This window comes from Fundulus heteroclitus, chromosome 3 (assembly GCF_011125445.2).
Source record: "Fundulus heteroclitus isolate FHET01 chromosome 3, MU-UCD_Fhet_4.1, whole genome shotgun sequence".
Taxonomy (NCBI): Eukaryota; Metazoa; Chordata; class Actinopteri; order Cyprinodontiformes; family Fundulidae; genus Fundulus; species Fundulus heteroclitus.
The window spans coordinates 41,738,200-42,024,688 of NC_046363.1; the positions used below are offsets into that span (position 1 = coordinate 41,738,200).

Here is a 286,489-nt window from a genome sequence, read left to right on the forward strand (position 1 = left end):
TCTTCTGTTGGCAGAAAGGTGGCGTCTCCTTTAATCTGAAAGCAATAACTCAGAGAAAAACAAGAGCGTTAATAGCATGCAGTTAAAACCCTGGTCCCCTTAGTGTCACTTTAACGTGATGTTGTTCTGTTTTTTCCTGCTGATCCTGGGAAATTAGATCTATTCCTCACCTTTCCTTCGAAAGGTGAGGAATAGAAAGGTGTTCAAAATGCCTCCAAAAGAAAGAAAACAAAAACGAAAGAAATTAACCAAAAAAAACTAAAACAAAATTGTTTTCCAAGGAGCACAATTATGTCTTTTCCAATATGACATAGGTTTTTGTCTTATTACAAACTTTTTTGATATCTTTCTGGTCCTTTGACCATGTGTATTTGCTGTTTGTAATACTTTTATTCATATATACTTTTTCAATCTAAATTGGTCAAGGGTGAAACTTTAAAACAATGATTTTTTCCCTTTTAGGTTTACTGAACTTCTAGTGTTTCTCTGTAAATGATGAGTTTTCCCCGTAAGCACATTGAGAAGGCTACCCAAAACAACCCAAGATTAGAATTAGAGTTTAACCCTCCGAGACCAGGAGCTCCTCCACGTCCCTTGAAAATCCATTCGGGGTACCAGAGGCTGGATAACCTCTCCGGGCCGGCCAAAGCAGCTCCTGTCCCCGGACTCCCCGGCTCGTCGGTCGGAGATCTTGTTCGTTTATGCCAAATTGTTATGGGAGTTTTGGGTGGAATATTAAACAATAGTAACTGAGTTCCCATCTTTACTAAATGACGAGAAGGCAGTAATGACGTTCCAGCACTTTTATTGAGAAACAGAGCAGAGATTCACATAGTTGGAAAGTAATCGCACCCCACGGTCCCGCTGCAGTCTGCGTCTGCCCTGTCTCTGCCTGCCTCGCTTTTCGGGCTTCCCCTAATACTGCACCGTGGCCTTCCCATGAGACAAAACAAAGACAGTCTATCGTAAACAATCAGTATCCCTCAGCAGCTGCAGTATTTGGCCTTGCAATCAGCAAACAGTGGATCTTATACACAGACATCAGGTCTCCAGGCCTCCTCTGTCCGAGTAGTGTGAGGCCATAGTGACTTCAGAATAATAATTCTTATAACAACCATCAACACCAAGTCAAATTCCTTCTAAGTGCAAACCTACTTGGCGATTAAACTTGATTCTGATTCTGATTCTTTTTTCCCTCAAATCTCTTTTCTACATTTTAAATCACTTAAATATGTGGTGGGGGACTCAAATGTAGGAACGTCTGTAAAGACATTCCTACATTTTGAAAGACAGTCTTTCAATAGAGAGTTTGATCTTCAACTGTCCTCAAATAAAATCTGCGATGCTGTTTTAAACTTTCTATAAACACAGCCTCTATAGACCAGTTCATTGTTATTGTTTTGATGCGGGTTTTTCACGCATGCGCGCCGGACTGGTAGGCAAAAGGCGAACACAATGGCGGACGCAAACAGAGAAATTGACGAGTTCTCCACGTATTTTTCTTCTTTAGATAACGTATCACAAGATCGTTTTAAAAGTAAGTTGATGGTTGATGGTATCAGATTGCCAGATCCACACAGCAAAAGCCTGAAGGGACGGAGGGAGTCTGTGAAATGCTGGCCAAGGGTTCCGTACCGCGACATATACAGCTGCCTTATAAACACACAGGCCAGTACAGACGAAAGAGCATGAAAGCATGAAACCACTGGACAGCTACAATTATTTTATATCGCGACGCCATGAGGGATTAAGCGGTTCAGAAAATGGATGGATGGATGTTCAGACATGTTTGTTTAACAGCAGAAAGCGGAGTCGGACACAGACCGCGTCTCAGCAGAGAGGAAGACTCGCCTGGTAGATTTAAAAAAAACATTGTTCACAAAGTATTATTTTAGTGCTTTTGTCTTGTTAAAATGGGTGGGGGTGTCGGCGACATTGCAGTGTAAAAACAGACCTACTAGCGTGCGTGAACAGGGGCGTAATGCAGCCGCTGTCTGGTGAACATTATTGCACACTGATTGCACAAAGAAAACTAAAATGATGCGGCGTGCTGCTGCTGCTGCGGCCTCGTCTAGCGATCGCCACCTCCCCTCCGCCGCTATTTAAGTTGTAGAACAATGACCAGTGCAAAATTAAGTTGTATTTACCGGAGATGAAGTGTAGACTGCAAATTCTGTCGTGATATGATGGCTCCCCCAGTCCATTGGGAGTGTCTGCCTGCGCTCTTTTCACTGAAACTATCCATTTCTTTCTTCGTCCTTCCTCCTTCGGTAAACGACAGAAACGTACATCCAACGATTTGGAATACTTCTGTGTGCAACCGGGAGCACAACAAGTCGTAGGCATTGTTTAGATTCCAAAAATAAACGAACTAAAAGTACGCTCCAAATCACCCGTTTTCTCATGTAGTGGACGAGAACAGTCCTGTTTTTTGCCTACCCGCGGGACCCGGATGTAGCGCTGACGTCACGTGTGAACTGGTCTATAGACCCCAACATCCCTAAGACAGAGAGAGTTAAATAGCAGAGGGTCGACCTCTGATATTGCTTTCGTCTCTCCTTGTCCGAGAAAGAAAATGATAACATACGGCTTTGTGTGTAATATTCTGAGTTCTGTTATGGTTTGTTAGTGTTAGTTTTCCTTCTCTTTCCTGTCTTTTGTTATCTGGCTGTTTTGAGTTCTGTCTAGTCTGGTTTCTTGTTTAGATTAGTGTTTACTGTTGTAGTTTATTCTATTATGTCTTCAGAAGTTTCTTAGTTTGGGTTTTTATTTGTTCTTGTTTTGAGCCTCGGCACTGATGTCTGGTCTAATTACTTACTCTGCACACCTGCCTAACTCCACCCCTGCTGCAATCACCTCTCACCAGTTTCACCTGATTCCACCTCCATATAAACTGCTGAGACCAGACATCAGTGCCAGGTTGTCCTGTTGAGTATGGGTGAGTCTCCTCCTGCAAATTCTGTGTTAGGTTTGCTTTTTGGATTTTTTGACCCCTTTCCCTCCAGAAACCTGAGCCAGTCTGTCCGGTCTGTTCCAGCCTTGTCTGCCCTGCTCGTTTGTTTATTTTTTGTGTCATCTTTTTGTTCAACAGTCTGTTTGGATTTTTTCCCCTGTTTTTTGAGTTGGTTATTAAAGAGCTTTTTTTAAGAAACCTCTGCTGGTCTGGTTGAATTCTGGGTCCTTTCCCTCTGATCATTACATTGTGGGGACAAAGAATACATAATACAAAACCTATTTGTTTTTCTGTTTCATTTAGGACACTGCAGAAACTTAGACTATTAATGTCATTTTACTTTATTAAGAAAAAAAAATCTTTTGAGAGCATTCCTCATATAGAAAGAGAAACCCTACTATTGTCTGCCGTTTAATCACCTATCAAAGGTACATAAAGTAATTATTTGTATGGCAACTCTATAACAGCTCATGCTACCACAACAAAGCCTAAATTATGTAGCTTTTCTTTGCCTGCTTCCACAAGAGCTCCTGACTGCCCCAGATCTTTTTTTTTCTTTCCACTATTGGTTTTTTGCAGAAAACCTTAATAGAAGAAAATCAAACAGTTACCAGGATTTTGTCTCATGAGCAAACTGCAGGACTTCCTTCCAGCTGTTGTTTCTGATATTTGAATACAGCTGAAGCATTTCTGACTTCCTCATTTACTATGGATATAGTATTTCGGTAAGTTTAATCAGGCTTGTAAAAATAAGTGACCGTGCTACAACGAAGCATTTAGCAGAAGTAAATGCAACCACAGACACTTAAACCGGTGGCAAACAGACTTTCACTTTTTATGCCAGTTTATGCTCATAATGAACCAGATTACTAAGATTGTGCACTTCACAATCCACTTACACGCGGCGGTAGCGTCTGCGGAGGGAGGGATAAAAACACACAGAGCACAATCACGTGACCATACTCTTGCGGCAAGTAATAAGGTCTCAAACTCACAGCGAGAATTTCGATATCTGCTGCTTCACGTGAACATGCGCTGCGTAGCGTTACACCACAGACATGTATACGTAGACGCCGCGTTGTCGGGTGGGAGGCGTGTACAATGTACAAAATGTACAAAACTGAAGCACTGATGTTGGGACGCCTAGATTCGGGGAGGACAATGTCATCACCTCATAGGTGATGCTTGTGGACTGTGATTAAATCTCTTGGACTAAGTCTCAACATACACTCAACATATGCCACTGAGATATCAGTACTTTGTCTCACTGCAATCAATTAATGCTTGTCACCTTGAATGTTAAAGTGGTTAATGTGTTTTATTTTGGTTTTGTTTGATGTTTTGTGCATTTGTGAATTACTTGTCTGTGTCTTTTTAAAAAATAAAAAAAACACAATAAACAGATTTTTTGGAGAAAAAAAACAAACAAAGAAAGTTACACATGCAGATGTCCCAGATATAAAAAGGTACAGGATACTAAACGAATAAGAACAGAACAAGTAAAAATAATAACTGAATAAAATAAGATTTAATAATGTGAAGTATGTGAGGATCGGCTCTTGGAGTGGACCCAAGTGCAAACAGGCAAGCTGAGGCAGGATGTTGATTTGAAAAAATGTAACAAAGAAAAGAAAAACCTACATCCAGACATGGGCTTCAGAATAAGACATGACGTGGACAGAAACAGTCTTGAAATGAAAACAGTATTCACCTATGAAGAGTGAATGCAAACAGAGGTCCGTTCTTCGTACGTTGCTTAAAACATCCGAGATCAAATGACACATCCAAGATGATTGTATCCGGCTAATCATGATCCGGCTAATTGGGTTCTTCCAACACACCTGTTGTTTATGATTAGTATGGCTGGATTGAGTTATCTGAGACAACTGCGCGTTCATGCGTTTGTTTAAAAGGGGAAATGTATCGATAGTAGAAACAATGATCAGCAACGCTGCTATTGGCTGTTCAGCAAAGAACGCCCACAGTTTTTCTCTCAAGCAGAACACGAGCTTTTAATGGAAGGTTATGCCGAATTTGAGTCATTAATTAAAACACCTCAAAATCTGTTAAAGCCAGGAGAGAGGGCCGGCAAAAAGCAGCAGACAAATTAATGCGTAAATACTGTCCATGGTAGATGTTTCTATCACTTTCTACAGTATGTATTTTTGCATTTTAATAATCTCATATTTACTTTGTTCTTTTATATCAGAGCCTCCACGGGACCCACTAGAACATGGGGACAAGTAAAAATGAAACAAGAATATTCTACAAAATGGTAGCCTTTAATTATTATACTTTATTTTAAAAAGCCACTTGTTATGTCAAGAGATCCAAATTTCAGTGTCATTCCTTAGACACTGGAAGTAAAGGACACGTGCAAACTGGGAATTTTAACAAAACAATTCTTTATCCACAAAAAATGAAAATCTTCCTTTTCCAAGTCATACACAGTTTACACGGTAAAACTGTATTGCTCCGTGTCTAGATAATCCATCCATAGTTTTTTTCTAATACAATATACGGCTCGACAGGAAGCAAGCCTTTCAAAGTAAAACTAAACTTCACAATAAAATGGGCTGAACAAATCTTCTTACTGAATATGAGAAAAAATAAAAAGCAAACCATCATCCAAATAACTAAAATATTTTCTATTTATGGCTCTAACACCACTTTTTCCTCTTTAAAAGCCACTGTTAAATGATGTGTTTGTCTGTTTATAACAGCCACCAAGAAAAATCTCTTTACAATTACACTGCCGCGCTGCGCTAAAGGATCCTGTCTATTGCGCAATACGCGATTCATTCGAAAAACTCTGCAAATTATTCTTGCACCTTTCGCAACAGGTTGCTGTCGTAAAAATGGACATGGCTACGGCAGACTTCCCCATCTCCTCCACTTATACAGCTGCGATTTAATCCTGTTTATATGAAATAAGCCTGCTCTCAAGCAGGTTTAAGCTTGTGCACATGTTGCTATGACAACAAGTCCAAGATGAGTTTCGAAGAACCGAACAATCCAAGATCATGCCAAATCGTCAACAATCAAATCCAGCTAACTGAGTTAGCAACGTACGAAGAACGGGCCCCTGGACCCTTGTGTTCGTTTAGGATTTTGCCCTAATGTAGCTGCCTTCAATGTAAACAAAATTAATAACAAAAGCTTGGAAGAAGGAACACTCACACGGGGACCCATAACAGATTCAGAGATGATACCTTTAATCACGCCTGCCGACAGGGGGGGACAAACAGGTCAGTTGTCCCGGGCCCAGGACAGAGGGGGGGCCAAAAATTAACACTCTGACCAGCGCGCGCGTGCTGCTTGCAGAAGCTGTACCAAAGTCTCCCTCACGTTGCTGCTCCCCCTCCCCTCTCCTACATGGTTCAGCTGCGCCAGCCAATCAGCACACAGGCTCAGCCTGGCCCGCCTCTCTGCTCTCAACACAAACATCCGCGGTGCTGTTCAAATCAGAGAGAGTGAGGGACTGCACGAGCGGAAAAAAACATGAACAGGAAAAGAAGCGCCATTTGGCTAAAATTTAATACCGTAAATGAAATCAGGCTGTATGGTTTGTAAAAAGCCGGTTAAATTCTGTGTAAACATAACAAATTTATATGAGCACGGGAAAAACCATGAGCAAGAAAATGTCGAGCAACAAACGGAGAGAGGAGACAAATCTTCTCTGATTGCCCCGACAGACCCACAGACTGACGTCACTGACTGAGGCGTTTCAGTCCTCCAGAGAACATCCAGGTAGATCAGATTGGTCTTCAGCAGCAGTTCATGTTAACTTTCAAAGCAGATATTATCTATCATATGTTACTGGAGCCCACACAGAAAATGTAATTAACACCGTGAAAGAACCCAGTACATATATCCTATTAAAAAGTGTTATTTAACCTTCCTATGGTGTTAGGGTCCCGACGGACCCGTTTTGAGTTTTAACATGCATAAAAGCACTTCATACATTTGTTTTTTGAGTTGAAACTTTTTGACTTTGTCAGGGACTTCCATTTAAACAAAGTAAAATCTTCTTTGTTTTTTTTTTTACTAAATTATAAAGTGCTCTGGTGAAAAAAATGACTTTTGTGGTGTTCGGGTCATTTGTGACCCGGTTAAAATTTTCTATTTTAAAACAATAAAAAATGCCCAAAATTAAATCATGAACACACAGTCAACCAACAGCCTCTTCCTCCAACCACTTGAGCTTCATTTAGGGGCTTTTCTCTTTGCCTTTTTGCAAGAACAAACAAAGGGAGACATGTCCAGGCTTGTCAAGCCATTTGAGTGTAGAGGTGGTGACTTGCAGAGTACACATCTCCAATTCACAGGATGCAACAATGAGGAGAAGATATGCTGTTAAAACAAAGGCCCAGGGGGCCACAAAAAATATTAATACCAATCTTTTCATGGATAAGGGAGCCCAACCAGCTAAACAAGAGTTAAAAAAACATTGGATGATAAAAGATTGTTTTTAGGGTATTTTATGGCTGATTTAATACACGGGTCCAAAATGACCCGCTAACACTACAAATGGCAGCAGAAATCTAACACCAGAGAAGGGTTAAGATAAAATAACATTACTGTAACTAATCCTTTATTTATCCTGTACATATTTGATGTGTATTAATGTTTACATCTGATACAATTTAATGTTTGATACTGGTCTCACAACAGGTGATTGTTTTGATAGATTTCTGATGTTTTTATGTCTTCGTAATGTAATTCACTTTGAAAAGCCTTTCGGCTTAAATGTGCTATACAAGTAAACTTGACTTGACTTGGAACTTTTGAAGATCAACATATGGATGCCATGTTGCCTTCAGATTTCCCACTGTGAAGAGAAGTTGCTTTTCATGTTATCACAAACAAAACATTATCCAGTTACCTTCCTCATACAAAGAAAAAATATCACAGAGGTTTTTCAAGGAACAGATCAAGCAAATGTAAAAGTAGCCTTTTAATTATCCTCTTCCTTCTCAAAGAACCGAGTGGGATCAGCATTGTGGATACCTTGGTTTGCTAAACTGTTTTCTAGATATCTTAGTAAAACAGCACATTGGGTCGTCTTCGGTTGTTAGAAAAAATTAATAATAATAGAACTTTATTGATCTCAGAATGGAGAACTTCACTTGTGCATCTTAACCCATTCCCTTGGGGAGCAGTGGGCTTCCTGGGGAGCAATCAGGGATTAAGGGTCTTGCTCAGGGACCCAGAGTGCAGGCAGTGGGGATCGAACCAGGTACTTGCAACCTTCTCAGAGCGCAAGGGCAGTGCTCTAACCACTAGGCCACCACTCCCCAATAATTACAGTCTGTTAAATTACTTTATCCTCAAGATTTTTAAAAACAAACTTTTCAACAGAATCACCAAAGCTTGACATTTCTTTCGTTTTCCATTAATTTAAGAATTTCTCATTCTACAACTACTTAGTATCAAATATCAACATTGCACATGGAAGTGATGCGTAACAACAAACAGAGACATGTTAGTTGGATTAAAAAACACAAAACTCACCTCTTGGCGGTTTCTTGCTTTTAACAACCACCGAAGCATACTGAACCTCTTCCTCTGCCATCGTTTTAATCTGACTGCTCAAATTGATGTTGATGTGGTTTTACGATAAAAGTACTACAAGATAGCATTATTAAGGAGAAGTAGGCTGGTCCTGTGACTCACGCGTCTCTCTAATGCGCTGACTGTTTTCAACTTCTCCAATTTTAAAACTGGACGATCATTAACACCTCTATCTTGATCGACTTTGTGTGAAAATGGTTCCATCACGAGAGAACCTTAAAGCAGTTCTCCTTCAAGTAGCACACAAACAAATAATTCAAGAGCCTAAATATGCTCTTGATAACATGTCTGCAGTTGCCGGGAAACCCCCGAGGCACGCCAAAACTACAACAACAAAAATGCAGGTCATGTATGACGACAAAAAAAAAAACAACTTGCAGGAAGGTACTAAAGATGATTGAAGCAAGTCCAATTTCACCAGCTGAGAAACAAGCCCTTAGATTTCTACAACAGTACATACAACTCATACCCAGAGCTAAGGGTGGAGATGGAGAATGTGCTAAAAAGCAATCACTACACTATGGATATTGTGTATTTAGAAAACCCTGTACACACCAGGCAGGGTCCATGTCTTTTGTTTAGATTTTGTTAATTGTTGCTGATAATCCAAAACCTCAGGAAGATGTAAACTTGACATGTTCTGTGTCAGAGATTACCAACCAATATGCAGTCAAACTTGCCTATGTTTCTTTATATCTGTAACTTCTGGAAAATATAGATTTGATTGAAGAGTGTAACAAATGATGCAACAATGTCCCGTGAATCTAATGTTGTGCGGTCTTCCATGTGCTATTTTTGTTTATAAAAATATTGCAATACATATTGTGCCTGATAAGGAAATGATTCCAAATAAAAGCCTTGTAGTTTTGAAATTTCAGTTAGCTAATATTTGAGCAATGGAAATACTGTGAGGCTCAGCGATTGTCAAGTTGGCCAGCTTGTAAAGCTTTAAGAAAAAGAGAGGGCTTTTGTTAGTAATTGGTGTGAATTTAATTTCTATGTTGTAAAAAAATGTGATTTGGCAGGTTGTTTCCATGAGAAAAGAGCATTATTAATAATGCTTGTCATGTTATTTCCCAACTGTTTTACACTTTTATTTCCACCCCTCCACTTTTATTTCAGTTTAGGAGCAAATGTTACAAATGTTTTGAAATGCTCTTATGGATGGGGCCAATAAAGTTTTGGTGGCTTGCCCCATCAAAAATGTTTTTTTTTTTATTTTGACTGTGCAAATATGTCACAGATTTAATGTATTTAGCTTTAAATACTATGTACAGTAGTCATAGTAAAGTTGAGCCATGTTGGTGGTTATTACAAGATTAATTCAACTGTAATCTTTTGTGCTTTCATGTTGGCTGACTGAAGTACCATTTAATAAACGTTCTTTATTGCAACTTACCTGTGAATTCACTTTAGGGTTCTGTGCCAGTATTTGCATTCACCTAAAAATCAAATAATTACAAACATTTCTAAATAGCTTTATTTATGTATGTATTGCTAAATTACAGTATTTAGTGATCATTTGCAGTATAGCACAATTTCTAAACATAGTTTGTGACATGTAATCTTTGAAATTATTTCAAGGCACGATAAGCGCCTAGAAGTTGCAGTTTTTGGTTTGTCAAAAGCCAGTGTGCATACATAACAAGAGCAAAGATACATTGACTAATTAGAGCTGAGAGCATCTTTACCATAACTTTCAATACAGATAAATTATAGAACATGTAATACAAATAACTTTGTCATTCACCAGATGAACATGTGTTGATCACAGAACCATTAATTCAACAAAGGAGGATTATTTAACAATCTGGGGGGGGTCGTGGCCGAGTGGTTAGAGCAGCGCGCTTGCACTCAGAGAAGGTTGCAAGTACCCGACTCGATCCCCAGTGCCTGCACTCTGGGTCCCTGAGCAAGACACTTAACCCCAGATTGCTCCCCGGGCGCCGCACAGTAGCAGCCCACTGCTCCCCAAGGGTGATGGGTTATATGCCGAGAACACATTTCGTTGCTATGTACTTGTGACAATAGAGTTGAATTCTATTCTATTCTCTCTCCAAAAGCTAGAGAGGAAAGAATGATCCAGCATAACATATGTAGGAAGAAAAAAGGTTATGAACACCATTATATCTGTTTGAAATGAATTGTGACAAGCAGTTTTTCATCATTCATTTAACTTTTTTTTGTTATAAAACAGTTTATTATTATTTTTACCAGAAGCAATGAGAAATTTTCCCCTGACATGAGAGCATTTTAGAAGGAGGAGGGGAGGGAGTTCATGGGGAGGTCACTGAGAACTCCAGGAAATCACAATGTATGTTTTTTAAATAATGGATTTGGACATTATGGTGCAAAACAAATACTTGGTCAGTAACAAAGGTTCAACACAATACTTTGTTGCATAACCTTTGTTTGCAATGACAGAGGTCAAATGTTTCCTGTAAGTTTTCACCATGTTTGCACACATGGTAGCTGGTATTTTGGCCCATTCCTCCATGCAGATCTCCTCTAGAGCATTGATGTTTGTTCTGGGGCTGTCATTGGGCAACACAGACTTTCAACTCCCTCCACGGATTTTCTATGGGATTGAGGTCTGGAGACTGGCCAGGCCACTCAGGGACCTAGAAATATTATTTAGGGAGCAACTCCATTGCAGAGCGGTGTGTTTGGGACCATTTTCACGATGGAAGACCAAGGCACGTTGATGGAAGGAGGTTTTGGGTTAAATCTCCCGATACATGGCCCAGTTCATTCTTCCCTTCACACGGATCAGCCGTCCTATCCCCTCTGCAGAAAACCAGTCCCAAAGTATGATGTTTCCACCCCCATGCTTCACAGTAGGTATGGTGTTCTTGGGATGCAGCTCAGCATTCTTCTTCCTCCAAACACAACAAGTTGAAATGGTGCAAATAAGTTCTATTTTGGTTCCATCTGACCCGATGATATTCTCCCATTCCTCTTCTGCTCTCTGGCAAACATTAGACAGATCTGGACATGTCCTGGCTTAAGCAGGAGGACACGCCTGGCACTGCAGGATTTAAGTCCCTCTCGTTGTTGGTCCCAGCTTTCTGCAGGTCATCGATCGATCAGTCAGTCAGTCAGTCAAACAGACTTTATTGATCTTGTCACATTGCCTCAATGATCAAAAGAAGGTGCCAAAACGAGGAAAAGGTTCCTAAGATATACACAGTGTGTCCACATATATACAGTGGATCGAAAAAAATTTAAATAAAAAGGGAAATAAAGTAGAGATTTAAGATGACTTATGTACATATAAGGTGACTTATATACATATGGAATTGACGTTGTACATTAAAGCGGTACCAGGTAAAGAACAACATTGAGATAGTGAGATAACTATAACAGCTGAAATCTCTTATTTAACAGGATTATTGCACAGGGTATTAAATAGTTATCGCACATTAGTTATTGCGCAAGTTATTACAGTTATAGTGCAGCATTGTAAAGCAGTGACGGACTGGACGGTCTGGCATTTGGGCAGATGCCAGATGGGCCGCAGGCCCTTGTGGGCCGTTTGGGCCGGCCAATCACGAGGCGGCATGATCGTCGCGTGTGTGCGGCTCCTTTCACCCTGTTCATTGTAGGCCTACATTATCTCTCGGCCCACTAATAAGCCAAATGCCTCTTGGTTGAGTTTGTATGCATATTAAAGTTAGAGTTCAACACCAATGGGGCTACAAACTTGCGTTTTATTTCCATGCATGTAAAGTTATATCTGTGTGTTGCGGGCACGCGCACGCACGTGCGTGCTCATGCCAATGTGGGCCGCTGGTTGGTGAAAACGCCAGGGCCGTTTTTTAATCCCAGTCCGTCACTGTGGTAAAGTCTGATAGCAGCAGGGATGAATGACCTGCGGTAGCGCTCCTTTTTACAGGCAGGATGTCTAAGCGCTGTACCGATCCGTTGTGGTGAAGAGAGAGCTGAGCCAAAAGGCGAAGCTCTCGATTTACCGGTCGATCTACGTTCCTACCCTCATCTATGGTCACGAGCTTTGGGTCGTGACCGAAAGAACGAGATCCCGGATACAAGCGGCTGAAATGAGTTTTCTCCGTAGTGTGTCTGGGCTCTCCCTTAGAGATAGGGTGAGGAGCTCAGTCATCCGGGGAGGACTCAGAGTAGAGCCGCTGCTCCTCCACGTCGAGAGGAGCCAGTTGAGGTGGCTCGGGCATCTGGTCAGGATGCCTCCTGGACGCCTCCCTGGTGAGGTGTTCCGGGCACGTCCCACCGGGAGGAGGCCCAGGGGAAGACCCAGGACACGCTGGAGGGACTATGTCTCCCGGCTGGCCTGGGAACGCCTTGGGATTCCCCCAGAGGAGCTGGCCCAAGTGGCTGGAGAGAGGGACGTCTGGGCCTCCCTACTGAAGCTGCTACCCCCGCGACCCGACCCCGGATAAGCGGAAGAAGACGGACGGACGGACGTCTAAGCCTGTCACTAAAGCAGCTGCTCAGCTCCTTTACAGTCTGGTGCAGGGGGTGGAAGGTGTTGTCCATGATGGATGTGAGCTTGGACAACACCCTCCTCTCAGCCACTTCCTCCATTGTGTCCAGAGTGCAGCCCAGGACAGAAGTGGCCTTCCTCACCAGCTTATTCAGTCTCTTTCTGTCCCGCTCTGAGCTGCCAGGAGCCCAGCAGACGACAGCGTAGAGGAGTGCTGAAGCCACCACAGAGTCTTAAAAGATCTTAAGCAGAGACCTGCTCACGACAAAGGATCTCAGCCTCCTCAGGAGGTGGAGGCGGCTCTGGCCCTTCTTGTACAGAGCATCAGTGTTATGAGTCCAGTTCAGTTTATTGTTGACGTGAACACCCAGGTATTTGAAACTCTCCACAGTTTCTATGGCCTGCCCCTGGATGTTCACGGGAAAGTGAGGTGGGGGTCTTCTCCTGAAGTTGATCACCATCTCCTTGGTCTTACTGGTGTTTAGACACAGGTGGTTCTTCTCACACCAGTCCACAAAGTCCACGATGACCGACCGGTACCAGCTCGTTTCCCTCAGACACACAGCCCACGATGGCCGAGTCATCAGAGAATTTCTGAAGGTGGCAGCTCTGCGTATTGTAAGTAAAGCCCAAGGTGTAGAGGGTGAAAAGAAACGGAGACAGAACGTTGTCCTGGGGGGCCCGGTGCTGCAAAGTGCCACCTCTGACTGACAGCCATGCAGCCGCACGTACTGAGGGCGGTCAGTGAGGTAGTTGATGGTCCAGTCAGCAAGATGTTTGTCCATCACAGCATCCTTCAGCTTCTCCCTCAGCAGCACCGGTTTGATTGTGTTGAAAGACGCCGAGCAGAACCAGCTCTACCCTACAACTGCAGAATGGTTTGGTGCTGGACTTTTTATTACTATTTTTAAAGTGTGTCTGCACTTTTAAGTAAAGCTTTTAGGGTTATTCGCTGTACAGTTTTTAGGCTTTATTTTTATTGTAATGTGTTTAAAATTGTAATCCTGTTGGTTTTAAATACACTGCTCACCCCTGCGATATCGAACCTGTTTTTATTCTTAGTTTAATTTGTTGGCGGACTTATTAGTTTTGTTATTGATGATAACCCTAATTTACCACTCGGGTCCCACAGATGGGTCGGTGGTTGGTGAGAGTGTCAGCAGGGGGGGAGGGTAGGTCTCTGGTGGGCAGGTGGTTGGAGACGTGTGGAGAGTTGAGGACAGAGAGGGGGCCAGTGTGGGGGAAGTCAAATCGGGTGAAGAACCTGTTTAACTCATCTACAAACTTGGTGTCACCGTCTGCAGCCCTGCTGGTCCTCTGCCCAAAGCCGGAGATGTTCTTCAGACCTCTCCACACACCTCTGATGTTGTTCTGCGCCAGCTGCTCTTCCATCTTCCTCCCATAGTCCTTCTTTGCTGCCCTGATCTTCCACTGGAGCTCCCGCTGGACTCTACGCTGCTCCTCTCTGTCCCCTGAGTAGAAAGCCTTCTTCTTCTGGTTTGTTTCAGCTCAGGGGTCACCCTGGGGGTGGGGGTGGGGTGGGGGGTTAGGTTGTTTGGAAAGCACCGTAGCCGTAGTGTAGGCACAATGCTCTCCGCATAGAAGGTCATGTAGCCAGTGATGCATTCAGTCAGGCTGTTGATGTCGTCACCATGAGAGCTTTGGAACATGCTCTAGTCTGTGGGTCAAACAATCCTTTAGTCTTTAAGTGGCCTCGTCTGACCAAACTTTAACCTGACTTCTTCTGCGCTATTGTCCTCCTCACCAGTGGAATGTAATGGGGTGGGGGGGGGGGGCAGATAGACAAGGTTGTGATTTGAGTCCTAGTGAGGGGAGGGGGGCGGAGGTGTAGGCATCCTTAACATTTGCATAAAATACGTCCAGCATTTTATTGTCCCTTGTTGTACACGTGACATACTGGGTGAGCGTGGGGAGGCGGAACGGAGGGAGGCATGGTTGAAGTCTCCTGTGATGAGCAGGAGAGTGCAGGAGTGCTGTGTCCGCGCGGATGAGTTTAAAGCCGTCCAGGGAAACCACTGAGTCCGGGACAGATCCATCTAACCACGTCTCCGTGAAGCACATGACACTAGCGTCCCTGTACCTCCTCTGGAAACAGGTTAGTGGTGCGAGCTCCTCGTTCTTGTTGCAGAGAAAAGTTGGCTTCCTTTGTGCACATAAGTTCAGAATACCAGATACGGTATTCACTAAAAAAAACACTCCAAAAAACACTATAAAGAAGAGAAAGTAGGAAAATAGAAGACGGAGCCGAGGTAACAGGCATGCTGAGCCATCTTGGATCAGCTCCCTCTGAGTATTTCTAGGGTTTTTGTGCACTATTCTCATGATTTTGACCCTACAGGATGAGTTTATATGCAAGTGATAATGCCTGATGAGGTGTCCATTATCAGAACTTGATGGACGACACAGAGATGTGAACCGTTGCTTCTGCAAAGTCCATTAATGTCTGATAATGGACACTTCAAAGGGCATCATCCTGGTAATACCATGGTCACTTATAAAAGAATTACATCTTAAATCAATTATTAACACTTTAACACTGTATTTTTCACCGTTAAAATTGTAAGATTTTTTTTATTTATTTATTCGAACATGATACAAATATAAAAATAAAATAGTGCACAGTAACAAGAAGTGCATAAGAAAGAAGAGAAAATACAGATTTTTTGTTTCAGTTAACATATCATGCTCAAAACGGGGTAGGAAGAAGTGAGAACTTATAAACTCCTACCCCTAAACACTTGAGATTTTAGAGTCCTACTGTCATTAAAAAAAAATAAAATAAATCAAAATCAAAGTGGCAGTTTGAAGTAACAGTTACTAATATTTACCTATACATTTTCCCATTTTATGCTGGTTTATCTTTCTAAACCCTTACACCAAGTTATTATCTTCAATACACACCTTATTGCTTTCTGTCCCCATGTGTATATCTATTGAAAATTACCTCTTTGTACCTTCTTTTGAATTGTGTTAAACTATTGCTTTGTTTTAAATCTTCATGTAACTTATTCCATAACTTTACACCTTTAATTGAAATACAGAAGCTTTTCCTTGTTGTTCTAAAATTGCGGATCTTGAAGATTGAGTGACCCCTTAAGTTATACCCCCCTTCTCTTTCAGAAAACGTGCTCTGTATGTGCTCAGGTAACAACTTCTTTGATACCTTGAACATAAATTGAGCCATTTTAAATTCTACAAGGTCGTCAAATTTGAGAATTCTGGATATTATGAAGAGCGGGTTTGTATGCTCATAATAACCGACATTATGGATGATTCTAATGGCTCGTTTCTGTAGGACGGTTACCGGATGTAAAGAGCTCTTGTAATTAACTCCCCACACTTCACAGCAATATGATAAATATGGTAAAATCAGAGAGTTATATAGAGTATGAAGTGATTTAGCATTCAATACATGTCTAGCTCTGGCCAATATGGATATACTTCTACTGAGTTTACTCTGTAAGTGTTGAATATGAGGTTTCCAACTGATTTTGTCATCTATTATTAAACCGAGGAACTTATTAGCAAAAACCCTTTCTAGAGTTACGTCCTCTATTTGAACTTGAATTTCAATATTTTTATAACAGTTCCCAAAGACCATGAATTTCGTCTTGTCCAAATTTAGGGATAATTTGTTATGGTCAAACCATATCTTTAACTTACTAATCTCTGAAGTGACTGTTGAGAGAAGATGCTCTAAATTATCTCCTGAGGCTAGAATATTTGTGTCATCAGCGAATAAGATAAATTTTAATGCATTGGACACTTTACTGATATCATTTATATAAAGATTAAATAAAATTGGTCCCAATACTGATCCTTGTGGTACTCCACAGACAGTCTCCTGCCAATCAGATTCCACATCTCCCAATTTCACAAATTGTTTCCGGCTCTTTAAATAACTCCTCATCCAGTCAGAAACTACTCCCCTAATTCCATAGCGTTCTAATTTTTTAAGTAGGATTTCATGATTTATTGTATCAAAAGCTTTCTTTAAATCTATAAATATCCCTACTGCCAGTTTCTTACTATCTATTGCGTTGGTTATTTCTTCTATTAAGTCAGTTACGGCCAGCGATGTTGACCGGTTTGCTCTGAATCCATATTGACTGCTGATAAGTAGCGAATGTTTTTCTATGAATTGTTCCAGTCTTTTCTTAAAGAGTTTTTCCAGGATTTTAGAAAATTGTGGGAGAAGAGAAACAGGCCTGTAGTTAGTGAAGAGGTGTTTGTTGCCAGTTTTATACATTGGTTTGACCTTTGCTATTTTCATTTTGTTGGGAAATGATCCTGTTTGAAATGATAAATTGCAAATATAAGTTAGTGGTTTAGAGATTCCTTTAATTACTATTTTAATAGTTTTCATGTCCAGATCATCACAGTCAGTGGAAGTCTTATTTGTACAGTTATTCACAATGTTTATGATTTCTTCTTCTAGTACAGGGTTGAGATATAAGGAGCTGGGATTATTCTCAATTAGATATTGCTGAGTTGCAGTTTTTGTAGTCGGTATTTTTTCTGCTAATTGAGGTCCTATATTAACAAAAAATCTATTAAATTTATTGACGACACTTTTCAAATCAGTTATATTCTGTTCATTATCTATAAAATAGTCTGGATATTTGTTATTGTTAACTTTTCTAATGACTCTATTTAAAATATTCCATGTTTCCTTAATGTTGTTTTTATTCCTATCCAGTAATTTATAATAATAGTCCTTTTTACATGTTTTTATAATATTAGTTAACTTATTTTTATATTTCTTATATTTGTTTTCTGATTCAGACGTTCTATGTTTTAGAAATTCTCTATAAAGTTTGTTTTTCTTTTTACATGCCTTTTGTATTCCTTTTGTGATCCACTGTTCATTTTTTTGATTGCTTTTCCTGTTATATTGTTTGATTGGGCAGTGCTTGTTATATAATATTTTAAATATTTTTAAAAATTCATCATATGCTGAATTCACATCATTCATTTTATATATTAATCTCCAATCATAGGCCAACAACTCGGCTTCTAGAGCTCTTAGTGTCTCTTCAGACGTAACCCGTTTGTAATGCGTCTCTATTTTTTGATTGTCTGTTTTGCACTTACAGTCGTAGACTATGAACACTGGTAAGTGATCGGTTATGTCATTCATTAATATTCCACTAGTTAAATTATTTTCCAGCACATTTGTAAAAATATTATCAATTAAGGTAGCGCAGTGCGATGTAATGCGACTGGGCCTGGTGATTTTAGGATACAAGCTTAAACTGAACATGGTGTTAATAAATTCTTCAGTCATTCTATGTCTATTTGGATTGAGAAGGTCAATATTGAAATCCCCACAGAAAAATATTATTTTTTGATTAATTGTTATAAATTTTTCTTCTATCCAGTTGTTGAATACTTCAATGTTTGATCCAGGGGCTCTATAAATGCAACTCACTAAGACATTTTTCCTTTTTTCCATGAGTATTTCTATAGTCACACATTCAAACATGTTGTCCATCACAGTTGACATTGTTTCAATCAACTTATAATTAATCTTCTTATCAACATATAAAGCTACTCCTCCTCCATTTTTGTTTTCTCTGTTCTTACAAACCATTTCATAACCATTGATTTCAAAGTCTATGCCCTTATCACTATTGAGCCAAGTTTCTGATAAGGCAATAACATTGAATGTCTGTGAAAGTTGTTGGAGGTATTGTTTGATGCTGTCAAAATTTGCATAGAGGCTTCTGCTATTAAAGTGAATTATTGACAGCTTTTGTTCCATTTTAATGCTGTTATTGAACTGATCATCACTGTAATAGTGACAACTATCATTGCTGACATTATAGAAGTTGTTATCAGGATCAATGTCAATTTCAATATCTTGCTGATGATAGTTTCTGTGTTGGAATACGGGTAGCTCTATATCCTCATAGGCCGTGATATGTTGCATGTTTCTCATTCAGAAGTGAACGTCAGCTATGTCTGGCTGTCTGTCATACATTGTTGGATAATTTAGGGGTACTAGTACGTGGATGGGTGATCAACTTATCATAACGTAGGTAAGCAATGTCCCCTCTTTGACGTGCTGCTTTTAAGTCCGGCATTAGTTCAGCCCTCCTTTTCCTTACTGCATCCGTGAAGTCTTCGTTAATAAAAATCTTAGATCCCTTAAGTGCCTTGGTGCTCTGCAGAATAGTTGATCTGTCCTTGTATCGTAAAAATTTGACAACAATGGGCCTGGGTCTGTCTCCTCTATGTTTACCGGTGCGGTGAGCTCTCTCAATGTCAACCTTATGTTGAAAGTTTAGCTTTTCATTTAAAATAGTTTTCACTTTCTCCTCAGTCTCAGCCCAAGTCTCATTTGGTGATTCAGGAATTCCATCAAAAACCAAATTATTTCTCCTTGATTGCCCCTCAAGGTACTCCATTTTATCCGTGATAGTCATCATACCCTCACATACTTTAAATATGTCTGACTGCACCGTGTCATTTCGGTCCTTGTGCTTAGCACTTTCTACTTTAATGTCGTCAATGTTTTTCTGTGTAAATTGCAGACTGGTTTTAATGTCCTGTAGTTCTCGTGTCATTGCGTCCATTCTGGTGTTAGTAGTGTCCACAATGATTTTAACAAAACCCTTAAAATTGTCCTGTTGTTGTTGGAGTAACTCCATATACATTTGCTTTTGCTGGCTCAGCAACTCTTTGACTTGCGTGAGTGATACATAGTCCTCATCTTGTCTCCCGTCGGTCTTGGATCCTTTTGGAGGCATTATTTTGCTTCTTTTTGCCTGCCGCTTCCTTAAGGCTCCTGCTCAGCAGTTGGAGGCCACTGCGCTGTCTCTCTGTGAACACAGACACCCTGGGCCAGACGCGTTGTTCAAGCACAGCCGATCTCTCGCTGTTCAGCTAACTGTGGTGAGTAGCGGTACTTACGGACAAGGCAGAGTTTTACCTCTGCCTGTTGTCAATCCAACGCGTCGTTTTCCACTGGTTGTTTTCTCTGTTAGGTCGGTTAGCTGCCGGACGTTGGCCTCGTCCCGGTTAGCAGCCGTGATGTTAGTAAGCTAGCCGCAGCAAGCTAGCCGCACTGTCGCTCCCTCTGGTGTCGCCGCTCTTGGCTCACCGGTAACGTTGATTCACAAACTCCAGCTCTCGTGAAGCGAGACACGTAAGCGGGAAAAGAACCGCGATGAAAACTCACCTAATTAGTATTACACATGGAGCGTAAAAGTAAGATAAAACAGTGCTAAAACTGCGGAAGTAGCGGAGGTCAACCAAGGCTGCCAGCGCATGCGCATCAATCATTTTCACAAGAAGCGGCTCAGAGAACTATTTACTATCTCTCGTTGTGACGAGTTGACAAGGTAACCAGCTCAGGCAACAGAATCTACAAACTATCATGTCAGCTGCGTCGCCATTTGAGCCAACGCTATAACTTGGAACAATTGACCCAAACTTGTTTTAGGTGTCCATCCAGGTCAGATTCTCAGTTGTCCAATGCTTGGACAACCGGCCCTTTTCTCAGTTCCTTCTGAAAACGTTTCAACACTTATCCAGATAACTTTGTTGATTCTGTTGGCTCGCACTTAAGCCACCTGTAGTTGGTGCGCTGTTGTTTATAAAGGATATGGAGACCCATCCTCCTAAGTGCATTCTAAGTAGGATTTGACTTAGAATGCACTTAGAAGGATGGGCCTCCGATATAAGCCTGCTTGCTGGTGTCCTTTAACACTTTTTAACGGACACTCTACATCCAATCAGAATTTAATATTCACACATACCATGGTATGTATTTATGTATGTATATATGTACCTACCCATCCATCTAATCTCTCTCTCTCTCTCTCTCTCTCTCTCTCTCTCTCTCTCTCTCTCTCTCTCTCTCTCTCTCTCTCTCTCTCTCTCTCTATCCTCGCTCTCTCTCTCCTCTCTCTCTCTCTCTCTCTCTCCTCTCTCTCTCTCTCTCTCTCTCTCTAGATAGATAGATAGATAGATAGATATGTATATTAGGTTGCACACTCATCCTCTAGACCAGGGGTCTCAAACTCAATTTACCCGGGGGCCGCTGGAGGTAGAGTCTGGGTGAAGCTGGGCCGCATCGGGTTTTCCACAAGAAAAGCTCTTACAAAAACATTCCAATGTTATCAAATGTATTTATTTATATTTTTTAACACAAAATAAGATGAATAAATAAATTAACAATTCATAAGAAAAAAAATGTATCAGTAATAAATAAATAAAATAATAATAAAAATTATACAGCAGATATAGAAGACTAGAGAAATGTAATTTTTATAATTCAAATTCAAATGGCCGTATTAACAGTTCTTTAACCTTTAACTTTCTGAACATGAATGTAACATTGAACATAAACTGTTATGAACATGGCTTCTTCTGCCTACTTCTTACTGCTAGAGGTCTGGCAGCGCTTCCTCTCGCATAGCCGAGCCACATTTGGCTTAAGGGAGGAGGCAGTTGAGACCCTAAGTAGGGCTTGAAGATGCTCATCAGTAAGTCTCGACCTGTACTTGGACTTATTGAAGTTCAAGGTAGAGAAGAGCTTTACACACAAGTATGTGCTCCCAAAAAGACACATGGTCCGCTTGAACATTGGGGAAAGCTCAAGGAGAAGCTGGGTGGCAATTCTTTCAAAAATTGCCCAAGCTTGTCTGCTTTTCCACTCACCTCCCTGAACTTGGCTTTGAGTTCAGAGTTGCACTGTAGGTCAATCAGCTCCATTTGAAGCACAGGAGGAGCATCTTACACATCAAAGGAGAAGGGGTCAGCAAAAATTTGAAATGTGGCTCTGTGCGTCTTGAAGTCTGCAAATCTGTGATCAAATTCCTCCTGTAGCTTCAAAATGACATCCACATACTTCTCACCACTGAATGGTGTGCCTGCATCCATGAGTGCCTTGCATGCTGGGAAATGGCAAAGGTTTGTCTGAGAAACCTGGGCTTTCCATAACATGAGTTTTGCAGAGAATACTCTCACGTTGTCATAGACAGCACTGACAAGTTGCCCCTGGCCTTGTAACTTCTTATTGAGTACATTAAACTCCTGTGTAATATCAACAAGAAAAGCCAAGTCCATGAGCCATTTGGAATAACTTAGCTCGGGAACAGCAAACCCATCTTTCTCCATGAAGGCTTTCACTTCCACTCTCAACTCAAAAAATCTCTTCAATATGTTTCCTCTGCTGAGCCAACGTACCTCGGTGAAGTAGAGCACATCCCCATATTCTGACTCCATTTCCTCTAAAAAAGCACGGAACCTTCTCTGCTTTAAGTTCCTGGATCTGATTTGGTTGAAGCATTTCACAACGACAGACATCAAATTGTCAAACTTCAGGCATTTGCTGCAAAGGGCCTGCTGATGGATAATGCAGTGCAAAGCAATGGCCTCCTCCACACTCTCCTCTTCCAGTTTTTTTTTTAACAAGTGCCACCAGTCCATTTTTCCTCCCTGTCATTGATGGTGCTCCATCAGTTGTTATTCCAACAAACCTCTTCCACGGCAAACCGGCATTCTCAATGGCATCACACAGCTGGTGAAATATCTCCTGAGCAATGGTCTGGCCATGCATTGGAATTACTGTGAGCAACCCCTCTGTGACTTCAAAATTGTAATCAACACCACGGACATAGATTGCGAGCTGGGCAGTGTCAGTGATGTCTGTAGTCTCATCAAGAGCAACTGAGTATGCACTGAAACGCGTTGCTTTCTCAAGCAGTTGATCATAAATGTCACTTGACAGGTCAGAAATGCGCTCTGCCATGGTGTTGGCAGAAAGGCTGATGTTGGTAAACTGACCTTTCTTTTCTGGACAGACAATACTTGCAGCCTGTAATATGCACTTTTTAACAAATTCACCTTCTTTGAATGGCTTTCCTGCTTTAGCAATCATCTCACTAACCATGTAGCTAGCTTCAACTGCTGCATCATTCTCTTTGGTTGCTTTCTTAAAGAAATCTTGTTGCCTCAGTAGACATGTTTTAAGATTAACAACCCGGTTGGCTCTCTCATCTCCCTGGTATTTTGCATACTCCTCAGCATGTCTAGTTGTGTAATGACGTTTCAAATTGTATTCTTTGTGCACTGCAACTTTCTCTGTGCAAATAAGACACATCAGGATGCCCCTGTGCTCAACAAAGAAATATTGCTCTTCCCACTTTTTATGAAACTGTCTGTGCTCATCCCCAACCTTTCTCTTTGTCTAGAGTCTAGACAAAGCAGTTCCAAAGGGTTCAGAGATTCACTTGTCATCCCCTTGTTATACTGGAGAATAAAACAGGTTCCTACTTGTGTTTCTCAACACTCCATTATATTTTGTAGAAAAACAAGCTGCAGGTCATTTTCTCTTGAATGAAACGATTAGTGTCAACTTGCATTATGGGACAATACCGCCATCTGATGTAACAATGGTGAATAGAGTAAATCATGGGATGTTGTTGTCTAAATGACATTTTCTTACTTTTTTTTCTTTTTAAAGGCCTTTGACCTGGGTAGAACCCACAGCTTCAGAATATTTTTTGTCATTAAATGAGCACATTTTATATATACAAACTATGTCAGTTCTCTGTGTCTGTTCTTCGTTAACCTTCTTTGATCTCAGTTTAGTTTCACTTTTTTGTTGCATCTGATTTCGGTTTGCTTATCTTTTGTTTTGATTTGAGCTTAATGTGAAGGTGTCATAAAATGATAGAAACTGAAACATCAAATTGTAAAGTTAAATTGTCATCATTTTGGTTTCCTGTTAGAGTTGATCTTCCCAAACAGAAGCTGCTTTCAGCTGAATCAAATTATGAAATAACATTTTTAAATGTTTTCTTATGGTTTTTTGGATTGTCTTTCCACGTTCTTGTTAGATATTTTCTGCATCAAATCAAAATGTACAGAACAATTTGTGAGGGCAGAGATGAGGAAAAACAAGAGATCAAAACTTGATAAAAATAATAATCCTAAACTTTCAGCACCAAAACCAGTATTTTAGGAGGGAAATGATGATATTGTCTTATTTTTTTGACAACGACACAAGGTCAATAATGTTTAGAAAATATCTCATTTGCTGGTAAATAAACATCTTGGTTTAGTTTAAAGAACAAACATGCTCAGATTTAGAGAACTGTGTTTAACTGTAATTTATTTAAAAGTAAATTAATATAAACAGACAATAATCTGACCTACAGCAGAAATATATTAACTTAATAGAATGTGTTTATGTACCTAATCTATTCACTTTACTGTGAACGTGAAGCGTCCGGGAGCTTCAGCGTCATAGATGTTAATTTTATTCAGAATCACAATGTTAAAAAGGACATGCATCTATAAATTTAACATGGTACACAAACTCCAAATTTTTTAAATATCTAGTTATGTAGCATGCCCTGTTGACCAAAAATCATTGACTGTAAAAATGTATGTAAAGAAAAGGATAAATCCAGCTGCCTTTAGCTTTTCTTTCATAAATCTAAGTATTTGATCCAAAAACAAAACAGCAGAAATGTATTTTATTTTATTAAATAAATGCTGTATGCTACAGTACCTAAAGGAAGAAATTTCCTAGGTACTCTAGCATAAAAATTCTAAATTCTAAATTCAGGTAGTACTAATTACATGGGTTAAATATCAGTCGGATGCAAAAAACAGTCTTACAGCTTAAATTATTTATTTTAATTGTGACCTATTTTACTGTAATTGATTAATTAATAATACACCTCAGCTGTTCGGAATTTGTAAAAAAAAAAAAAAAAAAGATTATTTTTCATTTTACAATTTGTCAGTTATCCTCAAGACATTTTAATATCTCATGTTTAAACAGATAAAGCCTTCTTCTCACAGATCCATGCGTTCTTTTCATCACAGCTCACTGAGCTCCATTCTCTGTCCTGGAGAGAAGTTACACACTGACCATCAACTGCAGGCTGCTTCTGCTGCTGTATCCAGGCTCTAAGGAAAAACATCTGTTAGATCAAGGCTGATAGATTTGTTTTCTACAAAGTTTAAGAAATAATGTGTCTCTCACTGATTGGTCAGATCACTTCCATCGATCCATTTCCATTTCCCTCCTTCAGCTCTGAGGCCAATCCAGTATCCTTTAATGTTATTAGCCCAACTTTTGTCTTTAACAAACTTCTGTGGAGAATGAGATAAAATGATTACATATTTACTTCACTTACATGATCAACAGTTTTTAGAGAAAATCTACTGTTAGTTCACATAAACAGTTCCACAGCTCTGTCTTTACCTTTTCTTCTTCATCACCAACAACAGTCAGATGTGAAATCTTTCCTCTGCAGTCTTCTCGTGCTTCTTCCCAGGTTTTCTGATTCGGAGGTTCAGCATTATTAACTGCATAGCAGCTGGACTGAGATAGGAGCCAGCCTTTCTGACAAGAACTACAATTTCTCTCTGAAACAACAGAGAACAACTAATTAACATTTGGACTGACCAACATAATAATAATTAAGGGTAATATTTTAACACAAGTAGAATAGAACATACTGTTGTTTTCTTTAGGACAATATTCATTAATGCTCCACTGAGCTTGACTGGCGTTCTGTTCATTCCTATGTATATCCATAGTTTCTATTTGTCCTTTGAGGTTTTTAATCTCTTTCTGCAGCTTCTGGGTTTTATTCTTCACTTCATCAAGTTCTGTCTTCAGGTTTTGATTTTGTAATCTCAGGTTTTCTTTTTCTTGCGTCAGGTTTTGAACCTGTATGTTAAAATCTGAGCTGACTTTCTTGTTCAGGTCTGTCAGGTTGTAAATTTCCTCCAGCAGCAACGTTTGGTTGGCTTTCAGCTGTTTCAGCTCCTGTTTATCCCTTTTGTAAGAAAATAAATCTGCAAAACATGTTGCAAACCAAGTGGCGGTTACATAGATATGAAATACAAATATGACACATCTTAATGATAAAAACAACACAAATCTATTCCGTTTTAAGAATATCCAAACTTCTACATTAATATTTAACATCTAAACACTCATACTTTTTATTGCTTCTGTCACACTTTATTACAGGTGAACCGGACTTTCCGCCAGACACAGAGTTACGTTTTAAGGGGTTTATTGAAGGGGTGAATATGAAGCAGATGAAGCAGGCAAACAGTCACGGTCTTGGCAGAGAATCCTGGTAGAAAGGTTTACCGGGATGAGCAGAGAACCAGGAGACGTAGGCCGTGGCAGAACCAGCAGGCCGTGTGGACTGGAGAACCACCAGAACGGGTAAGCAAGCAGCTGAGACTCACAGAGGAACAGGTAGCAAAGCAGCATGGAGACTCGGGCAATCTCAACTAGGAGAGTTTAGCTGGCAGGACACAGCATACAGTAGAGCAAGAAACAGGCTGAACTGCAGCATGCATACACCAGCGAGAGTCCAGCTGGCAGAGCACACATGAGCAGGCGAAGCAAAGGCGAATCTCACAGGAGGCTCAATGAGGCGCAGGAAGAAGTAAGTGAGTGAGTGGGTGGGACGTTCTGGCCGAGAAGCGTAGGCAGAGGCAGGTATAAGTAGGCTGGTGAACAGGTGCGCTGAGTAATTAATTAGTGGGAACAGGTGGAGGTAATCTAGAGTGGGGTGGTGACTGGAGGCAGACTGAGCTGGAAGGATAACTGCTGGTGGCTGAAATGGTGAATAAATGAACAGAAAAAGTCATCATGAGTGTAAAGACAAACTAAACAGAACCATAACTATGACAGCTTCAGGATTTTCTAACCAAAAGATTTCTAATATTTTTAAGCAAAAAAGCAGAATATTTTAAAAACTTTTCTAGGCCTCCCCAGAGCCATAGAGCTAAAAAGAGTCGCGACACTCCCATTGGACTCCGTTGTACGCTGTTTGCCGCCCACTTCCGGGGTATGCAGCCTCGCATAGTTCCAAAAAGCCATTCTATGGCGTCGGACATCATTCACTTCCATTGCTGACTCTCGAGTAACTTCTGAGGTAAGTTGATTAAATAGCTACCTGTTTTGAATTGTCAACTGTCTATATTGTATCATAGGCCATTTATGATGCATATTCTGATCTTTTGTTGTATGTACACAGCGTAATTATATATATATTTTTTATCTTGGTAGACGACCGATTGCCTGCTAGTTTGTTAGCTTGACTTGCCTTCTGTGAAGGTAACGTTATATCCAGGGGTAAATTGATTAAATAGCTACCTATTTTGAACTGTCAACTGTCTATATTTTATCAGAGGTCCTTTATGATGCATATACTGATCTTTATTTGTATGTACACAGCGTAATTATATATATATATATATATATATATATATTTTATCTTGGTAGACCACCGATTGCCTGCTATTTTTGTTAGCTTGACTTCGCCCTCTGTAAAGGTAGCACTAACGTTATATCCAGGCGTAAGTTGATTAAATAGCTACCTCTTACACTACAAATGGTTAAATAGACTATACATAACCCCAGCCAAGCTACATCGATTTAATCCCAATATTCCAGACACTTGTTTTAAATGTAAACATGACAAAGGGTCTCTATTTCATTGTATGTGGGAATGTCCACATTCCTTATCATTTTGGAAGAAAGTGACAGAGGTTGCTAGTCAGATCATTGAGGAAGAGGTGCCCCTTAAACCAAAACTATGCCTACTGCACATCTATCCAGAAGACTTTACCCCCTCTAATAATGTACAACGTCTGCTGAATATTTGTTTTTTGGAGGCTAAGCGCTGTTTGGCCAAGAATGGAAAACAGAAGTGTCTTGTGTTTTGGCGCAGTGGTTGAAAGGAATGTGCTTTTATTTTGCTTTGGAGAGAATTAGTTATACCACAAAAGGCAAGCTAGAAAAGTTTTGGAAGATTTGGTACATATTTTGTGACTTTCTTGAAAATAATAATATTAAAGTAGAAGGCTGGGATACTGTTGGAATTTGAAATGAGCCCCCCCCCCCCCCCCCCCCCCTTTTCCCTTATTTTACTGTATTCTGTTCTATTATTACTATTATTATTATTACAGCTTTGTTTTTTTTTTTTGTTTTTGTTTTTTTTTTTCATTGTATTTCTTTTTATGTATGTATGTATGTATTGTCATGTTCCCTTTCAAGAATCCACAACCTTATCAGTACTTCACGGATTGTTTTTTTGTTTGTGTATATTGCATTGAGGCTGAGACATGAATCAGCTAGACATATTACGTAAAGTACTCGAGCATACATTTGCATTGTTTTTGGACTACACAACAAGGTCTTTCTATCTTCATGAGACTTTGTACCTTTATTGGGTATAAAGGTGGACTGTTATTAGGTGGACACTTTTATGGAGCTCATGCTTTCAGGGGGACTTTCTATATTATTCCAGTTTGTGCCTAGGGTTTGGGGTTGTTGTTTGTATAAAAGAACAAAACCACAATAAAGAAATGTTTAAAAAAAAAAAAAGCTACCTCTTTTGAATTATTATTAAGCCACGACTTGTTTCCATCGCGTTGTAGCTCCAGCCAGCATAAACACCAGTGCATGCGTCGCTTGTCCTTGGTGGTCAGGCAGCGTGATGTTGCCAAATAGCCTCCCCGTTCCCAGATGGAGCTCCACGCCTGGAGTAATGGACATTTCATCTAAGGTAAGCACACACTCTCTCTCCATTTCACTCATGCCACCTGCCTTCAGCCTCAGCATCTCAAACACTTCCCCCAAAACTCCCGGCTCCAGCTTTACATGTTGCATCCTCCTTTGCAGCGTGCGGATGTTAGGCAGTGGAATTTGCATTTTCTGGAGGGTTTTATAACCGGTGGTGCCAGTGGTAAATCTTATTTTTATAGCTTTTTTAATTGTCTCCTTTCCCCACCGTATTCCTCTCTTCTTTTCCTGTCCAAGGGCTGTCATTTGGTCTCTGTTAAACATTTGGGTGAACTTCTGATTAACTAAATTGTTCCTCTTTCTTAGCGCCAAATTCATTCTTTTTTGCTGTGCTAGAGCCCTCTCTGCTCTCCTTCTCATTAACTTCTCCATTTTAAGTTGCCTTATTAGGTCCTCCACAATTGCACTATTAGACCCTGGCAGTCTGGTCCCTGGAGCACCTGGCCCTGGCAAAGTTGGTTCATCGTTGCTGGCTCCTGACTGACTGGCCCTCGGCACACACATCCCTGGATCACCTGCCCCTGGTAAAGTAGCCTCTTGGTCGCTCTCTCTGTCTCCTGTCATGTCCCTTTCCTTGCCCTCAAAATCCACCTCAATTTCTCCCTCAACCTCTGTAACAATAACAAGGTAATGTTGCTGTTATATGTATTTTGCATTTGCACCTACTGTTATCTTCAATAAAAGGGTACACTACACTCCTATAGAAAACAAATTAAAGCGAAAAATTACTGTAATGTGAATCAAATCATCTGCCACAATCAGAAACCAAAAAAATGTATAAACTCATCTACTGGCAATGGTTAATTTGGTAGAATTTTTTAGATTATTTACATTCTGTATGCAAATCCTCAGAGAATCCCTGAAGCTGGATGTACTAATATGAATGTAATGTCTCATTAGGAGTGTAGTCTATCCTTGAATTACATTAAATGGGGAATATTTTTAGTGTCCAGGACTCAGATGAAGAGGATGTTAGTATGCGTTGTTGAGAGGAACTGCCCTACAGTGACTGGCCATAGTGCATACTGGAACTCCACAGGTGTGAGTCTGATGTATGCAAGAGAAAGTATTTTTCTAGGCAGTCCTGAATGAACTGGCTTTAATGAACATATTTGTGCCTCTGTCTCAACAGATCTTGCTGGACCAGCTGTATCGTTTTTGTGGCCATCACAGGTTTCAGTGGAGCACCCCAAAAAAAAAATGGTTACGATACCTGTTCTTAACGCCTGTTTACACATTTGTTGTTCTTGTTCACACATGCTGTATGTATGTTTGTTGATATTATTCATGCTTGTTCCCGTTTTTTTTGTTCCACATTGTTCATTTTTATCTTATGCCAGATACCTTTATTATTATTATTGTTGTCCTTCCCTTCAGCCCTGATGCACTCTGAAGCCTGATGTATGTGGAGGATTTATTTTTTTAAATGTATTTATAATATTCCTCCCTGTTCCTTCACTTTGTTCTTGTTTTTCCAGTTAGATACACACATTTACACACACACACACACACATCTTGTTGTCTCACTCAGTATTTTTTATTAAACAATATTTGAATCTTTCATCCAAGCTTAATGAGTTGTTATTATTTAATATATTTGATTCTTTGTGCATGGCTTAGTATTAAAATTATCATTGTTGTGTGGCCAACTCGTACCTCATCAGAAAAAGTGGGTGTAAATGCTGAATGGACTATTCTTTCTCAAAAAAGCAAAAAGCAACAACGGAGTCCAATGGGAGTGTTGCCATTCTCTATCACTCTCTCTGCAGCTAACCTTACTCTTACTCTGTGCATTAACCCAGAGACGTAGAGAAAAATCTTAATAGCTCTGCACTTACCTATAGACCCAAACATATAAGCATAATGCTTTTGATAATATGTGAATGGCTTAATCTTAAAATTATATTCTTAGTCTTAACATGATCATGTTTCACGTTGTCGTCTGGGGGTGACCACTTATCAGAAGTGAGCTAGCTGCTAGGCGAATGCTGAATGGACCACGGCAGACCTAACGCTACCACGAAGGTAAGCTAATGGCTGAATGGGAATTTATAAGCAAAATCACGGTAATCAATAATACAGCCCAGTCGCCATAAAATGAAAATCATGAGACATCTGTCATCACATGAATGATATGGAAAAGAAAAGTTAAGTTAGAGCCGTTCTAGCCTGTTCTCCTGTTCATACGAACATGAATATAAGCTTTCCCCCCCCAAAAATGTAAAACGTATCTGAGTAATATACAGCTTTTTGTTGTCACCCTGCCTCTCAAAATGGAAAAATGACATTAACAAATATGTAATCATGCAATAACAGCTGAAAAAGTAGTAGGGTGTATGTTTATATATGTATTAACCGTTAAATAACGCAATTGCTGCTGTCTGTCCCATAGAAGAAAATGACAGCCAGCGTATGTTTTGGAACTATAGCGGTCTACATGAACCACGTGACTGCCCTGGCGGTGACATCAAAGAGTGTCGCAACTCTTTTCAATCTCTATGGTGCTGGGCCTCCCTATTGGATATTTTACAAATGAAACTAATGGAACACGTAGGCTGCATTCCCAAATTATTTCTTTGGGGTCAGTATATTATCTGGGCTTCTGATTGTCTTAACAGAAGAACCTTCTTTCCTGAACTTTATTTTTGACATACTTACAGAGAACACAGACTCCAATGAGGGCCAACGCCAAAATGACACAGAGGATCCCAAGGCAACAAGCCAACTTCTGATACCAGCGATGTTTTCTTTCTGCTTCCTTGTTTGATAAAAGTCCTGCAGAGTCTAATCAGAAAATATTGAATATAGAGTTTTATTAGGACAAAACATCACACAGCAAAAACCTACTTCAGTTGCTTTTTTTCTTATTCAAACCTTTTGATTTTAAAGTGCTTACCACTGATTTTTAACAATCAAAGAATATTTTGTGACTGTGTGTAAACAGAGACCATACGCTGCAAAAGATTGAGACAGGCCAAATTCATTCAGATTGAGTTTCCAACATATAATAATGTGTTTCAGCTCACTTGATGCTTTAAGCTACTTTCCCATGTTTTATTTTATTGCAACTTGCTTTTATTCTGTTTTTATCTTCCCATCTTTTAACCATGCAAAGCACTTTGCATTGTCCTAGTACGGAAATGTGCCATCCAAATAAATCTGCCTTGCCTTCAGACTTTCGCACATTTTTTATGCTTTTCTATGGACAATGGTTTCCATTTTGTTTCATATCTGTCCAGTATTAACCGGAAACTATTCATACATTAACAGATTCAGTGGCTTAAGTGTTCAGACTGAAAGCTACAACTTGACCATTTGTTGAAAGTTTGACCTCCAGGGATTTTCCAGGAGCCATAGAGCCTGACATGACAACTCTATTTGTTGCAATGCCAAAAATAAGACTACTCACCTATCAGCACCTTGGTTTGTGTCTAGGTTTGGGTTGTAATAATAATAATAATAATAATAATAATAATAATAAGAAGAAGAAGAAGAATCATAAAGCGATAATACATATAAAAAATACAGAGGGCTGAGGGTACACCTTTGTTTAATGTGCATTTATTGTGAAACATCTGCTCTAAACCAACCCCTATGAATTTCAACCAATGAATATGACAACATATAACAGAATTTGACAGACATGAAATAGATTTTGATCCAGAAAAGTAATCCTCAGGTAACTGGAAACCTTGCATTGACTAAAAAGTAAAGCAGGTGCTATATGAGACCTTTTAGAAGACTTTTTCCTAACGTGACTGCAGGAAGTGATTGTGTTGGAGTTATTAAGCTTCTCACCCAAACAAGATCACATTTGGAATTTAATAATAGTCTTTATTTGTAATTGCAACCATATGTGTTTTAATAAAATGTGTCCTCGGCATTTAACCCATCCCTTAGAGAGCATGTGGGCTGCTGCTGTGCTGCGCACAATGAGAATTCTTGGGCTAAGGTTCTTTTTTAGGGACCCCGAGGGACAGTTTGTGGGGTTTAAACTGGGAAACTTGGACCTTTTCCAGGTCACGAGTGCACTACTATAGCTATTACACCATCACTTTCCCTGCATAGAGTGCAATTGAACATGCTAAACAGTATGTCAAGGAATATCTGCAGCTGAGGACTGCATTGTGTTTGCACTGTGCAAGCAAAAATACAAAATCCTAAAACTAAACATAAAGCCCTGGAGCAGAAAGAAAGGGAAACTTGTGTGACAGGGGGAAGTGGGTGGAGATTCCACCTTTGTAGTGTCATCGCTAGTCCTTCCAAGCCAATGACGGTAGAGGGCGCTCCCTCCCTATCCTCAGCTCTGTTACTGCTTTGTTTTTCACTTCTTCTCTATATGTTTTTCAATAAAAAAAAATTGCATTTCATAAATAAATAATTATTTATTTAATAACGTTACAAAAACAAACAAAACAAACATTTTGAGCTTCTACATTGTTGTGCTTTGTGAGTAGGTGAGGGCTGTTGCCTGCATACCTGTATTAATTTCTCTTGTAGTTCTGTTATCAATATTCCGTTCTCCTGTATCTGCGGATTTCAATATTGCTTTACAATAAATTGTATAATTGCCTTCGGTCCTTTTTGGAACAATAATTTATTTAAGAGATGAAAATGGTAAAATATGAATATAAAGAATTTATTTACAAATATCAACTAACATGCACGCAAAATTTCTATCATATAGCAGAACTGTCCATGGTGAAATTATTTTTAGAGGTTGGATTCCGTCCTGAGAGATCTGTGCTCAAAGGAGCCAGGACTCCTCGGCTGCTGCTGCTTTCAGCAGGCAGCCCTGCTAAGAGCCTTTCTGCCAATCACTGAAAAGCAGTGTGTTCATGTCGAAACTGCTCGAGTCCACTCGAGCAGTGCCGAGTGGCACTGAGGCGGTGGAAATGGGGCTTTAGATAGTTAGACAGACATTCCTCGACACCAGTTTTAATAGATTGCCTTTGAATTCTAGGTAATACCTGACAGACGTAGAAATCTCAGACCCGTTACATGGAGAGGAAGATGGAGTCAACCTCTCATAATTAGGGGGTTTAGAGGCGATGGGCTAAACTCTGTGACAGCAGCTACTGTTTTGTTGCAATTAAATCCTGCTGATACAAACACACTATTCATATTGTCTTACACATAACTTTTCTGTACCTTTAATGTGAACTGAAATTTTTGCCCTTAAAATTGTCATTTTAAAGATAACTAAGCCTATCCCTGCATGGCTTATACATACAATGATTTTATTTTTATATTTATTTCAATCAACTTACCATTTGTGTCAAGTGTTTGCTGAACTGTTTGATTTGGTAGCTTCACTTCACCATACACAACGTCTTCCTCTGAAAGAAAGTTAGAGAATTAATTGTGTAACAAATAAAGACTTTCAAAAATGTTTCAATTAAATCAATTGTTTAATAACCTTTTTTATTTGACATTGAGATTATCAGTCGGCGTCTTTTCTTAATGTCAGTAAACTCAGACATGGAGCTGATGTTGGCTCAAAAAAAATTAAAAGTATATCTCAACTCCGGTCCTCGAGAGCCGGTGTCCTGCAACCTTTAGATGTGTCCCTGGTCTGACACGCCTGAGTCAAATAATCAGTTAATTAGCAGGACTCTGAAGAACCTGACTGCATACTGAGGAGCTAATTGTGCTATTTGATTCAGGTGTGTGGGACCAGGGAAACCTCTAAAAGTTTCAGGACACCGGCTCTCGGGGACCGGAGTTGGCCACCCTGGGTCTAGACTAACAGTGAAACAGCTCGTAACTCAGCATTCCAACATCCACAAACATCAGCTGCTTTCACAACTAGAGATCCAAGAGATAGTTTCACAACTAGAGCAAGGGGGAACTAAGGCTACATTCACACTGCAGGTCTTAATGCTCAATTCCGATTTTTTTGTGAAATTGGATTTTTTTTTGCGTGGCCGTTCACATTTACAAATATATGTGACTTGTATGTAATCTCCTGTGTGAACTGAATGCGTTCAACCTAAGTGTCCTGCATGCGCACTCGAGGACGCAATGACGTCACACGTAGCAAGCATCCTCAGTGTTTGAGGAAGTAAACATGGATTGTAATCCTGGCGCGCATTTTGCGGTCATTAATTTATTTTCTAACCAGAGCATTCCCTCCATTGACTGCTCTTCTCATTGTAGTCCGCTATGGGTCTCGTCTCTCTTCCCGCTTCTGCATAGCAGGACGCAGAATAGTGACGTTTGTCGAGTATCGGTGACGTACAGGTCGGATAAATGCGACCCGGCCGTACAGACACAGGTCGCATTTGAAAAGATCAGATACGTATCTGATTCAGGACCACATATCCAAGTGGCCTGGGTCGCATTTGAAAAAATCCAATCTGTGTTGTTCAGACTGTCATAAAAACATCAGATACAGGTCGCATATGGGCAAAAAAATCGGAAATGGGTCACTTCAGGCTGCAGTGTGTACGTAGCTTTAGACACACAGTCAGATAAGGGGAGCTAACATCAACCCCCCAGAGATTGGCTACAAACCCCCAATGATGCAACAATACCTGAATGTGAAAACATCTGACCATGACTAAATTAAGAGCCTGCCAACCCTGATAATAACTTGTGTAGCTAAGCGAAATTCCTCCACAGGATCTCCTAGATGATACAATCCCTACTTTGTACACCACAAAGTACAATCCCTACTGTGACCATCACAGAGACCAACGAGCCTACATACAGTACAGCACTGATCCTTGAGATGCTTGGCAAAGGTAACGTTAAGAGCAGCCATAATGGACAACGTCCACCATGGAAGAGATGGTTGGACGCCAAAATCAAGGCAACAAGGAAAGAAGTAACCCAATTGTCAGAACTCCAGAAGGTGGATCCAGAAAGAGAATCCCCCAGAGCTACAGACAGATGCCCATACTTGAGGCCCTGGAAACCGCCAAACAAAAACTCCAAGTCTTGGCTGCCAGACTGAAGAAATACACATAGGAGATAGAAGTCAGAAGAATAAACAGGCTTTTCTCCACTGAACCAGCTGAAGTGTACTCGCAGTGGCAGAGTAATAACACACAAGCCACCCACCAAGGCAAGAGACTGAGCAACACTGGAATGGGATATGCTCAATATGCTCAAAGGAGCCAGGACTCCTCGGCTGCTGCTGCTTTCACCAGGCAGCCCTGCTAAGAGCCTTTCTGCCAATCACTGAAAAACAGTGTGTTCATGACAAAACTGCTCGAGTTCACTCAGTTTGACCGGAGAAACCCGGGCTAGCCCTGGAAAAAAAACCTGTTCCTGAAACACTCTCAAGGGGGCGGAGCCGAGTGGCACTGAGGCGGTGGAAATGGGGCTTTAGATAGTTAGACGGATATTCCTCGACACCAGCTTTAATAGATTGCCTTTGAATTCTAGGTAATACCTGACAGACTTAGAAATCTCAGACCAGTTACATGGAGAGGAAGATGGAGTCAACCTCTGATAGTTAGGGGGTTTAGAGGCGATGGGCTAAACTCTGTGACAGCAGCTACTGTTTTGTTGCAATTAAATCCTGCTGCTATAAGCACACTATTTATATTGTCTTACACATGACTTTTCTGTACCTTTAATGTGAACTGAAATTTTTGCCCTTAAAATTGTCATTTTAAAGATAACTAAGCCTATCCCTGCATGGCTTATACATACAATGATTTTTATTTTTATATTTATTTGTTACTATCAACTTACCGTTTGTGTCAAGTGTTTGCTGAACCGGTTGATTTGGTAGGTTCAAGTTACCATACACAACTTCTTCCTCTTTTTTAGCTGAAAGAAAGTTAGAGAAATAATTGTGTAACAAATGAAGTCTTTCAAAAAATGTTTCAATTAAATTAATTGTTTAATAAACTTTTTCATTTTACATTGAGATTATCAGTTGGTGTCTTTTCCATGTCAGCAAACTCAGACATGGAGCTGATGTTGGCTCAAAAAAATAAAAAGTATATCGCTTAGGAAAAGTACCAAGAAATATCTGACATTGCAGTTTTTTTACATGTTTTAAAAACTACATATAACTGAAAGCTACATTTGGTAAGAACTGAACATTTAAAATCATTTTGCATACATTTTTAGACAAGAAAATTGAGACCAAGTGAACACTTACCAACGTGTAAAGGTGTTAAATTTATTAACCTTTCTAAATAGCACCAGATCCCATCATGAGATATTCGTCTCTACATGTTCGCCCCACAGCTCTATCTTGCACATAACATAAAGAGAGCACGCTTAAGACCCAATTTATACAGCACATGTGCAAAAAAGTTGATCAGGCGTTTGGCTACTTCCACCATGGAAGAGATGGTTGGAAGCCAAAATCAAGGCAACAAGGAAAGAAGTAACCCAATTGTCAGAACTCCAGAAGGTGCATCCAGAAAGAGAATCCCCCAGAGCTACAAACAGTTGCCCATACTTGAGGCGCTGGAAACCGCCAAACAAAGACTCCAAGTCTTGGCTGCCAGATTGAAGAAATACACATGGGAGATAGAAGTCAGAAGAATAAACAGGCTTTTCTCCACTGAACCAGCTGAAGTGTACTCGCAGTGGCAGAGTAATAACACACAAGCCACCCACCAAGGCAAGAGACTGAGAAATACTGGAATGGGATATGGGAGAAAGATGCATCACATGACAATGATGCACAGTGGCTAATAGATCTAAGAGCAGACCACAATAATCTCCCCGAACATCCCAATGAAAAACATCCAACAAAGACTTTCAGGTATGAAGAACTAGAAAGCACCCGGCTCAGATATGATCCACGCCTACTGGCTGAGGAAGCTAATTTATAGCAAACCATCCATATCAATTATCTTCTGTTTCCCTTTTTTATTTCAAACGTTATGTTTTCTAGTCATATTAAACTATGTATATTTGTCATTTACATGCTTTGAATACATAACGTACATAATGTAAATATTTTATGACGTCAAGATTGGCTGTACACTTTATTTATATAACTTAAATATATATATATATATATATATATATATATATATATATATATATATATATATATATATATATATATATAAAACAGTTTTTTGACAATGCAGACAACTGTCCATGGTGAAATTATTTTTAGAGGTTGGATTCCGTCCTGAGAGATCTGTGCTCAAAGGAGCCAGGACTCCTCGGCTGCTGCTGCTTTCAGCAGGCAGCCCTGCTAAGAGCCTTTCTGCCACTCACTGAAAAGCAGTGTGTTCATGTCAAAACTGCTCGAGTCCACTCGGTTTGACCGGAGAAACCCGAGCTGGCCCTGGACAAAAAAAAAATCTGCTCCTGAAACACTCTCAAGGGGGCGGAGCCGAGTGGCACTAAGGCGGTGGAAATGGGGCTTTAGATAGTTAGACAGATATTCCTCGACACCAGTTTTAACAGATTGCCTTTGAATTCAAGGTAATACCTGACAGACTTAGAAATCTCAGACCCGTTACATAGAGAGGAAGATGGAGTCAACCTCTCATAATTAGGGGGTTTAGAGGCGAAGGGCTTAACTCTGTGACAACAGCTACTGTTTTGTTGCAATTAAATCCTGCTGCTACAAGCACACTATTCATATTGTCTTACACATAACTTTTCTGTACCTTTAGTGTGAACTGAAATTTTTGCCCTTAAAATTGTCATTTTAAAGATAACTAAGCCTATCCCTGCATGGCTTATACATACAATGATTTTTTTTTTTTGTATTTATTTGTTACTATCAACTTACCGTTTGTGTCAAGTGTTTGCTGAACCGTTTGATTTGGTAGCTTCACGTTACCATACACAACTTCTTCCTCTTTTTTAGCTGAAAGAAAGTTAGAGAATTAATTGTGTAACAAATAAAGACTTTCAAAAAATGTTTCAATTAAATTAATTGTTTAATAAACTTTTTTATTTAACATTGAGATTATCAGTCGGTGTCTTTTTTAATGTCAGAAAACTCAGACATGGAGCTGATGTTGGCTCAAAAAAATGAAAAGTATATCGCTCAGGAAAAGTACCAAGAAATATTTGACATTGCAGTTTTTTTACATGTTTTAAAAACTACATCAAACTGAAAGCTACATTATGGTAAGAACTGAACATTTAAAATCATTTTGCATACATTTTTAGACAAGAAAATTGAGACCAAGTGAACACTTACCAACATGTAATGGTGTTAAATTTATTAACCTTTCTAAATAGCGCCAGATCCCATCATGAGATATTTGTCTCTACATGTTCGCCCCATAGCTCTATCTTGCACATAACATAAAGAGAGCACCCTTAAGACCCAATTTATACAGCACATGTGCAAAAAAGTTGATCAGGCGTTTGGCTACTTTTTAAATTACAGAACACCAGCTTTTCTGTGGGAGAGGAAGTACTCCACCTCAAATTAAATGACCGGTCTTGCAAAGTGAACAAGAATAAAGTGAAGGTGTAGACAGACACCTCTGGAATCTCCCTTTTGCTCATAATTTCATTGAAGAAAGATTCCCTTGCATTTTTTAGTTATAAGTTTTATCTGTAAAGATAATAGACAGCAAGGAGGCATTCAGGATGAAGCAGGAGAGCAAGCTTCAGCAGATAAATAGATGTGTGGTCAGAGAGATGCATAAAATCATTGGTGCAAAGCAGAAAGAAGATCAGACAGATTAAAGTCTGGACAGAGCCAATAAGCTGAACACATTCAGAAACAAGCTCAGCATCCTTCTCACTCGCCCACGGTCAAACAGAAACAGCTGGAGAGACCGAACCCGAATATGGCAGCCAATCCAGATGGTGTCTGCCCCAGAGTGCCGGAGGCCTTTGCTGAGCAGCTCAGTGGGATTCTGCAGCACATCTTCAGCACTTAGATGGTTCCAGTGTTGTGAAAGACCTCCTGCATTGTTCTGGTACCAAAGAAAGCTCAGCCATCCGACCCCAATGACCTGTTGCCCTGACATCCCATTCTGAAGGTCCTAGAGAGACTCCTCAGTCCACCTGAGTAAGCAGGCTATCAGGATCCCCTGCACTCATCCTTCAATAAATCCACTGTCACTTAGACAAGCCAGACAGCACTAAGAGCATAATCTCCTTTGCTTTGTCAAAAGCTCCAGAAGGCTGGAACAAAAACTACCTGAAAATGACGCCACAGTTTGTGAGACTGAGGGGTTGTGTGTCTGACCAGGTGGTCAGCAGCACAGGAGCATCACAGGGGAGTGTACTCTCACCATTTCATTTCACTTTTTAATGCTCAGACTTCCAACACAAGACAAACTGTAGGGAGAAGGGGCAGATTGCACTGTACTTCTTGAGGAAGCCTATGCCTTTCAGTGTTTGCAGCACAATGCTGCAGATCTTCTATAAGTCTATTTTGAAGGGTTTGGTCTCTTCAGCCAGCACCTGTTGGTTGTAGCAGCATCAGAGCTATCACCGTAAAAAGCTCAACAAGCTAATAAAGAAGATCGGCTCTTTTCTGGGGATTCCTCTAGAACCTTTTACAAAGAAGGATTCCTAACAAAATGTAAATCAGCACTCCCTGGTGAACAAAATAGAAGAATTCCTCCTTCTCTGCACAAAGAATTAAATTAAATTCAATTTTATTTATATAGCGCCAATTCATGAAACATGTCATCTCAAGGCACTTTACATAGTCAAATTCAATCATATTATACAGATTGGTCAAAAAATCTCCTATATAAGGGAACCAGTTGATTGCATCAAGTCTCTCCAAGCAGCATTCACTCCTCCTGAAAGAGCGTAGAGCAACAGGGAGAGTCGTCTGCATTGTTGATGGCTTTGCAGCAATCCCTCATACTGAGCATGCATGAAGCGACAGTGGAGAGGAAAACTCCCCATTAACAGGGAAGAGAACTTCCAGCAGAACCAGAACCAGGCTCAGTGTGAACGCTCATCTGCCTTGACCGACTGGGGGTTACAGAAGACAGAGCAGAGACACAACAAGACAGACAAAAAGCACAGAAGCACACATTGATCCAGTAATCTGTTCTACATTAGATGGTAATAGCGTGTGATCTGTCTCAGGTTTTCTCCGATCTGCCACACCCTGCTCCACCGAGACATGGCTGGGCAGCACATCCCAGACTTTTTTATCAACGATGATGTTCTCAGATGTTACACTGCTACAGAAATCATGCAGTCCTCACCCAGTAACACTCTTTATCAGCTGTAAATCAATTTATTCACCAAGGAAATTCCCCTTGGTTATACTGGCCAGAGCCTCCACCCCGCCTCCTCCTCCTGCACGCTGGAGGCAGAAATAGAGCTTTGCTGATATTATAACAGACTTGGAGAGGAAACACCCTGGCTCTCTCATCATCATTCTGGGTGATTTAAAAAAACACACACTGGACCACTGTTACACACTTTTAAAGGATGCAGACAGTGGCGTCTCTCATGCAGGGCCTGGACTCTTTGAACATTGTCTGTCATTGTTCAGTCAGTCTTGTGCCCATCTATCTCTGTGTGTTTCAGCTCATCCACAAAACTTGACAGGTCCAAACTGCAATGAACAATTACAGCTCTGAGATCAATAGGACTGATCCCTTCATGACCTCTACAGGACCAGGCCAGTAAACGGGCACCTAGAATAGCTCTCGACCCAGCTCATCCTGGTCACAGGTTATTCAGACTTTTACCTTCAGGTCGGCGCTACAATGCACGGATGGCTAAAACAGGCTGACACAGAGCGAACGTCTACCTTCAGACAGTGTCTCTGATAAACATTTTACAGTCAGGGTAGCCAGTTATCCTGCGGCGGTGGAAAAAAACTCCCGTACATATCATTCCTGTTCTTACTTTTTACCTGAATAATGTATTTTCTGTTACAGATTGTAGTTGCTTACTGTTACTTATCTACATGATGCAAGCGCTGGAATCCAAAGTCACATTCTCTTCATCAGACTTTGGTACAACGGTGTCTTCAGTCAGACGCTGTAGAACAGACCACCACAGCAGATCTTTCCTGCTAAGCCATCAGCATCTACAATGACTTGTTGAAGAAACCGCTGTGTTATGAGTTACAGCAGCATTTAGTTTGCCTTTGGGATTAATAAAGTAGTTTATAACTGAATTGAATTGGAATACACTACATCTGGATGTTTGCAGGAGCTCTCTGTGTGAAAATTGAATACATCAAGGAATATTCCTTCCTTTTTCAGCAGAGTTACTGTATACAAAATCAAACAAACCAAAATATAATTAAAAGTGGTTTGTTCACCATCACGGTGGGAATGGGTGACTGACTGTAGTTTAAAACAATTTGGGGTCATCAGTCTAGATAAAGAGTTATACAAGTACAACTCATTTAAAAAGAAGCTAGTGTTATTAGATTATTAGAAGATTTCTTATTCTGCTATGTTGTTCATCATATTTGTCTGAATTAAAAGTTGTTTCCTTAGCAAATGTTTAAAACCTATACAGTCTGTTAAGTGATTTTTTTCCTCACAATGCCCAAAGACACAAACCTTCTCACAGCTTAACACAAGCTCTCTGATGGTTTCCTTCCCTTATTTTTCTGTGCATTTAATAGTTTTTATTCCTACAGCTACCTGAAATTAAATAAATCAACATTACACACAACACTGATCACATAACCACAAACACAGATAGGTTCCTGTTAGTTGGAGGACTATTAAAAAAAAAAAAAAAAAACGATCACACAAAAACTCACCTCTTTTGGGTCTCCTGCTTTTGACAACCACCGAAGCATACATAACCTCGTTCTCTGCCATCTTTTTTATTTAAGTTTATCTATTTCTTTTCGGTTAAAGTTCCACAAATAAAGAGCAAGAGAGCATTATCAATGACAAGTAGATGTTTCCTGTAACTCATAACACTCTTGGAGGCTATGACAGTTCTTAACTTCTGCTACTAACTACAGAAGCTCATTTGCATTCTTACCCTTTCTGGGCAAAAAAAAAAAAAAAAAGTGTAACACCCAGAGAGCTCTCATATTTTGAGTCCTTCCATATATATACAGCAGTCCAAATTCAGGGAGCAGAGACGCAGTGGTTTTAAAGGGCTGGTTGAGCAACAATATTTGGGTTACTTTTATTCAAAAGAAAGTAATACTGTGCAGTAACAGTTTGAAGCTTGTGGTCTCCAAACAGGAACTCACATGACTCACTAAGTTTTTTTTCTTCTCACAAATTTCTCACATGTAAGCATCACACCATCTGAAAGTGGACAAAACCGTGGGAGTTTTAAAACCCTAAGGAGAATTTTTCTTTTAACTTAACACTGTCTGCAAATTATTAATACATTCAAGTAATTAAATAAATTCAATTCAATTCAATTTTATTTATATATCGCCAATTCATGAAACATGTCATCTCGAGGCACTTTACAAAGTCAAAATCAATCATATTATACAGATTGGTCAAAAATTTCCTATATAATAAAGACGTAGGACAAACATTACTGTCAAGCTTTCATTCCTTAAACAATGAAGCTTTACATGCAAATGGTGTGTTTTACCTCTACTGTCACTGTTGATCTGTATATATTAGTGTGAAAAGAACTGACTTTCAATTCTACAAAAATAAGGGATGTTCCAATCTGCATTCAGGTGTTAAATCTGGGTCCAGATCAAAGTATTTTTATGATAATTATTTGTTTCCTTGACACCACCATTGTTAAATGATCAGGACTGTTTAGAAAATTCTGTTTTGAAGAGTCTGACTGGGTGGAGAGTCTGAAAATGGAGCACCATTTCTTTTCATTGTCGTTGTAGTCTGAAGTGACCTTTTCAGTAAGTGGAAGCAGTTATGTTTTACAGATATACTCAGATCTCTTACGGTGTCTTGGATCTAACTGTATGACTTGATGCTCAATCTGCTGAGCTGTTAAAGGTTAATTATATAATTGTGTAACAGAGTATTTGAGCTTGTGTCCATAGAAAATGACTTGAGCAGTGGGTGGAAGTACAAGATCTATTTTTGAACCTGAAACATCAGCCAACAGCAGGAAACGAAGAAGTATGCACAAAGCCACTCAGTGGCAAATATCAGTACATTAGAAGCAGAATATGGACGACTCTTTGATAATATGAAACATAAATAAGTGATAATCAGCTTTTTCAATGTTTTTTTTTTTTGTAGAAGGGATTTCAAAGCGCTTCTCTAGCACAAGAAAAACAGCATTGGGAGCCAAGCTTCCCTCTAAATGGAAAGACACTATCATCTGAATTATTAAGTAATCAAGTGTCTTCTGGAACCTAAAAAATAAACCTGAGAAATAATAAAATGGTCGTAAACAGAAAACTTGAAGAATAAAAAAAAAAACTTTCTTAGGGGAATATGTTGAATGAAGAAGTGGCCTCTAACTGGCACACAGAATAGAACAGAGTGAGCGCTTTTACTTTCCCTACCAATGCTATCTGTGTGGAGGAGTAGACATGATTCATAAAGGTGATCCCAGACTCTTTAATGACTCTTTGCCTTATGAATTCATTTTACAGCGATCACAACAAAGTTGTGTTTGGGTGGCCATTGAGTTTTGCGCTGACATAGATTTTTTCCGTACATACCATCATTCTTGGCTGACTGGTTTCTCGTTGTCTTTTACTCATTTTGACATATATCTAGATTTCAGCACTGAAAATAAATCTGATTATCCTGAGCTACAAGTAAGAAGGCAAAAGAAAAGTTGTCAGTTATTATTTATGAACTTTTCTGTCTGTCCAGTGAATGGACTTTGTAAAGTGTCTGGAGATGACATGTGTTGTGAATTGGCGCTATATAAATAAAATGTAATTTAATTATAAACTTGAAGACAACAACCTAAAAGGTCATTATTTTCTATTATAATATCTTAAGAATGACTTCTGATAGCCAACAAATGCTTGTGCCAACTCTCTGCATGTGTCTTTGTTCAAATAAAAGAAAACTGTCAAGCTACTGACTGTGGCTTAGTGGTTAGCATAGCTGTTTTGTAATCAAACGTTTGAAAGGCAAGTTCAGCTTTCACATATCGGGCCCCTGAAAAAGGCTCTTTGCCGCATTGCCTACAGTTCTGCATATTAGTGCTTGCATGTGAACGTGACTTTAGTGTAAGCAAATATAGAAAGACTATTTCCACAGCAACCTAAGAAGTACAACATTCTACAGGAGCTGCTGGCCATCTTTTGCGCTGCCAATATTGAGTCTGTTTTGTGTACATTCATCACTCTCTGCTTTGGCTTATCCATCTATAAGACATGTCAAAACTGCAACAATGGGGCATTTCTCAAATGATGTCACTTTTTTCCTCAGACATCCCGCAATTGTCATGGTGCAGTTTTGGCCTGGCTGTTTCTCCTGTTATTTTTCAGCACCTCCTCCTCTCTCAGCTCAGCCTCCACTCCCTCTGCAATCAGTCACACCTGTCAGGCCTCAATCAGTCAGAACTCACTCCACCTGCTCACGTCTCTACAAAAGCCCTCCTCAGTCTTCTCTTCCCCGCTGAATTGTCTTCACCCAAACCTCGTTCCTGCCTCGTGTTTCTCCTTGTCAGCCCGACAGAGATTTTCCCACATCTGTCTGCCTGAGTTTCCCTCGTCTACTGACCGTGCACCTCCAAGAACCCTCTCAGAATCAAAACCAGAATCAAGTTTAATCGCCAAGTAGGTTTGCACTTACAAGGAATTTGACTTGGTGTTGATCGTGCAGACAAAAATAAAAATACAATAAAATAAAATGGATATATATACAGAAGCTATATACACTCAGTAAACTGTGCGTTAATGTAACACAGAAGTTGTGAACGGGGGAGCGAGTGTCCAGTTTCACGGGTGGCTCTGGGCCTTGTTCATAAGGCCCGTAGCAGATGGTAAAAACTGTTCTTGTGGCGTGAGGTTCTGGTCCTGATGGAGCGCAGCCTGTTCTGGTTCTGATGGACTACAGCCTCCAGCCAGAGGGAAGTGACTGAAATAGTCGGTGACTGGGGTGAAGGGATCAGCCACAATCTTCCTGTACGCCTCAGAGTCCTGGAGGCTACAGGTCCTGGAGAGATGGAAGATGCAGCCAATCACCTTCTCTGCAGACCTGATGACACGCTGCAGTCTGCTCTGGTCCTTAGCGGTGGCACCAGCGTACCAGATGGTGATGGAGGAGGTGAGGATGGACTCAATGATAGGAGGAGTAGAAGTGCACCATCATTGTCCTTGGCAGGTTGAATTTCTTCAGCTGCCGCAGGCAATCCATCCTCTGCTGGGCTTTCTTGGTGAGGGAGATGAAGTGTAGACTGCAAATTCTGTTGTAGTATGATGGCTCCTACAGTCCATTGGGAGTGTCTGCCTGCATCCTTTTCATTGAAACTATCCATTTCTTTCTTCTTTCTTCTTCCTTTGGTAAACGAAAGAAACATTCATCCGACGATTTGGAATGCCTCTGTGTGCAACCAGGAGCACAACAAGTTGTAGGCATTGTTTAGATTCCAAAAATAAACTAAAAGTACGCTCTAATTCACCCGTTTTGTCACGGTGGTAGGCGAAAACAGTACTGTGTTTGCCTACCACCGTGACCCGGATGTAGCGCGGATGTAGCCCCAAAGCCATTAATTTTGGCGATGCTGATTGGCCAAATATTTATAAATTTTCCATAGCAACAGTATACGATTGGTTATTTCGCTACACTTGTGGGGCGCCTTGAGTGACAGCCCCAAAAGTCTAGAAGAAGGGAAATGATACGTTCTGTCGGTGGAAATGCACTGTTAAATGAGAGTCAATTGGTATAGTCAATTAGTAGAAGTGTCTTAATAATAATTACATGTAGCCACGTACTATTAAGTAAAAACTGACATTAATAATACTTTTAAGAACAATATATATTTTGACTTTTCCCCTCCACATCTAGGGAGGGGAAAAGACGATAAACAGATTTTTTGAAAAAAAACAAAACAAAAAAAAACAAAGAAAGCTGCAGATGCAGATGGCCCAGACATAAAAAGGTACAGCATACTAAACGTATAAGAACAGAACAAGTAAAAATAATAACTGAATAAAATAAGATTTAATAATGTGAAGTATGTCTGGATCGGCTCTTGGAGCAACACGAGCAAAACTAAAAGCAGAATATGGCAAGTCGTGAGAAAACATAGTCCTGTAAAGAATAAAACAAAAAAAAACACCTATAAATCATGACAGAAATCCATAAATTGATGTATGCGTATTTATAACATGCTACCTGGTATAATAAAATAAGATAAGATAGATAAGACAGGCTTTATTGATCTCACGTTGGAGAAATTCACTTGTCCCATCGGCTCAATAGTCAATAGTTAGAAGAAGGTGCCAGAAGTAGGAAAAGGTGCATCAGTTATAAACAGTATATCTTCATATATACAGTGGATCAAAAAGAAAATAAGAAAAAACAAGAATTAAAAATACAAAAGAAATCGGAGTAGGCAGATGATGTCATATGTACATTCACGGTTATATACATATATATATATATATATACATGTGTATTGACATGTATTCACTTGGTGATAGCATCAGAAGTCCCTTCTTTCAGGGTTATTGTACGGGTTATAGCATAGTGCATTAAATAGATTATTGCACATTAGTTATTACACATTAGTTATTACAGTTATGGTTACAGTTATAGTGCAGCAGTGTATAATCTGGTAGCAGCAGGGATGAATGACCTGCGGTAACGCTCCTTTTTACAGACAGGGTGTCTAAGCCTGTCACTAAAGGAGCTGCTCAGCTCCTCTACAGTCTGGTGCAGTGGGTGGAAGGTGTCCATGATGGATGTGAGCTTGGACAACACCCTCCTCTCAGCCACTTCCTCCACAGAGTCCAGAGAGCAGCCCAGGACAGAAGTGGCCTTCCTCACCATCTTATTCAGTCTCTTTCTGTCCAAAACATATTAGATGTTTTGCTAACTTTTTTAAAAAGAAGTCATTTTCAAATGGCACTATCTGTTCGGCTCGTGCTAAAAATCAATCAAGCCGAGGTTTATGTCTTATTGCTGGTTTAGTGCAGGGTTTCAGAAGTGGCACAGTTTACTTTTAACTTCATCCTAAGGTTAGCTGAAGTAGTCAGAGTCAGCTCCTCCAAGTCTGAGGCCACAATTCTCAGCCAGAGAAAAGTGGATCGATCCTTCCAACCTCTGCCTGATGCAGAATGGTTTTAAGGATCTTGATGTCTTGTTCACCAGCAATAGTACCTTCCAGCAAGAGACAGATAGATGGATTAAGGCCTCCTCTGCAGAGATCCGGCTATTGTTTCGGTCTGTCATGTTGTCTCAATTTAACGGTTTAACAAAGTTCATACCCATACCCATAGCTGTGACATATGGTCATCATTGAAATATGAGACCCTGGATATAAGTAGATGAAATGTACTTCTATAGCCTTGGAGGTGAATTTAACAGCTCCATCACCCTGGAGGACCTTTAGTAGAGCTGCAGCCATTTCTCATATGGATTTAGCCTCTAACCTTAAATGATAGTGACAGTGGGAAAAAATACCTTCAATATTAAACAAATTAGCTGATCTTTGACAATCCTTGTAATTAATAACTACTCATTCATCATCTCCAAGTCTTATAAAAAGATTTGATAAAGGTTTAGCTTGATATTTTTTTCATAATGTTGAGCTGGATGTTGTGAACACTTGTGTCTTCCTCCTTTTAGCAGGGCTGATCTGATGTTTTGAAGTCAGCCATGTTTTCAATTCTGTAAGCATTCACCCTCAAGTTTAAAAAAAAGATGTGGAGTTTCATGCGAGTAACTAGCACAGGGAAAATGACACCTGTTAACAATTATCTCCACAACCATCTCCATTCTGTCAAACGTTTCACAAGTGGAGTCAAGTGTGTTTAAAACCGCATGTCAGGGATTCTGTTCTTAGGGTATAAGTGACAGAAGGTGTGGTGTGAATGCCAAAGACCACAATGTGTGGCTTTGGGCAGCATGATGCACAGCAGAAACAAGCCTTCAGTCAGGAAGGAGTTAATATGGATAATTACTTTACACCCTCTGTCTGCCCTTTCCCATCTCATCCACTCTTCTTATTACATCCCTCCATCTCATCTCCGATATCCTGCTTCAGTTCATCCTCTCCCTCTCTGCATCCTTCTTCCTGCTCTCTCCCCTCCCTATCTGCAGCTTCCAGTCTCCTCCCACCCCTTTTCCCTCCTCCCCTGGTGTCCATGTGCCCGGCCCCTTCATTAAACCCAGTATGAAAGAGACTTCTTTTGCTGGCAGTCACTCCGCCGGAGCCTCATGGGAGCCTCCCTCACACACAAGGAAACCCCCCCACCCCACGCTGACTGAGGCTGGGAACGAAGAGACAAAGCCGACCGGCACATTATAATCCGTTAACTTCTGAGTAAGACCTCGGTTAGCTGGATACCTTTTCTCTAACCAACATGGAGCTCCACGGAGTGCATACTATCTTCCACCCAAACCACCTCGGTGAGGAGAAGCAACAGATGCTGAACCTGAACCGCCGTCTTGAAGCCTATCTCAGTCGGGTCAAACTTCTGGAGGAGGAAAATGAAATGCTTGCAAACGAGATCAAAGTTTTGAGGCACAGCAATCAGGGGACCCTGACACGCAGGAGGGGCTTAGAGGACGAGCTGAAACAGGCAAGGCTGGAAGTGGATGCCGCCTGGAGGGAGAGGGTCCTCACAGAGGTGGAGGTTGAAAAGCTGATGGAGGAGATCCAAGACCTGGAGCTTCAGAGACAGAGGGAGGCTGAAGCCAAAATGTTGGCCAAGACAAAGATGGAGCAAAGCAGGAAGGAGCTGGAAGATGAGCAGAGGGCACAGATCTGGCTCAGGGAGAAGGTCAACCAGCTTGAACATGAAATGAGGTTCTTAATTCACAGCCATGAAGAAGATGTTGCCCACCTGGAGGCCAGCCTGACTCAATCCAGAACCCAAACACTTCCAAATCTGATTCAGAGGAGCAAACAGTCGCCAGACCTCCTAAAGATGGGGCATGAGTTTTCCCAGAGGGCAACCAGAGCTTGGCAGGAGGCTTCAGAGGCCTACCAGGGCCAGTTAGCTCAGCTGGAGGAGTCACTCGATCAGGCCAGGAGTCGTTTGAGTCAGGTTTGCCAGGAGAAACGTGAGAGCCAGCTGAAGCTCCAAACCTTGGAGAAGGAGATTGCTTCAGCTAAGGACGTCAGGCTACATCTGGAGAAGACCGCGGCCCAACGCAGGGAGGAATACTGCCAGGAGATCCAGCAGGTCCAGGTGAGGAACCTAGTTCGGATGTGGGGATTATTTAAAGTTCCTTGGATGACTTTTGCCGTATATTAGCGCTTTGAAAATAAATGGAATCTAATTGGAATGAACCAAAACTATCTTGACTGTTAATCTTTCTTTAAACATAAAAAAAACAAAAAAGATAGATATTCACTTGAATCCAGTCCAATCAATACATACAATAAAGTTAAACGGAGCTATTAAACAATGCTGTTAAATACACTTTATTATTACTATAAAAATACTTTTATCAAGGGATTACCCTGCAGTTTGCATCGACTCACTGATTGAAACAATTCCTCCGCTGTGCGAGCGTGTACCGACAGAGGACTGATTGCATTGAGTTGGAAACGTTGCAACAATCTTTTCTTAGCAAGGAAGGAACAACAGTGGAAAGTGAAACAGGAAAAAATCTCCATCAGAACCTGGATCAGTGTGACTGGCCATGTGCCCCGAGCGACTGGGGGTTGGAGAAGACTCAGATGACACACGATGAACCCAGAAGCACTGAGCCAGGAATACTTTATGTGTTAAATAAATGCTAACTATTTCAGGATGCATCAGTTAAATGTTAATAATATTGATATATTAAAATATTCATCAAAAAGTTCTTCATTCTTTTGACATCTGATTCTGTGTTTAGATTTTTTGTAATTGACCAAAAAAGCTATATTTGACATTTGATAATTATAATGGATTTTATACTAATAGCTATTCAATCTTCATGTGCAGCTTCACTCCTAAAAATTTCGACACCATGCTTATCAATAAAGTCAGAAGCATTGCCCTTTTCAGTTCTTTTCATTCAGCACATTGTAAACTGGGTAGTTGTCAGCTTGTTCGCGAAAAGGCGTCGTGATCAATGTGCAATGAGTTTATCCTGTCTGAGAGGACAAAGTGACAAATTAAGCTTCTAAATGAACAAGACGAATAATGGTGTCAGAGTAGGTGGAGTTTAAACGTGTCTGCGCGCTTACATGTTCTGACTTGTCAAGTCTTGGGAGATTTACTTACTGACTAAACATCTGAGAATTCAAACGTGCTTTAAACATGTTTTTAATCCAAACATTTCGGGCATAATAATTAAGGCAGGTCCACATTGGAGTCAGAATCAGCTTTATGAGGCAAACAATGCATTTTACTTAGGGTTCAAGGGCCCACAGTCTACACACATTAAGTATATATATATATATATATATATATATATATATATATATATATATATATATATATATATATATATATATATATAGCTAGAGGATATAAATTAAGGATAAAATGTATGTAAAACCATATTTGATCTTTAAATTAAATTTATTAAAAAGACCGGTTGTGTTAATGCAAAATGCTGATGTTGCTTCACAGCCGTGTTGCTGACTGCTCAGGCGGTGAGGTGTTCATTGTTCACAGCCTGAGGAGGGAAACCTTCTCTGTGGCAGCTGGTTGTTGTAGACGTTGCTCTGTAGCACCAGCCTGAAGTCCAGAGTCTAAACCGTTTGTATCCAGGATGTGTGGGTTCTGCAGAGATGTTAGCTGCCATTTTCCCTGACCCTAGACCTGTACAAGTCCTGGAAGCAGGGAAGCTCCGTTCTGATGAGTGTCTCTGCAGACCTGATTGTTCATTGCAGTTTGGATCGGTCCTGTTTTTGTGGAGGAGCCAAACCACCCAGAGATGGACGAACACAGGACAGACTGAATGATGGAAGGTTGTTCCTCTTCAGTTGCTGCAGGAAGTCCAGTCTCTGTCGGGCTTTCTTCTGAACAGTGTCTATGCGTGAAGACCTCCTCAGTTCCTGTGAATTCCTGGTTCCGAGGAACCGGAAGCTCACTTTGTCATCTGCAGCTGGTCTAAAACGATGCTGCCCGCGTGCCAACAGAGAAAAGGCAACCTGAGCAGAGTGCTGCTACATTATCACCTTAGCACTGGCCACCTGTAGAGTTTAGGATTGGTTTTAAGACTTTACTTTTTGGTTTGAAATGTTTGGTTTGAACAGTCAGACACCTCCTGACATATCGCAGCTCCTCCACCAGCATGTTCTCAGTAGAACCCGGAGGTCAGGTAACCTGCTGCTTTTTAATGTTCCCGGGACTCATGAGCTGAGCAGACAGAACTTTTTCCGTTGTAGCTCCAAACTGTGGAATGATCATCACTCACTGTAAGGATGGCCAAAACCTGGAATCATTTAAATCATCCTTTTAACTTGGCCTTCAATCAGGCTGGTATTATGAATAGTTACATTTACTAAAATCTTTATAGTTTTAAATGCTCTTCTTCTATTAGTTCTATAGTTCTATAGTTCTATTTTATTGCTTATTTTAAGTGTTTATTTATTTTATTTTATAAACGTGTGAAGCACTTTGGTCACTTTCAGTGTACAAAGCGCTCTGACAGTAAAGCTTGATAGATTGAATGATAACAGTAGCGTTTGAAATCTGTAAACTTCACGAGTTTCACAGGCGGTTCTGCTGAGACGTGCAAACGTGTTCTACTTCCAGGGACCGTAGCTCTCTGTGTGCTCGTTTCAGATTTTGATTAGAATGAAATCATTTGTGTTTGAAAGCAACTGGGGGCCTCATTCATTTGGTCTGCAGTTGTTGGGATCCGTTCTGGGTCACTGTGAGGTCTGAGAGCACAAAGCTGAGGTATTTCTAGGCTTTTCCCCCACTGTGCTTCTGGATGATCAGCATCAGAAGTCCTGTTCTAACCATAGCAAACAATAAAAAAAAAAAATTATACTTTTACTTTTTTACTAAATAAATGTTTAATAAAAACGTATTTCTAGATCATTTAAAACAATAACTTTCTTTTTTTTAATCGCTTCTGGATCATTCTCCTCTGACAAAAGTTGAGCAAACAGCACAGAACAGAAATAGAAGAACAAAGAGGTTCCCATGCTTATTTTAACTGCTTCCTTTTCCTCTTTGACTTTCCGTTTTGGCAGGAACACTTAGAGGAGCTGGAGGTGGAAAAGGTGGAACTGGGCCAGCAGATAGACCATATCCTCCAGGAGAACTGCAGCCTGATGCAGCTGAAGATGTCTCTGGGTCTGGAAGTCGCAACATACAGGTATGCTGCCCCAAAAGGAGACAACTCCGACGTCTCAAAAACCTGATAGGTCTTCACAAGCTCAGTCGCACTAAACTGCGAGTCTGAAATGAATAAAGCAAGAAAATATGCAGATGACATTGAGGTATATCAGGTTTCATAACTTTAGTTTATGCTATAACTGACACACATTTTAAGGCAGCTCCTCAGAACCAAATCAATAACCATCCATCAGTTTGAGAAATGACCACAGAAAGAGCAGTCTGAAGTGAGAGCAGCTGTCTGAACCTAAGCCCGCTCCATTGTTACCGTAGCCTCGCCTGCATTGAACGGAGTAACGTATCCTTTATGAAGCGGCGCCTCCTCACTCGTTCTCCCCCTCCTCAAAGTATTGACCCTCACCCTCTTCTTGAGGGAAGATGCTGATCTATGAGCTGGGGGGAGTATCGAGTATCAGCACGGCGGATTGGGAGAGGAGAGGACATTTCTGAAGGACAAATCTCCACACCCTTCACTGCTTGCTAAGCTGCTGTTATAATGAGCCGCAGGTTAACAGCAGCGCTTAACATTTTTGATCAAACTGGACCAGTGAAGCTAATTATTAAGGTATGTGCTGGAATCTACATGTGTGAATGGAAACATGGGCATTAGTGCTGCATGAGCTGCTTGCAATATCTGCTGTCAACTGTGTGCTCCCAAGTGCCCCCTCGGCTCGGGGTGTGTGTGTCTGGCTTGTGCAGATGGCTCCTCGGTGGCGGGGCCTTTCCTTCATTACCATAACAACGGACCCCAGTGTGCTGTTGCTGCTGGAAAGCAGCTAATGTCTCTGTGCAACCCTCCTCTTCCCACCCATAGTTCAGCGTGCAGCATCAAGTTGCTTTTCACTCGTTTAATGCACAAACACCACATCATTTGTCTGTGTGTTCAACGCCGTCGCAGGTTCAGGATGTAATATGTTCTCTTGTTATTTGTCTCCACAGAGCTTTGCTGGATGGAGAGGGCTTTGCAAGAGAGGCAGCTGTGTTCAATAAGCCAAGAAACATTTCCATCAGAGGTAATTAAACCGTACACGAGGAACATGTCTGTCATTCAAGTACGTTTTTTTTAATCATAATTTTATGCAGTCTAAGTAAAAGCTCCTCAGACTGGGAGACATGTTTGACACAGTTTGTAATCCCATTAGTCTTACATGATCTTGCGAATGGAGGGGGTTGGTGTAATGGATTGACGTAAGCACTTTGGGTCCTGTAACATTAGCCATCAGACCCCAATGGTTATTGAGCCATATTCCTGTAGCCTGGACATCGATGAAAGGAAATGACGATCAATATCTCCCCATTAGTGTCCAGACCCTCTTGAGAACATAGGCTTTAATGATGGTCTGGTGAAGCAGACTCTCTCTACCACATTGAACACTGTTATGTGGGGGCATCAAATATCAAACCATATTCGACAGAATGTCGCAATAAATAAACTTTGTTTAATTTAATCTCAGTTTTTTTTTTCTCTAAAGGCATTTGTACAATTCAGTTTTATCCTAGCCGCCCAGTTCATTGTTTCTCCGTGACTTCTCTCCTTCACAGATGAAATTCTGAGTCCTCATGGGGTTAAGAAGAATTACCCAACCCAGCTGTCTGCTAGCCTCCAGCCCATTTACACCTCGTCCATCCAAGGCAGAACAAGATCAACAATATCTGAAACACAAATCCTGAGCAGAAGACCTGCAGCTTTAAGTCAACCCATAAAGATTTCAAGCAACCATACAGAAGCAGCTGCCATAAAATGTGCAACTCCAGAAAGCCCCTATCCAAAAATAGTTCAGAATGGAGCAGCTGGAAGCTTTAGGCCAGGGGAGGTTCATGAAACAGTCACCTATGCTGAGCCTCTATCACCTCCTAATGAGCAAGAGGCTCCGGAGAAAATGTCAGAGGACGAGGAAGAATCCGTGGTAGAAGCAGCGATTGAGTCTGTTGTCAGCCATACGACTGAGTTTGGTCTCAGCAGGGAGCCACCTTTACAAGAGAGAGCTGATAACCTGTCTCCCAACCCAATAGTAGGCAATGTCAGTATGACAGAGCCGCTACGTCGTTTCTCAGATGAACTCGTAAAGGATGTGGCCTTCGAGGGAGAAATTGAGGCAGAGAAGGTACAACATCTAAGGGCTCAGGCTGAGGCGTCAACAGAAGCAGATCGTGTGTACAGAGAGGTAGAGCAAGTGCAAGATGTGAGTTCCGATTCAGAAACGGAAGCGATGCTTGAACCAACCTTTGAATCCAGACCAAGCAGTCCCGAATCGCAGGTTGAGCCTCAAGAAAGTGTTTTTATTCCAGTTACAGATACCAGAAGTGATGAAAGCATTCTGAATGTTGATGCAATTAAAATGAGACAAGAAAGCAGCGTTCCCACTGTGGAAACAAACGGAAGGGAAGACGAGGATACATTGTATCCTGACGGGGAAGAGATGGATACATGGGACAGCGTAATAGAGAGAAAGGTCAGTGAAAAGATTGGAGATGGTGCAATAAAGGAAGGGAACAAGCAACATGCTGAGCCAGAGGAGGACATATCAGCAAAAGAACTAGAGCTAGCAGGCAACATGGCCTCTGTGCTCCCGCAAGTAGTAGAGAAATGCCACACCATGTTGGAGCCGGAGCATGTTCCATCTCCTGACAAGGAAGACAAAGAGGATGAGGAGGATGAGGAGGACTCGCAGAACGTCTCTGTGTCGTGGAGGACGGAGCTGGAGAGTGACAGCTATGCCCAGGATAATACTCTTGCTGACACTCGTCCCCTGATCCGATACAAAAGCGACGACACCGACGCCAACACTCAAGCGTCGCACGTTGATGAATATGAGTCTAGTGAAGGAGAGCAGGAAAAGAAAGTGGGAGAGGTAGGAACAGGAACATGGAGTGATGGCAAGCCAAAGACCTTTGGAACAATGGAAGACCTGTGTGAGGACGTGGAAGAGGAGACAGTAGATGATGACTATAATCTGGGATACACTCATGTTGAAGGCAGGGATTATGACCACGGTAAAACAGGAAGTGAGTATGGTACACCGGTGAATGATGCAGAGAATGTTGAAGGAGTGGTTCTGAGTGGCATTGAGGGACATTCAGAAGAGGAAGCTGAAGACCTAACTGGAGCCACTGTACGCACTAATGAAGACTATGATGAAGAGCTGGAGACGGACCGACTAGTGGAACAAGAGTTAGAAAACTTGTCAACAGATAGTTACAGCACTCATTTTGCTCATGAACAGATTACAGAAGATATCTTAGAAGCGGAGCAAAAGTCTATCAAGGAAATTAATGAACAAAAAGATACAGATGACTCTTCCACCTGCGAGCCTGATATTGGTGTAAACTATGGATCTGCATTGTCCCCAGCAGGTATAGATGAGGCTTTAGAAATGCAACCTTATAGTGATCCATCTGATGAGACACATTTGAAAAGCACTCCGTCTGGGGAGATACTCAAAGAACAAGAAGAGACCCAAAACCCAGCAGATGGGTCTTCCTGTGAGCCTGAAGTGAAGTTTAATTCTGAATTTGGACTGTACACCACATGCAAAGGAAACGGTTCAGAGATGGAACTGTTCAGTGATCCATCTGGTGAGATGCATTCACCGAACGATCTGACTGAGGAAGTAATGAATGAGCAAAAAGAAACTGAAAAGGCAACAGAGGACACATATTCCAGTGAGATTGAAATGAGTTTGAAATATGAACAGGTATCTACCACCACAGTTATAGACGAGGATTTACAGAGGCAACTTCTCAGTGAAGAATATGTAGAGATTCATTCAACAGACACTGTGACTGAGGAGGACATACAAGATACTGATCAAAAAGTTGTAGATGACCCAGAGACAAAAGAGGAGGTGGACGGACACAATATGGAGTCTACTGCTGATGGACCAGAAAATCGCCCTGTCTTGAAATACTTCTTAACTAGCTCTGATGTGGAAGACCTCGACAACCTACAGGACCAAAGTGCTGTGTTAGTGGTAACAGACGAACCGAGCTCTTTGCAAGATGTTGATGCTCCCACTGAGGTGCTTCCCGAGGAGGCACCCGATGCATCCCAAGAACATCTAATTGAAGATGCTGAGAACTTTCATAGGTTTCCTCAACATGGAGAAAAAGCTGATTGGGAAAACCCAGAAAACACAACAAAGGAATCTGAAATGAGTGTCCAGAACGAGCATGAGCTACAGAACGATGACATACCCGAATTTTCTGATGACGACATTATCATCCATCAGGAAGAGCCAGTTGAAATTTCCCCCGACAGAGCCCTGAATGAAAACAATATTTTTATGGTAAAGGATGTAGCAGACAGCCATCTCCATACTCACTTCCCCTCCGATGGAAAGAATGACTTCTGGGTGTCCTCTTTGGGGACCGGTGCCACTTACACACCTGATGATACCTTGAACGAAGCTGCTGAGCAAACTAAGCATAATCAAGGATCTGCTGATAACAAGGACAGAGGGAACTTGGAGAACCCAAAGGTAGTTAATGGGAACTCCAAACTAGATACTGACCCATCTGGCCTTGAGCCCATGGAAGAGCAGGAACATATAAATACTGAAGTGAAGAAGATGTTTTGTAGAAATACAGTTGAAGGGGAGGTGGTCCATTCTGAGGAATCAGAACCTGAGGCTGAGTCTTGGTCATCTGGGGAAGAACCAGCCTAAGAAAGTGAAATGTTACAATTAAATCAGCTCATAGATGCAAATAGAAGTTATCAAGGGTACATTGTGTTGCTGTTTTTTTTAAGCATCTAAAAACCAAAGTTGCCTTTGTGCATTTCTTAGAGAATAAACAACCAGTGTGCCAACTACCACCACATTAATTGGAGACAGTTGACAAAAATGTCCTTTTTTTATGTTGACTACATTGGTCGACCCTTTCAAGATGCATGCTGAGAATGTTTGCATGAGAGAAGAGCATGAAAACGGAACAAAGAGTATCATTTGAAAGTCAAAACAGCTATTGATCAGCACCTAATCTGATTTAGCTGGTTTAATAGAAATCAATGAGACCAGCAGGCTAGGAGTCATTGTAGAGTGCATTTTGCATTGCATAGTGACAACAATTTAGTTTTCATTAGCTTACCTATTACTTGTCTTTGCATGTTAGACTCATGTTTCCTTCTCCCTGTAAAAGTTCATTAAAGCAGTGCGTAACTCAAAGTAGAAAATAAAGCGTAGATTCATTATGGTTTTGTGTCTTGTGTTACTTGCCCAGACGGAGTTCCCATGCTTTTGAATAAATCAGAATGACCTACACAATCAAATGAAAGATTCTGAAATCGAATTTTGGATTTTCATTGGCTGTCAGCAATATGCATCAAACGTATCAGAAGTAAACTCTTTAAATATATCACTTTGTAATAAATCTATATAAATGTAAATGTAACTTTGTTATTGATTTACTGAAATGTCATAACTTCTTCAATAATGATCAAACATACCAAGATACATCTGTATATTTACTCCTATGTGGAAATGAAGGTGTGACGTATTTACATGTAAAACCTAAAGCTTTTATAAAAACTAAACATTGCCCTGCTTACCCAGTCTATGATGGAAAATCCTCCAAACACAAGCAAAATAACTTTTTATCTATCCAATTCTTTAGGGAAAAGTAGTTTTGTTTAATCATGCCTTCAGACTCGTAGAACACAAAAATATAAAGAATACTGGAGGAGGTAGCTGATGATCGACCCAAAATCTGGGTGTAGTGATGGGCTATAACCTGAACCTCCAAAAGCATCTAAAGACAATTACAAAGTGGACCTTCTAGAACCTGGAGACCATTTCCAGGATTAAAGAACTGATGTCACAGCAGGATCTGGAAAAACTACCCCATGTTTATCTTTAGTAGAACTGATTACTGTATCGGTGTTTTCACAGACCTGCCTAAAAAGTGGATCAGAACGCCGCAGCTGATCCAGAACCTGCTGCCCGCGTCCTCACTAAGACTAAGAACGTAGAGAACATGGACCCGGTTCTGAAGTCCTCACTAAGACTAAGAACGTAGAGAACATGGACCCGGTTCTGAAGTCCTCACTAAGACTAAGAACGTAGAGAACATGGACCCGGTTCTGAAGTCCTCACTAAGACTAAGAACGTAGAGAACATGGACCCGGTTCTGAAGTCCTATCTACGACTAAGAACGTAGAGAACATTGACCCGGTTCTGAAGTCTTTCCACTAAGACTAAGAACGTAGAGAACATGGACCCGGTTCTGAAGTCCTCACTAAGACTAAGAACGTAGAGAACATGGACCCGGTTCTGAAGTCCTCACTAAGACTAAGAACGTAGAGAACATGGACCCGGTTCTGAAGTCCTTCCACTAAGACTAAGAACGTAGAGAACATGGACCCGGTTCTAAAGTCCTTCCATGGTTCCCTGGATCTCAGAGAATAGACTTTAAAATCCTTCTGTTAGTCTATAAATCCCTGAATTAGCACCTAAATCCATCACAGACTTGTTATCAGGGCATCAACCCTCCAGACCACTCAGGTCTTTGCAATGTGTTTCTGTCCTCTGTTTTTGTTTATTTTTGTTCATGTACAGCACTTTGAATCATCTTATTACTGAAATGTTCTTTATAAATAAACTTGCCTTAATGATAGAAAATACAATACATACAAAATAAAATAAAATACGTATCTTATCAAATTATTGGGACAGACTTCTAAAACTCAGTCAACAGTTGCATCCTTAACTGAAGGTCAAGAACCAAACAACTTGCACACTTCCAGCAGCATCCACCTCACTCCCTTTGGGGTTTGTACTTTGGAAAGCTGTGAAGATCTCTGAGATTTTCCTGTGGGGTTTTGGACTTGGTCACCAAACAGTTTAACTATCCGTACAGCAGGACGGTCAACAAAGCTACACTAACGTCTCCCACAAGCATCCAGGCTTCCCAGGAGATGGCTGTGCAAAAAGTACGAAAGAGAGAACAATATGTGACCTCATCCCTTCCTTGTCTCGTCCACGCCCCCGCCCACCCCCTCCCTTCCCCCACATCTTTCATTACTCAGCTTGACCAACAATGCCGGCTATTTTAGAGAAAGCTCGCCTCTTTGCCGACCAAATCTTCCTGGTGGGGGATTCAGCGAGGAAGGAAACCACAGATGGTTGTATTCATGGACAATGCCCAAGTGCTGGAATCTTGTTGCGACAGCTGTCTGGCATTCACAACCCATCACTAGCGCCATCTAACCCCAGAAAAACACTACAAAAATAGTTTTTGTGAAGAGTTGTCTGCATCCTTTGAGAGCAGACCTAGAACCTGAAGGTGGCATTAAAAAGCAGAGAGGGAACAATTATTTTTGAAACAAGGTCATGTATATTATATGGTTGACTGGCACAGTCAATGAATTTAACATTGTATTTCTTGGCAGTATTACAGTAGGACCTTATTACTGAGTGTTAATTTGACCATCAGTGACATGACTACTTCATGCCAAGATTTAACTATGTGTATGAGCACACTTTAAAACACATACTATTTAGAGTCCAGTCCTTTGGTCTGGATAGTTTCTAAATCATCACATTTTACCTCAGAATCATCTGCCCAGACTTTTTTTTGTCTCCACAAAAGATCAATTCGTAAGATGAATTTCTTTCTTACTGACATATGAAAAGTTCAACAGAGAAAGAACATCTCTGGTCTCCAAGGCCAGTGTCCATCGGTTTGGCCATGGCCAGCTGGTCATGTGGACAACATAGGGGGAGGTGTGGTCATTAAGAAAGACCTGAAGCTGTTTCATCTCTGGTCCACAGGGTGTGCGCTGAAGGCCATACGTCACCCATTATCCATCTCCACTGATTTATTTCAGATGTCACTGCTGGTGCTGATGGATCCACCAGAGAGGTAGACTGTGGGGGAAGAGCTGTGTCAACGTTTCTATCTTTATGACCACTCAGGTCAGAAGATGTAAGTGGAACATAAAAGCTGGAGGAAAAAACAATAAAAATTCATAGTGTCAACTTGGGATTAATCTCATATATTGTATTTAAATAAGCTTAGATTTTAATGACAACAGAGGAAAGGACTTACAGGAAGGGGTTATATGAAGGTAGTGAAGACTATTTTAACCAGCTGCCTATAACAACAGGCTGCAGTAGACGATAATAAGTCATTTTATACCACACAAACTAATATGCATTTTATTCTGGTTTTATTTAAAAGACCAAAATCGAGTACCATGTAACTATGAAGGGGATCTAAAGGATATATGCCTCCCCACCACCACAACCAGTAGCTGAAGAACCACCTTAACTCCGATCACAACAGCAAGTCTTTCAAGGTGTCTTTACTAGTGTTGCGGGACTGGAGACCAACCTTTTTGTGAATTCGTCATAGCAAAACAGCTCAAGCTCCCCTAGATCGGATGGACAGGCTTGGTGAACAGCGATTTTCCAGCCCTGCAACAGATTCTCAATTAGAATTAGGCCTGAACTTTGATTGGGCCATTCAACAGAGTGCATTCTCTAGGCATTTTTCATGTTTTCTTGCCTCCCAATTTGAAATTGAAACGTATTGATAATTTGCCTCATTGCATTTACAGAACATGGATTAGAGCCCATTCTTCAAGGCAAAACCAATCTGCTCTGCTAGACTGACCGTAGTCCTGACAGCACAATCTTCCACCTGAGCTGGGGAACTCTGCAGCTCCTCCAGAGTCAACATGGGCCCTTTAGTCGCTTCTTTGATCAATGCTCTTTATGCCTAGCCTGTTAGTTTAGACAGACAGCCGTGTCTCGCTAGGTTGTATAGAGAACTGGAGGAGGAGAAGTTCAAGTTCAGGATGTAAGATGCTGTTGATTAGCAAAACTATTAGAGGAACTGAGGTACTGTTATCAGTACTTCCTTCACAAGTTATTCATTGATAGTACAAGTGGTTTAAATTTACTCTAAGACCGTTGTTTAAACTTTATGACGTAAAAATATGGATGGTCTAGAACAGCAAGGTTTGCAACATAAGAATGGAAGTCAACTGAATACATAGGCTCCCTGTGTTCATTCCTTATTCATGATGATTAAGGTTTCAAGCATCAAAAGAGGACCAAAGGAATGCTGAGGATTTTCTTCAGTCTGCTTCTGACGAATTTACAGCTGCTCCAGTTGGAAGATCAAATTTCCCAGTTCATCACGGGCAGACCTTTGAGCAGCTGACTGTGCGAGTCGGACTTCATCTTACAGGGGTCTTTTTTGTCTGATACCCAAGGTACGGTAATAAAAGACTTGTCTCAGTGTAGAGGAGAAGCATCTCTACTCTTCACTTCTCTTAGATTTACTCCCATTTTTCCAGTCTCTAATTTTCCTGACCTTTTTTTCATCAGTTGTGAACTAAAGTTTTCAGTTTACAGACCCATGAAAACTAAGTGCTGCTTCATTTAATGACAGCATCACTAAATGTACTCTTATACTTTAGCAGAAGAAAACCATTGTCTCCAACATAATAAAGAATACAATTTATTAAAATTAAAACATGAGAGATTGCGCTCCTATTTATCATGTTGATTAATTGTTGTCATTGAATTGCCTGTCTTGTCTGAGGACTGAAGCATCTCACTCTAATACATCTCCATCATATTATCAGGCACAGAGGAGCTTTAAAATAGACCAGAAGTTGCACCACAGAGTGCAATCAGCTAATGACAGCTGCAAGCTGTTTCAGGAACTCAGAGATGAGTGAGACTGCAGTAATGATGCATGAACAGGGGACATAAACTCAGATTCTTCACAAGGACAACCTGTGACCTGGATGTATGTGTTCATACTCATAATGGAACAAGGTTACAAATATCACACAACCTTTGTAAACTAAAAATAATGGGGGGAAAAAGACCATCAGTGATAGATAAAGAATGTTTATAGAAAATTAACGGATTTTATGTTCGTTTTGTGTAGGTAGCTGTTCAGTGTAAATGGTGATTTTTGTCTGGCTCTTATCTCCAGTGTTGTCTCTGGGTTCCCCAGAGTGAGGTTCTCTAGAGACGTGACCTGCTTCACTTTCATCTCCAGTGCCATCTGGTGCAACCTCCGAAGCGATCTCCTGCTAATAGATGGCTGTTAGCACAATTTCCTGCAGCAGCGCCATTCTCAGCGCCGTCTACCGCATCGTCAACCCCAGCTCCGTCTCCTGCAGTATCAAAGTATGCGGTGTTGTTTGCAGCAGCATCATGATTTCTAGCACTGCTGTCATGAATGCCAGCACCTGTTTCTGCATTTCCAGAACCACTTTGAATCCTGCATTTCATTATTCTACTTCCTCCTAAACCATGTTTATCAGCACCATTATCAACAGAGACAGCACCAGCAGCTTGGTTGTCCCCAGGGTCAGCAGCAGGGCCGATGTCATCTTACCCTGAACGTCCCCACAGTGGGATAATAAAGGTATTTCTATTCTAATCAGAGTCAGCATCATTGTTAGCTTTGTCGTTGCCAGAATAACCCTCAACACCTCAAGTCTCTGTCATCATCAGGACCGCCATCTTCTTTCGCACACCTAAGGCCCGTTTACACTACACTTTTTTAACCGAGCCGAGACCAGTCCGAGCTCGGTAACCGAGATAACTCTTGTGTGTAAATGGTCAGCAGACTGAACCAGACCGCGCTAACGATAACCGGACCGCGCTAACTGCAGACCAGTTCATCAGTAGGTCTCGGACTGGTTTTTTTTATCCCGGTTCCCTGAGAACGAGGAGCGCATTAACAGACCGCGTCATCCCCTTACAGTCAGCTGACTGTCCGCGGGTTTCCCGGCGTGTCTGGCTGCACGTCCCGATTCACACTCCATTCAGACAAATTTCAGACATTCATACCGTGCCACACTGTTTCCAGAGATGATTCTGCTTATGAACCTCAGCGTCTGTTGTTGTTTCCCGCGTCTGTAAATCCTTATTAGACGTTCATTTGTCTTATCCACGTCCCAAAAGCCGAATCTGTCTAACAATAACATCCTGAATGTGACGGGTGCCGCCATTTTGATTTGCTCGGTCCCGCCTTCAATCCCAGAGAGCAGTAGTAACGCAGATCGCCACTAGGAGGCGAGGAGCAACCAAGGAACCATAACCAAGATAACTCCTGTGTGTGTAAACGGCTGCATTTATCTCAGTTAACTGGACCAAGCTAGGACCGGTCTCGGCATGGCTCGGTTTTTAGGTGTAGTGTAAACGGGCCTCTAATGTCAGAAACATCAAAACCTCCATCAATGTCACTGCGTCAAGAGCCCCATCATCATCATCATCATCATCATCACTCTCAACCTCGGGATGTCTGGAGATGTCCCTTTGAGGAAGGGTACTGTACCTTTAGTGCTCAGCTTCTTATCTCATTCAACCTTCTTTATCTTTTCATTGCTTTCCTTTCATCTACCCTCCAGAAGCACATTTACTTGCCTAGTTCGCACTGTGCTTGTCGGGTCCTGGTTAGTTCCATGCTGCTGTTCCGTCTTTATACGTCTGCTCTTTAAGGGTACCCTTAAATTTTCTCTCTAGCACGACGTTGCAAGTTCCTGGGTTGCAATTGTCCCCAATTCATCAGCTGCATGTAAAACATGGCTTCAGAAAATAATCTGTTTACCCATTTTTTGTTTATGCCTCACCATTTGCTCTTTCTGTTCATATATTGATGTTTTTGCACTGTGTACCATCTATCATCCTACTGTAGAGATCAGCGAGGCCTGGTTCCTCCACTGGTTTGCATCCTTCTGCTTCTGTCAGCAGATGCCCACTCAGTAATTTAATCAGGGCCCAGAAAATCCAATTTGATGCATACAAGCCCCACCCACAAGCCCAGATAGCAGGCTAGTGAATGGAAAGACAATAGGTCACAGCTAGATTGTCCCTCAGCAACCACAACAACAAACACAAACTCACCAGGCCAATCTCACTGAAGTCTGAGTCTAGGCATTAACTCTTTGACCTGAAAAGTGTGTTGCGTAAGTATCATATCAGATCATTTCTGCTCTCCCCACCCAGCCCCACCCAGCGGCAGGAAATAGTGTCAGCTGTCCATCAGACAATGCCCAGCTTGACCGCTGTGGCTTTTGACTCAGCTGTCTGTTTGCGTGTTGTTCTATTAGTGGCCTGCTGAGTCACAAACGTGTGTGTTGCTCTAAAACAAGAGTCAACCAACGGTTGTCAGACCACCTGATTATGCCAGATGACGGCATTTGGTCAGCTCAGGCAGCTCTGAAGAAGTTTGCATGCTTGTTCCACATCACAGACCAAGAATGGATATGTCTCCGTGGAACTAAAACATTTCTAACCTGTGGCACTGTTTGAAAACAAGAAAAAAAAATAGCTCCTCAATTCATATTTGAAATATTGTCTACAAAGTGATCAGTAACTACCTTTAAGTAACAGTTAATTAAAGGGTCACATTTCATGAGTGTAAGTCCAAATTAAAGGTGTATTTTTAATTCCATTTAAACAATTAAATGTATTCCTGTAAACTATTTATGTTTCTTTATAAATACTTAGGAAAATTAACAGGTCTTAAAAGCTCATCAAAAAAGGTTTCATTCCAGTATAGAATATTTTATCATAAGAACAAATGCTTGTTATTTCACTATGATATGCAAATTGTAGTTCTAATTCTATGTATCCATAGAAAATGAGCCCAATAGAATTTTACGTTTTTTTTCCTTCTAAATCTAACCGATACCCAGTTAGATTTTGATAAGAGATCCAAATTAAACACAAAATTGCTTTGTTGAGGTTTTGCGAGACAAATTTCAGAGAACTTTGTGCACCTTCTACACCTAACACACTCCTGATAAGAAGTCCTTAAATAAATTCACCTTTTAATGCAGCAGCATGAGGCCACACAGACAAAACAATATATACAAAACCTTCAGTTTGGGTACATTTGATCAGTTCGAGGAGCAGAAGTTTTCAGTTTAAGAAATAATTGTTCAAATGAAAAAGAACAGGCTGGACTTTAGCTGAAAGAGCGGTCTCTACAGCAGTAAACACTTGAAGGGATCTGGCCTGATGCACACCTTGTTCCCACTGTTATGTATAGAGGAGGATCTGTGATGCTGTGGGCCTGTTTCTCCTCCAAGGAATCAGGGAACACTGATAAAGTGTAAAGCATCACAGGCTCTTTGAAACACGAGGACATTTTACATCTAAATCTGATAATTTACAACTGCAAGTGTCATCCTGACTCATCTTTAACAGGATAAAAATATCACCAGTTTCCTTTCTTGCTTGGATGTCTCAGACCGCAGCTGAACAGCTGAAGAGAGGAGAACATAAGAGATGAGCCACGGTTCTGGATGATCCAAAGCAACCGTGCAAAGATGAAGGTCAAAGATCCCGCTCTCTGTAAGTCCCTAGCTTGTTGAACGTTATAGGAGAGTAAGAGGTTTCCTTTTGGCAAAAAGGGGGTGGTGCTGAAAGAAGGGATTTTGTAAAAAGCAGTTACTTCTTTAAATACTTTTTTCTAACATTATATCTTTGTTACTGCAAAAAAACAATAACATTTTTTTAGTCTTTTTAGACACCTTTTACCACTAATGCAAAGAAATATGAAGGATGCAGAATACAAAGCCATTATTAGAGGAGCATATTGTCAGAGTAGAAAGATAGTTTTTACTTCCAAGGTCTTAGGGATAACATTTGAAAATAAATTCACTTTTAACTAGGTTCAAATAACTTCAGGTAAAACATAAAGACTGGCAGCGTACAGAACAACACAATTACTTCAACCAATTATCATGTGTATGACATTATCAGTGCCATCCACCTGTGTCCACTTTAACATTGAAAAAAAAAGTCAAACACGCTGACAAACATTTTTTTTCCATTTAACTGAGGTTTGCACTTTTTTCTCGATCCTCTGGGATCCTCCGTGATCGCCAACGTCTTACGTGATGCCGCCCTCTAGTGGTCAGATTGTGGTAAAGTTTTCTGAAGCTCAAAACAAAAGACCCACTCAGGCTTTAGGTCAACTTGTCTATTTAATATATAAAATACAGTAAAACATACGCAAAAAGGGGAGGAGGGTAAGCTGGGACCAATGGATACTTTGGTACAATAACAAACACTTTTTTTTGTAAAAGCAGTATAGAATTTATAATAACATATCAGTGCATACTTTATTTATGAAAATATACACAAATTGTATATCATTCTCCGAAGAAAAAAACAAAACAAAAATTATCTTTACAACAAAAAAAGCCGACTAGCCAAACACAATATATTAGCTATAATTTACTTAAAACTTTTACTTCAATTTCTTTTATTTATTTTTTCTTCTTAAATGTCGTCTCGTGTGACGTGTGTTCGTGTCAATATTACACTTTATTTCCTACAACATGATTCACTTTCTCTTGCTTTGAAACGGCCATGCATTGACATCATGGTGTCTGGCTAGAAATAAGTTAGACGTGTCACGCTGCCCCTCCTAAACCCCCCCTACCCACCCCACCCCACCCCCACCACCTCCGTGTGGACTGACAGGTTCGGATATTGAACTTAGAAGCTGCAGCATAGAAGCGGTTTGTCGCAGTCCACTCGTTTTTGTACTTAAAAAAATAAAATAAAAGGAAATAAAATCATCACCACGCTTGTGTTGTGTCAGGTCATACAAATCGTGCAACATTAGTAACACCCTTTTTAAACAAAACAAACAAAACAAAACAAAACAAAAAAAACATAACCCAAGAAGAGAAAACAGAAACACATATTTATAAGATATTTTCATAGAATAAAATCAAATTTCAAAATGAAACAAAATGTCTAACCTACACAAAGGAACTCAAGAGCTCTGTATCATCATGACATCTACCAGCAGTGAATTCTGTGGTAACGATGATAATATTAATAATAATATCGATCCGTAGAGAACAAGAAAAACAGACTGTCACCGGCACAAAATAACACTGGAAAGTCAGTGAGACATCATTATACAGAGGCGTGTGTCACTTTTTTTAGGGGCGGGGCATTTATCAGCACGATTGTCTTTCTGATTGTAATGACAGTGACCCCTAGTGGTGGTCTGTCGCAAAGCTGCCTCTTTGTCACCTTGTGGAAAAGTCCGTTACTCCCTAACTTAAATTTGGATGTAGTTTTCTTTTGTTCGAAGCTCTGGGCAGAACAGTCTTAACAGTCGAAGGGTTTGCTGTCTGGGGATCTAGTGGATGATCGCTCTGCCACGCACTCAGACGGGCATTACTGACGCTGAGACTCGTCAAACAGAGGATGAGCGTGTGCGCGACAGGGTGACGGACAGAGATAAAGAAAACGAGAACCTACTTCTAAATTGAGCAGAACACGATGAGGCTGAGGGGCGTGTGGAATTGACCCCAAAAATAATTCAACGTCATCTCAGCGCTGAGAGCCGCGATCCGGACGGAGCCAACACGAGTGTATGAGCAATGGACTGTCCATGGACTCGTCTGTGTTTGTGCAATTTCGGAGCTTAAGCCCCCCGGAGAGGACATAAAGCCCAGTTGAGTGAGTGACACGGGTGGGAGGGAGGTGATGAGGGCCGGCCCGGATGTGGTAAAGCCCAAAGTCGACAAGTCTGTGTAGGATTTGGGAGGAAGTCATTAAAAGATCAGAACCGTTCTGAGACCTCCGGCTTAAAATCAAATGATACCCAAACTTTGCCTCTGGGGCTTTTCACAAGCAAATACACGCAGGCCGAGAGTGCTTTTCAGGAAAAAATAAATACACAAATTTCCACTTTTGACCATCACGGCTTTTAAGATCTACCCACTAAACCCAAAGAATCACCATTTGACACTTTTATAGAGTACAAAAATGACATCCTTCACATCCTTCTACCTTCATAGTAATTATTTTTTTAAAAACTCTCCAGAGTATAAAACTACAGCCTACCACTGACAGGCGAAGGAGAGGTCCGTTAGATATAGATACATGGCTTTTTGTATTAAAGAGAAAAAGACAAACGTCAAAATTAAACTAAGTTCTAGGGAACTTCCTTGGCATCCTTGTTGTTTTTCTTTTTTTACTATCTGTCCGTTTCTGTGTCTGTGAGAGAGAAACTGATATTTTAAAGCAGAAAACGCCGAGCAGGATGGTAAGAGCACGGCTTCGACAAGCATAGCAGTGAACGTTAAGCAATGAGGCGATTCTTGATTTGACTGAACCACCAGCACCTGTTTCCTGCCATCGGCTGGCCTCCGTCAGCCCTCGCTGCAGCATTTAGTCCCTGCCTGCGCTCAGAAGAAAACGTTAACCCTAAACGTGTCCTGCTGCAGAACCAACACCACATAATGATTGGTATCAAATGGTTGCAGCGAGCTGTTAGTCAGCTGGGTACGTCGACTAAAGTGTTGCAACCTTAAAGATCAAGTCGACTGCAAAACACGAATTCAGGCCTGGTAAGGAAAGCAGAAAAGTCCCATTTATCAGTGTGTTGAAGGTAAATTGTTTCCTAACAGGCTGCAGGAGTTAGCATGCTAAAATAGCATGAAAATGAAGGGTTTGGTGCAGATCCATCTACTCTGCTGAAGAGCTAGCTAAGATTTAAATGGCAGGCATACTTATCCCGTATTTATATGTTTATCATTTATTTCATCTCAATCCTGCAGAATCAAATAGGATTTTAAGGTTGATATTAAACACATCTATAAATGACACAAAATCTAAATCAGGTACGTTCAAACCTTTTAATAGTTTTCTTACTTATGTTTATCTGTGGGTCAAAATGAAAGATATATGAAATGTGAACATTATTATCATACTGGTAGTAATGTTCAGTGTTAATAATATATTGTCAGCAGCAGTTTTTAAGGGTTGATTTAGTTTTCTAAATAACAATAACTGAGTCACCTTTTGTTACTTTCATTTCCGCTTATTGCCAGCGTGTAAACTGGGATATTCTTGCTAAACATTATCACGCCGTCAGAATCTCAAACTGGTCCAAGCCGACTCATGTGTGAAAAAGAAAAAAAATCAAGATATATGTATTTTTTTGCCTCTCAAAAAAGTAGATGTAATTGTTCTTATTGTGAGTTTTTAAAGTTTCTTTAATCTTCTTCATGAACGTAACTGCTTTCATTTACAGAAAGTAGAAGGAATCTATAATGATGCCAAGAAAATCAACTAAAAGCAGCATTTTCTCTGCTAATGGCCAGTTTTAGATGCAGGTTAATCAGTCTTACCCTGGTGTGTTCAGCATGTGCTCATAGGCTGGGGGTGTGAAGGAGTCGGACGTGGGAGTTAATGTAAAGTGCACTCCATCCAGCGAGTCTATCGCTCGCTCATAAACAGTCCGAGTCGCCACTGCTTTACTTTCTGCCCCTACAGCGCCCTCTGCTGGCTAATCCTCGTTTTACACTTTATATACACGCATAAATAGCTTTTAAAAAGACTGACCGATCCACTGAGAATCAACATTTGCTTTTTAAAAAAAAATCTTATGTTAGGGGATATCCTGCCGAATATATAGTATACATATATGTATATGTATATATAAATATATACAATCCCTGTCGTTTTGCTGTAGTCTATAGCCTCAGATGCAACCCTCTGAAGGTGTTTAAATATATACTTGTATATGACCTATTTATTTCAACCTTCATAACAACTTATCCCTGCCACACAAAAGCCACAAAGGTTACAGATTGTTTATATACAGGTGCCCCCCCCCCCACCCCCCCTCCCCCCACCTGACTTTGAACATCATCTACCACAAAAATAATTTCAGCTGTGTGCATTGCAGTTGTGTGTTCAAGGATAAAACTGAGAGTGAACATTTGTCCAAACCACTTGCTAAAAAGAAAGAAACAACAATCAGTTGAGGTAACAAACCCGTATACACGCACACACACACCACACACACACACACACACATAGCCTTCCCAGCCTCTGTCGTCGACACGATGTGGGCCAAACGCTGACAGTCTGTCACGTGTCACCGAGCCGTCGCAGCTCATCCCTGATTCAAAGAAAAAGCAGTCGTTTACCTCAGCAACAGATAATGCTCCTCGTTTTACGGCTGGCCTGCGTGGTTCTGATCCAGCAAAGACCTGAGGGTCCTCTTTCATGTTCGGGGGCCAAGGCGCCAAACTGCTGACAAGAGCTGCCAGCATGGCGGCGGAGAAAAAGCACATTGTTGTTTTTATTTTTGTTTTTTCCTGTTTAGTGTCTTTATATTCAAAACCAAAATGAATCTAAACACCGAAGAGTCAAGACTGAAGGACGAAATTCTGCCCGGAGGAACCAGAATCTAATGCGACAGCAACACAGCCGCGGATGGGCAGGAATAAAAACAACTCTGTGGACGTTTTCAGTGGCACTTTTAGGGCGCAGACCTGTCATATTTGACCAGAACATCTTCTGTGGACAAAGAGTCAAGAGTGGGCGAACGCCTCCAATCGCCAACCACATGCAGTGCATTCTGGGAAACCAGGTCTGGCTTGTCTGCTCTGCCAGCATTGGTCAAGTAGTTCAAAAAGTTCAATTTTACGCCTGATTGGAAATGTACTTGTTCACTCCTACAAAATGCAGCTGGATCAAGTCCAAAGTGATAAATCGTTTGATGAGTAATCCCTGGATCGTTGGCTCAACCCGCTGTGTATAGGGGGGGGGGGGGGGGGGGGGGCGATGTTCTGAGTACAACAAAGCACAACACACATCGCCATACAGCTGAGCATCAGTGTCCACACGTGCAACATGAGTGTGTTTGCATGCTTGTGTTGTGTATGAATGCGTTTCCTGCATGGAGAGTAAGTCACTGGGTCAGTGGTGGTTTTTATTCGGTGTGGGGGGTTAAATGGGGAGACTGGGGGCATCAGAGCTGGTGGGGGGGGGGGGGGGGGCATGTACACAAGCCACAAGTACACATCTCCTTCTTCCATGTGTCCGTTTCTCCTCTTTTCTTCTCTATGTCACCCAGTTGTCCAGTCGCACTCTCTTGATGTTCATCCCGTCCTGCTCCTGAGGCTCCGCTGAAGAGGGCCGCAGGAGGACCATGGTGGACTGCTGAGCTCCGGCTCCGGCCTGGTGGTGGAAGTCCTGCCCCCCGCCTCGACCCTGGGCCCCATCGTCCCTGTCGCTGCCCTCGTAGGAGCTGCCGTTGCTGCTCAGGCTGTCGACGGGCGAGCGGCCTTGGGTGCCGGGGAAGGCGACCGACACCAGACCTTGTCCCTGCATCTGAGAACCGCCGCCCATCCCCGAGCCGCCGGTGGAACTGGGCGTGCTGCGGTCGCGGTTCGGGGACACGGGTTCTGATTTGATGTTGAGATTGGGGTTTGTGTTGACCGTGAGCGCGGTGCTCTGAGGTACGGGCCCGACTGACCTGGAGAGACAAAGAGAAGGAGGAGAGAGCAGAGAAACCACAGTGACTGACTGCTAGCCGGGGTCAGGGTGGATACAACACAGAGTCCAGCCGACATCTTCAAAGTTTCACAGAGCGAGCCAATGAAGACACGTCAACATCAGATACACATACACTGAATGTGCAACTAGAAGAGCTAAGCGTTGTCAAATAGGAAAAAGCCCAGAGCCCCAAGCAAAGCTGTAAGCCTGGGCTTACCCCGGCACACGGAGAGCGAAGACGAACAGGACAGAGGAGACCACAACATGAAGGCAGAGTCATTGCACCATGCAGCACAATCATTCCTGCATATTGCCTTTGCTGTCAGGTTCCACAGCTAAAGATGAGCGCCGACGCTATTCTGTTCAATCAGCTCGACGCAAAGCAAACTGCTGACTGTCACATGCTTCCCCCTCGTCTCTCTGCTTCCGTTACTTACAGCAAAGTGAAAACTTGCATTTTGGGGTTCATCTGTCAACTTTGATTTCTCCTTTTTTTTTTTGTAAAGAAAAGGGCCAGGGGTATAAAACTTTACCATTTTCATGCAATTGATAAAGAAATGAGACACTCTTTAATATTTTAATAACGTTTGTAAATCTCTTTTATAGAGTTCCTTTACATAATTTACTTTAGTTTTTTATGGATCTTAAATGAGAAGACATGCAGTTATTACCAAGAAAACGGAAACCTTGGCAACAGAAAACTGTCTCATCAGAAACAAAATGAGATTTTTCAAACTGAAATTCTAGTGCGAGTGTTTTGGAGAACGTCTCTACCAGCTTCGGGCATCTAGGGATGTAAATATTTGCCAGTTCTTCTCTGCAACTTCGCTCGGCTCAGTCAGAAAGAAGCTGGGGTTTTTATTTAGCGCCACAGGCTGTTAGTTTGATAAAAACCTTTACAGCCTCTAACAGATTTTCTTAGCTACGCTGATCTTCCCTTCAGCTCTGAACTGTCACCGTGTCCCTGCTGAAGGAGAATATCCCCAGAGCATGATGCTGCCACCACCATGTTTCCTGCTGTGGTCGCTGCGTTCAGGCAGATCTGCAGTTTTAGCTTCTGCCCCACATAAAGTTTTGCTTGTAGACCTAAAATGTCTGTTTGGTCTCCTCTGACCAGAGCGTCATCTAGCTGGTGGCAAACTGCAAACATGACTTCCTAAGGCTTTCTTTCCACTAAGGCTGTTTTTTTTTATTTTTTTTTTATAAAAAGTTCATTTTTTTTATATGAAGGTTTTTGGAGCATTCCTCCCACCTGAGCTGTGGATCTCTGCAGCCCCTCCAGGGCAACGTTCTTTGTTATGGTTCCAAGATTAACACTCTTCTTGTCCAGCCTCTAAGTTTAGGTCTGGGTATATCTGCAGTTGTAACATTTTGTTTCCATTTCCCCATACAGGACAGAACTGCTCTCATTAATTTATTAAACGCTTCAGATATCGTTTTATAGCCCACCCCTGCTCTAAACCTCTCCTCAACCAACCCTGGACTTATCCAGGGGTTAAATAATAAATAATAATAATTATTTACTCATCAGCTGATTTCTGAAGGCAAATTACAACGCTATTTAGAGGTATCAGAGTAAATTTGGGACTAATTAGAAACTCACACCAGACATCAGAGTTTTTTTTTTTTCTAAATAATTTTAAAAACCTTTTTATCATTTTTCTCCCACTTCACAAACATGCAAACTTATTGTTTGTCTCTCTATTGCATACAATCCTAATAGAATATATTGAAGTTTGTGGCTGTAATTTTCCACGTCAATGCTGAGACTTTATTTAAGAAGCCAACTCAGTTTTGCCAGACGAAGCAGCACTTCTCCTGTCCATCAGCCGTATGAAGCCCTCAGGGTTTCACTTCCGTTTATGACCGATCGCAGGCCTTTGGTGAACTCAAGGAAGTGACTTTAAAGCGACAGAAGCTAAAAAATCAGCAAGAAGGGTTAGACTTTCACCCACCCGTGTTTCCGGATTAAGAAAAGAGTTGTGCTAACATGTTTGGCTGCTGACATTTCTGAAAGGTTCACAATTCTGCCTCTGTGATCGTGGCCCCCGAGAAGAATCTTCCTGCTTTTGATTAAGCTGCTCTAATGATAATTTCAGAGCACGTTTTGCTAAGATGCTCGGGATAAAAACGGCGTGCCAAAAAGCCTTCCTAGGTGTCACCCGCCTCCTGTCTACCTGCCACGGCTCTTTGATCAGCCCCTCCACACTCAGCGTTCACCTCCTCCACTGGCTGCAGGCTAAGTCAAAGCTGTCACCGAGTCTGACACCGGCTGTTGACGCTGCACTCGGGTTCGCTCCCTTTGACGGTGAATACACGATTTTTTTATACACTTTCGGTGGTGGAGGGGGGTGGGGGGGATCGGGCTCGTTCCATGCCTTCCTCTCCCACAGCGTGACACGGTAGATCTGAATTCGAAGCTCCCAATTACCGCATTTCGCCCCTTCGGGTGTGTTCTAATATGTCATATCAGGAGCCATCTGCAGCAATATATCTTGCACAATTACTGGCGCACTGAGAAGGGACTTTAAGACAGCACTCCTCCAGGCAATCTGGGTCTGCGCTCACCCTCTTCCTCTAACTGACACACACATTCCCGCTGTCCTACATATATAGATATGCTCCTTCCTGCCCGCGCGCACACACACACACACACACACACACACACACACACACACACACACACACAGCTGTGTGGCAGCGAGGCTCGCTCCGTCTCGTCCTGCGCCCACTTCATCAAACCTGCGCACTGTGGCCCAGCCGCGCGGCAGGTAGATAGATGGGGGTGCCACCGGGGTGCCGATGCTGAGGCGAGTGAAAATGGCGGAGTCAGCAGGCCAGTGACAGTGATGAAGGTGAGAGCGGCAGGCTACCCCCCCGCCCCCCCCCCCTCCACCCCCCAACATTAACAACACATTGAGCCCAGCCAGAAGCAGACATTTGGTTATAGTGAGGTGTGTTGAGCTGCAGCCATGTTTCCCCCCAAATACTCTGAAAATGAAATCTAATGCGATTCCTCTTAAGCTGATGTCTTAAGTTTTCTTAAAATAACTTTAACAAGTATATATAAGTCTTGACTAAAATAAAGAAAGAAACACCCAGAACTTAATTTGAGCACGTTTGATCAGTGGGAAGAAAAAAAACTTTAGAAATTAAGATGAAATTGTTAATTTTTACAATATTCCCAGTAATTTAAGCTTTTTTTTTATTTAACTTGTTGTTGTTAAGATAATCAGAGTCCTGAGGAACTTTATTACTAAGCAACAATTTTCTCTTTCACTGGGGTGTCGATGTGACCATTGAAATTGTCTGTAATGTGCTGAATTGTTTTTTTTTGCTCCCTTGAGAAAGAGGTTCTTAATCTCAGTGTGACATTCCTGGTTAAATAAAGTTAAATAGAAAATTAAAAAAATGTCTTCAAAATGAAAAAGAAAAGGAGAACGTGCTGTTTAAGTAACGCAGATGTTTGTGGATGTTCTTAAGGAAATTGCTAAAAGAAAACAGCAACTTGCCTCAACTTGCCTATATTTGCAGTTAGAACAGTTATTAAAACCTACGACTGGAAAAGTGAAAAGCAAGTTTGGACAAGGGTCCCCGCTTGTCTTGCCAGCACACAGTGAGGAGAACGATGAGGGAAAGTAAAAACATTTCCAAAGCTCACCGTTCAATGACCCGGAGCAAAGAGCGACACAAAGTCGCAATCGCAACCATTTCATTTGAGACTTCACCAAAGGGGCCAAAAACTGGGGAGATTGCTTCATTTTTGTTCTCTTGTGAACGTTTAGCTGTTTAAAGAAATCTGAAGAAAGCCACTGGAGTTAACGCTTCAACGTCACTTTACTAAGCATGAGTCTCTACCTCAGCAGATTAATCTCAACTTTCTAAATGCCCTTTTTCATTATGGCTAGAGATGGTGTTTATTTGTGCTACATTAAGGGTTCAATCTATAAATCAACATAAGGAAGGGAAGCATTTAAATGACAGAATGGGAATAAGAACTCTTCGTCTTTTTTAACCAGCCTACTATTTTTCTTACATGCAATAAAGTTGTGAACTGCATCGAATTGTTGCATGTTAAAGCTTTGCAAAACTATTTGTACGTTTGCTGTGTATAATGCTAGAGGGATAAAGATATTTTTAGGCCAACTGTGGAATTACTACCATCAAACTGGCACTGTGGACTCTTGTAGGTATGATAAAATGATTACATTTCTGCTGGTACATGAAAAAAGGCTATAAAACACTGAAACAAACTGAACTTTATAATAACTAAAATAATTAAAAGGAGCAGTTAGTAATCTGTCATTATAACGCTGTTTTCTCCCTCAGCTGATCCATCTAAAACAAAAAAAAGGTTCATGTTTTTAATCTAAAAACCCAGATTATCACAGTTGGCTCGAAACAAAAACTTACCCTAATCCTAAAAAATATATTTAAAAAGAAAAACAAGCCTCAATAACACATTTCTGATTAAATTAATTATATTATATGGATGGATGGATGGATGGACAAACGGACCGAGCGGAGAATGATGGATACATTTTCTGTTAAGAAATTAGTAGGCTCCATCTAATCCTGCAAAATCATCTCATTTCAGCTGCGGTTTCACCATTAAACGTCTCAAATCTTTAGCTAAGGATCCGTCATGCAGCAGATATTTTAGGAAAGCGACATGCTGTAAGCTGTATGTCTTGAGTGTAGAGAGTACAGTACCAGCAGAGGCCATCCTCTCTGCCCAAGAGAAAGTTGGACTGAGAAGCCAAGCTGTGGGGGGGAGGTGGGGGGGAAAAAAACACAGAAGACAAGCAATTTAAGAAAGCTGTAACAGCAGGGAAACAGTGACACGGAGGCCAGTCCTGACACAGAAACTAGGAAAAAAAAAGGCTCAAACAGCTGCTTCAGTCAAGCTGAGATGTTGTTAGAGGCAGAGCTGTGTGCAGTGGGAAGTTATTCACATGCAGCGCTTCTTTACTTCCTCTTCTGAGAAATCAACATCCGTAGCTGGCCTGAAATGTGACGAAGCTTAAAGAAACTGTCATTTAGTCTACGGGAACTTTTCAGACCACAAATCTGACTTATTTTGATTAACTTGTTTATTTAACTTCTTGTTGGTCTTTTTTTTTTAAATGGAAAAGTTTGGATGAATAATCTTACTGTTGAATTTTCGTTGATCCCACACTTAGCTTAGCCTTTAAACACCTAAAAGCTTTATTTATTAAAAGGAAATCATTAAGCTCTGGACAAAGGCTGTTCCATTGCTGGCAAACAGTTGAATCTAAGAGCTTTTTGTCACATAAGCGTTTGGTAGCCGACAACTATTACAAGCAATTAACTCTCAGTTCTCTCTGAAAATTTCCTTTACTTTAGACACACTTAGAAAAGAAGCTGAAAGAGAGACAAGAAAGATACACGGAGACATGTTCAGTTTAAAGAATTCAGTTTTTGGTTAAAGGGAACGGTGAGATACAAAGTAATACACATTTCCTTTTCCCTAAAACATGTTTTTTTTTTTCATTCTTCTATTCTAAACAAGCTAAACTTGAAACGTTATAACATATTATAACCACTAACCTTGATTTTCTCTTTGGGGATTTTATGTCATAGACCAACACAAAGTAGTTCATAGCTATGAAATGAAAGAATATAACGATCCACATGTTTTGGATTTCTTTTAAATTAGAAGTCAGAAAAAAACATGGGTGCACATTTATATTCAGCCCCATTTACTTTGACACCCCTAAAAAAAACAGTGCATCGGTTGCCTTCATCTGTCATATAATTGGAGAATGAAAGCCACTTACTGTATATGTACATTATTCTCAGTACAAATGCAGCTGTTCTGTGGAGGCCTCAGAGGTGTGCTGGAGAACATTAGTGAACAAACAGCACCATGAAGACCAAGAGACACAGCAGACAGGTCAGCGAGAACGCTGTTGAGAAGTCTGAAGCTGGTCAGAAAATATTATTCAAAGCTTTGAGCTGCGCTGAAATGCTTCGGTTTAAATCGTATCCAGATGTTAGAACAAGCTGGAGGAAGTTCAGACCAAAATCTAACTGAGACTCTGTGAACGCTGCTGTTCACAGAAGCTCTCCATAAAATCGGAGAGAGGGCAAACATTTCCGTTTTGAGCTGAGCGGCGGCGTAAGAAGCATATCTAAAAAGATTTACAGCTGCGACTGCGATGAAAAACTAAAACCATGTTTGACTTTTGCTGTTCTTCCCAAAGCTGAACCACTTTGTGTCGGCCAACATCACATAATATGGAGTAAAATGCAATTTTTATGGTTTTACATACACAGAACGTAAAAAAATAGTCACTGAATAGTCACTGAATACTATAATATACAGGAAAAACATATTAAGACAGTCTAGGGCAGCCTGTGAGTTTTTCTTACATAATAAATTGTGATGCTCCCACATTTATTCTGACTTAAAATATCTAAATTACACATGGGCATAATTTCATCAGGAGAAGGTGTTGAGATAATTACCCAGCATTTTGAAGATTTGTCCTATTTAATCCTGAGACATTTGGTTTGGTGTGTTCCTATTATTTATTTACTACCTTCACTTCCTGACTGTTGAAGTGAGATTGAACATCATTGTGAGATTGAAACAGTCTGTGGGATTCAGAAAGAAGGTTGTGGAAAGTCATGTGTCTGTTTAGGGATTTAAAGAGGTCTCCTGAAATCAGCAAATCTAATGCCTATAAAATAATCAACAGTGGAGGACATTTTAAACCAACTACCAACACGCCCACATCTTGACAAGATGCTAAAATAACTAAAACACCCTAAAACCTCCTCATTGGTCCTGGAGCATGCTCTAGCTACGCCTCATATGAAAGTGCATGGCTGTGAAATCAGAAAGCGACTCCAGAACTTTAACTTTTATTAGAGTTAAAGTTTTTGTTGCTCTCCAGCAAAAAAAAAATAAGAAGGCCAGATGCAAGTTTGCCAGAGATAACGTTGATCAGGAGTTCTTTGGACAGAAGAGACTCAAACTCAATTATTTTGACACCAAAACATAATCTAAACTGAATACAGTGTTTCAGCTAAATAAATGCACACCCGTTTTAAAGCAAGAGTCCTGGTTTGTTGAAGCTTTGCAGCAGGATCAGGCATCCAAGCCTTCTCCTCTACTAAAAATGCCTTCAATTAAAAAAAAAAAATTAAAACATTGTGTTAACGTTTTGTTGTTTAGGTGCAATTAAATAGCATGTTTTTATATAGAAAGAGGATTGAGATTATAGATAACCATATGTAAACCTTTCTGATGAAAGACCTCTGTATTTATTGGGCTGGCCTGATTTCTTTTACCCAACAAGCATAAACCCAAGCTGCAAGAACTGGCATCCAGCAACATTTCAACATAAACGTACAAACTGGCCGTGAATGCTGCCGTGCAGGCCAGCTCATTTATTAACATTTAGTTTGAGGAGTCAAGGGGAAGCTGAGAGTCAACAGGTGTACATTGAATTAACTCAGCCTGGATCAAGGGGACGGAAATGAGAGGAGGGGGGGGGGGGAACGGAAGCTGCGGATGATTAAAAGGGGAAGGATGGGAGAAAATAAGATGACAGAATTAATTTCCATGTGGAGCCTGCAGCGAGGAAAAGTGTACACGACAGCCTGGGCCAGGATGGCAGCCAAGCCGTCAATCACCATTTGATTGGGAGGGCTTGTTTGCTCTCTGAGAGGCCACACTGTGAGGGACTGAGAAACCGAGCAGAAGCAGTCTGGGCTGCACGAGTGCCCACGTCTGGCCGTGCTGTCCTAGGACAGCACGATTCTCCCTGCTGCTGTGAGAACAGTTTGGTGAGCTGGGAAAGATTCCCACATTTCTCTGGTGCTCCCTTGTTTTCAGTGACAGCAGTTCTGTTATCCTGCTCCCACACACACACACACACACACACACACACACACGCCTGCCTGGTGCTGATTCTAGAGTCAAACCAGCAGGAGCTGAAACGTTTCCACAATCAGCATCTGGGCTGCGTGATCACGGATAACATTTAAATCCTGTTTACTCAGGAGAGCCGCGTCTCTTTTCCCCGCTCACATGTTTTGTGGCTATTTTAACGCACAGCAATGATTCTAGAGGCAAAACCTTATTACTAAGAGGTTGTGCTCCTACGTTGTTTTCTATCTTTAATAAGCATACAAATCTATTTTCACAAATCCTATTAGCTAGTGCTGTAACATTCCAGAAAACATTATTTGAAGTTGACAAATTGTTTTCTGCTCAGGTACAAGACACAAGGAGTGTGACTAAATAAATAAATAAATAAATAAAATGGTCAGGATGTGAATTTTTCCTTGAATTCAAGCATATTAACAACCTGGTTGAAGGTTCACATTTGAACCTTTTTTAGCACAGCTTGTATTTTGAAAAGCGACGTGTTCAGCTGGTGCGTTGGGTTTCTCTCTCGGAATGACGTCACACCTGAGAAAAACACACTCTAGATCCAAGCAGAGCGATTTGCTCTTTATTGAGGTGCTGAATGCGATTAGTGGATAGAAATACATTTCTCTTAATTATGAGTTTAAGAGAAAGGACTAAACGAACATGCAAAGAAATTAAGATTGTAGTATGGCGTATCAATAGTTTAATGAGAAACAAATGTCAGAGGGGCTAATAAACAGTTTATCTCTGCAACTTTCTCTAAGTGCAGCGGCCATATTGGATTCTGAACCCCCAGCTGTTTGAATCTTGACTTCAGGGATGTTCTGACTTCCCACAATAAATATGATGCATCTGTTAGCCAGCAGGGGGCAACATTGCTGCATATAGAAGGCAGTTTTCATTAAAATCTAATGAAATAATAACTATAAGTTATTGACCTTAGTACATATTTCCTTTCTGACCCACACTGCAAGTTTAAGCAACATTTACAGGAGCAGGATTCAGTGAATTATTCTCCACCATTAGCAATTTCCCGACTCACAAAAATAATCAGCAATCTAACGTGTTCTCTATTGATTTTCCAATTTTAAAGAGATGAATGTTTTTCTATGACACGTCCCATAAAGGTCCCCGGATCGTTTAATCAACTGAACAAAGTAAAGCAAAACCTACCTAATGGGAATAATTAGCGGAGACACTAACTGTGGCTAAATCGATTCTGTAACAATCTTTTGTGTTGGATTTTTTTTTTCTTCACCACATAAATGTTTTCCAATCAAAGGTTGGATCTCTATAGTGTTCAACATCAAATCGTTCTAAGCAATGGTATTTCCCAGATGTTCTGATATTAATTGCTAAGTAAACGTTCACAAGTTACGGACGGCACTGACATGAGAAATAGTGGATATTGCTGTGAGCCTGGCAGTTGTTGGATCATTAAGTGAACATGTTGAAATGACTGCAGGCTACGCTTTAGTATCTCAGAGGTTTACGGATCTGGTTGCAGAGGGATTTCATACAGTCTGGCCCGCCATTTGTTAACATTCACAAGGCAATATGACGTGCTCTGCTGTGCAGGAGCTGGAGGGTGGGGGGGGGCTGTTAACTATGAACTTGTTGTTTTTAAAGACGCTAACCCCCTGAAGTCACAGCTGTAGACAGTAACAAACAACCTATTATCATATTTTCATAGGCCACTGTTGTTCGCAGTCAGACGGAACAATAAATAAGTCTCACAGCTGACAGACAGCCTCGCGCTTCTTTTTAAACACATTTTGTTGATTTTTCATCTGTATTGTCACACGTCTCTAAAATCAAGAAAAAGCTGTAAAAGTTCTCCACAGCGACTGTTCAAAAAAGGAGAACCTGTTTAAACCTCTTAATGTCTTTTTATTTTGACACCAGCACTGAGACCATAAGGAATTGTCAAACATCCATACGGCAAATCAAATCCTCTTTTTATCTCCCTAACTGACTTTGACGGCTAAACTGCATCTACAACCTTCCTCTAGTTGTTCCACCGTAGGAATTTGAGGCCCATATGTATCCCTGCAGTTGGATCTCATGTCTGTCAGCTGAGAGTGACAGCTAAACGGCGTAAAAAGTAAAAATGTGATGCGGCGCGTGTGTCGCTGGCGCACAGCTGCGCCCAGGTTCAGGTTGGAGGACTGAAAGCAGCGCCGAGAGACTCCTTTCATTCAACCACCGAGCGAGGTGCGGTTTCTGTCATAATGAAGCAGCTCCCTCTTTCTTCCTGACACTTCCAAAAAGCTTCAGATCCGAGCTTTAGGTGGCAGAAAAAAAAAAAACTCTTGGAACAAATCTAATTATCCCATAATCTCGGAGGGCAAAAACACGCTTTTTCTTTCAACTGAACTGAAGGAGCCCAGGCGTGGTGAAGCAACAGGCGTCACATCTGACACACAAACGCAAAGAGGAGACACTTTGATAGCGGGTTTGTGATGAATTTGCATCTGTTTTGGAGATTCTTTAGGTTATTTCCATCTGTCAGGCAGTTGTGTGTGAGCGGTGCATTAACGGCTGTGATAAACAGCACGGCTTCGCACTGTGTGCAGGTAAGTCGCTCACCTGACGTCAGCTGGAAAATCAGACGCAGTCAACAATCACTGTTCCCCACACAATGTGGGGAAAACAAACAGGAAGCCGTAAAATGAAAACTAGGGCTGGCGAGTGGCGTTGTGGCAGAATAGACGGCCCTGACGGTCCTAGACGCGGTGTCCAGTGTTCCATTCCTGACCTTGTTACCCTAATTCTCTTCATGCCTGTTCAAGGCCACTTGTCCCATAAAAAAGCCTTCAAACATGTAAACACATTTTTTTGTTATTTTGTCCATTAGGTTTGTAAACATAATCAAGAATCAGACCAATGACTTTAGCATCTAAACTAAACTAACTAAGTAGTAGACCTGGCTCTATTGACACTGCAAAAAGGGAACTAAAAGTAAGTTAGATTTTCTTGAAATGAGTGCATTGGTCCGCGATTTGAGCGGGCAAGTTTAAATGATCTGCCGATGGAAGAAGATTTTTGCACTTAAAATGGGATCAACTACTCTCCATCATCCTATTTGAAGTGGAGTGTATCTAATTATATTATTTTAGGGGTCAAAATACTCATTTCATTGGCAGATAATCTCATTTACCTGCTCTAATGAAGGACAAATGTGCTCATTTCAAGAAGATTTTGAGATGAGTGACACCCGTGTTGAGGACTGCATTAGAAAGAAAAAAAAAAGCAGAATCAGCTTTTAAGAAATGATGAAAACTTTCGATTAGTACTCAGATTACTTGATCATAGTATTGTTGCTCAGTGATGTGTAGTGTGCTGAAGCTACATTTTATTGTAATTTTCCTGCTCAGCTTTCCTTCTAAATAAACTGGAGCTGCTTACATGGAGGGCATTGCTTTAACATGTCTATATTGTCAGCTGTACGCAGCATCTGTAGCACATAGGCTACGGTATTGAGCCCATTTCTATGATGAATAGTCCATTCATCATAGAAATGGGCTCAATACCAATACCAATACCTTTATTGGGTCAGGACTCTTTAGCCAAAGCAGAAGTGTGTCAGCGGTCGCCATGATAAGTGCTGTCCGAATAGTGCAGTTAGTAAGGAAGGAGGTAGGAAAAGGAGCCTGTAAGCTTCCTCACACGGCTAGTTTTGCCTCAGAACCTCACGATGTCCCTTATCAGCGCTAACAAGTCTTAAGGTATCCCACAATCCTTTGTGTGACATGACGTATTAGCACAGTCCCATTATGGAAATCAATGAAAATGTCCAGAGAGTGCGCACTTTTTAGTTCATTTTTGGAAGGCTGTAATGACATCGGAGTTAAAAGCTGTCCTAAAGCAGTACAGCAGTCCCAAGCTCCTTTCCTCTCAATGAGAGAGTTCTTACTGTTGACCCCTGGAAAGGTCACAGAAGAGGAGATAGGAGCAGGAGCTATTGGTCTTTCTTAATTCAGGAGCTGAATCCTTCGAAGGACGCATTCGTAGGCCGATTACGTCGCAGCACGACGACGAATGCCGTCCCAATTCACAAATCCTTCAAAGACTCCTTCAAATGCGGACAACGAATGCGTCCTTCTTTCCCCCGATTTCAAGGACGGGTCCGGTGTATCCTCCGTTGCTAATCCTATCCCATGATTCATTCCAAGAGAACTTTTAAACCAAAAACAGCAGTGAGGAGTGAGAAGCTGGTAATAAAGTTGGATACATTACGCTTTCTGTGACATAAAAGTAATTTTTAAAAAGTTTTTATGTGAGAAGCTAGCTATGTTAAACTGAAATATCTGCTTGGTTTGTTGAAATATCTCTTGATGTAAAAAATGATTGGGCGTGTTTGGACCGCAGCCGGCTCGCCTCGGCACACATTTCCACCTCCTGCTGGCCCTCCGCTATGAGAAATAATTCAGTTAATAATAATAATTCAAAATTCTCTTTTCCGCAGTCCACTAAGGACCCAGTCCACGTAGACTGAGTCCTTTGAAGGAGGCAGCCCCTGAATTGGGACAGACCCATTATTAAGGCTGTTCGGATGGAGCATAGATTGCTTGCTAACATCATTATAAGTCTTGGTTGCAACAATGAGACACTAAAAATTAGTTCCACGTGTTTATGGCCAACAAAGTAAATAAAAAAATAAGAAAGCATTAAGAACTGTAGGAGTGTAGAAAGAGGCACAAACACTAGCTTCCCTATCATGTACATACACAGTTGTATGTTTTTTTTTTATTCTTTTAGGCTATATCTAATTTTGGACTCTTCTTATTTGGTAAAGAAAAAAAATCTGTTCTAAACTTTGTTGACTTGCAAAGCAAAAGAATAAAAGTGAAATCAGCAGTTTTGTGTTTTAACTTTATTTAGGGGAGTGCCACTGATGGTAGGATCAGTGCTTTGCAGTCTGGTCCAAACAACAATGAACCATTAGGTCTGCAGAGAGGATCACCAGGGCTGACATTCCCTCCATCCAGGTCAAGGTCAGGAAAAGGGCAGCTAACGTCTCTGCAGACACCAAACTGTTTAGACTTTTATGTTTAGATCAACGCTACATAGCGATAGTCGCTGAAACCAGCCGGTTTCTTCCCTGAGGCGATCATTATGATGATCACTTAACATTCAGAGACCAGATCGATACAACGCTTGTTTACACCGACCCAACCATGCTTTCCTCTTTGTAAACATATTTATTCAAAAACATTTTTACACAGGAGTAGAATATATTATATAATTCATCTTTTTATGCTCTACCTATGCTTAAAAATGTCTTAACTGAGACCAAGTTGAACTCGAGTCAAATTACTTGTTTGTCTGCACAAACTGGACAATTAGAGCTGATTCTGATGCAAACTAATAAAAAAGTATCAAACCATGACTTTAAAGTTGATTGATATTTATGTACTGTCAAATCTCTGAAAACTACTTACAATATGTTCCAGTTATGTAGAAATGTGATTTGTAAATTTTTACTCTATCCTTTAAACCTGAGTATTTCTTGAGCTGCTTAGATGGGACAAGAGTTTATAGGACATCTAAAATATTTGATTTTAAATTGTTCTTTAGCTTCTTCTACTTTAATAACTAAACCTTTTAAAATGTACACAATATTTTTGACTACTTTTATCTTTGTTAGAAATAACACAGACATCAGCTTTTTGTAGAAGAGAAGACTAAAGTGGGTGAATTGCAATAATCTGTGTTTTTGCAGCAATTCAACAGCAGGTAAATCAGAACTACAAATACTAAGGTCTTCCTCATCAGTTCATCCTGTTCTTGCTTAACTAAAGTTAAACTAAAGTAAACTTTAGTCAAGCAAACAGACTCCTGGAGTTCCTATACAGTCTAAATAGGAATAAGGTTCATGCTTTAGATTGTAAAATCTTGTGTGCAGGATAGCACAGCTTGTAGCATCTGTACCAGGAGCTAAATCAGACTGGGGACCGCAGAGGGAGTCGGCTCATGGAGGAAGGAGGTGGGCTATCTAGGTCACCACAAGATAAATGAACTGCAGTGAGGGTGACGCCACAGCTTTTTTTTTTTATGGATGAGGTCCTTTTAGAACGTGTACTTTAGTTGCTTTACTGAATCAGCTGATGCGTGTGCTTGTGCAAAAGATCTGAGGATCAGTCGTTTCAGGGGGAAAGGTTAATCGTCCAGAAATGAATGAGTCCATCTAACGAGTTAGTCACAGGTGTAAAAGGGGACTTACACCAAGTTGTTGAGTGACGCCAGTGTCAGCTGCTGTTGCTGCTGTTGATGCTGTTGTTGTTGCTGGGAGACGACTGGTTGCTGCTGCCAGGCAGCCATGTTGCCAGGCACCAGCCCTGGTGGCGTGAAAGTCTGAAGGGCTGTGAGATCCGCACTCGTCAGCTGGTACTCTGGGATTAAGGGATGGAAGAAAAGACATTTGGAGGGAGAGAGAGAGAGAGAGAAGAGATGGAGAAGAAGGGGATTGTTTTACATCATACAACTTTCTGGTGCATCAATATTAATCAGGGCTAATCCATATTAATGTGGACCTTTGAAGTGGAATCATTCCAGAAGCTCTCACACAATGAACAAAGTGAATATTCATAGTGGTTTGTGGCACCACACTGCAAGCTTTTCCTTCATGGCACTTAATAGATTTTTTTTTTAAATGAAATAATAGATTGCATTGTTTTGTTTTTTTTAATAAATTTGCCTCTTTGCCATGACTTGAAATTCAGCCCTGCTGGCACTAATCTTTTCCCTGCCCTGATGCAAAGCGACAGCAGCGGTGGAGGCTCTCTGCGTGGGGCAGCGCTGCGTTTAAGGACTCACCGGTGTTGTAGGCCGTCTGCATGCCAGGGAAGGGAGCAAGGAGGCTGGGTGTTGCCACAGAAACCACTGGAGTAGTGAGCGGCTGAGTCACCTGCGAGCTACCTAGCCGCTGAGCATTCTGGGAAAAAAAAAAGACGGACGACAAAAGTGAACGTCATTTAATTAAGAGAACTGTTTACAGCTGAAGTGCTTTCATAAAAGGCCTCACTGTTCTAACTACTGAAGTCTCCATGAAATTTTCTGCATGTCCTCTATGTGCAGAGTAGTTAATTTATGCTAAATTATTATTTCCTGTGGCAATATTGCTCTGATGTAACTTCATCTGAGGGATAATCCAACATACAAAGAATCCAAAGCGTCTCTCTCTAAAACACCCCAACTGAGTTCTACTGTTTTTTTCCTGTGGATCTACATCGCCTTGCAATAGAATTCACACGCCGTGAACTTTTCCACATTTTGTAATGTTACGACAGGAGACTTTATTGCATGTATGAGGAATTTCTAAGACAAACAAAAGAAACTCGGTGTAATTGTGACGTGGAACTAAATGATACATTTCTTGCATTGCTTTACAAATTAAAATGTGAAAAGTGTGGCATTTTTTTTTATCCAGCACTAGTCTTCTGGGGTATGTCACGATTAAGGCTGTATGATTTTGCCAAAAATCAAATTGTGATTTATTTCAGCCAAAGTTGCGATTTAATTTGGACTTTTCTCTGCATTAATCACAAGCAACAACAATAGCCTGTAGATAAAGATGTTTGCAAACAAGGACTATTTATAACGAGAAATGTAACTGTTTCATTATTCAGAATATTATTATCCAAGAGGACAGCTTGTTGAGTTGGACATCAATCCTCGTTGAACATAAAGTGCAACCAACAAACAAGTCTATGTATTTAACAGTTTGATCGGTACTTAATGCTGTGGTGACATTCCTGAAAGTTTGGAGCAAACCCACTTTAAACATATTACTGACACCTAAAGGACTGATCCATTGATTGTTACATAGCCAAAAAACTCCACAACACTGCGATTTGGAAATTGCATAATTTAAAATTGCGATTATATTGCAAATTCGATTAATTGCGCTGCCCTAGAGACAATCAGCAGAAACTAAAACTTAGTCAGACTGAATAGAGAGTATCAGTGAATGTGTTTTCTCTGCTGTGTGTTTAGGGTTATCATCCAGTCTATATATTCTTGTAGCCTCTATAAGGTCATATAGACTTTTAATTCCATCTGTCTTCTGACAGATGCCTATTGCCTATTGAGCACAAACACACACAACATTTTTAGATGTTTTTTAATTAATATCTTAACAATCATATCTTACTGTTCTTCCATTTAACAACTATTTATGTGTCACATAAAATCCCAAATAAATGCATTAAAGTTTGTGGTTGTAACACAACAAGCTGTTACAAAGTTCAAGCAGTGTGAGAAGTTTGCTCTGTGAAGACTGAGAGCCCTGGGTCTGTGTTGTGAGACGGTCTGATGTGCTTTCACGAGAAATCGTGCCTTTTTTTCCCTTATATGGACCGGAGTGTGGAAGTTCAGGGCATATGACTTCATCCATTTTCAACAGCAATAATGATAATGGTTAGCATGTGCCTTCCAGTGTGCAGCGGAAGGGATGCAGAAACCTTGCACAATTTAGTTACAACTAAAAAGAAAATATTCATTATAAACTTTGAGCTGGAATAATAAATACATTGTACCCTCTGCTTGGACAAACAAATGCAGGAACAATCTAATTAAGATCTTGTTTTTTTTTTACATTTTCAAACTTTTACTTAGCAGACTAACAGAATGTATAATATAATACAGATATCTGAAGCGTTCTAATTAACAAATCGCTTCATATGTCTGCAGGGCAGATGTGCTCAGTATCATGCCGCGTCCTGAGACATCTCACTCTCTGCAAGAAAATCCTGCCAACTGCCTTCTCCCCGCGGTGTTCAACTTTCCTGCGATAATTTAACATCATTTTGCGAGATGAGAAAATTCTCGCATCTTGAGGTGGCGTTGGCACGGCAACGCCTGTCGCCCGGACCCGGCTCTGGCGTAACGTGGAGTCGGGGTGGAAGGTGTTATGAGAGGTAGTGCCGTGCAGGAAGACTCATGCTGGTAGGAAAGCATGCACTGACGGGGCTGACAGGAGTAAGAGATGAGTGGGGATGAGTGTGTGGAAACGTGTGTGAAGGAATGTGATTTTTTTTTATTTTTATTATAGAAGAATGTGAGCAGACAGGTATGCCACAATGTGACATGTGTTTGCTCTGAACTGTGTATATTTATGCAAAGAAATGTGCATGCTTTTGTGTGTGCGTGTGTGTGTGTTTTTTTCACATTTCTACCAACATGGAGACTATTGCTAGAAAAAAAAACATCCATATTGAGACCACTGCGATAAATAGAAAGTTGCTTTTCAGCCACCACACTGCACAGACCTAAAAAGAATATAAAAGTTTTGCTTTGCTTTGATTTGATTTTACGTTATTGTAGACATTAATGTGATATTAAGCCCATAGATCCTTTCAATGTGTTTCTAAGATGTCTGAAGAGGGTGCCAATTTTTGGTGGTCTCGGATAGGTCTGAAAAAGCAGAGTGTGTGTGTGTGTGTGTGTGTGTGTGTGTGTGTGTGTGTGTGTGTGTGTGTGTGTGTGTGTGTGTGTGTGTGTGTGTGTGTGTGTGTGTGTGCGTAGGACCGAATAGGGTCAGAGTATCTGAGGCTAACATGTCCATCTGCGCTCCAGGTTGGAGACTTTGGGAGCTTCCTCTCTCTGATCCTCTGAGCAGAGACACTTAGATGAAACCAAACATGCACATGCTGAGCAGCTTTCACACACAGCAGAGAGTCAGCTGGTTGCCCCAGTTCCCTTAATGCTTCCTCTCGTACAGTCACTGGCTTGCACAAACGTGCCCGGTCTCTACTGCAGCATAAATATTCACTTGGAATTGCCGATAAATAATGCTGCTACACATAAATGACTTGTAATCATTTCTAAGACATCAAGAGAATCAAAAAAATTGGAGGATTTTTTTTTTCTTTCGTCATATTAAGTATTTCACTCGAGGAGACCAATTGTTGATCTGTATAAAATAAATACATATTTTTGTATACATATTCTTTTACTTATAAAAGAAAGAAATGTTTGGTATGACCAACACATCTGCTGGTAAGACCAGCCAGCTGGTTTTCAATTTATTTCAGCAGTTCCACCTCATCTTCTTTCCAATATTCACTTGGTAACGTGTTGTGGGCCTGGGAACGTTTTTAGGATTCATGAACCCTTCTGATACCCGGACATTTTAAATAAACGTCTAGTGGTGTCTGTCAGAAAAATGAAAACAGGGCCCTATTGAGTACTTTCGTTGGGACGATGTTCCAAATAATAAGATCAAGTCAACATGGAAATGGTTTTCAGACATTGACTCCACTTTCCTGCATGGCCACCACAGTCCCCAGACCTAAAACCAATAGATGTGTTAAGCTAAAGAGAAGAGAGGATAATATGGAACAATCTGGCTCTAAACAATCTAGAGAATATCTGTAAAGATATATTTTTAAGTCTTTTCATCTTTACCAGAGGTGGCAACACAATTTTTTTGAAAGTAAATGTTTAATCTTTTCTGACATGTCTCTTTTCTATACAATTAAGTCTAGATTTAAAGTTTAAAATTTGAAATGACACCCTAAAGTCTAGCACATGTTTTATTGTCTTGATTCAGGGACGTAACTCTGCCAACAGGATGACCCAGATGAAAGTTTTGCTGATACAACATAATCCTCCATCTAAAGCTTTTCTATGAACCGAAGCAACCAGGTGATAGTCCGTCTGTTAGTGTGTTGCTCCGGCGCCTTCCCTTCATGTGCGCTCGTAGCTGGGTTACCCCGGATATGGGATGCATCTACTGCCCGTGTCACACTCATGCTCGGGGAGATCACACAGAGTTTGGCTGAAACTCTTAAAGTCTATTCACCTCACTCACCAACTCCAGCTCTTCCTCTGTCTGCACGGCCGGTGGAAGACGGGTGTGGGGGGGGGGGAGTAAAAGAAACAGAGGACGTTAAGTTCCTGTGAACCGTCTGTGATATAAACAACCCTGCATGAAAACGGGGTCTCTGTTTTTCCCATCGTTGCTGCTCTGCAGAAACGACACAGCAACGACGGAAATGTGAGGGGGGGCGATGAGATCCGCATTTTGGATTGTAGAGACATTAAATATTTTTAAACATCCGTAGCAGTCAGCACAACTCTGCCTGTAAACACTGTGAGTTTCACTTCTCGTCGCAGGTTGACTTGTTCACTGTGTGCTTCCAAAAAGTTTGACTGACAGAAAAAATTCTGCTGTTTTTAACGAAGTCTGAGCAAAATAATCACGACTATATGACATCCTCTGATATGAAATCACTTTGGGAGAATCTGATGAAAAAAAAGCCTAATTCCAAAAATTAATGGAAATCATGACAGATAATCTTGGATTCACCGTTTGCATCACAGGCCAAAAACGTGTTCTTATATTTCAGGTTTATGAAATATAATACCTGCTCAACAGGTTTCCACTTGACGTTTATTAATGGTTTGATTGGAGGTGTGCACAAGAACGCTCAAATGCTGCCAAAAAGGCAGGAGTGCAACTTAAATTAAATCTGCAATAAGAAATTTTTCTAAGTTGAGGGTAAAAATGTCCTGCTGTCAGGGGAAAAAAAGGAGAAATCTGTTTCAAAGAGCCTCAGATAGCTGCTGAGCAACAAGAGCTGTGAGAGGAATGTCCTCATAGTTTTACTGTAAAGATGAATTCATCTGGAATGATGATGGATACCAGGCGCATCCTGTTAAATCTCATTTAAGGCTGACTAGGGAACACGACTAAACTCTTAGCTCATCATCTCTTTGAGACGCCGTTTGAGTCCCAAAGCTGAAATGACTGGAGAGTTGAAACATTTCTAAGTGTCTTCATTTTATTCTAATGTTTACAACAGAAAAAGAAGAAAAGTTTCGATCTGGGTCCTGATCGCAGTATTTTGAAATGACCAGTACTCCGAGTCTCTGATGAAACTTATCTCCCAGCATCTTCTGCACATCTAGTGCCAGTGACGGTCAGACACACCACACAAAAGAGTATTGTAACCTGTGTATGTTGTTGCTGTTTTTCTTTTCTTTTTTGCTCTTTCTGCTGAAAATGTCACCTTTCATAATGACGTTCTCAGTAAGAGAGAGCTGAGTGCTTCTCAGGCCGCTGCTCATCCAGCATATACCACCCTAAACCTTGACAGCGGCACACAACGCTGCTGAAACGCTGGTCATTCATTAGAGATGTTCCAACGAGTCTTTCTTGATCCACAAAGCTTTTAAATAAACAACATTTGGTTTTGGTCCTGGTGTTTTCTGACATAATTACTGGGAACTTTGTCTTTGTGTTCAGCTGTATTTAAATTCACAAGACGGATAATTACATAACAATGTGAGGTTAAATGGCTTCATGAGCAAAATATCTATTTTGACAATATTGCTGAAAACTGTGCTGAAAATATCAATTACAAGTAACACACGTTACTGAGTCTTTTCTTTCTTTATTATGACACAACGTCCTCATAATAAAGTAGCTTTGGTATCTTCCACTACAAACAAACGGCTGGTGTGAGCTTAGGGCAGATAGACTCCATTCGACTGGTCAAACACATTGTTGATGTACAGAGTGTGAATGCATGACGCTTGAAATAAAGTATCTCAGCAAATACTACATCCAAAGAGCTCTTTGTGATTGCCCCGTTGCACATACCTATCTTCCAAAGTACGACTGCGATCCAATGTGTGCGGCTCTATGACTGAGCATCAGAATCATTTAAACGTCACATCAGGTCAACCCTGAGCTACAGAGGCTGAGAAGGGCGGCGCGTTCTGCTGTTCGGGGTGTAAAACATTTGCAAAGTGGTCTAAAAGCTACAACATTCAGTAACTAAAGCACTAAAGCTGTAATTTAGCAAGCATTACTACAGTGAACGCTCATTAATTATCCATGAGCTGAGACAGCCTTACCAGTCTGAATAAACAAAGTCAAATGAAGGTAATATCTTCTAAAACTGCTTTTAACATTATTAGGGATTAGCATTGCTCGATACTTGCTAAACTGTAAAACTCACAACTTGTTTCTAAGTCCAAATCTAACCCGCTCCCCGCCGCTCCTCTGTAAGGCGCAGAGTTTTCTCCTCAGTCAGAACTAACAGTTCAGCATAACTTTTATATCTCCGGTTGCTAACGTTCATAAATCAATGCCTTTAAGTTTCTCCTGCTTTGCTGGACAGCAGAGTGGTCCCTCTGTAATAGTGACTGGGGTTTAGACGGCAGGATATGCATGAAACGTTTGTTCACACTCATATTTAATTACTGTGCATCTTCCATGCTTCAAGTGTGCACCTACTGTTTGGAGGTAATCCTCAACACTAAGCTCGGAGAACAGGACATAAGCAAGATGTGAATTTATTGACCAGCATATCTTTATCTGGCTTTAAGTTATGTTTGTTAAAACATTACAGCTTTCTACTGTAGAATCAACCCACATTGTCCTAAGAAACAAAACAATTATTGGTCGTTGGTAAGTGAAACCGGTACAGTGCCTTGCAAAAATATTCAAACCCCTTGGCATTTTTCATGTTTTGTTGCCTTACAACCAGGAATCAAAATGAATTGAGAGTTTGCGCCATTTCATTTATAGAACAAGTCGACAACTTTGAAGAAGTATTATTTTTTTCATTGTGAAGCAAACAACAAATAGGGCAAAATTTTAGAAAACCTCAGGTGCATAACTGTTCACCCCCCTTAAGTCAGTACTTTGTAGAGCTGTGGATCAGTTTCTATGAGCTCGCCACATTTCACCACTGAGATTTTTTCCCATTCCTAAGGGCTCAACTGCTCCTTTATGTTGGATGATTTTTATTTGTAAACAGCGATCTTTAAGTCTAACCACAGATCCTCAGTTGGGTTGAGGTCTGGACTTTGACTAGGCCATTCCCAAACACTTAAAGCATAACTCACCACCATACCAGAGCTTTACTTCGCCCAATGTCATACATGTAAAATTTTGCGGTGCCTGGTGGACCAGGAATCAGTAGTCAGGGTGCTACCTGTGAAACTGACATAAATGCTAAATAAACTAACTGAATGCTAAGCTAATAAATCGCTAAGCTGAAAAATCAACAGAAGGAGCACAAAACTCACTATTCAAACTCCTACTCGCTACGGAGGTGTACGAGGCGGAGCTACTGACGTCTATTATTCTGGATGACATGACAAAAACCTTTGAACCAATAGCAACACTGATTGGATATTCAATGCAAGCCACTCGTTAAACCTTAGGGGGGCGCCACACTGACAGTTTTAGACACAAATATGCAGTCATTTGTCAAAATAATGACCAGGACATGTAGGCAGCATTATAAAACTACAACATTAACAGTTTATTAGCAAAAGAAAGTTGATTTGGGGATGAGTTACCCTTTAAATGTTTGTTCTTAAACCAGTCGAGTGTTGCTTTTGCAGTATGCTTTGGGTCAGATCACAGGTAGACTGACAGGTTTTGCTCGAGCGGGTGATGTTGCTCCAGGGCAACATCAAAGATCTGGATATTGTTTTTATAACTCCACCCTTACTCGTACTTCTCAACAACTTTGTTCCTGATTTGCTTGGAGAGCTCCTTGGTCTTCATGTTCTGATGCCTCTTGCTCTGTGGTGCTGCAGCCTCTGAGGCTAACAAAAGGTTTTTACACTGACAGACCATGGGACACCTAGGTGGCACACAGGTGGACTTCATTTCACTAATTAAGGTAATCGGTTGCCTCTGAACCTTTTAGGGCTTTTTCACTTCACTAACTTAGACTGTAGATCAATCACATAAAAAAGATTAGAAAAACATTTAAATTATAGGTTGGAATGTAACAAAATAGACAAAAGCCAAGGATGTGATTACTTTTGCAAGGCACCAGATAAAAGAATGGTAATTAAGACTGTATTGTGTTAGTAAAATGCATTATTTTAGTGCATTTTGAAACGTTTAAATGGCTTTGATTTAATTAATATAAAGCAGGTATCAACGTTCAAATGGCTTTGATTTAATTAATATAGATCAGGTATCAAACCAGATTTAATGTTGGCCAGTGGCTGTTCTTCAATAACTTGGATTGGGGTCAAGGACAATAAATAAAAATCCTGACCAGGATATGGCAAATAAAAACACACGATATCTGCTATCCAGCCTTCCGCTGTTCGCTTTCTACCAACAGAAACGGCAGGATTTATATGATTGCCCTGAGATGATAAAACCAGTAACTTCAATGCAAAGTGTGTCTCTGCCCACCAGCTGCATGAGGCTCTTTCCACTCTGTGAAGTGATGACCCTCAGGTCCGGCTTCCGGCTGTTGACCATCTGAGGGCTGGGCGGAGGTGGAGACTTTGCCGGGACTACTTTTCCCAGGCTGTTGCCATTGGAAACGGACAGGAGGCCCGGGGAGGCCCTGGCACTGATGTAGCCGTTAGCTGGAGAGACAAACACAGAAGAAAACTAACATTAAGGATTGGTGACGTGAGAGGGAGGGAAGAAGTTTTGTTTGGGTCTGCTCTGATGTGTTCACAGCCTCTCTCTACCTGTGAAGTGTGTCTTGTCTGACGTTGTCGGCGTGTACGCCTGTTCTCATTAGCACGCTGGAAACCTTTTGTCGCGCCACATGTTCCTCATCATTTCTGCAGCTCAAACAAGGTTTTCTTGGCGCCGCTCTGATTTTCTACGGCTCCTTCACATCAAAATGGTGCCAAGCTCTCTCCAGAACATTTTTATTCCTGCTCTCGGTATCTCTCCCTCTGTTTTTCTTTTCTTTCACTCATCTCAGCTTGGTGTAAACAAAAACACATAATTGTCTCTGGGCTCTTTCCATCGTGAGCGCTAAGAAAATGCCGTCTTTAACAAGTCGATTTCATGGTCATTAAACCCAGGAAGTTTTTTCCACTTACAAGGTGCTTTAAATGCAATGCATGAAACTGTTGTTAGAGATTCAATTATTTTATTGTTTATTTGTGTATTTATGAACTAGAATTGCAAATTGTGCAGATTATTATTTAATCTTTGAGGAACTGGCAAATACTTGAATAATCCAGAGAATTTCTTGCTAAGACTTGATAGGTTTAGTCACATAATTTGTATTTAAGCATAACTTTTCAATAAAAGCCACATTTTAAGTAACAGCTATCAACTAGGTATAGGCCAGTATAGATTTACACTATATAACAACCTTGAAACTGACTTAGACTCACTATGTCATAGTATCCAGAAAAAAAATCTAAAAATACAAATTTATAAAATGAAGAAACACAAATTTAACAGTTATACCTGACATAAAGTTTATTGATTGACAAGGGTAGTTGAAAATGGTACTAACTTCAAAATAGTGATGGCTGACACTCCTTTAGTTTTGCCAAAATGATTATCTGTGATTTCTGCCCTCAGAAATATTTCCAAACAGCCAAATTTGCCTTTTTGTAAGCAATGGAAAAGAGTGGTAATCTTCTTTAAGATGGGAAATTGGCAGAGCACAGCAACAGGTAGGGGAGGGGCTTCCCTGTCATTTAATTAAAACAATTTTAATCGTAGGAATGATAAGAAGGAACATTGTAGTGGCCTTAAAACTGAACATTTTTATATCCGTAATTATATCTTGATACTGGAAACTGGCACATTGCTAAGAAAAAAAGAAAAGTCACTATAAAATCAGAAGTTTCAATTTCGTCAGGGTTTCTGGAAATTCTGGCCCCAGATTTTCACCATTTTATCCCTAATTTAAGCGTCAAATTAACACCAGGTTGGCATTCAGAGTAGAGCACAAGGTGCAGCAGAGATAATCTGCCTCCCTGTTGTTGAAAAAGTATCTTTAATTAGTTACAGTATGTGTAGAGCGCATGGTTAAAGCGTCTCCATCGGGTCTGTTCCAGAGGAAAACAACAGCTTCAAAAAGACTTGAAACATTAAAATTTCTGCCGTAAGAAGAGCATCTGCTCTCTTCTTTCTAAAACGGGCATTCCAGCAACATGATGGGCCACATTGCAGACGGCACCGGCGAAAACACCTGCCTTTGAAAAGGCACAACTGTCACATTCCTAACCCTTTCACAGCAACACAACCGTTGCTCTTAGGATGAATAACGCCCGACACACGTAAGGCTAAAGCCGCAGCAAACCACCTGTTGCTCTTGCTTTGTTTTGCTTCCTTTGCCACACTTCTGCATGTCTTACACGAAACTTCATTTTTTTCATACGGTGCATGTCTTCATATACGAGTTTGGCGCGCTATCATGAGTAAGTTGTTTGATGTGAAATGAGATGTGGAGGATTGAAGGATGAAGGAGGACAGGTTGGCTGAGTGTCATGACAACAAGCCTCCAGCGGTCTCCAGCCTGTCTGTGGTGCTGAGGTTAAAAGACAAGTCTATTGAAATAGAGACTGAATCACAGCGTAGGGACAGCAGGGACTTTCCCACACTGTGACACACACAGATGCAGTACTCCTGTCTGATGGGTGGGGGGGGGGGGAGAGTTTGTGTGATAGCAGATAACACTTCTCCATGACGCTGCCTGCAGACGACAGTGGCATGTGACTCTGCTTCATCTCACTTACACACACGGAGCCCGTAAACGCAACCTGACAACAACAACAAGTCGACGCTGCCTCTGATGTCGGCTCGGAGAGAAGAAGGAAGGCATGGCAGCGGAGGAAGGGAGGTGGGTGAGGGGAAAAACTCAGAAGGACAGAAAGAATGAGGAAAAGAGGAGGACAAAGGAGGAGGAAGTTTGGTGATAAGAGGGAGGAAGGCTCTAGTTGTTTAGTAGCTATGGAAACAAATAAATAAAGTAAATACAAAAGATGGGTGTGGAACATAAAAGCAGAAGTGAAGAAAACAAGATTGGCGCTCCATTCTTTATGTGTGCAACATTTCTGAGGGCGACGTTGTCATTTAACCAAAAATATATTCTAATAGGAGCTAATAAGCTGAGGTTTTGTTTGTGGTGTTCATGAATGAAATCTGTATATGAGAAACTATATATGCCTTCTGGTTTTTAAAGAAAAACAAAAACTTCTAGCACTAGAATAACCTGGAGAATATTACTGGGGAGAGAGACGCAGATGATCTGAATTAGGCATAATCTGGCATAACTCCATGGTGGATCCATGGTATATGTCAAAAAGAATCAACAGTCATTAATGGTATAATATGCAACTGTGGATGAGTTGGTCTGAGACTGATTTGTGATTTTAGTTAATAAGTTACAGCAAATCAGCCAATTACATGACAATAACTCCCTCATCAAAACATGAGGACAACTTTATATTGTTCAAACTAAGAATAATAATACGGTACAAAGAATGTGCCATAGTTGTTGGTATAAAACTGGAGTGGTGTGTAGAAACTTCTGATCTACTGAAGTTTTCATGCACAACCATCTCTCATAGACAATAGCTTGTTGATGGAAGATGGGCAGACGGGAGAATGGGCAGACTGGTTTGAGATGATAGAAAGGCCAGATGGGGGCAAATAGCCACTCGCTACCACCTTGTAGGTGAAAGTCTGAATGTAAGCAGAACCTTTAAGCAGACCGGACCGCACTGGGTACCTCTTACGTCGGCTAAAAAAAGTCAAAAACAGACTGTGGCTACAACGAACACAAGCGCAGTAAAATACGACAACACAGGATGTGAAAAATGCTGCTTTTCAGCAGAAACATTGTGACGGCGGAGGCAAAATTAGATGTAAGCAATCCAAAAGCATGAACCCATCATTCCTTGAATCAACAGCTCAGGCTGCAGCTGATGGTGTAATGGAATGGAGTCGCAGCCATTATGAGTTTTGCTGGGGACCGTGTTCATTCCTTTATGACCACGGTCGTTTGATGGATATCTCCAGTAGGATAACGCACCATGTCACAAAACTCCAATGGCCTCAAAATGGTTTCTTCAACATGACAATGACATTGCACTCCAACTGCTTTCACAGCTCAAGACATTAGAGCACTTTAGGAATGTGGTGGGACAGTAGATTTATATAACTGATGTGCAGCCCACACATCTGGAGCAACTGTGTGACATCTTGGCAATAAAGACCAATATAGCCGAGGAAAGTTTCAGATTCCTTGTTGAATTCATACCAAGACAAATTAAGACAATTCAAAAGGCAAAAGGGGGTCCAACCCAGGACAGCCAAGGTGTACCGTGGCTTTAAAATACACCAAATATTGGGCCATAAGTAAGTGCAGTGTAAAATATAAGGTCTTATCCTAAATCCTAAAGGAGATTTTTAAGGTGCATGGAGGATGTGGAAGAGTTGATTAACATATTCGTGTCAAACCATTTAATTTATGGAATTAAAGGAAAGTACAAGAGCAATAGTCCCCCTTGAATTTAAAAGGAGACAAAGGAGAAATTAAGGGCACCGCATAAACAAAAGGTGAGGAAGTGGACAGAATAACCAGACTGAACTGGAAGCTAAATCCCAGAAGGGAAAATGATGCAAGCGAGAGAAGGCAGGGAATGACCCAGGAGGGCAAGTCTTTATTGGAAGAGGTTTGAGAATGGGAGCAAAGCAGGAGACACAGAACAAGAGTTAAAGGACTGGCAAACTGGAAGTAAGATAGACACACAGAAATGCAGGGAAAAATGAAAAAAAAAGGTTATTAATAGATTAATGACAGCAAGAGAAAACAGTCTTTGAATGGAAAACATGCACAGAATGTGGATGATTAAAGAAGTATGAGAATATAGGAAAATTTAATCAGGAGGTTTAAATGATGAGAAATTGGAGGGAAAAAAATGGTTGAAAAAAGGAAAAGGAATGAGAGCGGAGTGTGGGAAAGTGAAACCGGCATGATGTGCTGAATAAAAAAAAATGCAGGGAAGCAAGGAGAAAAGAACTGGAAGAAGGAAAAAAACATCCTGAAGAGACAGAAGGGGAGAGGAAACAGCGGATACTGCAAATGATAACGTGTTGCAAGGGAAATGTAGGCAATCACTGAATGTGGTAAAAAAAAAAAAGAGGAGTGTGTATCCCAGCAGCCCTTTGAACAATCGTTCACCTGTGTCCTGTCGGTTCAGGGTCCCCTGCCTCCGATCTATGGCCCCTGTGAGAATGCTGCAACCCTGACTGCTGCAGGATGTGGTCGGAGCTGTCGGCTGCGTTGTGTTCATGTTTGTGGGAGGAACGGTGGCTTGGTGGTCACCCAGGAGTTATGAGTGCTAAACACACATTTACACCTCTGTGTATGTGAAACTAACATGTGTTTTACATTTATTTTACAGGTGCACCCAGACTGTGCAGAGACCGTCTGAAGGCAGGAACCGAGCAATAATTCATGCTGCGTATGACTCTTCTTGACAGACTTCTCGACAACATCCTTTCTATTCGTCAAGGTTTGAAGTCATTAGTTTCTGCATCTCAGTCAGGCTGAGGACAGAACTTTGGGCCGCTAGAACACCTTCCGTTTTGTTCTGATGTGTTTAGAATAATTATCCTGCTGATGGCCCATCTTGGGACAGGATTCAGCGCTCAGAAACATGGTCTCAGATTAGACTCTGGAATACTTCAGTGTACAGAGGAGTTCTTGTTCAGCTCAAGGACCGCAAGGTGCCGCAGTCACGCAGCTGCAAATAAAGGCCAAATCATCAGCCATGCACCACCATGCTTAACAGTCAGTAAAAAGTATTTATTTAGCTACCCTGTGGGTGCTTTGAGCCTAAAACTCTCTACTTCGGTCTCTTATGTCAAAAGAACATAAATCCAGTATTACTGGTTGATTCAGATGCCACTTTGCAAACCTAGGTCATGGCAGCATGTTCTTCTTAGACAGAACCACTTATATTCTCTGAAAACCCTTTTAACTCGGACCTGAACGCTCCAGACCAGCAGACGGACCAATCTTCTGCTTTTAGAGGCGATCACACTGATGATGAGCAGTTTTTCATGTTCAATAAACAGGATCCTGTGGCGACTTTCTTAAATCTTATAGAAGCCACAAGGATGGACTTTATACCGACTATGCTGACGATTGTGGAAACGTTCCTTTTATGATGACTGTATGATAAACAAAATCACACCCAGAGTGTCATAATTTCCATTAATATACAGTTATGGAGGTCAAAAAATGCAATATTTCTATTATTTCTGAGTTTTGACAACAAAAAATAAATAAACCAAGAAAGAAATATGAGAGGGGTTAAGGAAACCTACACTTGCACCTTTATTAAGAAGTTCTTGATGTAAATCTTGCCCACTTTATCAGTGTGGCTCAGGGGATACTGACTAACCAAAGTTGTGTAAATGAAGATGGCACCGAGCATTTGAAGTGCTCATTTAAATTCTGCATCCTTCCACAAGATGCCTGAATATAGCTGAAGAGAAAACAGCTGAGATTCAGCCTTAGGTGTTTTCACAACCAATCAGATTCTGTAACTGTCCAGTGATGTTCAGAGGAAGCGGAGTTCGTAGGTCTGATGCAGAAGGTCGTGTACCAATCCAAGCGTGTTTGAAATATATCTGAATTTCTAATTAAGGGAAATACGCCGACAAAACATACACGGTATTATGTATGAAAATTCATGAAGCACAATTCCAAAGCAGAGGCTGGTTGTTTTTGCTTTGCTGGAGACTCACAGAAGCAGCACATGCAGCCAGAGCCGGACATCAACAGTTTGGCTACTGTACGTGTCCGACGCGGCCAGACGGCTAGATGTCGTAGTTTTAAGAGGAATTAAATTCACTTTACTACGCTGACATTAAAGCGGAGCTCTGCAGCTCGGTGGAGCAATATAGACGAGCATCTGCACTAGCAGACGGCACCAGTGTGTCGGTGGTACCCAATGATTCCAGCACATGCCACATTGCTGCAATATCCCTGCTTATAACTGAACTAATGACCCGTGGTGCATCTCCTTACTTTAAAATTTTCCTCTATTCTCTGTAGTAAACCAAAATAGTCTTTTATACTGTAGTAGTAGCAGAGAGAGTTGGAAAAAGAGGCAGAGTGTCTTGGTTATACATACAGAGGTCCATGCTGCGCTCTGAGCTGACGGATTTATGCTGTGAGTGTCTAAATGTGTGCAGCTGTGTCCCGCTGAGTGAGTCCCAGCAACACTTTAACATGTTTGTGGCTTTCATTCATCTAAATTGCTTGTGTGGATGCATTTCCTCGCAGCCCCAACATGTGTTCTTCTCAGAAAATGAGTGTACATGTGTCGGTACCCTCTGTGTGTGCGACCATGTGTGTCACGTCTCCCATTACGCGAGGCCGGGCGTGGGAATGTGTGGAATGCTGCGTGACGTCAATGGTGACATTCCCTGAGCTCTTACTCCCCGGACAACAGCTGAGACCGGCGCAGCCGAGAGAGCAGGAGAAAGAGGAGGGAAGGGCGACGAGGAGCAAAAGAAAGCAAAAAGAGGAGAGAAGAACTGAGAAAAAGACAAGACTGAAGAAAGGACATGACAGGGAAGACGGGGGAGGGGTATAAATAATGAAGGAAAAAGCATCAAAGGGGACCAAAATACATCGTGCAAAGAGGCAAAGTGAAGCAATGACAAATAAAGGGAAAAAGTGAAAGTGTGAAAAGAGAAATGAAGTACAAGGCTGTAGGAAAGAGAAAGAAATGGAGAACGTGAGGGAGCAGCCACCTGGGTGGATCCGGTTACCTCAGATAACCTCTGAGATCCTGACCGACAACAACGTTGTGACGCCGTTAGAGCAAGCTGGGCAGCTCAGAACACTAGACTACAACACAGACCTGCACCAGCAGAGGCAGTGTGCCGTTAGGTGAACTCCACCGCATGTGTGAATAAAACTAGGAGATTATTGGACCTATTTTTGGAATTGATGCAATGGTTTGCACTGTTGCCTTGCAGCAAGAAGGTCCTGGGTTCTCCCCGTGCATGCATGGGTTCTCTCTGGGCTTTTTCACTTCCTCCCACACACCAAATCTATCCCTGTTGGGTGAATGGGTCGCTCTAAGTTGCCTTTATCTATGAGTGTCTATGCATGGTGGTTTGTTGTTCTGTGACGGACCTATGAGCGACCCAGGTTAAACCCCACCTCAGGCCCAATGACACCTGAGGATTGGTAGCAGAAAGATGAATATGCGTTGACAGAGTCGGCTAGAAAAAGCCGCTACGGTTGGGCCGGCTGACGGGTTTTGGCAACACAAGTCTTAAAGAAAACAGAGTAACAGGGAGGATAAAAAAAAAGATTCATAGACCCAGTCATAACGTCACGACTGGGTGGCCGTTAGCTGCTAATGACGCCGCGGGATGCAAAGGCTTCTGGGTTATTGCACAGCCTTTAATGAGTCTAGGCTGTTTGATCACATGCTCAAAATCTCAAATACTTAAGAGTCATCAAAACTTGAAATAAACAGTTTGACATTAAACAGAGTCTCTTTAAAGCACTGCGTGAGATTTATGAAACCAATAATCAAAATGTGAAAACACAAAACAAAGTGTTTTAACGGCTTTGTTGGCATCATAACCACGTCACAGCTTGACAAGCCCGGTACCCGGCTGGATTATTTGGTATTTATTACAGAATCTCTAAGGTCCTGTCCACACAAACACGGATGTTGGGGAGCAAAACAGAGACTTTCTGCCCTGTTTGCATCTCCAGAATATTAGCACAGACAGGTCCTGGTGAGGAAATACAGAGTGGAGGTTTCAAATGTGCAAAAACAAAACCCAACAAAAATAGTTAGTCTGAAAATGTTGCTGAAAATCTGTTCTATTTCATCCCAGTGAACCCAGTATCACGTACCATCGCATCCTGTGAGCACGATGCATCACCATGTTCATTTGAATCTATGCATTTATTTTGGCTTACAGTAACACGAGAGACATAATTGCTCTCAAGTGAATCCAGAAAGAAAAAAAAAAGCACACCCTCGCATCATATCTATGACTATATGGGATATAGCTGGCAGTATCTGTCCAAACTAATGGGATTTAAGGGGAGAGCTCTGGCCAGTGTCAAAGTCACCTCTGAGGAGAGTCCCGTGCCAAGACAAGGGACCGTTAGATGGTGGGAGGCGGGGAGCGGGGCGGGGCGGGGGGGGTGGATTATTCCAGAATGAAGACGAGAGGGGACAGCTGAGAGGGACAGGATGAAAGGGGGAGGTGTAGTCAGAGGGATAAGGAGAGCAGATAAATCGAGAGGGAAAGCAGTGGAAGTGTAAACGCTTCTGCAGATTAGTATGATTTCCCCTCACAGTGGAAAAAAACAGACATTAGGGAGTTCAGTCATCAGTTTGGGGGAAACTCTGAGACTGCTTCATGTTTTCTGAGTTCATTTATCAGACCCTTTTAATTGTTATTTAATGAATGTGTTTCCCTCCCCTGATGGTGAATTCAGACCCACTCTTCCATGCAGATTGTTTTTAATGTTGCCAAACTGTGTGATGTTTAACCTCAGCTGGATCTAATTTCGGCCTTTAAGTAGGCCACTTGTTGGAGTCATCCAGAAGTATGTCCCTGGTACTGGATGAGTAGTCAATACGCTCGTCGAGTACTTTTCATACTCCAGGACTCATTTGCAGGATCACCAGTGTTCCATATTTCTTCTATTTGAGGATAATGGTTCTAACTGGAGTCCCAAAGCCGTAGAAATGGTTCTGTAACCATTTCAGGACAGACACAAACCATCCACCTCCCTTCTCATGTGGTTTTGGTTTATCTATCTATAGCTACATATGTAAATATTTATATTTTTGTGTGGAATGTTTTCTTTCCCTGACTTGTTTGACAATCTGAAACAAGTGACTGGTTAAAAAAAAACTGTGAAAACTGGACTAAATCTGTCTGTAAGCAAATACTCTTTTTTTTCCAATAAGTAAAAGTCTAGGTATTTTTGTTCCATTTAAAAAAAATTGTACTTTTTCCGTTTTTAATTTTCTTTCCCAACTAGGTGGAAAGTTTAAATCTCATGTAAATAACTGTTTCACTTCTGCATTTCCAGTTTTTTTCTAATGGTCAGTTTCACTAACTACATACAGGGAAAATCCCCAGACTCACTGCTTAGTGCTCTAGAATATTCCTTAGAGAGTGAAAACAGGAAAAAGAAAAGCTCATTACTCGGCTGCTTGAGGCAAAATAAAGTCAAATATCACTCCAGAAGAATAAAAAAAAGAGTTTAAATGCAATAAACTGGGAGATTAAAAATGTGCAAATAATATGAAAGGAAACGGTTTATTTAGGAAAGCAGGCTGACCCAGTTGTTTCTTCCACTCTCTGTTGCTTTCTTTAATTTCAGCAGACAGATCAGGCTTGGCATACAAACCCTCAAAAAGCATGAAGTCAGAATGTCTCTGTCACAAGCAGGTGGCATTTCTGGCTTCCATAATATTTCCATAACCAAAAAGAAATCAAAATTGCATAAACAGCCCGACTGATTTGCAATGACTAAAATGATCTGGGTGGAACTACAGAGCTAAAGGAGGCTTCCGTGTCTGACACAAAACCCCTGCCAGGAGTGAAACGCTGATCTCACATTCAGAGGGATTTGATCTGGAACAGGTGTCAGACAGCACACCGGATTAGTGATTTAGACACTTTCAGAATATACTAAAAAATGTTGAGGCTCCCAGCTCTGAACAGAGGAACGACAGAAGCCCGGCGGAGGAAAGCTCCGCGAGCTGCGCTGGAATTTTTATTTGTTTCTTTTCCTCTTTTTGATCTCTTCGTCACGGACCGTCTCAGAACCTGAAACCCTCTCTGTGTTCCGAGCTGTTTACAAGCAGCTTGTGCGGTGACCCCCAGCTGTCGCCAGTCAACAGGTGCTTACGTGCTTGTGCATAAGTCCTGTGAAGGCGACGGCGAGGCTGTTGCCACACAGAAACGGTCTGCACTGCTCTGTTCACAAAGCTGACACGAAAGTAAAATCTCTTTTTTTAAACTGTGAAAAAACTAAAAGAAAGAGGTGGACTTGTGTGCAGCTGTGTTTGTGCTGGAGGGTGTATGTTAACTTGTATATAAAATAAATAGATTTACTTACGAACTGGACTCGGGCACGCTCCGTTTGAGTTCCCCAAGTCTCCTCCTAACAGAGCACCTAGGACAGGAAAAAAATGATCGCAGATGAAGCAGCATATCTGAACAGCTCAAATCTAAAAAAAAAAAAAAAACCTGAACATCCACTTTAAAAAATATCATTAAATCAAGTATGTCATTAAAAAAGTGCTTCTGCTAGCGCCGCTCATTTCCTCTCTAAAGCACCTTAATTGGCCTCAATGCTGCATTTCTAGTTAAAGTGCTGGTTTCATCAGTTCTCAATGGTACTTATGTTACACTTTCAGGAGCAACGCTGTCACTGATTTTTATAATAAAAAGACCTTCAAAGATTCTTTTCATTGCTAAAATCAATTAGTGTGAAATTTCACACATAAAAATTGGATTTTGTTTTTTTTTCTATTTGAACAACAGATTTAAAATAACACCCATTAAGCCAAACTTCCACAGAAATCAGGGCAATGCATTTTAATAATTATAGCCTTGGCATGTTTAAAGTGCAGCTACAACCTTTTTAACCAAGATCTGAATGTCTGCGTGAAACTTTGATTGGGTCAGATGTTCTTTGATTGAGACTTTTTTCACCAGCAAGGAGCTGAATCTGTTCCCAAAATCTCTAAAGACACAATTTTAACTGGCGCTGTTAGGAAAACTTGTGAAATGTGAAAATGCTTTTGAATGTTGCAATGAGAATAAACAAATACCTAAATAACATTATCCTGATTTTGGTTAACGTATTTATGCTTTGGGTTTATTTTAAATATAGACCCCAGATAACTGGAAGTGGAACCAACTACTAGGTAAAATGTACATGCATGAATATGCCGCCAATTCACATCAAAAATTGTTTCAAAGAACTTTGCAGAAAAAGTAACAAACGAAAAACAAAGTTTCATTTGGTCCTCTCTGCTTTAACAACCTTCCTTTTTGTAGTTTCTCAATGACTTTACCAGAACATCTAAATGGCCACCTAAAGTTTTTTCTGGTGCATTAAATACCCATCACCCAAAACATTAGTTTTACATAGCTTTATTATGAGGTGTTTCAGCATGTTCTGTTTCTCCATATAGCTAAAACACAATGAGAAAATACTCATGCTTAAAATGTTATAGTACATTTTATCTGCTTTTAACAACATTGTAATAAGCACTCAAATTATGATAGTTTTTGTTCTGCACAGATGTTTAATTTGATTCCACTGTCGATCATTTTGTCTTCTGGTTCAGCAGATTCTCAGAAGCAGGGTCGGAGCCAGAGGGTGGTCAGGGGTGGCCATAACCCCCATAGGCCTCTCATTGGCTACCCCCCGCATCAACTCCAATAAAGTTATTTGTTGTTTCTATGGGGATGTAATTCACCAGCAGTGTGCCCTAGAACAAGCAGTTCCCCTCCAAAACAGATGGTGGCAGCGGTAATACTCTAATGAAATTGGAACCACTAACGCAATTCTAATAGAAGAAGTAGTTTTGGTTCCCATTCACAAGATCAATAAAGGCGCAAAGTGTAGAAGGACTTTGTATAGCATGGTGCAATTGCTCTCGGATTTTTTCATGCTCCAAAGGAGATCAGAATCTGAGGTAAGCTAAGAAGTGAGTCACATTTATTTCCTGTTTGAACAGTTCCTTAAGTTGTTTTCTGTGCATCACAACTAAAAAGACAATTTCAGATCTTTCTTATTTTCTTTATAAAGACATTAAGAAGCTTATTACACAGGCCTCCCTGATGTAATTAGCAGTCATTGCCTGTATAAAAGTATTGTAGCTTTTGTAACACAAGGCACAAGAGCGCAAAAGCTGGTTCTGAAAGCCTTTATTTTCAATCTCACGTTTTACTTGTTGATGGCAGTTGATGACGTCACAAAAAGTCCCACCCTTTTCAGAACCACATTTTGTGTATTTTTGTTAGCAATTACAGTGAAGAAGGCAAAGTTAAGTCATGCGTTGGCAAGTCATCTATGAGTCTTTTATATATTGAGGGAGAGACAAAGATCCACAAAAGGAAAAATATAATCGGTTTTTGGCCACCTCTCCGTGGTAAATGGTCTCAGTCTGGCCACCCGTATCGACATTTTCTAGTTCTGCCACTGTTTAGTAGCCCAGAACTCTGAGGGCTTTCAAATTCATTAAAATTATTACCATGCTGAAAGTGCATACAGATAATATTGAGCTGTATGCTCTACATTGCATTTAAAGTGCCGCTGTAATGTCGATACGTAGAAAACCGCAGTCCTTTAGGACTGCTTGGATGCAACATTTAATAGGTAATTCCTGCTCTCTATCAGCCAATTGGATGGCTTTTCATTGCTGGTGATGTCCACACCTAAAGGAGATTTTAGTGACCAAGATGCTGTTGTGCCATTACGCACAGTTGATTGCAAAACAATGCTCATGGATAGTGATGGGAACATCATGATGATAGGGACAAAAATAAGTGTAGGCGACACCTGTCCTCAGTGCAGTTCAGATAGTTAACAAAATATTCAATGATATCACAATAGCATGCTTTTCTATTTTTTTTTTACAGCTCTGTGATTAATAAAATAAACATTTCAGGTAATAAAGTAAATAATAATACATGTATAGGAGTCTTTTGAGCTTCTGAAGTTTAGAAAGTGGGTGTGTTGGCACAGGGGCCCGCATGAGCATTACATGAAACCTACTCTCCTCACAGAGCATCATGTTATGAAAGATGCTGTAATGCATTTGTTGCACGTTACATCACCTAATTCTGACTTACAATGAGATTACGCCGGTCGGAACAAAGCTTGGTAAGTAACCCTGTCTGAGAAGCAAAAATGGGCCACAAATCCTTTTAGTCAGAGGGGTTGAAGGATTGGTTTCTACACAGAGGAAATGCGTGTGGCAGTAGTGTGCCAACGTCAGTCAAGGAAACTCTGGACTTATGCAGTTATGAGCTGCATCCTCTTATTTGAGACACACACACAAAATACCCAGACTGGCTGAACGGAACAACAAGTAAAAAGGTCTTTAAATAACCAAAATGCCATGACTACTGTGTTTGCTTAACATCGTTCAAATCACTTCAATTAAAGGAGTCGTGTGGAAGACCGACCTGCAAACTTACTGCTTTGGGCACAAAATGTCAAAGGAAGCAATTAAGGAAATCATGACATCCAACAATAAGAAAGGATCCAACATAGAAAAACTCCACTGCCAGTGGAGAAGTGGTTTAAAGTGGGATTGGAGGACCATATATAAAAGATTCTTTATTTCAGTAAAACTGTAGTAAACAGTTAGATGCAGAGTGAGATATTTGATGTATTCATTTCCAGTAATCTGGATGATCTTGGTGTACAGCTAATGAAAGGTCGTGGAGCTTGTTTTCTTTATTTTTTAAGTTCAGAGTGACTAACACACAGCTAGCTTAAACAAAAGCAGCAGAGCCAACCAGTCTTACCAGAGTTAATATGGGTAATCATTCGCAATTATCTCACAGCCTGGTAAACATAGAGAGGCTCAGATTAAATGAAACGTCCCCATTTATGGAAATTGTTCCACAAACTTGGTACCAACTTTGCTGCTTTGTTCTCATTTCATTACGAGAAACTTCTGAAATATTCAAATCTCTTCCTGTGTGTCAATAACTGCTGTTGCCCTTTAAAATTCACATTTATAAGATACTTGGCTGCAAGAAATACCTCCTCCAGAGGAAAAAAAAAAAAAGTCTCCCAGTCTGAAGAATTGAAAATAAAAAGCTACTAAACCTCGGACAGTTCAATCAACAGCGGCTATTGAAACAGGAAGTTTATCTGAAAAGGCCACGGGTTATTGATCAGCTCAACCACAGCTGAACTGTGAAGAGATGGAGAAACCAAAGCGCTCCAGCTGTGATCCACATGTTTCCTTACCTGCACTGGCCGGTCGCTGCGGTAACCCCGGCGACACGGTGTTCCTCTGCAGAGCTGGTTGCTGTGGCGACAGGAGGCGGGGGTCTGTGAGGGTGGAGGTGACGAAGGAGGTGGTGGTGACCATCGAGCCGGCAGGGTTGTTGCTGAACTGGAGGGCCGTGTTCTGATTGGACACGGGCACGGTGACTGGCATCGGGAAGGACGACTGCGGGACAGTGGACTGGTGGAGAGACAGGAAGAGGGCGGAGTTTCAAAGGCGGCCATGTTTCGCCCCACATCATGCACATGTATCGTCACACACCCAGAAACAGACAGGTGGCCAGTTAGTGATCGGCAGCCAGCAGGTGACACGCCCACAACAAAACCAACCAATCACAGCAGGAAGAGTTTTTCCAAACTGAAATAAAAATGATTAAATTACCCAAAAAAAAAAAAAACTTCTTTGATAGCTAAACCTAGTTTATATAAAAAAAGACTCATGGAAATTGTGATATTTAATTTAATACCGTTTTTCTTAATCTAAAGATGAGATGCATCTTAGAAGAAAAGGTTTTATTCTGTGCTGCTTTTTACAATCTTTACAAGGGTTCAATAAAGACTTACTTTTTCTAAATCATCAAGTATTTCCAGAAATTTACAGATTAACAAAGCCCTGATTTAAAGAACACGTAAAACTTTAAATCAGTAATCTTCACACCCAACCCCCCACCCCCACCCCGGCTGATTCAAAGGGAAATCAGTCTGAAATCTAAATAGTGAAAAGGCTTTGACAGCTGTCTCTTTAAGTGAGTGGTTTGGAAAATAACTCTTCAAACACCTGACACATACCCTCACTAACACACACACACACACACACACACACACACACACACACACACACACACACACACACACACACACACACACACACACTGAGTTGTAGCATGCAAGGTGACTTGGTGGAAAAGGCTGAAAAGCTGTGTCGCCTTTCATGTCTCATGCCAAAGTTAAAACTCTTGTTGCAGCAGCAAGTTGTTGCTTCCAGTTATTGGTGACATCTCATCGCATGCGCTTCAAATTCCTGCAACCACTAACCCCCCGCCCCCCACCTTCCACCCCCATTGGCATGTGTCCTTCTCTGGGAAGGTCAGCAATGATCCGGCAGCTAGCTCACTTGTTAAAATCTAGCCCAACTTTACCGGATCATATCTAAAAGAGGCACAAATTACAGAGATATGCTCAATTTACTGAAAGCCTTTCTCTATCTGAAGCCTCTACACTGTCAGCTGAGTTGATTAAACCTGATGAATGGGTGTTAACGCAGGGAAAAAATAAGGGCAAGGACCTGAGGTTGTCCAGCCACACAACCCATTTCACCCATTTCAACTCAATCTGAAATAAGGACTTCTATATTTGGAATATGGGCCAGCGCTACTCTGTACAGTACCCATAGTGCCTGAGACCCAGTTTGATGGAAAGAAGGACAGGGGCTTCCTTCTGCCCTTCATCTCCACCTCTGTTCTAGCTGCATGTTCAATAAAATATTATTTTTATACAAAAGACAAAAAAATAAATCAGAATTTCTTTGTGTATATTTGATGGAAACTGACCCTAAGAAGTTTTTATTTCAAATTAATGAACTTATAAATATTGGAAATCTTCCAGAACCCACAATTTGGTTGAAATTAAAATAAATATTTAATTATGTGACGTCTGTTTGTGGCCTATTTCTGTTTTTTCCCCTTACAAATACAGTGGCCTGCAAAAGTATTCACCCCCTTTGCATCTTTTCCTGTCTTGTTGCCTCACAACCAGGAATTAAAATAGACTTTCTACCATTTGATTTACAGAACATGCCTACAACTATGAACATGTAATTTTTTTTATAGAAAAGCTAATAACAAATAGTGCAAACTATCAGAAAACTTCAAGGTGCATAAATGTTTGCAACCCTTAAAGTCAGTACTTTGTAGAACCGTGGTTTGCTGTGATCTTAGGTGAACGTCTTTGGATCAGTCTCTATGAGCTCACCACATTTCATCACTGAGATTTCTGCCCTTTCCTCGGGGATCAACTGCTCCAGCTCCTTCTTGCTGGATGGTTTTCACTTGTGAACAGCGATCTTGAAGTCTAACCACAAAGTCTCAATTAGATTGAGGTCTGGGTTTTGACTAGGCCATTCCAACACATGTGACTCTCTCCTCTTAAACCAGTCAGGCGTTGCTTTAACAGGATGCTTTGGGTCATTGTCCTGCTGGACAGTCTCAGACTACAGTCAGGCAGCACCGGTTTTGCTCCAGAATATCTCAGGTAATTAGCATCAGCCATCTTTCCCTCGACTCGGACCAGATTCTCAGTACCTGCTGCAGGAAAACATCCCGCAGAATGAAGCTGCCACCAGCAAGGTTCACTGTGGGGACGGTGCTCCTGGGATGTGTTGGGTTTGTACCAGACAACATTTTCCTTTGTGGCTGAAAAGTTCAGTTTTAATCTAAGATGACTGAAACATCTCATAATAAGAACACTAAGTAATGGCCACTCTTCCATTAAGCCCATCACTGTCTAGTATACAGCTTGTTGTTGTTATGTGGACAGACCCTCTGGTCTCTGCTACCTCTGCAGTTCCTTCAGGGTTGCCCTCTCTGCTTGATGCCCTCCTGGTCTGGCCTGTGAGTTCTGGTGGGAGGCCCTTTCTTGACAGGTTTGTTATGGTACCATGTGCTTTTCATTTGAAGATGATGGATCCGATGGTGCACCAGGGGAACATCACAGATTTTTTTTATTTCCCTCACCCTGACTTGTTCTTCCCAACAACTTTGTCCCTGACTTGTTCTGAGAGCTCCTTGGTCTTCCTGGTGTGAAGCCTCTTTCTGAGAGGTGCTGCAGCCCCCTGGGCCTTTAGAAATGGTGTGTTAACACTAACAGATCATGCGACACTTAGATGGCACACAGGTGGACTTAATTTCACTAACTATGGGACCTTTGAAGGTAATTGGTTGAACCAGAAGTTTTTAGGGGCTTCATAGCAAAAGGGGTGGAGACATATGAACAAGCCAATTTTTTTTCCACTTTTCTTTTTTCAATTCACCAACTTAGACTATTTTGTGCAGATAAATCACTTAAAATAAAATTAAAAACCATTTAAATTACAGGTTGGAATGTAAAAAAGTCCGGGAAAAACCCAAGGGGGTGATTACTTTTGCCATGCACTATAACTCTAAAACCACCCCAAAAATCTTCCCACTAATATTATCGTGAAATGTTAGGGCTGTGAGACAAATAACAACTCTTTCTATTGCATCTAATCCAAAGGTTACCATATCCTAGTAAACCACCGACAGATATCTTTGAATTTACCAATTGGACCACAAAGTGGAGATCTGCAAACAGAACTGTAGGTGGTGACCTGGGATGGAGAAGAAAGCAGCTAACAGCACTGCAGCACTGCACACTGGCCAAGCGGAAGGTGAAGGGAAAGGATGTATTAATGGTGTGGGTGGATGGGGGGGTGGGGGGAGGTCAATGCAAAGAGGGTGGAGATGAGTAAACACAGAGGCAGGACTGGAAGTGATTTATCCTCTGGAATCTCGTACAGCAACTGAACACAAGGCAGCATGAGTAGCAGACCTTTAGATTTAATATGTTTTCTTCGTTTTATTGACAGTCTCTTTATACACGTTATTTAACTCACTATTAATTTGGATTTGCAAATGCAATTAACTTTTTTTTTGTCTTAAAGAAAGAACAAAGCGGTGGAACCTTGAACAAAACTACAGATTGGACTTAATAGATGAACGCAAAATATAAAAACCCAGAGCAGCAGGGAGCACTGAAAAGGTGTTAAATGGTGAATTGAAGAAGTTATAAATTGTTGAATAAAATAAAAAAAAACTTTCAATCTCAAGAACAAAGACCTATTTCCAAAAGTAGTGGCAAAGATTTCAACTGATCAACTGGTTTATAAAATTTCTGCTATTTTCAAACTCTTAAACTACTTAAAGGTATAGTGGACGATTTTTCCAGAAATGTAGCTAAGAAACTACCAAATCCCTTATTGAATAAATGCGCATACACAAGACCTTCCAGCCTGCTCTTCCGCTCTTCAGGGGCATCGTGTGAAAGAATCTCTCAAATCCCCTCTGGTCTTATTTATTTCGTCTGAGGCCTTCTTCTTCTCATAAGCTTATCAGACAGTTTGCTTCTTGCCACCTCCAGACATTTTCAAAGCATACGGTGAGAGCAGCGGCGCTACAAAAAACAGCTAACCGCTAAGCTAACCGGATACCTAAACACCAGAAGTGTGCAGCAAGAGGAAACTAGCAAGGAAACGTGCACACAGACTGGCTTTACGAGAGCAAGTCATAATGATTTGCATGTGGGACAGCCAATAGATAAGGTGATCCCCCGTAGCTTAAAGCCAAAAGATCGTCCACTGTACCTTTAAATACCGGCTGCTCACCTTTGTTTGTCTCATTTGAATATGAAAAATTAAAAAATGTGCAGAGCAATAATGCCTCAAATTCATGAAATCCCAGCAATCCCCATCAGGAAATCTTTCCTTTAGGGCACATGCTGGGTGTCAGACATCCCTGCATGATCTTACTGACATTACTTCTAAATCTCTTCAAATGTCCTGCCAATGTCTATTTCAAATTGGTCTTAGAACCTTTGGGGACTCTGTTGCACTGGAACCAACTCAATCAGACCTATGAATTCCCCTTTTCCCGCTCCAACACGATTGCAATCAATGCTCCTAAACGCAGACGGGAGCGTTAGCGGGCTGACGTCCATCTTCTTACGGATTATGAGCGAAGGATGAGAACCAGGGAGGAAAAAACAAACCTGCTGGGTAAATAATTGACAAAGAGATTTTCTGTAGGCTCGTGTGAAAAACCTCAAGGCCTCTTCTGTGAGAAATGAAAGAAAACAAGAGGAAAAAAAAAAGTCTAACCTATTTCTCAACAAGGGCGTGATTACTGGATGCAAGGTTAAATCCAAATGAATTCAACTCATAACCTAGTTGTTCTGCTTCACTTTTGCACTGAAAGACTTTTTTTAATAAAGCAAACAAGCTTCAATCGGAGGCAACTGGACTTTCGCTGTTTTTCTGAAAGCGTTTCAACACTTATCTAGGAATCTTTGTCAAAGCGGTCTTTTTCTTATATATATTATTATATTCTGCTAGCAAACAGGTGTCGACAAACTAATATTTAAGTTCTAAAAACCAAAAGGTTTTATCTGGAGGCCTGAAAAGAAGCTACTTTTAGGATATGTTAACTGTAAAGACAAAATATAACTTATAATAAATTTACTTTTTTATACATTTGTAAATGTCTGATCCTTCAGCATAGGGATGAAACTTAAAAGCTGTTATCTTTACCATCACCACAGCTACAGCGAAACATCAGAAAATAAACTGCCATGTGATCAAATATGCATCAGCGTCAGCTTTGCTGCGTTTTACTTCACATCCAAACAGAGCCATGCACCGAGACAAGATGTTCAGCTCCTTGCTCAAGGGCACCATGGAGGCGGTTGTAAAAAGGAAGAAATCTATTTCTTATTCAATTTAGAAGCCCTGAATCACAGGACCAAAAAGAAAAGGATCAAATCAGAGAGCTGCTGGTACCAAAATAGGCTCCTATTTTATTTCGCCTACCACCGTGCCAAACTAACAGGAACAGATACGTGAGCTGCGGGCTCCTCCAGCCAAGTGTCCTGCCTGTTCTGCCTCGCCGCTCTCTCCCTGCCTCAGGAGGCATTTTAGTACAAGTGGGATTAAGCATGTATATCCCTGCCCCTCGCTGTCATGCAGGGATTATGTTGAAGAGGGGAGGAATGGCGGGTGACGCTGTATACTTGGGTTTGCTTGCTGCCGCTGAAAGGTGAGCCGGGTTAAACAGGTACAGGGAAAGGCTGGCTGGAGCGGCGGCAGTGGGCAGCAGCGCTCCTCCGGGACGCTCGACTAGCAGCCAATCAATGCGCGCCATGAGCCGCACATCTCTAAGGGTGGTAGATTGAATGCTATTCTTCCTCTGCCGCCGCGCTCTCTCCTCGGAGAAAAGCCTTTAAGAGCCGTTTCGGCTCACGCGGCCCGGAGAGGCTGAGTCAAACTCAGGAGGACAAAAAATTCATTGAACTGATTAAAGTGAGAGGTGCTCTAATCAGGGATGAGCACGAACAGAGCAAAGCTTTCTCAACAGGCTTCTCTTGCTTTCCTTCACTGTACCCTAAATATTCAGACATGACTGTCACTGCAGGAATTATACGGCGCCTTTCACCACTACTGCCTGAGATTTTTCACATTTTCTTTTGTTAAAAAGAAAACAGTCCATTTTATAGAGATCTCTAAAGGTTGTGCAGACGATACAAAGGTATGCATTATTTGAAACTAAAACTCTATCTAAAAGGGGGATTTTGTAATCCTGTTCTGGATCCTTTGCTCTGATAGCCCTAACTAAGCTCCAGTGGAACCAGCTGCCTTTCACAATTCATCTGAATACTAACCTGTGCTTCGCCCAACCTCGTAAAATATAACTGCTCTGCCTTTCTCAAGCTGACGCTACCAAACATTAGTCACCAAACTACTCCATGCAGACCAAGAATCCCACCAGATGCTCAGAGATGCAGTTAAGATCAAAGCAGGGTTAGGACCAGACAACATTCCAGTTTTTTTGCACTTTGTAGGGAAATGTGCTCTGTTCAGTTGAGAGCAGACTTTTCTGTCTTCCATACAAGACACAACCACAGAAAACAGAAAACTAAACACGGCCCATCAGCCTGAACACGTAACCCCTAATGGTGGCAACACGGTGGGGGCAGCATCATGCTGTGGGGTTCCTTTCTTCGGCAGGGACAAAGATCTGGTCAGAGTTTAGGGGGAAATGGATGAAGCTGAATGCAGGATTTTTCTGGAAGAAAACCTTTTGGAGGCATAAAAAAAAACCTTTGGACTGGGTTGGATGTTTATAATAACCCTAAACATACAGCCAGAGCTGCACTGGAACGGTCCTGATAAAAGCATAATAACAGCTTAGAAATGGCCCAGTCAAAGTCCAGACCCAAACCAAACTGAGGATCTGGGATAAGACTTGAACACTGCCGTTCACAAATGTTCTCCATCCAGCCTGACTGAGCTAGAGCTGCAGAGCGGGCAGACATTTGTCTCCAGGTGTGCAGAGCCTGTAGAGAAATCCCCCAGAATCCTACGGCTGACGCTGCAGAGGAAGTGATGAATCAATTCCACTCACACTTTTCAGGTTTCGATGAATTTTTAAAAAACATTTAAGTTTCATTCCCCTTTAATATGAGGCCGGTCTTCAGATAAAAGAAAGCAGACTGAGGTTTGTGGTCACAATGTAAAGACAAACGAATACTTCTGAAGGCCACTGTACATTCATGACTACAGGGAAACCACTGTTAGAAAAAAAGGCAATCATGGGTTTCAGGCCTAACGCTTTATGGGACTTTATTGCACTGATGTAAATGTAACACTCTTAGCGATTAACAAAGCAAAGAAAGTAGAATAAGACTTTCCCACCCAGATCAAGCTGGCCAAGTCTTCTGCAACACCTAAACGTGACTGTGTCTCCTCCCCAGCGACCAATCAGGCGGGCAGGCAGACAGGAAGAGGGGCCGTAAATTAAATGCTCCTCATTAAAGTGACATTAATTGCATTATTGAGCACAGAGGAAAAAATGAATCACAAGGAAGTTGGCAGAGGAGCGGCGCGGTAAAAGGGGTTTTTGGCAGGCTCCCAATCAGAGGGCAGAACCCAGATAATGTCAGGAGCACGTCCCGGCCGAGGAGAAGAGCTACACACAGACTTCCCTGACCTGACCAACGCCGCCAGCATCAGGCAGAGAACTGCACCCGCTCAGGCTTTTTAAACTGCAGGGCACGCTTTGTGTCTGAAGTCACACGCTTCTTCCTTTAATATCGCAGAGTATCACACAACTCGCATTTTAAGGCGAGAAATCCGACAGCCTAAAGGCATGCTCCCAACATGTTGGTTATTCTCATAAAAGATGATTCCCCCCCCCCCCGCAATTTCCAGTTGCTATGCCAGCTTTTATGAAAACTAGAGACCTAGTTAACACTCCTCGCCCTGTGCTGCAGTTTCTCACAGTTTAGTGAACTTGCAGAGGCATTAAACTGTTTTACAGCAATAATACTTCCGAAGACGCTTTTTACCGTGGTGACGAGAGAGGAATAATCCCATTAGATCATATGGCATTTGGTGCTCCGCTTATTCCTTTTATGACTTCTTTCCGCCTTATTGCCACACTTACAGCACGGCAAATAAGTTGCATTTTATTCCAGAGGGGGGGAAAAAAAATTGGTTCGTAAACGATTCTTTTTTTTGCAACATTTCGAATCCAAACCATCTTTTTTCATTAGAAATGTCCTCAAGGTAACGTATATGTTTCTCGTTTTTTATTAGCATGGGAGGGGCTCTTAAAAAAAAACTGTTCTACCCATAATAACGCTCTAAATGAACCGTTCACAGCTAAAAACCGCCGCGGTTAGTTAGCCTCAACTGCTCTGCCTCGGGTCGGTTTCTCAACCACACGGTGATGGAGGAGGACGGTTGAAGGGGGGTGATTTTAGGCGAGCATTGGTAAGAAGTGAGGTGAAGAAGGTGAAAGGGGTGAGGGGAGTGGGGAAGGCAAGTGCTCTGTGAGTATTCAGACCGCCTTTAGCACCCGGAGAACGTTTATTTCCGGTCAGCAGCAGCAGCAACATGAGGGGGCTGGGTTGCACAGAATGGTGGGAGGTACTCACTGACAGCCTATAGTTCTGCATCATTTTATCAAACTCCTCGTCAATTTTTTTGTATTTCTCCTCAGTGCGGGGGGTGAGGGAGAAGGGCTCCTCGGGGTCTGGGCTCTCAGAGTCCCGGTGCTCTTTCTTGTTCAGAGCCTTCGTTCCCCGTACAACAGAAGTAGAGGCACAATGACAGAGAGAGAGAGAGAGAGATGGAGACAGAGGAGACGGCAGATAGAGAAGGAGAAGAAGAACAGAAAGAGTAGGTTAGAAAAGGTGGCAAAAGTGCGATGGTACTCACGCCATAGCGTTTGAAGAGGCTGTCCAGGTCGTCGGTCTTGCGATCGTTTAGCGGACTTTGGTCGATGGAGTCGTCGCCGTCGGGCTCGGGGCTGTTGCAGCCGTTAAAGCCTTTCTTTCGCAACGTCTGAAGCGGTCAGAAAAGGGTAGAGGAGAAGGAGGAGGCACATTTACATTTCATAATCATGCACATTTCTCATCAGCGCTTTTTAACTTTGCAACACCAATTTTCAGCCCAGCCGAGTAAAAACCGTGCTCATCGCTCAAACACAAATGAACATCTTGACTGCACCATATGCGCCGACTCCTACACCGTTCATTGAATTAAAAATGAAGCAGTTAAGGTTAGATGAACAGTTTGACCCAAATGATGACATCAAGCTCGGATTTTTCTGGAGGCTTTTTCTACGAGTGGGAAAAAAAAATGACCTGAGAGAAACCTCAATCGATTTCTCAGGTCAACATTCGTAACATCCGCCACCCACGAGAAAGCGAGCAATTACCAGCGAAGCTGCCCTTGCTCGCCCTGGAAGTCCTCCATGGAGGTCTTGGCTTAAAAAGGTGAAGAAATTAAAGATTCCACTTGCAAACTAAGTAGGCATTGAAATCAGACACATCAAAATGAATCACCAATCTGTAGCAATGTGAACATAATGTGGCAGGAATCAGAAAATCGCTTGATTTTAAACCTGCTCTCCACGTCAGAAGAGGGATTGGGTCGGCAGCTGGTATTAAGTTACATTGACCGACATGTTTTCTAAAAGTCCACACTTTCCCTGAGGTTTCACCAACTTTACCCTTAATTTAAGTTGCAACTTACTTAAAATAGAAAATACAAAAGTTTATTTTAAAGTCCTGGCAGATTTTCTACAATTGGTAGAACCTTGAGAACCTTGAAAAAGTAAGAAAGGAAGGAAGAAACAACTCCAGTAAGACAGGAAGGTAGGACACAAGTAAGGACAGAGGGAAAGGTGGAAAGGAGACTAGCAGGCACACAAGGAAAGAAGGAAGGACAAGTAAGCGAGGACAGAAGGAACGGATGAAAAGACTAGGAAAGACAGAAGGATAAGTGAATAGAGAAGGGTGGAGTGAAAACAGGAAGAAAACAAATAAAAAGAGGGAGAGTATGAACTACAAAATAAAATAAAGATTAAAAAAGGACACAAGGAGGAACAGATAAGGAAGAAAGTGCAATAGTAAAGAAATTCTCGAAATACATTTATTTCTTTTTCCATGCTGGAAAAAAAAAAAAAAAAACAGAGCCAGACATTTCCAGATATTTCCAGAAACCCTGGATATGTCAAGGTTTTAAAGTGCTATGGTTTCAAAACTGCTTTTCCTGGGGACAAAGGTCCTTGTAGTAGAACAGCACTGCTGGTCAGCTGGCTGAAGATATAGTGCACCTCTTTTTGTTGCTTAGAAAATCTGCCTGTTTAGACATATTTCTGACTATGGACAGTCGTGGTGTGGAGGATAGAAGAGCACCCTTCATCAGTGTTATTACATTCTCATTAAAACAGGCTCACTAGCAGAGTCCAGCTAACTAACCAGCTAACGCCTGCATGTAATCCTACAGGTCTTCTGTAAAGAGCAGAACAGCAGAACGGTTATGGTTTGCATTAAAAAAATCCCTTATCCTGACATAGAAGTGAAGTTTTGCATTTATGAATGGCTAAGCTATGTGACGTTAGCCCCCCAGCTAACAACGGGCAGGTTGCTGTAGATGGCAGCGAGAGAATGATGGAGAAGGAGGAGAGAGCCAGATAGTGAGGCTCTAATTTTGAGAGGATTCTGCTAAACAAGATTTGCTGTTAAGTAGCTTTACTTGGAGGGCCCTTGACCAGAGAGCCAAGCAGATAAATCCTCAGCACAAAATGGATCTTTAACTGGGGAGAGAGCATCCACTGGACTTTGGTCCACAGTAGCCCACAATGATGTTAAACTCCAGAAACATCTTAATATGAAACAAGCAAACAAAATCTACAGTATGCTACAAAGAATGCCATAAGTTTTTTGTTTTAAATCAATATTTAATAACCTCATTTATTGTCAAAACAGAAGATGTGCCTTCAGTACATTTTACCTTATAAATGAAACTGACTAATTAAGAATGTTCTCAAATTAAAGAGTATGTTTACTGATTGGGAAGGTTAAGTGTCAAGAAAATCGGCATCTCTGTGAGAGTCGTATTGTGTTGTGCTGATTACTGTGCGATCCCTTCTTTATTTCAATAGTGGCCGAAGCAGTCCTCCAGGAGCTGCACAAATAAATCCTGAGTTACAGACAGACCTGTTCATAACCGAGAACCAGGAGTGTGTTGAGAAGAATGAAGAACAAAAAACTCACAGGGCTGCAAATAGTTTCCAACACTTTCTGCAAGACCCCATTTTATTAGATTCCGCTTTGCTTTATTTAATGTCTTGTCAAGTAAACTAAGAATAGGCCCGGTCTTATAACTTCTTCTTTTGGTATTTCATTTGCACGAAGAGAAAATCTCTTCCGTTACATAACTGGTTTGTCCTGCTGATGCCACACGTCTGCATCCTCCGCGAAGCACCTAATAATCCTGCCAGGTGAAAAGGACGTGTTTTTTTTTATCTTGTTGTAAATAATATTATAGTTGCACCGGACAATACTAAGCATGTTTTAGCCATAAACGGAAACTGATCACTACATTTGCTACATGGACCTGTTACGCCAACGCCTCTCAGATGCTAATTTAGCATAAAACATATAAAATTATTACATCCAGTCCAGTTTACAGCGGGAAACTTTGCAGGTGTTTAATAAATCTTCTTTAAAGTTTGAATGTTGGTGTTCAGGTGGTTGTGTACGGAACTGTTTAGGACGGCGGTTCCCAGCGAGCGATCACCATCTGTCTAAGAGAAGCACTGAGGTGTTTGAGAGAACAGGTGCTGTTCAAATTAGCTTTGATTTACACATTAATTAACTGCATGTTTTTGGGATTAAATTAAGTCCTATTTCCCCAATACTGACAAGAACTTAATGAGTGTTGGGACTTTTAAATGTTCAAGCTTGGAGAAAGAACAAAGAAAAACCCTGAGAAGTTAGAAGCAAACTGATCTTAAAGTCGAATCACTGCCAAAGAACAATTTAAGATGAAAACAATAAAAAAAGAAAAAAATGTTGGCCTGTTTAGGAAAAACACAATGAGCATCCAGAGTCATTAAGCACGCAAATTCAGATTATTTTCACGTTACATGCCTGTTCGAGACAGCCTTCACAGCTGCTACAAATAAAGACAAAGGAGCATAATAAAAACATTATCTCTGAATAAATGTTAAGAAACCACAGTATGTTTTTTCTTCTTTTATTAAGTGAAAAATGTTCTTATCAAATGGGTCCAGGTCAATTAGGACAATTAATATATTGATGTTACATCAACGATAATATGTAAAGGGAGACCATCAAACTATCCATAGAGACTTAATTAGATTATAAGATTTATTCAAATGATCAACTGTAAAAACAAACCGTCGTAATGTTTCATTATAACAACGTATTTTTTTAATCTAGAAACCACTGAATGTCAAGTGTGGCTGACGAGAAGTGGCAGTCTGATTAAAACAAAAGCATATGTTCGCTGAGCTCAATCGCTGCTAAACGAGAATGACTCAACCGCAGGAAATTCTGCCCTGGAAGCAGAGCTGGTGGGGTGGGGTGGGGGGTGAGGGGGATGGGAGGTGGGGGGGGGGGAGGGCTTCAGATTGAAAACCCTGCGGCAGTAAAGATTTGTTTCATTTTGGATGAATTAGCTTTAAAACTCTCCAAACAGGTAGGGGCAAGAGGGTAATGATGCCATTTGGATGTCAGGGTAAGGAGACTTTGGGTGTTAATAACAACAGCGCTCTTTGATATAAGTCTCATTAAAACTCAAAGCCATTATTATCATCGCAGTGTCAAGGCTCCGTTTTATCTACCCACAGAAACAGGTTATTAGAAAGATTTGTTCCAACACGGAGACAGTCTCCTGAGTCAGCGGTTGAGTCTCAGCAGCACGAGTGAGCGCCGCTCTCATCTACTGCTCAATGCAAATTTAGAGAACAGGCTTTGTTGTCCACAGCTTGTTAAAAAGCACCCTCTGTGGTGGTGTTTTTCTGTTTTTTTTTGTTTTTTTTGTTTGCACGGCTGTGTGTGTGTGATCTGACCTAGAAATCCACAGAACAAACAAACCATTGAAAGAATACAGTAAATGGAACGGCTTCTAAAATGTCGATAAGGACATGTGATGGGGATGGTGTGGGGGACCTGATGGAGGTGTGGACCTCCTGCTCCGGCTGTGCGGACACAAAGAGGCGCCTGGTTCCGGCAGAAGGCTGACAGAACGAGTGTCAGTCAGTGGAACGTCGGTAGAGGCTCGCAGCTGCCGAGTATTTTTGGGAACGACGATGGTCGCAAAGTTGGTACGAGTGTTTCTAACGCTTGGCTGACCCCAAAACTAAGTTCAAATCTCACCTTTACAAAATAAGATAAAGAAAATTATTAAGTAGGAGAAAAACTGCAACTAGTTCAGAACGGATTCACAGCATTTCTTTGTCAAAATGGTTTGAGTGAGCGGCACACTAGTAGTGGCACCAGTTTTCTACCTGGCTGGAAAATACCAGCAACCATTAAGGGTTGGTTTGGTTTACTAAAGTCTTAGAGCACAACATCAAGAATGTTCCTTACAATCAATGTTTCATTCTCCCTATTTTGTATTTTGTATTTCTGCACAGGGTCAAAGTGCAAGGAGACGCTTTTTCATGAGACAGACAATAATTTCAGAGCTTTTGAAGCTGCTCCCTTCAATAAGACACTTCCAAACACTAATCTGATTTTTTGGCTTTTTTAAGTCTCTGATTTATAACATCCACATCTAAAATCCACGGCTTCCTTGTGTGAAGAGATGGAAAAATCCAAAAGAAATCTTCACAGAACAGACGACATCTTGAAGGAAAGAACGTGACGAGGAAATAGTGACGGAACGCGTCAGCCAGGAAGTGAAATCTCGGGTATAACTGATGTCTTCCAAATGGGCAGCGACCTTACTCTTCCCCTCAAATTAGTTATTAGTTGTATAAAGGCCAACAAGTTTATGCTGGAGTGGTCAGCATAAACCCTGCTGTCAACCCCATAGAGGATTTGTGGGCAGAGATGAAAAGGTGTTTCAGAGGAGGCTTACGAACCTTTTAATAGATTTGCAACTTACAGCTACAAATGTGTTTCCTTGGTGGAAACAGTGTTTTAGGATAAACTCTGAGAGGAAAAATACGTTTTAAAGCTACTGTGAGAAGGAGGTGGAAAATACCATCCAGTTTGGAAGAGTATTCTGCCAAATACCTATTTATGTATGTAAATTACATTACACTATTTTCCGCACTCAGTAATGCATTAGGTTAGTGTAATTTTAGGAATATTTAGTACATGAATCTTAGACTTATTGGTCATCATCATCATTTCTTTTCACCAGCTTGACTTTCACAGGAGTGCCAGCTCTGATTCATCCACTGCTGCAGGCACTCAGACGCATATATATATATGTATGTTTACCTCTCACATTATGTCATGTCACTGGCTCACACAGATGCTTTTATTTTCCTGAACACCAAACGCTCTCTGTCCTAGTTTATCGCAAACTTAACTGATATTTTGTGAAAAATACAGCGCAAACATGGGCAACTTTCCCTTTCTCAGTTTCTGTGTTTTTCTTCCCACTCTTTCTCACAGTCAGCGGCGCGCGTGTGTGTGTGTCTGTGTTGCATTACAGTGACACACACACACACACACACACACACACACACACCGATCAGCTTGTCTCTCAGTCAGTCGGCCATCTGTTCACCTGTCCCCCGTTTCCCCTCCTGCCCCTCTCTGTTGTGTTGCCAGGGTAAGATTCATCCTGCGGGGCACCAGGCCGCTCTCTGAATGGCTGCGGTCGCTCACGAGCTCCGCCCCCGTCTCCCGCTCTGTCACCCTCCCTCCCCGTCTTCCTTCTCCTCCGGTTCGCTGTCTCGCCCACCCGTGCGTCCGCCCGCCCGCCCGCCCGCCCTCTGTTTCTGGCTTTCTATGAAACGTTGTGGCTGACGTCGTCCATGGTTTTTTGTCTTTCCCTCTCCTTCTCGAGGCTCTCTCCTCTCTTGGCCCACCACCTTCAATGCAACTCTTACACAAACGTGCAAAGTGTCACGCTTGTCCCTCCATATTTTCTGCCTTTAACGTGTCACTGTCTCATCCTAACACCGCAACTCCCTCTTCTTGTCCGGGTTCTCTCATCCCTCTCTCTTTAATCGCTGTAACATCCTCTGTCGTTCTCACTTCTCTCTTTCCCCCTCATCATATTTTATGTTCCCACGGCATTCAACACACTTTTGTTTGTCTTATACATTTGATTTCTTTCTTGTCAAGGGGGTGGTTTTCCAGCCAATTTCTGATGATCATCCTGAAACATTTCTGTCAAAGCTTCTGATGTGGAAACAGTGTTTTAGGATGAATTCTTAAAGACAAGGAAAACTGTGACAGAAAAAGAATAATTAAAATTTGGATATTGTAAGAAGAAAAAAAACAACGCCCATGGGTCTGAACAAGGGAGCCAATTTACAGTAGAAGTTGTTTAAACTGGATTGAATTCAACGCTCAGCAGGAGTGGGCACCCTTCACTGAAAATGATATTGCTTCATCTGCTCTTCTTTTGCTTCGTCAACTAAATGCTCCTTGGCGTACAATCAAGGACTGCACGCTTACTCACGCTCAAAAGGTGCCACCAGCTTGTTGCAGGCTTTAGAGACGCTGATTTTTATCAGTGCAGTTACAAGATTTAAATACTAATCTGATAGCTGGACATGTTATGACCTGGCTAAGGTAGTGAAAAATGTTGCCAATTTGTTAAAAGGCCTTTGTGCTTTTTAATTACGGTTAAAAATAAAGAAAAAAAGCTAAATAATAAACAACATAATAGAGTTTTAAAGGATGCTTACTGCCAGATTTATCTCTCTGCATTTCTGTGGATCTTAATATAGAGCAGAATTACTGCTGCTGGATAGCAGGCAGAGTCAACGCTGCCTTTTTCGGGTCAGGGATGTCATCTAATGACAGAAACAAGTCACCCACACACACACACACACACACACACACACACACACACACACACAACCTTCCAGTCCGTCATTTGGGACATCATGTCCAGAGTCGGAGCAAAGAAACGTCTACTGGGGTCCCTGGACCTTCTATTATTTACCTCAGTAGTTATTATTTCTCTTGTCACTAACCTGTCGAGCACAGTCAAGCTAATAAAGCTCAATGTTCTTGTCAATGTATGAAAGAAAAGCACAAAGCAATTCCTTCGCAGAACACACTAATCTAAAACATAATAGGGATGGAACGGTTCATGAAAGAAAAACAAACTAATTTAAGCTGTTTGGTTTTCTTGTCTCTGTTTGGGATGTGGAAAATTAACATAATCATAGAAAAAGCCTTAACCCTTTGTAAACAAGTGGTTGCTATGGCGACCGGACACAGCCTATATGCTGCTGTGGAGTTCTTCATGCCAAAGTGAAATCAATCAATAAATCAATCATCAAATAGACATTTAAAATGGACAAAACTATAAAACTATAAAACATCCAATATGTTAACTAATCGACAGAAGAAAAAAAAACTGTACTTCCCACCTGGGGAAAAATTTTCTGAAAAGAAATTAAATGCAATATTGCCTTCCATATAAAAAGCTTATAAATATGAAAAAATAAAGGTAAAAAGTTTACCATACCATTACATGCTGGCTGGAAGCGTGCGAGGTTTGATCAAACGTCTCAGTGTAGCTCACTTTTTAGGAATTGTTGCAAAGTGAGTTCCTTAGATCGGGACTATATTTACCAAAAAAACATTGCATTACAAAGAGTCCTATGCCATATTATTGACACACGCACTAATACTTTGCACTGTACTTAACAACCCTAATTGTGACCGTACCTTTCTGGGATACATATGGCGGCGATGTAGGTCAACCTGAAAATCCCAAAAAGAGAATATCGAGGACATCTGATGTTTAGAGGGTAGTAATCAGGCTACCGTGCAATGAAAAGACCAAAAGAAACTATGCTTAACATTTCACCTTTGTAGTTGTGGTTGCTTCCTACCCAACTTATTCAGAAACAAAATGAATCCATCTACAGCAGATTAAAAGGTTTTCTACCTGCTATGACTCCCAATGATTTAAAGTAATTTTCTATATCTTTATAGAAGCTTAAAGTTGCTTGAGTTTGTTAAGGAGTTCTGATCTGTCAAATTTTATGGGGGGTCAAATGGGAAAAATTGGGATCCAAACCACGAGCAATGGGGTCTGGGAGTCATAATAAATTTTAAAAAAGTATGTATAATAAAATTAATCTAATGTGAGATTTTAGCAATTTACATATTTCATGACAATATATTATCTAAAAGAACTGTGTTGCAAGTGTTAAGCACACAGGAACGTTTTATTTTTTCTGAGATGAAATGGAAATAGGAATGTAAAAAAAAAAAGGTTTATCTCTAAAAGGTTTGACATCTGTCTTAACAAATATGATGGGAATCAACTAGGATTTGTTATTGAACTTTCTGAAAACTTCAGCATTAACATTTTGATTTCTGGCTGATTTCATGTCATATATTCCAGCTCTTCTGTAACAACCCTGTCAGCCTAGCTGGGATTATTTAGGTGGAACATATTTGGGTCTCCGCTCTCACTGTCCCTCCCTCAGGAGGCCTGGGAGACACCTTGCTTGGTAACAGAGGAAGTGGACCATGCGTGACGGCCCGCCACAGCAGCAGGAGCTCACTGAACCAACACACTTCACATCTACGGCTTGAACGGTGTACGCTTGTCTGCGGTGATGAAGGTGGAACAAAAGGGCAGAGGGGGAGTCATTTTGGAAACGAAATGTTGTGAAACAACTCTTATTTGCCTTTGAGAAAAGGTGTTAATCATTCAGCACCTTTACAATAAGCCACAGCCAGGAAGTGAGCGCCTTTAGAAATCAAGGAATTCATGCGCTCAATATATAGTCTCATTTTAGTTTTGTTATTTTGCAGAAATACTGCATCTCATAGCAGAATATCCTGAACGCTGAGTCTGAGTGAGACATCAAGCAGAAAAAAAACCTTCCAATGATCGTATTTTCTCATTTTGGTCCATATGTTAAGGCAGCATCACGCAGTTGCTGCAGATGTGTTTTGCTTCACATTCATGATGGGAAACTCCTGCTTCCTAACAACCTACAGGAGCTCTACTGGACTGAGATCTGGTGACTGTGGAGGTCACTGGAGTCCAAGGGACTGATTTTAAACAAAATGGTACATTTTCCTGCTAGAATAACAGTACCCCAGGAACCCCCCCCCCCCCCACACACACACACACACAGACACACACACACACACAGCTGCCTGAATCATTGCTGCAAGGCTCGATGGATCCATCCTTCCATGCTGTTTGCACCAGATTCTGTCCATGCTGCCTGAACATTGCAGCTGAGACTCGCCAGCCAAGGCGACCTTTTACCTCTGATGTTAACCTGGTATTGAGGTCAGAGGTCACACAACAGCCACACCAGATGCTTTCTCTGTATCAAACTATTCTCTCTAAAACTCGTATATATCAATGTGCACAAAACCCCAGCAGATCAGTAGTTTCTGAAACGCGGAGCAGCCTTTCTGTCATGCTCCAGGTGATTTAAATCATCTTTCTTCTCCATTCTGAAGCTGAGTTTTAACGTCAGCAGATCCCATTCAACATGTCTGGACGCCTAAATGTATTGATGAGCTGCCAGCTGATTGGCCGATTCGCTGTTTGTGGCAACAAGTGAACACGCCTAATAACATATCTACAAAAATGGCCATATACTGTAGAGAATTACATTTACTTTTGGATATCAGAGTTACTTACTGTCCTGAAGCTGAGAACGGTGAATCACTGTCAGCGTAATTCATGTTTTAATAAAAAAAACATTCATTAAAAGGTTTAGGACAAGCTTTACAGTTGGAAGCGAGACCTGACTTCCGATGACCTGCATGTGTGCACGTTTTCCAGTGAGCTCCACTAGTCCAGATTAAAAACACAGGGTAGGATAGCTTTTAGCTTTCAGCTGGAAGACCTGCAAGGGTGCGTAGCAAAGGAGGATAATCTGAGGAAGAGCACTTCTAGGTCAACAAAGTCATAACCTCTGACCTGCTCAGGTAAAGGGCAACAGGGGGCGTGTTTGAAGTGCTAAAACTATTATGGCAGAAAAAAATAACTTGCTGCTTATTTAGTGAGCTAAGAAATGTGGTATTTTGCGAAACGTCAGGCTCCTCCAATAAACCGAAGTCCTTAGGTCCTGCAGCAAATCTCTTTGGTGAGATCTGCCTCGCTTGAGCTGCTTAAAGAAAAAAAAAAGGGGCATCCATCCCCCTTCTCCCCACCGCGCATCTTTGCTTTCTCTTCTCGGCTATTCATCGCCACTCTTTCAGGCTTTCGTCCGCTCGTGTTCCCTCTGTCTCGAGCTCTCTTCCTTTCTTTGCCCTGATTGGGATCTGCAGTCAGGCGGATTAATACATTCTGACAGCAGAGGCAGGCTGCCCACACACACACACACGCGCGGTTAAAGCAGCACGTGCATTTCAGAGAGGCTCTGTGTGCATATGCATTGCCTCTCAAGCTTGCACTTGCATGAAGGAATGTCTAACCATATGATGAATACTTGCAAGCGCACACACACACACACACACACACACACACACACACACACACACACACGCAGACACGCAAAGAAACATCAATGTAAAATAAAGTGCTCCTAAGCATTCAGGGACAAGCAGTGTGACGTGGAGCCAGAACAGCATAAATGTGTAGCTGCGTGCACGTAAGAGTGTTCCTGCATGACTACATCCACACTTCATAATTTATACTCAAAAGCACTTGCTCAAAGAGATTCACAGAGGCAGAGCAGCAAATGGGCACACTTTGTGACTACCCAATTATCCCCTCTCTCTTCTCCTTGGTTCTCTTCCTCTTCTCTCTGTCACTTGGTATGTCTCAGTTTGCTCTACGACCGCTGATGTTTAACCAAGTGCAAGTGGAGATCATCTTTAATGATCATTGTATAATTCAGCAATTCTTTCGCGTTGGCTGTTCTAGTCCGATAAGTTTTTCTGACAGCCCAGACGCTGAATAACTCTATAACCAATGATGGTCACGGCGCCCCAATGCAACATAGGCTTCCTCTGGATAAAGAAAAAAGAGAATAAAGGCCATTATCAATATCCACAGCTGGAAGACTGAAGAGAAATAAGGTACAAGAACGGTTTGGGACCATTGCTCTGATTGTGGGAAATATTGTCGGGGATGACTGTGGCAACAAAACAAACCCAAACCCTGGACCCTCCACCACCACCTGAGGTGTCCATTATGGCTAAACATCTTTACTTCGGTTTCTTCAGTATAAAGGTCATGGTGCCAGACGTAAGGTTAGTCTTAGATTCAATTTTCCAACCTGCCTTACTTGACTAATATTTTTTTTTCTAATTGCACTACCATGAGCTTTAAAATTTTACTTCGTAACTGAAACTTATACAGACTGAATGATGTTTGGGTGAATTTACCAGGACATCGACTCGAGCAAAGATTGGCAACTGTCTTAATTGTTTTCCATTTGTAGATAATTTTTCTCATTGTAAAATAACTAACGTCATTTTATTTGGTAATACTGTAAAGGCCGCTACACACGCCACGAGAAACGATACATTTGTCCTCGCTCCTGTTTTGTTCTCAGAGCCCCGTCATTGAGGGTCTCCCTGCATGTACTCGACACGTCTGGGCAGAACTTTTTTTCTCAAGGGGTGTCCGACTACTGTGCTGTGATTGGACAGGATTAGATGGGTGTGTTTAGGCTGGAGAAGTGGAAATGTCTCACACATCTATGGAACTACAGTCACTGAACCCCGCAGTTCAGCTCTGGTCATTTAAGCGGTCGAACATGCCAATGCCGCTCACTTGCGCCGTTTACGGTATAAATTATCCAAGCAGGGCAGTCCCACCCTCGTAGCACCGCACGTCCCTGATGTTCACAGTCTTTACAAATAGCGGCAGAGCACACTGTGAGCTATTGTGTCTGCTTCTCAACTTTCAGCTCTCCGTGTTCCTGCCTCTCTGTGCCCCCATCAGTCCGCCAGGTCTGACGTGACGTGAGCCGGACTTCTGCAGCTGAGCGTCTGGTGCACTATGAATAGACAGAGCCAAAACTAAAAAAAAAATTCCCTGTTCTTTCCACCCCAACTACGAGGAAAAACTATTTGTTCTCATGGAGTATGTAGCGGCCTTAAAGGTAAAAAGAAGGAAGATACTTTTTAATCTAAGGTTTTACATGTTTGGTACATTTCTAAGGTTTTCTAAAGTCCTCAGTTTCTGACAGACTTATCATCCCCACCATATTTCCATCTGTCCCTTTATCCAACTGCAAGACTGTTGCAGGATTGGTGAGTAAAAGGCATGGGATGACAGGGGAAAATGTTTTAACCTCCACTTTAAGCTTAATTTATTAAATCTTTTTTTTGTTTGTTTTTGCTAAATATAGGTAACAGTTTTGATGAAACCTAGAAAAAAATCTATCTTGGTCAAATACTTGGACAAATGATGCGTAAAGCTCACTCATCAAAACATTTGATGTTGGTGTAATGTACTTTTTCTTTCTGAAAACAAAAGAAAACAAATAAAACATAAACAAATCTGCGTAATTCATTGTCAAAACCCAACATATGCTACCAGTAGTATTATGAGGCGATTAAAAACCAATAAGTGTTCTCCCTCTGTGCCTGAAGAGCACTATTGTTTCTTTAAATGTGTTAATAACAAGTCAGTGAAGCGATGGGTTAAATGTTTTTACTCCTTACAATGAACTGACTGACGGGTTTCCTCACTCTTACTTTTAAAGAGGTATCAATAAGAAATAATCTGTCTGAAACGATTTTACTACATTTTCTTTTACTGATGAGTAAAATTTACAGGAAAACATATTTGCACTTTGCTTAACTTAAATCTTAAAGCGAGTGATATTGAAGCAAAAAGCCACAGATAAAATAAATGTACCCAATAACCATCATTATGTATTCCTTTACATAGAGCCCAGAGAACAAATTCAAAGATTTTAGGTGAAAAATAAGGCGGCCAATAAAAAAAAAAAAACTGCAGAGAGGACAAAAGGGACACCTGCACAAAAACAAAGAAGGTGGAAGCCGGCGCACATCTGGGAAAGAGTCAGGGACAAATACTGGCGAAGGATTTTAAATGCCTCCTGGGCTACAGAGAGAATGGGTGACGTAGTGGGGTGGCTGAGGCTGAGGGGGGGGGAATAAAAGCCGGTACAGGAGGGAGACGTCCATGTGGGACGCACACAACTACACAACACAGAGCCTCACCAAGACTGAATATTGTATGAGGCGTTCTCACGGGCCACTGCAGAGCGTGCGAGCAGAGCGAGAGGTGGACGTGTGCGCGGCCAGACGCTCGCACTGATGGACGCACACAGAAGGAAAGAGACGGCCGACGCACTCGGAAACACCAACACATGTACGCACACAAACAGAAGCAGTGGAGCTTGAGCTGATGTGGCCCAGAGCTGCCCGACGCCCTGCCACGACACACACACACACACACACACACACATGCATACACTTAAGAGCCATCTGCAGTTGGAGATACTGCCTACAGAAAGGCTTTACTGCTGACACTCTGAGACAGGCAGAAGGAGAAGGACAGGAAAAAAGAGAAATCGTCGTGACCGAGTGAATCAGGAGACGCAAAAGGAAGGGAGACAGGGAGACAGGAAGGGACAGACAAGGATGTCGAAGGGAGAAATGTTGCCCTAAACTATTGCACCTAAGTTTTACCTTCGACACACTCAAAGGTAAAACTGCTTGGCTAACACTTTACATGAGGGTTCAGCAGTTTTTGCAGTCAAGCTCTCATCGGATGACATTCCCCTCGGATGCATTTAGTTTTGGGCTTAAAACTGCCCAACAACATGTCCCGTTTTAACAACGTAGGATTCTGTCTTCCAGAGACAGCCAGTCTCTACGGAGTTCTCTAAACCACGACTGGACATTTCGTTAAAAGAGAAACAATATTAGCTGATTATTTCTTGGTGTGAATCAAAGATTCTGCTTTATTTCAAGCCTTTATTTGGTGCAAAAAAAGTATTAAATAATGAAGACTCTCTTTTTAGATGTTAAAGTGTTTTGCACATCACAATGTTCACAAAAGGCATTTATTGGTCAGTCCATCTTTCCGGCACTAGATGCATGATGGATGAACAGTTACAATAAATGATTGGCAGATGCCATCCTACAAAAAAGAGAAACGCTTGATTTTCTACAACAACACTGACAGTTTATTAAGGAAACTTTCTTACGCAAGCCATCAGATAAAAGACTCTCTGCTTTTGACATCCTCCATCTTTAGTCTGTAAGCTCTGGTACTTCATGGAGACAGCAAGGGCGATTTGTAAAGATAGTTTGGAACTTGACTTGGTTACCATGCTTTCACACAGTATTAAAAACTAATTAAACCAAAATCGCATTACATAATGATATTATGATTCTATTATAAATAATTGTGCAATATTTAATTTTAGCTTTCAATAAGTTTGTTCTCTTTTTCTTTAGAACTTAACTTTAAATTAGCTTGTTATTCATATTAATTATCTAGTGTGTGACTCTGTCTGTTTCCATTGTGGTATTTCTAATGTTATCTTATCTTATTTCTTATCTTATTGGATCTTAGCAGAGCGCTGCATCATACAGCTCAAAGGAGGAGCGCAGTATGAATGTAGTAGACGTCAAGCTAACAACAGTTAGCGCGTTAGCTTATTTACACCAGGCGCAAACTTTTAAGTTGCTCAAATGGCAACAAGATGGATATAAACATCAGAAGTTAATCTCGGCCCAGATTTATTTACGCATCAGATACCGATGATTAAAAAAATGACTAACATCGTTTGACACCAATGTTACTACAGATGATTTGTGCACAGTTACCATGATAGGGTTTATGTGGACGGTACTCTTTTAGTTTTCACACCATGACTGTCCGTGTTTTTGGTGACAAGAAATATTTCAAAGATTGCCAAATTTAGCTTTCTAATAAGACTGGCAAAAAGTGGGAGTACCAGCTTACTGTCAGAGTGCAGCAACAGGTGGAGGAGGGGCTACATTGCCTTTATTTATGCTCCATCCAGCCAGAAAAAAAGAATGCGAACCCTTGGTGTACCTTGATGCTGGTAACGGGCTAATATCTGGTTGGATTACCCAACTTTAGTCAAAAAAAGAAGAAAGTATGTATTGAAGTGCAAGGAAATCCGTTACAAAGCGGATTTCCGCAATAGAACCAGGCTAACATAAATGAAACACTTTGATCACATACCTCCCGCATTTTTGGACTATAAGTCGCGCTTAAGATCCTTAAATCTTCTCAAAAATTGATGGTGTGCCTTATATATTATTACCTCGAGACTCGAGGCGGTCTCTGGGCAAACTCCGCGCATACAGGTACATGTCACACTACAAACTTTTCGGAGACAAAGAAGTCTTTACATCGGACTGTTTTCTATGTGACACCGAGCTCGATACACTGAGCTGCTCCAAGCAGACCATCACAAGGATGACGCACATCTCTGTTCTCACTGACAGGTGGAGCATCCTGGAAAAGAAACGGCTCTAGGTGCTCAGCTAGCTAATCACACATTTTACCATCAGTTCCGCCGCTTCGTCCCACTGGCAGAAATAGTGGGAATTGTTGGAATTTGAAAGAAATCTAGGCAACAGTACCCTGGACTATAAAGGTAAAACGTCTACAGAGAGTCAGTGTGGAGTCCACCAAGCTCACAGTATGCGCACAGTACGCCCGAGTATGTGGGAGCCTTTAGGCAGCCCGCGCCCGGAGTAGTAATTCAACTACTCTGTCCTCCTGACAGAGACAGATAGAGAGCTGTGTACGTGAAGGGGCGGAGCGATATTACACACTTGGGAAGCATATTTAGTGCGCCTTATAATCCAAAAAATATGGTACACTTAGTGGCTGATTCAGCTGATGATGGCAGGTAACTGCTGAGTGGTCAGAGGTCATATGAGCGCTTCAGGGGCTCATGAGATGGATCTAACAGGAGCTAAAACTTCCCAGTTTCTTCCAAAAAACGCATTTCATAAAACAGCCCAAAAGAAAAAAAAATATGCTGGCTACATTCTCACAGTCCTTGTGAAAATGTAATCTATTAGTGGTGGAAATCAAACATTTGTGGGTAGCAAAAGGTTACAAAGTGAACTTTGTTGATGTGGGATTATTTGGACGGTTTGTGCAGGTTGTAATTTGGCAGGTAACAGTTGAAGCAGTGGTTGAAAGCAGCAGGGAATCATTGGTGCTCCAATATTCCTGTTCTCACTTTAGTCCATTGCCAGCACAAGGTTTCATTCCACAATTATGAGGCCAGTTTGAATAAATTTAAAACTGGGAACCTGAGGCTGAAACAGCATGGCTAAAATAACCAAGTCAATCTATTTATGAGCTGGCAATCTTATTTTTACCAAGCTTGCTGGTCTGCTTGTGTGCATTTTTACAGAATGTGACTTTAACCGGAGCAGTCTTTATTACTGGATGCTGTTTGCGGATGACTGAAAGTCCTGCGGCAATGTGCGTGAAGAGCAAGTGAGAAAACATTCAAAGGCGAGCCGGGCGCAGCTTTAAGTCAACGCTCCATAGGAGGCATGAGAGCTGCAGCGCAACGTACACGGCTCACTGAATCGTACCGTCTCGTCTTGAATTCACGAGAGGGTCATTATGTATGAAAAGGGTCAGCTAAGCCAGTGAATGTGCTCCGTGTTCACCCGGAGAGCTGTGTCCCACAGGAGGAAACACACAGAGAAATAAAACTAAAAATTGAGTTCAGTGACTGACCTCCCACCCCCTGCCCTGACCTAACTATGATCTCTCTTCTGTAAAAGAAAAAGTATTTTTCAACCATCACCGGCAGGTTCTTGTTTATGCGGTGGCCATTTTGTGCCGAGGTGGTTTCCAATTGCTTCCAAACATTTCCCTCTGGCTTGTTGCCCATGTTGTTGTTGAAGAGATCCCGGGAGAGCAATGCAACCGACGCCACAGAAAGTGAGGAGGAGCATCTATTAAACAGCCTTTCATTTCACTGAGGTCAACAATTCTGAAATAAAGTTGACTAAAGGATGAAGTGTTAGGACTAAGACGCACCAGATGAAGTAATAAAGCAACATATAAAACCTGCTCGTTTTACACTTTGGCTTCATATGTGCCTCTCAGGGAATTTCTAAACTTTGAGCAGCGTAAGGCTTAACAATTTCCCCTGCTTGTTGATCCTAAGATAGTGTTTGTACCCTCTGGCTCGTGCCCAAAGAGTGATTCAAATCTTCCTATGCAGCTCTTGGCTCAAATATTAGTTTCTGTGAAAAAAGGGTTAGAAAAGGCAGAAAAAGAAGTCTATCCTTTTCCTGCTCATCAACATCCATGAGCAGATCTGTTTCAGTTTACCTGCTGTGTTGTGTTTTTTTCCCCCTCAAAGTTTAAAAAAGAGCTGTTTGTGAATTGAAATGTTAGCTTAATGCCACGCTGGACCAAAGACATTAAAAACAGTTAAACACAAACTCAGCCGGCCTTAATCAACTGTACACGGCTTAATTATGTCTAAACGCCGGTCTGGAGAGGGCTGCATTAGATTAGTTAAGATTAAATCTTAATGATCTCACTTGAGAATAACACACAGAAGCAAGTACTGGTGGAATATATAAGCAAATAATCATTTTCCAGCATTCAAATACAAACAAGGATGTGCATAAATAAACAGGAGTGTTGATTCAAACATCAACAAGGAGTAAAACAAATCAAACCTTTTGGCATTACAAATATTTGTGATGGAAAATCTGTTTTTCTGACCGGCTCTCAAATCCTATGAAGAGGTTTTAAAAGAATAAGACAAATCGAGGGTGAAACTCCCCGTTTAAAATGGAAATGTTGCTCCGTTTCAGTCTAACTTTTCTTTATGAAACATAAACGAGGAGAGAAAGTTAAACGAGGATGATGAGACACGGTTGTCACATTTTGATGGAGCGTTTAACAGCAGCAAAGCAGCCGGATAAACCAGAGAGCTCATTTTTCTCCTGAAGACTTATATTTTCTCTGCTCCTTTATATATTAGAGAACACAGTAGATCACAGGGTTACATTGCATAAAAAGCTGCTTGGTTCAAGGGAAACTGTAGTAGATGTGTAAGTGGTCTAGTGAAAGGGAGAGGAGGACAAAAGAGTTGCAGCAACATTCAGTCATATTTCCGTTATTAAACCCGCTGCCCTGTGTTCCCACGTTTTACCTCGATAATGTCGGCGTTGGTCCGGCTCTCGTGCGGCTCGTTGTACTCCGTGTACTTGAGCAGGACCTTGTCCATGTCGGTGCTGGCGTACTGAAACAGCTTGTTCGAGTGGTTGAAGATAATGAGGGCGATCTCGCAGTCGCACAGGACACTCAGCTCGTACGCCTTCTTCATCAGACCGAACTTCCGCTTGGTGAACGTCACCTGGTGGAAGGAAAACTGCAGTCATCTTCTGTTTAAAACCAGCTGGACAAAAGGCATTCCATTTCCAGACACCGCTTTCTTTAAAAGGCTCACTTGGCCCAAACGTTCGGTAAAAAAAACAAATTCCACCTAAAGCCCTTTGGTTCAGTTCTAGAAAACCAGCCACTGCAGCGAGATCTTAAACTGATCCCAAATTGCCTCATTGTAACGCTGAGAACTTTGTGGTCCACTCCTTGCTTCTGTTGGGCAGCAATTAACAGAAACAGTTTATTTATTAATATTTTTGGGGGGTGGAGGTGAGGAGAGGGACTGAGATGGTAATGTAGGAATACGGAGTTTGTCTGGGAAACCATCTCATCTTATCCTGTTGAAATACCTAATGGTGAAACTTCCAGTTTTCAGGAAGAAGCCATCAGATTGTTATATGAAAATGCATTTGAAATACTTTATGATATAATGCACAATGAACAAAAACTGGCACACAGCATCAGAGATCTTTCAGCTTTCTTAATAGTAGGTAGAGGAACGTAAAGAGCTTTTCTACATAGATACCATAAGATGTTAGTCTTTGCTGCAGATCTCCAACAATGAGCTTAGGGGAGTTTTTTTTGTTTTTTTTGTGTACCATCCTCCTCACTGTGCAGGGAGCCAAACTGAACATTGGTCCTTGTCCAGCCACCTTATGTAAGTTTGTGACATTAAAAACATATTTAATTCTTGCTCTGAATAAAGACATGGCCACTCTTTACTTAGCCATTCCTTGACTTAGTAGGGTCAACACACACATCTGCCCTACTCGGTTCCCTTGTCTTTTCTATTTACTTTTTTCTCAAAAAGTAAAATTATATATATATATATATATATATATATATATATATATATATATATATATATATATATATATATTCAGCATTTTATAGGAACTGTTATGAGTAGTCACTTAGATTGTGTTCATTATTTCTTAAACTAGGATTTTTCTTTTCCCCTTCTAAATTAATTTTATCAAATCAAAGGTTAGATTTAAAAAAAAGAACCAGTGTGAAATTATACTCCTGCAAAAGGTGAGAAACATATTTGGAGGCTTGTTACACAGCTTAACAACAGGTGGTATTAAGTGTGGAGGCACTGTACAATTAACTCCTTACTGCCTGAATTTATTTGTAACTAAATAGAATACAACCTTTGAGTTGTTGTTGTTTTGGCCTTTTTATAAAGAAGATCTTAAATTTGGTAACGATTGCTCATTTGAGTACAGCACATGTAATAGAAATAGATATTTTGGTATTTAGTATGCAAATTAGAGCTGGACAATAATTCAATAACAATATATATCGACCGATATACGTGTTGCAATAGAACACAAAGAGGTCAATAAAAAGTTCAATTGAACAGTTTTCCTTCCTTTTTTATTCTAGCATATCTTGGCGATTAATATTACAGTCACAATATCCTCCCAACCAATCACAAACACAGACCTGGGGACTCCCCATCAACAAGCTCCGCCCCCTTCAAAGAGTTCAGAGAGCACACGTTCTTTTTCTTCTTTTTTTTAAAAACTTGCAGCTTGGTAAAAGTTGTTTAAATTGAGGGTTGAGTGTGAATCCAGTGTTTGTGTGTTCTTTATCTAACAATAGGTCATCAAGCAACAGCATAAAATGGCAAGAGCTGCCCTTATATATGATTGTAATTTTTTGAAAATGATCTATATTAATCAATAGGATTTCTATTTTATCAATATGCTTTTTTCTATATCGTCCAGCCCAAATCAAAATTTGAAAAATGTGGCATAATTGGGAAAGATGAAGGTTAAGTATAAAATGCAATCCTTGGTATGTGTAGAAAAAGCATTTACCATCTTTAATGATACACATGCCACCTTGGCTCCATTAAGACAGTTTGAGGCAAATTTACAACACTAGTCCACAAAGGAGTAAAACTGAATGTGTGCACAACTTTTTCAAAGTATATAAATGAGACATCTTAAAGCTCTTTGTAATCATTATGGTGGTATTGGCCTTATTGGACTTCTTTTAGTACAAAATCAAAACAGTTTTTAGGTGTGAGGGCAAAAAAGTTAGATTTTCAGGCAATGTTAAACAATAAAATATTAAATAAGGAAAAATTAAGGTACAATTACATCAAATTCTCATAAATGTTAGAATAGAAGAAGAAAAAGTGATGCCCAACACGAGCAATTGCTAACATCCATCTGAAGCACTTTTAAGCCTTACCAATGCTCTGTGTGAGACTATGGGACATTTAGCAGTAGTTTTCAGTTCTCTGACCTCACAGTGTCTCTCTGCTTTGGCCATAATAAAAGTAAAAAACATTTTTTTTTTATCCACAACACTGAGCTATTACCCTGAGGCTCACTTTCATTTCGTCTTAAACCAGAGCTTAAACCAGAGCTAATCTTCACTAAAAGAAAAATCAAGACTCCAATCACTGTTTCATCATTTTGCACGCCCACAGAGTCGGAAAACATACGAGATTGAGACATTTAATTAAGGGGAAAGACAAGCTCGTTTTTTTTTCAACCCCTCAGTTTTTACTTGCGCGCACAGCGGCTTTCGCTTCCCGTCATATTCGCCCTCCCCGTCATTTTCACACTCTGTTATGCTCTTTTCCATGCTCTCTTTCTATGTCACACATGGTCTCATGCCTTCTTTTCCACACTCTCCTTCTGTCACACATTATTCCTCTCTTTCAAGCAGACACACACACACACACTCTCTCTCTCTCTCTCTCTCTCTCTCTCTCTTCTACAAGCCCCCTCAGTTGTGAACATGCCGAAGAGAACTGGAAGTGTTGCTGAAGCACAGGGTCCCTTGTTGTCTCCTGATTGTCTTTGGAAGTGCTTCTCTGCTTTAACCAACTGGTATTTACAATCAGGAGAGATTTGGCTTTATTTGGATTAAACACGCAGGAATGCACAAAAACAAACACACGGAGAAAAAAAGATTAGCAAGAGGAAAAAGGGCCTTAGGTACGGCTACAATTTCTGCCGTTTGATCTGAGGAAAATCAGAGTGAAAGCAAATCTGTGCACAGATGGTGGGTAAACAGGACAGGGAAGTTTTTTAAAGACGCTGCATGTCCGGGCCACACCCACAGGTGACGTCGTGTTTTCCATCAGATATAAAAGCCGAGGTCACATGTTCAATATGACATCGCTCTGAGTTTGTGACGCAGCACGTTAACAAGTTGTTGGACTTGTCTTAAAGAATCTTGGAGAAAACAATCCCCTTTGGTTTGCTCACTTACAACTCAGGTAATTAGGCCTGAGCAATTAATACAAGGTAATAAGGGCCACAAATATGAGCTTTTTAGTAGGAAAATAAGAATGAAACTAAGTACAAACTAACTGCTAGTTAACCTTACTTAAAGAACTTGTTAGCACTAGTTAGCCTTATCATTAGAAGATGCGTGTTCCATAGTTTATTTCTCCCACTCTGAACATTTTAAGGTAGAAATCTAACAGCTAACCTTAGCTTCACAAACTCGTATTCTGCAAATGTTAATATTAGCCTCATAACCTTTAAACAAGATGATAAATAAGGACATTTTCAGGAAGCTAATGCTAGCCGCTAACCGCTGTCAGTTAGTGTTGCCAGTCCGTTTATTATAAGTGACTGGGGCTTTTTTTTCTAAAGTCGCTTGTAAATTTAGTGAGTTGCATGTTTTTTGAACATGAAGTTGCCTATTTGGGCAATAAAGTTAGCGGCTATAAACAAGAGCTATAAATGAGAGACCTGCTCGCACTGCTCTGTTACAGACAGCGCGAGCCAGCTGTACACACACATTACAGTGTGTTTGGTTGCTCGTTTGGCTTCTTTTGGCCTTGTTTTCACATTTGTCACACGTTACGGCGCACGACAAACGTAGCGGTTTTAGTTCAGGATGAAGATGAAGAAAATAGGAATTTTTATATGGCAGTGGAAGCATTTGAGAAGAATATTTTATCCCTGTTTCCTGGAGGTCTCTTTCCCTTCTGTTATCAGACTCTTTAACAAACGTCCAATAAATCATGACTTCTTGTTGCAACATCAATAATATCAATATCATATCTAATGTGTACTATTTTTGAATTGAAAAGCATAAATAAAACTGGGTTTAATTGCTGCTGTGTAGAAACATGTTCTCCTATCCTAGACATGCTGGTTAAATGTCCCTCAAGGATTGCCATAGAGTAGCTGGCTGGTGTTTTGTATGAAAAGGTAAGAAGAAAACTGTTAGGTTAATTGGTCTCTTTAAATTCTCCTTAGGTGTGAGTGAGTGTGAATGGTTGTTTGTCCTGTTTGTCTCTGTGTTGCCCTGCGACAGACTGGCGACCTGTCCAGGTGAAGCCCGCCTCTCATTGACAGCTGGAGATAGGCACCAGCACCCCTCACGACCCCACAAGGGGTAGACGTGTTGAAAATGGATGAAAATGATAAGAAAAAAAAAACAGCACAGCTATTAAAAATGATTTTCTGTGGAGCTGTTGTCTGTAGAAGTCTGCGTGGATGAGTAGTGAGAGCCTGCAGTGTCATAAATGAAGATCTTAAACGTTCTTATCGTGCTTCCAGGTATTGAAACCCAGTAAAGTTGATGCTAACCCTAAACTTCGTGTGGACGATGATGTAATGAACGAAAAGTTAGCACCACAATTATCTGTTAAGTGTGACTGTGCCCACCACTGGAAATCTCTTTATTAGTAGATGGTTACTTCATGGTTAGATAGCAATTACTTGCTGAGAAACAGGTGAACACTTTGGGGCTTCATCTTTAAGAAATACTGCCTGAAATTGTTAGTTTATGGTTTCCTGAATTGTGAATTCTGAGTTATAAATGTAAATAATTAGATAGATAATGAATTACTAATGAACAATTGAACCCTTTATTTTGGGTCTCATCATTACAAAAATGTATCTTCAGTATTAGGTAACATTTTGATTTAAAGATCTCATTACGTTTTACATCTTTTGGTTAGGGGTTAGGTAACAATATCAAGAGATTATTATTATAAATTAATGTTTCTGTGGGCCCTATAAGAAAATGTTGCCATTTTTCTTTAGCAGTCTTCAACAGAATAAAAAATAAATAAATCTTGTCTTGCCTTTAATTTCGTTTGTATCTTTTTCCTCTCTCTCTCATGTGCAACACTCACTTCATCCCAGTCAGGCATTAGCAACAGAACTTTAAGAGTCTGGTCACAAACAATAATACTTAAGGAGCAGTAATGCATGACGTCTCGATGCGTGTTTTTGTAAACAGCTGAAACACTGAGTGAAATAATTATGATGTTTGCCATTAGTGAGCTCCGCTGATAGACGCCAAGGCCGGTGAGGTCCTCTTTTCTATTGCAATCAGTTAGAACACTGGCAACAAATGCATGCACTAATGGTGAGATCAGTTTGCCAGCGCTGACTGGGGCTGCACGTCGCTCTGCTAGAAGAATAGTTCTGAACCCAAACTGTAATTGAAATAATTGAATACGGAAAGAAAGAGAAGAAAAGAAAAGTGTGACTGAGATACGATTAAGACACTGAGGCTGCAAACAAAAGAGGAAGCCATGTGAGACCTTTAATCTCTCCATCTTCCTCCGCCTGTGATCGCTCCATCCCTCCTGTCTCCTGCTCCTTTCTGCTTCAGCACCTGACATGTTTGAGCCGCCCGTCACTCGTCTTTTTTGCTCCTCTTATTTCCTCGCCCTCGTTTCCCTTCCTCTCCTCTGTCAGTATTTTCCACATCCTCTTCTGCAACCCCCCCCCCGCCCCCCCTTTCGTGTAAGCTCACTCATTGCTTCCTGCTGCCACAAATCAAATTATATCGGGGTCGTATCCACGGGCAACCGACTCCCTCCTCCTCCCTGCCCCACTCATTTCCCACCTCATCACACATTGCTACCATCATCTTACCTCCCTCGCCCCCCCACTGTGTCATCTTTATCTTTCTACCCATCTACATATGCCCCCCTTCGTTCTTCTTCCTCTCTCTCTCTCTCTCTCTCTCACACACACACACACACACACACACACACACACACACACACACACACACACACACACACAGAAAGAGCAGATAAATTATGTGGCGATACTGGAAACGAAGGAAATTACGGCTCTGCAGGATGACAAGAATGGTTGGCGATGAAGAGACAAGCCGCTGCAAACAACAACTGCTCCCCTAACAAATTATAAGGTCACCCACCAGCATGGAAAACAAACAAAATTAGTCATAGAATCCCTGCAAAAGTCCCCGCTTCTGTGTTTTCTCCTTCTTATAGAATACAGTCTGAAGACGGGCAGCGACTTTGGGCCTGATCTCGAGTCCTGATGTTCGCCGCAAAGCCCAAACAAGCTGGAGGTAATTGACATTAAGAGCAGAGCAGCAAGGTAACCATTAGCAACTGAAGAATAAGACATCAATAGTGAGGAAAGAAAGGAGAGAAGGGGAGCGAGAGGTTTGATTGGAGTGTGTGCGCATGTTGGGAGCTTGTGTGTCTTGGCGAGGTTTGTGGTACTGTGGCAGATGGATGAGGAAACCACCGCTGACAACCGCAACCTCCTCTCGCTCTTTCCTGCAGCCGAAAACCCCTTTTTTTGCGCGCTTGCTCAAAGCTCAGCTGATCTGGTCCGAACAGTTTAAATAAGGTGATAGGTGTGACCACAGCCACTTTCGTTTTTCAAATGAATTCAACTATCAGGAGGTAAAGGGTTGGTGAAATGCTAAGATTTTAAAATTTTTCCAGTAACCCGATCAGTCCTAGTAAATCACTTTTTTTCTATTTTAGATTACGATTTCAAATTGTCTTTAAATCATGGCCTGAATGCACAGTATCTTGCAAAAGCAATTTTATGCTTTGCACATTTTATTAAATTGAAACAAACAACTTCAATTTAATTTAGGGAAAACCCCCACAAAATATACATAACTGGGAAGGGAATGAAAAACTATATTCAAGTAAATTATTTAAACCCAAAATTTGAAATGTGTTAATTTTTCCTGAATCTATACTCTGTAATTCCACCATTATTGCATTTTCAGCTGCAAGTCTTTAGGGGTTTGTCTCTGACAGCTTCACACATCAAGAGACGGACATTTTTTGCCCATTCCTCTTTGCAAAACAACTAAAATGAAGTCTGACTGGAAAGAGAGCGTCTGTGAACATTGTCTCTCAATTCTTGCCACAAACTTATAGCTGTATTTATGCCGGACCTTTCCCTGCACCTTACTAACACATGGATATTGTATTAACTGAGCTATTCTTTTGTAATTTAGGGTTCTTGTCCTCTGGGAAGTGAACCTCCACCCATGTCTCCTTCCATGACTGCCATGTTTTAAGCTCATCTAACTTCCCTGCATGTTAGATTATTTTTCCTGCATCTGGGAGGGAGCAAATAACCCCACCCCACACCTTGATGCTGCCACCACCGTGCTCCATGTAGACATAGGCATAGTATTATGCAGTTAGTTTTTTTGTATGCAGGCCACTTTAAGTGTTGGTCTCATTCAGACCAGAGCACCTTCTTTCACATATTTACTCATATTTTGGCCCCCTGACACATCCAACTGGAGATATTTTTTTAAATAATGACATTTTAAATCGGAAAATGTTAGGAACAACGCAAAATGTTCATCATTTAATAATCGTTCTTGACGCCTTCGTTTTAATTTCCTGGTAATGAGGAAAAGCAGCCATGGGTGCCCCCAAATGTCCACTAAACTGATATATTCAACATGTTCAAATAAAGACTGACAAATAAAGACAAATAAAGACCGACCCTGGTCTTTGAGACTTGTTGATTTTGGCCCTTGTGGCAGAATGTTTGAATAGCTCTGGTTTAGATGCTAACATAAACATAAAGTTATCCGATTGTGACTGAGAACAAGTACACGTACCAGTCTGCAACTTATCCAAGCAACTTAAACACTGAATATTCAGTAACCTTTGGATCTACTGCCTATGATAGTTGTCATATTATAATAAATAAGCATCTCTTATCCTTAAATTACCCACACATGATTACCATAAGGTCTGCCTGTTTTGCAACCCTCATGCTAATTGGTTCTGTTCTTGGAAGATTGCTTTGGTTGTTACTGAAATGATCTCGCCGTGTTTGTGTATACATCCACACGTTATTAGGTTGTTGCCAGAGCAAATCAATCCCATTTATCTGGATTGAAGGCACATTCTAATTTGTTATGTAAAATAGATCTATCCAATTTATCAAAACGATCATCTTTTCCTTTTTTTCCACATAGAATTTCTCATTCCACAGAGATTTAACGTACATCTGAGCATCTATTATCAGCTTTATGGATATGCAGCATTGCTGATTCAAGATTTTATTATTTTTATTCCTTCTCAGAGATTGTCTTGTTAAAATGTTTCACAGGAAAAATAATAAAATTTTCTGATCAGGAAATATATCCATAAATCTAAAAAAAGATATATATCCATCAGGGGATTTGAACGTTATCAGTTCTGTTCTCGGTCCTCTCTTCTGTCTTTGTCATTATAAGAAACGTGGTATTTGAGAAGCTGTCATGTTTCCAGCTGGGGCCCACACTCTGAATGCTGTTTATTTTCTGGAGCTTATGGCAGCATCTCCGAATCAACATGTAGGAGGGTGACGGGCTGCATGTTCTCCAAAAAAAAAAAAAAATCATTTGATTTCCTTTCAGAAGCTGCACTGTTCATTAGATGAAGCAACGCGGAGACAGGGAATAAAAAAAAAAAAAACCTTTCCTTTAGCAGATTTTGCACTCTGTTTCACTTCACGAGCTAAATGTCGACGACAGAAACAAAAGCCTGCTCTGCTGTTTGGGTCACTGCGGGTGAAAAACCTCAGATAAACAGGGAAAAAAGCTGTGAAGTGAGCGTGTTTTTGGCTCAGTTCAGGCTCATTTTTATTGGCCTGATCATTTATTACCAGAAAGGACATGAAATCACTGACAGGCCGTTTGCTGTGTGAAACAATTGCAAACTTTATTAGCCAGACAACTGAACTAAACTAGACTAAATCAGAAACAAAGCACCAGCACCTCTCCTAGTTCCTCCATCCTTCATGGGAAATTTTGTGCAGATGATAAATAAGCCCCTCCAGAAGCTCTTATATATCTTTCTTTGCAATACTACCAACTTGGGTGGATTTTTTCCAACCTTATGCTGACTTTACATCTAAATGTTGTTCTTTAAAAACCCTCTCTTTCGCTCTCTTCTCTCCATTTTTTTAATTCATTCTCCTCTCTCTCTCTCTCTGGTTTTGAAGGTGGGCACGTCAAATCCATTACTCAATCTGCTCAATGGAGCGAAGCCCATTTACCAGTTGACTCATTTTAGATGGATCATTTACCCTTTCATCTTCTCTGACAATACCACTGATGTAACGAGGCACTGGGGCAAATTTATGCATTTTCATGATTTTGTTTTCTTGATTCTGGTGGGTGCAAGCAGGGGTAAAGAGGTCTTCCATGCAACTGTATCGAAGAGGTGTATTTTAGGAGTCCTGCAAAACATCTGCGCAGGGTTATATGAGCCGCCGTGCAAAACCATGTAATTTCAACGTACTGGTGTCACAGCTCAATGAGAGACCATTTGAATGGCTGTGAGGTTACAGTCTAAAAAGCCGAGGTTCATGGGAGGTAATGTGATCTGCTCTGTGTCAGTCATCTGAAAGTGATCCGCTGGTTCCTGCATGAAGCCAATCAATAGGAACACCAACCAATTTCCAGTCAGCAGCCTGTAGATTACAGCATCCATAGTAATTCTCGCCATAAACTGTGCAACAGCAGCTCTACTACTTTCTGGACATGCAGTCTTTGTATGTCATGCATTGGCTGGGCTTCCTATGCAGTCTTAAAAATATATATAATGTAATTTCACCTTTTTTTCCACTCTTGATATGCATGAATAAAGTAATAATAAAAAACGTAATATTAATGTTTAGTGGAGGCCCAGCTGGAGTTTCAACTTAAATCTGACAGTAAATCTGTGGGGGGGAGTTTAAGATTAGGGGGATTGGAATGAGGCATCAAAGATAAATCATCAAAATAACAGGACAGATGCAAAAAAGCCGCTCAGTAATCAGATTTTTCCAATGAAGGGTATGAATACTTTCTATGAGGACTTTTGAAATAAATGCTAAATAAAAACAGACAGTTTCAAAACTGCCTTTACATTTGTATTATCTTTTTAGGGATGGCTGTATCCTTTCTAATCAGAAGCGACCCTCTTTCTTGTCCCTGATGAAGAAAAATGACCCCGCAGCATGACGCTGCCTCCACCATACATTTTACTGTGGGTACAAAGGTGTTAGTTTTCCTTTTCCTCCACGTTCAGAATGTTTGCTGTGTTTCCTACATGCCTTGTAGCTAGAGCGGTATGATTTTGCCGAAAATCTAAATTGCGATATAGTTAAACCATAATTGCGATTTAATTTGACTTTCCAAATTAACCACAAACATCAAACATCAAAAATGGCATGTAGAAAAATATGTTTGTAAACAGGGACTATTTAAAACAAGAAATACATTTTTTTCAGAATATTATTATCCAAGAGGACAGCTTTTAATTGATTTGGGCATCAGTCCTTGTTGAACATAAAGTGCAACCAACAAACAAGTCTATGTATTAAACGGTTTGACCGCTACTTAATGCTGTGGTGAGATTCCTGAAAGTTTCTGGTAAAAAGTAGGATTATATAAACTCTAAAACAAATAATAAAATCAGATTATCTCAATGCTGTAACTCTCTTCCCTTCCATCTGGAGAAACCCACTTTAAACATATTACAGACACCTAAAATAAGTATCTTATCCATTAATTGTTACAAAAATATGCAGACCTCTGAGATTTGGAAATTGTGTTTTTTTTAATTGTGATTATATTGCAAATGTGATTAATTGTCCAGCCCTACTTGTAGCAAACCTAAAACTGAACTAACAACTAAAATAAATTAATATTGCCAATCTAAAGGCCAAATTTGCAGAGAGCACAAATAACCTGTCAATATTCTCCCACCTGAGCCGAAGATCTCTGTAGCTCCTCCAATGTTAATATGTTACTGTTTTGCTGACTAATGCTCTCCTTCCCCAGACTGCTAGCCTTACATGAATGCACTTCTAGTTTAGACATTACAGTCAGGCAGTCTGGTAGACAGCTCAGGGGTCCTATCAGGCAGTGACACAGTGTACCGTAATGATCCGAATATCCACTGAGCGGAGCGACTTCATTGCTAACCAAAGTCGTACTTACACACTTTAACAGATTTTATAGCACATTTTACCACATAAAATCAGTCAGTAAGCACAACGATGATCATCTATAAACGCGCCGGATTACAAGGTGCACCACATATGTTTGAGAAAGTTTAAGGATTTTAAGTACACCTTATAGTCCGAAAAATACGGTAAATGAAGCGCGCCTCATGCTTTTTCACATATATTTGTGATGTTTAAAGGGTGTGGATAATTTCACAAGGCACCATAAGTCCTGGAGAATAGTTCAATAGATCAGAACAAATATAAAAAAGCATATATTTTTTGTATATATTTATTTTAAAATGTATACATTTTTAAATAAAGATATACTACCAGTAAACATCAGTCGAGCGTATTTAGCTGAACACATCCATCTGACAGATGCCTTTCTCTTGCACAGCTTGATTTTTTTCCCCCCTGTGCATAAACACCCATAAGGATCAATTTGGTGTTAATGGTTTCTCTAAAGGCCCGGCACAGATACAGGAGGAGAGCCGGATTACGGGACTGAAAAAAAAAAACCACTAACTGCATCACATCCCTGCCTGTCAGCTTCCGTCTGTGATGTTAAGAAGCAATCGTGGGTTAGACTTTGTTACATTTTCTGATGCCACTGGCTGACTTTAACCAGCACTGACCTGTCTGTTGCGTTCATCGGTGATCCTCTGGATCTGGATCTTTTTCCTCCCCATGATTCTGCTGTTGTGGCGGGAGGAGCAGGGAGGATGCGGAAAAGTGCGAGGTCACAGGTGGCTGTGGATAGATTTCCTCCTCTTCAGATGTTTACTTGCTTTCAGTTTGACCTCTTTCTGCACCCTGACTGCGTCTAAAGCACCTGAGCAGGCAGGCTTTTAGCTCAGACTGAAAAGAAAAGAAAAACAAAAAAAAAGAGGGACAAGGAGGAGAGGAAAATGGGGTTCTGTGTGTCCAGCACCGTCCTCAGATCATGGTCCCGTTTCCGCGTGCAGGTCATGAACACTCCCCTGGGATCTTCTGCCCTCCCCTTCACCTCAGCTGGGCAGCTCCTGGAAAACAACATAAATGCATTCATCAGACGGAGAGAGGGAGACTCAAAAGGGCAGAAAGGGGCTGTGTTTGCACACTGTGACCCAATTCGGCTACTACAAGCTTTCACTTTGCCTCGACGCCACATTTAATAAATGACGCAACAACAATCTGAGGCAGCATCAGATCAGAGGAGGATTTGGTTGAATCGGGAGGGTAGATGGAGGTGGCTGTGCTGCGGTGCCTCATGCGGAGCACGAGGCCCCCGGGGGTCTGCGAGGAGGGAGGCTGTGCTGTGTCAGCTTCATTAGAGGCATCACCGCCACATCACTGATCTGCTGGTCGCCCACGGCTGCCGGCTGCCCAGCCTGGGTCGCCTGACACGCCAAATGTGATTCCCCGATCAGAGCCAAAACAAAAGAGTCTGTGGATGCTGCGCCTTCCCTGTTTCCAAAACACCGTCTCGTTGGAGGATGATGTCTCCACAGGAAACTGTCTTTCACATGTTCTGCATCCGGACGCTACACGCATGGAAGTTTCAGGTCGAAGGATCTCAGGACAGCGAATCGCTAAGTCTGCAAAGGCAGATGAGCGGGCAGATTTCCTACCAAGTCTCTGACTTTTCATAAATACGCCGACCAATGAAACAACAAAATGCCTTATTAACTAAAAATACTCTGACCTGATTCCACAGGAACACCAGCAAAGAAGAATGTTTGCCCAATCCACGCAAGCAGCTACGTAACCATCACATAAAGGTGTTCTGAAATGCATTATGGAAAACAGAGCGCATTATAAAGTCTAATTTTCAAAAGCAAAAGACGGCGAAGGAGCCAGAAGTGTTTGGGAGAAATCAGACGCGCTCCTGAATGAACGAGACGGCGGAGAGCGACGAACGGAAACAGAGGCAGGGACTGTTTTAGGCCCTGTTGCTACTATTTGTAGAGCAGATTTAAATATAGCGATCTATATATGCATACAGACTGTTTGTATACACACACACACACACACACACACACACACACACACGCGTAGCCCAGCGGCAGCACGGCACAGCTGAAGCCTCTGGAAAGCACCGAGCACAGACACAACAGCAGCTCCTCGCTGTTGTTTGCACTGCCTCTACCTGGGGGAGCTGCAGCAGAAGAACGCCCTCTGTTTACATCCTTTCTCCTGAAACAAAGAACTCCAAACTGTCTGTCAGGAGACTGACGCTCCTTTTGTGCAGCTGTGGGCGCTGCGCTGCGTGCTCATTTAGAGAGAAGGCGATTGGCTTGGCTTAGATAAGGTGTTTATGAATTATGCACCGATTTTAAAGAGTGGAGGGGGGGGGGGCAGGAAGAAGGTGTTATGAGTGTCATAATTGCTTTATAGGGAGAAAAAAAAAACTTCGAAGGAGAGCTGGAGCTGCCTGAGCCTGAATCTCACAAGGAACGTCTACAGTGAGCTGCAGGAGATAAATATTTCACCGCCGATGCTTTTGTTCATCCCGTGGCTTTTGACTGGCTCAGACTGAACAGGAGAGTTCAGCTGAGGTTAATGAATTCTATCTGGATCACCTCATTAGTGTCCCTCCAGAAAACAACACGCATCTCCAACATGCAGGTCGCTCGTTTCATTCAGCTTCAAATTAAAGAGAGGGAAAAAAATGCCGACAAAATAATAACAAGGTGAGTTCACAGTCTCTCGCAGCGCTTGTTAGCGGCCGCGCGGGTGAGGGACTTGCTCCGTTTGCCGTGAAGTTCAAAGGCAGCGAACTGAGGGATTTGTCTTCAGGCGGTGGGCCGATCGCACATGAAAAGGCTGCTTTATCTGCCTGGGGTGGTCAAGTTTCGACCTTTTACCCTTCACGCTGCTGCTGCTTTTCGCTTCCCATGTCTGATGTCAGGCAGAGGCTTTGCTCTCGCATGGGAAGCCGAGGGCCTGGAGTGTGTCTGCTGCCTCGCTGCAGGAGCAGCAGAAAGGCTCTGGAAAGTGAAAAGATAAATGCTGATAATTAGGAGCATACCACGGACCTAGATTAGAGCCCTGGGGAACACCTAAATGCGCTAATGCTTTGGTTCTCAAACTGTGGTACAAATAGCACTGGATGTACTTGGCTTTGGTTCTCAGAAGATATTTTGGTGCCAACTATTTACAAGGAAAAATGAAGCAGAATAGCTCTTCTGTAAAGTTAACAGGCCTAAGCAGCTACAAGAATGAGCAGTTCAAGCAAACTGTTCTTCGACTGCATCTGAAAAGGGAAGTGAAGTGAGGAATATCTGAAAAACTCAACCTAAAGGACACGGCAGAGAACTGAGAAGCGCCCGGGGCTATTCGCCTTCTTCCATTTACCTCTGAAACTGAAAATCTGCTGCGGCAACGACCTCAAACACAACTGAAGCATATTCAAGTTGCATAACTCCTGTTAGCATTAAAAAGTGATAGCAATGTTTGTCTATGCATTCTATGCATTCAGGAATGGATGCTGTATGTGTGAAAATGTTATTGACGTACAAACGGCCAGAAGTGCGACTAAACTGTCTGACAGCATCTGTCACCATGTGTTAAAGGTACAGCAGCCGCTTTGGTGTTTAGGGTGTTGGTTGGTAAAACACGTCCGCCTTTTTCTCTGCGAATTCTGGCTTTAGGGAAACCTTCCTGTTAGAATAATTCTAATTTACAATTTTTTAAGGTTTAATGTTTGGAAAATCAGGGTTATATTTTGCCAATGCACTCATTAAGTTTTCATGAAGCGAACAACAGCAATGCTGAATATATGTTTAGGAAAATTGGCAAAATATTATAAAGTGGAAACTTTTTCTACTTTGATACAGGTCACCTTAATTTGCTCATTTACGCTTTTTTTTCAAGTTTGTCGGTTCTTAGGTCATTGTATAATACAACCAGCAGCAGCAAACATTTTGTTATATCTTCGTTGTTTAGAATGGTAAGGACGCCATCTTGGGTTGCAAGCATGTTTCACAGCAAGTTTTTAAAATAATTTCTTCAATTTGTGAAACAAAAAGGAGGAAAAAATGTATTAATCAGATATGGTAAAAAAAAAAAAAAAAAAAAAAAAAAAAAAAAAAAAAATATATATATATATATATATATATATATATATATATATATATATATATATATATATATATATGTAAAATAAGCCATATTGCCCAGCCCTACCAATCTTTCCTTCCTTCCTTCCTTCCTTCCTCCTTTATTTGCTTCCATCCTTCCTCCCAAATTAAAGTCAATCTCCTGCAGTAGGATTTTGAACGACTCTTGATGTTTGCCATTTGTTATAAAACCTTTAAGAACCACTGTAGACATTTTGTTTCTCAGGGACCATTCATACGTTTTTTTCTTTTCAAAGCGGATATAAAATCAAAACAAAGGGTCTCACCTGAGCTCCTGAAATGAGATCAGACAAAACTACTACTGTTCTAGAGATCCAAAGGTTTTTACAGCTTTTGAAGAGCTTGTAGGTCATCAGTTATATCTTATGTCACACATTCGAGGGCAATAATGGAATTTGAATATTTATACATGAGAATGACAAAGGATTTCTGGAGCAGCGTGCTTCAAATCATCCAGATCTACACGTGAAAGCGTCTCACTTCAGCCACAGTCGTCTACAACTGATAAAGAAGATCTGTTGTGGCGATGGGCTGATCAGGGGTTAAGTGATTTGCCAAAGGGCACGTCAGCCAGATTTTTGCCAACCAGTCACAGTGTGTGAACTAGTGACCCCTCCCTCTGACAACCTGCCCTGCAGTCCCCCAGGCTGAAGCTGCCCTCGATATTACCGATACATCGCCTCCGATGCTTCTGCTGTGGGCTGAATGTGTCAGGAGCTGCAGGGAAGGAGCACAGAGCTGTGATTGAGTCATGACAGACAAAAAAAAAAAAAGCAGTGAATGCAGCAACCCTGGGAGAACAGGGTGTTTGGGCTAGACGGGCTCTGCGTCAGTGCAGCGTTCTGTTGGCCTGCACAGAAGGGCAAGATGTGATGTAATGAGCTGTCGATGAAGCTCTGCACGGAAGCACTGAAGGGCAAGAAACGGCACGACACTGGAGGAAGTAATGAGGGATAACTGGAGAACAGTGACATTTTAAGCCAAAAATAAATTTTTTATTTGGTCTGCCCATGGAAATTCCTCATGCCTAATTACTTTATTTTCCTAAGATGTAATAAATACATTTCACCAGCGGAGGTATAGCTCAAAGCAGCTCTTCCAAAAACTGTTTGCACATTTGCATTTCTGAACGGCTTTGATCCTTAGGAAACATTTTTAAATAGGATTTTTTTTTTAAAAAGAAAGTATTATTTAGATTTTTTTATGATAACATCTCAATTCACAATTAAGATATTTCTCAAGTACTCTATCCAAGTTTATCTATAAATGGCACGCCATCATGTGAAATCTTCTTCTGCAGTGATAAACCGATCTATCAGCGAATGACCAAAATCCTACAATTTTCCACCTTTGAGTCCAACTGATGGCTGGTATTTAATAAATGCACAATAATGTAAATACCCACCTTCTCCTGGCCACGAAGGCGTCAGCAAACAGCCTGGTCTTTAATGCACTTTTATTTGAGTTGAGTAAAAATCTAATTGTTTGGGATAATGTTGTAATCTCTTCACTTTTCTTTTTCTAATTATAACTCTATCAAGGAACCAACAACATTTTTTTTATAATTAATGCTAATAAGATTGCATTGCTGAATTATAATAACATTTCACCAAGATAGTTTGCATGTGCCAAAGTTATTGGGAGCTTATCTTTGCATTTAAAAAGAGTATTAATGTTTTTTTATTTACTTACTAACTCTGGTTAAACTCTGGTTGCTCCGTAATGTGGGTAAATGTGATCCTGTTATCTGTCAGTGTCGTGTGTGTGTTTAGGAGTAAACAAAGCTTCCTGGATGTCCATCCATGGCTGCCCAGACTGTGTTAAGTGTTACTGGAGCAGCCTGGAGCACAGAGATATCAGAGGGCTGGTGTTTGAGGGGAAGGAAGGTGCTGGTGAAGGCAGCGCTGCCACAAAAGACAACCAGTGAGAAGGAATTAGCCCTTTTTCTTTAAGCTCAGCAGTGATAACCAACATGAGCCCCAGTAAACCACAACTGGTTCCACCTTAATGGGTCAAACGAGATGGGACCGAAACTCTGTTCACAACCACACAGATACATTTGGTTCTTTACTGCTTAACGGAAACCCAGATTATTACCAATCTAAAAGTGTTCCTTCTGTGTTCCTGTCTGCTTCTGCCAACTGTGCTGAGAAACAAGGTTTTAAAAAGCGGTCAGTCAATCAATCAATCAATCAATCAATCAATCAAGCAATCAATCAATCAATCAATCAATCAATCAATCAGTCTAAATGTTTTACAATGTATTTAAGCCAACACAATATCTTAAAAAAAGATAAATAGCAATTAGACTTTTACCAGCTACTTCAAAATTTAGGCCTGAACTTTTTCAGTAATATTTTCTTTGTGTGAGTGTTATCACATGTACAGAAATATTTGCACAAACCTTGTTTCAATTAAGGAAAATGAATTAATAAAAATCAGAGACTCATTGACTGAAGCTGGTTTTTAGCTTGGAAAACCTCGAGCGACCGCAGGTCCACTGGAAACCCAAATACGCAATCACCAGGTCAGGCTGACAACAACACTCTTTAGTGTGGATGTTGTTACTGAGGGAAGATGATTCAACGTTAGCTATGTGTTACCTAAAGTAAAAGCAAACATTGCCTCAAACAAATCCCGTTGTCTTGGAGTACAACGTTTCCTGCACATTCTAGTGGATGAAGGTGTTTCGGATGATCGAGGAAAAGCAGAGTGGAAACGATGAAGGCTGTGATGATGACCAGGCTCGCCTGGAGCAGAGCTGAACACATGGAAACGGCGGTCAGACTGCGCAAGCTAGCATTAGCACATCCAACAGGGAACCCGATGCTGCACAACCGCCTGCCACTGCGACAAATCTTTAACTTTTAACATTTAAGCATTTAACTCTCATTCACTGAAAAAGGCTATAATTTGAGTGCCTTAAAGCCTCTTATGTAGAAATATTACACAGACTACAAAATGAGACACAGCCAGCATTCATCTGTATTCAGGTGAAGACGCCTTCCGTCAAAAAGGTGCTTTTTGCATCACTGGGAGCTGTTTATTCATGTTGACGTAGATTTTGGGAATCTTTTGGACTCTCCCCTTAAGCCACAAAGGAAATAAATATTCCCAATCAACTCCTATTTGGAATAGTTTAATTTATTTTCAAGATCATTTTCAATTAACTTGTAAAACTTGAGTTACTGCATTTTCTTTAAAGGCAAACTGTTTCCTAGTAACAAGGTCAATCTAAAGTGTCTTTGGAACTCTTTTCATTGCATTTAAAACCAAGCTGAGAAAAAGGGTCTAATGAATTAATCAATAACTGTGCATGACTTCACTTATATATGAAAAAAATCATGCAAGCTACCAGTAAGAAATAAAATGTTCATATCAAATCGCAGGCCATGCTGGAAAAATATTACAGAAGCAATCTGCAACAAGAGTTCAGGGCTTCATATTTCAAGACGAGGGCAGATTGTCTGGATGAAGCGGCTGAGGTCATGACCTCTGCAGCAGAGAGTGAAAATGACTGATCTCTAGCTCAGACCGAGGTTTTACCAATAATAATTCACCACTTGGTGTTCAATCTAATAGCTCTGACGTGACGGAGAAAACACGGGAAGACAAACAATGCCATCAGAAGGTCCAAACAGCTCCGTTATCGTATGCTGTTGGTTTGATTTAAGGGTAAAGCTGGAAAAACACCATGAGAGTAATGACTGACATGCTGCTAGTGTTTCGGAAGCTGCAAAAAAGCATGGCTGGTCATTGTGTATTCAAAAGAGGAAGAAAGGAGAACTGTAAATGGATTTGTTGCTGACCGAGCTTGAAGTGTAGGGGCGTATATGTAGCAGGCATGCTGAAAACCCCGGTTTGACCCACTCAGGCTCAGTTTGTGGCCCAACCTTGAGGGTGTTCTGCCAGCACCAGCTGTGTGATATTTACAGCCCGTTGCCTCATGTTCCCGGACGGTCGTTGGACACAGTTCACACTGCGCTCCGGCTTTAGGTCACCAAGTAGGCATGTTTGAAATAACAACAAAACCCTATGGTCGAGTCAGTGGCGGGAGCTCCAGCAGGTGGAGCGAAGGCAAGGCGCTGTGGAAAAACCAGGGAGGAAGGGAAGCTGCTGGCCTGACATCTGAGGCCTGGCTGAGGATTGGGATTGTGCTCGTACGTCTATGCTGCCAAGCCTGGCAGTGGAATACGATCTCGCTTTCCCTCTCTTCCCTCTAACCAATCATGGGTAGGACTTTGGAGAGGTGGGCCGATGCACTGCAAGGGCAGCACTTCAGAGGTGGTGGTGATAGTGGCTTGGGGGGAAGGGATGAGACGGGACGGGAGGGGCGGTAAGGAGATCTGTGCCTCTCGGCTGGTGAATTACACCCGCACTGCTGGGCCCAGTATCAATACCTCGGTCTGCCCCAGCACGTCCACAGACACCAATATACAGAGGAAAACGCTAAAGAACCAGAGCCCCACACAACGCACACAGGGTGCCTTACTGTCACCAATCTGCCGTCTGTGTTCATAGCCTCTGGCAAGAATGCAACAGAAACACCTGCTAATACCTATTATACATTCACGCATACGGGTTCACACAAAGGTGTCTTTTGTCCAGGGGATGAAAAAAAATGAGCAGAGGAGAGGTTCGGCTCACGCACCGGATCGTACTTTCCCTTCAGTTCCCCGTGGCTGTCGACTGCGAGACGTCACTTCTTTGGCCGTGATGTAACCCGACAGGTCAAACCGCATAGTCGGCGCAGGTAAAGGTGAACACAAAAAACAAACAACACGCTCAAATCCACACCTCCCCGTGAAATATGTGAGCTGATTGGAAACAATGGAGGGGGGGGGGGGACAGACAGCAACAAACGCACACATGCTCTAATTTAGAGTACTCAGAGGTAAGGCGTAGAGATTTATTGTTGAACATGACCTGATTTAAAGCTGAGGATGGTTATTTATTTATTTCTTATGTAAAATTCTAACAAACATGTCTGAGGTACCTTGTGTGTTTGAATCGTACCTGTAGTTCATTGGATTAGAGGAATTCATTGGTTGGTTAGTTTTTAATTCTCAGTGCCTACAGAACCCTGCAGAGCTACTCAAACTGGGGCTAATTATTAAACAAGTATTTAGGCGAGAGTTTAGTGCTTGGACCTGGCCTCGAGTTCTGATAGACCAGGAACGTCCAAAGGCTAAGGCGTGATTTCTAGATAAGGTCAGAGGTCCGGAATGATGACGGATGTGTGAATTAATTTCATTAAACTTGCCAACAACTTATAAGCAGCAGAAATGGCTACATTTGTTTGTCTGTGAATGCAGTAAATTTTATTTAATTACATTTTAACTTCCATCTTTCATCTGAACAGATCATGTTGCACCAACACAAACATTTACCACCACACTGAGCATCTAACACCAGAAATGCCCCGATACAAAAGTACAACGACATCAATAGCGACACTTTAGAAAAAAAGGAAGGGACACCCACGCAAAGGTATGCCGTTACAGGCTGAACATGCTCTGATGGCAGACGGCTCACACAAAAGCCAGACAGGCAAGATCAGGACGACCTAATGATGCTTTAAAAATAGCTTTTTTATCTGGAGTACTATCAGCGTCTATTTTCATGGACTTGCAGGTGAGTGGGAGGAGGAAGGCTGAAGTTTTGGCCGCAACACCAGTACCTGGATATCTATCCAGTCTCCTGAACTTTATCTCTCACTAACTGTGATATACAGGCTCTGCTAGCATGATGGGGTGTGTGTGTGTGGGGGGGGGGGGGGGGTGCTCCAGACCACTCTGCTGAATACATCACAAATCTCCAATCCTTCTGACATACTAAAGCTCACCAACTATGACATTTTTTGTGTGTTTTCCATTCAGACGGAAACAGATAATGATCTTAATCATGACACGTGTTTTATTCATTTATTTATTTATTTTTATTTTAGTCTAAAGGCATGAGATCTTTTAGCAAAGAGGAATCCTTTAATCTGGTCACAGGGGAACCGTCCAGGGTGGCTTTGTTGTCAAGGCGCGCTTCAAAACAACTGTCTAGCAGCTGCTAGCAGACCCACAAGTCTGTTCGCACAGAGCGGTTTAAAAAAGCCGCAGGAAATAAGGCATCTCAAGTATACGTGAGAGAAAAGAAAACGTACGTCTCTTACATCATGTCAGCATTAATTAAAATTTTATCTTTCAAACATAAATATAGAACAAAGGGCTATTTTTTGCTCCTTTCTCAAACTGAAATATTTCAGATCTTTCAGACAAAAATGAGCAGAATAAATACATTACGGTGCTTTCAAAGGATGATTTTGGTTAAAAAATATGTGAAAAAGTTATACCGTCATGTTAAATCCTTTATTAAAGCTGAGTTCAATTTCAACAGCCCCTCCTAAACCAGGATTATTACCTCAGTCCCAGTCCTAGCTTGCCAAACGCTGGGCACCCACCCCCCTTTAGTAGCTACTAAAGCTACCAACAGCAACTTTGTAGGGTAAGATTTTCACTGCAGGTCACGTAAATGTCACGTGACGAAATGTCGGCAACCTGTCATGCACCCTCAGCGTCAATATATGACGAGAGCGGTACCCCGTCACATCAGTATCTGACGCGTGGGGGCGGGGGGTGTTGCCCAAGCGTCAATATTTGACGGGTTGGAAGTGAGACTGTGTTAACCTAACCCCTAGAATCAAGATGTCACTTAAAGAGAACCTGTCTGACAACATCAAGTAGGCCAAAAGACCTCCAAAAGTAAGACGCCATGGTCCGATCCAAAGGAATTCAAGAATAGATGATACAAAGGAAGAGAAAAAGATGAGGCAAAAACATTAAAATGGAGAAAAGGTGACAAGAATAGATCAGAGGAAAAAGGGAGCACAAGATAACATCCTCCAAGTCTTCTCCTACACCTGCACAACGAGATAGTGAACGAACAGCAAAACCAACCAAAAGGTTTCACAGGTACAAACAACCAACGCCTTTGATAACATCACTGAAAAATATGAAGTCACAGCATTTTTAAGTCTTTGGGAATCCCTGGAACCACAATGAGAGCCATTAGCCACCAACAAAAAATACGGACCAGCATGGAAGCTTCCCAGCAGAGCCAAGCCGACCAAAATTACTCCAAGAGCACATGCCCGCGCTTACTTAGACTGTGTCACCACAATAATAAAAACACACCATCAACTGAGTGTCTAAAGGGAAAAATCCAAATTAAGGTTTCAAAGTGGCCTAAAACCAAATTGAGACGTTGTCATGACTTTATACCGGGCCGTTCACGCTCAACAACCTTCTAATGAGGCTGAATTTAAACTATTCTGGAAGGAAGACTGGGCCAAATTTATTCCACTGCGATGTGAAAGAGTCATTGGCAGTTGTTGCAAATGCTTTAACTGCCATTGTTGCCGCCAAGGATGGTACATCCTGTTATTATGTGTGGAGTGTGACTACTTTTTCATATAGGGCCGGGCTGTTAGGTTAGCCGATTGCTCCTAAGAAATGGAATCACCATCTGAGAACTGCTTCTTCTACCTAATCAGGTGATCTTTGTCCAATATTAAAATGTATAAGATGATTTGAAACACTTTTTCACAGCCCTGTACTGTTGAATAGTTTGTTACCCTGGCATGCATAGATAAACAACAACCAAATGAGTTCTATAGATCTATTTCTTTGACAGTGTTGAAGTGTAAACAGCTTTCATCAATAGACGAGGCATTAGCACGCAACCACAGAAAGCATCACCATCTATTTATTCCAACTGTCTCATTTGAGCAGACTTTCAGAGGACAATCTGAGTCCAACCAGAGCCAAAGACGTGACTGGAACACAAGGTTATTGGTCGAGAAAGAAAAGGAACAGGTGAGACGTTATGAGCTGCATGACAACTCAAACCATTGGCCAATAAATCACAACAAGAGCAGTCCATCTGCTGCTGGATCCGAGGCCGCGGTCGTTGTCGGCTCGGCGACTGGCGACGTTCAACAGGCCACGCAGCTAGTCACCCCACACTCCCCACTATCTGCCTCGTAAAGTCCTCAAGGGCGCCAGAAGCCCACGGCCCCAATCACGGCCCCAGGGACTGATAAGCAAAGACAGAAAGCTTGACATATTTCTACGGGTCGCTCCCAAGAACAGCTGAAAAAGAGCATAAAGCTTGTGAGCTCTGCCAAGAAAAACCGTAGCCTGTGAACTTTCCTCCTGAAGATCAGTTTTGCTCAGATGGATCTAGGCGATGAAGATTAGTTGAAACCGACATGCCGAGAGCCAGCCTTACCGTCAAAGATCAGCTCGGACAAAACAGGAAAACAGGGCACCCGGTTCCGGACAGAGAACTTTTCTTTTTTTTTTTTTTTTACGGCCTGAATAGAAAAATACTCAAAACCAAAAATCACAGAGAGACGGCGTCCTAAAAATAAAAAATAAATAAATAACGGTCCAACTCAGAGCAGCACATGTGCTACTCGACCAACTGCTGAGGTGACAACTGCTGGTGAAACGCCTCACTCTGGACGCCCCAAATTACTCCTCTCACCGGACACCTCAGCCACCATCAAAGCCCCCTCCTATGCCGCCCCTGCTTCTTGTTGCCCCCCCCCCCCCTCCTCTTGGTCACCACCCATCACAGTCACACAGTACATTAATCTCCCCCGCCTCACCCGTAAACCCCTCCCAGGTCACCCTCTGCCCTAATATGCCTTCAGCAACTGCCACCAATTCATCAGTGTCCATGAAGACAAACTGGGAAACAGCTGGCACGCCCCTTTTAAACAATTATTAAGCCAAATTACGTATTGTTGTGTATTTGTTGGTCATGCATATGACAGCTGGTCTAATTAAGACATTACAATGATAAGACTTTTCATTTCAGAAGGCATGAATCAGCAGATCTATAACAAGGTAACTCGATTAAGTATTTATAAGCCAGATTTAGCTTCTCGAGCCAAAAAAAAAAACAACGTTTTTCCATTTCTTTGGGTTTTGGGAAGTTGGCTGGACAGGAAGAGGAACTTTCTGTATACATGAGCATGTGTGTGGCCTGAGAGTGACGGGAGCAACCACAGCCACACAGCTCAGTGTGTCAGATCCTCGTCTGCACGCCAATCTATCCCTTACGCACATGTGTGAGCGTACATCTTCCATTTGGATCATGAGCTGCTGGCAGCAGGATGGCAGCTGCCTACATAACTTTTGTTCCACTGGACCTTTAAAGGCCAGCCCCCCCCCCCCCTACCCCCTACCCCAACCCCCCCTTCGCTTCAACCCGACCCCCTAAAATTTACACACACACAAGCTCGCATGCCCAGCTGTCGGAGAGTTCAACACGGCGGTAAGGTCTTGTGCCGCTCAGCCAGAACTTTCAACATCCGAATTTCGAAACCACTCCACTTACTAAATCCACCGGAGGCATTTGTCGTGTGATGAAAAGTCCAAAGCTGCGGAAATCAAGAGTCCCCCCGACGGATCGAAACCCGGTTTGATGCGGGCAGATGACCAGAGACAGCGCTGTAAAAGGAGAGACTGGGTCTCTGCAGCTACTTGCGAAAGAGACTGAACTTCCCAAGCAATGAATCTCAGCCCGAGCCCTTTCCTGACCTTGAAGTCTCTAAGGGGGCCTGAAGGGTGTGGGAAATGGAAGGCCAGGAGTCTGCTAAACAGTTGTGCCTCAGAGTTTCCACTCGACACAGCGAATGAACGTAGGGATGCAGGCACGTAATTGCCAGGCCTTATGCAGGGGATGAAAATTCCAGAAACAAATACCATCTGGAAGCAGAAACTTATACAGAGAAATATAATATAGAGAAAAAAAAGAGCTTTTTGAAATCCGCCCATGAACTGGAAAATAAATATACAATTCTTCATAACTCAACAATCCCAATGTCAGAGCTCTCAAGACAAATTTGCTCCCACATCAAAAAACGAGTGCTCAGATGGCCTTATCTCTCTGCCCGTTCTCAAAGTTTTCCCCCCTGCTTGCCATCCGCATTTGTCATCAGCATGCACGACTGCCGGGGGCCCACCGTGTTTAACACGCGGTCTTGGCCCGCGGCCTAAAACTGGGATCTATGGAGCTACCTCCGCTCATCCTGACAGAAACAAAAGCATTGGCCAAGACTGTGTGGTGCTGGCTACGTATGTTGGGGATCCGGCTCAGAGGAGAGGTGGGGGTGGCACAAACACTAAGCAAAGAATATCTTTTCTCTCTCTCTTCTTTTAAAGAACTGTGAGCAGAAGCTGCTCCTTTGCCCACAGGCAAGTGTATTTATGTTGAAAGGGAACACAAGAGCACATAGGCACCAGCTCTCCCGGTGATAAACATCCATCCGTGTTGCTATAAATCCTCTACAGCAGCTGCGGGAAAAGGCAATGAGATTATATTTGAGCGCAGTTTGACATCGAAGGTGTGCCACCCAAGTGATGAGCCACGACAAAGACAAACTCAAGAGAGCTTGTTAAAGACAAGCTTATTTGGTACTTTGTCTTTGTGCATAATGACTAACAGGTTAGAGAATAAACATGATACGCTTTGAGAGTCTGACAGTGAATACCCTGATTATGCAAATCTGTTTCCCTCCAGAGGATGGGGGAAATTAAAAAAAATGACAAAGCTTTTCTCTGGCGTGGCACCGCAGAGAGCAGCTCTCTTGTGTGTGACCTACATTATTGAGGAATTCTCCACGTTTTAGTCACCCTCCTGACAAATCTCACAGCACAACAAAGCTAACAGATGAATGTTTAAAAAGAGAAAAAGAAATACACATCCAACATGAAGGGGGTGCTTGGCTATCCAACGGTGGCATTAGGAGCATTTCTTTGATTTGCTTAAAATGTTCTTTATGTGTTTTTAGCGAAGCAAAATTATTTGGCAGTCCATTTTTATTTGGCATCTAACAGAACAGCATTGAGATAAACAGAAGGGCTCTCAGAGAATAAACTGTTAGCAAATACGCACAATTTTTAAGGCATCGCAGTTCTTTGATTTCCTACAGGAAGACGTGGAAGTGTTTAACTCTCCTCATTAATTTGAGGCAAAAACTTGAAAGGAAGCCAGTTCCTCTAAGTTAAACAACAGAAGGTTAAATCTTTGACTCTACCAAAAGCTATAAAGAAAACATAATAGAACAGTCTAAGCCAGCGGCTGCTTTTTAAAAGGTTAGCATCTCGACAATAGCTCAGTTGTACGGAAGGAGCAAACTTGAGAAGACCACAGTTGGTTGTAGCCTGCCGTTTGTGTCACGCTTTGAGTCTCCATTCCTCATCACGTCCGCGGGGCCCATTAGAGAAGACGGGGTCCTTTTGTTCGCTGCAGCCACAGGTTTGAGATTTAGCTGATACAGCAAACAGTCTTGAACTGAACTCACAGAATGTTCTCATTATAGTCCAATAATGCAGCTGTGAGTCAGCCATAGCAAATCATTATCTGTAAACTATTCTCTAAATTAAATCAATCCTTTTGTTTCTGAAAGGTTTGCAGACATAAAAAAATCATATATTTTTTTAACCACAGCCCAATTTCATGTCTTTCTTTTCCCCCTTTGATCAACGTTCTACAACGCCCATTTTCAAAACCTCTTTTTACTTTCGAACAGAAAAGTATTGAGGTTGGTTATCAGGAAAATTATTCTACATTTGGATTGGACCCCATTTTGCCTTCAGAACCTAGCTGTTCATGGACTCGATTCAACAAGTTGTTGAGAACATTACTCTGACATTTTGGTTCATATAGACATGATCGTATCAAGCAGCTACTGCAGATTTGTCGCAGCATAACCATGATGCTATTCTCCCATTGAGCTCCATGCAAAATTGTGCGCTTTTAGAATGAGAACTGGTGCCTTTTGACTGCAGATCTTCTTCATGTTCAGGAAAACAGTTTGGCACAGTCTGAGCTTTTTGACATACTGATAAGCTGCTGGTACACCTGGATTTCCTCACTGAGGGACAGCGAAGGTTATTTCTAATCTGTCATCCTCCTTGGAGGAGGATGATGGATAAAGGGTTGGGCATTACCGCAACACTTTCGTCTCCTGTGTTGTTTAAAGGTGCATAGCCACGTTAGTTAACTTAGTATTAGTTGTTATTTTGGTGTTTTATCCTTTGTTTTGCTCAATTTGTTAGTAAATGAAGCCTTTCGTGATTAGTTACGATTTTACCAGAAGTACGTAGAGTGCATGCAGAGGTCAAAACAAGAAAGCGGCTAACGGCTATTAGCATCTCCCAGCGAAACTGATGAATGGTCCAAGACCCAGAGACAAAAACCACATACAAATATGATACCAAGAGATAAAAGCCTGGAATGTCACTGGAAATATAGTCTGAACGTTGGTGTTCACTGAAGCAGACACTAAACCCACCGATGCTCAGATGTGACGCAGAGTTGACTGATGTGAGTAAATGTTCTCATATGAGGCTCCTAAAGTTTCTGTTGATCATTTTATTTTATTAATAACAGTTGGTCTTCAATCACGGCATGGTTTATAAATTAAGCAAACCGGTATTATGATAGTTCTGTGATACTGTCGCTAGATGGCGCCACATCTGTTTATATCTGGTCATTGCACCCGAAGCTGGGGCTATTTTTATTCACAAAATGGACCATAAAACATCATCAGGATGGAGGCTTAGTGTATATAACCTTATCTCATAATGATCAAACAGTTTTTGGTCTTTGTTATCAGCATATTACATGGCTATATGCTTTCAAATGATGCTCAGTCGGCAGTTGGTCCAAATGGACTCAAAGAGTGCCAAGAAAACATACGCCACACAGTAGATCACTACCAATAAGCTTTACCACTGATATGGGGCAGGATTATGCTTTCATGGTACTTACCAACTTATGATCCACTATTGAGTTTTGCTGCTGAGATCAACACTCCTCTGACCAATATTCAAATTGTTGCCTCACTTTGCTGTTCTTAGCAAACAGGAGTGACACAGAGTTTTAGCTTCTACTGCTGTGGCTCATCTTCTCAAATGTTTGATGTGTTGTGAGATCAGAGACAAAATTCTGCACACCTTGGTTGTACTAATCAACAATATGCCTCCCTACAGCTGCTGTTCACTGGGTATTTTCACATTTTAAGACCACAGCCTGTAAAAGCAGAGATGGTTATGTGTTAAAATCCCAAATCAACATTAAATTCTGAAAATTCCCTATTTCTGATAAGCAGTTGAACAGTTGTGCTCTATACCTTGGCCAGTGACTAGATATTGTAAACGTGATCTGAGAATAGCTGCTTATAGTTTTCATGACCTCTCTGGAACAACAGGGGGTAAACTTATTTTTTCCCTTAAATGCAATGTTTTTGGAGAGTTCTATATAATCATCTTTAATGATGCATGGAAAATAATAGATAGCTAATTATGGAGGAGGAGCTGTATGATCAACTGCTAAAGAGTTAGCAAGATGACCAAGCTGGTTGCCGGGTTTTCCCCACCGTATTCTACAGGCTAAGCGTCGTTTGTTTATTTTAAATGCCTCGATGTTTGAGAGCAACATAAAACGGTCAGTAAAGTTCCCGTCTGGGAGAAAACCCCCCGGTAAATATCAGCTAAGCTAAAGCTTTAGGGGTCCCCAACATGAGCCGGCGGGCACCAGGTAGCCCTCAAGACCGTTCTAAAACTAGCACAACCCTCCAGTGAGCTGCATCTAAAAATATTATTTTAGTATTGTATGTTGCTCTACTTTTGGAATCACACTTGTATTTATATAGATTTAAAAATTACATTATCTAACAAAAGAGCATTGCAAATATGTTTATTGGTAAGTGCTGAGTCTGGCAGCCCTTCATGTGACACAGTACCGATGAAGTAGCTCTCAGTTTCAAAAAAGGTTGATGACCCTGTTATAAGCTTGACGCACACTATGGTACCCGGTTCATGGGCTGCGCCCCTCCTTCAAGCTGCATCACACAACCCTCAATGACAACTACCTGCCAGGAATACCACATCTTCTAGGGAAACCCTGGACTGAGTAGGGATGCAGCAGATACCGTGTGTTTGGAGAGGGTGGATGGCCAGTAGAGCTGCTAGCAAGAACCAGCTAAGAGTGGATACTGGAAACACCTACTTCTGAACCTTGTAGTATGTTCAGTACTGACTCCTGATGACAGTGCGAAAACATGATCATATTACCCCCATTCTCCGTTCTCTTCCCTGGCTTCGCTTCTCTGCCAGTGCCTGCATGATAATGCACCATCTTATTTAAAAGACCTTATCACCCTTTACTGTCCCTCATGCACTCTCCGTTCTTCTAACACTGACCTTTTACACATTCCCAGGACTCGATCCCGCACCATGGGAGATCGGGCCTTTTCCTGTGCCGCCCCACGGCTGTGGAACAACCTGCCTCCACATCTGAGGGTTCTTCAGACCCTGTCACATTTTAAAACAGTCCATAAAACCTTCCTTTTTATAACAATGTTTTTAATGGTTTGCTTTAAATGCTTTGTTTTGCCTTTAGTTTTCTTGTGTGTAATTGCCTTAAAACTTTTATTTGTGTATTTTAATTACATTTAAATGTCCCTCTTCTTATTTTATTATCTGTTTTTTATTAAGTGTAGCACCTTGAGATTTTTTGGAAATGTAAAGTGCACAAATAAAATATATATTATTATTATTATTATTATTATTATTATTATTATTATTATTATTATTATTATTATTATTATTATTATTAATAGTGGTGCTAGCAGCTAACATGTCTCCATCCAGATAACAAAGTGGCGGGCCTGAGGCTGTGGCACACATCTATGCTAAAACCTGAAGCAGTAATTTTAGTGAAGACTAAAGCCACCCATTGGTCAGTAAAAATTGGTTGTCATGGTAGGAGAAAAGAAAAGAGACACAGCTAATGAAGGAGTCACGTTCAGAAACCCCCTGCTGAATGGACACCACCAGAGGTGACAGGTGGGCTCCCCTCCCAAATGCTGTTTTATCTCAAGAAATCTGGAGAAAGACTATAGTTATTTTCCTCCACACAAGAGAAATGCAGTTTTATTTTATTGTATAATTGATTGATGAAATTGTCAATTGGTTGTAGGTTACTTATTTATTTTAGATAATCTTTAGCTCCGCAGGTAAAATTAGTTTTCTTTCAGAAATTGTTGCAACCACATGAAAACATGAATATGGAGCCAAGTCTCTCTTGTAACATTCAACAAAGTCATAAAGTCTTTAGAAAGGTCAACATTAAACTTGTTTTGTTTTGTTTTTTTTACGGCAGAAACGCCAGGAAATGTCCTTATCTCTGTTTCACCAAGTCTTCACCCTCCCAGTCTGCAGAGGTTTGGCATCTTCCAGTCCCTGGAGCTGTCACAGTTAAAGGCTAAAGGTCAAGAGCAGCAAGACGAGCCATAACAGACGCAGCAACTCGTTCCCTTCAACTGTCTCCTTCAATCAGCCGCCGCCACAAAAGCTCCAGCCGTGGAGCCTTGCACCGTTAAAAAGTTACAAGGCTTCTATGGCTCCCTTCTTTAATCTATCACAAGCTTTTGATTTTATCCATGTACATTCATATCTGATACCAGTAAGATCAATAAATTGCCTCTGACTTCAGACAAAAAAACAAATTTCTGCAAACAGAACACACGTTTCCTTGTACACAGCTTACTTTTTCAGATGCGTTAATTTAGTTGTAAGCCCTTCTGTCTTCCTGCCAAGCGAGTTTCAGGAAAACAGAAGCTTGCTGTGTTCTGCTAATTAAAGCTCTGTGCTTGTTTCTTCACCATATTCTAATCTATCAACCAAATTAAAGCAATAAATCACTCAACACCTGTGACTCCCACGCTAACCTGACCGTCTGGGGTGGAGAGAGACGGGCTTACACTAAGAAAAATAAGAGCCGGCGTGTGAAATCAAGTTTATGTCAGTGTCAGTTTCAAAGAGCTGCCGGGATGGAAAGGTTTGGAGGAGGAACATCATTTTAAATGATCAATCTATCCAATAAGACATCCTTATTATTAACTCTGTTCCCAGAGCTGCCTCACTCAAACCTCCAGTGGAAATTTCTTATTGGTTGCCAGTAATGTTGATTTGGGAATTTCAACTTATACTCAAGCAATCAGTGTAAATGAATGTATCCATTAAGTATCAACTGAGTGAAAAGTTGTTGGTTGTTTTTTTTTTTTTCACTTATTCAATGGGCACAAAGTGATGGTGGTTTATTGGGAGTGGTTTTCTCATTAAAAGAGGTGCTAGTGAGAGAGGTGCTGTGGCTTAGCTGGTCAAAGCGCCTGTCTCGTAAACAGGAGATCCTGGGTTCAAATCCCAGTAGCACCTGACTTGTGCTAAAATTTAGCTCTTAATCTCAGTGTCCCCACATTGGGCACAAGATTTCTTCGGGGGAGCGGTTGCCTAATGGTTAGAGAAGCATGCTAAAGGTTGCAAGTACCCGGTTCAATCCCTGCAGACTGCCACTTTGGGTCCCTAAGCAAGGCCCTTAGCCCTAAAATCGCTCCCTGGGTGCTGTGATAGCTGTCCACTGCTCCCTAAGGGATGGGTTAAATGCAGAAGACAAATTTCATTGTAATGTAATTGCAATGACATTTGGGTACATTGTTGCAGCCCCTCTAAACTCCAAAGAAAAATGCATCAAATAAATTATTTTTGTTGAGGTGTCATAGGAACTTTTTTGTTTTGATCTGTAAAGGGATCAAAAAAGCTTATGACCAGTCAGAACAGTGAAAACCTGTTGTTCAATCCCTGAAGGACGCCGACACTGAAGGACAACCGTATTAGGAAATGATGATTAACTCAAGGTAGCACACCATTCTGTGACAAAATATACCCCACAGAGGTTAAAAGCTAGATGTTTGAGATATAACCATAAACTAGATGTCTACAGTTTTACGTTGAAATCGGGCTTCATTTTATATTTATGCAGTTCAGCTTTCAGGTGAGTTAGCTGAGAGAGATTTTAAAGGAATGTGACAGCATCCTAATGCTTATCTCCGTTCTTGTTTTCACACCTCTTAGTTTTCTGCATTGTGCTTCTCGTAACCAACCTGCTGATCTTGGGCTACAGCGAGCAGCGAAGAGGCAAAGCCAAACGGAGCTGTGGCCGCGCTCCATTCCGGCGAGAGGCGCTCAAATCCCCAAAGGCAACAAGGCGTTTGAAGTGCAACCGGGGCGGCGCGGGCCACGCGGAGCCGGCCCTCCCCGCCCCGTTTCTACAATCGCCCTGACTTTGACTAACAGACACGCACAGACGCTTCTCCTCAGAAACAGCTGACGTTTTAACAGGCTTACAACAGCTGACGGGCTACAGGTGGGGCAGAGGGGACCCTTCATAAGCCCCCCAGCTCATAATGCCTCTCTCCAATCCACACACACACACACACACACACACAGCTGTCATGACTCCAGAGGAATTGTGCTCAGTGGAAAGCCTTCCTTTATACCGCATCACCCACCTACTCGCATATACTCTTGTCTTCCCCCTCAGTGCATTAAAACACGGCTTCATGATCCTCTTGCGTTTGTTTGAGTGGCTGGAGCGTGTGTATGCTGAGTCCGATCGCAACAACAGATGCTACTATGGACCAGAGCTACCAGCTGAAAGCACTAAGCTCCTTTGCTTAATTTCAGTGGAGCCGGTCGAGTCGAAGCACCGAGCAGGAAACCGTGCTGTCTTTTTAATCCATAATCATTTTAACCTACAATGCGCAGGTTTTCAATTCAATCAGCACTATGTACAGTCATAATCACAGCTTGACCGGATGTAGATCTCCTAATCCTAAAGGTCACACTTAAGTCAGTCCGCCTCCCTGTCGACTTCGTCATTCGCCCTCACAGAGTTGTGTTGTTCTGGGAGAAAACTTTGTTTCCCCCTTCAGACACGAGCAGCTAATCTCCGGCGCTGTTAAGATTCCCGCTTTGATGCAAACAGACGATCACAGAAGCCTTACTCAGAAATTTTGGAGATACCAGCAGCCCTCGCGAACATTCTCCAAATGCTTTTGTCAGACAAAGTTCTGCGCAAAGTGAATTGTGGTGAAACGCGGGATATTTAGGACGAGCGGTATCTGTTTGTATAAAGGCAGCAGAGCTGAGAAGAAGAGAGGGGATTTGAAAGCGCAGCACTTTCTTTTGACAAAACCGTGGGGTGAAAAGGAGGAGGGAGAAAAAAATCATCTCTGGATTATGTTTTCTTGCTGGGTGAGCAGAAAACCGCAAAAAGAAGTTTTCTGAACTTCTAGTGAGGAGTTTATAACCACCAAATCAGTTTTTCTTTTTTGATTGAAAATAATGTGGCAGTACAGCACAGAACGTATGCAGGTCTTTTTTTTACTTTAATGGCAGATGCATCTATCTGTGGATTCCACCAGGGGCAGCTGCACCGCTGCTGCTGCTGGAGAACGTGGCTGTAGAAAGTGCTGGTAACCCCAGAATGCACGTCAGGGGCCGTTTCAGAGGCAAACTAATTTAACACTACTCTCATGAAAATAAACGCTAAAGCCTCTTCTGACCAAAGCTGTGTCCACAGTGTCTGAAATTAATTCATCGGCCAAGCATATGTTTTACTGGCCAAAATATTAATTCTGACTGACCCCTGCTAAACATCTCCTCATAATGCCGCTGCGTAATTAGCCTGAGCTAAATGCTAGCTTTTAGCAGACGGACGTGACGTAGCTGCTGTAGTTCTTGCATCACATGTGCGAGAGTTCGTTTATGTTTTTGTTGTCGTACGAGCTGAAAGCAGAGGAACACAAAGAAGCATCCGGCCAGTGAAGACTGAAAAACACAACTTATTTGGTGCAAACATTTCTCGCCATGTGACAGCTAGCCCTCTGAAATTTACTCGCCAAACGGAACATTTACTCGCATGAGGCGTCTGGCGAGTGTTAATTTCAGACCCTGTGTGTCCACCTTTGGAGAGCAGATCCGCAAATAGACCGTTCAGGGCATAGTTTACACACATTTCAAATTAATTCCTGCTCATTATCTGGTATTTATCTGCTATTCAGTAGCAATGTAACAATAAAGAGAAAAACCTCGCTTTAAAAGTCTCCGTTTAGCCTTTTTTGCTCAACATTGAACAAGCAGATGCAAACGGACAGCCGTCTGTTTGCCTTCGCCATTCATTTAGTGCGTTTTTAGTCCAAAAACAATGAGCTTGTGTGCCAGTGTGGCACAGTATGGCTCACAATCCAATCAGCAAAGGGGACAAAAAAGAAAGAGACAAAGACAGAACCGGTAGAACGTCTTCGTCCACGTGCTGCGACGTATTGATGCCAACGCAGAACCCTTTCGGTCTACTGTGACGCCTCCATCTGAAGACGTGCCTCATCATGATTTCCTCCAGTGTCACCAGGTTGGTGACTGTCTGAAACGTACCTCTGATGACAAAAGCTCACTGAGAACTGCCCTCTAGTGGATATGAATGAAGGTGACATAATAAACACATTGAAAGCATAAGGGCAGTGGCGCTTGACATTAGAATCGGGTGGACCCATTTACTTGTGTTAAGGGAGCATCAATCTCCCTTTAAAGCTGGTTTTAATGTCAGGGGTAAGTGCGTACCTTATTTGTTTGGAAGACTTAACTTGGCTTAACTTAAAGGATGAAGAGTCTTGCAAAAGTATAAGCTCCAATCGTTTTGTGGAAATTGTAAGCCTCGCACTGCTTTAGCCACCCTCAGGATCTTCTTCTTTTAAAGTGTGTCGGCAGCAGCGTTGTCGCCACTCACTGGTGCGGAATAGGTATTGCAGCAGTTTCGGTGGAAACCCACAGTCTTGTGTACATGCTGATTTTTGGAATAAAAATGGGAAAACAAGGTTTGTCAAGACATATCTGCAGTACCCAGGTCTCAGAAGCAAGCGTTTGTTTCCTCAAAATAAAGTTAGAAGCATCAGAATCTGAGCAATAACATTTGAGCATATGCTTATCTCGTCTTTTTCTGCCCTCGCCACGTCTTTGCACTTTCGCTGCTTTTTTATTCCTTTTCGTTTCACAGAGCGGCAGGAGTCTTTTCTCTCCAGGCCCGCTGATGTTCCAGCTGTAATGTGATAACCAGTTCAATAACATAAACAACCGCCAGAATCCTCCAGAGGAAGGATGCGGAGCGCAGGAGTGTGTGTTTCTAAGAGTGCGTATGTGAGGCAGTGGGTGGATGTCTGTACGGTTCGGTTTTTACACGGGAGCGCATGTGGGCTGAAGAGCAGGAGAGGCCTGGGCGAGAGGTGAGGACGAGTCAGCCATTGAACACCATCAAATAAAACGTTATCTAATGCCTGCGCTGACACGGCCCGCCAGAAAATAAGTGCACTCTCTATCGACTGAAAGCTCTGCTGTGTTTTTGCTCGCCAAAGAAACACTTCTTGCTGATGCTGTGAGCCGGCTTTGTACATCAGAGCAGAGAAATGCTTTTCAGATGCACTTTAAAGAGCCATCAGGGCATCTAAATGCTCTCTGTGCTCAGATTTAGACAGTCCGAAGACCTTTTAATAATTCCAAAAGAAAAGAAATAGGTCTTTAAAGTTTCTTAGACTGAAAGGTTTGCCGCACAGATACTTCAAGCAAACATTCTTAAATGTAAGTCCAGTAACAGCAACACTTTTATTAGTCTTGTTTTCCTCATTCTTCCTACAAGTAAAACAGATAAAGACAGCAATTAGACGGGAACACTTCAGGTTTTGGCAGACAGGTTGGTAATGAGCCAAATGTTTCCTTAGACCAAAGCGCTGATAAAAATCAGCAGGAACTGGGAAAACTCCTGACAAGTAATTCTTAAAGCAAAAGTCTAAAGCAAAAATCTGCACTTTTCTCCCCAGACGAATCCAAAACTTAATTATTTGCTAAACTACAGATTGTTAGCTGGGAGAAGATTTTCAGACCTAAAATGTGATTGTTTGAAGTTTTTGTGTTTGGTTTTAAATCTCCTAACAAGTCTAACTTGATGTTCTGATAAATCACGTCCTATTGATGTCACAAGCAGTCAGTCACTATCAGGTGTTGCATCAATTGCTGTAAGAGCCCATCCAACTGGTCAGACACGTTACCGGCACACGGAGCATGAAGGCAGCGAGCCAATGAATGTTTAGGACTGGCATATCGCACACGATGATATTGTGATGATGACTGGATGTATTGTCCTCCGCCACTTTCTATATAAAACAACTTCTGCGAGGCAAAGCAAGTTTATTTATAAAGCACTTTTCAGTAATGAGGCAATTCAAAGTGCTATACATACATACATGGATACCATTGGGAGCAAGACCAGAGCGTTTACTACATTTTAAACAAAGTGTGTTTTGTTTTGTTTTTAAGCTGGACACGCTCAGTCCTCTTTGCTTAACATTTTTAAAGAGTGTGTAACGAATACAGGGACCAGCCTTAGAAAGTCAAGTAGGGAAATCCTGCAACTATATTACTCAATATTGCAATAACTGTCTGTCTTAAAATAAATAATAAAAACGTGTTAAATGTTTTCCTGCTTTGGTTTCATAGCAAATACAGACCCCAGACAAAGTGTGGGTTAACCCGCTACTGGGGGGAAAAATTTCATCTCAACCAGGTTTAATTGAAAAAGTTGCTTCCAGCCAATGTCTGCTGTTTTAGTAAGGAAACAACTTTGTTTTTAAATCACTAGACCCTTAACATGGTCACAGTGAACTCTTTTGCACTGAGTAACTATGTCAGCCATCATACGATTTGTTCATTGTTGTGATACATCTTGCTGCCACATATAGTCGCACTATTCATATTGTTTTACACGTGACTTTTCTGTAAAAATGTCTTTTTCTGGACATTACTGACCAATGACAAATGCTTATATTTATAAGGTTTCTCTTTTGTCTTCTGTTTTTACTCAGAGCCCTGCAATGAAATGTTGATGTACATCGTAAATGTGCAGCTGGATGACGTTAAAGTCTAAGTCTAACCAACTCCTTACCTTCTAAGGTGACAAACGTCACCAAAGATATTCCATGCATAGAGAGCCTGTTAAATAATTAGCTTACATTATTTGCAATCCAGGCATCTTGATAGATTTGCGTTATATTGTGCAGCTTTAACATCAATAGCCCTGTCACAATATTACCGTTCTGTGATAGATTCCATGATAAATCAGGGTGAGCGTCTTTAAGTAATAAAATGTCCCAGAGTCAAAATCTATGTGTAATTTGATCTGAGACAGACAGTCATGAGTTTTGGACATGTTAAAAAATGTAATTACCTGAGCAAGGGCTGCATAATATATTGTGAATATATGTCAATCGGGATATAAATGTGCATAATATTCATATCGCAAAGGATTGATTAATTGATTAATGTATTGATAAGTGTTATGAGCTTGCATTTTACATGCTAATGTGATACTTATCCACTTAGACAGAGTCCTGTGGTAACAAATGCTCACAATGCACACAAATGCTAAAGGCCACAGAGTGATGGGGGCATAGATTGAAAAGAGACAGAAGAAGAAAGTAGGTACATGTTGCAAATGATGCTGTCATCGCCATTTAGACGCGCATACATTTTTAGATTTGTCATTACCAAAGGAAGGCTAAGAATCAGCATAACAAGTAATGTTATATCTTCTTTCAAATTGTTTTTTTTTTGTTTTTTTTAACGCAAAGCTGATCAATAGTGGGAAAATATCAAAGCTGAATTCTGTGCCTGAATAATACTCTTATAACAGAACAGATGGAGTGTGAATCTTTCAATTAATTTCCAAACACGCATGCACGGAGCCAGAGCTGCATAACACCTAAATACGAAAGCATAAGACATTGTGCAACTTCCAAGGGGTTGAAAAGGATTGAGATTCTTCCACCTCCTCCTACCACTTCTTCTTCTCTCTTTGGAACCTTTCCCAACTCTGAGTAATTGCTATTGTACAACAGAAGAGGAACCAGGATGAATAAGCAGCCACCCTCTTACAGCCCCGTCCCTTCATTTCCAAACACTCTTTCTTCACATTAGCTTGTGGCTATCTTAATGAGCCCTGCAGCAGATGGTCCCATAACAACGCCACAGCTGTGCAACTGGAAAAGGATGCCACGCCCCAGTAGGAAGAGGTTCATGTACCTTAAGATATTCAAATGAGGCTGTAACCTCTGTGAGATTTACAAAGAGTTGATAAAAGGTGTAGGAGGAATTTTATGGAGGTAAGCCAGAATGGTGAGTAAAGATGAGGACGGATAGCGGATCTTCAGATTGGAGGCAAGCAGGGGAGAGTGGGAGAGTTGAGAAGGAGAGGTTAGGGAGATGCGAGAGGCTCGGGTATAGTGTTTCAGCTCCTGGCTCTGCTGCTTGCTATTTCAGCTGTGCCGGCACACCGGCCAGAAGCCCCTGCTCTCACGCCACCGTAACCCCGTAAGTATGGTGGCAGTGACACATGGGCTGACCATAAAAGGGACAACTGAAAATCGCCCAATTTCTACCACCCATCACTTCTCTCAGAACATCCACACCTGCACCCCATGCTGGGATTGGAAAAGAAAAAGAAACATGCTGAGATAAATCAGAGTTTATGACCAAACCTAATCTAAACCACATGGTTATGTGACTTTTACAAGATGCAAAAAAAAAAAAAAAAAAAGAAATCTCTGTGGTCACCGAGTCAATCCCGCGTCATTTATCAGCGATGATCGTCATAAATCTTGGCACCACGGCGGTGTAGCTGAGCCAGCGTTACTCTGGGAGAAACAAGGCAGGCGTGGAAGCCAAAAAGTAAGTCAGTAATTACTGAGCTGCGTCAAGGACGACGACATGTGAAGGAATGCGGTGCCGCCGCCGCCATCGAAATGTGCCGGAATTCCAGCAGGGGAAAAGGTTCCAGCCGTGACGTTCATTACTTATGCATGCTTCTTGATGTCTTTCAGCATGCAAGGAGGAATATGGAGTTACAATGTATAATAAATCAGCTTATTATGACCACAGAAATCAAAGCGAGCAGTGTGATGCGTGCTGTATTCCTCTTCCTTTCCAGCCAACGCCGAGAATTTAACAATCTGGCCTTTGTTGTGACGAGAAGTAAGTGAGATAGAGAGCAAGTTAACGTTCAGGTTTAAGTCAGCAAAAGACTCTTACATAAGAAACCTTGCTGCTTTCCGAGGCCGTTACACTGAAAGGTGTATCAGAGCTGAAGCACTCCCCAAAAACAGATGCGTGGTATTTTGGAGGAAAAGAACGTATGTCTTGTTTCTCTTGAAGCTTTTTTTTTTTTTTGGTGTGATGTAGGTGAGCAGCACTTGCACTGCTATATTCTTCTAACTTCTCTCTTTTTATTTGTTGCAAGGCAGTGTTCTCAGAGCTCTCTGGCAACAACACAAGGCAGACCTGCGTGAAACCTACAGAGTGGAGAGTTAGGGCTGCAGCTTGAGTCATTGAACACTGGAATCTTAATCTAAGATGAAAATAATGCTGTCCATTCGGATTCTCTGTAATCCCCCTGGTATCTGCAGCTCTTACTGGATTTCCGGCGATGTCAGTAACCTTAGAATCCAGTTGTGTTACAAAATATTCAATTTGCAGTTAGGAAACGGTTCAGAAACGTGGGACACAGCATGTGTATTGCTATTACACATATCAAAAGTAGGGCAGGTTGTGTATTTCTAATAAACCTCCTGTAACTGCCATCAAGAGCAGTTATGATGTTTAAGTTAATTTCATAGTTTTAATTTGCAATAAATGTTAAAAAACAATGTTGATTTAATAAAATCAACAATTGAAGGTAAAAATGCACATTTGGAATATATGTTAACTTTCCAGGGTGGAACCAATGTTCAGTGTGTTGTTTCTGGTCGGATCGATGGTTTAAATGCACGCTAGATTCAGTAGAGGGCAGCACGCTGGATTTTTCCCTGTCCATTACGTTTGCAAGGAAGATTTTTGGTTTTGCTGAAGTTTTCCTGAAGAAGATGGTGCTGTAAGATGCATTTTTATTAACCCCTTCAACTTAATAAGGCCAATGAGGTAAACAAAGTTTATTTTGTGTTTCTATAAAGGAATATGTTTGTTTGTGATATCTGTTAAGTTAATTAGTCACATGTCTCTAAATGTTACACAAGGGTGTCAACCTACTAATTCAGAAAAGTTTATATTGTTACAATTACTCTGTCAATTACTGTTTATTCTCCATGAGAATGCCTTATTGTATGTTGATTATTCTATGTTTTTGTACAGTTCTCACGGCATAATTGATGACACCTGTGTCTGATTAAATGCCAGTAAAAAGCAAAGAACGCCTTGTGTCCATTATTCGAATTGGAGGGAGTTACAGTGAGAACTCACCCTGCTCGACATGAGGTGAGGAGCTGAGGAGCTGACAAGCTGATCCTGACATCTCCTGAACGGCAAAGAAGATCCATCGCACTCCAGCATCATAAAGATAAGACTGACAATACACCAGTAACCTAAGCAGCAAGCAGTTTGAAGTTTTACATGGATGATCCAACAAGATAAATTTAAAACAAGTTAAATTTAAAGAAGCGGATCAACATTGCTAATTACTTTAAAGGACACTGCAAGTACTGAAAATATTAAGTAATCTGGTGTGCTGTGTCATTATCAGTTTAAGGTGCTTTCCATTTATGCTTTATGAATGAAGTAATTTTACATATTTGTGTATGTGAATGCTAAGGGTGTTGGAGAACTAAATGTTCAGGCATGTTGTGTTGGTTGTATCTACAGTTTATCATGTGAATGCAATTTAAAGTAGTAATCATTTAGATATTTTCCTAAGGTTGTGGTCCCTTTGACAAAAAGAAAAACTAACAAAAGAAAGTGTTTTATTGTTGAAAGGTATTACACACTTAAATATTTCAACAAGTTTATCTGAAGCAAAGTTAGGTTTATAGCTATTATCTTTCCAGTTGTTTGAGTTGATCCCTTTTTGAATCTGTTAAGGATACAGCTGGAATCAATTTAATTTATTTGTTTGTTTTGGCGAACAATTAAGTAAACACTTCAGAATGGAGCAAATCACTGAAACAAAAAAGGGTGATTTACTCAATGAAGGTAATACTGCAGACCTACAACAGTTAGCAGAAAAAGAAGAGGAGCCACGAAGAGGTCAGAGAAGTCGAAAGCTCACCGAAAAGGCACAAGAATTGCATGAAAACAAATTAAAAAAACTACATCATCGTTTTATCATTGTTTACAACAAATGGAAAGTGATTGTTAAGCAAGCTAAGAAAGTGATACAGGGATCTCCCTCTATTGAAGTTGTGCAGGAGTTAAAGAACAAAATAAGTGGTGCTTTAGCAGATGTTAGACACAGTTATGAAGATTTGCGCAAATGTGCTCCTCCAGACAGTGAGACCCGTCGCAGAGTTGACAACTGTGATGCTGTTACCAAAGTAATCTTGGAAAATGCATCCACCTATCTATGCAGTAAGGAAAAAATGGATGTTCAGACAGTGGATTTTGTCTGGCCTAAGTCAAGCTCTGTGTTTTCATCTTCAGCTTCTGAAGGCACAAGTAAAAGCTCTGTAGGAAGTTCAAGCTCTGCAAGCAGTACAAGCATAAAGTCAAGACAGTCAAGTCGTTCCTCCATTAAGAGACAGGAGGCTGCAGCAGAGCTGGCTGCCACACAAGCTGCTTTGAAGGTCCTGCAAGAGATAGAATGTGAACAATTAGAACTTGAAAACCTTGAGGAAGAAAATAGAAAGAGAACTGCATTACAAGAGGAAGAAAATGTGGCAAGAAAGAAGGCACTGGAAGAGAAGCGCAGGCAAATAGAGCGCCTAAAGACTGTTAAGAAGTTAAGTGCAGCAAAGGCACGGCTGCAAGTTTATGAGCAAGAAGCAAGCTCGGACGAGGAGATAAAAGAGTTACTTCATAACCATGCAGCTGAGCAACATAGACCATCAAGTGTTAAGGGAAAATCATGTGACCATCTGGTGACAAATCCAACAGACAATGCCACAGTCCTTGCTGAAGCAATAGCGGAGTCTATTAATGTAAGCCGTCTCCCAGTACCTGAACCTTCTGTGTTTAATGGAGACCCTCTAAGGTACAAGGATTGGAAGATGTCATTTCAAGCTCTAATAGGCAGAAAAAACATCCCAGTAAATGAAAAGATCTATTACCTTCGTAAATATGTGGGTGGACCCGCCAGAAAAGCCATTGAGAGTTATTTCCTATTAGGAACGGATGCAGCTTATGATTCAGCATGGTCTCTTTTGGAAGAAAGATTTGGAAGCTCGTTTGTAATAGCCAAAGCTTTCAAGGATAAGCTTGCATCCTGGCCTAAAATGGGACCCAAAGACAGTGTGGAGCTGAGGGATTTTTCAGACTTTCTTAGGGGCTGCCAGGCTGCAATGTCCCAGATCAAAGGCCTTGAAGTATTGAATGACTGCGATGAAAATCAGAAACTCCTCACAAAACTTCCTGACTGGCTGGTAGCCAGTTGGAACAGAAAGGTGATTGAGATAGAAGAAACCTGTAACATGTTTCCTACATTCAATCAGTTTGTGGACTTCATCACAAGAGAAGCGAAAATAGCTTGCAATCCTGTAACTTCGCTCCATGCACTGAAGTCTAGTGATGTTGAAAAGGCCAAGACAACAAAGACACGAAACGTTGGTGCTAAGGTGCTTGTGAGCAACTCTGAAGAAAGAACAGAAGCTAAAGTGTGCGTCTTCTGTGAAAAATACAATCATGACATTCAGTCATGCTGGAGATATAAAGAAACCCCAATACAAGAACGTCTGAAGTTTGTTCAAACAAAAAAATTATGTTTTGGATGTTTACAACCAGGGCATCAGTCAAGGAGCTGCAAAAGAAGAAGTCTTTGTGAAACATGTAAAGGAAAACACCCAACGTGTTTACATGAAGATCGCAAAATGACAAACAGAAAGAAATGCAGTAATGAGCATAAGGAGGATATAACAAACTCTGAACAGGCCAAGTCATCTGAAAGAGCAGAGCGCAGACACACAACTGAACCATCAAATGAAGTTACATCAAACAGAATAGTGCAAGGTATGGACAACATGTACTCCTCTACAGTTGTTCCAGTGTGGTTATCAACATCAAGTAACCCTGAGAATGAAATTCTTGTATATGCACTACTTGATAACCAAAGCGACACTACATTCATCATGCAAGATAAAGCAGAAGCTCTAGAAACAAAAGGGGAACCTGTGCAGTTAAAACTCTCTACACTTTCATCCAGAAACACAATCATCCCAAGTCAGAGGATAGTTGGATTGCAGGTGAGAGGTTTCTACTCATCAAAGAAAATTTATCTCCCTGTAACCTATTCAAGAGAGTTCATTCCTGCCAACCTAAGGCACATCCCCACACCAAAGACAGCTCGAGCATGGCCACACCTAGAGCATCTGGCTGAGGAGATCGCTCCATTGATTGAGTGTGATGTAGGACTGCTCATAGGTTACAACTGTCCGCAGGCTTTGTTACCCCGAGAAGTGGTACCAGGTAAAGACAATGAGCCATTTGCTCAAAAAACGGATCTTGGGTGGAGTATAATCGGCTGTGTTAGCCCATGTGTCGATTATGGTGATGCAATTGGAAGCAGCCATAAGATCATCATGAAGTCCGTGAAGCCTCATCTGCAGACATCTAAACAGCTCACAAATGAAGTAAAATACATTTGCCGAACTCAAGTCAAGGAGTTTATTTCCCCACCAGATGTGCTAAGGATGCTTGAGTCGGACTTCAGTGAGAGAAGAGTTGAAGATGCAAAGTTATCTCAGGAAGATTTGCGCTTCATCACCATAATGGAAGAAGGTATCAACATTAAAGCAGATGGACACTGTGAAATGCCACTTCCTTTCAAGAAAGATCGACCAAAGCTCCCAGATAATAAGGTATGTGCAGTTCACAGGCTCAGATGCTTAAAAAGAAAATTTGAAAGAGATAAGCAATACCAAAGAGACTACACAACCTTTATGAATGAAATCATAACAATTGGGGATGCAGAAAAGGTCCCAGAAGAAGAAATTAACAACTCTCCTGCATGGTACATTCCACATCATGGCGTGTACCACCATCATAAGCCAGGAAAGATCCGGGTTGTATTTGACTGTTCAGCCAAATTTGAAGGTGTGTCATTAAATGACCATCTTCTCACTGGCCCAGAATTAACAAACAGCCTGATAGGTGTTCTCTGTCGCTTTCGCAAGGGACAAGTTGCCATAATGTGCGACATTGAACGTATGTTCCATCAATTCCATGTTAAGGCAGAAGACCAGGATTATTTGAGATTTCTCTGGTGGGATGATGGAAACGTACAGGCTCACCCATCAGTGTATCGCATGCGAGTGCACCTGTTTGGAGCTGCCTCTTCACCTGGTTGCGCAAACTTTGGTTTGAAGCATGTTGCTGCTCAAGGACATGGACATTACAGTGAAACAACCATCCGGTTCATTGAACATAACTTTTACGTTGATGACGGACTGACAAGTGTTGCATCCAAAGATGAAGCTATAAAGCTGGTGAAGGAAGCAAGGCAACTCTGCATGGCTGGCCAACTACGAATTCACAAATTCATTTCTAACAGCCAGGAAGTACTTGCATCCATTCCACAAGAAGAATGTGCAGATTCAGTAAGAAATCGCAATTTGGTTCTTGGTGAGTCTCACATTGAGAGAGCTTTAGGAATTAAGTGGTGCGTGGGTTTGGACCAGTTCCATTTCAGAGTGACTGTGGATGAGCGTCCACTTTCCAGAAGAGGAGTTCTATCAACTGTGGCATCCATCTATGACCCTCTTGGCTTTGTAGCACCATTTATTCTGGTTGGCAAACAAATTCTCCAGCAGATGTGTCGAGATAGGGTTGGATGGGATGAACCATTGTCAGAGGACCTCAAATCACGGTGGGAGTCTTGGCTTTTAGATTTAAAAAACCTGTCTGAAATCAAAATTCAGCGATGTTATCTCCCTGAAGGCTTTGAAAACGTGGAAAAATATGAGCTGCATCATTTCTCAGATGCGAGTGTTAAAGGGTATGGTGCATGTTCCTACTTGAGAGCCATTAGTATATCGAACCAAGTCCACTGTTCTCTAGTTTTTGGCAAGGCTAGGGTAACTCCAACAAAGGCCTTTACAGTCCCTAGACTTGAGTTATCAGCAGCTGTTATTGCCGTCCGAACAAGTGACCTGCTCAAGAAGGAGTTGGAGGTTCAAGCCCAAGAATTCTTCTGGACAGATTCAAGGGTTGTCCTTGGATATATTAACAACGATGCCAGACGGTTCCACATATTTGTGGCAAATCGGGTTCAGCGTATCCAAGATAGTTCCAGTCCAGATCAATGGCGATATGTGCAGTCTGAGGATAATCCTGGTGATCATGCATCACGTGGCCTGACAGCAAAAGGACTAACTACTTCTAACTGGTTCACTGGTCCAGATTTTCTCTGGCATGACAAACTTTCTTCTGCTGATGAGCAGATAAGAGATTTGGGAGATGAAGATCCAGAACTTCGCAAGACCTTTGTTCACAAGGCACAGGCAACAGAGTATTCAATGCTCAATCATTTCTCAAGGTTCTCAGACTGGACAAAACTCGTTAAAGCCATCGCACGACTTATGCGGCGTGTTAAAGAGGCCAAGGGTTTCATATCCAGAACCAATGAAGCCAGCAGTCTTGAAGAGAGAAAGGAGTCTGAACTATTTATCATTTCTACTGTCCAAAGGGAAGTGTTTTCTGAAGAAATAAGACGTTTAAAATCTAAGAAGGAAATGACAACAAGGGACAGTAAAAATCGTCTCCACAAACTGAATCCTTTCTTGGATGAAAAGGGTGTTCTAAGAGTAGGAGGTCGGCTGGAGTATGCTGATTTACACCCTGATATTAAACATCCGGCAATTCTGCCAAGCAAAACCCATATATCAAAGTTGCTGATTGAACATTTTCATCGAAAGGTTCATCACCAGGGACGTGGAATGACCATGAATGAGCTGAGATCAAATGGCATCTGGATATTAGGATGCAGTCACACTGTGTCCTCCTACATTTACAAGTGTGTGAAATGTAGACAGTTTAGGAGAAATGCTGAAGTACAAAGAATGGCAGATTTACCAGTTGAGCGAGTTGAAACGTCACCTCCCTTCACCTATTGTGGAATGGACTGTTTCGGCCCATTTTATGTTAAAGAAGGAAGAAAGGAACTTAAACGCTATGGTCTGCTATTCACGTGTCTGTGCTCTCGTGCTGTGCACATTGAGCTACTTGATGACATGACAACTGACGCATTTATCAATGCTCTTCGAAGCTTTATTGCCATACGAGGAAATGTTCGCCAGCTTAGGTCAGATCAAGGAACCAACTTCGTTGGAGCAAGGCGAGAGTTCTTGGAATCTTTAAAGAAAATGGACCAAGAATGCGTAAAACAACTAGGTTGTGAATTTGTCATGAACCCAGCATCTGCCAGTCATATGGGTGGGGTCTGGGAAAGGCAGATCAGGACGATAAGAAGTGTACTGACATCTACTCTGGATCGTGCCTCCAAAGGACTTGACACTTCATCCTTACGCACTTACCTTTATGAAGTTATGGCAATTATAAATAGTCGGCCCTTGACAACTCACCAACTCAGTGATCCTACTAGTCCACAGCCTCTTACGCCAAATCACATCCTGACCATGAAGTCTTCAGTGGTTCTACCACCACCTGGTGAGTTTGTGAAGGAAGATCTTTATCTTCGTAAGAGATGGCGCAAAGTGCAATACCTGGCCAATGAATTTTGGACCAGGTGGAAGAGGGAATACTTGTTAAATCTTCAGCAGAGAGAGAAATGGTACAAGATGAAGAGAAATGCCAAGATCAATGACATTGTGATGCTGATGGATACTAGTATACCCAGAAATGAGTGGAAGCTAGCCAAAGTCACAAAGGTGTATCCTAGTGAGGATGGAATCATTAGGAAACTTGAGCTGCTGCTTGGTGATGGAACATTAGATGACCAAGGAAGAAGGGTCAATAAGCCAGTTTATCTTGAGAGACCTATTCACAAAACAGTTATTTTACTTGAAGCTGACTAGATCACAACTTTGGGGTTAAACTTATGTTTGACTTAAGAAGCTACTTTATTTTGTTTGCATTAAGGTTTTCTCCTTTTAAAATCACGAGTGATTTGGTGGGAGTGTAACTGCCATCAAGAGCAGTTATGATGTTTAAGTTAATTTCATAGTTTTAATTTGCAATAAATGTTAAAAAACAATGTTGATTTAATAAAATCAACAATTGAAGGTAAAAATGCACATTTGGAATATATGTTAACTTTCCAGGGTGGAACCAATGTTCAGTGTGTTGTTTCTGGTCGGATCGATGGTTTAAATGCACGCTAGATTCAGTAGAGGGCAGCACGCTGGATTTTTCCCTGTCCATTACGTTTGCAAGGAAGATTTTTGGTTTTGCTGAAGTTTTCCTGAAGAAGATGGTGCTGTAAGATGCATTTTTATTAACCCCTTCAACTTAATAAGGCCAATGAGGTAAACAAAGTTTATTTTGTGTTTCTATAAAGGAATATGTTTGTTTGTGATATCTGTTAAGTTAATTAGTCACATGTCTCTAAATGTTACACAAGGGTGTCAACCTACTAATTCAGAAAAGTTTATATTGTTACAATTACTCTGTCAATTACTGTTTATTCTCCATGAGAATGCCTTATTGTATGTTGATTATTCTATGTTTTTGTACAGTTCTCACGGCATAATTGATGACACCTGTGTCTGATTAAATGCCAGTAAAAAGCAAAGAACGCCTTGTGTCCATTATTCGAATTGGAGGGAGTTACACCTCCACTGGGTACTGTGGTATGCAAGGTCCTAAACATTAGATTCTGCAATCAGTCGGCAAACTAAAAGCAAGTTTTTCCATTTATTCCTCTTCAGGAAGATAATTATTCAAGATCTCAATGCTGCACTGTTATAGTAAGGCTGTTAGCTGGAGCAGACAATACTACAGTAATCTCTCACTGACATCCTTGGTTAAGAGACAGACACCAAGCCATGGCACAGCAGCTGGTGCCCATTGGTAAGGATAACAAAGGATCTGTGATGCTGTGGGCCTGTTTCTCTTCTTGTTAGAGCGCACACCGTTATTTACTCTGTGGAATACCAGGAGATTACTAAAAACGGCTTTTAGGTTTGATGCTAGGCTTAAAACTTTATTTTTTCATACAGCGTGGCTTAGGTTACCCTGAGCTATCTCTGTAGTTTCCAGCAGCCTATCTCTTAGGCTGCTGGAGGATATAATGACCACTTTCTCCAATTTTGCAAATGTTTTTTCTTATGTTTTTGTTTTATTAGCCCATACTGTGGAATGTCTAATTGTTATTTTGTTGTTCTTACATATTTACCCCTGTGTGAATCTGCATGCTTCTGTTTGGCTTTCACATTGCTACGCCTACATTTCCTCACTGAGAGACACTAAAGGATATTCTTATTCTGTTCTGTTATTCGCTGTTATTTCTCTTCATAGTAGCTACATCTGGCTCGCCGTTCTGTTTAACAGTGACACCGATCTGGAGGTGGGGCATCATCTGAGCTACTGCTGCCAACAACTTCATATTTTCCTTCTACAGATGATGGCTTGGCTCTGTCTTTCAGTGTTTAACCCGGTTTCTTTCCTAGACATAGCTGTTGGCTGAGTTTTTACTACAACTGCCTGTATATGCTCTCTTTCATCCTCTGTTTCTCTCCTAGATGACGCCACTAGATGAGCAACTACTGCTATTAACATTTTACTTTTCTCTCACATAGAAAAGGATTCCTGGATCAGGGCAGATGCCCGTTCACACTGAGCCTGGTTCTGGTTCTGCTCCAAGTCTGGTTCAGTTTTCCACTCCACTGTCGCTAGATGCATGCTTGGTTAGAGGGATTACATCGAGGAAGGGTGATTGCTGCTCAATGCAGTCTGCTCAGTTTCCGTAGAAAACCTTTTAACTGACCTCGGCTGCATTGTTTGGTAACTTGGATAAATTAGAAACCTATGTACTTGACTTGAAATCTATCTGTATGATTAACTTTGATAAATGCAGATACCAGAAAATGTAATGATCGAGCATCAAAATACACTTTACATGCGATCAGCGTTTTTTTATGCTCATCTCTTCCACCTCGCAGAGAAAACGGGGTCAGATTTTCATTTCAACTCCAAAGCCGGTCTTTCCACCAGATTCATCATAGGCAACTGGATATATTTAGTGCTGAATAAGATATTTTTAGGATGAAAAAATCCCAACAGAGGGATTTACCACTCTGAATCACTTGACTTTTTGTATATATCCGTTCCGGTTTTACATAACAAGTCTTTGTAGTATTCTAGACAGAAAGAGCAAACAAACCTGGTGAACTCAAATTTTAGCAAATGCTATTTATTCCACATTTAGGTCATCAGTAAAATCTGAAAACACTTACTGTATATGTTCAGTGTCAATGGGAAGGTGAGCATTCGCTATGAGCTGCCACGGCGCTCTGTGACCTTTCAGAGTTCAACACACTCTTTAAAGTTCAGGCCACCCTGCCCAGCATCCATCATTTAAGGACACAGAGGAGGAATTTTCTGCAGCTGTCTGTTAGTGTGGTGGATGGATGGAAATTTCTTGGTAAACCGCAGAGGAACATATTCAAATTACAGCTGGATTGACAGTCAGCAGAGAAAGCAAATTTTGGCAAACAGGAATTTAGGATGAAACGTTCTGAAGCTGGGAGGCGGTTTGCTTCTCTGGTGGTGTAAACTGAGACCAGCAGTCACCACTCGCCCAGGCAGCCAAAACAAAACTGATTTTTTCCTTTAGACTTCAACTTAACATTCCAAGGGTTCAAACCAGGTTTCATCAAATAAATAAAATCATATCATTTAAAATCATGACTTAAAACTAAATAAGATAGGAAATGCAGATTTTAAATACAGAAATGATCTGGCGTATCATGTTTTGCAATAGATGGAAATATAATTGGATGATGAATGTTTATCTGTTCAATGAAATTTTCCTCTCTAAGCTCTGAGATTTGCATCCTCCACCTGGAACGGACGGCATGTGATCCTCTCGTACCAAAGGTTGACGCTGAATGTATAAATGCATTCATAAGCAAGCTATGTTCCAGTAGATGAAAGTAAAACTCTGAGGCTGACTACGTACGGGCAACATTTCCATCGAAAAGCCTGGTTTATGGTTCTTCATCCGATCAACGCATGCAGAGCGTATGGTGGTGCCCACGCTGCAGACCCGTGTCTGGAAGGTGTTGGGGGAGAAATGTCTGACCCCTGAACTGACTGCAGCTCCATATTCCAGCATAGCTTTGCAAAAGAAAGAGGGCATAAAGCTGCAGGCAGAGTGCGGCGCTGAAACAAGGACAGCCTGCTTGTTTCCAATGAATGTTGCATTGGAGCAAAGTAGTTTGTTCTGGAAACAGCGTTCACAGCTGATCTGTCACAGGTGTCCCCGTCAGCCTTATTTCTCACCATCAGTGCCTTTCTGATTCCTCTGCAGCAATAGGCACAATTATTATTCCCATTATCAGGCAAATATTGATAATTATCAAGATTCTCATAATTTAAGGTGATAAATATTTTATTTCCCTGTCAAAAAACATCCATGCTTTCCCATCGTAGCAGTTCCATATTACTGCTACTTAAAGAATATAAACTGTCCTTTCATCCAAATTTATCCCGGTTTTGAGAACAGAGATCTACTTCAGAAAATATTTCTATTATTATCATTTCTTTTAACAATTATCATCATAATTAGCATTACATTGGAGCAGGGCTTTGTGATTATTTAATTTATAACAACCTAAAATAACTTGAACCAGCTAATGTAGACAAGTACTGGTCAGTTTGTAACTTTAACACTTTGGACATTTGCAGTAGTTTGGAGCCTGAAAACTTTGGGTACGAATAGAAAAAGACAATCAAGAGCTCTTTGGTACTGCTTTGGTGTTTTCATTCCTGTCATCAGGTTATTTTTTATCCACTTTAAGGAATTAAATTTTTTTTGGAACATGCTCAGAGCCTAATGCATGGAAACATGGTCTTGTTCTAAAAGTATTCCAGTGGGAAGTGTATTTATTTTTGTCCTAAACATAATTTGGTAGACATGGTCTACTTTGCGTTTTTTGGTAATCTATTCTGGGGTTTCTCAAGGCTTCGTTCATGGGCCGCTTTTATTTAACATCTATATCATCCCTCCAGTTCATAACACAGAACTTTATATCTGTGGTTCACTACATGAAAACAGCGAGTGTTTCCATAAAATCAGTCAGTGGATAAGACAAAATTCCCCCTGCTTAATGCAGATAAATTAGAAATCATAGCTTTTGGTTGTAAAAACATTAGGATAGAGATCAGAGCTCACCTGGACTAAAAATTAGCAAAAGACTACAGAGAATGCAAGAAACACAACAGTTTTGGACTCAGGCCAAAATTATTACAACTATAGTAATTATAACGGTGTAATGAAAATATTGCCAGAATAAAAGGTTTCAGGTCTGAGAAAGACTGGTGCAAGCCATTCTTTTTAGTACTTCAGATTATTGCAATGGTGTCTTTACTGCTCTCTGTAAAAATGAATAATGCAGCTGCAGCTCGTCTAAGATGCTGCCAGAGTCCTGACCAACAGCAGGAAGCAGTCCTTAAACATCTGAACTGGCTCCAATCATTATAAAACAATACATTTAGCAATTTTCTAAATGATCTTGAACCAAATACATTTCTGAGTTACATGTCAGATATAAACTATGTAGACCATCAGAGACCTGCTTTCCACAGTGTGCCCAGAACCAGAACTTGGTTCTCAGAACTTGAACAAACAACTTGGTTCTTTTAAGTCAGGACAAACAGAGGAATAGCAGTTAAAAAAAGGATTAAAAAACATCCAAGAGTGTTTAAAATTAAACGGAATCAATTAATAATTCTAAAAGCTTTTCTAAAATAATAATGTGTGATGATGGAATCCTGTGTTTGCTGAATTTTTCATGTTTCTGAATGAACACTTGCTGAGATGTTTCACCTATTGTTGACCCTCCTCCAAAGTGATACAACACAAATCTTAGGACTCAGTCAAATTAGGAGAAGAAAGAAGACAAATTGCAGTTTATTGCAGCATCAACACCCAGCGAGGCTTTCATAAGGTTTAGGTTTGTCAGCTGCTGATATCTGCTACGTTAACAAAGACATAACAGAAGCTGTTTGATGGCTCCCTCTCTGATGCTTACGGTTTATTTAAAGAAACCAACACAGTAACACTCTCAGGAGACATTGCTCTTAAACACCTCCTTTCCTATAGAAGAAAGCATTTTATGCAAATAAAGCAAAGCAATGTCCTAATCAGTTCCCTTCAAGGCTTTTGAGATTGACATAATTCAAAATGGCATTGCATGTAGTAATTTGTGCGATTGCGTCTTAATTTTGTTTCTTAGCGCTCACAGTGACTGACTCCGAACATCAACAGATCACCTGTCAAACAAAGAGTGGGTGGAAATGAAGGGTGCTGCTTTCTGGATTTTCTATCTAATTAAACTAAATATTGTGGTTGTTGGTGAACAACTGATGTTATTTTAGGAGCCTAGCACAATCAGTGAAAGGTTAACAGGCAAAGTTTGCACAATGCTTGATTGAAATGAATAAATTGGCACCACATGCACACCTGTTCTTTATTCACCAAAACAGACCAGAGCAGCAAAGATGCTTAAACTCATTTGTTTGAACCTTTTTTAAAGATGTAATGTCAGTTGGGGGCAGGCTGTGGCCTTGGTGCGCTACTTTCTAATGCTATAGTCTAGCTTTAAAGATGTGGCATGTCTATCAAAGCTATAGGTAATCCTGTTTAGAGACACTTTTTATTATACTGGGTAAAAATCATCCTTCCATCCTGAAAATAGTAAAGATATGAAGGTAAGACAAAGAGAGAAGGTACTGATAGTGAAATTATAGAACTAAATCAAAAATAACTTATATTTTTTCATGTTTATCTAACTTAATTACATTCTAATGTTATAGAACTGTAACCAGTATTTACTGTAAGACTCAAAATAAAAAGAAAATGCAGCATTGACGATCTTGAAAAGGTAATTTGGTAGTGTAATACATGCTGTGTCTCACAATGACGGCACTATATTCATATATTGTAAATGAAGACAAAAGATGTCATGACTGTCATTTAATTTGGATGATATTCGGGTGTGGATTTGCATGTGTCACAGTTGTGGAGCTAATTCAAGATGCTAAACAAATATCCAGCCTGACAGCAGCAGCCGTATAACTGTTGTTGGTCAACACTCTGGTTCCCATGCAAACAATGGGCAGATTTTCCTTTTTAAACATTCTCTGGCATATCGGGATGACAGTGATGGACTAATTGCAGAAAAAACAACAACATTCTGTTTCAGTTTAGTCTTACATTATTATCAAAATAGGTAGAACTTTGTTATCCGACGTATAGATTGACTCTGAATGCACTAATCTGGATAGAGTTTTATGGACTAAATAAAGAGTAACTGGCCCCAAAACATCATAATGTCCAGATAAATGCCTCCTTTGGCACCAAGGCAAACAATCAAAACTCCACAATTAAAAGGAAGACAAAGCGTTAAACCTATAGGTTTAACTTTAGCTATAGGTCAGTTTTCCGTTCTTTTTACCAATTGGCCTCCTGACTGTAAGGCAGCAGCTGACCAACTCTCGAGCTAAACCACGAGAAAAGAAATCTTTAAACTCCTAAAGGTGGTCTTACTCCTCCACAATCATACTCTACATTTATGATTACTCAACCCTCTTCACCGTGAAAAAAACACGCATCAATCAACCACTTCACAGGAACACACACAAACCCGTCTTCCTAAAAGTAGGCGAGCTTTAGACAAGAAGCCCCTTCATATCTTCTTATCATTTGCTCATCAGCCTAATGGATGTTTAACCTGTGGATCAGCGCCTTATGACAGCTGAATTAGGAGCTTCATGGCAGACAGGTATTAGTTTTGGGTAAGGATTGGTTTTCTTTGTTGCCTTGCCACTAGAACTTCTCTAAACGGCAAAGCTGCACTGGACCCAGCTAGGTGAGCAGCAGGAATACATCAGATTTATCACTGGGTACCACAGCTGGGTGTGACTGATAACTGTTTTCATTATCAATAATTGACTGTTTTCTCAGACAGCGGGAAAAGGTCAACAGGATGCCATTAAATGGTAAAAAATGCCCAGGATTTTCTCCAACAGGTGGATGTAAACATCTGTTGGCGCCAGCTGGGATGGTTTGGAATCCAAGCACAAGAAAACGGATTGAAGGCCAATCCAACTGGATGGATGTGTCCATCCTGATGTGAGAAACTCACATTAGGGTTTTTCTCTTCCTCCTCTAATAGAGCAATTTTCCGGTTAAGCTACTCCTTCCTACCCATCTTATGTTTGACTGCAGCCTGATGTTTTGACCGCGGGTGACAGCGAACTGAGTCATGTGTCTTTAGTCAGCAAGTGTAGCTTTGTTTGCTTCTAATTTGGATCAATAAAAGTTTGGGGGGGGGGGGGATTGCATTAGTGGCCTTTATTTGACAGTAGACTGACAGAAAATGTGGAGAGAGGGGGAAGACAAAGGTTCAGGGGCCGCTACTCGAAGCCAGGGCGGCAATGCCAGGACTGAGGCCTCTAAACGTGGGGGGGCGTGCTCTACCCCTGCGCCGCCACCCACCCCCAGACCAACCAAAGCTTAAACGTTTTCTTACATTTTCTCTTTCTTTTTAAAGGAAAACCCAAGAATGTAACAGAAAACGTTCCACCAGCGGAGGTGAACGTCTTGCCGGATGCGGACCTCTGCGTCCTGCATGGACCTCGTCTGGCCGCCAGCACAGAGTGAGGCCATCTGGAAGTCCCAGCAGGGTGGGGGGGGGGGGGGGGGACTGTGAGGTGAGGCTTGCTGCTGCTACTTCTCACATTAAGTGGCTGATGCCCCCCCCCCCCCCACCTCCCACTTTGTAGAGAAACACCTTTGGCTTTAAGTTCCATTAAGAGAGAGGGAGCGAGGACATTTGTTCCCTGTTTCAGCGTGTCGGGGTAAAGCGTTACCCTGCAATGATTGAATCATCGCCATAATGGCAGAAGGTAGAGGCCTGCTGCGCTGCCGAGTTCTTCCTGTTCTCCTCGCTCAGCGTGGAATCAGAGCACAAAAAGAGGCCATGAAAGCAACACAAGCAGAGCAGGTAGTAATTGCTCCTTTCTGCCGCTTTTCCTTTCCATCCATTTAAGCACGGCTTGTGGCGCGTCGGCTTTCAGTCTGACGGCGGTGAAGGGGGCACGCTCGCCTCACCCGCCATCTAAGCGAGGCGTCTGTGCCGTTGTGGGATGAGTGCACGGTTCATCTGCAGGGGAACGTGCAGGGCAGCGCACGGTGCCGCGGCATTGGACATGGCTAAGGTTGAGCTGCAAACGTAAACAGGTAAATCAATAAGGTGGCAGGTGACTCACCCTGCGCAACATGGCGGCTGCATTAACAGCTCGCCTCTTTTCACAGCAGACACTCTCCAGCTCCCCTTTTCACTTCTGTCTAGCTTTTATTTGGGGGCAGAGGAGCATCAAACAACTTTACATCCACGGCTTGCTGCGGTTATTAAACTCCTTCAAATCCAGTCTGCCCAACAAACACATTAATTAGTGAAAATTAAACCTCAATTAGAGCTCAGAGTTCCACATCAAATGGTCTTCTTGACTAATGGAAAGCTCTGGAAAATCTGCCAAGGAAGGAAATGTTGCAGCTTTATTTGTTCATGTGTTCAACTCAGATTAACGGCGCTCGGTGCGTTGCCTTGGCAAAGCTGCTAGGTAGTGGGATTTGATCAAATTGATCGTCCAACAAGTATCAACTAAACTCATTCCAGCTCTACTTTTCAGATGTAAATGCCCTTTACCCTCTGAGCTATCGGGTCATTTTCCACACCCTCCAGGGAAATTATGGAACGGAGATTCTGATGAGGATTACATGTGGCATCTGTAAAGGAACCCTGTTTTGAGGAAATATATTGAAAATCTACCATTTTCAATATAGAAGGGAAAAGCTAAAAGAAGATTGTACAGCCGGTAAGGCTGTGTTTGGTTCTTGTCTCAGTGTGGCCAAAGATTTCGACAAAACACCGACAGCCATCCCGTCTTTAAAGTGTTTTACGGGGGATTTTCTTGAGATAGAAAAATATCTCATTGGTTCAAGAAAATTAAAGCTGCTATGCCATGATTATGGAATATTTTTCTCAGAATTTTATCAGCAGAATCAGCTTGTTTCTGAGCTCACAAAGAGTTTATGGTAGAAAAATGTCTTGTTTTCATCTTCCACTGACCAGCATCACTGGGCTTCAGACTAGTTATTTAACATCTCTGCTCAAAAAGAGCTTTCAGGCATAGATGCATTTTTATTTTTTTTTAGCATTTAAGCACTTTACATCAAACTAGTTTGATGTTTTCAGAAACGTCCCTGCAGTTTTAACAGCTGCAGGAGTTCACTGGTCAACCTGCTGGTTTGAAGCCCACCTTTATTGAAGGGTACACCAATATTAAGGCTCCAGCGTGTGACGTGGCGATCGCAGACGGTCTGTGGAAACACACAGAAACCAGCTTTCATCAGCCGTGTTTTTGATGCATGTTTGCTGTCGCTAACACGCGTTGGACGCAGCGCGCTAAGATGCCCAGAAACAGAACGCATCGCTGCACCTCAGCAGCGGTTATGCTTGAATATGATGTACTGATGTATAAGAGTTTTCTGACATTTAATAGTTGTGGAACGCTCCAACGAGCTCCGCCACACGCCTCCTTTGGTTCTGTGATGCCATTTTGACGTTTGAAAGCTCACGCTGGTGTGGGACATCCCTGCTTTAAGCGGGATTATTTATGAATGACCAGAGGAAGCTCAGAGACCAGCTTCTATTTGTGAGTTTATGACGGGACAGTCTTCTAAAGAAGGCTGATGGGATCTTTCTTAGAGACTAAGTCCAAAGCAGGGAGATTCTGGGATGTCAAGGTTCAGGCGCCAGCTTTTCTTTTGCAAAACTACATTAATAAGGAAAGAAGCAGCAGGGATGAACCAGGTGTTGAACAGTGTGCACCTTAATCCATTAAAAACCAAAGCATTTTTAATATCTCTGTTGTTTCCCTGATATAACAAAATATTTTTTCTCACCATCTTCAGGAAAGAAAAATGTAAAAGATGTAAAAACTATTTACAGCAGAGACGGCCATTCTTCAGTTCTTCATAAGCTGTCATGAAATGCAATAAAAACCCAACACAGACTGTCCATGGACAGTCACAGCGATGCATGCAGAGCATTTAAAGCAGAAGAATCAACATTAACTTGTCTGCAGAAGAGAATATTTGCCTTTTATGGCTCACGTTTCCTTTTAAAAACAGGGGAATAATCGGCTCTGAGGAAGAACAGTACATCGGCTCCCTGGAAGTGGCTGTGATGCACCGAGCAGCTAACTTTGTCTGACGTGCAACTCAACACATTAATATTAATTCAGCCTTAAATGGATTTCTGATAAATACTGGAGTCAACAGACAGTTTAGCCTTCAGGAAAAGATCAGTGCTCCTTTATTTGAGCAGAAGGCATTTGGGTTTAGGGATTTCATCACTTCACCCGCAGTTAAATAAATAATCAAATGAATTAAACGTACAGGTTTCCTTCTCCTAGGCTACATTTTTCTTGTCCTGGTACCCTTTTATATCAAGCTTGGGAGAGCTACATGCTACTACAGGTTTCCCTGTAAAGTTTTTGTTCGTACTTTAGAAAAAAAAACTAAAATTAAACATCAACATTTTTAGGAAAAACAGCACAGCTAAACTTTAGTGAGAGAAGCTGATGTGCATAAGCAGACAAAAAACTGTTTCTAATACATTTTCTTGTGGGAACATTTGCTTCCCAGTAGCATCATGACAAGATAAACACATCCCCCACATTTTTCTTAATAAAACAATAATAGCAACAACAGTAATAATAACTAAACAGAGCGGCATTACCGTTAGATGTTAAAATCCATTTTTAACAGGAGGGCATTTGGTGGAGTCTAAAGAAACTGTGACTGCTGTTCTGAGGTTTCACAGAAACCAGCAGCAGATCAATCACCAATCTTTAGCTGCGGCCTCAAACGGCCCATTCCAGCTGCTCCTCACAGGAGGCTGCACAGGTGTGTGTCCGAATGCGCCGGCTCGGCCCCGCCGGCTCGGCCCCGCCGGCTCGGCCCCGCTCATGACAGACCCTGACCCTTTGTGAGGTCTGCTGAGCGCGCCGCCGCTTCCTGTTCCTGCCTGTCAGCAGGAAGCCTGATCGCATTTATTCAAATTGGTGTTTTGACTGGAGTCACCTGGCCGTCACAACGCCGGCTCCATTTCTCCGTAAAACCTCGGCTCTGAGAATTTAATTTGAAGACTATTTTCCAAGGAAAGAGTGTCTCCTTACGGTCCGCCCGCCACGGGGCTTTACTCCAGCAATAAAAAAAGCGGAGCGCAGCTTTCCTGCAGTCACGCTTCTCAGGGACACAAAAGCCCATTACTCAAGCTGAGCCCAGAAGTCATCTCCAGCTTAAGACCTCTTTCACCGAACACGTCCAGCTCCAAAATGCAGTTCATTCTGTGGACGTGACGCTTTGAGCGAGTTCCGACGTTGCAGAGGAGAGCCCAGCAGAGATTGTGGACCCTCTCCTGCAGGAACATGGCGCTGAGAGGCATCGGCCTGCACACCTATGTGCAGCGTCAGCTTTTCAGCAGCATCCGCCAAGATGCACAAGAGACGGGCGTTTTACTCTGGAGGAGAACAGGACAGTCGTGCAGGACGTTTTAAACTCAAGAAGTGGGTCGATACAAGCGCGCGTCGGCGAGGAACGGTTCCCAGTTTCACATGGAAAGAAAAGAAGAGATAAAAGAGCAGCGGGGGGTCAGCGCTCCCATTAGCTTTGGCATCTTGTCAGGAAGAGCAGAGAGAAAGTCGGTTTATCAGACAAAACCCAGACGGCGTTCGTACCTCTGAGGAGCCGGGGCCTGCGGGCCGTTAGGGTAATCCTCCTATTCTATGCTTTCTTACTTAATAATAGATATCGTCACTGATAAAACTGATGTTGAGGGTTTTGAGGATCTGCAATGCAACAAATGTGTCTAAGAAGAGGCCACACTCTTCTAATGAGACCCACGCCGGCTGCTGGGATGTTTGGGGGTCCCTGAGTGCACCGCAGACCTCGTCTCAGGAAGCTTAAAACTCTGAGAGCCTCAGAAACGGCTCAAAGGGCCCAGCGGGGCTGACTTGTTTGGATTTTGAACTTTAGATCAAAAGAAAGCATGGAGGGGACGACAGAAGATCTGCCATCAGCGAGTTCAGATATCTGGATGAGGTTCTGACGCCGTCCTGAAGGTCTCGCGTCAGAAGCTCTGATCCGGTGCTCCCCCGGACCGAAGCGTCTCCTTTTGATTCCGTCTGGTTGGACGGAGCAGGTTTATCCTCGTATGGACGTCTTCGTCTCTGATTGGTGTGTAAATATTAGCAGATTGGGTTTGTTTGCCTATCTGGCGTGCAGTCACTTCATGTGAGCAACTTCTGCGTTTTACGACAAACATTTTAAGACTCAGATCCATCCAGAGGGTCTCATTTAGCGCTGGGACCGCCTGGAACTCCGTGTTCTGCACGACGAGTGGCATTAACTTTAAACTTAACAATGCTGCTTGTTTTTTTTTTTTACATAACAAACTTGAACCTAGTGTAGAGACTTACTTGAACCTCTCTGTGCAGAAAACCTTTCCCCTCCAGCCTCTGTCTCTGCAGCGACCTGTTAACGCTGACGTGTGCCTCTCCTCTTTGCTCTAAGCTACCGTTTTAAAGTCGTTTCCTAACCATCCAAACCTATAGATTATGAGAAGCTGTCTGCTGGTGCACAGAGGCCTGCTGCAGGCGGCGAGGGGGAGCGGCCGTACCGCTGAGACACTTAATGCATTGTGTCACTTCAAACTTCTCTCCGCGGCCGTCCTGCGGGTCAGCGCAGTCAAAACAACAGCGCAGATCTCTTTAATTAACCTACATGAGGGTTTTGTCTGTGGACTTTTCTAGCAGATCTCATCAAAGAGGAACAGCAGCCATGTGCTTTAGGTCCCAATTCTCTGTTACGACTAAAGCAGGAAAATATGGAAACGAGAGGAGCTTTATGGAAAGTGTGGCCACATTAAAACACTGTTTATGGGAGTAAATAAAACCTGAGAAATAAACAGATGTAAATCAGCTGCTGAAGGCCGCTTTGCATGACCTAATCAATACGCCAACTGGCTCGTGACATAATCTATTTATACTTAATACATTTATTCAGTACTCCATCATTTAAGGTCTCCGTCCATGTTTCCCTCTCACACGCTCCCCGGATTACTCCAAATAAGGAAAATAGCTGCACTCAAAGCTAAACACCTTTTAACCACTTGGCTGTTTGTGATTGGTCGTTCGTAGATCTCTGGCATCTATTACTGTTTTCAATCTGCCACTAGGAGTGTAACACTTTTAAAGTACCCAGGTGCAAAGTTAGCATGCATACAACTGCAGACAGATGATACGAACACCAGTTTGTGACTCAGGTCCCGGGTTCAAATCCCGGCTTGGGCTCTTTCTGCATGCTCTCCCTGTGCATGTGTGCTTCTCTCTGGGTTCCTCCAAAAAAAAAAAAAAAAAAACGACTGTTATAGGTCAGCTGGTCTCTCTAAATTGCCCTGAATATGAGTGCATGCATGCATTGTTATTTGCAGTGTTGCCCTGTGATGGACTGGCACCATGTCCAGTGTGACCCCCCCCCCCCCCGCCCCCCCATACTATCAGAATCCTGATTATTTGATCCCACCTACCTCATCTGAAGCCAGGTTTACGATTACTGCTCACATTTAGACTAATTCTCTCATTCTGTGGGGCTGATGACAGATGTGCTGATTTGGCGCACGCACAACCAAAGACGACCTCTGCACAAATATTGAGCAGTGTCAGAAACTTACTCTGAATCTTGGCCTATTTTTGCTCAGCCATGTGCAATCCAGCGGCCTCCTCTTCCTCATCCCGTCTTGTCAGCCTCTGACTCTAATAATAAATGCATCAAGGACCAAAACTTGCCGTCCATTCATCATGGCGCTGATGAAGTAATCGGATCAGTCCGAAGTGGTTCTGCCACAGCAACGAGTCACGCAGTCTTGCATCTTCCCTCGTGCAGCGGAACATGAGCTCCTATAAGGGTTTTATCGTGTTGAGCTCGCACAGCGTGACGCGTTCAAGTCCAGTGCGATTTTTGAAATGACCCAGCAGGAGCTTATGGCGCAAGGCTTGGACATCAAACCGGATGTCTTCTATCATTCATTGAAAATAGCCAAGATCAGAAATAAGCCCGCAGCAGCTCCACCATCATACGTCTCAAAGCTTTAATCAGAGCAGAAAAACCCAAAGCCCTTCTGATCAAACATTTTACCGTTCCAAAACACTTCCATAGTCATAGTCAGACATGTAGGTTAGAGGAAAAAACAATCATCATGTGAGGAGCTCTGTAATCTGCGCATACGATTAATATTTCAGCCAACTTTAATATAAATACGCCAAATCTGGTGCCTTTGGTCATTTTGCCTTATGTATAACACACAGAGATATTTCACCTTAAACTTCTTTTTTCTCCTCCTGACCCCAACCCAGACCTCTGTCTTACTCCAACTTCAAGTCAAAACATGCATCAAAGTATATGGTGCTGGCTGATGTGTATATAGCTCAAACATGGCAGGAGTTCTTAGTTTCGATGCGTTTAATGAACATGTAAAAATATCTGTTTTTATTTTTTCATTATTTCAACTGTTGAGCACCAATCAGAGCTGATAAAAAGACAATTTTCCAACTATCTGCGCATCTTTCAACTTATCTCTCTCAGTGGTTCTCTGTAGCACTAGACGGCACGCTGAGCGGGGCGATGCAACTAAAACATGAAGGCCACTGCTGGAGAGCATCTTTCAACCTGAACTTCACCTGCAGGCGTAGCTGGAAAAAAAACTCCTCTCCCCCTTCTGCTGCTCTGGATAATGATGTAACAGATAACTGTCCCTCCTGCCTGCCTGCCTGCCTGCTGACATGCCAGCCTTCTCTCTGGAGGCTTTTTCCTCATTGTCGCGCTGCCCTCTAATCCCGGGCACCTGTCTCTCTGAGATGCTGGAGGAAGGAAAAACGGACAGGATGTGCTTTTCTCCCGGACAGGAGTGAGTTTGCTGGTGGTGTTGGGCTGGGAGGGGAGGATGGGGTGGGTTGGGGGTTGGCTTCATCTGGTTTTATTGATGTCATCAATACAGGCAGATTCCACGAGTAAAATGGTTTCCGGGTCTAAGTGGGAGATTGGAAGTTTGACGGCACTCTCTCCAGGGAGGGAAGCAATTAAGGCGCAGCAATGAGAGCACACACGTCGGAAATGAGCCCGTGGAAGAGACACACAATAGCTCAACAGTTTAAAGTATATGAGAAAGACCCCCCCCCCCCCCCCCCCCCTTCCAGGTAAACAGACCGCTTCCTCGGTGCTTCTTGCCTGCCCACTTTCTCCACGGAGAGTAAACCTGTCATCTGACGCGTAAACGGGATTCATGGCGCGATAAAAGTTGCCAATAAAGTGGGCCGAACCCGCCTATCCCCGAGGTGAAATCCATTTGTAGGAATGAAGAGGAATCACGTCCGAAAGCGAGCTGACACTCGTCGTAAATCGACCCTGAGTGTCAGCTCCTGATGGAGCGTTACCGCCGTCACGCACGGCGCACAAAGCCCCGCCGCCGGCCGCAGCCGAAGACGCGGCGCCTTTCGGAGCGCTCTGGCCCCGCGCACAGGGTCCGGCGGAGCCACAATCTGGACCTAACTTAAGAGCAGAGACGCACGGAGGGTCGAGGGGGATCCGCGAGCTCAGTTCTGTGCGGGCTCTAAACTCCGGAGTGAGGGGGGGGGGCAAACGTGCACAACACAGCTCCACGGCAACAGCGCCAGCAGCACGCTCCGCTCCGCGCCTGGGGTGCGCAGTTGCCAGAACTGGCCGAGCAGATCACAGGAAGGGGGGCAAACGTGAAACGCAGAGCCAAGCTGTTCAGAAGAGACTTACCCGAGCAGTAGATCCACATCTGTTGGATGGCACTGGATGTTCGGAGGTCCCACTTCGCTGCATTCAGAGCCTGGAGAGGACCTGGAACCAAAGCGAGCCGTAACTCGCCGCCGACTGCGGTGGCCACCAGTCAAAATATTTCTTCCTACTTGATGTACAATGTAACTATTTAGTTATGGCAAATGGTGCCTAATCTGTCCTGAGTGGCGTTGCCCGCGTGACGGACGGGGAGGCGCAGCCAATCAGCGCCCGCTGGCTGGGCCCCGTCGACCAATCGGCTTGTGAGCGTGGAGTCGGTGGAAGGTGAGCCGCAGAAGTCGGAAGGGCTGCTGGCGACATCATGTGTTCACAGTCTGTATCCATCCGCCCGTGGCGTTTCGGAGAGCGAGGACTTCACTTTCGCTGCAGCTTCCGCAGAAATCCACAGGAAACCAGTCAGTGGAGCCCCCCGGTTCCCTCTCCCCCCCCCCCCCCCCAATCACTGCGGCCCGCTGACTTTTAGTCTGTACAGCCGACTCTTTGCCGGGGAGAAAGTGTGAACTTCACCTGGAATAGGACATTTAACTCGTACGTTTGCCAAGTGGCAGACTGAGAGACAACAAATCACGCACCGAATATCCCTCTTATCATTGCGCGGCCTCACTACTGTTTCCCGTTCTCTTTCTTTAATGCAGGGTGGTGTAAATAAGTCATAACATTGTTAATGTGTAATTGCCCATTCGGTCACAGTTCTAGGAAGTGAAGTCTGCGGTCCTACTTTCGCTGTTCGCCGCGGAGGAACACTATGTTTACAGTGAGGAGTAACGGGGGCGTCACTGTGACAGCTTGAGAGTAGCAACACCTGGAGAGAAGTGGCTGTTGCTGGAAAGCTGGAGTTTGGAGAAAAGTTAAGCGACATGTCCAACTTTCCAGCTTTAATGAACTACTTTAATATTCCTACTCTGAATGTGACCATGATGACTGAGCGTTACTAGTCTCTCAGTCATCTTACGTCAGCCTGGCAATGTTATGGCTGTTAGATTTAAAGTAATAAGGCTGGATCATGACAATGAACAGCTTTTAAAATTGAAATACTTGTTAAAAGTTATTTGCAAAGCAGGCAGTTGAGCGATCTAATTGTTAAAATTAATAGCATATTGTTTTATACAGTTTTTATTTAAAGCCTTAAACTTTACCTAAAGTGCAAAATAGAGATAATTAAGGTGTTTTATATTTAATTTCAAAAGGCAATAAACCACAGCAAAATTCCAAAATAAAAATCCATGTATAAACATTTTAAGATACGTTAAAATAACATCCAAAAAAGCAAATAAGTAAGCATGAAGCATATTTTGAAATAATAGATTACATTCTAGCTATTTCATTTGTACACAATGAAGATCGCAAAAAATAAAGAACAAGAAATAATGATAAATTAAATTCTCAAAGAAGTGAAAAATTAAAGATTAAAGAGAAATTACACACAAAACAAATATTAAGACACAAATTATCAAAAGTATTGACAAAAAAGATTGATTGTCACCTACAGTGCAGAGAGAGGAGAGGTCTTAAAGCATCAGGAGAAATTGTAATTTTGTCTTTTAATATATAAGAATTCAAAATAAAAATCAACTTTTCAGTTCATCTATTAATAAAATAAAATTTTCACTGTGAATAAAAAAAATATTAGAATAATAAAATACATACCTCAGTTAGTGCACACCAGAATGAAATTCCATTAGATTGTCTTACTGTTGGACTAAAAAAAGACTTTATTTGAAATATTTATCCATCTATCCATCTTTTTCCACTTATCGGGTCACGGGGGTAGCAGCTTCAGTAGGGAGGCCCAGACGTCCCTCTCCAACAGACACTTGGGCCAGCTCCTCAGGAGGAATCCCAAGGCGTTCCCAGGCCAGCCGGGAGACATAGTCCCTCCAGCGTGTCCTGGGTCTCCCCCTGGGCCTCCTCCCGGTGGGACGTGCCCGGAACACCTCACCAGGGAGGCGTCCAGGAGGCATCCTGACCAGATGCCCGAGCCACCTCAACTGGCTCCTCTCTATGTGGAGGAGCAGCGGCTCTACTCTGAGTCCTCCCCGGATGACTGAGCTCCTCACCCTATCTCTAAGGGAGAGCCCAGACACACTACGGAGAAAACTCATTTCAGCCGCTTGTATCCGGGATCTCGTTCTTTCGGTCACGACCCAAAGCTCGTGACCATAGATGAGGGTAGGAACGTAGATCGACCGGTAAATCTTCACCAGTGCAGCACCGAACAAGCGGATTCCAGCTCCGTCTTTCCCTCATTCATGAACAAGACCCCAGGATACTCAAACTCCTCCACTTGGGGCAGAGCATCCTCCCCATAAGTGTTAAAATAGATCTGCATACTAATAAAGTATTTCCCTTCATAGTTGCCCAGAGGGGACATGCGTCTCTGTGTTTAACCCATCCCTTAGGGAGCAGCGTGCCTCACACTGAGTGTCACATGAGGTGCAGTCTGTGGTCAAGGGTCTTGCTCAAGGACCCAGAATGACAGACTGAGTTTCAAACCAGCAACCTTTGCACCCTCTCCAAGACGCAAACACCCAGTTCCCTAACCACTAGACCACCAGTCCCACGTAAAGCAACATATTTGCATAATGAATATGTTAACAAACCACAGAAAAAATTTACAAAGTGGACAAAAACAGTATTAAGGAAGAGCTGTTAGAAGTAAAACCAACAGATTAAGTTGAATTTAGATTATTTTGGAGATTACTAGGAGTTTGGAATTTATTTTAGAATCTGATTTTCTCCGCCCAGCTGCGAATTATTTATCATTTGCAGTTAAACCAAGTAACATTTATCTTCTGTTTACTGTCAAAACCCAGGACCCGGCACTTCACATCGATCTTACCCTGACACTTCTCTGCTTGCTAATCACTTCTAGCAGACTAGTCAAATACTTTCACATGGGAACAACAAGCTAGAGAAGTCCTCTCTCCTTAACAGCAAGGCAGTGGCCAGCTAATTGGGAACAACTCTTGGTAAGTTGTTGATTTGGCCGTTCTGACGTAGCTTAAAAGCATTTTAAAAATATAAACCCTATAATTAGCAAAGAGAATCCCGATACCAGAGATTTGCTCCATTAAAAAATGGAGAGGGCTGCAAGATGTTTTGTGTGCATCTATTAAAAAGTCAATTTTATCCATTATCTTAGAATTTCAACCCAGTTGCTGTGACAGGAGTATGTCATCGCTAATTCAGAAGTAAATATAGAAAGGATGCCTTCAATAATAAATACAGAAGTGCTCTTTATTTTTAAAGAAATGAATGTTTATCTGTTCCTATTGAATTATCTGTATATTGCAAATTCTTATTGCAAGAATGAGAAAAAGATGTTGTATGGTGCATCTCTTGTAGATGATGTTGGTCACTGAGTAAATCTGAATTGTGATATATATTATTTGCTGAAAATATAAATAAAACGGCCAAACGTCTTCACCTTTAGATGAGTGGAGCTTTTTCTTCATGGACATGGTTATCATACCGTGAGAATCTCACCAGAGCCTGTAGCCGCAGTTACAGGCAGTCTTTCAAAAAGGAATGAAGCCAGATTACAAGAACTTTTAGAAAATAACAACCTTTAAGCAGGTTGTAAATATAGTTTAATAAATCCCACATTTCTGCATTAAAATGTTTTTTATTGGTCTGATGTCCTTTTCTAATCATAAATGTGTTTTCTTAGGCTGCAAGCAGAAAATCATCATGATCAAAGTCTAGGAGGACCGACTGTCCTGGGATGCTCCCTGGACCCGGTGCAGGTGGAGGGAGACAGAAGGACTGTAAGAAAAGTCACATCACTGATGGATAATGTCTCCCACCCCGTACATGGAGCTGCTGCAGAGCTTTCAGTGACTGCTGCATACCAGATGCTCTGAGGAGCGCTTCTGCAGGTCCTTCCTGCAGCTGCTGTAATCTCTGCTGCTCCCAACAACCTGTGTTTCCAACATGCTGATGGATGCACGGGTTTCTGATCAGATTTATTACACTGTCACTCATATTACTGTTTATTTGCACACTTTCTAAGTTCTCAGGGAGTGTTTGTTTGTACAGTTATGCACAGTTTTCTAAATTGTTCAGCAATCATATGATCTTGTTCTTTTTTGTAATTAATTTTAATGAATCTTGTCTAAGTCTGGTAAGCTTTGTTGTTGTTTTTTTGTTTGTTTTTTTGCCATTGTCACACCTGAATTTCCCCATTGGGAGACAATAAAGGTATCTCTGTTCTATTTTATAAAGGCTTGCGAACATCAGTCTGTGTAATTATTTTCTATATCGTGTTTCACTGAGTGAATTGAGTTATTGAAATAAATAAACTTTTCCTTAGTATTATCATTTATTAAATTATTCTATATTTTTCCACAAGTTTAATCTTTAAAATCTTAAACATAGAAATGTAAAAGTTTTTTCATACAAAACTTTTGCCTGCCTAACATGGTGCCGTGTCAGCCACAGCTGTTTGGGGGATTTGTACTGAAACTGAAGTCCTCACACAGAAAGTGGATCAGTGAGTTCACTGGTGTGATTAGAACCCACTGGGGCTTACCCACTCAGGAGTGTGGACTTCCAGAGAACTTCCCCCACATTGCTTCCCCTCACCATCCTCCACACCTGCCTGTTGTAGATCTCCTCAGGTTCCCAGGAACCACGCTTTCTCAGGCCCTGACATGCTCCTCAGTCCATCCTGTGTTTATCCATCACTGTGTGGACGGACTCTTCCACAAAACGTGACAGCTCCAAACTACAATGAACAAATAGGTCCACTGGGAGGATCAACGAGGAGGAGACAGTCCCTCCTTCCAGGCCTTCTACAGGTCTAGGGTCAAGAAAAAGGCTGCTAGCATCTCTGCAGACTCCACACATCCTGGACACAAACAGTTTAGACTTCTACCTGCAGGTCGGCGCTACAGAGCGCTACTTACCGAGACAGGTTCTTCCCCTCGGCTGTCTCCTGCATGAACACAATGAACACATTGCAACCTAAATAGTCAGCTACACTTCTGTGAAACAAAGGAAGCAACCTCCCTTTTTATTTTCTTTCCCTCATTACCATAGAAAATAAACAGGAAAAACTCACATGTTTGCCAAACGTCTCTTCCACAGTGTAACATGGTGGCGACAACTTCAAAACATGCCGATGCTGACGAAAAGCAGGAAGAACCGGGAGTCTGGTCAAAATTGATGTCAAGATTGATGAAGATAAATTAATGATCAAACCATGAAGAAAGCGTTTAGAGGCTGTAAAAGACTTGAACCTGGGGTCCATGTTCACCTTCCAGCAGGACAATGAACCTGAACGTCCAGCCAGAACTGCAGTGAAATGGCTCTGATCAAAGCAGATCCCTTGGTTAGAATGGCCTAGTCAAAGTCCAGACCTAAACAGACAATCTGTGGCAAGACTTCAATTTTATTGAATTCAGTTTATTTACTCAGTGCCAATAGGCCATTTCTCAAATATGTCCAATTAGATTAACCCCAGAAATCAAGTCCAGTTCCTCAGACGGTCAGACAAGCAAATTACAAACTGAGAAATGACAACCTCTGCAGCACCAATCATTTAAGAAGATCAGGACGTCCCAGAAGCTTCATTTCAACACGCTTCAATCGAAAGGCACAGCGTCAAACGACTGAAACATTAGTTGAAATGTAGAGGCCTGAGAGTTGGGCCTGAGAAAGAAAGCTGTATTAGTGGAAAGAGGTTTTCTTTTGCTGGTATGGTTGGGCTGTGTGGTAGCTAAAACGTTCCAGCATTATGTGAGCTAGGCCTAATCAAGCCAGAAAAAGCGCAGAAAAAGAAGAAAGTCTTTAGATTATCATTCAGTTAGTGGGTTAAACTAAAGATTTTTAACACATCGGCACGTGGTTGTTTGAACAGATCGAAGACATTTTGCTAATGGATAATCACGTCTGTTTAATCCCTCGATAACCCGTTCTCAGACAGTAAACGGCTCTGTGGTCATTTGTAGATGTCTCGCAAAAATAATATTTGCTTTGTGTTATTAGATTGTCGCGTGTCTGTCTGCTGAAACCAAATATTCCCCTCAATGAGTCCGTCACAGTTGTCTGCTTGTTCCTGTATTTTTGTTGCTGGATAGACCCGCATGAATGGATCATATAAAACAGATAATCAAATTAACGGTGAATAAAGTTACAGCTGAACTGTAAAGCCTTCCTGCTTACACGCTCTTATCCAACAATGGTATTTCTCAGCATTCTTTCAGGTTTTAGGAAAGGGAATAAAAACACTTTCATATGTTCACCACATGGAGAGTGACTGGCACACAGTGAAGCAGCAGGGTTTTATTGTTATATTTATATTTACTGTTATATTTACTGATGCTGTATTCAGGGCAGGCTTGTCTGCTTATCCACTCTACACAGCTTGTCAAACCACAAGATGGCCGCCACGCAGGCGCACTGCCTCTTCTAAATTTAGTCATTTGACGTCATTTGAGGAATGCCCCGTTCACAACACCTGTTATATCAAGATACTTTACAACATGGATTTAATGGAATCATACAGACAGATTTTAGGTTAAAATGTTTTCTAAGGAAACCCAGAGGACTGCATCGAGTCACTGACTTTCAGCGTTCACTCCTGGGGTAAGACCACGGTCTTCCATGGTGTCGTTGACTTTGCAGCATTCTACATACCGAGCATGCATGCAGCGACAGCGGAAAGGAAAACCCCCCTTTAAGAGGAAGAAACCAGGCTCGATGTAAACAGCCATCTGCCAAAACCAGACTTGAAACTGGCTCTCCTGAGACGCACCTTCTCTGATCTAACTGAGCTTGAGCTTTCATGGAAGAATGCTGGACAGAAATTTCTGTCTGTGCAAAACTGGTGGCAACATGCCCCACTAGAGCTGCAGCTTTAATTTCAGTGAAGGTTCTGGGGAGGGGCTGGGTGGACTTAGTGGAGGGTGGCTGAATACAATGCATTCCACACTTTTCAGATATTTTAAGCCCTGAATGATTTTCCTTCCATCCCATAATCTTATACTACACTATGTTTGTCCTTCACACGAAGCCTAATTTAACTAAACCGAAGTTAGTGGTTTTAAGAGGCCAGCATCTGAAACAGTTCAAGGGGGGCGAGCGCTGTTGTGGGACGCAGTACGTTTCTGAAAGTGAGTTTGTCTCAGTAGACTAAAACATAAGGACCAAAAAAAACCTGAGCTGTCATGTTCTGCAGAATTAAAAGGTGTGAAAACAGCAGGACGCAGCAGGGAGCCGACGGCTAACTCTGTTCACGGTCTGCAGCAGAAAACCTTTCTGTTCCGCTCGTTTCTTATCTGCGCTTTACCTCAGTTTGGGTCCGGACGAGCTCAGCGACTGTGTCTGCTGCAAGAACAGAGAAGAAGGGCGGGCAAGATATATTTCCTGACTTTAAGAATGAAATCTGTTTTTAATCTGATTATCATGTCTGAGGGTACAACAGTGCATGTCTTATCTGATTTGCTGATCAAGCAGCAGCCCGAGCCAAACCAAAGTAGTGAATTAACTGGTAGCGCTAGCAATAATAGTGACAAAAGCTCAGACACAGAGAGGGAGTGACAGAGAGAGATTACACAGTGTTTTCTGCTTTACATAAGAAGCTTATACCGCTGGGTTTTTTCCGCCGGTGGAGAGTTGCAGCAGTCAGACGGGCGTCCTGCTGTCCTCCTCCCTTACAGCTGGGTTGTCAGAGGGTCAGCCGCTCAGCCAGGGGTCAGGCAAATGCCACGGGAAAAATGACGGCAAACAACCTCAGACACATCCCAAACTGGAGGAAAGAATCACCATCAGCAACGCAAACTGTCGGGACCTGTCCTGAGGAAATGTTAATGGGAGTAATCAAAGGGAAACATTATAATCTCCCTCTGATTATTGTAAGGAGATACACTGATGCACCTTTCCCCTCCAAATAACACTCACTGCAAAGAGCTTTCTCGCACCTCAATCACCAGCAGTTTGCTGCCCCCTGTTGAAACTAAAGAGCCTCCTACGGCTCGGTGAGCAGCGGCTAATGGTATACATTATTACTTCAGGTCTTAATTAAATCTCCGAGCTGATTAGGCAGAAACAAGCCTGCTTAATTGCATTGCTGAGAAAATATTTTTTTTTATTATGTGCTACGTGTTTTGATATGATGAAGTATAAAGTCAGAGCTGGACCCAGAGGGTTGATTAATTTGGCCTTTCAGAAAGATTGGATGTTGGGGGATTAATAAAGAGCACGCTGCTTCAGCATTACCTGTCATCACCCTCACACTGATACCTCCATGTTCTGCTCCCAGTCTGTATATACAGCTGACACAAAGCACTTTAGGCTTCTATATGTGGTTAGAGGTGGATTTCAGACTTTTCATCCATTAGATTTTCTGTTACATAATGAAGAGAAATATACAACATTGTTCAAGTATAAAAGTTGTGTGATTATTGTTTCTCTGTACATACAGCTCTGTATTCATGAAACGGAAAATGTGTAAAACGGCATAAAAATAAATTATAGAATACCCTGCAAAAGGATTCAAACAATTTAAACTCAGATTTTGTGAAGAGAAACCTGCCATGTATTTCATTCTGACTGTATGGGATAGACCAACACAATGTAGTAAAAGTAACTGTGAAGTAGAAGAAAAATGATTTGTACTCAGCTCTTTGGTGTAGAACCACAATCACGGCGACATTTGCAAAAATAGCTAAAGTGTAGTCTGGCCGAAATACAATAAGCATCAATTTGACATTAATTCCACAGATTCTCGATTGGATTTTGCTCTGGGCTTTCACTAGACCCAGACCAAATAAAACATGAATATCCTTTGATCTAAACCTTGCTTTGGTCTCTCTGGCTGAGAGACATACCATCATCAGAGATGATATGTAGTAGGTGAACCTCGACCTACTACATAAATGTTTTCATAAATGTTTTCTTCCAGGATTGCATTGAATGTAGCTCCATCTGTATTCTCATTAACTCTGAGCTGCATATCTGTCCCTGATGATAAAGAAAGTAGGTAAGATGTGTTCAGGGTGATGTGCAACGATAGTTTTCAACAATTTAAAACATTTTTCATCTGCTAAATGGTCAGTTTTGGTCTCATTTCACCAGATCAACTTTTTCCATGTTTGCCTTGTCCCCTTTATGCCTTTTGCCAAAAACTGCAAACTGAACCTCTTGAGGCTACATATATATTAGCTCTTTCCTGCCCCTTTTCCATCAAGGCCAGGTTTGTAGAGAGCAAGGCAAATTGTCTCACCTGAGCTGTGGCTCTCTGCAGCTCCTCCAGAGAAAACATTTACCTCATGGCTTCTTCTCTAAATAATGCTCTCTTTGCCCAGCCTGTCAGTTTAAGTGTAACACCATGGTAGGTTCAGACATGCACCGTACTTTTTCCATGTTCAGACACCTATAAAGCCTCCACTGACGTCCAACCCTTTATGTTTTATTTCATTGCTATTAAGGTATTATATACAAACTAATGGCAAACGTGACAGAGGAAGAAGGGGAGAGGAATAACAGGGACAGAGTATGAGAAAAAGAGAACACAGAAAACATATAGACAATAATTATAAAACACAACAAGCTGCAACAACAAAAAAATCCAACTACGACCACATCGATGAAATTGGGAAAAGACAACCATGAACACCTGCAAGGAGACAAAACTAACAGGTAAACAAAAACTCAGACAGCAGCAACCCCAGCAGCAGCAATATGGAGCAAAATTGTTGCTACTGATGGAGAAAACAACAGGACAGCAGAGTTACTGTGTGCTGAGTGCTGGATGTGTCTGTGAATGTGGAAAACACGCAGCATAGCATTGCATAAACTGTGCTCAGTGATGGGTCCACCACCATACCCCCCCCCCCCCCCCCCCCCCTCTCACCAGGATTCAGAAACCAGCAGACCCCACAGAGCACAGGGTCCAGGCAGCCTCCACAGGGCACCAGGCATTCAGCCAGCAGAGGAGGCTCCTGGAGCCCCCATGCAGCAGAACCCTTTTCTATTTCATTTAATTCAACAGATGCTACTGCGTGTAATGTTTGCCTCCCTCTTTGTTATCCTTTTTAATATGAAGAAAATGTTGGCAAAGTGATTTAAATCAACATTTTAATCAACATGGAGCTTTGGCTCCTTGTTGTTTTTTTTTATCTCACAATAATCTAATTTTAATTAAACAATTCAAAACATCTGAACGCAGCCTCAGACTGTACTCTTTACTGTAGCCGCTAAGTAATAATCTGCATTTGGTGCTCTGCTGAGTATTAAAGGTAATAGGATGTGGAAAATTACCAAACTACTTGTTGCTCCACTTCGAACGTCATGAAGAACTGCATCCCAAGTGGTTCTGCTCAGCTCTAAATCACAGTGATTCACCGAGTTTGAGGACAAGTGCTCAGCCAACATGTGATTTCAGTGTCAGTGGCCGGAACCTCATCGTTTGGTGCTTCGCTGTCAGTATTTTATTCGTTCGTTTAGAACAGAGGCACAACCTGCTGTGGAAAAACCTACAGACTGCAGGACGGATCATGCTGTTCATTTTAACGGCAGCACCGACAAAGACTCGACTGCCTCTATTTGCTGAATTTCAACCCTGCATGTTCATTTTATTTTTGCAGTAAGGTTGTACACAGCGTCTGCTCATGCTAACATTTTAATTGTTTTCATTTTTATGCAAAGTGATTCAGTGAGAGCAACAATGAAACGAGTCTACAGTCTTAAAACAAGGCCAACATGTTAGCGGCACAGAACCCTTGCCAAAAAGCAAAATGTAACTCTATTTGATCCCAATTAACGAATTAAGGCATAGCGTTCTGATTAAAGCAGCATAAATGAATGTAATGTATTTGAAGGGATGGTGCTTCTCTGCTGTGAGATGTTTTAATCTCCACAGAGCTGACGTCTCCTTCTTCAGACCTACTGAACTGACGCTGTTGTTTACTCACCGTCTCATCTCTGCTGCTGTCGCTGCAAAACAAAGACCGTGTGTTTTTTTAAAGATTCTGCAAAAGCTGAAGGATAAACTCAGAGTAGATTTAACAAGAACTGCAGTGTAGCCTGTCTGGTGTGTGTAAGCCACTCACCTTCACATCCCGTCTGTCTCTTTTTAGCTCTTATCTTCTTTCTGTGCTCTGTCATTCCTCATCTCTATTTATCTTTGACTGGTTTCACCTCTCGCATTTTCCTGTTTCCTGTTCCGGTCTCCCTCTCATCTATCTGGCCTAATCCTCTTCATTCCTTTTTGATTTATTTACCCTGCCCCTTTTCTCTTGCTTGCTAGACGATCAGGTTTTTGTTTGCGTTGGGTCTTTTTTAGATCACAGCGCTTGACATGACTTTGAACGTCTTAAATGAGACTTCTCATCTTTACCGTGTCTTGCAAAAGTATTAATATTGTTTGAATATTCCCTTTTTTATCAGGTTACAGCTACATACCTTAATGTATTTTATTTTAAGTGTACGTGAACACAAAGAATTACAGAAGTGTGAATTGGAAGGAATATTAGTGTTCAACATTGTTTTACAAATAAATTAAAAGAGTGTGCCGTTCATTTGTTCTCAGGCCTTTTTATTTTGATGCCTCTAAATAAATCAAAGTATCTTAAGAAGTTATTTGATTGACAAGGTTTTTAGATTTATCGCACATCAGTTAAATTGTCTTTTTTTCTTAATGTTTAATAAATTAGGATATACATTTCTTGGAGGCTTGTTTGCCATATTAAAAGTACTTTTTTGAAGAACCCCCCCCCCCCCCCACAATCTTTAAGTCAATTTTAAACATACTTTTCATTAAATCCTGATTTCTGCATGAACATGTTTGCTTTTTTATTGGTCTGATGCAATATTCTAATCTTAAATTCCATGCTTTTATTAGCTAAAGGTGGAAAAAAAATCATAATTAACAAAAGTAAAGGCTTTAAAATCAGTCTGTGTTAATCTATGCAATGCGTTTCCCCTAGTGAACTGAGTTACTGAAAAAAATTTAATAATATTCTAGTTTATTGAATATGACTCCTCATAATACCTGCAAACACAACAAAGCACATATATGTAAACGTCACTGAGGAATAAAACCCAACACTTGCTGTAGACCCACCAAATGTGATGCCATGATGTCGCGATCTGAAGAAGCTTCCCAGCCATAAGCAGAGTGCGGTGGGAACAACTCCAACACCTTCAAGTAAAATAATTTACAGACAGGAAAGTAACGCTATATCACAACTGGAAGGCTTGAATTTCCAGGGTTTCTGCAGACTCTAAAAGAAGAGAGGGCCAATTAAATCACGGGGATAGCAGGACAAGGCTAGTTTCAGATGGTGAATTGTTAACCGTTTTGTTTTTTTAACCGTTTGATTGTCTTGGGGGCGAGTCGGGATCTCGTAGCAGTCAGGGAACGAGGATGGCCTTTGTGGGATTTTCAGTTCTTGAGCGGGTTCTAGTGGGAAGTGAGCAGGTAAGTCTTCAAGGTCTGAATAGTGTTGGAGTGAGGTTGTTGGGGAGACTGCTGAGGATGCTGGAGCTGCAGCGAACAACTGTGGAAGGTTTCAGGGCAGATCTGTTATGGAGCAGCTTGTAGGAGCGGCACAAGCTTGGCGCGGAAACTAACAGGAAAGGTCCAACCTGCAAGTAAACAGGAAAAGTGAGCAGTAACACATCTTCTCAAAGAATTTCTACATCAACGTGACTCTACCAACAAGGCTGAGCATCAGGCAAAGATGGATTCCTCAGCAGCGTCATAAATCACCAGAAGTGAGATGGTGTAGTTACAGACAGGTGTGAGACCTGCAGACGGCGACCATGCCCTCCAGCAGAGATCCAGCACACACCTGGATCACATGCACACACCTGGATCCTGACACATTAACACAGTGACACCCAACCTTCAAGAAACCCTGGCCGGCTGTTTTAGATGTTTAGTCTCTCTGTTGCTGCACACCTGATTCAAATCATTGCATGACCTCCTCAGCAGCCGTCTAGAGCTGCAACGCCTCTCAGTCACTCATTCATGTCAGTCAGGTGTGTGGCAGCAAGGACACACCTAAAACAGGTACTTGTGGACCAGAGATGGGAACCACTAAGTCCAGTCCTCGAGGTCCACTGTCCTGCAACTGTTTACATGCATATCTGCTTCAACACGTCTGACTCCAATATGAACTCATTAGCAGAGCTTGGCTCCATCCTATTACCCTTAATAATAGCTTGTTGCTCCTGATCCTTGATGGGGTCAACAGTAAGAACACTATCATGGGGAGGGAAGGAGCTACAGGCTCAGTGCCAATTTCTTTAACTTGTGTCATTACGTGACAGAAACACACATGGATGATGGTAAAAGGTTTGTACTTGTGTAGCAAGTATAGTATTTTTGAACCAACAACCTGCCATTTACAGGACAAACTGCCTAACTCTGGCACCACTGTCGCCCCAAAATGCACATCACAGTCCTACAGCCTTCTGAAAATGAACTACGAAGTGCACACTCTCTTCTCTCCTGACATTTTTGCTGATTTCCGTGACGTGGCTGAACTTATAAACCATGTCATGCAAATGATTGTGGGACACCTGAGGACTTCTTGGCACCAGTAAGGGACGAAGCATACAGGCTCCTTTTCTTACCTCCTTACTTACTGACTGATCTATTCAGACAGACGGCACTTATCATGGCGACCGCTAAGGCACTTCCACTTTGGCTAAAGACTCCTTAGTCTATAAGGGTATTTGGATGGTGCCCTTCATGGCATACTAGTGAGGTAGTTTAGCCATTTTATTCAGATGTGAAGGACAAGGCAGAGATCTAAAGGTTGCAGTACATCAGGACTCGAGGATTTGAGTCTAAGGCCCCTATAAATACGCATGTATGAAAAAAGGGTTATTTTTTATATGTGTTTTGTCTAAAATAATTATTTTCAAAAAAAACTTTTGTAAGGAGGGTTCATCTGAGGACCTAAATTGAGGAGAAAACTGGCAGTATGGCAATGAAGCCTTCTCAGCATTTATGATATTTTTCACTGGGACTTGTTTGATGGATTCATATCAACTGAAACTATTTCAGTTAGTGTTACAGCTGTGTTACTGACATCTAGGGGCTCTCCTCATGCCAGAGAGTCTGACATTAAACCAACCTGTGGCACAAAAAAAGGCTGAGGACCAGCGGCCTATGCCCAGTTGTTTGTTCAGGGGTCGGGGGGGGCTGGTGCCTATCTCTCCAGCAGCCATGGAGACAGATGGGACAAAGAGCAAACACTCACACTTAAGGGCAATACAGAGAGACCAATTTAAGCTGATATATTTTTTGGATCATGGGAGGAAACCTGGGAACCCAGAGGGAACACGCAGATGCAACATTGCTAACAACTGCTCCCCTGTGCAGTTCATTGTGCCTTCATTGTAAAACCAAATAGTTGTTTTGTACTGACATGAACTATTCACTGGTTCTGTGTGTCACACCCTGACACCGCATCTCTTCTGCCTATTGGCTTGTTAGCAGTTAGCAGTTGGATGTAACTCTTTCATGCGTGCTTCTGAACTATTCCTTCCAGCTTGGCCTTTGTTGAATTCGTCTGATTGTGACGCAGCTTTGACATAATCCAGATTCACAGCAGGTGCTCATTCACTTTTAACGCGCCGTTCATGTAGCCATCCCCATCCCTTCTGATTTGTCCTTTCTTGCAGATTGTTTCCCTTCTCTTTTGTGTGTGGGTGAACATCGCTCTCTCCACAGTGACCCATTGCTCCAGTTCCTCAGCATCCCACTGGCTGCTTAGCAACGCTCAGTGTCCATGGCAACAGATCCAACAAACACCCCCGCTCCTCCTCTGCCTGCGACCCTTAATTAGGGCTAAAGTGTGCAAATCTGGAGGGAAGAGTCACATAGCCAGGGTGGTCCAGGAGGAGCCCGAGTTGAGAGGCACGAGCCGCGCAGGTTTTGAGTGCGGAGTCTCCCCTAAAACCTGCTTCCTCATCAGAGACGTGCAAGATGATATCCTGGAGAGCTCCGACAAGGGGGAAGAGGTCAAACTTCAAAACATACACAGGAGGACAGGAACAGCTGCGAAGCAACTTGCAGCAGCCGATTGTGTTCATTGGCGCGGTTTCTGGAACAGACTGCTTCGGTTTTAATAACAAAGTGAGAAATATAAATCATCCCTTTTCCACATAACACAGAGAGAGAAGTAGAGAGAAAATAGCTTTATGATGTTCAGGACTTGGTTTCATAGTTTTGGATTTGGTCGTCTCATTACCACATAAAACATCACTTCACAAACTGCAGACTCATAGTAATGAGATCAGATCATCACTTTGACACCAACCAGCGTTTAAATCCACCATAAACACCTGCTTCCAGTGATTACTAACAGGTTGTTTTCTTAAATCATCTTTTTTTTTGTTCACACCATGTCGTATGCGGCCTTCCAACAGAATACACACCTTTAAACTGTAAGTTTGTCACAACAAAACAACAAAATCCAATATATCTTGACGGACATTTTTCTGATAGACAAACCCACAGTAGTAACATAGAAGGAAAATAACATGTAGTTTTGTTTATTTATTTTGACAATTAAAAAAGAGTTCATCCCACTTCATACACAATAATTTATAAACTACATGCCTACGTAACAAAGGACAAATGTTTATGGCATGTATATACTGTATATATCTGAATATGCGTGTATGATGCTGACCCTTAGTGTGTTGATTAAAATCCATAAAGAATCTTTTCTGGTTATTCCTTCCTGTGAAAGAACATGTGAAATAAACGATGAAAGCCTAAAAATGGTAACACATTGTATAACGTCCCACCAGAGCTGAACCTGTGAGACTTGAATGTAATTTTCTCAAGTGCATCATCTGTAAATTCAAATCAAAGTGAACGAAATCATGCTTTGCTTTCTAATTTAATTTGCTACAAGATTTAAAAACAACTGTTCAAGTATGTCCGATAAAACTGACTTTGATCGGTTTGGGTTAAAAACAATAGAGTCCTTCCACAAAGTATCCACAGGGCTTCATTATGTACACATTTTGTTATGTTAAATCCTTATGTCAATGTAGATTAAATTATTATCCCTCAAAGAGCTAAACACTATACCCCATAATGACAAATAAAACCGGCTTTCATAGAAATTATTTGCTAATTTATGAAAAATAACATAAAGTAAACTGGACTGGACTCATAACACACACGCTCTGTACAAGAAGGGCCAGAGCCGCCTCCACCTCCTGAGGAGGCTGAGGTCCTTTGGAGTGAGCAGGTCTCTGCTTAAGACCTTTTATGACTCTGTGGTGGCCTTAGCCCTCCTCTACGCTGTCGTCTGCTGGGCTCCTGGCAGCGCAGAGCGGGACAGAAAGAGGCTGAACAAGCTGGTGAGGAAGGCCACTTCTGTCCTGGGCTGCTCTCTGGACTCAGTGGAGGAAGTAGCTGAGAGGAGGGTGTTCTCCAAGCTCACATCCATCATGGACAACACCTCCCACCCCCTGCACCAGACTGTAGAGGAGCTGAGCAGCTCCTTTAGTGACAGGCTTAGACATCCTGTCAGTTAAAAGGAGCGCTACCGCAGGTCATTCATCCCTGCTGCTACCAGATTATACAATGCTGCACTATAACTGTAACTATAACTGTAACCATAACTGTAACTGTAACTGTAATTATAATAACCAACGTGCAATAACTAATGTGCAATTCTATTTAATACACTGTGCAATAATCCTGAAAGAAGTGACTTCTGCTGCTATTGCCACCTGAATATACGTCAATACACATGTATATAAGTCACCGTGAATGTACATAAGATATCCTCTGCCTTATTTCTATTTTGTATTTTTATTCTTACTTTTCTTATTTACTTCTTTTTTTCTTTTTTTTTGATCCACTGTATAAACGAGGACACACTGTATATACCTGATGCACCTTGTCCTACTTTTGGCACCTTCTTCTGATTATTGACTACTGAGCTGATGTGACAAGTGAATTTCTCCAATGTGAGATCAATAAAGCCTATCTTATCTTATCTTATCTTATCTTATCTTATCTTATCTTATCTTATTAGCTGGCATGAGGTGCATCGAAACATTTAAATGTCTTTTAGAAATTGAGCTTTCAGCTGTTTTCCACAGCTTTTGACTGAGCATGAGATGCTAAATGGTATTTAGAAATCTCAATTATTTTGTTGTTCTGTTGTATTTATTATTATTACTGTTTTATTCTATTTGCTATTTTGTGATCATTGGTGTAACTGTGAAGCCCTTTAGCCAACCGTTGTTTTTAAGCGTGCTACAGAAATACACTTAACATTGATACATCCCTGATTCGGCACCAATGAATGTCCAAAGAAGCCCAGCTGCTTCTACGTTTAACAAATGGAAAAAGTCTGAGATCACCAGGACTCTCCTTGGATCTGGCTGCACAACCAAACCAGGTAATCGAAGAAGATTAATCAGAGCCATCTCCAAGAACTTGATTGTGCCTTGGGTATACCTCAAATACTCCCCTATAGAGATAGGAGACCCATACAGAAAGTTAGCTGTTGCTCGGCCTGATTGCTACCCACCAATGATGCCTCCAGGTTAAAGGGGTCAGACTGACATGGCGGCCTGTTTGAATTTTGCACAAACCTAAGATAAAATATGATACCAGGAAAAACACAAAATTATCTGGTCTGGTCAAACAAAAAGGGAACTTTTTGATCAGAAGTTTTAGCGCCATGTCTGGAGAAAAACAAGCACAAGATAGCATAAATGTTTACTGTGAAGGGTGGTGGTGGTGGCATCACGCTGTGGGGAGGTTTGCAGCAGACATTAGATGACTATTCTGCATGGACAGAGATAAATAGATGAAAAAAATAACTTTTTTTAAAATCTCTCTCCAGATAGCTCTGTAACTCTGAGGTGAGGGTTCAACTCCCAGCATGACAGTTACACAAAGCATTTGGCCAAAATAGCAAAGGAGTGGTCCCAGGAGCAGTCTGCATGTCACTGAGTGGCCCACCCACAGGCGGGACTTAAATTCAATTAAACATCTGTGAAAAGAGCTAAAGAAGATTTTTTTACAGAGTGGATGCTGCCCACCCAACCAGGAGTGGTAGAAAATGAGCCCAACATGGTGTACCAGGCTTGTAGAGAGTTCTCCAAGAAGAAATTAACATTTGCAAACCCACAAGCAAACTTTTCTTACACTGTGTGCAGAATTTTAGGGGAAAGATGAATTATAATCCATGTAGGATGAAAACTTGTAACACTGAAAACAAGAAAGTGGAGGTCTGTGAAAACTTTGATGTTGCAATCTCTGCTCCTGATAAAACAATACAAATATTTAATAGACTGTACTGGGTTGGATTTTGCCTCTCTCCTTATTTATGTCTTTGCTGTTTTATTGATTTGCATCATATATTTAGAACGAGAAGTGATTTATTGTGACAATGTGGTCTTTCTTCTACTGATATGCAGCAGGTCTGTTTTTGCCACCATGAGTTCAGAAGCAGAAGTGATGATAAGAAGCTTGGGAGTTTTTAATTTGGTCTCAGCATGTTGACTTTGGCAGACTTCATAGATTTATCTTTTTCGTAGAAAAAAGTAGTATCGTTTTAATTATACTGCAAACTATGGAAGTTGTGAAAGTGATTACTTAGCACATTTACTGTAGGACATTTATGTCACGGAATCCTACCTGTAAGTGATTTATTACTGCATTTTTATCCTGTACTGTAATTCACTGCAAGGTATCCTGTAGAGTTACTGCAATTTTTCTGAGCTGTATGAAAACGAAATTTCGTTCTGTATGCACTCTGTGCATACAAAATGACAATAAAGAAAGTCTAAGTCTAAGTCTAAGTGAGCTGCAGTAAGGAGACTCAGCCACTAGAGGGCAACCTGCACCTAAAAATAAGCTGAACTGGTGAAGAAATGAAACATCCTGTAGGGGGCAGTGTCTGCACTCTGTAAATCCTGCTGGACCAAACTGGAGAAACGCTTCATCATTCTTCAAAAAGTCCTTATATCCGTTAATTTTCTTCAGTTTAGCAATGGCAGATAAAAAGTGATAAAAAAGACCATGAATATTATTTTCATTTGTCTTAATTTTGCTCATGTCACTATTACCTCTGACCCTGACCTCTTTTGGATTATTGGTAAAGATGATCACTGACAACACAAAGCGATAAGGTCCCTTTGACAGACAGATGGTTTCAGGAAATCTCTGGATTTCATCTCTTCTCGTCAACTCTGCAGCTTTCCTCAGATCAGCTCACGCTGCTTCAGACGAGTTCTTTAAATAACAAGAGATTGACTGAGATAGGTAGATGGAAAAGGATGACCTGGTTTGTGGAGACACAAAACATTAAAATGAGACTTTTTGAGAATATTTCCATCTTTTCTGAACTGAACTTTGTTTTAAACTTCAAATGCTAATGTGTGGAAGAATATATCACCAATAAAAAGTGTTTAAATCACATTTTAAAGCGGGTGACCTGCCCAGGTTGGATGGATGGAGGGAGGGTGGGATGGATGGATGGAGGGATATATGGATGGAGGGTTGGAGGGATGGATGAAGGGATAGATGGATGGATGGATGGATGGATGGATGGATGGATGGATGGATGGAGGGGTGGAGTGCTGGGTTGAGGGAGGGACAGATGAATGGATGAGGGGACGGATGGATGGATGGATGGATGGATGGATGGATGGATGGATGGATGGATGGATGGATGGATGATTGGATGGAGGGGTGGAGTGCTGGGTGGAGGGAGGGACGGATGGATGGATGAGGGGACGGATGGATGAAGGGACGGATGAAGGGACGGATGGATGGATGGATGGATGGATGGATGGATGGATGGATGGATGGATGGATGGAGGGGTGGAGTGCTGGGTGGAGGGAGGGATGGATGGATGGATGGATGGATGGATGGATGGATGGATGGATGGATGGAGGGGTGGAGTGCTGATTGGAGGGAGGGATGGATGGGTGGATGAAGGGATGGAAACAGTGGTGACGTCATACTGTGAAAATCAGGAATAGCTGGTTCTATTTTTGCTAAATTGAGTTTGAAAAATAGAAGGAAAACAAAAAAAATGCAGAGCTACAAAAATTAGAGCCGTTTCTGAGAATTTTCTCCGTTTAAACACTTTTATTGTCGCTGTTTTTTTAAGGAAGAAAAGTGAAATTTCTGAGGCTCAACAGGAGTTGGTCCCCTGTCCGCGCAGTAACACTGCAGCATGACCATCACGGTGAGGTGTGCAATTAGAGGCCCTCGCTCTCAGACACGTGACATTGCGCTGACAGGCGGATGCAGGACATGACAGAGCTCCCTGCTGAGTTATCTTTGGTTGGACTGCATGACCCCATCCCTCCCTTCACACCCAAATGTGAAATCTTCCAGTCCCAATAAATGAGCAGCAGCCAGATGATGGGAAACTGGCTCCTAACAATGAACAATCCCAACATTTATTCAGTTTGACAAATTATTTCTTTCTTCCTGGTTTTTTCCTGCAGTTTCCCTTCAGACCATCTCTCTCCAACATCCAAATCTCCATTTTCTTGTTCTTCCCTTCCTACCATCTTGCTCTTCCTCCATCTTTCCTTCTCCTCTCTCCATCCTCATTTCCATTCTCTTCCTCCATCTCGCCACCTTCCCGCTCCTCTCCCCCCCCCCCCCACCTCCTCTTCCTCATCCTGCTGCCGCTGTCCCGTGTGAACAGAGGCTCCTTTCTCTCCTCTCCTCTCCTCTTTGGATGACCGCCTGTTCCTGGAATTCAGAAGCCCCTCTCATTTTTAATTTATGCGCATATTAATTGCTCTCCATTGTAATTTCCACCGTGGGATACGACATGCAAATGCGGCGTGCGTGTGCGTGCGCGCACGCGTGCTCGTCTCAACGTGTCTCAGTGTGCGCGCGCGCTCTTCTTCCTCTCCTTCAGTTATGCAGACATTTCTTCCCTCCGCTTAAAATATCTCCAACTTTTGCGATTTTGTGCAGTTAATTTCAACAGTAAAATGTGTGTTAAAATGTCTGAATAAAAAATAAATAAATAAATAAATAAAAGGATCCCTATTTTATTATAATATTTTTAGGCTATTATTTATGAAATGATGTTCAAGTTATCTACGCTTTAACCTTTTTGTGTTATAAATATTACCAGAAAGGAAGTGGAAAAGAAAAGAAACAGACTGTTAAAAATAACATCAATCGTTTTGTTTTGGGGTTTTTTTTCAAAATTTTCCGCAGTTTGGACGCATTTATTTATTATACATAAAATTTTGAGAGATAAACATATTTTTCTATACAAGCAATATTTCCTCTCTTTTTCTGGTCTCATTAAATTTCCATTAAAATGATTTTTTAAATGTGCGAAAAGAAAAACTAAATCTCGTCTAAATGGGATCAATTCGGCCGAAAACCTTCAGTTCTTTGCGACCTTTCTGAGACCTGATGAAGTTTTAATTCTCTTTTATGTGTGAAGCTGGAGGAAGTCTCTATTTTGTGTCTTTTCCTCAGAGCTCAGCCCAGATCCCTGGAGACTCTGAGCCACAGGCTGCATCTCTGTCAAACGCACATTTCGGCCTGATTATTAATGTTTCTCTTTTACTGGAAGAAATCCTCTCGTGGGTTTTTTTGCCCTAATTTCCACCAAAAATCTCACAGATTGCAGATGTTTGATTGAATCTAAATAAAAGCCATGTTTTATTCATTAAAAAAAATCAACGCTTTTTATCTGCTTTGCAACGATTATTATGAGCTGATTTTTTATTTTATACGTATCTAAAGGTTCAATCAGCACACCGTATTATCTCCCCTCCGGTTTCTGTTGCGTTTCCCTAAATCTTCAACTCCTGACAGCTGTTTCAGTTCAGTGCCCCTGCAGACACTCTTATTTTGGACCCATTTGTGACATTTTTTCCACAAGGTTTTTCATTTTTCTGTATGAAAGACATGTCAAACTTTGATCTTTCAGAGCTTATTAAAACTGGTCTATTAGTGGACAACAGGTAGGCTACTGGTTTGGTCTGCAGGTAAAAAACAGCTCTGGAGGACAAACAGGGAACGCTGTTTCCAGGTTACCGAACTTTAGGTGTTTATACCTGGGAGAGAAAAATTATTTGGTGTCGTACAACAGGTGAGACAGACCAGATCAGTTATTCCGTGTTTTTGCTCGACGAGAAAGACCCAGAATGCACCAGCAGCCCTGTTAACACAGTGGCTCTTTAGAAACTTTGTTTTCTTTTCTGAGTTGTGTGAGAGGCTGATGTTTAAAACGATTTCTTTTAAATGATCGAATATCTGCTTATTTATCTTTTTGATTTATTCTCCTGAATTTAATATGAAGAAAGAAAGAAAGAAAGAAAGAAAGAAAGAAAGAAAGAAAGAAAGAAAGAAAGAAAGAAAGAAAGAAAGAAAGAAAGAAAGAAAGAAAGAAAGAAAGAAAGAAAGAAAGAAAGAAAGAAAGAAAGAAAGAAAGAAAGATAGGGAAATAATCGCTAATCATTCCTTCACACTTCTCTTGGCGCTCAGCTGCACTGCGCATGTCCGCGTTGCACCGGACTAATTAATTTCTCATTAAGATTCATCTCAACATCGTCATGGCAGAAAATAACAGCAGAGAAATCTCAGTCCTTGAACTGCATGCAGACCCAGCTGACAGCTCGTTCAAACAGCACGATTTTACATTCTGTTGTCTCAAGGCGCCGGTTAGGACTTTGCTTTGCAGAATCAATAATGACCCCTCAGAAGAGACTAAACAAGGGTAGCCCCCCTTTGCTGAGTGCAAGTCATACTATATAGTTACAGTGTTGCTGACAACGCAGGAAAAAAAATAAACAGTTATACACTGGCAATATGTATCATTTTCCGGTTGAAATAGGGATAAATTATTTTAACATATATTCCAGGTCAACATCATTCGTGCTGCCGTCCTATGATAAAAAAAAAAAAAGATATCCTGCAGGACATTTTTATTCCCCTCAATCAATTAATCGATAATAAACGTCACAAAACGTGTGAAGCTGTCTGCAAATCCGCCAAAAGACTCTCTTCCAACTCCTCACACTGACAGCTTTCAAATGACGCGGATGTGATTGTAAAAAAAAAAAAAAAAAAAAGACGAATAAATGGCTTTTTAAGCTCTATCGAGGTCAGGGGTCACGACGTAAAAGCCCAGAGAGGGTGACTCAGAATGAAGTGGTGCCAGAAGGTTAAACAAATACAAACAGCCGAGAAGAGCGCGTCACTGTGGGCAAAGGCACAGAAAATACAACAGAACTTAACCTTGGTAGTATTGTTACAGCTGCTGGAGCAGAGATAATAATAATAATAATAATAATAATAATAATAATAATAATAATAATAATAATAATAATAATAATAATAATAATAATAATAATAATAATAATAATAATAATAATAATAATAATAATAATAAATGTACTGGTGCATAGCACCATCTTCTGCAGTATAGGGATTTTCTAATTATAGGCTTCGTGTATTTTAATTTCTTATGCAAATTAAAACGATGCAAGACTTTGCATGAGATGGGATTTGTGGAAAAAAGATTTGTTTAAACCACAGCCACCACTTACAGGAATGGTTTTCATCATATCTGAAACACAGGGCGTGTGTTTTTGGAGCAGCAGGAATCGCAAAATGAACCTGAAGCGCGTAAAACCTCGAAACGACCGTCGTGCAAATAAACGTGTCTATCGCAGTTTTTTATTTTCTTTTTAGGCGCAAACGTGTAACAGTCATGGGTAAATAAAAGCCTCCTCGGGCCTTCTCCGTGCAAAGTCGGTCCTCTGCAGAGGGAACATGAGAAGAAATAAAAGAAATGAGGGAATGGAGTCCCAGCTCGTTTCCCTCGAGTGCAGACACGCATTTCTGACTCATTTGCATTTATGCAAATGACTTTCTAATTGCAGGCGTAATGACTGTGGCGTGGGAGATTTCTCAACCCGCCATGTTTTATTTGTTTCTGGGTGCAGGATGCATGTTTTTTTGTCTCTCCATTTCATCATTAAACAAAGGAGGACGTTTCTTTTATGCCAAGCTGCTCATCCGACAGGAACCCAGATGGAGGCTTGAGGAAAAACAGGAAGACCTGCTCTGTTTGTTTTCATCAGGCCGCGTTTCATGCACGACATCGATGACAGTCGCCCTTTTATTCACATCCAAGGTGTTTTTCTCTGAGCAGGGCTGACGCTCTGCGCGCTGAAGCGCTTCTGTTTGCCGCCTTTTCAGACCGAACCGAACTTGGACGAGAAGCCAACTTGAAGGTAGGTCCGTTGATCGGCAGCTGCAGAACCCCTGCATGCAGCGGAGATGCAAAATGGCAGCAGGGGATGGAGGCAGCATGTCTGAGGAATTCAGCGTTTCATCGAGAATTCAAAACTTTTTTTTAATTCAAGGAGTAAAAAAAGTATTTTTCTAATAAAACAAATAATATAAAAAAGAAACCATTATTCAAGTATAGTTTTTAATCAAAAATATTTTCAACAACCAAAAAAATGTATGTTTAAAATGACTTGTTGCTGTTCTTCTTGGACCTCAGCTTATTCTTCCAATCAAAAGCACACCACTGCGCATGGAGCTGGTGGGAAGGACGGTTCTGGGCATGTGTGTGTGTGTGTGTGTGTGTGTGTGTGTGTGTGTGTGTGTGTGTGTGTGTGTGTGTGTGTGTGTCTCACTGTCTGAGTGATGGGGTGGTGTTTGGGGCGGGGTGGTGGGGGTCTGTCTGGTTTGGCACACGGAGGTTGTTTGGACCCCACAGAGCTGCAACAATATGGGCAGATTTGGTCGGACAAAGGGTCCAGAGCTTTGAGCTGCTGCGCTCGTCTCTGGCACCGAGGCAGCCGTGTACCGGGGATGCTGGGAGCAGAGCTGCAACAGTTTAAATGTAGGGGGGATGCACAACAGGTAGCAACACCTCCAAATGAAAGTCCTGACTCATGTTTGTGAGGGTGGATTCATGGAGATGACTGATACCAGAGTGGAGCACTAGTGGAGAATAAAATGTGAAGTGGGCCAGTTTTAAGGGTGATGTCATGCTTCTTTGTTCAGATCAGTTGCATTCAGCCTCTCGGATGTTTATCTCAGTTAGCTGGCCAGTTTTGCAACAGGATTGATTGAAAAGATCCAGAACTGCTCCATTTCCTGCTCGTCTTTATTTAAGCAATGAGATGAAAACCAAAAAAATTAAAATTAAAATTCCAACAAAGAGAATTTGCTGTGAACGTTAAGAATGGTTTTGACCTCTGCAAGCTGGACGTATATGTCACTCAAAGCTGGTTCATGTTGCGATGCATCACCTGCAGAAGCTTGCAGAAAGCTCTGATGTTTTATGGTGCAATATATGCTATAATTTTAACATTTTACTGCTTGATGAAATTCATTAGCCAATAAAGATGTATTAGAAGCGTGCGAGCCAGCTTGGGAACCAGTCCTGATCAGGCTAAATAGCTTTTATTGTGAAACCAAAAGGTTTTCTAGGTTGAATGTTTGCAGATGAAAAGACTGAATTTAAAATCTTGGATGATTGCTTTAAGAAACATGGAGGAGAGAAAGACTGTTGGAGTGTTGAAGCTGAATGGCTGAGATGTCGGCTGGTTTGTAATTATTCACAGCAGTGAACAAAAGGATGACTAAATATATTGATCTGGTGCATTTTACTGTAATAACTGTAAAACCTTGAATGATTTTTATTGCTTGTGTGATCACTTGCAAGAAAACAACACAACAGGGCATTTCATCTACATCTTGTTGTTTAAAATTAGAGAATACATTGATATAGTTGTTGTGTTTTCTTTGAACTGCAGGAAAAGGTAATGAGGAGATCCTCCGTTCATGAGTTCAGGTTCTAATCAGAGGGGAAAAAAGAAGCTGTAAAACAAATACATCCACCAAACGGCTGCGTTCCTAAATCAGAATGATTTTGGCCTTTTTCTTGTCTGCCTTTCATTCCCACCTCCTCGTTCCGTCGTCATGTGTTTCTCTCCCTCTGCTCTCATTCATGCTCCTTCCTTTACATCCCGGTCAGCAGCTGAGCTCGCTCGCTCTGCAGGCTTCAAGGCTTGCTGTGGCCTGTGTGTGGGCTGTAAACGTATCCGTCTGCTGTTTACACACACACACACACACACACACACACACACACACACACACACACACACACACACACACACACACACACACACACACACACACACTAAGCTCCAAATATAGGCAGAGCTAACACCTGTAGAAAATGAAGAGAAAGGAAATAAGGAAATGTAAAAGTCTAATATATTTTATGCAACTGCATGATTAATCTCAATGGGACTTCCTGGTTAGATAAAGGTAATTTGATTAATATTAATTAGATATTAACTCCAAGAAAGGACTCCTTTCCCCATTTAAACCTGGTTTGTCATATTACACGTCTTTGGGCTTGAAATAATTGTCTCGTTCACATGTGCGGCTGTTGTTGTTGCTTCCAGGCTATGACGCATAAATATTTCACCCGGTCCATCTTTACCAACCCATCCGTGTTCTGCTGCCAGTAATTCACATGTGTGTTATGAAATCATAACAATAACAGAACGCTGTCACAGATTCTCGCACACCTGCTGCAGACAGAGCCGTTCGCCCTGAAGTTGTCTCTGCTACTGCAACCAATCTGCTAAATATCTTCTGAACTGTTGATGTAAAAGAACAGAGAGCAGCTCAACCAGGCAAGTTTATTCTCCATAACTGACTTTCTGGACCTTTAAATCACAGAAATTATGACAGGTGCAAAAGCTGCTTTGGTTACCTGTCCTTTCTAATTTTACCTGTTATGGATCTATACAGAATTTGCTACTTTTAAATCATTCATTTGCTACTTGTGTCTAGTGATGCATTGAGATGCTGAGTTTCAGCAACTCAATGCATGACTAAGCTAAAAATGCAACTCAGCAATTCATTAGGGACCAAAAGAAAGCCTAGTTTGGATAACCAAGGCCGTCTGGTAGGTTGAAAAATGAAATACTGATATGACAATGCATAGTATGTATGTTTAATACAGTGCTGCCAATGTTTACTGTGTCCTAATATCAAACAGAGACAACCTGAAATACCATGGGGCCCAATTATAGTTTACATTATTTAATAAATGATTTATGTCAATTTCTCTGACTCATTAATTTGGTCTGGCAGTCGTGTCCAGAGTATAATATTTTAATGCAGGGTTATACAGAGGGACGGATTGGTATTTCCTTATAGAAAACATTAAAGTTGTGCATAAAATGGGATTCCAGCACAAACAAAAGAAGAAAACATGATTAAATTAGCAGCATTAAAGTGTAACTGTAAACCTTATCTTCCTCTGTATATCTGTCTAACGATAACATTTGTCAATTCTTTAATATCGCTAATAAAACGTAATTTAAAACGAGTTAAAACTTCTTGGAATTCGCTATCCATAAACCTTTGATGCAAAACCTAAAGTTCTTGTCAAAGGCATCTAAAAATGTAAGCCTTTCATATATATATATATATATATATATATATATATATATTCTGATAAGTTATGTGCTCTTGGGTGCCTCCTGCTGACCTGGAGGCCAAATGGAGCCACTTTGTTCACTTTTGCGTTGGGCCAACTCTCACGTCAAAGGCATCTGAAACATTCACCTTCACATTGAACAATAGTTTGCATCAAATCATTTAATTTTTAAAGCCTTGAATTGTTTTGACCTTCAAAAAACGTTAAAAAAAATTGCGACATCGTTTGCCTAATTGTCTGCAGCCAGCAGTCTGGAACTCAGAACTAGACTCTAACTTGGGGGGTTTAGGACAGCTTTTCATTTTGCTGCATAACGGTGTTAATCCCACAGATTAATTCAGATGAAATCCAAAGAATGTTTATTCTAGTAACACAGAAGAGCTGCATCAGGAACATGGGCGTTTGCAGAGTTAACAGCATGGAAGAGAGGGTGATGGTGTGGTGGTGCAGGGCAGGGGAGGAGGGGGGGGGGGTTCCCACCATGCCCTGCAGGAATGGCCTGATGGGTGCTAATGAACTTGGGATGTGCCACCACAATGGGGAGCGGCCCCTGGTGCACCTCGGTGCCCGGGTTCCCATGCAGCCCGTGGAAGAAGAGAGAGGGTTGATGACGGGAGGAGCAGGGATGAGGGGCGAGGAGGGGAGAGGGGTCGCCTGGATGGTGCACGGCCCATTGTGCCCGCTCCTTAGCCCATTAGCCAGCACTACCCCGCTTTCCCAAGGGGAGCTCAGAACCTGCCCGCCTGCGCAGGCTTGGTAACCAGGCATCGGCGAGGGGCGAGAGGAGGGGAGCACAGAAACAGTAGCCGTATTTAGAGTTTGATCTCCAGGAAAGCGTCCAAAATTTGGAGAGAAAGAAAAGCAGAAGGAGAGAGAGAGAGAGAGAGAGAGAGAGAGAGAGAGAGAGAGCCCCCGACAACAAACCCAGGGCTGACAAAGTTGTCTCTTTGGCAGTCGCGCCTCCTATTGAAGCAGTAATTTATTCAAAGGAGATTTTTATACCCGCGATCTGATTATTATGATAATCAAGTGACCCAGACCCCCTTTCTTGGCTCTTGTCTGCGGACCCCGGGCCCGGCGGTGACAGTAAAAGCTGATTTGCACGGTCTTCACCCCCTTGGTCACATTCCTGGACTCCTACGTATTAAAGACGCGGACAATGAGGACGGTGGATGTGCGCACTTATCCAGGCGCAGGAAGTCGCAGGCCGCAGCTTCTGCCGGGGGCTTTGTGTCAAATGAATACTGGTAGCCATACAAGATTACACGAAACTTTTTTTTATAATCCCACATGGTCCAAAACGGGGCTCTAAATCACACTTGATAGGCTGGGAGAAAGTCCCAAATAGGCTCACAATAAGGCGGCAGGGGTGGTGCTGAACTGAGCGGCTTTATGCAAAATTAGGGAATTAATTAAACTTCTAGTCCTCACATTTCAATCTGGAAATCTTAATAATTGGTAATTGTCTTGGTTTATTCTAAAACATGGCATCAAATGAAGAAAGCCACTTTAAATTGATTATTGGTCTCAAGGATTCTGAGAAGTTGAGGCGCTTATTCACGCTTGCATTCATTTTTTTTTTTTCAGAGGGTGGAGACAAGAAAAAAAACAGGCCTGCATGGTGTCATAAAGGGGAGGGTCCTGTGTCTGAGCCGCTATATGTTTTTAGAGCTGGAATCTTTTAAGTTCATAACGCTTCAGACGAACTGGGGGATGGCGATTGCGCGGAGCGGCGCGGGCAGGGAGTGGGAGGGGGGGTTCGGGGCGAGATCCACCTGAAATAATGGGGACGATAATAAAACAGGGGGAAAACCCGTTGGAGAGCAGCTGAATGGATGGAGCCGGAGAGACGTCACTGGCAGCCGCAGCCATGAAGACCGTGCGGTCCAGCCTCCGGCGAATCACTTCGCCTCCGTCCTCCGAGACGCTCGCTGCTCGGTTCGGGAGAGGAGCGGACCCGGCAGCGACCCGCGATCAGCGGCGTGAGTATGAAATCTAAGCCTCGGTTCCTTCTAGGTGGGGGGGCATCTGCGGGATATCCGTTAGGATGGAGGAGGAGAGCGCGTTTGCACCTCCAGTCTGCGCTCATGACGGAGCAGCATGCACCTTTTAGGCTGGACGCAACCTCAGGCGAACATGAGCGCAGATCGCCGGTTTTTAATGCACCAGTGTGTCCACGTCCGTTTGTTTGCTCGGTGTTAATGCTCCGATGGATGCATTTTAAGAGGTGATGATTAATATGATGCAAGTTGGCATTATGTTGCGTGGCTCATTTACCCATATGATGTCCAGGCTTAAAATTCAAATGCTTGGTTCACACCTTAAATTGCAAATAGAACAAGGCTCTGAATGAATATCTCAGCAAAACGCATAGAAACTTCCTCTGGGTTAGGATATGGAACAGTATAAGGAAAGGAAATAGCCTTGCTCTCTGCTTTGAAATAAAACTATTTTTTTTCACAGCCTTATTTTCAACAATGCTTTATATACGCCAGCATAGTCTTGATTTTATTTTTGCACACCTTCAGGCGCTTAGCGGGGTCACTTCTCAAGCAAAAAGCTGCATTCGCGAGCACCTTAAAGCCCCACAGACGAACCAGAGCTACTAAACCTTGGCCAAAATGGTCAACAATATGGTGTCTTTCTCTTCACACGGAGCCCAGCGCGACACTGCGCGCCCATGTGGCACAGATGTGAGGATTTATCAGCAGACAGACCTGCAGTGCATGCGTAATAAGACAAAGTGGCGGCGTTCACGTCCATAGTTGGTGGGTACAGAACTCCCAAGGCCACATATCCAGAGGACACGTGTGTTCCGAGGACAGGCCTGTGCCGAGGACACGTGTGCGCCCCAGGTCTCTAACCTGAAAACCAATAATAACACTAAGAAGAAGGATAAAACGTGTTGCGTGCTAAACCTGATAATATAAATGTAGATGACAGAAGGGGTGTAAACCCGGACACCGAACACGATGTTTAGTGAACACACTAAATCAAATTCCTTGTTTACTTTAAAAAAAAAATCAAATTTATAGGAGCATTACTTGCGCTGCAAAACATATTTATTCTTTTCCTTCGCACACAGAGAAAATAATAAACCAATGTGCGCCGCGCAGGTTAGGGAGCTGATGCTGCACCACCCACTGTGCATTGTATTATAGTGAAAACCCACGAAGCAGCATTAATGAGCTGTGCTCATAAACGAGCAGCTGAAGAGCTTTTTAAGGCCCAGCTTTGAGCTTTACACCGACCGTCCTTAATATGACTGCAATACAAACTATTTAGTTCCTTTCAAAACTAAATGGTCGCAGCTTTTTAACCAAAGGCCACTCTGCAGCATCACTAGTGTCATATTTGAGGTTTTCAGATCATTTTGCCTTCATCACCCACACGCCCCTTATACCAGGTATGCTCTCAGAGGTCTGCTTTAATACCCAACAGTAAAAAGGGGAAAACAACAGCTATGACGTGTACAGTTTTGGATATTAATGCTGCAGTTAAAATATAGCAAGTCAGTTTTGCAGCTAAATAGGTTTTCAGGGTCAAAACGTGCTGTTGTATTAAAATAAATAATGTTGCTTGATAATGCAAAAAAAATGCAAATTTTTTATAATTACCCATATTTTCTAGATATTAAGTTAGACACCTTTCCTTAAGATAGACACACACACACACACACACACACACACACACACACACTGTCACATGCTTCTACAGTGCACGCAAAAATCAAAAGTGTGTGTCAAAATATTCTTCTTATCTCAGCATCTATTCTTGGTCTAATTTTTTTTTCTATTTGCATTTAAATATGGATTCATAAGGTGCATAAAATTATTTATTGTGAGCGTAATGACTCCATTGTAATTGCAGCGTACTCTCTGAGAATTTAACTTTGAATTAATTCAGAATAAATCACGTCGCTTTAACCAGAGGATAACCAGTGAGGCTTCATAATAGGAACTCATTTCCCGCTAATCAGCTCTCCACTTTCGTATAGCCTATTTGCATTTTTTCCCAATAAGAGGTGCAGAATTTGCTGACGTCATACGTGCCCAGGCCAATGGCACTGCCTGATGAGGTTTGTTTAAACGATAGAAAGCAGCAAGCCCTGCCTCCACTACTGCTTTAAAGAGTCATTTAGCAAATCAATAATTTCATAATTTAACAGTAATTTCTGAGGGTTGCATCACAATACCTCTTAATGAACAAACTACAGTCCACCAATTTCTATAGAAAAGTACATTTTCTGTTTAAAAAATTATGATGAACAAACCCTTAAATATCTAAGAGATAAAAAGGACGTACGTTTAGTTTGGCGTACACATTTGTATTAATACACATACAGTTTTTTGAGTTTGTCAAAGCACATAACTAAAAATAATTTATTCATAACTCTCAGGATAAATTTAAAAATCTGTTTAATTTTTGCATATCCTTTACTCATGTTTTTATATAATAAAACAAAAGATACTAAATAAAAAGACAAATTATCAATCAGTAATTAAGATATAATAATCCTGATGTTAAAATTCTTGTGATACCTGTTATGTAGAAGCTTTAAATAATGGGCAATATCACGTATGAATAGTATAACATTTATTCATTTTAATTGGGCTTTTTTCAAATTTCTGACACAATTAGTGACTCTTTTTGCAGTGTGTGTGTGTGTGTGTGTGTGTGTGTGTGTGTGTGTGTGTGTGTGTGTGTATGTGTGTGTGTGTGTTGGGAGGATTTGTGCGTTACTGTGTGTGTTCGTGTGGAGTTTGACTGCATTTACTGTATTTGTGCTGAGCTAAAGTGTGTGCACTCTAATACTGCCTGTAATTATGTGCTAAACATGTGAGCATACTCTCTCTCTCTCTCTCTCTCTCTTTCTTTCTCTCTCTCGCTCTCTCTGTCAATCAAGCAGCATCCAGTGATTTGAGACATTTTACACGTATAAAGGAATTGCTGTGGCCGTCGCTGTACATGGAAATAAAACCGACTCAAACCAAAATTTCTCACAACAAACGGCACAAGAATGCATTTTTAAAAAGGCCGTGCATGCATTCAAACAACAGAGGCTGTTGTTTAATGTAACCTGGGGAGAGAAAAACACCAGGAAGATGGACCGTTTACGAATGGACATGCAGGCACCTGGATTTCTCCTGTTTATTGACAGCTGGGTTAGAGATCTTCAGGTTTGTTTAATTGTTGGGGAGGATAATCGGTGCCTCACACACTCCTCTCCTCTGTGTGTCCGTCTCTTCCTCCGCTCCTAGTCAAAGAGCTTTAGTTGGAGGTGGCGTTTTGTGGGGAGGAGCCTGCAACAACAGAGATCTGGGCTCACAGAGCAGCTTTAATTAGATGGAGCCTCGTGCCATCACGGCATGTGTGAAAACGAATGCGTGCCCGTGTGCTTTGCATCTTTGTCTAAGTGAGGATGCTTTTTTTGTGTGTATATGTCTGTTTAGCTTTTGCTTCTTTTTTTTTTTTTTGCACCAGTTTGTCTCCATATTTGCATGCTGAATACAAAGCAAAGTGCACGTTTCTTCATTCTACGTAAAACACGCATTGTTATGCTGGTGCCCGTGCACCTTAATGTCCTCCCGTAGGCACCACCCTTGAGCGTTGGCTAACTGGTGTGGCATCAGATAATGTAAATGAGGACTAACCAGTGGCTTTTGTAGTCAAACAGCCAGGATCTTCTTTTAATTTAAAAATGCATTTCGGTCATTGCGGGGGGCGGCGTTTGAAGCCATCACCCTCCCATAGAGCCACTCAGTGGGCATTGTAGACCGACTGTGGGGTTGGACGCCAGACTGATGAAAGGAAGACTGGAGCCACTGCCAGAATGAACGGGTTCGACAACTGGTGCAACTGTTTTTGAATTGGAGCATCTTGCTGATTGTTTGACGTCAAGCCTTTTTTGATATGCCCCAAGCCAATCAAACGGGTTTAGTGGACAAAGGGAGGTCTCCAATTGGTCGCGATGGGTTTAGGCGGGATGGAGAGAACTCTCATAAAATGAGAGGTCAGAACATTTAAAGGACGCTGAGAGCTGAAGGATAATTAGAAGACCCCAAGCCAGAAGACGGTGATTTTTGTAATGTGGAGTTCACAGTTGTTTGACTCTTATTACTTAGAACATGATACCTGGGACAGATTTGTTTTACTTTATTCTAAGTCAGTTTGTTATTGTAGAAATAATGCAATATATAGATATATTTGATGTGATTTTTATTTGTTAACAATCTTCCTGTCTGTCTTTAGGTCAGAAATTGGCCCATGTTTCTTGGCCGGGGGTTTAAGAGGATGGGTAGCCTTAGGGGTTGATTGTTATCTTTGGTTATCTAGCTGTATGAGTGATGTACATTCTTCATAAAGCTAGATAACCGAAAGTAACAAGAATCCCATTACACTCCTGGAAAGGCATCAAGACCCAAAGTGACTCCTTTCAGCAAAAATAAATAAAAAATATACAAGAAGAAGCATAACTTGAGAAAAACAATGGACCGTTTTTTTTTTTTTTTAAAGGACGTTGGATCATTCATCAAATAAAGGTAAGAACCACTGATTTTTCCCATTTATTTTATATCAAATGTAAAGCAAATACACAATTTTGTCCACAGATGAATTAAAGTCGATTTAGTAAATGGAAATAAGTTATTTGTTGCAGCATATATTTTGTACATTTCTCTGCAGCTAGTGGCAGTGATCCATACAAGTAAGGTTGGTGCAACAGAATCACTTTTAATCTAATAAGCCCCATGATCCTTGTGTGCGGGGCTGTATGCAGGGGCTTAGCCTTGGTATCACATGGCTAGAAGAAAAAAAGACCCTCAAAGATTTACCAAAGCCAGCGGACGCCAAACAAGTCTTTTAAAAACTCTGCACTGGGTCATCGGGTTTATTAGTTAGCTTGGTAAACAGTCTGCTCATTCGGCCCCATGCATTTTTAGCTTTGCTGTTTTCATCGTTGGCATAAAGTGGCCATGCAATGTGGAAAATGTGTGGCCCTTTAATGTCATTGGAGCTGCATATGGTGCTATGAATTATACATATGCTCCAACATGGACGTGATTGTGTGACTTAAGAATGCTCCCTCCGAGGTAATCTGGCATCCCAATGTCCCGCTGGTACCTAAGCGAAAAGACAAGAATTTGTTTGAGGCCCGTTTTGTTAAGTTATCCGTTGTTGATTTCTTTCTCCTTTTCACCTTCCCCTTTCACAGTTTTGCTTGAAAGGATGTTTGATTTAGGGTCCTGACTGTTGTTTGATTCGACGTGACAGTTGGCTCGGTTTTGAATGGGCCTCTGTTCCATGAGGCGCTACCATGTGGAAAAGCTTGATAGGGTGCTGATGTGTGTGCGCGAAAAACTCACACGGGGAGTGGTCCAGGGGCAATCAAGCAGAAAGAACCCCCAGTGACGAAATCCACGAGTGAGTGAAGGAGAACAATCTCAGCCTGAAGGTTCTTGGCCGGAGCTTGTGGCGAGGAGTAATTGGTCAATTAGATCTTCAACCTCAAGGCTTCTGATGGCTGATTGAAGGTGTAATTTCTGCTCTGCCCATCAAAGCCAAAGGGTCATCCCTGGTGAAAAGGGCTTTAAAGAACCATTTCCCCGGTCTTTCTAAGTGAACCCAAATTTTATTTAACTTGCTGGTTTGCCATTGCAACAGGGTTCAGCTGAAAGATCCCCTTGGGTTTGGAGATACTCATCTCGGCATGGTACAAATACTAAACAGTTGTGTAGGGCTGAAGGGAAATACCTGAAAGCTTATAGGCAAGCCTTGCCTCCTAACGTCAATCAACTTAAGCTCCAGAGTTATGTTTGCCGTCCTGCTGCATTGCAGGTGCTGAGTGTGACATCTGAGCTCTCTGTTGGCTGCTTAAGTAGAAGAACGAGGTTCTTGAAAGAAAGTGACAGCCAGACATACAACATTGTTGGACATCAATGTTGTACCTTAGTTTTGTTTTTTTCATTGTTGTAATTCTGAAGCCACATTTTTTAAATGTTTTTAGTAGACTTTCGAGAACTGGGTGGCTTTGTTCTAAAGATTAAGCTTGTATTTGACTCCAAACTGGTGAACTTTGCATCATAATTTGATGACATGCCAGGTGCAAGCCCCGCTTACTCTTAATCATCACAGAGTTTTTTTCCTTTGCTGCTCTTTTTGTGTCAGTTGCACTGTTTGGCTTAATGGAGACTAAACTCTTGGGCAGATTGTGGTTATACTCTAAGCAGTGCCCTGGGAGACACATGTCATGGTGCAAAAGCTTTGTTCTTGGCTTTGTGTGTGGCACAGTTATATCACTAACACTTCACACTGGGACCACAGAGAAGAGGCTGTCTTAGCTTCTGCTTCCTTGAAAATGGCACGAAAAGGGGAGATTTCCTGAAAAACCACCTTAGGGCCTTTGCTCTCTTTTTTCTGCGTCCCTCGGCATTGTCTGAAATAGAAAGAAGGAGCATAGAGAAATGATGGAGAGAGAGAAAAAAAAGGCAGGGAGCGGAAAAAGAGGAAGGAGGGTGATGGGTTTGTCTTAGCTTTCATGCACTAGGCAAGCAGATTTAGACTCGAAGTGTCAAATAGAAAAACAGCCATTGTGATCGGGACCCGCTCACCCCCACGCCACTAGACTTTACAGTCAATAGAGCTAGTCCACTTGTCACCAAGGGACAATGCGCCCCTTTTCCTCCCTTTCAGGCCCGCCGGGTCCGAGCAGCCAGACAGTTTTCTGAATACAACCCAGTGATTCTTGCCCCCTTTTCTCTGCCTGCCTTTCTCTTGATGGAACACACCAACAGGGCTTGGAAAATGGCTTCACTGTTGGGCCAGAGGGCAAAGCCAGACCTTGTTGTTTTCTCCGACATTGGCAGTCCCTCCACCCCTGCATGCTCACAGAGAATTGAATGTATCTTAGGCAGTTGCAAAGTCAATGGGCCTCACCAGACAAAGGAGATTAAGTTTGGCAACTTGGCAGTAACAGGTGTACTTTCACTGAGCTCGGACCACACGGAGGGTGGCTGCTGTTGTCTGACCCAATGCTCTGTTGGCCTCCCCGATGGGACATAGATAAAGAGACATTTTTTCACTCTTTTCAAAAGCCGGTAATAATCGGAAACTTCTTAAGCAAGAACTTATAACGCCATGTGCATTATTTATAGCTGTGTACAGAGTCATTTGCTGTGCTTCCTTATCTAACTCAGCTTTTCTGTATATCTCATGTGAATCGCAAAGAGAAAGAAAACCTATGAGAGGATGGCGTTGCACGGGCGCAACTACTATTTCAACGTTTTAGGAAATGGTCCATCTTTAAGAGACTGAGCGAAGCCTTTACTGTCAACACTTTCAGTACATTCAATGAAAATAAATCAAGCCATTCAGCAGCCCTACAAATACGAGACACTTCCAGAGCCGGAGGAAAACAGTGGGCGCGTTTGTTTGTTTCAGTCATTAATAAAGCTTTTACTGAGAGCTTCAGTCCTCTGTAAAGCCCATTCTGCTGAAATGACTTGGCGAAGCATCCGATAGAGGGTCTGTTCAGACTGAAGCTGCTCTGGTTACCATTGTCTCGTGCTCTCTCACACACCTACATGTCCAGAGTAAGCACACAATTTCATTGTTGTGCGAGCTGTTAATATCAGCGGTTTCACAATAGAGCCTATTCGGCGTATTTGCATAAGGCACTTTTCCAACAAGGACCCAGAGAGGGCTTGAAAGCTGGCCCACTCCAGTGCCAATGGCAAAAAAATGTCAAGTGCCAATTAGGAGAGGTTTGCCATCATTCAGCAGTACCCCACCCCTGTAGTCCTTTCCCTCCCAGATTACCCACCTCAACTCTCTCACACTCCAAGTCACCCCTGGCTTCACCACCTTATTCTAGTTTCAGATGTAGCCTTCCTCCTCTGACACCCAGAGACAAAAGCTCGCTCCCTCCTCCGCTGGCTAATGGAAGAGCCTTTCTGCCGGGCTTAGAGAATTAGAAAAACGTGTGCTCCCTTCGCTGATTAGTCAGCTTTCTTTGTTGATTACCTTGAAAAAAAAAAGGGTTCATGAACTTTGCAGCTAAACCTGTGAGGTATAGCCTCCACCTGCGTACGAATGTTGAACTTAGAAAGCTGACTTAATTGTGCCAGCGGGGTTTTAGATTCTCAAGCTTGCATGTGCAGGTGTGGGTTATAGAAGACTGTGGCAAAGACAGATGCTGATTCAAAACAATTAAAAATGAAACCCTTTCATCTGGTAGCCACACACGCTGCTTTGTGGTGGTGCTAATAATGCTTCGGTAGCTAATGGCTTGCTTTAAGCTGCTCATGCTTATTATTTTTGCACCATGTGGACATAGACGCAGAGCATCTTATTATGAGAAAAGCCTCCGCCAGACTATTCATACCGAGTGCAATCTTTGAGTTAGCTTAGAAGGCTAGTAGAACCCCAGCCTTTATTTACTGGATCGGCATAAAATCCATGTAAGCTTAACTGGAGTCTATTAGCAGGACTGAAGAACTGGTCATAATTCTACAGATGGTAAATGTTTAGAAATAATACCACATGTTCTTGACTAAAATAGTTTTTAGTTTGAGGTGACAATGATTTAGATTGTCGTCTATGCCCTTGACTTTAGTTTACATGGTGTTTATGTTGGCAAAGACTTCCTTCCTTCATAATCATGATGCTAGAGTAAAAGTAAAATAAGCAATGTAAAATAGACAAATTACAAGAGGCTAAATGTGGTCGGCGACTGTTGTTTTCCACCCAGCGTTTACCTATCGCACAGCCTCCTGCCACTCAAACGGATTTCTCTCTTGTCCTTTTTTCTCTTTCATTCTTTCATTCAGTCTCTGTGTCGAGTTTTTTTCCCCCCCCTTTCCCACCCTTGATTCTCAGATGGTTGGATCTGATTTGCATGCATTTGCATAATGAAAGTCATTTGCATGCTCAGGGGCAGACTGTACCATGAGAACAGACATGAAAAGGTGTGTGTGTGTGTGTACATGCGTTCGTGTGTGTGTGTGCAACTTGGTTCTTATGCTTCTCTAAAACTGTCCATAATTGTTTTGATGGCTTAACTACATTGTTAACATTTACCTGTAACACCCTGTGTCCCTGTTCTCTTTGCAGGGTACCTTACCACATAGAGAAAAGATGGCAGAAGACTGAAAACAGTAGAGGAGGAGGGGTTGCTGTTGATTGTGCCCTCCCTCTCTCATCGCCCTCTTCTGCATCGCCTCTTCCCACCTCCTCCTCTTCTCTTTCTCCTCCACTCCATCCTCAGCAGACTGCCCCTTTTTCTTCTACAGAGAAATGCAGTCCACGCCACCATTTTAGAGCAACGCTGGCATAAAATGGAAGTGGGAAGACCAGTCACTGCAGGTAACAAACCAAGCCCACTGTGCCCGCGTTTGTGCTTTTTCTTCCAGTCATCACCCGCACTCTCGTTCAATCCTCCTCCATCGCGCGGCACCCTCGGTCCCATTTGCCACCAGGATACAGTGTCTGTTTTAATTCTCAGCGATTTGTTCGTTAACGATTGTCGTGAATCACTGATTTGAGTGTGTGTGTGTGTGGGGGGGCGGGGGGGTTGGGGGGGTTGATGTGGGTGGAGCGTGTTTTGTATGTGTGCCATATCACAGTGGAGGCTCTAGGCTTCGGTCCTTGAAGAGGCAGATTGTCTTTCCCATTTGGGAATTGTCATGCCATCCTCACCTGTACACACCAACCAGCTGCCATTTTGGAGATGCAACATAAGCCCAGAATATAGACTCCATAGAGTGGAGCAGGTTAGGGTTTGTGAAATATATCTTGATTGCAGACCTCAGTCGGCAATATTGATTTATTTTATTTTATTTTTTTTGTGTTGTAACTTTTAACCTTTGGGGTAATTCTTCAACTCCTTAAATGAGATCAGAATAAATCAGGATGGGGACAGACTTGACTGTATGTGAAACAAAACTTACACGAGGTTAGAAAATGATAGGGACAAAACAAAGATTAGATGGGTAAGAACTGAAATCTGGTTTGGCAGAGCTGAATCCTGAAAAAACTCTCTCCAAGCAAGTAACCAGTCAGTGCTCAGACAAGTTGCGTATTGTTCTGCATGTGTGGACTTATATCGGCAAGGCAGCTCGCAACTTTGAAAACCGCTTAAACCAAAACACCAATTAGCATTAGCTGGGCTCTGTTGAGCAAGGTAGCTATTTAACAATGTTGCCCATTGTCCTGGTGGCAGAGAAACCCTGCTTTGTTTGTATCTGTAAGGTGGAGGTCAGCGAGAGAACACTGATGCTAACCTTACAGTAGGGTGGCCTAATTGAGCTAACAGTAAGAACTGCACAACATCAAGCCGAAGAAGAAAAGACAGGAAAGCATCTTCTCACAAAAAGGATACAAAGCAATTAGCTGAAGTTTGAAAGAAAAAAACTTTTACCTGCACATTTTGCTAACTTGTTTCCCCCAAGTTTTTAAATATTAACAAACTAAATATTAGGCGACGACAGTTCCCAAATTAGGTCAAGGCAAGCTTTTTGCATTTGAATATTTTGACGAGACAGCTTCTTGAAGCGTTGCTTGGCTTTGCTGATAAGTTCTGTGGTAACTGTGTCAAACTGAGTGCACTAATCACTGCCTCTATAAACAGGTGGTAGATTGAGCAAAAGGGGCAGGGGCAGTTCTCAATTTACTGTGTAAATTATGCAGAGCCCAAAACAATGCAAACAGTAGACAGTGGAGTGGCTGGCGTTGGCTAATGAGATGATGAGAAGCCTGGGAGGCCCGTGGGTTGATTGAGGAGAGGGGGTGGGCACAGCCAGCAGCTTGTGTCTGGGTCTCGGTTTGTGTGTGTGTGTGTGTGCGTGTGTGTGAGAGAGAGAGGGTCTAGAAGAGCTTTGGCAGGGTGCAGACAGTGTTCTGTCTGCATCAACCCCACCGTCAACCCCTCCTGCCCAGACTGAGTGCTATAGAAGGAGGGGAGGGTTTGCAGGCAGCTGGGGCACCCAACCCCCATTGCTCCAGCAAGAGCACCATCGTTGGGAAACTCGATGTCAGGGGTCTCCCCAACACTGGCACACAGGGGCCCCCGAAAAGTCTGGCCGTACCCCCCTGCCCCCCTTCCCATTACCACCATCCTCTCCTTCCTCTTGTCTCCTCAAACATGACCACCCCTTCCATCCTAATGTGAGGCTGGGGGCCTGGGAAGGACTTCAAGTTCATGGCCAGACCTCCTATTGAGCTGACAGCCCGACTGTTTGCTCAATTCGGCTCCCTATTCAGAGTCATGCTGGAGGGGGGACCGCAGAGAAAGGCAAGAGGATGCAGGGGGGTTGTTGCTAGATGGGACACCATGGCACTGTGATAGCTATTCATTCAGTGAGGACAGACAAGTAAAGAGCAAGCGAGAGTGAAGAGGGATGGGGGGGGGTGCATAGACAAAAAGTGGGGAATCTAGGCGCAAAGTTTGCTTTGAAGGGTGTGCGCCTCTCTCACACTCTTTTAGACTCTTAATTACCCGCGCCTTCCACTTTTCTCCTCTTTTTCTCTGACTGCACCCCGCTCCCCATCCACCTCGCTCAATCACTCCTGAACACACACGCAAAATGGCAATGACAATCATTCTCGTCATCCTCTCTATCCCCTTGATTTTATTAGGCCCCATGCTGAGGCTTTAAATTTACCATTAACAAGCTTATCCACTGTAGTCCTCCGAACAAAGCAAGGCTATGATGCCAATAACTCAAAGCGACACCAATACCCAAAACTGCCTTTTATTCCCGCGGTCTCCACCGCCAGCCACACTTCCCCACCTCAGCTCCCTTTCAATCATGGCCGTGCTCAGAGCAGAGCCGCAGTATGACATGCCAAGGCTAACGTGACGCATGCTAACTGCTCAGGTGATGTCGATTAGCGCTATGATTGTTGATCTCTGCAGATAAGCTGAACAACTATGTTAGTTCCTTTCTTCTGAACCGGCTTGCCCTCTGTAATATTTTAAGTTGCTTGTCTGAGCTGCATCAAAATGAACCAAAAAAGAAAAAAAATTGCGGGCTTCATAGCTTTCTGAAGTCCAAGACAGCCTAGCTTATGGTTTATCACATGCTTCCTCTTTGTATTAGCAGCTTGCAGCGTACCAGGCTCCTGCTAAGGCCTTTCAACTCAGCCTCAATCCCCTCAGCTGTTCTTTTTATACCTCAGCCAGATTCAGGTCACACGACGAAAAACCCTACATCAGTGATCTTTCTTTTTTCATGTTTAAAGAGAAGGCAAGCCCTCCTTTGATTCTCCTAAATTGGAATTTATTGGAATTTACCTTCCATTGTCTCAAATAATTGTTGTGACATTCACAGGATTGTCCTCGTAGTATGCTTTGAAGCACTCGTATGAATCAAAGCTGCATCTTGATGCCATTTGTCCTTTTCGCAGATAAACGCTGGTGGCCAGGGAGCTACAGAAGGGAGAGAAGACACAATGGGGAGACGGCGGGACTCCTCTTCCACGGCTTACTGCCATTCAGCTCCTGTAAATAAGGATGCTGCTGTCTCCACGCAACTTAACGGGAACTGCTTCCATGTCTGTGGAACATCGTGACCCACCTGGACTTTTTGTGAAGACCTTTTGGTGATTTAGCTCCCAAAATATCACTGTGAACTGTGGCTGTAAACGCCTTTGTGCAGAGAAAGATGACGCTCAGCACTCTAATTCTATTTTTTTTTTTATTCTGTGATACATTTTTATTATTCTTTTCTTGTATATGCCTGTAAATAATCTTGCACAGACAAAAGCAGTATGTCTTTTAACTAATATATAGGCTCTCCCTAATCTGAGTTGTTTTTAACTTTTAATTTTAGTTTTAGCCCTGGTTTATGTTTAGTTCTGTGTTTTGTTTTAGTTGCTAGGATTCAAAAGACACGTGAATGTGAGACCCACGACAGCAGTGAATAATACTGCACTGCGATTGGACAGCTCCGTGTGTCGGCTGACACAGCGGCGAAGGAGAGAGCTGTCGTCTTTACACTCTATGCAACTGTTCTGTCTGTTTTTTCATTTTATTTTTTGGGCAGAGCCTCTTTTATATACATTTAGGGTTTTTCTTTATGGGCTAACAATTTACAGACATCCCTATTTACATCATTGCGGGCAAATGTCGCTTTGTCCGCAAGGTTCCTATTCTTAATGTATAAAAACTAGAGGAAGGGTATCTGTGTTAATTGATTCCTAATTATATTTTTTAGCCTGGAAAAAAAGAATCTGAGTGTGAATAAATATGGACTCAAATATATAATATTGCTGAAGGCAGTAGCGCGTTTGATCAGCGGGAAGTGAAACATTGCTGCTACATGTATGTTTCCTCTGAGACACATTAGTTTGCCTCATAACACTTACCTGCTCTGGTGTAATGATACATCTTGGGGTAAGACATGACAAATACATTGGCTTCAAACACTGCCTTAATTTCCTGTTCACACACACACACACACACACACACACACACACACACACACACACACACACACACACACACACACACACACACACACACATCCCAGTGCAATAAGACAAGTACTATCACGGCTTAATTCATTTTAGATTAATTTTTTGGGAAGTGGATTTTTTTTTATTATGATTGATAATCTATGCAAATCTTTTAAAGTATTACTTTAAACAATCTATGCACTTCTCTTTTGCTCTTGCATTTGATTCAAGGGAGACTATCTTGGCCTAATTTCGAAAACGTATTCTTTTGATAATCAGGCACATCCCAGCGCTCGAGACAATTACTTATCTGCCTGGATAAGCTTGAAATTATGTTTTTAATCTTTTGCAGAAAAAGTCTCTCTTCTGATATCAGTTGAGAGGCATGAAACCGTGATTTCTGGTGTGAAATAATTAAATCAGTGTCACAAAATGTCCTCATTTTTTTTTCTTTAAATGCAGATGAAATTTATCTGTTTAGCTTTGTCTGCTTATTAGCCTATTGTTTTATGTAAGGAGCGACGATTGTATTATGCAACCTGTGAATGAGTGCTCACCACACGTGCCTTTGTATGCAAATCTGTGTAAGAATAGTAATAAAGGTTTACATTGAAAACTGCAGAAACTGTGTTGGGGTTGTTTGTGTGTATTTGCCCTGCATGTTATTAGCAGGCGGACTGTTTGGAGAGAAATAAAAAGGTTGGGCGTTTTCAGCAGCTGCGTGTTCGCCGTGAGGTCTGCTCATCTCTGAGCTCGGCGTATGCTGCAGGGAACAGGTAAATGGTGAAAGACAAATGTGTTTTTTTTTTCACGCATGAACGTATTAATGAAGCTAAATTTAATGAGTAGCTGATTGCTTTCTTTAAATTTATTTGATTTGTAACTGGCTCTATTTCCAACCAAGCTGCTTTTGTTTCAGCAAATGAAAATATCAGAAATTCCTCCGAGATCAAGTCGTTTTCCAAACGCAGTCGGGTATTTAAAAGTGTTTCAGCTAACAGCTAGGTGGAAAACCGCGGCGATGTGCCCGCTTTGGTGTAAAATTAATCAGCGCAGAGATGCTCTCTGTGGTGGCCTGTGAGAATCCTGACCCCATTGTTGTTATGTAAATGAATAATGAGCTAATACGCATCTGCACACAGGCTATTAACTTAAAGGAAGACTGAAGAACAGTGGCACTCAGCCTTGATTGTAATGATGTGTGTGCAGCATGGCTGCCGCGCGGGCCTCCACGTGCCGTCTAAAACGCTTCCCCTGCGCGCTTCGCTGTCTGACACCACATATGGTGAACGTGCCAGCATCAACATATGGTACCCTCACAATTCATTAACATTGTCATGTAAAAAAGGGTAATCCCACTGTAAAGCAAATGAAACAAAGCCCCATACAGTACCGCTCCTTTCATTCATTTCCCGCTCTTTTATGAAGTCTCAGCTAATTTAATCAACGCCGCTTTTAACGGAGCTCCGACACACCCTTCTGGCTGTCTGCATCCTCGGGCTTGTAGCAGCCAAAGATTTACTAGGCGCTGTCCTCTTGTTTACAGCTGCAGTGCACATTTAAATGAGCTGTTGTACATATAAACAACAACCCCATACAAATATTACAGGGCTCTTATTAACCAGGGCAGGATGCAATTACATTATGTCCCAGGCGTTAACATCAGGAGAGCTGGTGCTGGTCCTTGGTGACAACCTCATAGCTTCCTGGCCCTGTTATGGCTCTCATAATCTGATTCACAGTTTTTGTCATGCTGCCAAGATGCAAGTCACATTAGTCAAGTGCTGTTGGCCCTAATGAACTGAGTGCCAACGCTAAGCACACGAGAACAGGCTAGAGTGACGGGGTACAACTGGGCTGTCATTCGCAGCCATGTTGCATCTCGACCTAGCCGCCTTAGCCTCTGGGTAAATAGCAAGATCTCTTTCCCGCCGTTAGCTTCGGCTTGTTAGCATCCTTCTATCCTGCTGTAAGGGAGCTGCTCTCAACGAGTCAGGGAGTGGCTTCTTCTTGACACGAGACACAAAATGGCCGCCTGTGACATTAAATCACAGGACTGAAGATCTGGGTTCCAAGATGAGGACGAATTATGTCAATAAGCAGCCGGGCTATACTTTGATGAACGAACCCACAATGCCTGGTGGTTCTGGCGCACGTCCAGGGTCTAGCATCTCTGGTGCTGCTCCTTTCACAACTTCCTCAAAATCCCCATTGGTATGCAGAAATATGCCCCCGGGAGGCCATTCTGTGTGATTTCGGAGGGAAATCTGTCTGCAGGCAGTGACTAAGGCAGAGGACATGTCTCCCACTGGATCAGCGCTGAACAACAGTGGGCATCCCTCCAGATATGTCTACCTCTGTGAGCGGCCTCCTGGTGATTCAGGCTGGTCACTCTGTTCATCTAGCACAGACAAATGGTCTCAGATGATTTTAAGAGTAAATCGCGCTGACAGATGTGTTGTCTATGATAAATATAGAATCATGAAATAAGCAGATGTGTTTATTTGTCAGTGTTGAGCCTGTCTGTTGCAGATAGATTATAATTCCTTTCCAGGAACATAATTCCCACAGTAACAGCACTGAGGGAAACAGTTAATTGATGATTTTCTTATAATGTTTTGATCGTACGGCAAGAGTGATGTGACGTTAAATGTCTGTAGGGATAAGGTCTTGGTGCATGATAAATTATTGATTCTTTTGTAATATTGCTTTGGTCAGTAAAATAGATTCTAGATTCTACTCAACGTTTTTCATCTGAAAGTATTTGTTAAATTTGACTTTTTTTTTTCTTCAGTAGAGAAAAACACTCTGAGATGGGTTTTCATTTAAACAAACTTGTAGATTAGAGCAGCAAAATCTGACAATTGTAACTTTTTAACCATCTAAATCAAAACTTGTGTGTAAAAATAATCTATGTATAAACGATAAAATATGTTCACATGCTGTTAACATTATGATACTAATGTATTAGAATTCCTTTTTTTGCCCAAAACATGATAAATAAGAATATAACAGTGGTATATAATGTTGGCATTATGAAAACAAATAATGTTAAAAGCATGTTTTACATTTATTTATAGATTTTGCACCTATTCAGGGGATAAATTAAATTTCAAAAAATGTGGCAAAATTGATAGAAGATGTTCTTGCAAGCTCTAATGTTTAATTTTGTATCTGGTGACCTTTGCTCGTTATTCTGGCTAAATACGTGGCACTCCAGAGCCCATTTTAGACTCTCCAGCTCCTGGCAAATCACATTTTACAGAGATAGTGAAAGAAAGCACACCTATAATGAGTCTTAAGCTGGTCTTATTTAGTTATTTGTAAGAAACGCACCCCTGGTAGCGTATTTATGTGGAAGTAATAAATAGTTTTTCTTGGTTGGTACTCCTCCATTTTTCACTGACAGATGATGCATTTTTAAGTGGTGATGCAAATTAATTGTTAACCCAGATTGGAAAGAAATACTTGCCAGGGAAATATTTAATTTTGCTTTACCCTATTTATCTTCAGAAAGTTGACCCAGATGCTGCTGTGTGTCGTTTCAGGGTCAGACTTTTCTTTCTGAGATGTCAGTGGAGATGAAGTCAGTGTGGTTAACTCAGATGGTGTTTGCTCATCCAATGAGTACTGCACATGTGCTCTGCTCCCCTTGTGCTTTTCTCCATCTCCCTTATCATCAATGAAAAACACCTTTATTTATAAAAAAGAACAGTTTGGAACTCAGTTTCCATCATTTGTGTTAAAGAGCTAGATTTGGGAGTGGGGAGTTAGCGCCAGGGTGGAGCGTGCGACCTATCCATGTTTGGAGGCCTCAGTGCGGCGGTCCTGGGTCTGAGGTCCTTATAGCTGTGTGCCTTCTCTCTCTCTCTCACCCCCATTTATTCTCAGTTTATTATCAAACTAAGCTCATTGGTGCCAAAAAGTAAAAAAAAGAGCTAGATTTGATTTGTTCATGAGTGTCACAACTATAGTTGACATTAATTATATCAGATATTAAAAGAAAATCTTAAGCACAGCTGAAACACTGCTACGCTAAATATTAAAAAGATTCTTCTAAAACAACTTTAGCTAATATTTTTTGGACCTCGTTATCCTTTTCACATCCTTTATTAATAACTTCTTGAGCTCACACTAGAAGTTTGCAAGAAAGAACAACCAATTTGTCCAATATGGACCAACAACAACGACCCTGATATTGTAGTGTGGCTACTGTGTTTCTAATAATTTCCAGGTAAATCCTCCACATGATACCTTAGCTTTCAAAGTTCTTGTTGCAGCTATTTTTAATCACAAAATCAATGTAAATGAACAAGAACTAATAAAGTAACCACTTAAGTATGCAAAAACAAAGTTTTTAATCACATTTTGAGCCACGGTTATACTCTAATCGTGTACCTTTCAGTATATGGAAATGTATGTTGTGGGATAACAAAGCCTTGCTAGCACATGGGCATGTATGGAGGGGTTGTGAGCTTTTTTCTTTATCCTCCACAAACAAAACATAAAAGTTTTTTCTTGTCTGCTCACCTGTTTGTTTTGTTTGTACCATGCCGAAATGCCTTGCTGCCGAGTTTTGTGGGCACTTTAAAGAAATGTGTGAATATACACACATCAGTCAGTATCTTCTGATGCAGCGCCCCAATGCATCCAGTGGACCCTGGATTTACCTCAGAGATGAGCCACACATAGATGTTAAGCAGAAAACCAGGCAGTGAGCATACTTGCATTAACCGCGGTTAATGGTGGCAGCATCATACTGCAGCGATGCCGCAGCTGACCTGTGGAATGAGCTAAAGATTAGTGACAGGAAGGGGGCCTCTCAACCTAGAAGACTAGGAATTCATCATCAAGGACAAACTGTCAAAACTAGATTGATGAATTACGATCAACCACTTTTTTTTGGTTTACTACCCAAAGCCAGTTCCTAATTCTGCCAGACTAGCAAAATGTAGACACTTGTTAACCAGATCCCGTCTGACAGCATGAAGTAGAGTAACCTAAAGGACACCAGAAATTAACACACATGAGAAACTGAGTTTTTGACATCTATCAATTTGGAAAGGGTTACAAAGCCATTTTGAAAAAACAGTAAATGCTTTAAAGAGGAGCTGGAAACACTTTTGTTGAATCAGTTCTGACGTAGCGACCGATCAGCTGTTTCTGCTGCCGGCGTCTTCCTGGTTTTTCCCTTAACGCTAGAAAACATGACTGGACGCATCCACAGGTACGCGTGGACCGACGAATAGAAGCGAGCATTGCTTAGTCTCATCCGTGAAAAGAAAAATGGCGATATTCATTGAAGCCTCGCTCCATTACTGATCGGTGGTCTGTGCTAGTTAGCAACATCTACTTCCTGTTTGTTACAGCCAACGTCGATGTATGACCACGCTACGCTTCCCGTCGCCTGGTTAATCTGCTACAAACCAGTAAATGGAAACATCTCTGCTGCGCTTTTGTTTTGCCATATTTTAAAAGTTCCCTCAAAAGAATTGCATGGAAACAGAGCTACTGACAACTCATCCAGGAGGCCACAAAAGAACACAGCAGCAGCATCCATGGTGCTAAAGGCCTCAGTTACCTCAATGATATTTACTTTAGATTAACTCGGAAGGGACAAATAAAAAAAAAAGGCAAATGCTTTCACCAAGGTTTGTCCTTGGCGCAGGGAATTTATAGCTCCAGTTAAAAACCCAGAGCTTTAAATTCTGCCTGAAGGCCGTTCTTTGATCCTATGTATCCAGATAATGAAGGAGAAATGCTCGAACATGAGAGGTTTTGTAAAACTTGCAGCTTAGGCCTGATGAGTTCGACGTCCGGATCACCAAGGATGCTTTTCTTGGGGGCGAGAGAGAGAGAGAGCTCCGTTGTGGAATGTCAAGTAGTTTGGCTGAGGAGGGCGACTGAAGCGGGAAGTGATTTGACTAATGTTTTCTCTTTCACAGAGATGCTCTCTTCCACGTCCCCCTCAGACCTCCCCATCCAGCACAAACCTCCCCAGAAAACTTTACGGTGATGTCATTCATATGCAAAAAAGCTGCGCTTTTAGTCAGTGAATGTGTGAGTTAGACAGTGTGAGCCTGTGTGTGTGTGTGTGTGTGTGTGTGTGCACGTGTTGCTTGAGTGGCTGATTCCATTACTTGAAGGACCATTACACTTGCCTGTCAAAAGCCAAAAGACCTGAGAAAAATTAGCAGATTAAATCACACTGCCCCCCCCCCCCCCACCACCACCACAAACTCACGCTCTGCTAATCGTTACACTCGTGTGTTTTGACTAAATCGGAAATATGTTGCATGTCCTTTGAACGGCACATCGTTATTTGATCTGTGACAGGTCCTAATTCTGGCAACAAATATCTAAAAAAAGACAACAACAGAAAAAAAACACGTTAATGGCGCGAGACACAATCAGAGCAGGGCTCCTGGGAACACGGGTAGCTAGAAGGCAAAATCTTCCAAACAGTGGCAACCAAGGATGCTGGAGAAAGATGCTGCTTTCACGGTGCTCTAAAATCAAATGACAGAAAGATATTTGGGTTGCAAGTAAAATAATATGGCTAGATTTGAATGAATGACTGAATGAATAAATAAACAACAACTCTGCAATTAAATCATACCATAAAATCTAAATTTTGATACAAACGCAAGTCATTTCACCCTTAGGTTTTTGCATACGGGATGACAGATATCCAGCGGAGCCTTTGCTCCTAAAAACAAAAGAATAAACACGGATAAAGCCGGATTCTGGAATGTGGGAATGAAATCCCCTTGGGTCAGATTAGTATTCTGGGAAAACAACATTCCCCACTGGGCCATTCGCCACAGACCAGATGGGTGTACCCCGAAATTTAGGCCCACAGAGGGGGAAGTGGCTGCAGAAGAAGAAGGAGACGAAGAGGAGGCCCCCCCCCCCCCCCCCCCCCCGAGAAAGACAGGGGAGAAAACGGCGGAAAGGGAGGAGGAGGTTGTGAGAGAGAGGCGCGAAGAGTTAATGCCGACAGCCAAACAAAGGCCACCGCCACTGCTGGGGGCAGAGAGGAGCACGGGAAAAGAGCGAAGGTCAAGGGGACCTCTGGGGGGTTCAAGTTCAAGGCGACTGTCAGCGTCTGCATTTTAATAGTGGAACTACACCTTCAAAGTCCTTCCACTTCCACTCATGACAACGACCACTGCACCCTTCCATGATCGTTTAGTCCCCAACATCAAATCTGAAGCTGCACGATTGTCTCCATGTTGCCACATCAGGGCATCGGTGAGGCAGAAGGTAAGGAGGGAGGGCTGAGGTTTATCTGCCCCCCCCCCCCTCCATTGTAATGTCTCAGATGCTGAACTTGTGCTGGCCTCCCAAGTGAGAGTTGTGTGTTGGGTGACTGTGGGTGGCAAATAGCTAGCGTCTTGCTAAAATTGTAACACCCTTTCAACGTTTTACCTCACGTTGACCAATTCAACAACAAAGTGAATCGAATTTTATTAGCATGCTTTCTATATGTGACAGACAAACACAAAGCAGTCATAACTGTGAAGTGGAAGGAAGATTTGACACGGTTTTCAAAGCTTTCTTTCATAAATAACATTCCAAAGAGTATAGTTTGCATTTGTATGTGTTCAGCTAAATTTATAAGGACTGTAAATAATGAAGCTATACATTCAGAGCTTGTACATTTTGAGTTGAAGCGTCATGATCTACGGCTGTTGAAATATTGGCTCTTTGTTTTATGTTTGGATTATAGTGGGTTGTTTAATATTGTGGTTTAGGTCTTTCCATATCGGCTCATTCCATTCTGTTGTGTTTCTCAGTCTTTTCTCTCACATTGTGGTTTAGACCAGTGGTGTCCAAACGTTGCACCGAGAGCCACAGTCGCTCAGTTGCAATTTCTCAAGTGCTTTTTTTCCCAATTTAAAGTGCAAAATAATCTTATGGAGAAATTATTTTTTCTATCTGCTCAGTAATAGATTAAGCATGCGATATTTTAAAGAAGCAAAGTAGAAAGGAACTAATTATTGCGGGTCCATACAGTTTCATAACTTTTTGGGTTGAATGTTTTCTATTTTGTTGGTCTAGAAAATATTTTTGGGTCTATTGCAAGCAACAAAAAAACAAAAAACAAAAACATCTGCCTTATTTAACTAAGTTTAATAAATGGGTGAACCCATGTCTGTCTCAGTAAAAAAAAAAAAAAAGGTTTTCACCCTTTATACAATAAAATCTAAATTAAACCAAACAGAATGGCTAACCAAACAAAAGTACTTTTGGTTGTACATAGTATTTCTTATTAAAGAAGGTGTAAATTTGTTCATGAAAATCTGATATTAAGGAAATAGTATCAGTTTGCATCAGCTCAATTTTCCAGAGGGTCATATTTATACCATTATGAACTTATGAACATAAAATTATTCCAAGGGCTGCAGAAGGCCCCCGAATTGCCCTTTGGACACCCCTGGTTTAGTCATTTATTTCAGTGTTAGTCTTTTTCCCCATGGTTTCATGTCCTTGTGTTTTGTTGTGTTTATGTCTCCGTTTAGCAGCGACCACCTTTCCCCTGCTTAGATTCTCCCTCAGCGCTTCTGCGCTCCTCTGACTTGTCTCACCTGGTTCTCCTGTCACCAATCACAGCTCCACAGTATTAAGCTCCTTGGTTTTCATTGTTCTTTGTAGAATATTTCTGTATTATATTTTTTTTATTTAACCTTTATTTATGCAGCTATTCTCATTGAGACCCAATATCTCATTTTTGAGAGCGACCTGTTTTTATAACACCTATAAAACCCAAAGTGACTCCTGGTCACTTGTCCTGCGTTCCTTGTCTTGTTTTTTTACTCCTATGATTGTCCTGGTGTCCTGGATCTGCAACACCCACACAACACGACATTAAGCTTTGATAACCTTTTCAACCTGATAGCTCTGTCAACCAAAGGAGTGATTCCATTTTTTAAAATCCTTTCAAGCCCAATTAAGTTAAACAGTTTGGAGGATAACAGTTGGACCTAGCAACACCGACGTGCCTCAGCATGTTTAACATCCCTGGAGTTATAATATTTTAATTTGCAGCATTCAGTTATTTCTACACCTCTCTGAATGGGGTTATGTTGACAATATGAGCTAAACAGCCATGATAACAGATTAAAACATCAGTGGAATATTTGAGCTCAAATCCCACATGAGTGTTTCCAGTTATCAGTCATTACCATGTAAACAACAGCTGCCTTTTATCCTAAAAATGGCAGTCTAAGGACTTTGATGAAACTATTGCATATTATCCATTAAACTACTTTTTAGTTTTTATATAAATATTTTCAACTAAGATTATATTGTACTCATCTTTGAAGCATTTGACTGTTTTGCGTGCCGTATTCTCCAGCTTATTAAAAAACAGATTTACTGCACTTTATTCAGTTTTAGACTCAGTTTGGCTTTGTTTAGCAATATTGCCACATAAAATGTGTATCTTCATTAGCGGTGAGCCGTCAGGGACTTTAGGGTATTCAGAGAAGGCCTGAAGAGGTCCTAGAAACAAAAATAAAAAATATAAACCAATATAAATCAATAATATTAATTCATGATACCACTTGTTTAATAAAAAAGGAAAATCAGAGGAGAGCTTCTCTTTATCATTATAATGTAAAATTAGCTTGGTTTAGTTTTCATACTGAGAGCTGCACCTTACTGTTGTTTTTTATTTATAAATAATAAGCCAATCAGAAGCTGTCGTTTACGGCCTCTAGGTAGAGGTGTTCTCCTGATTACCTTCAGCATTAAACTGAGTGGGAGCATAAATACTGAATAACAGTTTAATAAGCCATTTATGTGTTGAGCCTTGTTCTGCTGGAAGTTTCTTCCTGTTAAAGAGGAGTTTTCCTCTCCACTGTCACCACATGCATGCTCATTATGAGGGATTGCTGCAAAGTTAACAACTAAATGCCACTGTCCACTTTCACGGGTCTCTTTCAGGATTTGTCGGCCACCTTTGAGTTAGCAGCTGATTTGGCCTTGGAGCGCTGCAGCGGACGCCATATTTTCCAACTATCTTTCCTGTTGAAACATGAAAACTGACCGAGGTGCTTTAGTTGTTCTTCTGGGCTCTCTTTTGAACTCCTGGGGGTGTCATCAGCCTCCTTCAGGAGTCATTTTAGTAGTTCAGCCATTTCTAGGAAGGTTTACCCCTGCTCCATGTTAAATTAATTTGTGGATAATTGCTCTGACTGGTTTGCTGCAGTCCCAAGGCCTTAAAGAAATAGTTTTGGGACCCCTTGAAGACAAAAAGATGTCAGTGACTTTGTTTCTCATCAGTTCTAAATTTATTCAGATTTGGGCATGATGTGTTGTTTTTTTAGATCTCTTAGCCTTCTTCATGTGGTCTGAAAGATTCTGTTTTAGGTGATTTTTGGATTCTGCAGATCTGACAGTAGCTGTGTTTCTATCAGCGTTTTTCTTTTATGCACATTTTGAAGCTTCACGTTGGAAAAGGCTGATGGAGACGCCGAAACCTCACGACTGATCAGCCATTCCCGCTGTCTGCATCTTCCCATATATCACCATAACACGCATTGAATTGCATTTTGTTTCTCTAAGTCTCTGGATAGCATTTAACATCCCAAATCCTAGTTGACATGACAGAACAATTACAACTTGCTTAATAGCAACACATTCCTAAAAACCTCTCTCCTCCTCTGTAAACCGTTTGGAAGTTTGCAACCTTCTATTTCTGTTTATTAGAGCCATTCGTAATGTCAACATCTGGCCAAATCGCGTTTTGTTTAGCCGGGTTAATTCGCGTCAGACCAGTAGATGGAAACACATATAATTCCATTTTCTTTTCCTTTTTTTGAAACATTTTAAGTTTTCTCAAAGTTCACATTACAACTGGATGGAAACATGGCTTAAATTACTGTCATCTTTCTATAAACGTGATAAAGAGCATTTCTTTCATAATCTAACAAGAGGAAAGATGTTTTTTTTCCACATAGAGCAGAATGGTTTAGATAAATGAATGAAATAAATAAAATCATTGTTTGAAAACACCATTTTGTATTTAATCCATTTATCATCCTCTGATGTCAAAATTATGATTGATCTGAAGCATTTAAGTGTGACAACAACACAAATACATGCTAATATGATCACACATTAAATACACTGACAGGCTCAGAAGTGATTGTTTAGTTAAATAAAATATATCCAGTTTGTTGAAGAATATGCTATCATGGGTTCATCTGGTCACCTTGAATAAAGCCTGAAAATATCAGTGCTGAGTAGATCCTGATGGATATGCAGAACAGTAGCATAATGAGATTTTTAAAGTTAATTATATTGATTATTTCTGCTTCTCTCCCACATGTCAAAGGCTACATTAAGATGCCAAAACAATTCAGCATGGAAGAACCGGATTTAATCTGTAACACTGTTGGAAAATAGTTTTATAAACCTGCTTTTTTTAGCGTCTGAGGGCCAACATTAGATTTACCGATCACCTCTTTTGTGGAAACCCATCAGTGCTTAATTATAATTTTTATTCTAATTCATGTTTAAACTGAATGAACAAAATATAAATTGTAAAAAAAAAATAATAATATTAGTGATTAATTATTGGCCAAAAATTACTTTCTATTTAAATTCTGGTCACTTTAACAAGGAAAAGCATCTGATAACCTGCAAAACACACTTTACTTGTTGTACTAATAATCCAAAATAATCACTTGCAATATTTTTCGCCTTAAAACCAAATGCGCTCAGAGGCACATATTTGTTAAATGCTTTTGCATAGGCATAAAGGATAGTGCCCTATTTTGCAGGCTCATCTAAGAGGAGTGTAGCATTACATCACTTCGGAGTCATGTAGACCACAGTGAATTAAGTTCAAACAAATGAGCTGGAAAAGCCTGGGATGTCCCGTGTGGTTGGAAGGCCTGTGAAGAAAGGATCATATGTTTGTTTTCCTGTCTCTGACCGGGTAAATGTCAAAGGTTAAAGGTTAGGAATACCACCAGTGTCACCCCATAAAATGAATCATCGCCACTGATGACCCCCCTCATCAACTCTACAACCTCTGCACAATAGCAGGGCAACTGCTTGGAAATCTGTTTTTGCTGCATCTTTTTGTTGCTGTCAAATTGACCAGATGAACCACAGCATGTCTATAAGCCGACCTCTGACCAGATCATGCTGCTGGTCGCACACGGCAACATCTACTGGAAGTCTCATTGAGTCACTCTCTGGTTTTCTGTCTCTATCACTGACAACAAGAAACAATTCTTATTTCCAAACACTCTCCAGAAAAACAAAAACTAAAAATTATCTAAAAATAAATTGCAGGTTTTAGACTAGAATTTTTTTAGGTTACAGAACTTCTTACCATTGAATTGTATTGTTATTCCCAAGTGTTTGCAAAGAATTACGTAAAAGTAAGTTTCAGTATTCCACTCTACTATGTTAAGTTGACCAACAGTACAAAAATGTGGCCCTGTGTTTCCAACCAACTATTCGTTGAACATGGGATGCTCTTTCCTTGGTTGTCAACAAGAAATAGAAAAAAAAATGAAGATTTGACTTTGTGTAACCCTCATGAAATACTAAAAAGCCTGAGGTAAGACCAATCTGTGCATTTATCTGACCCATCTGGGTTCTTGCTCGGAAACAAATAATCCAACGTGTTTAGAAAAACAAATTTAAGAAAGATGATTAATTAACGTCAAAGGAAACACTTCAGAGATGTCAACAAAGCATGCGGTTTATTAGAAGTGTGACCTCGCAGAATGAACTGACACCCACAGTCATCGCTGTGTGCCTCATTTGCAGCGTATGACCGTGTCTGCTGTATATATATTCTGCACACTGTAGACACACAGTGCATGGAATAAAACATCTGTATAGATCTTGATTTTAGGAAATTCTATTTAAAAATGTTTGTTCTTGGATGTGTTGCTGTTACTCAGCTGTTGACGGTTGCCAAATGTAATTTGCTTGTATGGTCCTATTGATGCAATGACAATAAAGTTGCTTCTTCTCTCTCGCTCCTCTTGATTTTTTTTTTTTTTTTCACTGACCGCGGTGAGCTTATCACACCAAGGCTTTAAACCCAGAAGTTCTTTCTATGAGTTTCACACTGATGAATGTATGTTGGTATTACATAACCTATAGGCTGCTGCTGGCTCTTTTCTCTTGTCCTCCTCACTACCATCAGATACACTGAGAATGCATTTCACATTTGAAATGCAACTCCTAACCTAGCCTCGTCTCCCAGCTCTATGGAAGGGACACAAGGATCTGTATTATCCAAAGAGCTTGAGCATGCCTCTATCTTTGAGGAAAGCATGCATTTCTTTTGTTTCAGCTGCTGGTGAGACGTACTGCTATCACGATAATCACCCACCATGGTCTCACCACGGACGTTTTGTGCACACTCCAAACAGCTGGGGAACTCTGATGTTTTGTCACATGCAGTGCAGAGTTTATCAGGTGCCTTCCAAGACTCTGAGGAAACCATCCACATTGCGGCAGATTTCTAATGCAATGACGCCTCTTAGTGCAAGGTCTTAGAGTAATGTGGATGGGGCCTAAGGATGCACCCTTTAGCAAATCTCCGTAGAAGATCATTTGTTGTTTTTGCGGAACCATAAAGTAACAGCTCCGCCAGCCTTTACCAGATAAATTTCTTCTATTGTTTCAAGGTTTGAAAACGCATGAGAGGATGAAAATGTTGTTCCATCTGCACAGCGATATCTTATTATCTCATTTAAACATCGAAGTGTAACCGAAAAGCAGGCGACGCTTAATGGACACATCATCTTTTGTTATTTACCAGTTCTGGCTGTTAATGTCGCCATTCCCAGCCTCCCCTGTCTCATTATGGGTTAACGCAGGAATGTGCACGAAAAATGCACATTACTGCATCACCTTCACACGCACAAACATGCTGGAACACATAAACACCATGGCTGCTGCTTGTCAGGCTAGTGCCATGCTCTGCCTCTCCTCACAGATATTGTGCTAGCTCCGGGTTGCCTTGGCAACTGGCTGTGTGTGTGTGTGTGTGTGTGTGTGTGTGTGTGTGTGTGTGTGTGTGTGTGTGTGTGTGTGTGTGTGTGTGTGTGTGTGTGTGTGTGTTGGCACTGTATCGAGAATGTGAAGAGAGGAAAGGAGCATAGAGAGCACCCGGTGCCCATACACACGCACGCAATACATGTGCGGCGGGAACACAATGCGCACATACACACACAAATTAATTTATGGAGATGTGAGAAGTGCAGGATTAGCATTATGCCTGGTTTTACTACACATTCACTTTAGTGGCCTGATGGCAAAACAGATCCTTGAAACTGCATCACCTCAGCAAGCCAAGACACGTCAGGTCCTTCATCCACTGTTGGAATAAAAAGCTTTGTTTAGGAGAAAGCCCTAAATACAAAGAGGGAGTCAGAGAAAAAAAATAATAATTTAAATGACAAAAGATACCACTGTTACTTATGTGCATTTTATGAATTAGAGCCCATGCTTCTGTTTCATCAACATTTTCTTTATTATAACATTACAAATAAAGTTCTGTTCATAACAAAGATGTGTGAGCATCTTGTGGGTTGCTTGTTGTTTGTGGTACTTAGCTGCAAATGTGGCCACAAACGTTGACGTAGATGTTCATGTGTTCAACTTTGTAGATTGTGTGAAAAAAGACATTTACAAGGTTGGCTTTCTATCACCTGAAGAACATTTCCAGGACCGGACTGGCCATTGGTAGGATTTGGTCATATCAGCTACTTCAGCTATCTGTCAGTGGTACATCCCATGCAGAGTTTTTTCCTTCACTCCTTTGGGGCCTTCCAAAGAATGAATAAATCTATCTATCTATCTATCTATCTATCTATCTATCTATCTATCTATCTATATATATATATATATATATATATATATATATATATATATATATATATATATATATATATATTCATTTGAGGTAAATTAAAAGGACCTAAATGTCATGATTTGGGTTTTCTCTTGTGTTTATTTTGTTTTTCCTTCTTTTTCCTTGTTTGCCTGATTGGTTCATTCCTGGGTGTTTGGTTTCTTGGTTTATTTTTGTGTTCTGTTTTTTCTTTTCTTTTTGGTGACTATTTTCTTTTAGGTGTCTGTTAGGTTTTAGTTTGATAGTTTGTGTTTCATCTCAGCTTGCTTTATATTAATTTGTCTCCCTTTCTCAACTGCCTTGCCTTTTGTCTGCCTCAGCTGCTCCACATTTCCTCTGATTAGCTTATGTGATTCCTTTATCATTTTCCACCCCTGCTTCAGTATCATAGCTCCTTTTTTCTAGTTGTTCTCGGCTGGATTCTTCTGTTTAACCGCTCTGTGTTCTGTTGACCTCTCCGTTGCATTCCTCTGCATTTCATGTGCTGTTTCTCCTGAGACTCCCATTATAAGACTGCTTTTTCCATGGCAACTTTCTGCATTTGGGTCCTTCTCAACCACCAACATGAAATGCTAACGGATAAACTTAATCACACCAAAATCTGTTTCATCATAATTACATATTTACATCTCACACTCAGCAGTGACTAACGCATGACTGCAACACATTTGTTATTAGTTCACTCTTATAAATATCAATGGATAACATCAATCAAGTCATCATTCTGTCTTTTGTTTATTTTAAATACAATTATATCATAAAAGTATAGCATAAATTTCATTCCTGTGCAGTTAAGAATATTATGTTTTTTTCCACACCTTTTTAATCTGGTAACCTGTCCAACATATTATTGTGTGTTTGAGCTACTTTCACTGCAGGTTGACAGTTTCCAATATTACATATAATCGTGACAGATGCTGAAACTGTTGATCAGAAACAGAAAATGTGGTGACATTTATTTGACTCAGTTTTCTCCTTTTTTTCCCTGTGATTATGATTGCAACATGTGAATGCAGGCAAGATATTAGCTTAAATGTCAAGAACGATGCAATATTCCCTTACAATCACACAACAAGACTTGTTTAAAATCATGCCTTGTCAAACTTAATGTCTAAAACATTGTTGCAGGTATATTTAGTTAAGCACCTTTACTTGTTTACCAGGTAACTGTGGTGCAATGCAACCTTAGTTGAGATCTGCTCAGTTAATTATGACATAGGAATTCTACACTCTTTCATTAATTAATTGATTTAATGGCAAAAAAATAGCTTTTTATCTCCATATAAAAACAGATAATGCTTTCAGTATCTGTGTCAGTCGGAACACAGTTACTAGCAGCTGTGAGCCCAGTTAAAGACTTCCTTTCTCTGCTAACTGCAGTATATCGCATTTACCTGCTGGCCTTGGACTCAATTAGCCTTTGATTCAAGGATTAGAGTGAAAAGCAACAAAGCTCTGCAGCTGCACATTCAGGAAATATAACTACTGGCTCTCATGCTGCAAGCATTTCTACTTTTGTAACTAAATTAAAGCTTGAACAGTATTCACTGACAAAATTTCCCTTTACAAAATGCTTTGCTCATATTTCTTGAACTTAATAGTGGACCATTAAGTTATGTGAACGGTTATAATCTGGTTGCACAAGCATTTGTAACGCAAAAATGTCACAAGTTTGTGATTCTGACCTTTGCACTTCACCCAAAACAACAATCCTAGCTATTTTCAAAACAACATCCAGAAATACGTGTGCAACATTAAATTAACTTTTTTAAACCACATCAGATCTCAGATGCAAAAATATCCTGCTGGATATCCACCCTGTTATGGAATGGCTTTTGTGTTAGGAACAAAATGATGCCCCAATATTTGATTAAAATGAAAATGTTCAACCCACAGAGGTTTTATTCTGAAGTAAAAGAGAAAGTGAAACTGAAAAACTTATGTGGCAGGCTTGTCCAGTTTGCTGAAATAGCACTGCAGGAACTCAAAATGGTCCTCAGTATTTTGTATGGCCCCCATATGGCTGTATGCAGGCCTGGCAACATAGGGGCTCCTTGATAGATCATGCGTGGTGTCCTGGCGTATCTCATGCCAGATCCTGACCAGAGCATCACTGAGCTCCTGGATAGACTAGGGTGCAACCTGGTGGCATCAGATGGACCTAAACATGATGTCACAGAGTGACGTCACAGCTGTTTAGGTTATTGGACAATGTCAGTCAGTGGCATCAATTGCTTCATTCTGCAGGAACTGGTTGCATATTCTTGCCACATGAGGCCAAGCGGGCTGCACAGTGGACCAGTGGGTAGCGCTGTTGCCATGCGGCATACTAACCCACCAAACCAATCCTGCTTGCAGACAGCATAATGTTCACAGCAGCTTCTCCAGAACCTTCCACGCCTGGCCCATGAGCTCAGTGTGAACCTGCTCTCATCTGTGAGAGGAACAGGGTGCCGCTGCCAAACCTGCTGCCTCTAGTGTTCTCTAGATGAGCCCACGATGTCGGGCAGTGAGCACGGGGCCTACTAGAGGATGTCGGGCCCTCTAGCCGGCTAGTCTGTGTTCTAATGGTCTGGTCAGAGACATTCATGCCAGTTTATTGCCAGTTACTGTTTAAACCTCTCAACTGAACCTGTTTCAGCTTTTACAAACTCTTAACAACACCAATCCAAGTATTGACATGGAATAAAAACATTTGTTAAACTATGTTGCGTTTTGATTTGTGTGCAGTTATTTACAGTATCTGGTCAGCTGGGAGTATTGTTTTGTAAATTTAAATGTGTGATGTTCTGCTTCTTTTTTAACAGATTTTTGAAAGTGACTGATTGCACTCATGACTGAAGTCTGTTTGAGTGACCATAATGAAAGGAAGTGATCAGTTAATTAGGAGCAGATGTGGGGATTGGGGTGGGGTCTGCATTGGGTACAGTCCCTGTTAATTAAGAGCTGCAACATAAATCTAGTGAAAGTTTTCTAATCATATAAGAAACCAGAGTGCACTCTTAACACTTTAATCAGATCAGAATCAAAAATACTTTAATAATCCCAGAGAGAAAATTATGATGATGATAATGATTTGTATATATAGTAAAGTTATCTAATTGGCCTTAGGATCTGGAGTGTGCAACACTTTTAGATGTTTTTTAGGGTGTTTCCACACCTGCCACATTTGGTCCGCTTTAAACCGACCACAATATGTTTCCCCCCTTGGTCCGGACCTTTTGTGCATGTGTGAATATGCTCAAGCGGAACCTAGTCTGGACCAAACCACCCACTTTTTTAGAAGGTCCCGGTCCACTTCTGAACGGACTGTGGTGCGGTTTGCTTCTGGTGTAAATACATAACGGCCTCGATCTGAACCAACTACAGAAAACACATGTCTCTTTGGACTCAACAAGCCACCGTAGTGGCGCATGTGGCATCTAGATCATACCTGCTGGCAGCTTTTGTTGCCGTGGGACTCATTCGGCTTGCAGGACGCATTCTCCGATGCAGATCAAAATTTTCATGAAATAAACATTTCCCTTTATAGTCCCACAGGGAGAAAATGTGTTTGCATTGAATTAGATGCTCTTGACACATGCAATGATTGATCGGCTGTAAAGACAGCTCCAACACGCAAAACAGAAGAATTACAAGCAGGATTTCAATTGCAGTTTTCCTCCATTTCCGGTTCTGTGCTACGTCCCGCCCTACTCATTTCTGTCCAATTACAGGTCTGCTTTTGGTCTGGACCAAACAAGTGGACCAAAGGACTTTCCTGCTGTGAATACACCTTTAGTTTCTTACCCTCATTTGGCACCTCAGAAGAATCCATGTATTGTTATAACTATTATGTATTGTTGGAAGGGGTATTGTGAGTTCTTCCCAACTTCAGCATTTGTCATTAAAAGGCACAAGATCTCACCAAACCTGCAAGGTTTAAGTAAAATATCTTAAATACATTTAACCATGGACGTTATGGGAACCATTGCACTCTCAATCCCACCATTACCACCTGAACTCAGCCCTGAGACACACAAAGCAAAGAGGTCCTTCAGTTGTGTATTATGTGCATTAATTGTGCAGTAGTCCTCTCTGAAACAACCAGGGCAGGTCAAGGCAACCACATAATGCTCCATGACCTTTGGGGGCTGATGGTTGCAAAGAGTTTGGCAACTGTCAATCAAAACCATTTGGATTAGACCTGCGTGAGCGAGAAAAGGAAGGAAATGAAGTTGGAGCTCATCACTTGACCCCTGCATATGTGCCTGACTGTCCCCATGTAGAAAGAAGGGAACGCAAAAGGGTCTCCAACAGCTATCTGCAGTCTTGTTCGGGACAATGAGCAATCAAGAGTAAGTGTAGATGATTAGCGACACACTCAAAGCAAGCCTGACCTCCACTGCTGAACCTTCACAACAGCCTTTTTGTCCATACTGAGCTGAGTAAGTCGGACAGAACTGTACTATGTGTTTCTTTTCCGTATCAAACCTGTCAAACGCAGAACCTTTTGAACTTCTGATCCATCTATAAAGGCTGGTCATACACTTTAACGTGGAGGGTCGGACATTAAGGCATTTTAACGAGCTCAGCAGTATTTCTTTCCTCCGCTTTAAACTAATTGAAGCAAGGATGTTCAGATGTAAATCACAGAACGGATCTGTCCAATATTAGACAAAATGTTTACTTTACTCAAGAGTGTATACAAAAAGTGAAGGTGGCTGACAACCAGGAACAACGTGCATTAACAGCTGGAACGCATCAAAGTAACTGCAAGGTTTGCTTTCCTTGAGGAACTGCTGACTTCTGACATTACCCTGTGGAGGAAGAAAGAGTAATTTAGGGGTTTGACATTTCATGTCCAGATTTAATAATTATTCATATCCAACAGTTCTGCAGGTCATGATTCTAGTCAAGTGGAAATGTTATTTGGCAATTCAGGGAATAAAGTGTTCTTTATCTGAAAATGTATAAAGGAAGATTCAAGGTCGGCGTAATGGTTGGGTGACTACACTTAGAGGTGCATCTCAACTGATTACATACAATATCACTGAAAAGTGAATTTTATTTCAGTAATTCCACCCAAAGTGGAACTTGCATTTAATTTACAGAATAATACCCAGAGCGATATATTTCATGAGTTATTCTTGCAAATTATAATCATTATAGCTCACATGAAAAAGACCCAAAACTCCTCCATCTGTTTTCCATTCCTGCTTGTCTGTGCAGTCTCGGGGGGGTTGCACCTGTCTCCAGCACAGTACACCCTGGACAGGTCACCTGTACAATACACAGAGACGCACAGGACAAACAACCATGCAAACGCTCAGACCGATGGGCCAGTTTAGAGAATCCAAATAAACTAAGAGCCAAGTTTTTGATCTGTGGGAGGAAGCCGGAGTACCCAGAGAGAACCTACAGTAGCTTTGAAAATTCAGCCTTTAAAAGAGAAATGGTACATTATTACCTCAGTAATCTTGGCCAAAATATGGCTGACTAGACGGTTGTCCAGCAGTCAGTTGCTGACACCCTCCACCAAGAGGATAAACCACAAAAGGTTACGGCTAACGAAGCTATAATCAGCATGAACACAAATAAATGCTTGAAATATTTCACTTTGTGGCATGAATTTACATATATGCATTTCATTGAAACATTGAATGGAATTACAGGAATATATTTTCTTTTTGTTGAAGTTTGAATGTATTGAGATGTACCGTTATCTGAAGCATCACAGCGACTGAATGTAAATTCCTCGCTTTGAAATTCACGCTAATGAAGTTCTTTCAGGGTAAAAAACAATAAACAAAGCACGATTACAATGCACAATCAAACCTGGAATGAAGATACAGTTTGATGTTAGAAGTCTGTTTTATAATCATGGTCGTCTATTTTTTCAAACTGGATTCATATTTTCGCTACAAAACAACAGGCTATTAGTAAAATAAAGTTGCCATTAGGGACGTCCCATGATTAACCCACAGCTGATCAAATGTAAATATGAGCAACCCGCTCCCCCCTGTCTGGATGATAATTAGGTCTTGTGTTGAAAATAAAATCTGAAAGCAACATTGTTGCAATTAAAACTGCTTTAGTCTTGAAAGAAAAAGTGCCGATTACCATATGGTGACAGCAGGATGCCCAAAGACTTTCCCAGGCTTTGATGGTAAAACAGAGGAAGCCATTGATGCTGCTATGAATGTGACGCACCCGTAATACGCTGCATATGTTTCTCATGCCATTGAAACTCTGCAGGATTAAGCTTCTAAAGCTGCACATACACACACACATACATACACATGCAAAGTGTACTGCCTCGCAATCCCAGAATGCCCCCCTCCCGTCATGTTCTTTGCATGTCTCTTCATTAAAAAACAGACAAAAAAGTGGATGCAGACAGGAGCAAGGAGGCAATGAAAGGCTGTGGAGACAGAGTCCTCCTGCCTGTCTGGATGGGAGTGTGGGAGTGTGTGTGGCGGTGTGTGTTTTTGCAGAGGTGGGGGTGTTTGGGAATTGACTTTTGCATTAAACAACTTGATTGTGAGACACCCACCCGTCCTCGTTCCTCTCGTGCAAAGTGCAGGAGTGGCAGTCGAACTCTGAGGGACTCACTATCACCAATGCAGCAATTTGCTGTCTGGGAGGCACAAAGGGGAGGTCAGGGGTCAAATAAGTGCAGTTATATGGAGATTCATTCTCATGGTAATGCCTTCCCAAATAACTCTGCATCATTCCAGGGTTGTTAGAGGGGAATGCGATGGAGCATGATGCTAGCTTGATGATAAATGAGGGAGAAGACGTTAAGCATCAGCATTGACCAAAAGGCAACCAGCCCCAGTTACAGATGTCTAACTTTAGAAGCTTTTACAAATACCCTTTAGAGTCAAAAACATCTGAAAATAGATATTTACTACTCCATTTGGGCGTGTTAGAATGTAGTTAGATTCTGGCATTACTAATATTGTTTTTATAGGTATGATTTATGGACATAGAGATCTGAAAACATCTAAATCCTTCCAAAACCTCACTCACCCGTTAAAGGTACATAGCCATATTATATGCTTAAAAAAAATGACCAAAAACCATTCGATCATGATAAAATAAGGTTATATACACCAAGCCTCCATTCTGATAATGTTTTGATGGTCCTTTCTGTGGATAAAAATAGCCCCAGCACTGGGCACAATGACCAGATATAAACAGATGTGGCGCCATCTAGCGACAGTATTGCAGAACTATCATAATGCTGGTTTGGTTAATTAAGAAATCAAAATGAATTAATGTCGGGCCGAGCCTGACCCTCTGCAATGCATCGCAGTACTCGGTGTGATGAGGACCAACCGTTATTAATTGAAAAAAAAGGATCTACAGCAACTTCAAGAGCTTCATATCAGAACGTTTACTCACGTCAGTCAACTCTGCGTCACATCTGAGCCTCGGCAGGTTTAGTGTCCACTTCAGTGAACACCAACATTCAGACTGTATTCCCAGAGACATTCCAGGCGTTTCCTCTTGGAATCATATATATATATATATATATATATATATATATATATATATATATATATATATATATATATATATATATATATATATATATATATATATATATATATATATATTTATTTTTTTCACTGAATCTTAGACCTTTCTTCATTGTTGCTCCAGGAGATGCTAATAGCCGTTAGCCGCTTCCTAGTTTTAACCCCTGCTTGTGCATGCGCAGTGACATACTTCCATTAAAATCATAAATTAACACGTAAGGCTTTATTTGCTAACAAATTGAGCAAAAACAAAGCATAAAACACCAAAATAACAACTAATACGCCAGCATGACGTGATAATCTTTCATAAAAACTTTGTATGCAACCAAAGAGAACTACTGACATATAGATTTAGAAAAAAGTCAAATAACATGGCTGTGCACCTTTAAGGCTTTAGTGAACACTATATCTGCAATCCAATGACTCAATGCAGTCTGCTGGCTTTCCATAGATAGAAAACTGTTAAGCAGTCCATCTGGATGACTTGATTAAATTGACTTTGCAAAGAGTCTTCAGATGACATGTTGTGAATTGGCGCTGTATAAATAAAATTGAACTGAACTGAATGCAAATTGAATCTCTGAGTGTAACACGATGGTTCATCTGACCCGACAATAGTATGAACGAAGGGGTGTGGATGTTAGTGAGGTCCAAGCTGCTCAAAATCATAAACAGTTGGAAAAATACGACCATCCACTGTCTATAACCACTTATACTTGTAGGGTGGCAGCAGTGGGGTGTTGCTTATCTCAGGCAGTTATTCTGAATCAAGTCAAATTGCCAAAAGAAAAATGTTCACCTTTACTTTGTAAGAATCTGTTCACCTTTATTTACTTTTGCGCAGTCATATTTAAAACAACGGTCTCTGTGGAAGTCTGGCTCCCTTCAGAAGGAGATGGGGCACCAGGCATCCTATCCTGATGGCCAACGGGTTAAACATCTATTTGATTATTTCCACACCCTAAATACTGTATAACCGCTTCCCTGCTGGTTTGGAGTACATAGGAGATCAAATACTTGAAATGCAGCTTTTACGTTTATACAAAAGATTTAAAAACTTGTTATTAGACTTTTTATGTCAAAATATACATCTGTCTACGAAGCACAATTACCCACTGTAGACTGATATTTAATTTAAAAAAATCTATAGTGGCACCTCTTTTTATTTATCCAAATAAAAAACCGGGACAGGACAGCTGAGCCTCTGAGGCACCACGGGCATGTTTGATACTTTATTAATACTTTGCTGCGAGTAACAAATGACCATTTTCACTGCTTCCCCTGCTTTGGTGAAAGAAAAGAAGAAGAAAAAAAAAGTGCATGCTGGTCCTATACCTGCCAACATGAATGAATTAATCAATTAATCAATTAATTAATTAATACTTTGTCATTTTGAACAGACATCTTGAACAAAAATTGGAAATGAAAACAGCACAAAAAAGAAAATATTCAAAGAATATGTTCAAAACGTAGTATATACATATTAACTCCCATCCCCTTATCACAGTATGAAATGTAATAGTTCTAATATACAATGTACATCAATACACAATTGGTAAACTGCATTAATCTACGTGACATAAATATACCATGTACATCTTCAGTTTCACAGTAAATATGCCATTTACAGATAAATGATTGTTATAGAAATGTATGTAACCACTGAAAATGCATTACAACAGTACACTACCTAAATATATGTGTAGGTGTTCACAAATGTATGTGTTCACATATTAATAACTAATAGAGGTATTATACAATATACTGCAACTTCCTGCAACCTGTTTCTTGGGTGGGCTTTTGAACTGCATGATATCATTAATTTGTTTGAATTTGATATCTAATTTGTTGCATAATTTCTCTCCACAGTTTCAAATTTTTAAGTTTTAAGTTAACCAGGCATACTGTGTTTCAAAGCTAAGTTCATCTCTCAAACCACAACCTTCTCTGTCACTGAATAGTTTTTGCAAATTGCTTGTTAACGATTTATTCATTTCCATGAACATTATTGTTGCAGTTTTGTAGTTGACTAAATGAGTAAACTTCATGGCATGTGATTTCAAAGACAAAGGGTTCATGTGAGCCAAATATTCTGAATTATCGAATATTCTGATTGTTTTTTTTTACTAGGTATAAACAGATCTTTGCTAGAAACTCAGATTTAAAGATGGTTTGTTCATATGAAACCAGGCTTTAAATTTACTTTTTTTGGCTGTGATGACCTTCAGGACCTGTTGTAGCATGCCCCCTGAACAAAGTATGCTAGTGTCATCAGCAGATAAGATATATTTAACTTTTCAGAAACCTTATGTCATTAATGAACAGAGTGAACAAAACAGGGCCCAACACTGACCCCTGAGGGACACCATAGGTAATGTTTGAAAAGTTGAATTTCTGTTCCCCAATTTGAACTGTCACCTTATACAAGTCTTTACCCAATTCAACATAATTTCCCTGATACCATACCTTTACAGTTTTTAATAATATATTGTGATCAATCATTCCAGTTGCTTTCTGCAAATCTATAAGGATTCCTAATACATCTTTCCTTTTATCTATACAGTTCATGATTTCCTCAGTTAACTCCATCAATATAATTCCTGTTAATCTATTTACCTTAAAGCCATATTGATTGTACGGCTTTGAGAATGAATTTATATTATATACAATTTTTCTAGGCAAAGTAATTAAACTGGTCTGTAATTATTGGAAAGGTTTTTCTGTTCTGATTTAAGTAATGAGATGACAATTTTTAGCTTTTGAGAAAACAAACATACTTACAGCTATGGTACCCATTCAACTATAAAAAAGAAACAACAAAATAAAAGATAAATAAAAGGAATATACAAATCCCTATTGTTAACAAAAAAATATATGTTAAGTAAATTAGGTAAATTTTGTCAGATTCTGACAGTAAAAATACGAAAAGATCAATACCTTTTTGTTCAGCGAATCCATATTGGTTCCAAAATATCTATTTTTATGGTTATGTAATGTTCATCAGTATGTTTTAAAAACTGCTGGTCATAATTTAAGGCTCACTGAGAGCTGCTGAGGCCAAACTGATGTCCCTGTTGAGGACTTAATGGATGAGCCAACAGTGCAAAGATCCAGGGGCCCAAAGGAAAGTTTTGCTCGATCTACATTTCAGATGTTAGGAGATGCATTCGGCAGCACGAAGATGATTTATGAAAAAGAAAACCTACATTGCTTTTCTTTCTATGTTCAATATTCGTTTTAATTAAGCATAATTAATTTTATCAGGATCAAATATTTTACAGATTTTTTTCCAGTTCTTTGACTCTTAAGATAACAATATTTGTGTGAGATCATAGTAAGAGTTTACTGAACAAATAACACAAAATGTGATACCAATCATGATATTAATACCAATGAATATATTATTGTTAGCCTATTATTGTGGTTATTATTATTATTATTATTATTATTATTATTATTATTATTTAGAACTTGGATATATCACCTTTTTTGCAACATGCAATCTATTACTAAACATATCCACGTTCACAAAAGATAAATAAATGCAGCTTAAAATTCATTGGGTGTATTTGGAAGTCATATGTCATTTGAATCTCTCGCCTCTGATTACACATAAAAGCGTGAAGTAATCCAATAAGGAGAACCAGGGAGCGGTTCTGCTGCGGGACTCCTCCATGGGGCTCGTTAAACGGGCGGAAAGTCGCGCCTTTTGTTCGGACTCAGCGCTCCCCGCCCTCCGCTCGGAGCCCTGGCGGCTTTGGCTGCGCGCAAAACAAAGAGCCTCATCAACAAAGTCCCTGACAGTTATTGTTTCTCTAGGTGCTCTCAGAGGAGGCTTAAATAATTTCCCCCTGCAGCTTGAAATGAGCAAACGGCACTTTATGAAAAGTCGTTAAATAAAAGAATTCTTACCTGTTGAATGCTGCTAAAATTAAGAAATTTTCAAATCTTTACCCCTGAAAGTGAATATGCTTTAAGAAGATAGCTGAACTATTTAACTTCGATCAAAAAATCAATATAAAACGTTTATTTTCTTACATACATAATAACTTTTCAAGTAAATCGTATTTTTTTCATATAAAACAGCATATGTAAAAACGTTGAACAACTTTCTTCACATTTTAACCATAACTGAATGAAACATAAACTGTAATTATTATGTCAGAGTACAGTAATGTATTATGAATAACAAATATTCTCAACATTTCTCAAAAAAGTATAGTGTAATGACTTTTGTTGCTGATGTATATTTTTTTATAGATTGTTTACTGTACTAATATTTTCTATTTGTGCCTATACACCGTTTGGTACGCGTGAAGTCTAAAATTCACATTTTCTAATCGTTTATTTATCATTTTGTCCGCATATTACGGCTTCTACGGAGAATTTGTGATTTATAATGACAGAAAATCTTCCACGTAGAGATCAGTATAATTCTGACTGTACTTTGGGGGGCATCAAGGCCGCCCACACAGCAGAAGCGACCTAAATCCCCTTCTATAGGGGCTCTAATCATTCTTTGTATTCCGGGCTGCATGATGTAAGAGGATGCAACGATCCAGGAGGTTTACAATGAAACGATCCCGGAGAAGCGGGCCTCATGGGCTGCGGTGCCCGCACCGGAGCGCTCCTGCTAGGGGCCTTTCTCTGCAGGCCCCTCGTTGTCCGTGCGGCTCTGTGCGCCTGCCGCCTTGTCTGCTCAGGGGTGTCTAATCAGAGAAGACAAGCGGCTGACGGAACGACGACGCGTAATTGGCATGGAGTCGTGGGAACGCGTAAACAAACAGCTGCCATTTTCATCGCGCCCGTTTCCCCTCTCGTCCGTCTTTACCCCGGGAATAAAAGGCGCGGCGGAGAAGAAGTGGAACAGCAACCTGGCAGCTGCAGGGGAGGCTGAAGGAACGAAAGAAAGAGGACGAAGAAGAGGAGGAGGCCTGGATTGAAGATTAAGCTTCCTTTAATCCGCCCTCCACCTCCTCCAGTGATGGGAGGGAAAACACTGCGCAGATATACCTTCTGAACAACAGAGAAGCTCCTCTCAACATAAAGACGAGGACTTTGTCAAGATAAGCCCCGCCACTGATTATCCCTCTCTTATCCATGCATGGATATGCCTCTATTGGTGGAAGAAAATCACCAATTATCACTGGTTTCCTTTGAGAATTCTGCTTTGCACATTTATTCTGTTCAGAATTTAATTTCTCACGATATTGTTGTAACAGTAAAGCAATTTAAGGCTTTTTTGGTCAGATTCAAAAACTGTCTCATTGAGGATAAAATTAATATTACGCGATAACAAGAATGGTTTAAAATAAAAAAAAGATATAAAAGAGGTTCTCAAAAATGCAGACTCAGCTCTGTTTCTCTGCGTATCGATAAGAAACAACGATGCTACAAGGCCACAAAATATTGGAACATTTTAAGCCCAGCAGGCCCATGAAAATGCTTTGAGCACAGAAAAGGCCAGAAAGCAGCAAAGTCAAGCAGAAATGATTCATGCCAGAAAAAAACATGATCAATAAGATGTTTGTATTTTTTTTGTATCAATAAATTTTGTATTTTTTTTTTTGGTATTCTTTTGATCCATTGTAGATATGAAGATTCACTGTATATAACTGAATGCACCTTCCCTACTCTGCACCTTCTTGTATGAGCCGATGTGACGATTGAATTTCTCCATTGTGAGATCAATAAAGACTATCTTATCTTATCTTATCTTAAGAAACACCTGATTTATGTTGTTTTACAAAGACAAGAAACTCTACAAAGACAATCAATCCACACAACATTTTCCCCTCATCTTTATTTTACCACAGGATTTAGCCCCTTTTTCTCCTGACGTTCTCTCTCACTGGCTGCAATGTTCAGCTGAAGGCTGGCAGCGGCATAAATGGGTTACACAACACCTTATCATGGTTTTTAAATAAATAAACCAATAAATAAATAAATAATGTTAAAGATTATGGGCCGTAACAGACTGCACACCAAGGTGAGAGACAGTATCGATACCCCAAGCTGTCTCCTCTGTCCCCCAAAAAAAACATTTACTGCTCTCAGGACACATGCTAATTCAGGGATGCTAACAAATTATTTACAATCATATTGTGCTGTTGTTAAATTTTTTTTACTGAAATGTCTGCTTAAAACAGTGAATTTCTGCCAATCTTAGAGTAGGAGACCTGGTCTTCTAAATCCTTTTTATTTATGAAGGACAGTTAAACAGCAGTTTGTTTCACCAAAGTGTAGCACAGTACTAAAACAGGTCAGAACTAGAAAATAGAAATTAAAACAAAAATATCAGAAGAAAACACTACAAAGACTGGAGCAAAAATAACAGAGAAACGACAAAGCAGCTCACACTGTGTCAAAAAAAAAACACTGAAAATGTGTGTTTTTATCAGAAAAAAACAGCAAGAGAAGAAGCTTGTCTGATATTTAGTGGCAGTTTATTTCCATAATTTTGGAGCCATCTCCTCTGAGCTTCAGCCGAGGTTCAGCCACCAGAAGCCGATCAGCTGATCTAAGGACATCAGGCTGAAGCAGGTCAGAGAGGTACTGAGGCGTAAGACTAATAAGGCATTTAAAATCCAAGAGGAGGAATTTAAAATCAGCTACGGGGCCCCCAGGCACCCAGTGGAGAGAAGAGAGGACAGGTGAGAGATGTTCTTGTTTGTTTGTGGCGTTAAAAGACCAGCAGCAGCGTCCTGAACCAGCTGAAGGCGTGACGGAAGACCTGCAAGACCCCAGCATCAAGTGAAGAGCTACAATCTAGTCTAGTTGTGACTAAAGCAAGAATTATAATCTGCAGGCCACACCTTCAAACAACTGTTTTTAGTTTGGCCACTAAAATAAGCTTTTCTGCAAAACTCTGCTGACCCGCTGGTTGATCTTCACGCCTGAATCCAGGATCTAAGACTTCTAACCTGCTGCTCAACATGCAGCCGCAGTTATTATCCTCATTGGGGAGAATAACAGAAAATATGAAGGGAAAAACTTTCAGTGTTTCAGATTTAGGTTGTTGTTAACTGATCTACTCAGATCACATTAATCCACATTTTGGTCCATCTTTGAGTTATTTTGTTTTTAAAATGTCATTAATGTCTGTAGGCTCAAGCTGGAAGTCATTTCATCAAGTCTTAGAAAAAGAATAGAATAGAAATAACTTTTAACATCCCACAGTGGGGAAATTCATGTGTCCCAGCAGCAAAGTAAAATGTAAATGGGAACATGTACACGCCAAGGTTTACTATGAAGCCAAGAGATGAGAACAGGAGAATGGGCAGTAAGGGTATATTTGTAACATAAAAAATACTATGCAGTTATTAGTTGTTAAAAATAGCATATTCTAACAGAATAGTGAAGCGTAGAGCTGAGTAGGAGGATTTTTAGAAATGTAAAGAATGTGTTTGTATATTTATACATGAAATACAAACTATTTACACAAATTAAAGAAGGTGTAATTAAAGTGATAACATACTGCACATAAAAATAGCTTGAAAGGCAAAAACTGTACAAAAGCTATTTGATAGTTTTTAGCACTAAACTGAGGTATAGTCAACTTTGCATCCAAATGTCTTGCGAATTTTGAGAGGACTTTTAAGACGTCGCAAATATAAAATGTAAATTAAAAATGTTTCCATCCACTGGTTTGGAGCGAATGAACTAAACTACACAATGAGTCATTTTGCCAGAAGTTGACGTTACGCGTGGCCGTAGAAAACAGGAAGTAGAGGTTGCAAACTAGCATGGACCACACCTTTAAAAAGAAAAAGAAGAGAAATGTTTTCAGGAATGTGTTTCTATCGGGCAAGTGGTAATTATTCTGTGATGTCAACTTGTGCTGGCGGTCATTACTTGCAGCCAGGAGACTTAAAGAAAGGAATGCAACTCTGTGCATGTTATGGTAAGATTTGGAGAGAAGACGTCAGCGGGAACAGCTGATCAGTTAGGTAAGGTAAACGTTCTCTACGTCAGAACTTATTCAGGATATGAGTTTCCATCTCCCGTTTTCTCTCAAAATCTTAAAACCACCTGAAGCGAGCGTAAAAGCTATTTTGTGAAATTGAGGAAGCTATTTCTAATTGTGCCATTCCCATCAGCCTTTTCTAATACATCACTTTAAAAAAACTTGATGGACAGCTTGTGTTTCACATTGTGGTGAATTTATAAGGAGCCGTGTGGGAGAGTTAAAGTTAAACCAAACTGAATGTCTGTGGTTATTGAACAGCAGGAGAAAAACAACTTGTTATCCAGCATTGTTCTCATCATTTGATAAGGTCAGACCTTCTCAGATTTGATCTTGATTTGTTGATCAGAAAAATAGGGAGCATCACTCAATCCATTCTTTCAGCTTTTTGACCTTCGAAGTGAAAAGGTTCACAGGTTCATCCACACATGAATGGATGTTATTTTATGGCACTGGGATTCTTAGCATCGAGGTAAATGACATCTGTAAATCCCACTACCTATGTTAAACATTTCAATTAGACCTCTTTGACAAAAGATAACCACACTTTATTCTGTGGTGCATTGCAGCAAATCCTGCCTGCATAATCTAACAGAGAAGTATAACTGAAGGTTCGACTATCGCTTTCCAATTCCATTCATTTCCAATTAATTCAGGGGAAAGTTACCTTTATTAACTGCACTTTGACTAAAGCAGAATGTCTAGTTTGGGTGAAAGGGACCCATAAACAATGTTTTAAAGTTATTCTGTTATTCTTCTACTTTCCACATTGCCAGCTGCCCCATTTTGACACTCTAATTTGAATAGAAACAGTGTGAGCCTCCATATTAGCGCCTCTTCTTCCTGATGAGGCTTCTATTAGCATTTCATTTTCAGCATTTTAATCCCTGCATATGTTCTATCAGAAGTCTATATAGTGCTGAGCAGACATTAAGATTAAGCCTTGATTAAAAATTAGAATTAATTAAGTCTTTTGAAGTCAAACGTCTCCTGATTGGCTCTTTTAGTGAAAGCTGGATATAATCCTGAAAGCAGCAGATCATCTCGTTCGTCTGAGATCTGCTCTGACAGTCAGGCCACGCCGACAGAGTCAGAGCAAACACTAAAATAGGATCTGTTGGCAGAAATGTCAGAGCAGAAGATTTCAGGGCCATTATTACCACTTTTTGAGATTAGCGATAGATGCATAGCACGCGTATCTTGGATACCGCAGTGAACGAGTAAATCTGAAAAGGAACCAAAAACCTATTTTTCATCTGGAAACTGCTACTTAATTTTATTTTGAAAGACTTGCTAACTTCTTTCTGTAGCTAACCCTAGACATTGTCTACAAGTAATACCAACCTTTTGACGTTCATTCTCTTTGCAGTGTGACTGCAGCCTTCTCTCAGGTGCTAACAGCATATGCACGCCCCGAACAAGCCTGTTATGGTGGGTTTACATGAAAATTCAGGATGAAAGTAAAGTAAGTAAAGTAAGAAGTAAGAAAGTAAATAAAGAAAAGCAGACATCAAGTGTTTCACACAAGCACAGACAAAAAGGTTTAGTTAAAAAGTTTGAGTTCCAGGCTTTAAACAGGGACAGGAAATTATTACATGTAATCAACAGCTTTGGAAGGATGGAGGTTAAATCTACAGCATCTATCAAGCAAGTTTTTAAGAGAGTGACGTGACAGAAGGGTTTATAGGAAGAAAAGTTCAATACGTGGGTTTAAAAAGCAAAGATTCCTTCTGTTATAATATCACAAATATGCACTCCTAATTTATAAGAAAACACTACACTCATTTTGCATCCAGAACTTGCAAGCATGTCATAACTTCATAACTTCACCTTCTTTATTGGGAGGTCCTAAAGAAATAGGATAATGCAATCTGAGCTGACATGTTTCATTTCTAATAGAAAATCCAATAAACTGGTGGGGAGAAGGATGGATCCTAGATTTTAGTTGAATGTGTGTGTTCTGGTATAAGTGTCTGCTGCAGTGCCACAATATACTGCTATGTTCTCACGTTTCAGCCCAATACTTCAGTGTATTTCTGGGGTTTTATGTGATCAGACAGCACAAAGTAGCACTAAATGACACGTGTCAAACTACATCTACTAACTACTGCTGCTGATGCCACAGAGCTGTGTCCTCACCCCTGCTCTCTTGACTTCATCCACGACTGCCCTGCTGTCCACCCCACAAACATGGTTGTGAAGTTTGCAGACGACACCGCTGTGGTGGGTCTCATATCCAACAATGACCCACTACAGAGAGGAGGTCCACAATCTGACACAGTGGTGCTCCAGGAAAAAAAACTCACCCTGAACACCAGAAAAACTAAGGAGGTCATAGTGGACTACAGGTGGTCCAGCAAGACTGAACACATTCCTCTTTACATACATAGGAAGGTGGTGGAGCGTGTTGATAGCATAAAGTTCCTTGGCGTTCGCTTCTCCTGTGACTGCTCCTGGACTGTGAACGCCTCCCACCCGGTGAAGAAGGCCCAACAACTGCTCTTCTTCCTGAGGATACTGAGGCGGACTGGACTTTCCACTAAACTGCTCATAAGCTTTTATAGACCCACTATTGAAAGCATCCCGTATCTCAGTGTGACGGTGGGGCATGGGAGCTTTCCCAAAGCTGTGAAGGCAATCGTCCACCGCTAAGAATCAGATGAACCACCAGCCCCGTTTCTAGTCTGTTACATGTTCACAAACAGGCCACTGGCTCAACTACCCCCCACATGCTAATATCTATTTACACACTAGTTAGCTTCCCAGGGGCAGTTTGCCTGGTATATCAACACAAACTGTACTGTATATTACATCACTGTGTAAATTAACTGCTGTCTTTTTTTACTTGAACATCTACATTTTATCAGATGCTAAGGACTATTTGGACGCTTTTAGTTTAAAATGAATTAGGGTTCATTTTGTTCAACTCTAAATTTAGCTTTTTTTTCCCCATAGTGTTTTTACATTTTTCAGGGTCTTCTCTATGAACGCTCATTCTTTGTTTTTCCATGAATGACTATTATTTGTGTCTGTGTGTTATATGTGAATTCTGAGCAAAACCTTTGTCACGGTTATATAATGACAATAAAGATTTTTGATTCTTTTAACTACATTTTCGGCTCTTCCATAAAGGCCAGATTTATGGCCTTCTTGGCAGATCTTCCCACCTGACCAGAGGATCTAAGCTGATCAATTGTTTTCCAGCCGGCCAGTCAGTGTAGGTGGACGGCCATGTCTACGCAGCTTTGCAACTTTGCAGCTTTGCTATATCCTTTGTACTTTAAGACGATGGACTGAACAGAACTCTGTGAGATACTCCAAACTAAACAGACTGTTTCTCTAGTCTAACCCCGCTTCAATGTTCTCCTCAACTTTTCCTGAGCTGTCTGCTGTGTTCCTCTCTCTTATTGATGCAGTATAAAAATAAATATAAATTAGATATTACACAATGCATACCTTCTATAACATTTTAGTAAAATATTTTATTAGAATGAGATATTTTTTTAGGTATTCTAATTGTACAGAACAAACCTGAAACCTGAAGGAAATCCCTAACAAGAAGACTCCCCCCACTCCGTGCTTTAAGACAATGAAACCACAGGGTGAACAGGGACGGGTGGCCAGCAGCGCCCCTCTCAATTGGACGGATTCAGTGGTTTAAAGTACCTTTGATTTGTTTCTTTGAACTAAGGGTTGTATTTTTCCTTTTTTAGTGGAGTGAGTGGTATAATTGAGTGTGTCAGCAGGTTGGAGGAACCTCTGCAAAGCCACAATTTGCATCATTTTCAGAGCGCTGTATTTTCTTCGTATGAGTAGATGTTGGGAACGCAACAGGAGAAGAAAAGCCACGTCGCCACAATTGGACCAATGAAGCATATCACTCGCATTCACTTTGCATTTGCCACTTCCTTCAAGACTTTTCTTTCTTTGATTTCTTTTAGGCGCTGCGGCACTTCTCACATGCTAATAATAGACACGTCCATCAACTGTCCCCACCCTTGGAGTTAATTGGCGCTGTGCAAAGGGAGCCAGTGTTGCTCTGAAGTCTGGCCATCATTAGATCAGTGGATGTTGACCGTGCCCAGCTCGTATACATCCCTCTGATCTGCACACACTGCCCGTCTCTTTTTCACTACCCCACCTGCTCGCACAGCACGCCCTCACCCCTGCAGGGAAGGTCCTCCTTTTCGTTGTCCCATGGTGTCTTCTAAGAAGGTCTTGAAAAGCCTGACCAGCCCCTTTTCTTATCTTCCTTTTAGATGCAGCTGGAATGTCGCTCAGACAAGGTAGTTGTACTAAACACCCCCAAAGAGCTCTGACATATAGTCCTTTTGTTCCTAGTTCCCACCATTGTTTATCCACTGTCACATTAGCTAGCATCATTAAAAGTGAACTTGTAATTGGCTCAAATGGACTTTTTTTGTTGTTGTAAATTCTGTTTAAGCTGTTGTTCCTCAAAACCTTTAAGAACGTTGGGCTCTGAAATTATTGTTGGCCAAAAGTGATTCAAAACCGCGTGAATGTGGAAAAAATCTCAGCGTACTAACAGGCTGGTGTTGATGCACCTCGTGGCTACAAACAATCATTATTTCTTTGCTAAAACTCTATTCAGCCATTGTTTGTGTGGCTTTGTCTTCAGAGACAATGAGACAAATAAATGAAAGACTAACAAAGGGTTTTAAAGTAAAAGCATCGCAGCAGAGGAAAAGGGACACATAAAAATACACAAAAACTGAAATGTAGTTCCAGGTTTATGCAGCTGTTGTTTAATGTTAAGTTATACATATATATACATTAAAGCCAACTCTCCAGCCCAATTTCTTGGGTGTGTACAGCAGCGTTCCTGCAGCTGATCCAAAGAAGACACAATGCTTTCAAAATAACAGTTGTCTGAGAAATCATGAGCTCAGTTCCTGGTGTTTATAAATCTCTCCTACTTCAGTGTCTAAAAGGTTTTTTTCCTCATCGTCCAGTCAATTAAGTACACTAGCTTGCAATTTTTATATTTCCCAAATCTGTGACAATGTTTAGGCTTCTGTAGAAACCCAGCTTTGCATTGTTTTTGGAATGTTTATGCAATCAACTGTGGAGTAAATGAATACATAACTATAATTGAATGTATTTTCACAGTAAACTTGTCACCTGCAATCTTGCACAGCTAAAAATGTTTTTGCAGAAATAATTGTTGGACACAGCTTCATGTTTTTGTTTTCGTTTTATACAGGGGTATAAAAATGCTTCAGCATATTCTGCCACACGTCCAGATTGATTAAATAAATGAAGTGAAAATGATCATAAGCCAATTTTTGCTTGTTTTGAGCGTTGCGCTTTTGTTAGCTCCCCTGCCAGTCTGATGAAGAACAACCGGCAAATTAAAGATTGATTCAAAGTTTTTTTTCTAAATATTTTCTCACAACTATCTTTCTAAAATGATTAACTCGAAAATAGATAAAACACAAAACATAATTTTCAAATTAAGTTAAAACGATCTCTCCCCCCCGAAACAAGAAGCAAACTTAAAGTAAATGCAGCACGATAACATAGATGTCTTTTTTTTTTTTTTTGCACTTATCATTGTCTCATGCTTATCTCATAGAACGCAGCAGCCAACAAAAATCCAACCTCCAAGAGGCCCAATTTATGAACAAACGTATCTAACAGCTTGTGTGTGTGTGTGTGTGTGTGTGTGTGTGTGTGTGTGTGTGTGTGTGTGTGTGTGTGTGTGTGTGTGTGTGTGTGTGTGTGTGTGTGGTGTGTGAAAAGCAGATGGTTTCTCCCTGTTTATATAGGACGGATTGCAAGCAGAGCCAGGGCCCAGACGGTTGGCTGCCAGGCAGGTTACGGCTGCTGTAACGTTAGTGCGTTTATGTTCATGTCAACCTTTGGGTTTATGAAAGCACGCTTGTTGCACATGCATGCAAGTGATTTCTCTGCTAGAAGTCTTTAAGAACTAATCGAGGAGCACAAGTGCAGTCTACAAGTTACTGATGCTGATTAATTCATCATTATAAAAAATGGTCCTCCTTATGTCTCTAAGCATACCCAGGTCATTTAAAAAGAAAACCAAATGCAGATATTTCTTTTTTAGTGTATATATATATATATATATATATATATATATATATATATATATATATATATATATATATATATATACTAATAGTATATATATATATATATATACATGTATATGTATGTATATATATACATATACATGTATATGTATATATATATATATATATATATATATATATATATATATATATATATATATATATATATATATATGAGGGATAAAGCGAGTAGGAAAATGGATGGATGGAGAACAACCGGCAAATTAAAGCTTGATTCAAAGTTATATATATATATATATATATATATATATATATATATATATATATATATATATATATATATATACATACACATATATGATTAACACCTCTAAAACCACAGGAAACTGAAAAACAATTTCTTATTTAAGTAGAGTATGCATGTGTGGGAGGTTTCCCAGCATGTAGGAAATATAAAACATTTCTATATTGTTAGTTCCATACCTCTAAGCTTTGCACCTACTGTATGTTTCAGCCAGTGCAAGAGAATACGTGTGAATAATGTGTCCCCACGGCGAGCTTGTGTCTGTATATACACAACGCTGAGTTTAGAACACATAACGCCACCTCATGCCCTCCGTGCCCCTCCTCTTCCCTGGCAGCTCTCACAAGTTGCCCCTACCCCCCAGCTTCCTGCCTCTAATGGCTGTCTCTGTGTGCCATCTCGGGAAGCCTAACATCCCCTCCAGTGGCATAGGGCCTGGCATTAATGGAAGCCATTGATGGGCGAAGAAAGCCTCCTTTGTGGCGCCGGGGGCAGGCGTGGGCACCCGTTTGCTCAAACACAGCTTCCTCTCCACACACACTGGGCCGGGCGCTCAGAACTGAGTGCCAACAGCGGAGATCGAAAGACAGGAGCAGCAAAGTGCCCCTTACTGGGGAAATGGCAAAGAGGGATGGGTAGAGCTGAAGGAGAGAAGGGGGGGCTTGCAAGAATGAGAAAGGGACGGTGACGAGTTGGCAAAGGAGCGGAAAGCAAAAAGGAAGGGATAGGTGGGGATAGGCCCCCACAAAAAACAAAGGCTGAGAAAGAGCATTAGAGATTAACCAAATAAGACAAATTCAATTGGTGCGGAGGAGAAGTGAATGGGAAAAAAAGAGACGTGACGGAAATAGGGTATAAACTTTGCAACAGCACTCAAAGGCCAGAGAAAGGAAACCTGGAGAAAAGGGAAACTGAGCAGCGGAAAACAAAGAACCGGAGGTTGGGTCTGGCCTCGTCAATGAAGCTGGGTGGCCGGCAGGGATAAAAAATGGTGTCATGGTTGTGGCAGTCCTTTTCCAGCACTGTACTGTCTGTCAGCCTCTCATTGGCTCGCACCCCGTTTGCTGATTTATACCACCTGGATTGTTCTCCTCCAACAGAGATGTGAATTGGAGGAAAAGAGGGGCTCCTCCAGGGTGTCAAACCCCGGTTATTGATAACCAAACAGATGTGTCCAGTTTCAAAATACCATCTGATGCTAAATCCGGGTTAACGGCTTTTGTTGTCGGGGAAATGCTTCAACCTTGGTTCCATAGATCATATAGCTATGCTTGTTTTTATTATTCTCCATTGGTGTTACACCTTCCAGGTAAGGTCACTTCTTTACTTCTTCACCATTAAGGAAATCATGACAGAAGCCTCTCTCATCATATCCTTTAAAATTCACTAGCAGTACGCATTTATACGCTGTCGCTTCCAAGGAGGGTACATTTTGATGGAAATCCAAGCTTGTTGGCTCAACGTCGCCCCCTAATGGATTGGCTTTGCCTTCTCTTGTCTCCCTGCTGTGCAGCACACAGCCTCCTGCATTGTTCGCTCTCCTAATTCATCGCAATAGCTCCTGCTGCTAATTTCCATCCGCTGGCAGCGTGCCGCCACCGGAAGCGGCAGCGTGCACCGCCTGTATCCATGCGCCACCGTGGGAGTGCAGAGAGAAAATAGTGCCATATTTGTCCCAGTATGTCATCTGTTTAACACGCCTGAGTGGATTTCACACCGTAACCTCCTAATTAATATGCAGAGGCCCCCCGGACCCACCTCCTCCCGCCATGCCTAAGACAAAAGTGTATTGTATGAGCAGCTCCTGTTTTAATTATGCTCAAAAAAGGAGCCATGTGAGGTGTGTTTATGTTTATAATCTCTTTATGAAGGCATTTACATGGCTTGCATGTGTGCATGGAAGCTCAAAACACATACAGTATGTGCACCGAGGGAGTCATAAAGCATGCGTTTTCATCAGCATGTCTCCCTGCACGTATGCACCTGCGTGTGTGTGCCCTGAATGAAGAAGGATTGTGATCCCATCGGCAGGGGAGGAGCTGCTGCTGTCCTATCCCACAGGACGACGGAAAAAAAAGTTGTTGCCTTTATGCAAATTGGCATCCGATGAAGGTTTTTTTGGGGGGGGAGCCACAAAGAGGGTTTGTGATCAGAGTGCTGAGGAGAATGGGAGAGGTTAGGAGGGGTTATGGGGAAAAGACAGGGACAAAATTCCCATCGCTACACCCGGACCCATCATGTTGCATCCTTTCTCTGTTTGTTCCCTTTCCTCTCGTCCTCGTCTTCCTCACATCCATGACCCGGTTATTAATGTGCTTCAGATTAGCGGCTCTTTAATTAACGCATGCCCCTCCACCCTTTGTTCTTAAAGTCTTTTTCTCTTTCGATTGTATCAGATTCTGGGTTTTCTCCCTCTTCATCTTTTATCAGTAGCCTTCTTTTCTGTGATTTTTGCTGCTGAGAATGAGGTAATTTGCAGTGCAAGGGGAGTGAAACAAGAGAAACTGGTGGGTCATAGTGTGTAGGCTTATCGTTGGAACATAGTGGTCTTAACAGCATAAACTGTAATTTTATGCCATGTGTGAAGTAGAGATATGGATTTTGCATTCATGCAATAATACAAACAGATATTAAGTTGAATTTTCTTCTTTGAAGTTTCAGTTACGACCTCTGATCAAATCTGATTTGTCAGGAGAAGGACAAGGTCGGACTTTTGTGAACTAAAGATATATGATGCAGACAGGTTGATTCACTGCAGGATAACTTATGTTAAGTAGACATAAATGTCCATATTTACCAAAATAGAGAGCTAAGGGTAAACTTTTTTGTGTTACTTTTAACCATAAACGTTGTTCTATTTTATTTGTAGTTCTGTGTTCGCTAGGAGATGTTCAACAATGATTTATGTCCTCTAAATTTGTATTAACTTCTATCCTTAACCCTACCCTCCAGATAAAGAAATGTAAACATTAACTTAAATAAGTTCATTCAAAAAATTTTATTTGAATATTTTGATGAAAACTATTCTTTACAATCTAGTTTGTATTGTTTATCTGTGTTTTTTGAGCTGATTCAAATTCCTCATGGTGGCGCACCCTCTAGGCTCTAGAAACCACAAATACTTCAGGGACAGAGTGCTGCATCCCAGGTGCACCGAGAAGCTTTATCACAGATCCTTCCTCCCAGCAGCTGTTTTGACTTTAGGACCATTCTGCCCCCCTCCCCCCCCCCAAAAAAAAAAATCAACAAGTGTTTACATCCCTCCCTGTTAAAGGGGAGTTTTCCTCTCCACTGTCGCTTCATGCATGATCAGTATGAGGGATTGCTGCAAAGCCATCAACAATGCAGACGACTGTCCACTGTGGCTCTACGCTCTTTCAGGAGGAGTGAATGCTGCTTGGAGAGATGCAACCTGCTGGGTTTCCTTAGAGAGGAAACTTTCTGACCAACCTGGAGGATCTGATGGAGTCTGACTTATGAAAGAGCCTTGAGATGACGTGTTGGGAATTGGAGCTATATAAATAAAATTTAAGTGAAAATTTAATTGAACAAATCAATTCTGCGCTGTCAATTACATTTTCAAATGTTTTTCATGAATGGCCCAAGCAGGGTATTGAATTATGGTAAAATAATAATAAGTTGTGGTCAAATACTTAGTATTTTTATCCTTGTTCAGGTGACAACATAATATTGAAATTTGTCTCTTTTAACCGGTCATGCTCACATTTCATTGTGATGAATTCATGCATTTGGAGCAGCATACAGTTTATTTTTTTTGATGAGACTTCATTGCTACTCCCCTTCGTTCACAGCATTGAACCCCCCCAGTAAGGGCCCCCTCTAAGGCCCCCTGGTGAGGCCCCATGCTTCCTCAATCGGGTGCCTCAATTAACAGGGCACAAAGCCCCAGACCTCTCCCAACCCCTGCAGTCCCCTCTGAGCCTGCAGCTCAGAGGCATGCGTGTGTTGGAAGCAGGGCCAGTCGGGGCGACGGGGGACGCGTGAAGGTGGTGGCGGCAGGGTCGTCAGCGCTCTTTGTTTCCTCAGTGTCCAGCTTGGCCCCCTTGGCCCCCTTGCCCCCTGAGTCTTTCATAAGGAGTGTGTAATAACTGCCTTTGTTGGTTTTTCCTCTTGTAATGAGTCCAGTGGGAGGCCTTGTTAGTGTGAGGGGTGCTACGCCAGGGGACCTCGCAGGAACTCTGGGATTAGAGGCTGCCCTATTCTGCCCTAAATGTGATCCGTCCACGTCACAATGGTCCTCTAACTGCTGGATCAATTTGATTCTTTTGATCTTCCAAATTTTTAAAGATCCTTTGTTCTGTCTGACGACTTTAGATTTGGGCTTATTTTGCTTTGTCATCTAAAGTCAAATTAAAGTCCTGATGTTTCTGTTGTTTCAGAATAAAGGACTGGCTGTGTTTCAGCATTGATATAATAACCTCAAGGCATGGAAATAATAGAGGACACAATTATTAAAAAAGAAAGTGGCAAGAAAAACTCCTCTGTTTGAAATTATGTAATAAAGCAAACATCTATCTTTAACCTATAAGGTTACATTTAGGCACAACTTTTGTCTTGTTTGTGGACTTTTCTTGAATATTTTGGTGTCTTTTTTGAATTTTTTTTTATTTTTTTTCCTCAATCAAATCAATCGATTTATGTAGCACTTTTCAACAGTCCATATGGTGCACAAAGTGCTTTACAAACTAAAATACAAACAAAAGATGCTGGGACAAAATAGATAAAATATAAAAATGTATAGGAAAATAACAGGATAAAAAGAGATAAAAACTAAAAAAGATCATAACAGCAAAATTCAATGCTTAAAAATTATTTTTTGAGAGCCTCCTTTGACCCCAAGGCGTTGTGAGGTCAGTGAATTGTGATTTATGGGAGATTTTCTCCTCACATTTGTGACCGCCTCTGTTCAGGAGGAACCCAAAAGTTCAGACTGGATTCCTGTCGGGCCGAGCTCCACTTTCACACGCAGGATCTCTTGACCACAGGTGAGCTATGAAAGAATGGAAGAGATGCGGGGCCTGAAATGCACACAGCCTCCACTTTTGTTGATTTGGCATTGACAGGGCTAGCCATTTTACAGGGGAGGAAATTCAAGTGAAGCACCCCCATGTACTCCTGGAGCATTGAAGCCAATTTCCTCTCAGTCAAGTGGCAGAAACCCTCTTCAGCTGAACAACTTCCTGCATTTAGCGAGCTCTCCCACTGACACCCCGCTCCATCATCCTCCCCCTTCTTAGCTGGCATCAGTCACAACCTCTCAGCACGTCTCTGCTCCCTTCACAAATGTGACAACAACAGCTTTGTGTGGGGATATAATCTGGGACCAAATGAAAAACACACACCAAAATGTACATTTTGGTGTTTTATTTCTTTTTTTTTCCCCACACACGCTGCACTGTCCCATGATTTTCTTGTTGACATGTAGCTGCTCCTGCAGATTCTTTCAGACATGAATACATTTAGAGCTTAGAAGAGCTGATTGGAGAGTTGATGGGGCTTTTCAAAAATAATAACAAGTGTTAAATTAACTCTGAGTGTGAATTCCCAGATGCTCGCACATAGTGCTGATGTTTCTGCTTTGGCTGTAATTAATGGTGAGAATCTTGCCGTAAAGGAGTAATTATGCGATCACAGAACAACTGATAGAGTCCCATGTACTCTCCTAAAGCTTCACTTTGAGGTCTGAATGCAAAGCCGTGACACCGGACCACATCTAGCAACAATTTAGCAGTTGGTTCTGATGTTCTGCAGCCGCTTTAGGCCTCCGTCAGCGAGCCGTCGTTTTAGTTTCAGCCCATTGTGCATACTGCAGGGTAGCGAGCGGGCAGAGGGGTTCCCACAGGAGACCCGGTTGTCCTGAGGGAGCCTATTAATCTATTATGTTCACCTC

The 286,489-nt window shown here is 41.4% G+C and overlaps 3 protein-coding genes, 3 long non-coding RNA genes and 1 other non-coding gene across 28 annotated transcripts; 5 read left to right on the forward strand and 2 right to left on the reverse strand.

Moving 5' to 3' along the window:
- Positions 1–24,728: 24,728 nt before the first annotated feature.
- On the reverse strand, positions 24,729–42,302 carry LOC105923831 (C-type lectin domain family 4 member G). Its single transcript, XM_036127924.1, has 9 exons — positions 42,242–42,302; positions 38,312–38,389; positions 36,292–36,369; positions 33,858–33,926; positions 31,246–31,371; positions 25,494–25,835; positions 25,237–25,400; positions 25,015–25,124; positions 24,729–24,938 (listed from the first exon to the last, which is right to left on the reverse strand). Exons 1-9 carry the CDS (start codon positions 42,300–42,302, stop codon positions 24,803–24,805), a joined length of 1,164 nt encoding a protein of 387 aa, XP_035983817.1. The 3' UTR covers positions 24,729–24,802.
- Positions 26,773–30,074, forward strand: LOC118562688. 2 transcript variants are annotated; one of them, XR_004930754.1, is made up of 6 exons: positions 26,773–26,935; positions 27,286–27,335; positions 28,443–28,570; positions 28,966–29,111; positions 29,534–29,626; positions 29,720–30,074. It is a non-coding gene; the product is annotated as an uncharacterized LOC118562688 (long non-coding RNA). The 2 variants fall into 2 exon arrangements; XR_004930753.1 differs by lacking the exon at positions 27,286–27,335.
- Positions 42,303–48,735: 6,433 nt separating the features above from the next.
- nes (nestin) lies at positions 48,736–58,045 on the forward strand. The gene is made up of 4 exons (XM_012852683.3): positions 48,736–49,756; positions 52,711–52,835; positions 53,795–53,868; positions 54,398–58,045. The coding sequence occupies exons 1-4, from the start codon at positions 48,926–48,928 to the stop codon at positions 57,517–57,519; spliced, it is 4,152 nt and encodes a 1,383-aa protein (XP_012708137.2). The 5' UTR covers positions 48,736–48,925; the 3' UTR covers positions 57,520–58,045.
- An 8,751-nt stretch (positions 58,046–66,796) lies between these two features.
- mef2d (myocyte enhancer factor 2d) lies at positions 66,797–201,073 on the reverse strand. 16 transcript variants are annotated; one of them, XM_021310683.2, is made up of 13 exons: positions 200,850–201,073; positions 149,343–149,729; positions 137,256–137,459; positions 118,865–118,990; positions 118,582–118,719; positions 109,819–110,038; positions 105,937–105,993; positions 95,235–95,413; positions 90,861–90,890; positions 86,873–86,990; positions 86,280–86,448; positions 76,861–76,911; positions 66,797–72,127 (listed from the first exon to the last, which is right to left on the reverse strand). In XM_021310683.2, the coding sequence occupies exons 2-13, from the start codon at positions 149,394–149,396 to the stop codon at positions 71,713–71,715; spliced, it is 1,761 nt and encodes a 586-aa protein (XP_021166358.2). In that variant the 5' UTR covers positions 149,397–149,729; positions 200,850–201,073; the 3' UTR covers positions 66,797–71,712. The 16 variants fall into 16 exon arrangements, with proteins under 16 accessions (XP_021166358.2, XP_021166359.2, XP_021166360.2 ...); XM_021310684.2 differs by lacking the exon at positions 200,850–201,073 and adding an exon at positions 162,225–162,348; XM_021310685.2 differs by lacking the exon at positions 200,850–201,073 and adding an exon at positions 161,109–161,390 and having other exon boundaries at positions 90,870–90,890.
- LOC110366908 lies at positions 158,607–167,250 on the forward strand. The gene is made up of 3 exons (XR_002427071.2): positions 158,607–160,371; positions 160,610–160,693; positions 167,116–167,250. It is a non-coding gene; the product is annotated as an uncharacterized LOC110366908 (long non-coding RNA).
- On the forward strand, positions 169,041–169,114 carry trnat-cgu. Its single transcript has one exon. It is a non-coding gene; the product is annotated as a tRNA-Thr (tRNA).
- A 29,062-nt stretch (positions 201,074–230,135) lies between the features above and the next one.
- Positions 230,136–244,433, forward strand: LOC118562691. 6 transcript variants are annotated; one of them, XR_004930755.1, is made up of 3 exons: positions 230,136–230,341; positions 234,612–239,720; positions 242,763–244,433. It is a non-coding gene; the product is annotated as an uncharacterized LOC118562691 (long non-coding RNA). The 6 variants fall into 6 exon arrangements; XR_004930756.1 differs by lacking the exon at positions 230,136–230,341 and adding an exon at positions 233,064–234,444; XR_004930757.1 differs by lacking the exon at positions 230,136–230,341 and adding an exon at positions 233,064–234,435.
- Positions 244,434–286,489: the final 42,056 nt, after the last annotated feature.

Bases quoted from the DNA above. Each gene is read 5' to 3' on its own strand.
- LOC105923831 (XM_036127924.1), bottom strand. From the start codon at position 42,302: ATGGCAGAGAACGAGGTTATGTATGCTTCGGTGGTTGTCAAAAGCAGG. The intron at 25,401-25,493 runs GTATGTTCTATT...CTGTTGTTTCAG, and splicing joins TTGTCCTAAAGAAAACAACA to AGAGAAATTGTAGTTCTTGT. The intron at 24,939-25,014 runs GTGAGAGACACA...GTTTTTCCTTAG, and splicing joins GGAAGTGATCTGACCAATCA to AGCCTGGATACAGCAGCAGA.
- nes (XM_012852683.3), top strand. From the start codon at position 48,926: ATGGAGCTCCACGGAGTGCATACTATCTTCCACCCAAACCACCTCGGT. The intron at 49,757-52,710 runs GTGAGGAACCTA...CCGTTTTGGCAG, and splicing joins AGGAGATCCAGCAGGTCCAG to GAACACTTAGAGGAGCTGGA. The intron at 52,836-53,794 runs GTATGCTGCCCC...TTGTCTCCACAG, and splicing joins CTGGAAGTCGCAACATACAG to AGCTTTGCTGGATGGAGAGG.
- mef2d (XM_021310683.2), bottom strand. From the start codon at position 149,396: ATGGGGAGGAAAAAGATCCAGATCCAGAGGATCACCGATGAACGCAAC. The intron at 105,994-109,818 runs GTAAGGAAACAT...TTCCTGTCCTAG, and splicing joins GCAGCGACCGGCCAGTGCAG to GTGCTCTGTTAGGAGGAGAC. The intron at 86,449-86,872 runs GTGAGTCCTTAA...CCTTAATCCCAG, and splicing joins GCAGACGGCCTACAACACCG to AGTACCAGCTGACGAGTGCG.